A 278,074-nucleotide genomic window follows, 5' to 3' on the forward strand; every position below is an offset into this window, starting at 1 on the left:
AATGAGGTCCCGTGCGTGGGCTCAAATCCAACAGGACTGCTGTCCTTATAGGAGGAGGAGATCAGGACACAGACGCACAGAGGGAGCCACATGAGGACCCAAGGAGAGAGGCCTCGGGAGGAACCAGCCCTGCTGACACCTTGATCTCAGACTTCCAGCCTCCAGAGCTGTGGGAAATGAAACTTGCTGTTTAAGCCCCCAGGCTGTGATGGCAGCCCACACTCACTAAAGGGCCCCTTCTTCCCGAGAATCACTGTTCTGTGGCGCCTGTGTTCCAATGTCCTGTGTCTTGTCTGGTTTCCTAGTTGTGTCAGGCGGAAGGGTAAATCCAATGCTGTTTTTCCATTATGTCCATAAGCAGAAATCGGAACTGGCTTTTGGTCACTCAGCAATGTCTGCTCCATCCGTGATCCACAGAGAGACGACCACTCTAGAACGGCTGGTTAGAAGGCAACCCAGTGGAGATGGTAAAAAGAAACAGGTGTAAGAGGAAGAGTCTCCCAGTGACGGCGGCTTAAACAGAGAAACGTTTACTTCTCTCTCCCGTGGGCAGGCCATCCGCCGGGGCTTGGCTGGTCAGAGCCCCTCCTCCTCCTCCTCTGCTGTCCCCAGACTTTGCTCCTATCTTCGGGGCCGGAGATGGCTTTGGCACATCCACGCCCCAGCTTTCGGAAAGCCGGGAAGAAGGGGGGGTCCCCACTCGTGGCCTGGGCTGGCTGCAGGGCAGTCTGGGAAATGTATTTTGTGGGAGGGCGGGGGAAGTGGCGGCTGTCGGTGCCTCCCATCCGGGGAGAGAAAGGCAGCCGTCCCAGTGGGACGCAGGCACGAACTCCCCTCCACCCGGGGACGGTGGCCACGCCTGTCCCCACCGCCTCGAGGCTGTGAAGCGGCTGCACAGGGAAGCCCCTGACAGTGGCCTCATGCCTGGCACCGAGAAAGAGGAGAAATGAGCAGCGCTAAGACACTGGGCCCAAAACCAAATGCTGAGGCGTCCCGGGAGCACGGCCTCTGCTGAGTATGACGACAGGGCTGAGTGGGGTTGCCCAGCTGTTAAACCTAACTTTGCAATCTCAGTTCTGGATCACGTCTCCAAGTCTAACCATCCTGACGAGACCCTCCAGGAGGCCATTAGAACAGCAGGCCCCCGACCCCCGACGGCTTGTCAGCTGCTACAGGAACAGAGCACAGAAGCTCCCACTTGCCTGGGAGACGCACAAAGGGCCGTGGACTGTGGGGGGCACCCACGCAAATGGGTTTCCCGGCCCCCGCCCCGTTTCAAGAAAAAGAGTCCTGCTTTCATCGGCTTTATGAGCTACTCTTCCACAGGAGATTTCATTTGAACAAAGAGTTCTAGCATTTTGAAAATATAAAATCTAAAGCACTTTTTTTACAATTTTACTTGGCCAATGCAACTTAACCGTTTGTACTAATAGACAATTAATTCCAAGGCCTGGAAAGCGACCTAGTCTATAATTGAGGAGAAGCTCGCCTGCCTTGCCAGTCCTGCCCCTTTGTCCTGGGAGTCCCCTCGAGTCCTGATCCCTGGGGGCAGCTGTGTCACCACTAATCCTCCCCCAAGCGCCACAGCTGCAACGACAAGCGAACCGCCCCACAGGACTCTCCGCGCACGCACCTCGGCAGTTTTCATTTACTTATGTCACACCCTGCTTTTGGAGGAACCCTGGTCGCGCTGGTCGGTCAGACACAATAAACCGCAGGTTTCTGTATATAAGGTTCTACGGTTACTCCGCTCGTGCACGAATCTCTTCCCTTGAGGAAATTGTGACCTTGGTTCCGCTGTCTGTCATATCCACCTGTCCCACCAGGCTCTGGGTAAGTGACAGATGTGATATTCACGCCCTGACGCCTTTACCTAAATTACAGCGTGCTCTACTGGCAGAGCCCTGTGGTGTGCCACCAGAGACCTCCCTTCGGATTCACAGGGATTTGACCTGGCCCCAACAGATGATTCCGAAGCCTTTGATTAAAATCTAGGTCCTCTGATGAGTTCACCGAAAAAACATGCATCAGCGATGCGGCAGGCGAACAGCTGCGAAGTCATTCCCAGGATGACTCACGTTTATCAGGGCTCTGATGCATATTTAAGAGGCGCATTAAAGCGCTGAGTCAGCGGCGCGCATGGACGTGCCACGGTGCTAATAACTCGGCGGTGCTGCGGGGCCTGCCCCTCTCCCCGTTGTAAGTCAGCGCTCAGGCCACGGGGGCCGAGAAGGGAGAGCGCCCTGGACCCTCCGAGGGCCGCCGCCAAACACGATCCAGCCCGGAGGGTGGGAGGCCGCCGCGTCGGAAACCAGAGTCAGGACCGCAGCTTCCGACGCGGAGCCCGGGAACACCGACGTCCCGGGACGCGCCCCAGCCGGCCCTCGAAGGCCCGGCCAGGCCCGGGGTGGGGACCGCGGCCGCGGGAGGCTCCGGGTCCTCCCTCCCTCTTCCAGCCCCGCCCCGCCCCGCCCCCAGCTCAGAGGCTGCTGCCCCGCGGCGCCCCCGGGTCCCTCTCAGCCGCGCCAGAGGCAGCGGCTGCTCAGCTTCTGACTCTCACTCCAAACAGGTCAACTGACTTAGACGTGGGAAGCTACGTTTCAGTGAGGCAGCGAGGAGGGACCTCCAGAGCCGCCCCGCCCACCGCCCAGGTTCCGCTCCCGCGCACACACGAAGCACGTTCCGGCGCCCGTCCCCGTCACACACGCTCACTCCTCCACGTCCCCTTCTCACAAGAACACGCGCGCCGCGCCCGCATCCTCACCTGCTCCTCATCCACTGGCGTGGAGCCGCAGCCCTCCCTCGTCGCCCGGGTCAGAGGGCGGAACCCGCGCGGGGACGTGCCTTGCGCCGACGTGCCGTGCGCCGACGTGCCGTGCGTGGGCCCGTGCGTGAATGTCCCTGTGCGTGGGCTCCGTGTGCCGACGTGCCGTGCGAGGGCCCCGCGTCCACGTGGCACCTCCTGGGGCGCAGGTGCGCCAGGTCCCCTTCCGGGGCATCACCTGCGTCCCAGCGGCTTGGCGGGCAGAGCAGCGTCCCGTCTGCCGGTCCCGGTGTCGCGTGGACCCCGTTCCTCTGATTACGAGGGCGGCTGCACGTCTTCTCTTATGGGGGCCGTCGTGTTTCTTTCTTGGAACCGTCAGGGCAAGAGCTGCTTATCTAGAGAAAAGGGCAGTTTGGTACCAAAAAGTTGAGGCCCTGAGGGTCCTGGAACGGGAGAGTCATTCCAGGAACAACCGAGCAGGGAGGACTGTTTCCCAGCCTAGCCCGTGGCAGAGGTTTCATCCAGGGGGTGGGGTCCCTGGGAAGGAACCTGCCCCCCCCTCAGGTTGGGCCACGGGCGAGCGCGGGGGGGCAGGTGGCAGAGCCCATTGCCGTCCGCACACCCCTGCCCACCCTCCACGCCCCCCGGATGCTCCCCTCCAGGGGACCCGCACGCACGCCGTTTCCTTGGCCTGTGTTCAGCCCCTGCCACTGCCGTGCGCACCCTCTCCTCGCGGGGCGGGCGTCCTGCCCGGTGCTTGCTGAGCCGCCCCCTCAGTGGCCCCTCCGGCGCAGCCCGGTGTCGACGCTCACCTCCTCCGTGGGGGCCTCCCGGTCTGCCTGGAGCCTCTTCCTCAGCAGTTCCGGACGCTCCCCATCAGGAGGCCCCTCCCCTTTTGCCCCGTTGGCCCTCCTTCCGTCCCTGTTCAAACAGACCCACTGGCCCTCCCGAAACGGCCCAAGGCCCGGAGAGGTCCTGGGGGTCATTCAGGACCCGACCCGGGTCAGAGGAGCGTCAGCCTTTGGTTCCTTCAGCTTCAGAGCAGGCCCTGGGCACCTCCCCTGCGCGGCTCTCGGCTCTCCGGCCTCCCTGATGTCCTTGCAAGGCCCCGTGGGCACTCTGGGCCCACCCAGGGGACCAGGAGGGTCTCCCTAACTCAGGGTCAGCAGGTTAGCAACCTCAACCCCTCTTTGCCTCGTAACCTGACAGGTTTTCAGGTTCCGGGAGTGGGACACGGGCCGTGGTTCTCAATCTGCAGGGCGCTTGCACACAGCCCCTCCCTGCCGCCCTCCCAGTGCCGCCCCCGCCCCCGCTTTGCCGCCCTGTTACCTCTGCCCTGCCTGGTGCAGGGGCTCCTCACGGACCTCCTCTCCCCTTCCTTACCCAGAATCCCTTTTCTGAACCACACAGCCTCCCCTACCCCTTCCAGGCTGAGTCCTGTGACTGGAGGTCTGGCTCCAGGCTTCCCAGGAGGACCGGTGGCTGTGGACGCAGAGCCTGAAAAGGCGCATCTGTTAGGGTCCCTGGAACAGCCCTCGCTCTGCTCTGGGCTTGCGGGGAGGGATGGGGCAGGGTGAGGCTGCGGACGGGGCAGAACACTGCCACTGCACACTCCACAGTGTCACCAATCTGTCCTTGCCAATGAAGGGCCGGCTGTGGAGCGGCTCCCCTGGGGAAAGGAGACCCGAGTTTCCCCAGGGCCGACGTGTGCCACCTCGTGAGTGTCGGGGACAGAGCAATGACTCCAGCTGCCAAAAGCCATGGGGCTGAGGTCTCAACAGAGTCCCAGTTCCCTGTGGACAGTGGGATTGTCTCTGCTTCACAGGTGAGTGTCCAGCTGCCCTGACCAGCCTGGACTCGGACGTGGCTCCAGGCCCAGGGGCAGGGGTATGCCGTGTCCGTCCCTGTGGTCAGACTTACCAGGCGGCCTGCGGGTCATGACGGCGCTGCCTCCTCCGGCCCTCAGGCCCGACGCCCTATTTCCACGGAGGGCCTGGCTCAGCGCCCAGCCTTGGGCATGGGTCTTGGGGGTGCACTGAGCATGAGGTCTGGGCGCTTCATCTAATGGCCCACCTGGCGAAGTGTCTCTGGCCCAGCTTGCTGGGGAGTGCGTGAAGGCTTCATCACTGCAGCACGGGCTGTCCTCCCCTCCCCACCCTGCAGGCGGTGTTACCAGTCTTCCGCTAGTTCACTCTGTTCGTTCACGTAGAAGAGGGAAGTAGCTCCTGGCTAAGCTTCCCTCCAGCTCCAGTGATGTGACGGTCAAAGGCTCTGTGGGGGAGGCCCGGCCAGGAAGGCAGCGGGGTCGCCTCCAGGAAACACCCTGACAGGTCTTGGGTCGTGTGCGGCCCTCTGCTGGGCCTCCCTCTGTCTGGCTACTGGAGACAGGCCCCCCCGCCGCCCCCTATGGAGATAGGCAGCCTCCTGACGCCCCTCCTGCGGGTGGGTTCCAGGCATGCAGCACCCCGTGTTCCAGAGGACAGGCACCCGAGGCCAGACACACAGGCCAGGTAGTGAGCGTGCTGGCCTGGGAGGCCGATTCCAGGCACTCTCGGCCGACAGGCCTTGAATGACTGCTGACGTGAAGGCTTCCCACAAGCAAGGCCGGGGCATCACCTACAGAAAGCCACTCTGCTTTTTCACCCAAGCCCCGCCGGCCTGCAGGGGCCCTAGAAGCCACCCAAGCCCCGCTGGCCAGGCTCAACTCTTCCTGCCCAGTGGCAGAATCCCAGCCTGTGCCGGGAGTGGCTGTCTGGTGCCCCCGGTCCCCTCAGCGGCCCGCCACCCTGACACAGACCCCGGGTGGCCCACTCGGAAGCTCCCGGGGGTGGCAGGGCTGTGCGCCCACAGGCTGGCAGAGGGGACGTGGGGGACGCCTGCCGACTCTGCTCCTGCCCGGCCCGGCCCCACCTGACTGCTCCCCCATCCAGACACCAGGCCTCTCCACGTTCAGTTTTATTTAAAGACTCGGAAACACAGGCATCATGGTTTGTCATCAGTCCGTCCCTCCAGAATCACACACTGACGTCTGTGTCTAACAGAAGCAAGGGGTGCATGTGTGTGACTGCAGTGACAATTTCCCACCGGAGCCCGGCACTCGCTGTGAGGCTGCCTTCTCCTGACTGTTCCTGTGGCCCTTTGATGGCCCGATGGCCCTGTCACCGCCGTGTCCTGATGTCAGTGCATGCGGCTGAGGACTCTACCCTGCTCCTCAGAGCATGTCGCCTTGCCCCAAAGGCCACATCCCGAGCACGGTGCGTGAGGTCTGGACCTGGGGAATCTAAGGGTATCAGGCAAAGGGTTGGTTCACCTTAGTGCCCGGGACGAGGGCATCCTTCCGGCAGGACGGCCCGGCAGAAGGGTCTGCTTCTTCTCCTGCTCTGTCTGTGGTTCACTGGTCACGAGGGCTGATTTTCTGACCAAGGGTTTGAAAACAGCCCAAAGCACGGGGGTGGTCGTGCGTGTCCATGCTCCCTGCAGCCTGGCCGGCGAGGAGGCCCTGACGCTGGTGGCCCCGGGGAGGCCCCAGCGCCCAGCCCCGACTCCACACAGGAGAGGCTGGCGACAACTCTGCTAAGACACCTGCAGGGGGCCGTGCCCCCTCCACCAGGCGCCAGCCTCTCAGCATCACGTGGGCGGTGCCGGGAGAGGTCTGTGGTGTTGCTTGGTGACTGCCTACGTTTAGAAAGAAGACTTTCTATCATCTGTGGACGCAGTCAGCTCTGGTTTCACTGGAGAACACGTGTCTCACTCAGCATGTTAATCCACGCATGTTTTCGGTGATGACATAATTGTAGACACGCACAGGATTTCTGTGCACGGAAAGCAACTAATCTGGCAACGAGTGACAAACGTGCACCTTCTGGCTGTCATAAACTCGGTGCACGGGGCTCCCTGCGTTTAAACCGGATTCTTTTTTCTTTGATTCAGAACAAATTTCTCAACTCTGTCAATCTGTCATGTCCTGGAGAGAGGAAGAGCGCTCTTCTCTAGGAGCGACCCGCCAGCGTGGGGCCACCTGGCAGCAACAAGTGGCCAGGTCACAGCCCAACACAGGAACTCTGAAAACTGCATTCCTGCCACGGCCTCATGGCGGGCCGGGGAGTGGGATTCTGGGTTTTGTTGCAGAGACATGCCAAAGGCTAGTGTGTTCGGCCTGATTTAACCCTGAGTGGCTTTGCAAAGAGAGAGAGGGTTTAGGAACTGACAGGAACGTATTCCTAAGGTGTCTCTCTCACGGGCTCCTCCCGTCGGGGCTTGGGGGAAGGTGGACTCGTGGGTGCCCTTCATGGACCCCCGACGGGGAAGGTCCCAGGATCAGAGCTGCCCCTCCCCGCCCAGCTCCCTGGACCTGCAAGTCTGCATGACGCCTCGAAGCCCTCGTTATCCTCGTGGCTCTGGTCTCGAGACCAAGGTGCGCACTGAGAGCAGAGCAGTTATTTATTTAAAGAAAAAAAGGAGAAACCGTCACAAGGCAGTCGATCTGAACGGTGGTAAAAACCGCACGTTTGGACAGTGGAAGTGCCGGCTGTGGTGTCCCCTCTACAGCGCAGAAGGGAAGTTCTGCCTCCTGACCTGGGGTCCACCCTCCTGTTCATTTACTGCCACCTCTTGTCAGAATATCTCCAGATGCGGCAGGGGCTCTGGAAGGGTGGAAAGACACGGGCTTTTCCTAACTCCCTCCAATGCCTAGGCCCCTCTGGCCCCACGAGCACCGAGGCTGTGAAGACCTGGCTCTCCAGGTTCACATGGTGCCTGTAAAAGTTCTGCCCCTTTGGTGTCGCCCCAGAGATTTTTTCTTTCAAGCTCAACCAAGTCCCGACTAGTTTTACAAAAAGGCAGCACCAGATGTATGAAAAATAGGCAGTGAACGACCTGTTAGACATTTATGAAGTCTAACAGCTTGGCAGTAAAAAGACGTAAGAAAGAAGCACGAGGGAGAGGGGACAGTGGTGGCAAAGCACGAGGCACTGCTGCCACCTCGCCCCGCAGGAGCCATGTGCTGGCCTTGCCTGGACGGGGCAGTTGACGACCCCGGGCCAGGGCACCATGCTGAGGCTCCAGGTGGAGGTGCCTGAGGTATAGCCGGAGACGAGGGTCAGGACCCACGGGACACCCGGAGCCGCCCAAAGGACGCTCTCCAAAGCGCGGGGCCCTGCCCCCCGCCGGCCCCGCCAGCAGATGGCAGAGGAGCGCCCCAGCGGCGTCTTCTCCCTGTCAGAGGACACGGATGGGTGGAAGGCGTGACCTCCTCGCCCCCGGATCCTGCGCGTGCGGGCGTCCCCACCAGGTCCCCAGAAGGACCCAGGGCCTCGGGCGGCCGCTCCCCTGGGGTCCCTGCACCTCCGTCCCTGGGGGGGCAGCAGTCACAGCCTCAGAAGCTCTCCACGAAGCTGCCAGGGAAGAGGCCGGTGCGGCCGTTCCTCTGCAGGGTCCCCTTGTACCAGCCGTCCTCACGCTTCTTGTGCACGAAGACCACGTCCCCTTCCTTCAGCTCGATCTCCGCCTCGCTCTGGGGCGGGTATGAGACCACCACGCGGTACCTGGGGAAACAGATACCCAGGGGTGAGCCGCCCACCACCTCCCGGGCCTCCGGGGCTCCGTCCCTGTTTTCAGACCAACGTGCCATAAGATCCACCTGGAGACGTGAGTCTCTGCTGTGCCTCTGCCTGCCGGGAGCCTGAGCTCCGACCAGGAACAGACCCCTGGGCCTCAGCAGCTCCCTGGATCTGAGACAAAGGCCTGCACCCCACACCTGCCCAGGAAGCCTCAGGGGAGGAGAAGGCTCTGAGGACCAGCCTTGCTCTAAAACGCCCGAGGGCGAGGGCAGACCGGCCGTGCGCATCCCTCCCTGCCGCCCAGCCCGGCAGAGCTGCCGGCAGCCCCCTCCAGCCGGGGACCCCACAGGGCTCGTGCGTCCCGCTGTCCCCAAGCCCACCACCCTTACGGGGGGCAGGACTGGTCAGGTGAGCTGGGGGCTCCGTGCGCAGATCCTCACTGTGGGTGGTCTCGTGGCCGGCAGGCCCGCCTGTTCTCGCTGCCTGCGAACCCCAGCTCGTAGGCACCACGGACCCCGCGGGCTGGGTGCGGGGGGAGGGGAGGGGAGGGGTCAGCAAAGGCCTCCCCACGGACCGGCTGGGCGCCGGGCTCGCTCCTCTCCCTCCGCCTCCAGCCCGCCATCCACACCGCCCTCCTCCACTGGAAGCACGCGGCTCGGACCAGTGGCAAGCCGGGAAGAGGCTCTGTGTTCCCGTCGCCCCCCCGCAAGCGCACCGGCCTCTCCCGGTCACGGATGCTGGGCCTGCCTGTCCCTGCCGTCCCCGGGCACCGCCCGCCACTCCCTCCTCACCAGACCCCCGCGTCCTCGGGGCGGGGGGGTCGAAGGGGGGGGCTGCTGGGAGGGTCGCAGGAGCAGCGGCCAGGAGCTCGCACACAGCTGACCCCGTCCCCTGCTCTTGGGCCCAGTCTGGCCAGCAGCCCTGCCGTGGGCACTGGCAGAGCAGGAGCATCTGTGGGCCGGGCCGGGGAGAGCCGTTCAGGGCGCCCTCCGTCCTCGGCTCCCCGCTCCCAGCCCCGCCCTCAGGGCCCGGGTCCTCCTCTGAGTCCCGAAAGGCCCAGGCGGCCTCCCTGGGCCAGAGGTGCAGACTGTGCTCCCCCTTCCCTCTGGCCACCTCCCCATGCTATCCGAACTCCAGGCTCTCCTGTCCCTCCTCCCTGGCAGCACCTGGCCTGACCCTGGCCCCTGGGGAAGACGCTCAGGTGCAGAAGACCTGGGCCGGCCCTAGGAGCTCACGGGCCCAGCCCGCTCCAGGCGGTGGAAGCGGGGGGCAGAGAGGAAGCGGGTCGCGAGGCCGACCGGCCTCCCCAGGTGCCTGCAGCGTGCAAGCCGGGACAGTGGCCACCGCGGTCCCTTTCAGGGAGTGGACGAGGCGAGGAAGGGGACGACCGCTCCTGCCCTCCCAGCCCCGCGTCCCTGCAGATATGGAACACAGCGACGCCCGTGAGATCAGCCAGCACACACAGACTGCAGCTCCCACACCCTGGCGCCCAGGCTGCAGGACTGCCAGGACCAGCACCGCCCCCCCTCCCCCCCAACCCCGGCTTCCTGCCCATCCCCCTCCTCCAAACACCGCCCCCTTCCCTCCAGTCGCCAGGAGAGAACGCGTCGAGATCTTTCCTCAAGCTCCCAACGTAAGTTTTAGCTTTTGCCTCAACTGCCAGATGTGAAACAAGCAACTTTAAAAGTGTAATTTGCTAGAAAAAAATTAATTTGGTGCTTCTGAGCAATCCCGTGATTTAATGAGCCCGGATGGATGATGTGGGCTGAACGTCTACAAGACCAGCATTCAGTTTTCTGTCCAGATCCTTCCAAGACGCTGAAAGAAACTGATGCTCAGTGGCCCCAAAGGGCCAAGCGAACAGTGGCACGATCCTGGCGTCACATGTCAGAGACTGTCCTGAGCAGCTGCGTCATGCGACTCACGGATCAAAGGTGCAGAATTCGAAGGGAATCCGACCGCGGCAGATGCAGTCGCTTTGCCTGTGGGGTTGGGCATATCCTCCGTGTCACCGGAGGGGCCCTTCAGAGCCCCCGTGTCGGTCCCCATGAGGGCGAGTGGTCCGGGGTCGGGGGCTGTGGGCATCACAGTGGTGTCCCTCCAGGACCTTGAAAATGATAAGAATACACCCTGGACACCAAACTCTAAGGTCTACACATGCCTTGGGTTCCCGTGGCGGCTCTGACGGATTCCCACAACAGTGCCTGACAACATACACGTCTCATCTGGGGGTTCCGGAAGTCCGATGTTCGACACAGCCTCACGGGGCAAAGTCGAGGGATGGAGCCTCCGGGGCAGGTTGTGCCCCCTCCCCTCCTCCAGCCCCCAGAGGCTGCGGCGTTCCGGTGGAGACCTCTCCCTCCATCTCAAAGCCAGGACGGCGGGCCCAGCTCCTCATCCACCTGCGAGGACTCCTGAGGCCACACGGGCCGCCACGGGGCCTGCACGATCTCTCCACTTTAGGGTCAGCTGCTTGGTCCACCTGCCACCTTATCCTTGGTTTGGGGATTAGGGCACAGATGTCTTTGGGAGCCTCCCATGACCCACAGTGGATCAAAGCAGGAAACTCCTAAGTCCCAACAGAGCCGAACAGCTGAGAGGCCGGCGAGAGGTGAGGACACACAGACTGGGCGTGTGAACAGGTGGGGGGACCACGGCCCTCACCACGGCCTCCCTGTCGTGTACATCATGTCACACAGCGTCGTCTCCCATGTCATCTCATGCATTGTTACGGTTGTTTTTGCCCTTGGCGTTCACTGCGCATTCATCCTTTTCCAGGTGTTAATCTAGGTGTTTTGCGGCCGTTATAGCCACCAGACACTACCATCCCCACGTTGTACGGAGGGGCTGGGACTCGGAAAGCAGACACTCGTTTGGGTGAATGGCTGTTAAGTGGCAGGTGCTTCTCTTGCTGCAAGATTGTGGTGCATGTTGGGGGCGTGGACCGAGCCCAGCCTGCCCTTCATGTACAGCCCCCCTTGGCGGGCCCCCAAACAGGGGCTGGGGTGTGAGTGAGGGTGCGCTCTCCGTGCAGGACTCTGGTCACAGCTGCAAGGTCAGTGTGACCCACCGGCCCGAGTCCAGGTGTTTCGGGAGCTGCCCCAGCCTGAAGGTGACGTTGCCATTGTCACATCCTCGGCTCCGACCTGCTGGGGGCCGGTACATGGGAGTGGTGAGGGCCGCGCTAGGCAGTAGTGGTCACTAAGGAGCTGTGCAGGGTGCTGGGGGCAGGAGGGCGCCCAGGGCCCCGGGTACAATATCCCCAGTTAGGACAGTCAGCTAACGGGAGTAACTCCCTCAACTTCCCAGTTAATCCGGTCAGCTAATGGGAGTAATTCCCTGAACCTCCTAGTTAATCCTAGACTCCCATGATCTCTTTACAACAGGGTGTTTAAGCCTTTTGTGGAGTCTAGAAGTTGAGGATCTGGGAAGGCAGAAACCCAGGGGAGACACGAGAGCAGCTTCGACACGTTTAGGGACCTGTCATTCCTCAGAGCCCCCAATTTTGGGGCCCGGAGGAGGGGCCGTGACCCCCATTCAGAAATCACAGGCAGCTGGGTTGGTCTCGTGGCAGAAAGGTTCTGACGTGGGAGAGCTGCTCGAAGGCGGAGGCTCCCTTGGGGAAGGAAGTGGAGGGAGAGAGGAGGGGGTGTGTGGTGTACATGGTGGGTGTGCGTGTGACGTGTGTGGTGCGTCTCAGGCCAGACGGAAGGGCTGGCATCGGTCAGTGTGGCCGAGCGGGGGAAGGATCTGTCAGAAATGCCAGGACTGCGCGCTCAGGAGATGCTCCCCTTTTCACCGTTTAGGCAGCTCTCCCAGGAGGAGGGGCACTTAGAAAGGAAAGCGTTTCCTCCCCTGAGCGTCCTTCAGCCCTCTTTGAGGCTCTCTAAGGACCGATGACTCAAACGGGCTGGCCCACAAGCAGGACACCAGCCTCTGGCCGCTTCCACCCGAGGCCTCGGGGGACTGTTTCCTGACCTGGAAAACTCTATGCTGAACTCTAAGAAATTGTTGTCTTTGGCAAAAAACACGAATACCGGCCATTTCACATGGTGTAACCCTGAAGGCAGTTTGGGGCCAGGTGTCAGAGTGGGCCAAGCCTGGAAGAGCTTCCCCAGGGCGGGGCTCGCTCAGGCCTACGGGGTACTCAGCCCAGGGTCACTGCGGGTCCCTTCGGGGCAGGGGGTGCAGGTCCCTCACTCCACTGCTCACTCTTCGGGCTCAGGACACCATCAGTTCCACCAGATTTCCCGATGGATCCCTTGTAAATACAAACTCAGGACCCAGATGGACTCAGAACGTGAAACACGCTCCTGTTATATCTGAGCTGATGAGATAGTGAGGGCCGCCGCCTGGCAGGTTGAAACCGCAGAAACCTGCGTCATCCCTGTTCCCCAACATGGCTCCAGACCTCACAGACCACCACACCCAGGCCCGGGAGGACGCAGGCCCACCCTTACCTCTCTCTGGGCAGCAGCTTGGCCTCGGGGCGGATGGCGGCCGTGGAGAGAGGGGCCTGCCGGGACGGTGACGGGAAGCTCAGATCCAAGGAGCCTGCCTTCCTGTGCAGCGGCTCCAACCCCAAGGCCCCCTGCATCTCGCCCTCAACGGGGCAGGACCCGGCCCTGCCGTGGACGGACAGTGAGGACACTTCGGGCCCCACCGCGCCCTGGAGGGAGGCGTCCGCCGCTGCCCGGGGGTCGTGGGTGGGAGAGGTGGACGGCGGGGAGCGCGACTTCCTCCTGGTGGACGCGCCGGCCAGCAGCTTCAGAAGCCCGGGCTTCTTGTCTTTCTAGAGAGACACACAGAACGGAGGCAAGTGGGTTAGTTCTCCCGGAGGCCCTCGTTGTCAGCGAGGGGGTAGGACCCTGTCAGGAAGCTCTAAACACGGTCCCGTAAAGATGCTCAGAGGAGGAGAACGGCGGAGACGGAAAGCCTTCCCAACTCCTTCCTTCCCCAGACGTGGCAGAGGTGCCAGCACAGACCCAGGCCTGGAGGTGCCGATCCGACAGCAGCCCCGCCATCACGGGACCGCGTTCCAGCCTGGAAACTTCACCTGGAGGTGGGGTGGGGGGCTGGTTATTCCACGTCAGCCGCCCCCCGCCCCGGGCTCACAGAACCCATATGTACAGACACAGCCTCACCTGGAGGCCCTGGTAGCACCGTGTGGTCTGTGCCACACAGGGAACCGAGGTGCGCGTGTGTGCGCACGTGTGAGCGAGCGGTGTGGAGGAGTGTGTACACGCAGAGATGCTTCCAGAGCAGTGTGCTCGTCTTAGAATCTAGACAGTTCCATGACCCTCCTGGGATTTACTTTTCTGACTTGGATGCGGATTAGCTGGCACGGGGTGTGGTGTGATACAGGCAGCACACGGAGCCTGACACTGAGCTCCTGAGTCGGTGATGGCTGCCACAGAGTCTGCTCTGGTCACGGGGCCCGCCGGACCCTACGGTGGCTGGATGGGGACCCCTCTGCCCGCCCGAGCTGGGGACAGTTAGTGGTGCTGAAATCCCCTTAAAGTGCACTTAGTAGAGACGTGCATAACCTCAAGGTAAGTCAATAACACTTTAGTATGAACAAATCTGACATTTTTCTCTACTCCCAGCACTGGTACTGATAGGGAGGATGGAAGCTGATGTCCTGCACGCTGTCCACGGCTGGCACGGGCGAGCCCTGGCCTGGAGGGGAGCAGGTGTGCAGGGAACGTGTCACAGGGCAGCCCTCTTCCAACATTCAAGAGAGATCTGTGCGTGTGGCACACTTAGGAGAGCTTCGGTCGTTTGGCCACCGGGGGGCACCATGCAGATGGCTCAGAGGCGTCCCCGTCCTCCAAGTAGCAGGGCTCCCGTGGCCACCATGTGGAGGACGCGGCTCCCAGGATGACAGTGGCCTAACCTGAGACCAGCAGGAGAGGCACTGGCTCCGGTGGGCCGGTGGGCCCTGGCCCTCAGGGCCTCTGGAAGGGGAGCCACGCCGCAGCCAGACACCCAAATGCTGCTGGGTCTCAGGCAAAAAAGCCACAGGGCATCAAATGGTCAAATGCGATCCTAAGTCCAAAACTCTTAAAGGTGATTTAACTGGATGTGTGTGTGCATGTGTATGCACGTGTGTATATGTGTGTTCGTGTGTTCGTGTATGTGCAAGTGTGTGCGCATGGGTGTGTGTAGTGCGTGTGTGTACACGTGTGTGCGGGTACATGTATGTGTGCGTATGTATATGCATGCTGTGTGTGCATGTATGTGTGCACGCGTGTGTAAGCATGCACACGGGTGAATAAAACTAAGAGCCACACGATGGGTCCCCAGGGCTGCCAGTGGCCCTGTGGTGCCATCCACGACAGGGGAGGCCATCACCCGCCCCGCCTCGTCCCAGGGCTGCCCCAGAACACCATGCAGGCAGGGGACATGGCTCTGACGTCCCGGCGCCCCCATGTCCAGCCCGGGCCGAGAATGCTGCAGGCACCGGATACGTGCCCGCCGAGCGGACCCATGGCAGCCCCGGTAAGGGAGGGCGCAGGAGGCTGGCGGCTGCGGGTCTGGAGCCGGGCGCCCACACGCAGGGGGATTTCCTGTCGGTCCCCGTGGTCAGTCACCACCGGTTACCCTCCCACGGACCTCGGTGGACGCTGCCCGCCCCAGACGTCCGCGTCCACACACCCCGTGGAGCGGAGCGCGGGCTCGGGGGCCGGTCCAGCCCCTCCGGGCCGCCCTGGTCTGTGGGCGCAGCCGAGGACCCGCCGATGAGCCCCTCACGGGCGGCAGGAGAGGGAGGACGCGCGCTGGGGTGGATCGGGGCCAAAAGCTTATGCTAAAGGAGCACGGGTTTGCTGGGGTTTCCCGGGCCTTCGCAAGCCCAGGCACCGTGGGCAATCGCGCCCTGTTGCTTTTCGGGGCCACCGCTTTCCTCACAGCCCCCCTCCGCACCTGGCTTAAATTCCCCTCCCCTAAGCACGGGTCACTTTCCACCCCAGTGACCCTCTGAATGACCGAGGCTCAGTCATTTCAGCCTTGCTGGGGGACCCCAAACATCTGAACTGTGGGAACACAATGCCCCCTGTCCCCCCAACCGGCTGGGGGGGGCGGAGGGCACATCTCCAGAGAAAGGGGCCCTCGCTCCCAGCTGGGCCGGCCCTTCCCCTGCGACGCCCCGGCTCCCTGTGCAACTGACCGCCCCCACCCTGCCTGCCCCTCCCCTGACACAGCTCACCCCGGCGGGCTGTGCACTGGACGCCGGGAGCCCAGGGCAGCCCCGGTCCAGTCCCGGCTTTGCGTTTGGCTCACCGAGTGTTTAAGATCAGTGCGAGAGCTGGTTTAAACTATTACAGTCCTCACAAAATATGATTCTGTTGCTGTTTTTATGTTGTGTCTGGATATTTTTAAATGTTTGCAAAAAAAAACAAGTTTGAAAAATCTTTAGCGCCCAATACATCTTTGCTTGTTCGCTTTTGGCAGGGCCACACAGCTAATGGGATCTTGGCTCCCCGACCAGGGATCAAACCCGGGCCCGTTGGCAGGGAAGCGTGGGGTCCTACCCACTGGACTGCCAGGGAATTCCCTGCCAATACATTTTTGTTAAATGAATAAAATCAACTTCACTTCCTGTTAACCCTTGCCTTGCCTTGGGAGAGCCCAGGGACCAACACAGGGCTCTCGGCTCCAACTGGTACAAAGAACCAACCAGGGAGTTCGATAAATGTAGATGTGGGGCTCTGCCCTCAAGGATTCTGATTCAGCAGGTCTGAAATGGTTCTGATCTAGAACCAAGGAAGTGATCAATTAGAAGCCGATGGTCACCTGTGCAACCAGGTAAGTGATTCCAGAAGACGGCAGACAGGTAAGACACAGGGAAGGGCCCAGCGTCATGGGAAGGTGATCAAAGGAGACTGTGTCCCCTACCTACTAAGTGTCTCAGCCCAGGGGACAGGCATGGGCTTAAAGTCGTGCTATGAAGTGCTGGGGTGCACGGGGGTGGAGATTCTGACCCGTGTGTCTGGCTGCCTAGCTGGCTCCCAGGCGAGGCTGCCCTCCCCAGTTGTACATTGGGTGGCAAGGGCCATCGTTTGAGTAGGAGCTCACCAGGCACGGCAGCCACGCCAGGCATAGGAATGGGTGGGAGCCAGGCCTGCAGGCATGAGAAGCTCCGGCTCTCACGCTACACACACACCTGGGTCTGCACTCTGCCTCCCATACAAACAATGTCATTACGTTAGAGAAGGGATTACAGGCGACATTAGGGAAACAAGCACACCGGCACACACTCACACACCCTGAAATAAAGTCACATCCTACTTTAAAAGAGTCATCTGGAAATCTAATATTAAAAAAAGAGACGTTCATTCATTATAGGAAAACTGTAAAACATTTTACAAATAATAAAATGATAGTGTCTGTCCCCAGAGGCCTTGTTTCATAAAATATTAATGTAAAAACTTGGCCAAAGGAAAAAAAATTTAAAGCTTAAATTAAGAAGTGTTGCCAGTTAAAAGTCAATTAAAATTACGGAAAATTATCTCTGAAATTAAAGGAAGTCAAAGAGAATAGAATTTCATTTATAAAATGTGACATTAAATTTTTCAGGGAGTCAATTCATTTCATTAAAACAAAGTTAACCTGTAACATGGCCTATGAGTGCCATGTCCTCACCGTCATCTCCTCATTATCCTATGGTGATTAGGTGGAGAAATTACAACTAACATCACAGAAATACAAAGGAGTAACAAATTGTTACTATGAACAATATACGCCAACAAATTCGACAACCTAGAGGGAATGGAAACATACAATCTTCCGAGGCTGAATCATGAATAGAAAAATCTAAATAAAGCAAATACCAGTAACAAAATTGAATCAGTCATCAAAAAACTTCCCCCAAACAAAGGTCCAGGTCTAGATGGCTTCACAGGTGAATTCTACCCAAGATTCAGAGAAGACTTATACCCATCCTTCTCAAATTATTCCAAAAAACTAAAGAGGAAGGAAACTCCCAAGTTCATTTTATGAGGCCAGCATTTCCCTGATACCAAAACCCGTCAAAGGCACCACACACACACACAAAGAAAACTACAGGCCAATATCCTTGATGAATATAGATGCCCAAATCCTCAACAAAATACTAGCAAACTGAATCCAACAACACATTGTAAGGATCATACACCATGTCAAGTGGGATTCATTCCAGGGATGCTAGGATGGTTTAACATATGTATATCCAACAATGTGATACACCACATTAACAAAACAAAGGATAAAAATCATATGATAATCTCAATAAAAGCAGAAAAAGCATTTGACAAAATTCAACATACATTCATGATAAAAAGCCTCAACAAAGTAGATCTAGAGGAACATACCTCAACATAATTAAGGCCACATATGACAAACCCACAGCTAAATCGTACTCAACGGTGAAAAGCTGAAAGCTTTTCCTCCAAGATCAGGAACGAGACAAGGATGCCCACTATGTTCTTCAACACAGTACTGGAAGTTCTAACTCCAGCAATTAGGTAAGAAAAGTAAATAAAAGGCATCTAAACTGGAAAGGAAGAGGTAAAACTGTCACTATTTGCAGATGACATGATACTATATATAGAAAATCCCAAAGACTCCTTCAAGAAACTCTCAGAACTAATAAGTGTATTCAGCAAAGTAGCAGGATATAAAATCAATACACAGAAATCTGTTGCTGATAATGAACTATCAGAGAGACAAACAAAGCAAACAATCCCAGGTATAACTGCATCAAAGGAATAAAATACCCAGGAATAGATTTAACCAAAGAGGTGAAAGACCTGTACTCTGAAAACCATAAGACACTGAGGAAAGTGACGGCAGATGATACAGATAAATGAAAGATATACCACGTTCATGGAAGAACTAAGGTCATTAAAATGCCCATACTACCCAAATCAGTCTACAGATTAAATGCAATCCCTATCAAAATTCTTATGGCATTTTCCACAGAACTAGAACAAATCCCCAAATTCATATGGAAACATAAAAGGCCCTGAATAGCCAAAACAATCTTGAGAAAGAAGAACAAAGCTGGAGGTATCACAGTCTCTGATTTCAGGCTATACTACAAAGCGACAGTAGTCAAAACAGTATGTTACTGGCACAAAAACAGCTCGTAGATCAGTGGGACAGACTAGGGAGCCCAGAAATAAACCCACACTTATATGGTCAATTAATCTAAGACAAAGAAGGCAAGAATATACAGTGGGGAAAAGACAGCCTCTTCAATAAATGGTGCTGGGAAAACTGGGCAGCTACATGAAAAAGAATGAAAGTGGACCACCTTCTTACATCATGTACAAAAATAAACTCAAAATGGATTAAAGACTTAAATGTGGGACCTGAAACTATAAGACTCCTAAAAACATAGGCATATGCTCTTTGACATCAGTCGTAGCAAGATTGTTTTGGACCTGTCACATCAGGCAAGGGAAACAAAAGCAAAAACAAACAAACAGAACTACATCAAACTGAAAAGCTTTTGCATAGCAAGGGAAACCACCAACAAAATGAAAAGGCAACCTACTGAATGAGAGAAGATATTTGCAAATCATACATTCAATAAGAGGTTGATATCCAAAATATAAAGAACTCATACAACTCAGTATAAAAAAAAACCCCAAACCACCCAATAAAAAAATGGGCAAAGGACCTGAATAGACATTTTTTCGAAGACATACAAATGGCCAACAGACACATGAAAAGATGCTCAACATCACTAATCATCAGGGAAATGCAAATCCAAACGACAATGAGGTGTCACCTCACACCTGTCAGAACGGCTATTATCAAGAAGAAAAGAAATAACAAGTGTTGGTGAGGGTGTAGAGAAAAGGGAACCCTTGTGCGCTGTTTGTGGGGATATAAATTGGTGCAGCCACTGTGGAAACAGTATGGAGGTTCAGCAAGTAATTAAAAACAGAACTACCATACGCTCCAGCAATTCCACTTCTGGGTACTTATCTGAAGAAAAAAACAGTAATTAGAAAAAATATATGTACCCCTTGTTCACTGCAGCACTATTTACAATAGTCAAGATATGGAAACAACCTAAGTGCCCACTGACAGATGAATGAATAAAGAAGATGTGGTACATCTATACAATGGGCAACAATGTGTATATATACACTCAGCCACAGAAAAATGAAATCTTGCCATTTTCGACAACACGGATGGACCTGGAGGGTATTATGCTAAGTGAAATAAGTCAGACAAAGAAAGATAAATACTGTATGATTCCATGTGTATGTGGAATCTAAAAAACAAGACAAATGAAGAAATAATCCAAAACAGAAACAGAGTCACAGATACAGAGGACAAACTGTTGGTTGCCAGAGGGGAGGGGGTTGGGGGAGGGGAGAAATAGGTAAAGGGGATCAAGAGGTTCAAACTTCCAGCTATAAAATAAATAAGTCACAGGTATGTGACGTACACATAGGGGACGTAGTCAATAGCACTGCAACAACTTTGTATGGTGACGGATGAAAACGTCTTCTCGGGGTGAACGTTTCATAATGTGTAAAAATATCAATTCACTATGTGGTATACCTAATATGATATAATATGGTATTTTAATTTTAACTTAGAAAAGTCTAAAGTCCAAAGTAAATATCATCTAAATCAGATGTGGGTGAGCTCGAGCTATGATTCATCCTGAGGCATATTTCCTCTCCAGCTGTGAGCCTGTGACACCAGACTAATTACATGCTTCCCAAATGCAAAGGTGAGGGAGGCAGAAAACAGACAGGCCCACTCCCAAAAGGAGAAATGGGAAGATGAGGGAGTGACAGGTCCAAAACGTAGCCAGGCACGTTCCACTAGACCCCAAGCTGGAGAACGATCCTCCTTGGCCAACGCCTCTCCTCCGGGCCCACACCCCCGGCTTCCGTCAGAGGCCACCTCTGAATAGCCTTTGGGGCCCTTCATCCCTTTCCCGGTAGAAGAGTGCATGTTTGCAGCCCAACGGCCCCGTGGTCTGGTCCTGCAGAATCCAAGGAGCCCCACAGCCGTCCTCCCCGCCACCCTGCTTCTTCTGACCCCCAAAGTTCAGGCTGGCAGAGTCCTTGCTGCTTTAATCCCACCTCTGTTCCTGGCTCGGCTGCGACGGCTGGTTAAGTGCATGAGTTAGTTGCACCTGTGGTCTCTTTATCAAATGGTTTGGCCACATCCCCGGCATCTCTTCAGAGCACGCCTTCTCATTTTGTGCAATATGGTGAGGGTTTTCCAGATGTCCAAGCTCCGGTCCTTTCCGGTTAACAATCAACTCATGTCTTTCCTCTTGCGTTTAACTGTCAGCCGGCAGGAGGAACCAAGCCTCTCCTTCAGTGCTGCTCAGAAATGTCCTCAGCTAAATATCCAACATGGACCTTCTGCAAGACACGAGGGCACGGCTAGGCTGCTCCCTTTGCCACTTTCTAGCCAGGGCTGCCTTCCTTGCCATTAGCAGCAGTGCGTTCCTCTTTCCACCTGGACGTCCTTCAGCATTCACGCCCCTACCAGAGTCTGTTCACGATCCCTCGCGAAGGAACCTTGCCAGAACTGCCTATAAGGCCAAACGTCAAGCCTCCCAGCCTCTCTCCGTCGCCTGTTCCAAAGCTGCTTCTGCATTTTCAGGCTTTGTAACTGACGGCCCTGCCACACTCACGGAACCAAAATCTTTATCGGTTGCCTCAGGTGTCCATAACCAAGTACCACAGCCTGGGCGGCTTAATGCACAAGCCTGTCTTTTCTCGCCGTTCTGGAGGCTGGGGGTGCCAGCATGGACGGGCCCTTGGTGAGGACCCTCCTGGCCTGCAGACGGTGCCGTCTGTCAGGTGGTCACGTGGACTTTCCTCATGACCCATCTAACCCTAATTACCCCCCAAGGGCCCCCCAACACTGGGGCTTCAACTTATGAATTCTGGGGGGACACACACATCCAGTCTGAAAAGGCCACAGTTACCTCAACGAGAGAGAGGAAATTCAAGTACAGAGAGACGACAGGGACGGACCCCGGTCTCTGGATGCAGAATCCCAGACTCTCTCCAGCCAGCTCACCGCCTGTTCCCGTGGCCGCTGGTGCGTGACGCGGAGGCTCTGCTCATCCTTCACCCTCCAGGCCCTACTCTGCCCCGTGCCCCAGGGCCATACTTAGTGTTTGCTGAGCCTACCCGGTCCCCAGCCAGCCACCGGAACACAATCACACGTCCAAGGCTGACCCGGCCCCAACTCGCCCTCAGCTCAGGCTGGAGCTCCTTGGACCAAGCCCCACCTTCTCTGCAGAACGCTCTCCTGCCAGCCCTGGGCTCCCGCACCTGCTGTCCACCAGATGCTGGCGGTAACCACACGCATCACCCTCTGACTTATGAGCAGCCGCACCCTGTGTACCCCCATCTGGCCCAGAGATCACCCCGTGTTCAATGAGGGTCATGGTGTGGCCTGCACTCGTCACCAGCCCCTACTGCAGAAGCCTGAGCAATGGACCCTGGGTGCCACCTCGAGATCTAGTTCAGCCGCTCTGGGGCGGCCAGGTCACCTCTCTTGTGACCCCTGGTCCATGAGAGGAGCAAGCGCTGGCGTCCCCGACTCCTCAATGTCCCACGGACCGTCCTGGCCTCCCGCGGGCAGGACTGAGCAGCTCGCACCCTGGGGCCCAGCCCAGCCAGCACCCCGAGAGGGCCCTGAACGCGGGATCAGAGTCTGGTCCAGCCTCTGCCGTGTAGCCCCGTGATGCTGTCACTGCACCCGGGGCAGGACCAGGTACCCTGGGTGGCGTCACAAAGGCCACCACAGGGCAGGTGCCGTGGCCGGTGCTCAGCGAAGGTGGGAGGCCTGTGGCCGTGTACCTTCCACAGGGGCCAGAGCCCAGGTCAGGACCCCGTGCTGAAGGGCAGGGGCCACACCACCTGGCTCTTCTCCTGCCTCCCAGCCGGGTGCCCTTGAACGTGTGCTTGCGTTTCCTGGGCCTCAGTTTCCTCACCTGTGGAGTGGGGGTAACGACGGCACCTGCCCGAGAGAGCTGTCTGGGGACCAGATGAAACAAGACATGTGAGACGTTAGCCTGCTGTCACCAGCACGCTCTCCGTCACCATGGTTACCACACAGCCGTTTGGAGCCTTCTTTCTACAACAGCCAGTCCGTCCAGTGATACATGAGTCTCCCTCCACAGCTACATCTTACTGTTTGGGGAGGAAAGTACCGCTCCTCAGCCAAAGGGACCGCACCAGGACCTTTTCCTTCTAAAGCAGCGGTCCTCACAGGTAGTGAGTTTGAAACCATGTTTCCCACGTACTATGTATGATGACACACGTGGTGGGACGGCCCCTCCCCAGTGCTGTGCTGCAGGGGCCATCAGCAAACCCAGAGCAGGAAGGAGGATGGTCTGAAGGTCTGTCCCTACCCGGATGTGTCACGTGCTGGGCCGTGAAGGACCTCAGGGGTCTGAACCAAGGTGGCTTCTGGGCTCTGTGAAGCCCCTGGATTTGCCAGGCTGGGCATGAGTAGCTTCTCAAAGCAGGCCATGCCCCTCCCCGGTGTTAAGAGGCTGATGGCATAATTCAACTGAGAAAAAAGGAGGTGAAGGGCAGTGGGTGTGCAGGTCTGACCGGCGGAAGGCATGGACGGGGCCATGGGCCACCTGCACCCAGGCCGCTGCCGTGACATCAGCGGGAGCTGGAGGCCAAGCTCTTTGGGGACAACAGAGACAACAGGGCGTACTCTGCTCTCAGTCTGAGAGCCCCAAACAGGAGGAAGCTGTGACAGACGAGAACTCAAGGAAAGAGGGAGGTCACATGTCACCCTGGGTGACGTGGCCAAGCGAAGCTTCCAGATGCGGCCACGGTGCTGTCTCTCCTCCCTTGACTGCCTCACGTGGCCCCTCTTGTAGGATCCACGTCCCTGCCGTGCGCCAGGACCTGCCAGGGCTCCACCCGCACCCAGGGCTCGAAGACACCGCCAGCTCACCCTTGAGCAGAGACCACGGAGGGGACGCATGAGTGTCTGACCAAGAGCCGACTGAGGTGCCGGCCAGCAGCCAGTGAGCGGCCCGCAGGTGGCTCCGGCCCGGCCGGCACAGCGTCCGGGCCTCCCTCCGCTCAGCCGAAGCCCAGCCCCGGAGCAGAATCATGACAACCCGACGGGAGATGTTCTCCCACACTGAGGTGCGGGAAGTTGTTGCGGCCTCTACGTGAGTTAACTTGAATTTTGTGCTAACTAAACGGCCTGTGTGTGACCTGTCAAACACACACTGCACGCCGGCTTTAATTATGAAAGAAAAGGGTGCCCTGACCAGAAGTAAAGAACGTCCATGTTATAATAAAGACTGGGGCTTCCCTGGTGGCGCAGTGGTTAGGAATCCGCCTGCCAATGCAGGGGACACGGGTTCGAGCCCTGGTCCAGGAAGATCTCACATGCCGTGGAGCAACTAAGCCCGCGAACCACAGCTACTGAGCCTATGCTCTAGAGCCCGCAAGCCACAACTACTGAAGCCTGTGCTCTAGAGCCCGTGCTCCGCAATGAGAAGCCACCGCAATGAGAAGCCCACGCACCGCAACGAAGAGTAGCCCCCACTCGCCGCAAATAGCGAAAGCCCACGTGCGGCAACAAAGACCCAACACAGCCAAAAATAAATAAATAAAGTTATAAAAAGAAAAAACAATAAAGATGAAATGCCTCCCTTCCCGGGACGCCAGCACTGGTCCCCCATCCACGGTAAAAGCCTCCCTCCCCAGGGGCCAAGGCCACGCTGACTCAGTACGTGCTGGTCTGTTGTTTTTTTCAACCTTGAAGGAAAGCATCCCTGGCTTGATGTTCTTTGTTCTGACGAAACACAAAACTGCTGAAAACCCTGCTTCTCCAGGGCAGCTCCCCAGGTTACCTGAGAGGCTGTCTTCTGGGCTACAGTCCTCAGTCTGGCTCAAGGAAAACTCTTTCCTATCCCTAGCAGAGACTGTTTATTGATTATTTTCATCACCAAAAGTGAAAGTTGTTCTACACAACTGAGGCTGGGTGTGTGTTACATGGCAGACTTCACGAGATGCCTCCGAGATTCCCCGTCCCAGACCCAGCAGCAGGGTCGGGGTGCTGGCGGCCCTGCCCTCTGACGTGACCTCAGCCGGGAGCTTCGCAGGCACACGCACACGCCTCGGGCACAGGCACTGCAGTTAACAAGCGCAGGATGGAAAATGAAAGCATCTCCCAGCAGACTTCTTTGGAATAGTTTACAGAAGTACTGGAAACACGTACAAGGAACAGATGAGAAGAATTCCGTGCGGAGGAAGCCCAGAACTGAACTTCAGCATATTTTTACCGGAAACACGAAGACCTCCAGACAACCTACAGCCAACCAAACCGCAGGGCCCTAAAATCCCAGGTCACACCCCGATGGGGCCTCGGAAACTGGAAGGCCCGCCTTGATTCGGAGGCAGGACGCATTGCCAGACGCCCGGGGACTCCAACCACGCAGGTCTGACAGCATCAAAGGAGCAGAGCCGGAGCCGCAGGAACAGGTGCGATGCTGAACAAGACCGTTCGCGGCTGCTCTGGGCCACTCCTCGCGCCAGGCGGCTCATCTCCCCTGTGCATCGGAGCCCCCGCAGCCCTCCCCTCGCTGTCAAGGATGGGGCACGCAGGGGTCTCTCCCTACAGGCCTCTCTCAACCTTGTAACCGTCCCAGTAGCATCACTGGGGGTGGGCAGAGAAAGCAGGGCCCCCCGGTGGAGAGGTGTCCTCTGCAGGCCCACCCGGAAGGAGGGTTCCGTGGGGCTTGAATCCCATCGTTTCAGTCTCCACCTCCTGCGGGGAGAAGCCCTCAAGGAGGCGGAGGGCAGCCGCCCACCCGCCACGTGTCCGGTTGGAAGGGGGCCCTCAGCAAGGCGGGCACAGTGTGAGGCTGACCCACAGGGCCTCCTGACTCTGACAGGCAGAGGCTGACGTGCTCTCTGGCGGGAAGGCTGTGCCTTTGTGGAGGAGGGGGGAGCGACTTTCTCTCCTCTGGGTCAGGTCCCAGCAGCCATCACGTGATGTGGGCTTGTGCCCCCCGAGGCCCCCCCTTGGGGAAGGATTTCCAGCCTCCCTCAGCCCTTGCACAGCAGAACCAAGCTTCACACGAAAGGTCAGGGACTTGTGCGGTCTCATTGTCTGAGCCGTTGGAAGAATCCCAGCACCTTGCTTCGGGTTACATTACAGCTGCCAGGGACTTGTCTGAATGTGAGCTCATTTGACCTGCACCCGAGTCCCCAGGGGCTCCAGGCCGACAGCCTTGGTGTCCCCTGAGGATGTGGCACCTCGGATGCTGGCAGGCCTGGCGTGAGCGAGAGCTGGGCAGGCTTCTCTGCAGTGGGACCTTCTGGAGCCTTCTCTGTGCCAATAAGCTAATCTTTAAATTTAAATTTTATCTTGTAGGAACACGTAACGAGAAATGTACTCTTTTAGCGAGTTTGTAAGTGACCACGCTGCCTGGCAGACACCGTAGGGGCATTCACCGTAGGGACAGTCATCGGTGGATCTCTAGAAATAACTCACCTTGCTTCACTGAAGCTTTATCAATGACCTTAAGTTTCAGTAAAGCAAGCCAAGTTCTAATAAGCTGGGTTTTCCTGCAGGAGTTTTTTATTTTTTATTTATTTATTTGTTGCTGGGCCTGGGGCTCTCCTGAAAATGAAGGGAGGGTTCTGACGATTTGGAAAGGTAACATCCACCCAGCCCGGTGCAGGGAGGCCCAGGACACTGCTCACAGCTGCTCTGCACACCGCCGGCTCCCCGCGAGGGTGACCCTGCAGCCAGGAGACGCTCGCGACCACGGGTGGAGATATTTCCGGCTATTGCGGCGGGGGTGACGTGAAGCTGGCGTCCTGCAGGTAGAAGCCGGGGCTGTTCCAGGCCCTCCAGTGCGGGACTGCGCGGGCGTCAGGCTCCCTCCCGACAGCGGCCGGGGGCAGATGCTGGCCGGTGGCCTTTGGCACCCAGGCCGCCTCGCATCCCGTGCTCCCCCACCCCTGGCTCCGCGACCTGGGGGCTCAGGTGCTGAACCTGGAGGGTGGGGGCCGGTGGACCCTTTGCATGGGTTTCCTCAGGGGGTGAGGAGGTGAAGAGAGAATGATCCAGGAGCCCTTGCAGAGCCACAGAGAACACTGGAAGGTGCTAGTCTGCTTCTGGGACGCGGGGACGGGGCCAGCTGGGCCGGCTCTGGGAAGGCCGCGGAGCTCTCCGGAGTCGCCCCATCCCGAGCGCTAGGGACCCCAGGTCTCCGGAGCCATCCACGGCCCTGTCTCCTGCGGCAGCAAAGAAGTATCTGCGGGACTTTGGACAAGGGACAGGGCCAGGCCCCGATGCTGTCCAGGGAGGGCCCCGCATCTCCCCTGCCCCCAGCGGGCTGCCCGTGGTTCTGAAGCCGACGACACAGGCCCAGTGCCAATTCTGACTGAAATCCCACCCCCAGGCCAGACCGGGCCTTGCTCACAGTGCCACGTGTCCTGCTCTCGGTTGTGCCCATGTTTTCCATCAACAGGGTGCCACATCCATCGTGGAAACAGCCCCCCGCCCTGAGCTCTGCTAGGACCTCACCAGGCAGACATCCACGATCAGCTCGTACCCAAACGACTCCCAGAAAACAGGGGCTTTCTTTCCTCAACCAGCCTGACACACAGCAATCAGACTCACACTTCAGCCCCGTCCTCCTGGCCCGAAAGGGCAGCCACAGACAGTGTGCCCGCACCCACTGCCCCGGGGAGCGGCCGGGGTCCTGTGCTGGTGGGCAAAAAGCACGGATGCTTGGCGGCCGCGCCCCCAGCACCTGCGTCTCTGAACACCCGCAGGCTCTGAAAACTGCAGCCCCGCCGGCCCTGCCCTGTCCATCTCAAGTGGGAGCCACACCCCAAAACCAGGGTGATGAGTCCAAACAGAGGCATGGCAGGTTCCCCCGGCACCATGGCCCAGTCCAGGACCGCACTTCCCGCATCTCTGTGGACCTTCTGACCCCGAGGGGGGCTGCTCTAGGGTGTGGGGATGTGATCCCCCCAGGAGCAAGGGTGGCTGTGTGATGGGGTCGAGCCACACACGTCAGCGGTTAGGAGCGAGGGGACAGAACATGCACCCCAAATTGTGTCTCTGTGGCATGAGGATTCATTTATTATGATGATTATATATATAAATATGATTCACTTATGATTCTTTCTAAGGCCCAAAAGACTCAGGAAGAGCGTTCCCCTAACTGCCTAAAAGAACGTAGATGGAGGACCTATTCCAGGAAGGGGGAGTCACCACAGGTAACTGTAGTAAAAACTGCTGAAACTTCTGTGTCCACGGTTCCTGCCTGGCTCAGCAAACACGCATTCACCAAACGTTTGCTTTTCCGTCTCCACGTGAATTGCCTCCCTCCCGCTCTGGGTCCCAAACTCCCATCCCTGACATACTCCTTCGTCTGGAGCTGAGGATGGGATTTAAGGTGAGGGCTTCCACCATTGGGGGAGTTCGTTTTCCTGGGTCTCTCCCATGCGCACGCTTTTAAATTTTTCTTATTTCCTCCTGTTGATCCGTCCCCTGTCAAGTTAATTCTCAGATGTGCCAGAAGGACCTGAAGGGAGAGGACAACGTCTTCCCCCCGACAGGAGACACCCCAGGAAAGAGGCGTCGGGGGCTAAGGCGGTGGATAAGCCCCACCGAGAGGGGGGCCCAGGGCTCCCAGACAGGCGCGCTCAGGACTCTCGCAGGGGCAGCCGGGCCGGGGTGCCGGGGGCAGGGGGGAGGCACACCCCCCCCTCTCTTCACTGGCACCGCAGTCCCCTATCCCCGCCAGCCCTGTTCGCGCTTGTAGCCCCGACTGGGAGCCGTCTCCTCCCTGGACCTTGGTGAGCATTTCCGGGAGTTCATTTCTCCCTCGCCTGCTCTGTCCCCTCACACGTGTGCTGCTTTACCTGCCCCCACGTGGACCCCCCCCATCGTATTCATGCTGGGGCAGGTGCCGGCACCTTGTAAGCGGCCTGCGCCCACCTGCAGCTGCCCCCACGGCCAGAGGGAGGGTCTGGCACAGGCAGGGCTCCGTCTCAACCCCAAGCCCCCAGAGGAGCCTGGCTGCAGAATGGCCGGACCGGACCTCTGGGTGGCGCTCACGTCTCCAGGCAAGCAGCCGGCCTCTGGACAACACAAACTCCCCCAGGGCTGAGACGCGGTTAACGGGCTTTGACGCAGTTAAATGAGGGAGGATTAAAGCGCTGAGCTTTCACTTCTCTACAGATTCTTCTGGACTCAGCCCCCGAGAAGCTGCGGCGGCAGGTCCTGTTCCTTTGCCATCTCATCCAACGCCATCATCTTTTCACTGAAGCAGGAAGGCCTGTTACCTCAGTAGAATTTAGAGCATAACGTTAATTTCTTTAAAATGGCTTCGGAGGAGGTCAGGCCAAAAGGCAGAGACGAGAAGCCAGAACAGCCCTCTGGCTCCAGGCTGTGTCCGGGCTGCTTTCGGCTTCGTCCTGTAGGACAACCTTGCCTTGAATGTACATTTCCAACAGGCCTCCGCTTGTTTTCTGTAGAACAAATGTGGAGCTATCACAAATTATTAGATTAAATGCAATGCGTTCACATGAAATCTCTGTAAAATCTGGTATCCTTCGGAAAGGGTCTGGAACGGAACATGAAAGATAAACACGTCATTATCTACTCGGGTGTGCCAAGCTCATGTGCTTCTGAATAGTTTTTTAAACAAAACAGATGGGTAGAAATCACCTCATCCAACCAGAAAGGCAGCAGCAGGCCCGTCAGTTCCATACGGGAGGGGCTTTGTCAAGGGTATGCAGGATTTTGGAGGGTCACTTAGGAATCTACGCTATTATTTCCATTAGCGCTGACGGGCAGCCCTGCAAGCTCTCCGGGAGACTGGGATTTCCTTCCTGAACTGTGTGTGCTTCTTCAGACAGGCTGCTTCCAGGAAATGTGAGATGACACCCAGCCTGGGCACCAGCTCGGAGATACAGGTTCAGAGGCCGCTGGCCGGGCCCCTCCTGCTGCTGCCCACTGCATGCAGCCCAGACCCTGGCTTGGCAGCTCCTCCCTGAAAAGGGCCCTGCCTGGGCTTCCATCCGGTCCTCAATTTCTCTAAGGAGCCGCCATCATGACTGCATGCCTGGTTGTCGTTATCACATTAAAAGGACTGGGAAAGGATGGAAATTTGGAAGAAGCCGAGGTGTCAGAATCCAGGTGAACTCAGCTCAACCAGGGGCTCGATGCGGCCCTTCCCTGAGCTGCCGATCTAACCAGGGAGGAAATGGCCCACCTGGGAGACAGGGTCACAGGACTGGAGAGTTGTGGCATCCACTTCACCCTTCTCGAGCAGTCCTGGCAACAGAGGGTGTGGGGAAAGTTTAACTAGAGCTACTCCAGTGCCAAAGGGTGGGGTGAGTTATCCATGGGTTATGGGTTAGTTTATCTTCTACGACTCGACTCTTGGGGCCGTTTCTACTGCCAGCTGCTGGTGGGCGAGTGACCCTGACGCCCAAGGAGACGGGAGGAACCCCCAAGTGAACTGGCAGGACGTGGGGGGACTGAGGGGGGAGGAGAAGTAGAGGCCAGGCGGGGTCGGCGCCCCTGAGGCCGGGGAGATCAGGAGATGTAGGCAGGAGGGGCCTCCGAGAGGAACGGGACAGGAGAGGAGGGCGATCGCCTGGCCCACTTGAGCCCAGGGAGCCTGCTGGGCTCCCAGGTGAGGTCCGCTGCCCTCTGAGACCAGGGGTGGGGGGCACGCCTGGGCCCCTTCTGTTCCTTGAGCCTAAGCCCCACCCCCGACACCCCCAGGAACTTTTCCAGCCCTGTGGGTCCTGAGTACTGGCCCCACCCACCACCCAAACCTCGTCCTTGCTTAGGCCCCGCCCTCCACAGCCAAGGCCTTCGCCCCCCTCCCCCCTTTTTTTTTTCTTTTCCCTCCTCCTCTTTTTTACTATTGTGGTACTGTGGTACCTTCTGGTTGTTGATTCATCTATATTTTTATTTTTATATTCTTTCTAGCATATCTGTTAGTTTCCTAGTCTAATTTTATTTTTTACTTTGTTATTGTTTTTTCTCTTTTTTTTTTTTTTTGCCACCCCAGGCAGCTTTCGGGATCTTGGCTCATGAGCTGAGGGTCAGGCGAGGCTCCTGCAGTGGGAGCTCCCAGTCCAAACCACTGGACTAACAGAGAACCTCAGGCCTCAGGGACTATTCATCAGAGTGAGGTCTCACGGAGGTCCTCATCTCAGCACCAAGACCCAGCTCTACCCAACAGCCTACAAACTCCAGTGTTGGAAGCCTCAGGCCAAACAACCAGGAAGGCAGGAACACAATCCCACTCATAAAAAAAAAAAAAAAAGAGAGACAGCAAAAAACTATGTCACAGATGAAGGAGCAAGGTAAAACCTACATGACCAATTAAATGAAGAGGAAATAGGCCACCTACCTGACAAAGAATTCAGAGTAATGACAGTAAAGATGATCCAGAATCTCGGAAATACAATGGAGGCACGGATTGAGAAAATACAAGAAATGTTTAACAAAGATCTAGAAGAACTAAAGAACAAACAAACAGAGATGAACAACACAATAACTGGAATGAAAAATACACTAGAAGGAATCAATAACAGAATAACTGAGGGAGAAGAACGAATAAGTGAGCTGGAAGAAAGAATGGTGGAAATAACTGCTGAGGAGCAGAATAAAGAAAAAAGAATGAAAAGAATTGAGGACAGTCTCAGAGACCTCTGGGACAACACTAAACGCACCAACACTTGAATTATAGGGGTCCCAGAAAAAGAAGGGAAAAAGAAAGGGCCTGAGAAAATATTTGAAGAAATTATAGCTGAAAACTTCCCTAACATGGGAAAGGAAACAGTCACCCAAGTCCAGGAAGCACAGAGAGTCCCATACAGGATAAACCCTTGGAAAAACACACCAAGACACATATTAATCAAACTAACAAAAATTAAATTCAAAGAAAAAATATTAAAAGCAGCAAGGGAAAAATAAAAAATAACACACAAAGGAATCCCCATAAGGTTATCAGCTGATTTTTCAGCAGAAACTCTGCAGGCCAGAAGCGGGTGGCAGGATATACTCAAAGTGATGAAAGAGAAAAACCTACAACCAAGATTACTCCACCCAGCAAGGATCTCATTCAGATTCGACAGAGAAATCAAAAGCTTTTCAGACAAGCAAAAGCTAAGAGAATTCAACACCACCAAACCAGCTTTACAACAAATGCTAAAGAAACTTCTCTAAGTGGGAAACACAAGAGAAGAAAAAGACCCACAAAAACAAACCTAAAACAATTAAGAAAATGGTAATAGGAACATACATATCAATAATAACCTTGAATGTAAATGAATTAAATGCCCAGCCAAAAGAAACAGACTGGCTGAATGGATACAAAAACAAGACCCATATATATGCTGTCTACAAGAGACCCACCTCAGACCTAGGGACACATACAGACTGAAAGTGAAGGGATGGAAGAAGATATTCCATGCAAATGGAGATCAAAAGAAAACTGGAGTGGCAGTACTCGTATCAAATAAAATAGACTTTAAAATAAAGACTGTTACAAGAGAGAAGGAAGGACACTACATAATGATCAAAGGATCAATCCAAGAGAAGGTATAACAATTATAAATGTTTATGCACCCAACATAGGAGCACCTCAATATATAAGGCAAATGCTAACCACCATGAAAGGAGAAATCGACAGTAACACAATAATAGTGGGGGACTTTAACACCCCACTTACACCAATGGACAGATCATCCAAACAAAAAATAAATAAGGAAACAGAAGCTTTAAATGACACAACAGACCAGACAGATCTAATTGATATTAATAGAACATTCCACCCAAAAGTGGCAGAATACACGTTCTTCTCAAGTGCACACGGAACATTCTCCAGGATAGATCACATCTTGGATCACAAATCAAGCCTCGGAAAATTTAAGAAAATTGAAATCGTATTAAGCATCTTTTCTGACAACAACGCTATGAGATTGGAAATCAATTACAGGAAAAAAAACTGTAAAAAACACAAATACATGGAGACTAACCAGTGCACTACTAAATAACAAGAGATCACTGAAGAAATCAAAGAAGAAATTAAAAAATACATGGAAACAAACGGCAACAAAAACACGATGACCCAAAACCTGTGGGACACAGCAAAAGCAGTTCTAAGAGGGAAGTTTAGGGCAATTCAACCTCACCTCAAGAAACAAGAAAAATCTCAAAGAAACAATCTAACTCTACACTTAAAACAACTAGAGAAAGAAGAACAAAGAAAACCAAGTCAGTAGAAGGAAAGAAATCATAAAGATCAGAGCAGAAATAAATGAAATAGAAATGAAGAAAACAATAGCAAAGATCAATAAAACTAAATGCTGGTTCTTTGAGAAGATAAACAAAATTGATAAACCCTTAGGCAGACTCATCAAGAAAAAAAGGGAGAGGATGCAAATCAATAAAATTACAAATGAAAAAGGAGAAATCACAACTGACACTGCAGAAGTACAAAGGATTATAAGAGACTACTACAAGCAACTCTATGCCAATAAAATGGACAACCAGGAAGAAATGGACAAATTCTTGGAAAGGTACAATTTTCCAAGACTGAACCAGGAAGAAATAGAAAATATAAACAGATCTGTCACAAGTAAAGAAATTGAAACTGTAATTTAAAATCTTCCAACAAACAAAAGTCCAGGACCAGATGGCTTCACAGGTGAATTCTATCAAACATTTAGAGAAGAGCTAACACCTATCCTTCTCAAACTCTTCCAAAAAATTGCAGAGGAAGGAACACGCCCAAACTCATTCTACGAGGCCACCCTCACCCTGATACCAAAACCAGAAAAAGATATCACAAAAAAGAAAATTATAGACCAATATCACTGATGAACATAGATGCAAAAATCCTGAACAAAATACTAGCAAACTGGATCCAGCAGCACATTAAAAGGATCATACACCATGATCAAGTGGGATTTAACCCAGGGATGCAAGGATTCTTCGATATATGCAAATCAATCAATGTGATACACCATATTAACAAATTAAGGAATAAAAACCATACGATCGTCTCAATAGATGCAGGAAAAGCTTTGGACAAAATTCAACACCCATTTACGATAAAAACTCTCTAGAAAGTGGGGGTAGAGGGAAACTACCTCAACATAATAAAGGCCATATATGACAAACCCACAGCAAACATCATACTCAATGGTGGAAAACTGAAAGCATTTCCTCTAAGATCAGGAACAAGACAAGGATGTCCACTCTCGCCACTCTTAAAGATTTGTGCTCAGAAAACTATAAAACACTGATGCAAGAAATCAAAGATGACATAAACAGATGGAGAGATATACCATGTTCTTGGATTGGAAGAATCAACATTGTGAAAATGACTATACCACCCAAAGCAATCTACAGATTCAGTGCAATCCCTATCAAACTACCAATGGCATTCTTCACAGAATTAGAACAAAAACTTTTACAATTCGTATGGAAACACAAAAGACCCTGAATAGCCAAAGCAATCTTGAGATTGCTGACTCCACTTGCATGAGAGACTGGAAAAAAATCTCCCATGTCTTTATGAGGACACAGTGATCACGGAAGGCGGCACCAGTGGTGGAATTCCGCACAAGAGATCCACCCGTAAGGTGGATCACCCGTGGCCACTCGGACACACTGGACATCCACCTTACACACCACCGGCGAGCTCTCGTGGCTGCCCTGGGTGTCCAGGTGTGAAATCCGCCCCCATCCTGATTAGTTACAGTAACTTCTGCCCTCTGGGGAGAGCCACAGAACGGCTATTACAGGTGATTCACAAATTCTTCTCCATTTCTAGAGTTTATTGCTATTTTAAAAATGAATTTTGGTTTATTGTTTTGCAGCAGAAACCCAACTTCTGACTGGAATAGTTTTCTTGGGCGCCATCCATCCTTCATGCTAAATGTCAGGTGTGAAACTGACAACTTAAAAGAAACCCTTTCTACCCGTGTTTCTTGGTGGACGAATGAAATGGGGCCTCCGGCGAGGAGATGAACACGTACCATTTCACAAACAGGATGCCAGCTAGCCTGGCTTCATCTCGAGTAGCCTATGTGTCTCGATTTGGCGACATTAAGTGTCCTTTTTCTGAAACTGCAAAATCAAATCCCCTTTTAATTTTTCCTTAGAAGCCTTGGGGATACAAGTTTTACATCTGTATCTATCCCACTAGTCTATGGGATCTGGCCTTCAATGAACTGTCACATCCCTAAGAATGATCTCTAATAGTTTTGTCCAAATACCTGTGCGAAGTATGCATGAGATTAACTCACTTCCTGCCTCCAAACCCTGGGGTGGGAGACGCCATCGTGCCATCTTACTGATGGGGAAAGCGCGGCAGGGGACGCTCGCCGAGTCCCCACGGCAGGCTGCCTCGTCCCAGCCTCACCTCCGCAATCCCAGCCTCACCTCCGCACTCATTCATCCATTTGCACCTTCTTTCTCCAAATGCAGGTTTCACCCGTCCTGTAGTCGTTATGGCTCCTGCTTCCTCCCCCATCCCCCGCTGCACCCTGCCCACCTGGGCACCCAGCAGGAGAAGCTGCCCAGCAGGGCCGAGGAGAGGGTGTGGGCCCTCACTGGGCAACAGGGCCTGGCTTTACCCCCAGTGGTTACTAGCTGCCTGACCTTGGACCCTCATGTGCACATCTGTGCCCGGAAGGGCTCACCAGCACCGCACCAAGCTGAGACCCAGAAGTAGCTGGATTCAGTCTCAGCCCAGGACCAAGGCCAAGGGGAGTAAAAGGAGAAGTGGGGGTGGCCAGGCCTTCCTGGGAGAGAGCAAAGGAGAAGGTCCTAGGCTGCCTGAGTTCTCTGCTGACCCAGGAGGCCCCGTCCTGTCCCACTCAGGGCCTGTGCCCTTGTCACAAGGAGGGACGCTCCAGTGGCATATCCCCTCCAAAAATAAGCTGCCTGTAAAACCTCTGATGTCGCTGTTTTGACAGCTGGGGTTCGTGCTTTCAGGATGGGCTCATTTTCTGCCTGGAGATGACTGACTCATCCACCACATGCCGGCTCTCCTCCTCCCACAGAGGGCAGTCCGGCCACAGGGAGTTGAGGGGAAAGCCTGAAGTCGCCGGGGCTCCAGCGGCCCAGGGCATTCAGCAAAGGGCCCTCCGCCCTGCCAGGGCGTCAACCCCAGCGCCGGTGCAGGCTGCCCAACACGCGTGTCCCCGGGAGGGCGCAGGCTTCCATCGACCACAGCTGACCGGATGACCGCCAGACTTCTCAGCGACTCATTCATGAAGCGGACGGGGTTCCCAAAGCCCTTGAGGACGTGCCACCCGGGCCGTGGGTTCAGCGGAGCTTCACGCGCAATCTGATTCCACTGCAGCCACACCTGCGGCGCAGGGGCTCCCCGTGTCTGGCCCTGCCCTCCCCCAGGAGATCAGCGCGAGGACGGGGCCTGCAGTGGACTCCAGTCCTTGTGCCGTCAGACCCAGCCCACTCCCCCCGGGTTTAAGGTCTGCAGGACGCCTCCCCACCCCCGCTGGTGATCATGCGGGAAGGCACTGCCTGTCTCAAAGCTGGAAACATGCTGGCAGCGACCGATAGGGGTTACAGAGCGACGGCAGCCCCCTCCCAGTCCACACGATAGAAACAGCACGGGCAACGGCCTGCTTAGTGCGGTGAGGCTCAGCGGGGGAAACAAATTCACAAACCAGCGGTTCTTCGCTTTAGGAGAAGCTGCCTGGTTGTTCTCAGAGCTTCATCTTCAAGATTTCTTCAGATTGCACATTCTTGAGTTTCCACTAAACGTATCATTGTAACCCTCCTATGGTATACACACACACTTTTAATCGGGGGGTGTGGTTACTAAAGGGCCGTTCCCCCGCACACCCATTTCCACGAGGTCCCGACGGCAGGCAGGCCCGCCCGCTACTGTCCTGGCTGTCAGCCCAAACCCGTCCCCCAGAGACTTAGCCACAAAGGCCACATCTTGTGAGTGGTCTCGGCTGAGCGGTTCACTATTGCGGGCCCCCCTACAGCTGCACTCGAGTCGTGCGGAACCGGAAGGCAGACACCCCAGCTCACAGCCCCCTTTCCTGGGCTGACCTCAGGGCCTCCTGCCAGCAGTTACCCTGGACTTGCCACCCCTCAGTTCCTGGACGAGCCAAAAACACCAGAGGTCACGGCCTCACGGGGATGGGGAGGCCACCAAAGTCAGCACCCTGGATCCCAGACGGCACTGAGACTGGAGTTAGGCTGGCTCCACTGCCAGTGCCCCGTGACCCCAGGCAAGTGGCAGCACCTCTGAGCCTCAGGAGGGCCACCCAAAATGAACATTTCAATGCAAACATCTTTAGAGGCTCTTTCCAGTTCCAATGTGCTACTACTTTGCGAAACGGCGACTCGCTCATCCATCGGCAGAAAGTTAACTTTCTCCTGGCCCGTAAAGTAAAGAATTTCCCACAAGTCACAGCAGTGAAACTCTCCTGGCAGCACTTTTTCTGACACTCGTCAGTCAACAAATGTCACCAGGCCTTCTATGCACTCAGCACCCTCCAGGATCTGCCAGTCAGAGCCCCGAGACTATCTGGAATAAGTTTTAAATCAGGACCGAGCACAAAACAACAGATGCCCCCAAATACGCAGACCCCTCCTGTGTGCTGGACCTGCCGACCTCCTGCTGCGCGCCTACTCTGTCTAAAAGCACGCTGGTCCAAACCCACTAAGCTGGTTTCATAACGCATGATGGGTGTTTCTAACTTGGGGCCACAAGGAAGACCCTCAGCACGCTGGTGCCACGGAGAGCACGGCCAGAGTCAGGCTCCAGCAGGAGGTCAGCGGGAAGGCAAGGACACAGGGGCGGAGGGTGCGGTGAGGGCCCCTGGTCAGGCCTGGCCCCACCATGCCCCCGCCGGGCAGCCGGACTGACATGAGCCGCCTGCCCCCGCCCCCCCCAGTGTCTCTGGGGCTCCCCAACTTCAGGCCACCTCGTCTGGCCTGTGCTCGGGCTACAGCTCCCAGGAGGCCTCCCAGTCCCAAGGCGCCCCTGCTCCCCGGCCTCAGGCCCGTCGACCAGTGCCCAGAGCTCCGCCTGGCCCGGCACCTGCCGTGTGACAGACAAGCGAGTGGGGAGTGACGTCCAGCTGGCCGGTCAGGAGGGCTCTAGCGCCAGATGCTCTCGGCTGCAGGGTGACGGCGAGCTGCTTCCACCTTCCTGGGGGCCCAGGACTCCCCTTTCTGGTGAGTTTCCCTGGAGTCACCCCGAGGGATAAGGATCCCCGCCACCTGGTACTAATGTGCTCATGAAACCTCAAAGACAGGAAACAGCCGCTGAGGGACATGAGAGGTGAAATCTGGTAGTCGTTTCAAGCACAAAATAGATTTTCTAAGTGCAAAAGGGTTAACTGAAATCCTACGGAGCACCTTCTTAAAAGGCTTCCAAGATTTGGTTCCTACTCTGCGATTTCTGGGTGCCAGAAAGATGACCCCAAAAGCAGGATCCCCCCTTCAGAAGCACTAGATCCAAGTCCTTCAACGGGAAGATATGACTCCCACCCGCTGCACTTTCCCAAGATGAAACCTCCCTGTCTCCACTCCCGGGGCCTCCCCCACGCCCTGGGGCCTCTAATCTTTCCACCCCTGGGGGCTGGGGGATCCCGCACTGACGGCTGCCCCAAGGGTCTGCTTCAGACTGGCAGCTTCGAAGTACTTGTACTTCCAGGTCTCCTCGGAAGCACAGGCCCCTCCCATCCAGGGCCAACCCAGGCAGACCCATCCCCAAGCAGAACAGATGCCTGGTCGGGCCAAGGGACCCAGGTTCCGGGAGAGTCTGCGGTGCTGGATCAGAACCAGCCCCCCCAGGCCCCCCGCCCACCCCCGGCTCCACACTCCGCCCTGCATTCCCTCAACCCTGTGGGCTGCAGGGCCGTGGTCACGGGCTCACTGCAGCCCCCGGAGCTGCTCTGTGCCAGCGGCCCGGCCGCAGGGCAGGCCCTGCAGGGAGCGGGTGCGACCAGGCTGGGGGGCGGGGGCGGGCATGCGGGAAGAGCGCTGGGAGAGCAGCTTGGGGGTGCACACGCTGGCTCAGGGCCCTCCTGCCGCACGAGAGTCTCTCTGACCCCCACCCCCTGAGGCCGAGCAGGGCCCACGTGCAGGGCCCGCCTGGAGCAGGGCTGACAGGCCCGACCCCCAGGGGCATAGCTAGCGACGCCCGCCTGCCAGGGACCCCCAGCAGCACCTCCACACGCAGGGCCGCCGCGCTCGGAGGGCCGGATGGGATTTCAGCGGAGCTCGGCACCGGGAACGCAGGCGCTGAGGTTCGGGTCTCTGCGGACGGTGCAGGTGGAGCTCACTGCCTTTTCCTGAGGAAAATTCAGTAACAGAAACAGCCTGGAGAATACTGCCAATTACCTTAAAAAACCTTTTGCCGTAACTAAACAGGTGTGCATCTACGATGGGCTCACCCAGGGACAGACGGGAAGCAGCTCGCTGCGCTCTCAGTGGGTGGAATCTGTGGCTCTGGTCTCAGGGGGCAGAGGCAGCCCAGGGCCCCGCGGGCAGGCCCCTGGCGCCCAGCTTGCCCCGGCTTCCCTCCAACGGCCGCCGCCAGCCCTGCTGCCAGGAACGGCAGCTGCGGCGCCTTGCACTTCACTCTAAATTGGGAAAAATTCACCTGGGGGTGCAGGAGGGAAAACACCCACAGGCGCCTTTTCACACCACTGCTTCTCGCTGTGTCTGACAGGTGAGAAAAGCAAGCCACACAGACGACGTGCTTGTCTCCCGGCTTTGACGCTGCCGGTCACGGCTGCACCTGCGGACACCTGCCCACTTCCTGCCACCAGATCCACATCACCTCTGCCGAGAGCGAGGTGGGAACCCCACACCCCCAGCTCGGCTGGCACGGGCTGCTGCCTGGCCAACCCGGAGCCGCCTGAGCTGAGGTGACGCGGCTGTTCCTCGTTAGGCAGGAGCTGCTGGCAGAGCGCGGGCCTCGAGCGAAGCCAAGTGCCCCTAAGAGCGGAGCCAGCGACCACGGAGGAGGGCGGAGGGTATCACTCCCCACGAGGCCCCCAAACACCCGACCCCGCTCAGGCAGCAGCCCCGTCTCTTTCACAAACTAGAAGGGGGAACTTGCGGCCAAGAACCAGAATCGGTCACGGAGCTAGCACGGCTCTTCCCTTTCTGAGTCAGAGGTCCCAGGGAGCTTGTCTTCCAGGAAGGTCGTCCAAGGGAGAGGGTGGGACCACCCGCCCTCCTGGGGGGACCCGGCTATGTCTCCCGCCCAGGCAACGAGGTGGAAAGAGTGGACCACGACGGGTGATCTTCAAGCAGACGTGGACGCAAAACACAGAGCAATGAGTCCCTTCATGCCCAGCCACCTGCCGGTCTCAGGACGAGGCAGCCGTCAGGGCCGAGACGGAGGCCTCTCCCTCTCCAGGGAGCGTGGGGAGAGCATCCCTCTGGACCAGGGGACAGGCGGTGAGGAAGCCTGAGCCTCTCTGCGAGGTGCCTGGGCCCCGAGAGCACGGGGTGGTGAGGGGTGGATGTGCCTCTGGAGTCCCAGGCAGACAGCCTGAGCCATCTGGATTGGGTACCGTCCCCAAGGGAGAGGAGAGGCTGCCGGCTAGGTCGAGGGGCACACTCTAATCAAAGGCTGGCTTTACAGTGAAAGGTTTGAAAATATCCACAGACCGTGGCAAAGCCAAGAGGGAGAACAAGCCATTTCGAGAGCAAGGCCAATAAAGGGAGTGGCCCCTGCCGGAGACCCAGCCCCCACTCCAGCACAGCCCAGGCAGCGGGGAGGCCCGACCACCCGACACGTCTCATTGGCTTTGAATGTGAAAAAGGTGAAACAGCTCATCAACAACTTTTTTATGCAGATTACGTGTTGAAATGACAATGTTTCTGGATACTGGGTCTAATAGATTATACCGTTAAAATGAATTTCATGTTTTATCTTATTTTTAAATTGTTTTAACTTTCAAAAATGTGACTTACTGGAAGATTATAAGTTAAATATGTGGCTTGAATTATGGTTTCATCGGACAGCACAGACTTAGAAATCTGGACTCTCATGGTGGCTTGGTGGCTCACCTGATGTCTAGCTGGTGGCAACCGAGGCAAGCTCCCGGGACTCGGATTTCTTTCTGAAATCAGCCCAACTTCCTTCACTGCTAAAGAAGAGCTGAAATGCCATCCACACCCACTAGGAGAGGCTGGCCTCCTCCTCTGGCTGCTGCCGCGGGGCAGAGCGGGCTGTGCACTGCACGAGGACAGCACGCCGAGGGAGAAGGCCCTGCTCACGTAGCACGTGAGCAGATCCGTGGATTTGTTCTTAGAGATCTTGGCACTTGGCAGAAGGTGTCTAATCCCAGCAAAGTGAGTAGTTTACAATGACTTTGCAACAGGAGGAACGGAGCATCTTGAGGGGCCACTTTTTCTCATGTGTGAGAAAACTAGCTGGGCTCCGGTCATCCCTCCCCGAACCTGCGGCCACTGGAGCGCCACCGCTTTGCTGGCTTGGCCTCCCTCTGTGTCACGCGCCTGGTGCCCGCACGCGAGCCTTAATTTACAAAACGGGATTGGCGTCTGGTGCCCAAGAGGGTCAACAACCAGCTGGGCCTGGGCCGCCCAGGGTGGGCCACTTACCCTTTCGCTTCTCCTCTCGTCGGGTCTACCTCCTGCACTGGTGGGGCTGGGTGCCGACCGGCCGCCGGCAGGGCCCGCTCCGGCCTCCCCGTGGAGGTGGACGGCGCTGACGTTAGGAGGAGTGACGGCCGAGGCTGCCGAGGAGAGCGGGATGGCTGGCCGGGGGCTGTGCTGCGGGGACCCGATGGCGGGCAGGCTCTGGGCGCGCAGAGGCGACACTGCGGCGGTGGGCCGGCCCTGCACCTGGGCCGGGTGGGCAGCTGGGAGAGAGGAGCAGAGAGAGCAGGGGGAGGTGAGTCTGCAGCCGGCGCCCTCCCGCCCACACCTCTGCTGAGTCTCCAGCCCCAGCCGCAGCCGCAGGCGGGGCAAGGAGGCCTCTGGGCAGCCGGCGGCCCCCGCCCCACCAGGAGCCGGGAGGCGGCCTCTGAGGCTGCCGCAGACGAGGCCCTTCCCAGTTTCTCGGGTCTTTGAACTGGTGTTCTATGCTGTAAGGAACCAGTACGCTCAGGAGGGTTTCAGAACCACCCTGTTCGGCCCTTCGTAGACCTGAAGCCCGTGCAGGAGCCCGGAAGAGGCCCAGGGAGGCCCTGGGCTGCCGGGCTCCACTGCGCGTGAGAGGACCTCTGTGGACAGCGCCGCCCCGGTCAGCCTCCACCCGCAAGTGGAGCGGCCCAGCCCTCGGCCGCCACGCCCGCTGCTCCAGCTGGGACAGTGGGGGCCGTTGTGTGAGGATCCACGGACCGATGGCTCACCGTCTGCCTCCCCACTCCAGCGTAAGCTCCACGGGTGGGACTTTCGTGACTAATTCACTAACGTGTTCCAAACAACTGGAACAGTGCCTGGCATGTAGTACATGCTTAATAAAATTCGTTCGGAATGAACGAGTCTTTGAGAAAGGAGAACCCTGGCTAAAACATCTCTACAGATTTCCCAGAACTGAACGGCTGGAGAAGAAAACAATACTCCATGAGAGAGAGGCATGGCTCACAGCACAGACTGGTGGCAGGGTCGGAATCCACGGCCCTTCGGTACAATTCACACTCAACCTCACCCGCCCAGCAGGACCCAGACACACGCGGCCGACCCATCACCCTGCTGGGCCTGCTGGTCAGCGACGTCAAAGCAGGCGTGGGCTGCTTGAGGACGAGCGTGGACACGCCGTTACTCCCAGTCTCTGCCCCTCCTCTCCTCTCTATCCCATTGTTTCAGTAGCTCTGGAGCCCCCAGATCCCGCTACCCCGCACGGGTCCACTCTGCCTCCCAGGACCAAGGTCCAGTGGTGCTTTAAAGAGAGCAGGTGAATGAGTAAGTGACCTACCTTATCATCCACTCTGTCCTTGCCTTACTCTCAGGCTATCACTTCCCACTTCCTGGATGGAATGAACGCTGGAGACTCCCCCAGCGTCAGGGCAACCTCTGTCCAGACCCAGCCCCTCAGCCTCCAGGGTGCAGGGTCCCACGGGGCGACCCTTCACCCTCACTGACACCTCCCGCACCCCATCTCTCCTGTCCTCGACTCCGCCCCTCCTATAACTGACCCCCTCCTGTCTACCGGCACCTCCTTTCCTGCTGCCTTGACCCCTAGGTGCTCGGAACAGTGTCCACATGGCCCTTCCTTCCTTTTCACTCGACTCTCTGACGGGCCTGTGTTTGGTGTCTGCTTGTCCTCTGAGGCTTCACAGTTATGGCGAGTTCAGGTTTGCATTTGTGGCTGTGATTCCGACTCACACGAGGGCCCATCTTCCGTCTGGGGGACCCCGCCGTGATCATCCTCGAGGATTCTCTCTCCCGGCCTCTGCTCTCTGCTTCTGAAAGTCGTGTTAGAAGTCATCTGGAGCTCGGCGTCCACCCCGTGTATACTTTCTTCTTGCTTCGCCTCTGCTCCATCTCTGGACTAGCTCCTCTGTGGGGCTTCTGGTGTGGACAAGTCCATCTCAGCTGTGTCCAGTCCAGAGCGTGTGTCACCCACAGAGGTTTCGTATTTAAATATATGTTTCCTTTCCAAAGTTTCAAGTTGCTTCTGTCCTAGCCAGTGGTTTCTGATTCACATCCATCTACCTGCTGTTTTAATTTTCTTCTTCGTAATACTATTTTTTCTTTCTTTTGGTGGGATGGACATTATTCCTTCCTTTTCCTTTTGGAGGAGCGGAAATGTGCCGATTTCAAAGCCTTCTTCGGTTCTCCTGCCCGTTCTTCAGGCTGCTGGCCTCTGTGATGCAGGACTTTCCCACGAACTGAGTGCAGGCTTGCCCTGAGCGTGAGTGTCTCGCTGCCCTGTTTCCTCTCTTTTATCCCCTCCTGCAGTTTTGTTGCTGCTTCTGCCTGGCCTCTGGGACCTCCCCTCAGAACCAGGTGTAATCGGGTGGCTTGAGTCTGGTCCTGCAGGAAAGGTGCAGATCTAGGCCTCAGGCCAGAGCCAGACTCCAGCTCCAGGTGGGGCTCCATTCCGTCCCTCATCCCAGGCAGGGGCTCAGTACTGACCACTCCCAGGAGGGGGCTCAGCCCTTAGACCAGTGCACCTGGCCTGGATCCCTGACGCCCTCCAGGGGCTGCCTGTCCGTGTTCTCCTGCAGGAGGGGAAAGCCGGCCACCACCACCTGCTTCATCCCGGAACCCAGGAGGCCAGCGTATCAACTCTTGTGTTCCATTCGTTTACATCCAGAGTATCAAGAACCAACCAACCACTCTGTGTTCAGAGCAGAGGGGGGTGGGATTTCCACATGAATCACTCTCCCAGGCTTCCAGGAGTCCTCCACTCACTTCTGTCTCCTGAAATACGGTTTCTCACCCCATCGTTCCATCAAATGTATCTGGACAAGATCAATTATGACTCCCCTGTCACCAAACTTAATGGACACTTTTCTGTTTTCAGAAAAAGTATCTATCAATCTAGCCATTTGTCTTCACACCAATATCACACTGATTACTGTGGCTTTTTAATATGTCTTGAAATCAGTGTTAAGCTTTCCAACTTTTTCTTTTCAAGGTTGTTTTGACTATTCTAGGTCCTCTGCATGCCTGTATGAATCTGGGAACCAGATTGTCAATTTCTACCAGAAAGTTGGGTGAGATCTTGATTGGTATTCCATGGAAGCTATAGGTCAGTTTTTGGCGAATAAACACCTTAACAATACCGTTTTCTCACTCCTGAATAAAGTATACCTCTCTACTTATTGAAGACTTCTTTCTTTCTTTACTTTGCAATATTTTGGAGTGTTCATTGTGCTGGTCTTACTCATCTTTTGTCAGATTTATTCCTAAGTAATTTATATTTTTGATGCTATTAAAATTGGTATCATTTTTTAAATGTCAATTTCCAATTATTCATTGCTGGTGTAGAGAAACAAAACTGACTTTTGTATATTGATCTTGTATCCTGTAACCTTGCTGAAACTAATTCACTGTCTCTAAAAGAGTCTTTGTCTGCGTCTGAGTGTGTGTGACTGTGGATTCCTTAAGGTTCTCTATGTACAAGGTCACGTCATCTCAGACACAGATGGTCTTCCTCTTTCCTCTCCCATCTCCACACCTCTTCCTCTGCCTTGACTAACTGCTCTGGCTAGAACTTAACAGCACAATGTTGAATAGAACTGGTAAGAATGGACATCCCTAACTGGACCCTGATCCTGGGGAAAGCTTTCAGTTTTGGGGTTTTTCTTAATTAATTTTATTTATTTTTGGCTGTGTTTGGACTTCGTTGCTGCACCCGGGCTTCCTCTAGTTGCGGCGAGCTGTGGCTTCTCTTGTTGCAGAGCACAGGCTCTAGGTGCACGGGCTTCAGTAGTTGTGGCGCATGGGCTTAGTTGCTCTGCGGTGGCATGTGGGATCTTCCCAGACCCGGCCTCAAACCGGTGTCCCCTGCATCGGCAGGTGGATTCTTAATCTCTGTGCCACCAGGGAAGTCCCAGCTTTTAGTTTCTCACCGTTAAGGCTGAGGTTAGCTGTGGGTTTTCACAGACACCCTTTAGCAGGCTGAGAAGCTCACTTCTCTTTTCTCATTTTCTGAGAGTTTTAATGTGCAGACGTGGACAGCACAGCAAAAAAACTGGAGTCATTTGACGCACGTCTTTGCTCTGAATCCTACTCTAATTTATGTTGGATTTTGTCAAAATTTTTTTCCACATCTACTGAAATGATCACGTTATGTTCATTTTTGAGTTTGTTAATGCACTGAATTGTATTGACTGTCAAACATTAATCAAAGCTTAAGTTCCTGGGATAAACTCTACTTGATCAGGATGTATTATCCTTTTTACTTATCGCTGTATTTGACTTGCTAAAATTTTTACACCTATGTTTTGAGTGATATTGGTCTGTAGTTTTACTTTATAATGTCTTTGCCTGGTTTTGTTATGAGGGTAATGCTGGCTTCACAGAAAGAGTCAGGAAGCGTTCTCTCTTCTTTTCAATTTTCTGGAAGAGTTTCCGTAGAATTGTTATAATTTCTTCCTTAACCAACAGGTATAACTCATCAATACAGCCACTTAGGCCTGCAGTTTTCTTTGTGAAAGGTTTTAAACTAATTCAATTTCTTTAATAAACAGAGGTCTATCCAGGTTTTTTAGTTCACCTTAAGTTATCAATTTGTGTCTTTTAAGAAATATATCCATTTTGTCTAATTTGTTAAGTTTATTGGCATGGAGTTTTTTAAAATAATAATCCCTTATCATTCTGTAGAATCTGCAGTGATGTCAGTTTTATTATCCGGGGTACTGATAATTTGTGTACCTCTCTCTATTCGTTATCCAGCTGTCTAGAGGTTTATCAGTTCTGAATCAGTTTGGATCCTGACTCCGGCCGTCACCTGTTAGTCAGGCAGCCTCAGGCAAGTCACTTCATGCTTCTGAACCTCATTTTCTCTTTTGTAAAACAAAGAAAATAGAATCTGCCCTGATGGGTTGTTTTTAGTATTTAAGATTGTAGTCTGCGTGCAACGCACACATCTCACTTAGGGGCAACAGCTCAGTGTTCACTAATTCGGTGCTCATGGAAACCTTACAGAACACCATAAAACCATAGGGACTGTGAGTAATGGGATCAACTGTGTGGCCTTCTAATTTTAACTGATTTAAGGTTTTATATTTAAAGTATTAAAATCTGTTTTCTGTTCACAGCATACGGTTGGGTCTTGTCTTTTTTTTTTTTTTCGTAACAAGCTCTGAATTCTCGAGGCTATTCAGATGATTTGTATTTAATGTGATTATTTACATGATTAGGTATAAACCTACATTTTACTACAGGTTTTCTATCTGACCCATGTACTTTGTTCCCGTTCCCCTCTTTTTACACCTTCTTTTGGATTAATGGAAGTTTCTGTGATTCTGTTTTATCGCCTCTGTTAGCCTGTTTGCTGACACTCTGCTCTGACGTTTAGTGGTTGCCTGCGTCTCTAGTTTATGGTCACCTACCTACACGTCCTCACGCAGCACACGAATAGACAAGACTCCCGACAGTGTGCATGGTGCTTCTGGGCCTCCCCTCCCACCCTCTGTGCAACTGCTACCACATACTTTACTTTTATATACATTTTTAATCCCAAACTGCACTATTTCTATTTTTGTTTAAACAGCCAGTTTTATTTTAAAGATTTTTAAATAGTAAGGAAAAAATCTGATGCATTTATCCACGTAGTTACCGTTTCTACTGCTCCTCATTCCTTTGTACAGACCCGTTGCCAACTGGTGTCACTTCCCTTCTTCCTAAAGAACGCTGTTCAACATTTTTCATAGTGTGGGTCCATTGGTGATGAAATCTTTTAGCTTTACTGTGTCTGAATGATTCTTTATTTTGCTTTCATTTATGAGAGATTTTGTTTGCTTTTTGGCTGCACTGGGTCTTCGTTACAGCACGCAGGCTTCTCTAGTTGTGGCACACAGGCTTAGCTGCCCCTCGGCGTGTGGGACCTTAGTTCCCCAACCAGGGATCGAACTCCTGTCCCCTGTATTGGAAGGCAGATTCTTAACCACTGGACCACCAGGGAAGTCCCGCTTTCATTTATGAAAGATACTTTTACTGCGTATAGGATCCTAACTTGACAGATTCATTTCTTTCATGATTTATTTAGTTTCCTACTGTCTTCTCACCTGCAGAATTCCTGACAAGAAATCTACCTTCATCCTTATTTTTTCCTACTTCACATGTATTTTTTCTCTTGCTACCTTTAAGGTTTTCTTCATCACAGATTGTGAACGATTTGATGATAATTTGCCTTGGCGTAGTTTTCTCCACGTTCCTTGTGCTTGGGATTCGCCAGCTGTCACTGATCTGTGAGTTAATAGTTTTCATCAAATTCAGAACAACTTTGGTCATTATTTCTTCAAATAATTTTTCTGTCCCACCCTTTTCTCCTTTAGTTTGGGGACTCCAGTTAGAAATAGATTTGGCCACTTGAAGTTGCCCCATTGCTCACTGATGCTCTTTTAATTTAAAACAATTCTCTTTTATCTCTGTTTCATTTTTCATGGTTTCTATCACTATATCATCAAGTTCACTAATATTTTCTTAGCAACGTCTAACCTATCGTTAATGCCATCCAGGGTATTCTTGATCTCACACGTGTAGTTATTTCTTAAAGTTTGGTTTTGGTCTTTAAAGTATCTTCCATGTTTCTGCTTACCTTTCTGAGCGTACTGAATGCAATTATAACATCTGTGTTAATATCTTTGTCCGCTAATTCAAACATCTGTGTCAGTTCTGAGTCAGCTTTCATTGACTGGTTGGTTGACCTCGTTGCGGTGGGGCATGTTTTCCTGCTCCTCCCCACGCCCAGTGCTTCTTTACTGCCATCTGACACAGGTGGGACGAGAGCGATGCTGCCACTACCAGGCGAGGCCCCTCTGCACGGACGGCCTGGTGCCCTGGGAGCCGGCTGGCGGGAACAGGCACCTTCCAGCTGCGTATCTGCAGACACTGAGAGTGAGGACCCTTCCTGTCACCATGCTCCTGGCTCCGTGCATTCCTCACACACACCTGCCTATTAGTTCTCAGCGTCCTGGTCCAGGGATGCTCTGTACCTGCTGGGCTTTTCTCTCTGTGCAGATCCCTCCCCACGGGGGCTCGGTCATCCAGACCCTCGTCTCTGCACCACCCCTCCAGGGCACCTGCTGGGCTCACCTTCGCTACCCTCACCATGCCAATGCCCGGCCTTCTCTCCAGGCAGTGAGCTGGGATCCTCCTGTTTGTTCTCATCTATCATGAATCACTGTCCTTAGTTTTCTAGTATCTAGTGTCTCACAAACCACTGTTTTATATATTTGTCTGTTTTTTCAGTTGTTTCTGATGGGAAGGTAAATCCTGACCTCGTTACTTTATCTTAGCTGTGAGCAGAAATCTAGCTTTATCCTTTGGATACAAAAATCTGATTACATCTATTATTTAAAACCCTTCAGGAGCCCTGCTGCCCTCAGGATAAAAGCTGAGGTTCCCTGACACAGGGGAAGAGAGCCATCCAGCTCTGCTCCCTCCTGCACTGGGCCGCTCAGGTCCTCAGGTCCCGGCCCTCGGCTGGCTCCAGCCCCTCCCGCACTCCACCACTCACCCCTGCACGCTCAGCTCCACCGCTTTAAGACCTAAAGTAAACTTTGCCTCTGCAGAGAACCGCCACCGACACGCAGCTTCTCCTGCCTACCTCCGTCTCAGTCACATCAAATTAGGTCAAGTCACCCCACGTAGAAACCACGGTCTCTCTCCTCTCCCTGCTCTGCCCGCTCATCCCTCTGCTGGACTCCCTTTCTGCTTTGTCGGCCCACATACTTCCTTCTCAGTCCTTTAAGAAGCAAGGCAGCATCACCTCTGGAAGACGGTTCACAGGCCCCTCTGCAGCTGCTCCCACTTCCTCCCTGGTCTGAGTGAGGTACCCTCCCACTCCGTGCATCTTAGTACCTGCCAGGCCTCCACCCCAGTGCTTTTCAAATTCCACTGAAAGTGTGTGTTTCCTCGTCCTCCTCTCTGAGTGGGGGCAGAAACGGGTTTCTGGTTCTTCTCTGTATGTCTGGACCCCGGCAGAAGCCCCGGGTGCCCAGCTCTCCTCCAGTGCTTTTTGCTGATGAGTGAATGGCCGTACAGGGCTCTTGCCCCCCGGTGCCATGGCCAGTGCAACCGGGCCTTTGTTCAACTGCCTGACTTTGGCTCAGGCTGAGAACACTGACGAGGGCCGCTCAGGTGCCTGGGCTGGGGTTTGCGGAAACGGGCAATCACTGCAGTGCTGTGCTGTCAGCAGTGTGCTCTGCCCTCTAGATGCAGAGTGAAGTGCAAAGTGCCGTGGGAACTCCATGGCATTTAATTACTGAAATGATGGGGGGAGCCTCCCGTAGCCTGGCTGTGGCAACACAAGCATGGGGACAAGCCCTGGGCTGGAACGCGCTGGGGAAGCCGTTAAACCATCCTGCACCTCGCTCTTCCCACACGTAAAATTAAACAGATGGAAGAGCACGCCCGTCACCCGTGGTGGTTACCATGGTGATCGAGGACAGACACGCAGTGTTGTTCTGCCCTGGCCGTGCCAATTTCTTTTATTCTGCTCTCGTTCCGTTCCATAAATGAGACGGGCAGGTCACGTTCTGCTTTGAATTGAGGAGGGTGCTATAACGGCGGGGCACGGAAAGGCCACTGCAGGGCACCTGGTGCAGAGCCAGGGCAGCCATGCTGGAGGCACGCCCCAACCGCTCGGGGTCACCAGGCACAGGGAAATGCGTGAGGCGGGCTGGGTGAGTGGATGAGAGGTTCACAGGCAGAAGGGACCTGGCTTGGGACGCGGGCTGCCCAGAACCTGCTCGGGTGCTCCCAGGGCCTAGGAGACCAGCATCTCGGTGCACGTCTCACCAGCCATGGAGCAGCAGTCAGGGAGTTCCCGGGCTCACCTGATCATTAGGCGCTCAGTGGCTGCATCACAGCCAGAGGCTAAAATAAACACCATCAGCTGCTCTAAGCCAGGGCCAGCTGGAAGGTAGCGGCTGGGGCAAGAGGTCTGGCACAGATAATACTCCTGCAGAGACTCCTTTAGGACACAGACAGCTGGCTCTTCCCCAGGGCCCCGGAGGCCAGCTGCAAGAACAGACCTTACTTTTCATTAATTTAAGCAAAACCCACATATGAAGGACTATAGGCATTTACAGGGTCCCTGGGATGGCAGAGTCAGTCTTGGAGGCTCTACACCAGGGAAGTGCCAAGCCCACCCATGAGGTTTCCTTGTTACAGATCCCACTGCTGCTGTTTGGGAACACCACCCAGCACGAGGCTGAACACCAGGCACCAGAAGTAGGCCCTGCACCTACGGATGACCGGGCACTGGGCACAGGAAGTCCACCCTGTACCCATGGATGACCAGGTACTGGGCACAGGAAGTCCACCCTGTACCCATGGATGACCAGGTACTGGGCACAGGAAGTCCACCCTGTACCCATGGATGACCAGGTACTGGGTACAGGAAGTCCACCCTGTACCCACGGATGACCGGGCACTGGGCACAGGAAGTCCACCCTGCACCCATGGACGACCGGGCACTGGGCACAGGAAGTCCACCCTGTACCCATGGATGACCAGGTACTGGGCACAGGAAGTCCACCCTGTACCCACTATGACCGGGCACTGGGCACAGGAAGTCCACCCTGGTCCCCTGAAAAGCTGGGTGTTTCACCACCACCTTCACCCCCAAAAGGGACCCAGGGGCCCCTCAAGTTTTGTCCTCTGAAAGGAAGCCACATTCAGGATGTCTGCCCAGAGTCCAGGCCGGTGCCAGCACCTCACCCGCCAGGCGTGGACGAGCAGCACCGCCCCCACCGTGGCGAGGGCGGATTCACAGACGGACGGGAGCCCCACATCTGGAGGCCGGTCCAGGTCAGCCAGGGCCACAGTGGACCAGCGCCCACGACACCCCTCAGAGCCACAGGCCAACCTTCCCCCCTAAGCCAGACCCCTCTGGGCGCCTCTAGGTCAGGGGACGGCACCGGCAAACTGCACTAGCAGCCCTGCCCCTCCCAGCTCTTCCACACGGCCCCTGTGCCCCCTTATAGCTCATTATTTTGTCCCAGTTCTGCAACCCCAGCCCTGGGGCCAGACCACTGTCACCTCTCACCTGGACAGCAGCACCTTGCCAGTCCCCAAGCCAACTCTTCCTCCCCACTGTGCCCGGGACGTCTGGTAAAGCGTCACCTCTTGTTCAGGAGCCCTGGGGGTTCCCGCGGCCTGGACCAGAGCTCGGCCCTGACCGCTGGTAATGAATCTCATTCGCCTTGCTGACTCCGTGCCCTGCGCGCTCCAGGGCTGTCCTCTGACAGGACGGTACCGGCGGCTGCCCTGAGCACGCACCACGCCCACACCATCCCGGTAGGAGGGGCCCCAGCGCAGGACCCCCGCTGCCCCCCGGCCCTTCAACCCGCCCTGCTCGCTGCCCTCACTGCACCGCTCCAGCTGGAGGACAGGGACGCGCTTCTCGCACTTCTGTGCCTTTGTTCCCTCCCCCCTGCCTGGGTGCTACAGGCAGCTCCGCCTGGGACCGACCCCTCACCAGCCTCGTCACAGCGCCCGCCCCCCGCCACCGCCCCGCCGCCCTAAGGGCCAGTCCCGGGGCTGAGACGCTGGGCTTCCTGCCAGCGCTCAGCAATGCTTCCCGACAATGGGGGGCGGGGGGCGCCCGGACACCCGCCCCCCTCGGGTCCCTTGGCCGCGACTGGGAGGGACTGTGGCCCCACTGTGCTGAGTGTCGTCTGGGCTTCTCACCCCGAGGAGATGCTTTCTGGAGACTCCTAGCGGGCCGTCTCTGGCTGGCCAGAGTCTAGAAAGCAGTGTACTTTACTGCGCTAAAGAATTTACATTTATTATCCTTTAAGCCTTACTTTGAGAAGAAGAGAGATGACTTCTAAGAACGAGGCTGGGGTGGGAAAAGGAATTCTGTGCCATCTAAGTGAAATTCAGCGGCACATTCTCCTGTCCTGGGTCCCTTGTCACTACACGGTGACAATGTTGCTGGTTCTACGTGTCGGAAGGTTACTGGCCTGGCTCCCAGGAGCAGCATGTGAGCCACGCTTAGCAGCTCCTCTTAGCTCACTGCCAAGCTTCCAAGCAAGACGCACCAACCCCTCTTCATGCCTGCACCATCCACCCCACACTTTCCGTCATCTCCCGCTACACTGGGAGCCACCTGGGTTCTCCTGAATTCTGGTCAGTCTGCCTATTGGTGAAGCCGCATGAAGGTGAAGAGTCGATGGCCATCACTCCCTCCAGCCTCAAAGCATTTCAGGAAGGGACTCTGTGGATCTGTCTCATTACCAGCTCTGTCCTGGGGGTGCTGCCTAATCGGGAGACCCCCTTAGCACCTGGCGTTTGGACGTAAGTGACCCACAGCGGCTGACGAGGGTGCCCAGAGGCGCCAAGGTAACCTCACTGGTCCACCCAGTCCTCTGGCTACATGAAGTGTATAAACACCTGTGAATTCTCTACTCCATTCCAGCGGCCAGAACAGGCTAACATGATTAAGTCAACACATCCTCCAAGATTAGCAGAAGTTCATGATTACGACGGGCCCTTCCATGGACTGCTCGAGACCTGGGCCAAAAGGATGTTCATGACTTCTGACCCTGAGACCACCCTCCTCAAATTTTCCAGCAGAATGAGGCCCGTGGGAGCCTGCTACATACCGGGGGGGCCGGCGCTCCGGGCTTGGCTGGCCGCCGGCTGAACTGAGTGCCGCAGACAACTGGTCAGTGCGGGCAAGACTGCCTGGTGCTGGGCCGGAGCCTGGGCCATGGTGAGGGGGAGGGCCGGCCTCAGGGCCGTGGCCGGGCTACTCAGACTCCCACCGCCTGGGTGAAGCGTTGTGGCCATCCCCTTGGCCAGCGGAGACCCTCCGACAGCGTTATTCCGGGGTGGCCCAGCCCCACCTACAGGAACCCTGAGGAAGTAAACAGAATGAAGTCAGGGGAGGGCACAGATGCAACCACGCCACACAGGCCACGTGGTCCGGGGACAAATCCTGAAGCACCACCAAGAGAACGCCTGCAGGCATGCGATGCCCAGAGCTCAGGCTGGCAGCAGAGCCCCCTGTACAATGGCACGGTCTCTCGATGCGAATATCTGAGAAACAGCAAGAGAACCCTAAGAAACAGAAATGATGCTAATCAGATATTTTGTTCCAGAGCCACTGCCTTGATTTAGTCTAACAAACAGCTGAGTGTCCCCAACACGTGCAGAAGGAATGGGCTTGGACGCATCTGGCAGGCGGCAGGCAGCAGGAAGCAGGACCCGTCTCCCTCCGGACACAGCTTCCTGGCTCTGGGGCCTCCAGGAAAGGGTGCAGACAAGCCCTGCGCTCCTGACGGACGCCGGGGAACTTGCGGTTTCACCCATACTTTCCAGATGAAGCCGGTGTCGACAGCCCAGGAACACAAAGGAGCACAGGACCCCGAGACGGGCTCTGATGGTCTGTTCTGCACGTGCCGGCGCTGAGCCGTGCACCAGCTCTGAGCATGTGGGTCTGGGCTGGGAAGCTCCTGGGGTCCGGTTTCAGGGATCAAATGCCTTCCATTTGTCTAAAAGCCGGGAAAACGTCCCTTCTGTCCCCTCAGGATCTCAGTCGTGAAACCCCAGAGCCACACGTGGGGGAGGGCAGGCACTGCCGCCGGGGTCCGGGGCCATGTGGGAGGGTCCCGGGGAAGCAGAGCCTCTGCGGAGCAGCTGTGGGGAGAAGGGCCTCCTCGTCCAGGGCCATGGGGCCACGGGGCTCACAAATGGTGGGCCTTTCCAGGAGGGACCGTGGGTGGCGTGGCTCCCCTCCCCGCTGCTTCAAAGGTGCGAGCCGGTCCGTCGTCAGTGCAGGTTTGGGCATTGTTCAGTTGTCTTCCTGGAAGTCTTGTTCCAAAGAGAGCAGAGGCCCGGGGGCAAGCCTCCAGTGGACCTGCGTGTCCTGGGCTGTGAACCAGGGCTGGGTAATCCAGGGTTCCACCCTGCAGTGGACGCTCCCCTCCATGGAAACACCTGACAACCCTGGGTCATCTCTAGCGAATTTTTTAACTTGCTTTTCCGAGGTTATAAAAACTACCAGTAAATTTGTAAAACACAGGAAATCACAAAGAAGAAAAGAAATTAATCACACATAATGCTCTGCTCAATAATAATGGTTAACTTCTGGGAATATGTAATCTTGCCTTCACGTGTGTGAATGGCTTGTGCTTCTCGCACACACACCCGCTGTACTCACACGTGCACACACGCACATGCATTCACACATGCCCACGTGCCCACAAGGTCCCGCCCTGGGATGCCCGCCCCCGTGTGCAGCTGCCACGCGCGGCTCTACCCCTCACACCTCACCTGGAGACAGGCGTCACGTAGTTCCCCGGGAACACGCCCGAGAGCCCCGTCCGCAGCGCTGTGCCCTTGAACCAGCCATCCCGACACTTCTCCAGCACGCGGTACGTGTCGCCCTTGCGCAGCTCCAGCTCGTCGCTCTTCTGGGGCTTGTAGGCATAGAGCGCCAGGTACCTGCGGCAGGAGAGGCAGGCCGGTGAGGGGGCGCAGCTGGGATCAGCTACCAGGAGCGATGGGCAGGGAAGGGACCGAGCTCCCCCGGTGACCCAGCAGCCACGGCCCCCACGCCCTGCGCTGAGCCGGCCGGCGGAGCGCACGGCGGCCACACGACTCGCCCGAGGCCCTGGAGGACCTGCCAGACGAGATGGTGGCGCCAGCTCTCTGGGCCCCTGCTTCATTCTCTTCTCTCTGCTTCATGCCTGACACTCTGGGCAAGAGAAAGCCTTCGGGAAAACGGGGCTGAGCTACGCAGCCCCGGGCTGGGTTTTCCTTGTTTCATCTCACCTGCTGCTTACTCATCCATCTAAGCTGGAAGAGACTCAGGGGCCCTTTTAAAGAAAAGGCAGCCCAGTTAGGGACTCCTCAGATCTGTGGCTAATTGAAATCCTGCTTTTCTTTGAAGCCTCTTGGAACAATTTAGTGGTGTGAACCCTGGCCTAGGGCTTAGAAGCTGCGCCCTCAGGCACCAGCTGTAAGTGCTCTGCTACCTTGGGGCTTTGTGGACCCGGTGAGTTTGACCTAACGAGAGAGTGGTTTCAGGCAAATACACTGCTCACGCGATCTGGGCAGGAAAAGTGGCGCGGCTTTCACTCCAACAGGGAACCAGATGCATTAAAAGACATTTGTTTTGGCCGCACCACGCAACATGTGGGATCGTAGGTCCCCGACTAGAGATCGAACCCGCGCCCCCTGCAATAGAAGCACGGGGTCTTGACCACTGGACCGACAGGGAAGTCCCAAGCTGCATTTTTAAGAAGTGTGATCTCCTGGACAGCCTACCAGGATGTGTCTGGTGGGCACACTGCCCCTCCCGGGCTGGCTCCTGAAGACAGGAGCTCACCGACCCCCAGAGCACCCTCCTGACCCTGGAGGCCCTTCTTAGAAGGTGACGCAGAGATGGGACACAACTCACTGGGGTCAGACGAGGAGAAGGGAGGCCCCCTGGCTCAGAGGGGCCTTGGGAGGAAGAGGCTAGAACAGGCGGAGAGCCCCGCAGAGCACAGACATCCCGGCTGTAAAATTCAGTAAAATGAGATAAACTAAACAAAACCCACGCCACTTGGATGCCCCTGCCCTGCCAGGCGAAGGCCTGGCCTCACACTACCCTGCCCCCCTGGAGTGAGAGGATGGACTGGGTCTTAGAGACAAATCTGACAAGAGGAAGGACTCGGGCCCTCGGGGAGGGTGAACGAGCCCCCATCGGGAGGACCTCCTTGTCTGGGGTGAAGATTCACGCCAGCCACATGACACCAGGCGATCAACAAAGAGCTGGGTGTCATCCTTCTACTTGCACGTGTGTGCTGCTCGGGGGCCTCTTGGAGGGCGAAGAGGAATCTCTATAAACCAACGTCCCGTGAAAACTGCGTTCACACCCAGACTGCCTCACTGGGGGGCAGGATGGGGGAGAGGATGGGGGGATGGCCGCTGGGCTCGTCCTGGGGGGCTACAAGCCAATAAGGATGAGGCCTGCTCTCAAGGAAACAGAGTGAAACACAGGTCTCACTCGTCTGCCACATTCTGCCCCTCGGTGGTGTGAGAACAGTCTTTCTGATTCTGCTGCCGGTGACCCACAGTGGCCAGGGGAACGCCAAACTGGGGGACATGTGGGCAAGCGTCATGACTTGGGCAACCTCCCTCGAACCCCTGGTCTGTGGGCTGAAGTCCTGCTGACTGAGGGCCCTCTTCCCAGGCTCCTGTCCCACGGGACTGCAGGGTGGGCGACCTCGGGGAGGGTGTGTGTGGAGAGTGCAGGTTCCCTTCTCCCGTGAGGAGTCCTGGCAGCTTGTCCTTCTGGGGCAGATCTTTTGTCCTCAGCTGGGATCCTGGCAGGTGGCCACCTGCTGCCCTGTGGCTGTGTCCATCTGCTGCTGAGGGAACCCAGGGATCCACCCAGAAGAGGGTACGTGTGCCTGTCCAGCTGAGGGGACCCAGCAAACTGAGGTGCTCCCGAACACACACGCACACTCCTGCCTCAGGACCTTTGCACCTGCCCCCTCCACCTGGGGGCCCCTCTCCCCTCTCATCTGCCCTCCCCCACAGCGTGCTCCCCATGGGGTAGAGGCTTTCATGTCCTGTTCGTCCTCCACTCCAGGGTCTAGAACAGTGTCTGCACCAGGCAGGTGCGCAATCAACATTTATGGAAAGAATAAAATAGGGACTCTGGTTTTGAGACTAAGATCAAGACTGTTGAAGAAAAAGGGGTGTGTGCGGTCGTGTGTCCATGTGCATGTAACGTATCCGCATGTGCATGTATGCGCATGTGTTTATGTGTATGTGTGCACGTGTTTGTGTATGTACTTGTGTGTGTGTGTGTGTGTGCGCACTGGGAACGGTTTCATCCAGCCCTGAGTTCTGCTGGACAAGCTGGGCTATGAGGATAAGTGGGGGAAGCGGGCTCTGAGTTTCCTCATTTGGGGTCCAAGCACACTGCTGGGACCAGAAGGAGGAGGGGTGCCCTGCGAGGTGCTCCCAGGAGGACAGAAGGAAAGGCAGAGGAGCTGCTCTCCAGAAAGGAAAGGGAAGAAGCAAACAGAAGCAGAGGATGGATGACACAGGTGTGGGTCCACAGGGAGCTAGGTCCAGAGGGAGGTGGGGGGCTGGAGGGACGAGGGGCCCACATGGGAGCTGAAAGGGCGTCTCTTAACAAGGATACCCACCGGTGTGCAGCCCCGGGGGGGTCAGGGACCCTCCACCAGGGCCTGGCAGGTGGCCTTTTTCTTTGCCCCCACCCACCCTTCCAGCCCCTGGGACTGGGTGACTTCAGGGGCCACCTGCCATGGAGCTGTGGACACGGAGGCTCCTGCAGGAGGGGGCGCCGTCCCTGCCGGGAGAGGACAGACCCCGGGTGGCGAGCGTGAGGCTCGGGGGTCTCAGCTGCCCAGGGCGGGCCCCCCACCCCCGGCGCAGCATCCGCCAGCACCCACCTCTACGGCGGAGTCAACTCAGGTTTTCAAAGCAAGTGAGTGTCAGAGACCTCGGCAAAGAGCCGACGAGCCGTGTGTGTGTCTGTGATCTGGGGAGCGGCCGTGAGATGACAGAGCAACGTTTCCGGGGACGAGGTGATGGTCTCTCTCAGCATTCTGGGACCCCGAGCCATTAGGGAACAAGGTCTGTGTTGACTTCTCAGCATCTTCCCATCACACAAGAATGAGCATTCTTCAGACCGTGGGCCTCGAGTCACCTGGATTCAGCCTTTAAATCAGAAGAGGCTTCTTTCGGGGCCTTCCCTGGTGGCGCAGTGGTTAAGAATCCGCCTGCCAATGCAGGGGACACGGGTTCGAGCCCTGGTCCGGGAAGTTCCCACATGCCGCAGAGCAATGAAGCCCGTGCGCCACAACTACTGAGCCTGCGCTCTAGGGCCTGCGAACCACAACTACGGAAGCCCACGTGCCTAGAGCCCGTGCTCCGCAACAAGAGAAGCCACCACGGAGCCCGCGCACCGCAGTGAGGAGTAGTCCCCGCTCGCCACAACTAGAGAAAGCCTGCGTGCAGCAACGAAGACCCACCACAGCCAAAAATAAATAAAATAAAATAATAAAAAAAAAAAAAAAAAAGAAGAGGCTTCTTTCAAAATCCCACTGGTACTTCAGAGAAACACACCACGGGTCCTGACGAAGTCATAACGGCAGAAAACGGGCAACTGAGGCGAACCTGGCGGAAACCACCAGCCGACTCGCCCGGCCTGGACCAACTGTGGGCCCCGCCGCGGCCGGAGCGCCAGCCTCCAGGACCACGGGGTCTGCTGAGCCACGTCCTGAGCGAGTCTGCAGGCAGACTGGATCTATTCTGCGTCCCGCCTCCTCACGTGGGACGCCCAGAGTCTAACAGGGGGAAGCGAGGTTTCCTTCCCAGTTTCAGCTATTTATTTCTTGGATGCACACTGGTTCTGGTGCCCCTCGGGCGCTAACCACGCGGGGGAGAGGGGCTTACTTCCAAGGATGCCTTCAGCCCCGGGGGAACGAGGCGCCCTCCTCCTCCAAGTCATCAGAGTCAGAACTCTGCCCTACCTTGCTGGCGGGGAGCTGTTGACGGGCAGCTGCGCCCATGGGGCAGCGTGCAGAGCCCCACCCCACCTCGGGTGCCACGGGCCGAGGCAGGACGAGGGTGCAGCGTGGGAAGCTGGCATTAGTCATGGTCTCGCCCAAGCCCCACGGGAGCTCTGAGGCTGGGCCACCCACCCATTTCACAGCTGAGCACACTGAGGCTCAAAAAAGATGGAGAACCTGTGTTTACAAAGCAGCGGGCTGGAGGCAGGTGGTTCCGTGGCCGCAGGGACCCGGCGGGGGTGGGGGCACTGCGGGAGGCTGGGGAGAGGCCCGGGCGGGAGAGGCCAGGGAGCGGGGGCTCCGTGTGAGGGGCCTGTGCTGAGTGGCGCCGGGGCACTAATGCCCTTGCTGTCTTCATCTTTATTTTAAATTTGTTCTCTGAGGAGTAGTCCCTCCTCTGGTCTCAGTATTTCAAGTTCAGCCTCTCGGTGTGCATGGCTGGGGGGCGGAATGTAAACAAATCTGACTTCACCTGGAACACCTCTGCCCCCCACCTCCCCACGGGCGTTCTCCTGCACTAGGGGCCTGAACACCTGCGTGCAGCTTGCGCTGGGGTGGCGCTGGCCAGGGGACGTGGCATCTGCTTCCCCTGTTGTGACTCAAGAAAACGCCCCGGAGGGACCAGCCGGCTCCCAGCCCGACGCCTGCAGCTCTGCGGTCCCTGCCGTGCGCCGGGTCACTCCGTCCAGGTCCGAGTGCGGCCACAGGGCAGGGTGCATCCTTTGCACCCCTCCCCACCCCACGCCTTCAGCCGCAGCCCCCAGCACGGCGTGCTGCCATCCTGGGGAAGCTGGAGGATGATCCTTGATCCTCACGGAACCTGGGGCCCCAGCCGGGCCTGGGTGAAATGCGGGAACCAGGCAGCAGCCGCATGGTTCCCAGAGCCCCACCCTCCCTTTCCACTCCTTCCAAAGGCCTTGAGCTCAGCACAGGCCTCCACGGGGGACGCAGGGGGTCCCGCGTCACGTGCAGAGCAGGCCCAGGATTCGCCTCTGTGCGTTCACACACAAGGTTGGTACTGATTTCAGGCAGGAGTGGGAGCGTCTGGATCCCAGCGCCTCTTCCCCACAGCCCGGTGGCCGGCAGGGGGCTCTCGGGCGCGTCGAAGAGGCGACCCTTCCTCCAGGCAGACGCAGCCCTGTGTGAGGTGGGGGGAGTGTCAGACCCCTTCCCGGCACCCTCGGCCGGCAGTGGAGGCCGTGACCACCGAGCCTGGCACCGTGGGAAGAGCTGCCAGCTCACCATATTACTTGCTCTTTCCTACGTAAGATCCTCACTTGCTGTTAATTGTCTACAGACTCTAATCAAGCAGCGATGAAAGAACTTTAACGCCGTCATTAACTTCACACCCTTCCACCTCCATATGAGGCCTGCTCGTCTCTTCTGGAGTAAGGAAGCTTCTTTTCCATTCCTCCTGGGAAGAGTCTGCCCCTGCTCTTCTGGCTGCCAGGGCCGCATGGGCTCAGGTCAGCGTGACACGTGCCGCTCGCTGGCTCTCAATCGGCAGGATCAGCTGAGGAGAGGGTTCAGCACAGGAAGTTCCCGAGCTCGCCTCTTCGCACGGACACAGCAAGTCCACAGCCACATGTGGGACCACCTCCTCGGAAAGGGACCTGAACACTGGCTGAACAGAGCCTCCACCACAAAGGGTACAAGGACAGCGTGGAGACGGGCAGGGGAAGCAGAGAGACGGACTTCCCCAGGAAACCCCTCCCCAGCTACCGCAATCCAGTCAGGAGGGACCACAGGGGACGGGTCTCTTCCCTGAGGAGTGAGGGATTCAAGCTCCACACGCAGCCCCCAACCCTAGATCCCGCTCAGAGAGACCAGCCCCCAAAACACCCGGCTTTGAAAACCAACAGAGAATACCCAGGAGGACTACAGAAGCACAGGGAGTGGAAAACCCGCTCTCGGTGGAGTTGAACGTGCAGACTCACTCGACCTAAAAACCAGTGCAAGAATACCAGACTGAACAGCTCACAGCCCACTTACTGACGCTGAAGCAGCTGCCAGAGAGGCGGGAACCAAGTGGGCTGATCCCTGGGGACTGAGTCTCTGGCGGGAGCCGTATCCGCGATCTCAGGCTACCTTGCTAATGCCGGCTGGTGGGCGCAATTTTGGAATGCTCCACCTAACCTGTTAGTGTCAGTGGGCGTGCCCTGATGAAGCGCCGCCCACCCTGCACTTTGGCTAGGCCTCACGGGCCAGCTGAGCAATAGCCCTGCCCACCAGTTCCCAGCAGCTGCTGCGGCTGGGCCCACGGACGTTCAGAGGCCAGCCCCACCCACCAGCATGCCTCAGCAGTAGCTGCAGCACCCCCACAACGGGAGGCTGCACACAGCCCACACAGGGGACCCTCGAGTGCCTGACTCTGGTGGCCAGGCAGGATCGCACCTCTGGGCCCACACGACATCTCCTAATAAGGCCACCCCTTCAAGACTGGGAGCTGAAGGAGCTGATTTACCTAATACATAGAAGCAAACACAGAGAGAGTCAGGCAAAACGAGGAGGCAGAAGAATATGTTCCAATTGAAAAAATAAGATGAAACCTCAGAAAAAGAACTAAACAAAATGGAGATAAGCAATCTACCTGATAAAGGGTTAAAAGTAATGGTCAAAACGACGCTCACCAAACTCAGGAGAATGGACTTAATGGACACATACAGAACATTCCATCCAAAAGCAGCAGAAAACACGCTCTTCTCACGCATACATGGAACATTCTCCAGGATTAATCACACCAGTTTACAAAACAGGTCTCAATAAATTTAAGAAGGTAGAAATCATATCATGCATCTTCTCTGACCACAATTGTGTGAAACCAGAAATCAATCAAAAGAAAAATTGGGGAAAACCACAAAAACATGGAAATTAAACAACATGAATGCACCATTGACAAAATCAAAGGAGAAATTTAAAAATACGTAGAAACAAATGAAAATAGAACCACAATGATCCAAAATCTATGGATCACTGCAAAAGCAGTTCTAAGAGGGGAAATTTATAGTGATATGAGCCTACCTCAGGAAGCAAGAAAAATCTCAAATAAATAATCCAGCCTTATACTTAAAGGAACGAGAAAAAAGAAGGAAAAACAAAGTCCAATGTTAGTAGAAGAAAGGAAATAATAAACATCAGAGCAGAAATAGATGAAATAGAGACTAAAAAAAAAACAATAGAAATGATCAATGAAACTAAGAGCTGGTTCTCTGAAAAGATAAACAAAATTCTCAAACTTTTAACTAGGCTTATCAAGGAAAAAAGAGAACTGGCCCAAACCAATAAAATCAGAAATGAAAAAAGAAGTTACAACTGACACCAAAGAAACAGAAAGGATCATACGAGACTGCTGAGAACAATTATACACCAACAACAACCTGGAAGAAATGGAAAAATTTCTAAAAATGTATCATCTTCCAAGACTGAATCATGAAGAAATAGAAAATCTGAATAGACCGATTACTAGTAAGGAGAATAAATTAGTGATCAAAATTCTCCCAAGAAACGAAAGTCCAGGACCAGAGGGCTTCACTGATGAATTCCATAAAATATTCAAAGAAGATTTAATACCTATCCTTTTCAAACTCTTCCAAAAAGTTAAAGAGGAGGGTAAACAAACTCATTTTACAAGGTCAACGTTACTCTGATAACGAATCCAGATAAGGACACCACAAAAATAGAAAATTACAGGCCAATATCCTTGACAGACATAGATGCAAAAATCTTCAACAAAATATTAGCAAATCGAATTCAAAAATATTGATACATTAAAAGGATCATACACTGTGACCAAGCGGATTTACTCCAGGGATGCAAGGATGGTTTAACATCTGCAAATCAACCAATGTGATACACCATATTAAAAAACTGAAGAGTAAAAACCATATGATCATCTCAATAGATACTGAAAAAACGTTTGGCAAAATTCAACATCTCCTTATGATAAAAAACTATCAACAAAGTGGATACAGAGGGAACATATCTCGACATAATAAGAGCCATATGTGATAAGCCCACGTCTAACATCATTCTCCACAGTGAAAAGCTGAAAGCAATTCCTCCAAGATCAGGAACAAGACAAGGATGTCCACTCTTGCCACTTTTATTCAACATAATACTGGAAGACACAGAGAACGGACGTGTGGACACAGGGAGGGGTGGTGGGATGAACTGGGAGATTGGGACTGACACATGTGCACTGCCACGTGTAAAACAGAGAGCTGGTGGGAACCTGCTGTATAGCGCAGGGAGCTCAGCTTGGTGCTCTGTGGTGACCTAGATGGGTGGGATGGCGGGGGCGGGGTGGTGGTGGCAGGGAGGTCTAAGAAGGAGAGGATATATGTATACATAAAGCTGAAATCACTTCATTGTATAGCAGAAACTAACACAACATTGTAAAGCAACTATACCCCAATTCTAAAAAATAAAATAATACTGGAAGTCCTAGTCACAGCAATCAGACAAGAAAAAGAATCCACACTGGGAAGACAGAAGTAAAACTGCCACTGTTTGCAGATGACATGATATTATACATAGAAAATCCCGAAGATACCACCAAAAAACTGCTAGAACTCATCAGTGAATTTTATAAAGTTGCAGCATATGAAAATATACAGAAATCTAGCAACAAACTATCCAAAAGAAAAATGAAGAAAACAATCCCATTTACAACTGCATCAAAAAGAATAAAGTATCTAGGAATAAATTTAACCAAGGAGGTGAAAACAGTGAAACCTATAAGATATTGATGAAAGAAACTGAAGAAAACACAAAAAATGGAAAGATATTTTGTGCTCATGGATTAGAAGAATTAGTATTGTTAAAATGGCCATATTCTCCAAGGCAATCTACAGAGTCAATGCAATCCCTAACAAAATTTCAATGGCATTTTGCATAGAACTAGAACAAATAATTCTAAAATGTGCACGGAATCACAAAGGACATCGAATAGCCAAAGCAATCCTGGGAAAGAAGAACAAAGCTGGAGGTCTGGTGTCTCTGATTTCAAACCATACGGCCACAGAACGCACACGTTAACTTGCCGTAGTCCAGTATGCTCGTGCTGGCCACGGTCCATGTATGACCAGCAGACACAATACTGCCAAAAGGCTTGTCACCCTTTGAAAGATGTATCTGACTCCCTTCTGTTACCCAAATGAAAATCTCCACCCAAACAGGGACGGCCATGCTCTGGGGGTGAGGCAGAGGGAGTTGGCAGGGAGCTGGGGACCACACTGACCCCCTCATGCCCCAGGGCAGAGCAGTGGCAGGGGGAGAAAGAAGTCCCTCCAAACTCTGCGCCAAACTTAAAATCCCTCCGTGATGTGGAAGGTCTGTATGTGGCTGAGGCCTCCAGGATGTGCTGATGACTCTCAGGGAGTGATACTCCAGGAACTGGGTCTCCAAGGCAGAGTGGCCTCCTTGGGTGGCTGACCTGGTGTACAAGAGCAGGGGCTCTGGGCTGCTGCCAGGACCCTCGGCGCCCAGGAGGGGAGGATCCGGCTCTCTCTGAACAAGTAAGAGTTACTGAGAGCCTGCGTTCCGGGCACCTTGCTGGGGACGCCAAGATGAAACACCCGGGCCTCGTGCTTCATGAGCTCTCCTGTCCCGCCTTGCACTTGGGGTACTACAGTAAGGCCTCACCGTCTCCCACGGACCAGGCCTGCTTCCTCAAGTAGAGTCCTGCACCCAGTTCTCATGAGCAAGACCCCTGCCCATCCCTCCCCGGGTGCCCCGGCCCCAGGTCTGAGTGAAGGCCGTTGGAACTCATCCAGAGAGCTAGTTGGAAGACGGTGCCTCTGTCCAGTGTTGGCAAGGCCTGAATTTCTGCCTAAAGACATGGAGACACCACTTACTAACCTGCGTCCCCTCAGGAAGCTATGCAAGACAGGTAGGTCCCAGTGTCCTTGGCTTAGTTGGTTCCGGCAATCACCCAGCCACAGCAGGGTGCTCAGGGACTCCTGTCTGCCACCAGATAGAGGTAAGCGTCTGGCCTGGGCTCGAAGAAGGTGAACCTGTACCAGCGATGTAACCGCCTTCTAGGAATCCTTCTGAAGACTGGCAAACTGCATTTTCAAAAGGCATCGTTCGCTTGAAATCCATTTTGTTCTGCCACTACACAGGTTCTAAGTGTCCCTCTGGCCACACTGGACCTCGGGAACTTCCTACCTTGCCACGTTGTTTCCAAATTCATATTCTCCACCTTAAACGGTCATTCAAGTAACTGAACTCATTGCCACATAACAGAGCAGCCAGCAGTATGATTCTTCGGAACACTCTTTAAATGGCGATTTTAAACGGCACGTCTTTTAGGAGTTGTCATTTAACAAGAGCAGATTCTCTAAACAGACAAGCATCTCACTTCCCAGCAACGGTTCATCTGGCTCGATTTGGGGATGACATGCAGCTGCTGTGCACTGGATGGCAGTGGGCACAGAGCTGCATCTGGGCAGTTGGTGACGGCGGCTGCTCTGGCCACCCTCTGCCCCGCGGGGTCCACCTCCTCGGGGGCCTCTGGGGCCCTTTCTTGGGTGGCCAGTGGAAGTGTCATCAAATATCTGGAGCCCCCGCCCCCCGCTTGTACCGGATGCCGGGGGGGCAGTGATGTTGAACCCGCCAGCCGTCCTGCAAGCTGCACAGACCAAGCAGGTGGCGCGCTAGAAAACCCCACACGGACACGCTAGCTGGGGGGTGGGCACTGAAGGCTGGGACCCCAAAAACGTAAACGGCAGCTCACACGTTGAGGGGCAGCTGGACTTTGGGAGCCATGCCCTGCTGTTCAGCCACCGGGGTGCATCCGGCCGAGGCGTCCTGGAAACAGACAAGAGGAGACAGTGAGTGGACACAGGCTCCAGGGGCAGGGAGCAGTCGCGGTGGAGTCTGGGCATCTGGCCCCCTCGGCTGCCTGACTCTGTGGCCTCCACGGGCCCCAGTCCCGCTGCCTGGGTTTAGTAACCGTCCTTCAGTCCAGAGGGGGCCTGGCAGCCAGCGACCCCCGTCCCCCCCGCAGCAGCTCAGGAAACCGCTAAGCCCGCATCTGGCTCGGACAGCGTGGTGCTGCGTCCATCATGGAAAGAGGCAGTGAGGTGGCCGGCCTTCATTCTCAGGACTCGGATTCATTCCTCCTGTGTTTGGCCGAGAAAATCCAGACAAAACCTTTCATGCTCCAACACGTCAGCTTATTTAGAAACCGTGTCCCCCAAAGCTAAAGAAAATCGGCCCTTTGGCAGTGGACAGGGGGGCAGCTAGAGGGTGCCAGGATGTAAAGCACTGCCTCTCCTGCCTGACCCGAGGTGCACAAAGCTTCAAGGGTCTATTCTGCGAGGCGACGGAGGAATGGCCCCCTTGCAGGAGGTTCCTGCCAAGTGTCAGGTGCACGGCAAGCTGGGTGAGGGCCAAGCAGCGGGCTCTGGGCTGCAAGATGATGCTGGGCTATCCTTAGGGAACCCCGTAGACCCAGCCTGCCAGGCGCATCGTCCCCCGAGTCCCCTCACCACACACTGGCTCGTGCCACCCCTGCCCTCCCCAGGTGGCATCCCATCTTTCTGCTCAGGGTACTGGGTGGCCTGGCGAGTTGAACTCTGATCCCCAAAGATGTGCACGAGTCATGGCCCTCGTGCCCGTGAAGGTGACCTTATTTGGAATTGGGGTCTTTGCAGGGGTAACATGAGGCAAGGATCCTGAGATGAGATTATCCCACGAGACAGAAAAGAACAGAGACACCAGAGGTGAGAAGGTGGCGAGCAGACACGAGGGCGATACGTCTGCAAGCCAAGGAGGTGGGGTGCTGGCGGCCAGCAGATGCTGGAGGGGCCTGGGTGGGGTCTCCATCAGCCCCATAAGAAGCCAGTCCACCGACAGCTTGATTTTGGACCTCTGGCCTCCAGAGCGCTGAGCAGGCACTGCCTGCTGCTCTGAGCCACCTGGTTTGTTACAGCAGCTCCAGGAAACTACCCAGATGGGGACACCCAGGGGTATCTCAAAGCTGAGGGAGCTGGGGTGTCCTCCCCTCCTGGAGGCCTCCCACAAGGGCAGGACAGGGACCCTGGAGGAACAGGGACCCAGATGAAGAGGGAGCCAGGCAGCCTTGGGCAAAGCCCTCAGGAGCTGCTGGTGCCTTGGCCCCGGGCAGGTGAGGAAGGTGACCTGTCACCACGTGTGTGTTCTCAGGGCACAAAGAGCACTGAAGCACAAATCACAGAGAAGCACCTGGAACAGGCCTGGGGCGGCAGGACAACCCACACAGGACCGACCACCTCAGGGCCCTCTTGCTGTGCGGGGAGGGTCATTCTTGCCCATCGCTGACCAGCTCCAACCTCAAGTTTGGTCTCCGAGGCAGCCTCCCAACCCCGTCCCCCGGGGACCGCAGCCCGTCAGCAGCCCCTCAGGCAGACGTCAGAACTGCTTCTCCTCGTCAGGACTCGGAGCTTCTGGCAGACTGAGAACATGTGACACCCACACAGAACGCGCCCCCCGACCCTCCCCAGGCCACTGACATCCCGAGGCCTTCCCCCCTCACCGAGCTTCTGCACCTGCGGGAGGGACCCAGCTCCTCAGACCTGCCCCTGCGGCTGCCGTGTGGATGCTGCGGAGCCAGGAAGGCGGGGATGTCCCTTTCTGCCCAAAGACTCCGGGTCTCCTGCTCGCTGGGCACGCCTGCCCCCAGGAAGGGACAGCCCCGGAGCCAGGGAGACAGCACCCAGGCACACGGCTCCCCTCAAGCAAGTGAGGGGCCCTCCCTGCTCGCTGACAAGGAGTGGGCAGGCGGTGTCCGCCGACCACCTGAGCCCAGGCCCGGCTGGGGGCGCGGACATGGCCTGCGATCTCGGGGGTTTCCTTGGAGTGGGGGGACAGGCGTCAGGCAGGTCGTTACAGACACGGGGTCCCGGCAAGAGCAGGGCTGCAGAGCACACGACAGGCGCCGAGACTGGGTGTGGCTAGAGGGGCTCCTTGAGCACCCAGTGAAGGGAGGAGGAGGAGAAAGCAAGGTTGGAAGCAGAGGCTGGAGCACCAGGGGCAGGGGGAGCCCCGGGAGCCCCCCGAGCCAGCTGTGGATCCTGGGTGGCACCTGGAGGCCAAAGACACCTGGAGGCCAAAGACACACCTGGTAGGGAGGGCACCAGCCCACATCTCCGCCAAGGACGGTCAGTCATGGATCGGCGGTCAGGGTGATGAGAGGGAGACAGGGGGTCTGGATGCGCAGGAGGCCGTGGGTAAGGAGAGTAAGAGCAGGGGTAAAAGCGGCCACCCCCGCCCCAGAGCTCACCAGGGACCAGGCTCTGCTCTGAGCACTTCGCCGGGAATAACTCATTTACTCCGCAGAAACGCCTGTAGGCAGATGCTGCTTTCTCTCACCACTTCACAAAATGAGGAAACCCCGGCCCAAGGCAGGAGGTGCGTGGCTCACAGTCACCCAGCCGGCCAGTGCCCCAGGCTGGCCGTGAACCCGGCAGCCCATGCTGGGGGCCGTGTGCATCCCCACCACCCCGTCCCCAGGGGAGGCGCCAGCGAGTGACCGTGAGCCCAGGGCTCTAAGCAGCACGGAGTCACCACTTCACAGGCCTGCGGCCTCACAGCCAGCAGGGCAGGCGGTCAGTCCTCTCGCTTCTCTCTGACTCTGACGCAGGGGACCCAGGACCGTCTTCCGTCTCTAGTTCCCTGTCCCTTGCCAAGGAAGGCAACGTATTCGCAGGTTCCGGGGATTAGGACGTGCACACGGTGGGCGTTACTCCCCCTCTACCTACACGACTAGTGGGTTCAGGGGCTGAAGGGCGCGAAGGAAGGGGATGAGCGAGTTTCCGGCCTCCGTGACTGGCTAGACAGAGATGCCGTGAGAAGGGATGGAGCACGAGACCTGGGGGAGGCCGACCAGGGGCTCAGAGGGGGCACGACCTGGACGTGTACGTTCGGGGGTCAGCACCGGGCTGATGTGCCCTCAGCTCTCAGCGTGCGACCCTGGACAGGTTATGCCATCGAGCCGTGGACTTCTGCCCCAACCACGGTCGAGTGACAGGGACTGGATTTACCCTCCACCCGAACACCAGACAAAACATGAATCCCTGGTTCCCGAGACTTTGGAAATCACGCAGTGAAGACACAGGCCCTGGAGGGATGAGGAGATGGGGCCATCGCGGCCCCCAGCTTCTAGGTTAGCTGGAATATTAGACACAGTAATTTAAAGCTCTGAGCAAGCCCTCAGGAAATGCTGGCATCCTTCTTTCTGCAGCCACAGGAGGTGAAGATTCGGCCGCAAGAAAGGGCAGATAGAGGAGATGGCTGACCCGAGACTCCGTCTGCAGACCGACACAGCCCCATACGACCTGGGAGAAGGACCTGCACAGGTGGGTGTGGAGGGCTGGGGGAGCACAGCAAACGGGATGGCGTGAGGGAATTGGACACCTAGGTTTAGCCTGTTTCTGTAAAACGATAGGTACATTTACATGGGGAAATTTACACACAAATGATAATGCTTTTACTTAGGGAGCTGGGATTTGAGTTCGTATTTTTAAAATTCTGTATGTTCAAATTTTCCATCGTTTTACTATCAGCAGTGGTTTTCCACTACATTTTCAAAGTAAGATACACAGAACGACAGAGTTCAACTACCTGAGGTCTGTTTCAAGATCAAGCTATGGCTGAGGTGACCCCACGTTTACTGGATTCTACACAAGCCGCCTTTGTGGGGGGCCAGGAGAGGACAGGAGAGGACCGTGAGGGGACCCTGATGATCGGCCATTCTGCTGACAGACCCGGCACTGCTGGCCACGGTGGGGCCTAAGGGCCTTAGCCGGGCGGCAGGGCCCACGCGACTGGCTTGGACGGAGCCAGACCCGTGACCCTGCTCTTGTCAAAGGGCCTCCTGTCCAAATAAGCTCTCCTGAAACAGCCAACCAGCCAAAGGCACCACACGGGAAGCCCCATGACCCGGCTGGGGGCTGCTGAGTCCCACCGTGCCTGGAAGGTGGCCCGCCGGGGGTCTCTGCACCCTGCTGCCTGCCGGCCACTCAGGCCGTAGTTCAACAGGAGGCGACACGTGCAGAGGAGGCTGGTGCCTGCCTCCAGGGCAGAGGGAGAGGCTGGCCATGGCTGTGGGCCTCCAGACCCCCACCCGTCAACTCCGCGCGACACGTGTTTGGGGCAGCAGGCCTGTGGTGCTCCCCCAGCGCTGGGGCAACGAGGCTGCCCTACAGGAGCCACGGGGAGCAGCTTCACCAGGAGCCTGGCCCTCAGCTGAAACCTGACACACGAAGGCCACAAAGCAAGAAAGTGGAATTTCACGGCCAGACCCTCCATTAGAGCTGGATCGGGGGCATGAGAGGCCACACCTGTGACAACCCTTTTTTCCCAAGGTCAAGGTCAAGATGGAGACCATCTAAAATTCCACCCACTGAGCCCGGGGCTCTGACTTTTCCCCCCTGCGCAGTGCGGAGCCCAGATGAAGGCCCTTTGGGACGTTGTGCCCGGTGGTGGGAGCCCGGGCTGTGACTCCCCGGTGGGGCCAGCCATCCTCCTCTGGGTCCCGTGTTCATCTCTGTTCCTGTCGATGGAAGGTGAAGGGGTGTCCCCCGCCGGCAGCTGAGCTGTGAACAGCCGAGGACACAGACCCAGCAGAGCAGGACGCGGCTGCTGAGATGGCGGTCCCTCCAGGAGCCCGGGAGGCAGCTGTGTGCTGACCCTCAGGGGTATCGTGGCACGGGGGGCCTCCTCTCAGGGTTAAGGGCTCGCAAGCACCAGGCGTTGCAGGGGGCTCCACGTTGTAGCAGTCCAGCCCGGGGAGGACGGCGCTGACCGGAGGCACGGCCACACCCTATCGCACGGCTCCTGGGACACACGGGGTGGGACGGGAAGTCTGTCTGAGGTCGTTCGGGGCAGCGCCAGGCTGTCTCGTGCCCCACGCCCTCTGGCTGCAACGTGGAACAGGCTTCCCGCCAGGACTGGGGCCTGTTTCCTCCCGGCTGAGGGCCCCGAGGCTGATTCTGCTCTGATTTTTAATGGCTTACTTTTAAATGGCTCTGGGCCTTAAGGGATTAGTGAAGGCTTCGCAGGAGAGAGGGAATCGGGCAAGGAGGAAGGAAGGGAGGTGAGGGCTCCAGCTGCTTTTGGACAGAAATAACTGGGACCACAGCCTGGGGACAGACCCTTCCTGCACCCTGGCGACACCCCGCCCCTCCCCCCGGGCCTGGCGCAGCCCCATGCACACGGGGCCCCGACGTGGGAAGGTGGTCCACCGTGATGAGGTGGAATTCCTTTCAGCGGACTCGCAATGGACGCGTGCTGGGGCTCAGCCCAGAAGTCGAGCACGGCCCAACCCGGGGGAGCCACCAACAGTGTGAGGATGCCAGTGGCTCAGTCCTTGGGGTCACTGAGCCCATGGAGTGGGCGACTCCAGTGATCCCTTAGGCCTCGTTCAGCAACAGCCCACAGGCATTGGACAGGAGTCTATGCCGAGCGCCCCCGGACCCTGATTCTAAACCGTCAGGTCGCTAGCAGATGCCAGAGGCTCCACTGCTGCCCTTGCCGGGGCCGCTGAGCAGTAGCTGCGAGCCAGGCCTTTTATTTCCCACTGGGATTTAAAAAAGGGAAAAGGGTCTGCGGGTTGGCAAGCTGCACCCCCGCTAAAAGAGGGCTCCAAGTTGCCTTCCTTGACACAGACCGAGACCCTAGGAAGAAACCCCTCACTTTAACTTTTAACACGTGTCCAGAAAGCACTGTCCTCACCCTAAAAAGGAGCCGTGAAACGGGCACGTTTCATTCAGCGCACGCCACCACTCCACGACACGGGGTGAACATCAGGCTCTTAGGGACGTGCTTCCCAAAGACAGCTTCAGAGTAAAATGTTTACAGCCCGACTCTTTCTTTGGTTTCAAAAAGAACACCCAACAGCCAGCAGGGCCAGGGGTTTGGGCGGGGAGGACGGTGGGCGGAGCCTGGGCTGGCAGCTGGAGGTCGGAGGCCAAGGAACCTGGAGGAGACGGTCTGTCCTGGAGAGGGAGCCGGTCGCTCTGTGCCGACAGAACGTCCCCGGTTCTGTCCATCAGCCCCAGGAAGCTGGCTGGCCACCTGAGGCAGAGGCAACCAGGAGGCCAAGCTCACCTCAGGTGGCCCGACCGGCCCACAAACTACTGACTCAGTCCTGAGCTTCTGAGTCCAGGTCCGCTCGGCGGTCGACAGACTCCTCCGAGGTCACATCTGGCCGTGCTGTCCCTGCTTTTGTAAATAAGGTTTTCTTGGCACCCAGCTGCTCTTGCCCACGCGGCAGCAGTCCAGCACGCTGAGAAGTCGGCCGACCCGCCTGAGGTGTCGTCTGCAGTGAGAGGACAAGCCTCTGGCCTCTGCCCTCATCCCACGGGGCCAGCAGCGGGGACAAACGGCCACAGCTGTGCCAAAAGCGGGACAGGCTGACCTGCTCAGTGCAGGGGTGAAAATCGCAAAGCGCTAACGTGTTGGGGGCTGGGGGAGGCAGTTACAGGCTACTTCTCACCCATCGGGCATCGCGAGGTTCGACTCTGAACCAACAGGTGGAGCCTTTTTCCACCAAAAACAGTCACAGGCTGGGGGCTTCCCTGGTGGCGCAGTGGTTGAGAGTCCGCCTGCCGATGCAGGGGACACGGGTTCGTGCCCCGGTCCAAGAAGATCCCACATGCCACGGAGCGGCTGGGCCCGTGAGCCATGGCCGCTGAGCCTGCGCGTCCGGAGCCTGTGCTCCGCAGCAGGAGAGGCCACAGCAGTGAGAGGCCCGCGTACCGCAAAAAAAAAAAAAAAAAAGTCACAGGCGGTCTCCTCGCTCTGCTTCCCCACACACGAGTCCACCTGCTTGGTGGTCTTTGTTCACAGGAAGGTGCCAGTAGCTAGTGTAGACCACCCCCCACTTCCACGTGTGTCCACAGACGAAAGCATCATCCCTGGCTTTGCACAAAATGCATGACTTTCACATCCCAGTGACCTGTCTCCTGCCTTCAAACAGAAGGTGCCTCCTATGGAGAGGTGGGACTCAAGAGCCCGCAGCCCCATTCAGCGTGTCTGTCGTCCATCCATGTATCCGCGAGCCCCCGTGTGGAGGGCCCCTGCGGGCACTGAGGGTCCGAGCACAGCTTCCGTCTCGGCCGAGCTCCCAGGCCGCCGGCCAGTGGTGGCCATGGTCGGGCCACGGCTGCAGGGCCTGGGTGTGCAGCCGCGCCCGTACCGTGGTCCACATGGTGGGCCTGGGAGGGGCAGGGCTGGGCGAGAGGAGCGGGGAGGTGGGGAGGGTCCTGAGCATCCTCATCCATGAGCCATGAGCCTCTGCAGCAGGGCCTGAAGGAGACATGGAGTCCCACAGGAGGCCTCGCCTCCTTCCAGAGCAGGCCCACCCCCCAGCGGCTGCAGCCTTTCCCTGTGCCGTTCCACGCACTCCCTGCCCCGAGCGGTGTCCTTGTCGCCTGGTGGGCCAGCTGGTCCCAGGGGCTGGGGTCCAACAAGGGTCCTCCTGCATCTGCCCGGGCTGCTCCTTTAGCCAAGAGCTCGCCAAACGAGAGGGAGGATGGAGGGGCCGGCAGCTCACCAGGCCCAGGGGCCCGTCCCTCAGCCGCTGGCGATGGCCGGCGCCCAGCAGTCCCTGCCCTTAACGTCGCAGCAGAACAGACAAGGTCGGCAGCTGACGTGGTGGACGAGAAGCCCGGGCCGGGCGGCCAGTGTTCTCATTCCTGCAGCCAGCGAGTCGGGACAGCACTGCCCACGTCTGCAGGGAAAGCTCTTCTTGTACAACGTCCTCAAGGATGAGACGGTTTAGTTGTCTCGTGCTTGCTTGGTACTTTTTTTTTTATTTTGCTCCGGACAAGGCACAGAATTACCTTTGTAACTTTCTGAAAATGCTCGACACAAGCCCAGGCTCCCCACGGGCAGTGCGCGCAGGAGCCTGGAGGTGGGCTGACAGCGGGGAGCCCGGCGCGTCGGTGCCCGCACTCCCCGCTTAGAGCCTGCCCCGGGCCGACACAAGAAGAGGTGGCGAGAGGGGCTGCAGGCCACCCCACACACAGGCGGATGCGTTGAAAGACGCCCGGAAGCTTCCAGGAGGGCTCTTCCAATTCACTCCTCAGAGGCTAGAGAAATGCTCCCTTTTGATGTTCTCGCTGCTGAATTTCAAACACTCCCCTCCTCACTGATTTTAAAGCACATCTTTCTGATCTCAAGAGCTTCTGTTGGCTTATTTGAAGCTGGCCTGTAAGTCGTGGTCTCTCTGAAGCTGAGAAACACCGAGTCTGGTGAGAGCCTGCTGGGTGCAGGCCCCACCCACGGCCGTCCACGGACGGCGGGCACAGAGATGCCGGTTTCAGCTTCCGTGGGTCACCTCTGCTCTCCGAGGTTGCCGGCCTCTGCGTCGAGCAGTTCAAGCTTACAGACAACACGGAGCCTCTAGGGAAATGGTGCCGTGGGCTGTTCCCAAACACCTGGGCTCCCCCTGGGTGCCCTGGACCCCACTCCACCCCCATCCCCACTGAGCAGAGCCAGACTGGGAGGACTTGCTTTGGCCACTGAACATCTCCACGTGGGAGCCTGTAGGGGCCAGTGCACTGGCGGCCACACGCCACCCCTGCCACGGCGGTGGGTACACTGCCGCCCGGGACTGGGCCATCGGCCCTGCACAAGGCCGGGTGGTCAGAATTTTAGCGTCCCTGAGTCACGTGGTCTCTTCACAACCACCAGCCCCGCTGTTGTGGCCTGAAAACAGCTGGGCAGACGACATGCAAGTCAGCATGTGTGGCTCTGCCCCAGCAAGGCTCCTATCTACCGAACAGGTGGCAGGTGGGCTCGGCCCACGCAGCTGCAGGTGTCGGGGTGAGGGCGCAGCGCCCCCCGCCTGTGGCGGACGCGCGGTGTGCGCGGGAAGCAGGCCTGGAGGATTGGAGCTGCCCGTTCCGGGGCATAACCGGCCACGCTGCCCGGCCCAGGAGCTCCTTGCACCCCCTGGGGTTTCCCAGGCAGCGGGGGTGGGGGGGGCGACCTGGGTCACCTGATGACAGGTCGCTCTGAGCTGTGGGCAATCACCTCCTTTGACCCCCGACCTCAGCAAGCAGACATCTGGACCCTGCGCGGTGGAGCTGGTCTAGACAGCCTCTTTCCCCGTCCCTCCCGCTAACCCTCCCTCCCCAGCAGCAAGGTGACCGCGGTGCTCCGCTGCTCATGAGGACCTCGGCCGAGCCTGGACTTCTCCGCACGGCAGGGAGGAATGATTCATCAGGGTCGAGTGTGAGCACGGCGGGCATCGGAGGCCCAGCCCGACCTCGCTCCCCTGGGAGCCCCGCTGCCTGTGGTGGACACACGGCGTGCGGGAGCGAGCTGGCCGCCTCACAGCTGCGCCCTCTCGGCAGCCGGCGGTGTGGGCCCTGAGCCCGTGGGAGCCATCACGGAGGGGGGCGTCAAGTGGCATCCCTGGAGCCACGGTGTTTCATGCTCAGACCATTCAGAATGCAGCATGGCTGACTCGGGTCCCATGGCCACCCGAGGAGGGACGGCCGGGTGCGGGGTCAGGAGACAGGACACGGCACACAGGGTGGGCGACATCCCGTCCCTGCCCAGGACCTCCGAGTCCAGGGGTCGAGGAGAAGGCCATGAATACTAGCGACAAAAGCGACACAGTCCACGATGGATGCAGGGGAAAGCCCTGCAGGCCAAAGATTAGGTCGGCGGGTGCGAGAGGGCTGCAGGCCTTTCGTGTGCGTGGGCGCGTGTCTGTGCCGCAAGGGGGAGGGGGAGGGGGAGGGGGCGGGGAGGGGCAGGAACAGCCGCGGGGGGAGGGGGAGCCAGGCCAGCACGGGCGCACAGGTGCAGGATCTCTGCGGATGGCGCAGGGGAGACCGGTGGAGATGCTAGAAAGACGGCAGGGTGGTGGCCGAAGTCTGAAGGGCTCCTCAGGCCACGCTAAGGTGCTCAGAGCTCCTGGGAGGCAACGGGCACCTCCAGGAGCACCCAGGTGAAGGGCAGCGTTACCGCAGGGCGCGAGGGGCCGCCAGAGGCAGGCAGCTGGAGTCTGAGGATGCAGACCCAGAAGGTGGCGCCGGAGGTCGGGGCAGAGGGGGCGGGGCTGGTCTCTGGGTCCCACCCGTGACCACTGACCTACGCTGGTACCTGCCGTTCGCAGCCCTGGTGGCTGGCCCTCAACTCACAGGCGCTCAGCACCACCCCTCCTGTCTCCCGACAGCTGAATTAGGGCCACAGCCAGGTTGCAAACTGCTTCCCTTGACCTCGGCACCCTTTCTGACGACGCTCACTAAAGCCCTGAGCCTGGTCTCAACTTTCACTTCAAGTGTCACTGCGGGAAAATGGGTCCCAGGGCCCGGTCATCTCATTCGTGGCTCCCACACTTCGCCTCTCGACTGACCGGCCTGTCATGCGGCAAGCAGGACCAGCGTGGACGCGGCAACAGCCTGGCTCCAGGGCTGCCTGGTCTGGCTGGCTGAGAGCAAGGTGACCCCTTTGCTTCCCCGGTGGACGGAACCAGTGCCCCGTCCCACAGAGGAGGGCTCTGTACACACATGGTCACTTCTGGTTCTGTCCACAGGGAGCACGTCAGCCAGTGTCACGAGATGCTGAAGACACAGCAGCACTAACCCGGCCTTTCTCCCGAGTCGGAGGGCTGAGGCGGGCTGGGACGGGACCTTGAGAGGCCGAGTCACAGGCACTTGAGAAGCACCTCACATCCCCCTCGGCCGTCTGAATGCTGGTTGAGACCAAGGGCCGTCGGGTGGGGACCCCAAAAGGCACTGTTGCCTGGCCTCCCTCACACCCACCCAGGGACCAGGGACGGGGAGCAAGCGGAGCCGAAGAGGAAGCCCCGGCCCCAGCGACGTTACCTGGGTGGGTGCACTGCGGGACAGGTGCGCCAGGTCCCCGATCCTGGCCGCGGCCCGTGGGTCGCTGGAGCTGATCAGCACGGGGGCGCTGATCTCCATGGAGCGCCTGTGGCTGGCGGCCTGTGTGGACCTGTGCGTCACGCTGAGCGCCGTGAAGGAGTGTCGCTTCTTGGCATTCTTCTTACTGTCCACACGCCGCTGGAAGGCGCTGACCGCCCCCGTGCTGCCTGAAGTGGGACCCGGGGCCGCACTGGCCCCCACACCGGGGTCAGAGGGCATGAAGGTGAGGCAGCCGGACGCTGAGGCCGGGCCCAGCCTGTCCATCTCCATCAGCTGCTTGGCGGCATCGTTGAGCTAAGGAAAGAGGGGAGAGGCAGGCGTCAGTGGACAGTAGCCGCACCCCATGTCCAGCCTTTTGCTCGCGCCTCAAAGCCACCAGAGTGTTCAAGCTGCCAGACCCTTCCAACAGCACATCCAGTACGAACAGTGCGGAGAAAACACAGCGAAGGCCAGGGTGGCACCTGGACATTCTACTGAAAAGGTGTGTTTCCAGGGGCTGCTCCCTTCTCCCCACTTTGGCCGAGCGGGGCTGCCTGGGAAACACCCAGAGGGGGTGCCTAGGGTGGGAGCGGCCCCCATGTGCTCCCCACCTCGTGTACCAGCAGGACGCAGCTTCCCCGGCACGTGGCCACCCTAGGCTGACCAGACTTCCAGTGGAGAGGCCTCAGGCTGCCAGCAGAGCCCTGCCTGCAAGGTTCGGGGAGGGGGCAGAACAAGGGCCCTCCTGGAACAAGACACACCCGTAGACCAGGTGGGGACGGTGGGGTCCAAGGAAAGCATGAGCAGGGGCCAGGGCGTGAGCTCAGTGCTGGCGCTGGGTCACCGTCCCAGGTGCCAGTGTGAAGGGTTTGAAGCCTTTGCGGGGCGGGGGCGGTGCTGGAAGGACACACTGGATCCTGACGGGAGTAGGAGAGGAAGTGTGTGCACCAAGGGAGCCTTCAAGGGCACGAGGTCCCTGCAGGCAGGTGAAGGCCACATGGTGCTGGCTGTGGATCTGCAGGGCACCTGGTGCAGGCGCTGTGCCACGTCCTCCCATCAGCCTGGAGCCGTGGGCCAGGCCAGGAAGGGTCCCTCGGCCCTGCAGGTCCTCCCTTGTATACCGGCCGGGATTTGCGGCTGGCAGCATCTCGATGAGTTAAAACCAAACAAAAGCAGCAGCGCTGGATCTGCGCAGCGAGAGGGAGGGAAGCTGTGTCCAGAGGCCAAGCCGATCACAGGCGCTGGGGGCGCAGCCGCCTTCAGATGGCTCAGGCACAGGCTGTGAGCATTTCCACTACAAACTCCTGTCCTTCACGGGGGTTTGTAAAACTCACTCCAGGCCCCAAACCGCGTGATCTAAGTCCAGGCTTAGCCCTGAAACGCTGCCTCCAATCAGGCTCAGCGGCCTCGCTCTGCTTTAAGGCTTTAATCGTTTGCCCCATCAGCAGTGCTGCTCGGAGAGCAAGCCGGTGCCCAACCCCCTCCCTCGCAGCCTTCGGGGGCCCTCTGACCCCCGAGGGCCGGCCTCCTCCACCCCGTGGTGTGCGCCCACCTGCAGCGCCAACGGAAGAGCAGAAGCAGGAAGCGCCAGGCATGATGCCTTTGCTTATGGGCACCAGAACCCGGTCTAGACCTGCTTGCACGTGGCAGATTTCTGTACAGAAATAAGGGCACCGACGACACCCCCGGGCTCAGATGATCCCATTCGTCCCCAAAGCAGCAGCCCTGGAGTCCCTCACTCAGTCCCCGGGGACCCTGCTGCGTCAGTATCAGAAACCGCAATTGCAGAATCAGGAAACCCAGGCACGGACCGGCAGTGTGTGCGCACGCCCACACCTGGGCAGGCAGGTCACCAGACCACTGGTTCCGTCCAGAGGGCTCTAGACTGAACGGAACCTTTAAAACAGGAGGAAGACTGGGAAGCCAGGCACAAGGGAAGACGTCAGGGATAAGAGCGATCGGTGGGACGCGCCCGGCGGTTTTCAAGGAAAACAACGGGGAACAGGCGCGCACGCCCACCGCTCCGCCCTGACCCAGCGGGAGGACTGTGGTCCCCACACGTCCGCACAGGAGCAGCGGGCCGTGACTGCGCCCCGGGGAGCGATGTGTGTCCTCCCTTCCCGGGACTCAGGGGTTGGAGGACAGGGCTCAGACGTAGGGACAGCACGTGTCTCTGAGCCCCGCTGCCCGTTCTGGTCAGATCCAGCTGCACTTCAGTGGGCGCTGCCACCCGGGAGCCTTTCAAGACGCAGATTCTGGCTCAGCAGGCCTGGGGTGGTGCCCATATCTCTGCATTTCTACAGCCCCCAGAGACCCTGCCGCTCTCAGGAGAGCCGGCTTCAGAGTGGAAGCCCCCGCCCCGTGAAGCATCCACGTGACCTGGACAGCGGCTCTGCTGGCGCTTCCTTTAATCCACTTCTCCCACCGGGGGCTGAGGACAGCACAGGTCGTCACGGTGGCAGGCGGCTGTTACTCCTCAGAGCTTCACAAACTCAGCGGCTGGCGAGGAACGGTCTTCGCCTGCCCGAAGCTTCTGTGAGGAGACACTGCAGGAGCCCCCCTTCGCTGGCAGGGGCAGGCAGGCGGCTGATGGGCATTTGGATCAGTGCTTCTTGGGTGTAAAACACTCTGCTTTTCACCAACTAAACCGTCTGAGGGGTGGTGAGAATGGAGCCCCAGCTCCCCTCCCCCCTCCCAAAGGCTGCATCCGGGGCACAGCGGGAGCCCCCAGCACCAAGGCTCTTGACAGCTGGCCGGGCTGGTCGAGCGCAGGTGGCCGCTGATGACCACCAGCCAAGCACGGGGGACCGAGAGCCGCTGTCCCCCCAAAGTCTCGTGTGGCCCTTGCGCCAACTGAGCAGGTCCCAGGCGGCAGGACCACGGCTCACGCCTCTCTTCTCCGTCTCACCGGACACACCACAGCTCCCCTCACGCACGGCATGGGGGTGCTTATCCAGCCCTGCGGCATCTTCAGGGTAAAAACAACATATCCAGTGAGGTATACCTGTGCCTTTGGCAGTTGGAGGGGTTGGGTTCATTTTGGAGATTCAAATGTGTCTTTAAAAATCAGACCTTTTTTTGGCACGAAAATTAGGTCACGCAAATTCTCACACTGGGAGGCCAGCTACAGCTACCGAGGTTCGGGCGGGGAGGTTCTGTTCCCCCCCTTTTGTTACGAGCGTGTGCCGGTGACCTCGCGGGCCTGCTAGCAGCCCCAGCCTGTGTTTAGCGGGACGGCGAACGCGAGATGTCTGTTAACACCAGGTGCAAGGCTGTCCCCACCCACTGGAGGGTGTGTCCTACACCTGCTGTGGGACAGGCCCCCACGCGGGAGGAGGTTACCATCCTGCAAGTTAACATTTCACACGGTGGGCAGCAAGGCCGGGGGCCCTGAGGGTGTGGTGGAATCACAGGACAACCGCCCCTGGCTGCTGCCCCACCACCAGCGCAGCCAGCTGCCTCCCCGCCAAGCCCCCGCCGCCCCCTGCGTTCCCACTCGAGCCTGCTCTGTCCCCAGGTGCCTGAGGCGACGAATGAGCCTGCAGTTCTGCTGCCAAGGTGCACAGGCGAACTGAGGCCGCCCTCCGGTACCTGAGGTTAAACGAGAAACATCCATCCACCAAGGTCAACGCAGGCCAACACCGGAGCTGCACACAACTGCCTCGTCTTGCGGGAAAAGGCTGATTAGAGGCAAGGATTTGGGGAGAGGTGATGTCTAAAAACGGAAGCGGGGAGGGGCAAACGGCATTCACTTCAGCCCCCATCACCCTGGGCTGGACAAAGCCCACCTCTGCCAGCCGCCAGGTGCTCCCCATGAGGGGGGCCCAACTGTCCTGCCAACGCGGCCCTGCTCTGAGGCGCCCCCTCCTCCTGGGCTCACCCCGCCTGCGGGAACGAGGCCGCCCTCTTCGTCCTGAGCCCCTCCGCAGGGTGTGTCTGAAAGCCGAGGGCCCCGGACTGGACGTTCCAAGGTTCCTGAAGGACCTGTGGTAATTCCCCCTGAAGGTGAACTTAAAGGAGACAAAGGCTGTTTTCCAGCAAAAGAGGGGGCCACAGGGCACCACTGCCTGTGCACACTCTAGGGAACTGAGGGGGGCGAGGTCCCCAGGGGCGCGTGGCTGGGGGCTGCCTGGGCGCTTGCAAGGCACTTCTGACCAAGGTGACCAGTCCCACAGGGCCCTTTTGCCTTCAGGAGGCCACGGAAGTCCTTACTGAGGAAGGAGGGGCCTGCTGACACCTGGGGAGGGGACAGGAGGCGGAAGCCCTGGATGTCCAAGGAGGAATAGCAGGCAGAGGGGCTGGAGAGACACGTGGTTGGGAACGGGGACCGGGGGTCAGCGGGGCCAGGGCCCGGCTCTCCTCTGTGTGGGCGGAGGGCTTGGAGGACTCCAGCGGGAGGACCCCCTGACTTCTGTCAATTTTCCAACGATGTCATTGGAAAATTCTCACAATTTAATGAAGAAAGCAACAGAAATACTGATGCAGCACCATCCCAAATTCGTTCACAACATACGTAAATTCGCACACAGAGAAGAACGCAGGAGACGACAGCACGCTCGCAACGTTTCTACTCATTCTCCTCCTACACGTGTATTCTATTCATATTTACTGGTAGGATTATGGTGACTGATTTTCCTCTTCACACTTTTCTGAATTTCCCTGTTTTGAACAACAGCCAGGTGTATCAGGAAGTCATTAAAAACAAAACGTGCAGATTAGGCTGGGACAGCTTCCGACATATGGTGAGACTTCCGGGGCCGCGGGAGCACCATGTTTTTTCCACTCCGTACAAAGCCTGAGGTGCCGTAAAAGACCTTGCTGCTCCCCAGGTTAGACGCAGTGGCTTTGGGAGCTAAGGTTTCACGGCGGATCTGACAAAGGTTTCCTCCCCGTCGGTGGCTTGGTTAGGAGCCCAGCTGGGGGGTCTCTACGGGGAGCACAGGGCTCATCCCTGGCACCACACTCCCACCCCACAAGGGTGTCTGAGAGCTCAGAGGTGGACAAGAACCTACCAGCCAAAGCGGGAGGAAGGCTGAGAGAGGTGGGCCCGGGCAGGGACGGCAACCCTGTCCACCCCCCACCCTGAATGCTCGCCTGTGAATGCTCGGGGGTGGGGCAGGACGCCCCTGTGGGTCTGTCTTCTTAAGCAGGAGGAGCTCAGCCCTGGGGGGTCCCCTCCCTGCTCCCAGCTGGCTCAGGGCAGCAGTTCTAGACAAGGGGGCCAAGCCCTCGGGCGGGAGGCCCAGGTCTATGCTTGAGGGCGAGGCGCTAGCGAGCTCCACAGCCTCCGGATCTGACCCATGTTCCTCCACTGAGATTTGTTGGTAATAAAGTTAGCACTTAAATTTCCATCTCTTAGACGTTCATCTTTCTCTCAGCTGGATCTGAGAACAGGGTGTGAAGACTTCTCTGGGGACTTCCCTGGCGCTCCAGTGGTTAGGGCTCTGCAGTTCCACTGCAGGGCCTGGGTCTGATTCCTGGTTGAGGAACTAAGATCCCACAGAAGAAGAGGACTTCTATAACTAAAACCTCAGGGGCAACTCAATAAACTCTCCCGCAAACTTACATGTTTAAGAACATATTAACATAGGAACAGTGCTGCAAATTCAGCAATAAGAAGTCCTAACAGGAACAGATTTCAAACACACATTCATCCCCCTTTAAATACAAAGGTTTACAGAAGCGTGAGTTAACCCCCGCGGATCATTTTTCTGTACCCGGTCTTGAGCCGAGCCTCAGCCATCAGCTCCCGCGTGGGGAGCTGGGCGTCACGGCCCAGCCTTCCGATCTGAATCTGCACCCCCTGCCCGGTGACTGCAGGCGGCCGGTGCAGCCCCCTGAGAGCCCAGGCTGGCTGCTCTGGCCTGGCCCACACGCACGCCGCCACCTTGGCCTTGGCCTCCAGCAGGACTTGAAGCCCGACTGTCACTGAGGAGGCCCCGCCCTGCACAGTTCACAGATCCTCGTTCTCCAAAGTACAGTGTTCCTTCCCTCGGAATGAAACGAGAAACTGTTCCAAATTGGTTTTTAAAGGATTGAAGATTTTCTTCCTTGGCCATACAACAGCCTCAAAGACAATACTCTCACAGTAAGAATACAATTTTGCGAGGAGACTCGAGGGCCCCTAGTGCCGGACACGCCGTCACAGGAAACGAGGTCCCCACGCGGCCCTCACAGCACCAGCGCCGCTCCACGCCCAGCACCCAGGCCCGAGGAGGGGGAGGCCATCACCCCGTGGCACCAGGAGCCTAGGCTGGCAGGGGTGCGGGGCTGGGGCCCTGGCCGACTCTTTGCCCCGCGTGGCCTGTGGGCTGCAGGGAGGAGCCCGGATTTACTCTGAGAGCCAGGGGCCCCCGGGGGCTGTAGGCAGGAGTGAGGCCCGAGTCACCTTCATTCAGACGGTCTGGTCCACGTGTGACAACGGACCCTGGGGAGGTGAGACCGGTGGAGGGTAGGTTGGGAGATGGTGACAGATGACAGGGCTGTTCTCAGGGGCCCAAGACCCAGCACAGCTGAAAACTTTTCGTCTAGAAGGTTCTCTCTACATTTGTTTTAGGCTATCAACCCCCAGGTAAAGGCAGGGTTAGAAATGAAGGACACGGCTGGGGGGTGGTCAGCAGACAGAGGCCCAAAGGCCGTGCCCTGAGCAGGGAGGGGATGCGGACTCACCCACTTGCGGTGGTGCAGCAATACTCGAAGTCCAGAGAACGACCAGGCCGGCCTCCCGCGGCCCCACTCCCCACCCCCACCCCCCCGCTGCCCCTCAGCCCCAGGCAGCCCGGGCATCGCTGGGCCCGCACCGCAGCTCCTGCCCCTCCCCTCCAGCCCCCGGGGGCTTCTCTGAGCAGGAGAGCTGTAGGGTCCCTGCCGCAGCCTCCCTGCCCCCTTTGAGCCCTGTTTGCACAGAGGATACGCTGCCCTCTAGACCTCATCTTCTCTTCTTCCTTCTCTCGTCCAGCGAGACCGTGGGTTTTGAGACGATGCTCCGCAGGGCCTGGCACACGGCGGCGCTCGATGCAAGAGTGACTGAAGGGCTGAGCGAGTGGAGGGGTGGACGGTGGCCCCCGCTGGCCTGCGAGGCACAGCTCAGACAGGCTGGAAACCTGCTCTTTCAGTCCAGGGCTCAGACGCGCCAACAGACACAGGAACGGCCGCCCAGGGAGACCGCGGAATCCTCAACGGCTTCACACCATAACTCTTAACTGCTCTGGCTTTGAGGATTTGGAAGAAATAAAAGCAACAGAGGACAGCTCTGAGTTCCTCTGAGGAGGCCGGGCAGAGGAGGTGAGGCCAGAGCTAGCCGCTCTTTCTCCCTTTGCAGTAACTGGCGGAGTCGAGGCGGCTGCAGAAGGTGGCGCCCCGAGCACACGCTGGTCTCAGAAGGGTCCGGGTCACCAGCGACTCACAGCCTCCTTCCAAACAGAAGTGCTAATCAAAGGTAACAGGAGAGACACCACGACGGAGGCCCAGACGGTTAATCTGGGAAGTAATTCGTGGTCAAGTCTTAGAACTACTGGGGAAGCGGCGGCTGGCACTGCAGGGCCATCTCCCCACAAATGCTCTCTGCTCTGGCGGGAAGGCACCCGGAGGCCCCGTGACCCTTTCCAGCTGCGCCATCAGACTCGCTGTTCCTTCCGCACTGAACACAGGCCTGAACCTCAGCCAAGGCATACTCTGCGGTCACCTTATAAACACCCAGAGCCGAATCTCTCCACGGCTAAGTGTGCTTCTTTCACCTTCACCAAGGAGGCCCCCCCAAGGGGCAGGTGGAATCCTGCAAAACAAGCCTCTCCCCCAACTTATTTCTTAGACACGGGTCCACCAGACCCACTGCGTCAGACTCGGGGCTGGGCCCGGAGCTTTCCAGGGGACTCTGACGCTCACTGAAGTTTCTGAGTCGCTGGCCTGGATGACTCGGTAGGGAAGGTAGGGATGTGGATTCCCAGGAGGGAAGCTGAGTGAAGGCACCTGTCGAAGCCACGGCCGAGGGCAGGGCAGGAGGGTGGGGAGGTCCAGGCAGCCTGCAGGGACATGGAGGCCTGAGGAACCTGTGTCCCCGACCAGGATGAGGATGAGTGGACGGCGGGTGAGGACACAGAGGTTCCGAGTCAAAAAGCGTCCAGTGGAGGGAGCTCAAGTTGGCTGAAAAAAATCCCATCCTGCACGTACTTGGTTTTCAGGGTTATTATTGCCCATGTGAGTGACACGTGATGGGAAGGAAAGAAAGCAGCTGGAGCCTGGGCAGAAACGGTCAGACAGAGCCAGCTGGCTGCTGTTCCCCCGGCTGGGCGAACCGAGGCCCCAGGAGAGGCTTGGGCTCAGCGGGCAGCCAGGCCTGGCTCCTTCCAACATCGCCTGCACTTCAGCCGCAGGTTGAGACACTGTCATGCCTGCTTATCTACTGAAGATGGAAGTCATCTCTGCTTTTTTCTGGGCCCACCTGCAGCTGGATTTCCAGGCTGTGGGCAGGGCTACCACACAGAAGCTCCTGGGGAGGCTGCAGGGGCCGGTTTCACAAGGCCTTGCTAAGTCCCACCATGTGCTTCCAAGAAGACAGGCTGAAGGTGTCCCAGCTGAGACCTCAGAAATGGCTGACGGCTTAGCCCTTACACTTTGACCACTTCTGTGAAACACTGGCCCACAACTCGACAACACTACACAAACCCACTAACTGCCTACTATGTGCAACCACTATGCCAGGACCCAGAAGGGAAAAGAATTGCTACTAGTCTGGCCTCAAAGTGGCTACTTATGTAGTTATGAAGACAGAGACGATGACAGGAAAACTGAGACGTTACATGTCACTCTGTGTACAGTACATTACAAGATATTAACTTCACAAATTGTTCAAAAAACACTAAAGGGGACTTCCCTGGTGGCGCAGTGGTTGGGAGTTCGCCTGCCAATGCAGGGGATGCGGGTTCGTGCCCCGGTCCGGGAGGATCCCACATGCCGCGGAGTGGCTGGGCCCGTGAGCCATGGCCACTGGGCCTGCGCGTCCGGAGCCTGTGCTCCACAACGGGAGAGGCCACAACAGTGAGAGGCCCGCGTACCACACACACACAAAAAAAAACCACTAAAGGAGGGAGTGATCAGGGAGAGCTGGTCCCTATGCACCTACCTATCTCCGTGGAGGAAAGTCCCAATGACCACACCCCAGCGCCCAGATCATGCTTTGGGGTGCAGACCCGGATCCCAGCGGGGCCACCCAAAGGACACTGAAGTCCTGCCCCCCAGGAGCCCCACGGCTCCTCCCCTCCGTCACCTCCCGTGCTGAGCCTGCCCTCTGGTGACTGGGCGTCGCCTGTTGGGTGAAGTGCATTAAGTCAGCACCCGGACACAGAAACGCGGGCAGGACTCATATTCAGGTCCGGCGGGATGCCCCTGCCCCCAGATGCCCACTGACGTAGAAGCTCGTGAGAAATAGGTCGTGCAAACGGAAAAACAAAACGGAGCTTCAGGCAAGACCACATCTCCCCCACGTTCTGCGGCAGGAAGCCCTGAGTGACGTCTCTCCTGTTTCCTTCCTGGGGTTTTGTCGGGTCACCTCTGATGTGGCAGAATCAGGGTGTCCTGAGAGTTAGGATCTGGGTGAAGAAGCAGGGGTCACACCTGCTTGGAAGAAACGGAGGAGCCGCCAGCCCACGCCACCCCCATTGGCCCACCCAGAGCACTGGTCGCAGGACAGTGTTTGGACCTGGTTGTAACCCGTCTCCACAGAGGATGAGGGCCTCAAAGACTTCCACCCAGTCCTCACGTCTCTGATGAAAGCTGACTGTTTACTCTGGGCCCTGGGCTGGGGAGACTCAGCATGGGAGAGCCATAGCTGACCTACTGCTTTCCCGTTCTGTCAGAAGTACCTCTTGCATCCTAATTTTATCCTTATTTGTCCCCCCCCCAACCCAGTTTTACCGAGGTATAACTGACATATAACCTTGTATTAGTTTAAAGGGTACAACATAATGGTGTGTCACCCTTATTTCAAAATTCTAAACCACTGCAGGTTAACAAGAAGGAATAACAAGGATCATTTTTACCCTCTCACCTGAAATGCTAAAACCAAATTTATGGAACAGTTTTCAGACACGGGACATCAGATAGCTCAGCAGTGAAGAAGCTCATAAACCACAGGACATGGAGTAGAGGACGCAGCTTCGCAAGTGGGGATGGGGATAATCAGCCCCACGTTAGAGGCGCCCTAGTCCTGCCTGTCAAAGGGTAAGACGGAGGCACGAAAGCATCACACTGTTTCTGTATAACTTACATCCCACGACAAGGCTTGCAAATATTTGTAGGAATACAAAAACATCCAGCACTGGAAAAGCCAAAATTCACACCACTGGCATCCAGTTAAAGATACCAGGCAGGCAGAGAAGCAGGAAACTGCAGCCCCTACGTCGACGGTATAGATACTCACAGAGGCGAAAGGTCGGCCAGTGGAGCAGAACCAGAAACAGCCCGGAACACAGAGCCTGCAGAGAAGCACGACGCGTCCGAGAGGCAGGGCAGCGTGCATGTCAGGAGACACAGCGGGGGCACGACGAAAACGCCCTACACCTTCCGGAGACGAGCCCCGGACACCCAGCCCAGCCGTCCGCGTCACAGAGGACCCGTCCACCTGTCTGTCTGCCGTGCGCTTCCCGCCTGCTGCCCCCGCCGAGGCCGTTTCCGCCTCCTTCCACATAGGTGGGGATGGAGCAGCCTGCGCCAAACCAACCCTCCACGGGGAAGAACACGGAGGCTTCAACAGGTTCCGGGGCCGGGCCGCGAGAGAGGCCACGGGACGGGGGAGCTGTGGGAACGGCTGCAGCCACGTGAATCCACCTCGAGCCTCACAGCGAAACGACCACCCGTGGCTGCAAGTCGCTGGTTCTGAACCGTGTCCAGGTGAACTGGTATCGCCGCCATGTCCGGCATGGGCCTGGGGGTCTGTGTGGCTGCCCAACGAGGGTCCCGTCTCCGTGTCTCCCTCTGGAGAGCCTGCCTGGTTGCACACCCTCGCTAACTTCTAACAGCCTGACGGTCACACGACCATCCCTGTGTCGGCGCCAGGACCACTTCAGAGAAGTCGGCAGAGTTGGTTGTTTGCAGGCGGTACAGAATGATGAGAAGAAAGGAAAGGAAAAAAACGTAGCTAGAAGAGGGCCTTCATGCCAGAGAGCCCCTCTGCTCGGAGCTGCGGCCCCCGCTCGCGGGGCTGCTGAGAGCGTGCGGAACGGCCAGCCGGCCCCTCGGCTGCTCTGAGGGCCTCCCACCTCCTCAGAGGCCTCGGTCCCCTGAGAACTGCCACACGCAGATGCCAGTGGCCGCAAACCATCACCCTCTGGGCGTGTGGCGCTGGACCACCACTCGGGGCTGTGCCTGGTACCTCACGGGGTCCTCCTGGTGTGCTTTTGGACGTGGCACCGTCCATACTTGCAGAGGGAGAAACTCGGTGCTGACGCATCACACAGCTCAACGAAGCTCAGGCAGCCTGCAGGTCCAGTCAGGCCAGGAGCAGCATCTTTCCAATCCCCAGGCCCGCATCCCCCAGTGGGAGCAGGAAGTTAGAACCCCACTCCCCTCTCCCACTGCCCACGCTGGGCATGACACATGGAGTTTCTCGTCCAGGAGCTGCGCCCCCTCAACCAGGGACACCCCTGCAGGTCTATCCACCCACATCCCAACTAGAACGTAGGGTCTGTGGAGGCGCCGAAGCCGAGTCAGGGCTTGGGCCTCCCGCGTCCATCTGCTTCTCCCCTGAGCTTGGGCGTGGACCTTCCACTAGAAGCCGCAGACCCTCCCCAGCCTCCTCCCTGGAAACGTTCTGCCTGCCCCCCGGCCTGAGCTGAAACACCAAGACAACGGTGAAGAAATAACCAGCAGTTACTGGGGGTGTGGGGGCGGGGGGCGAACCCAATGCATGAGGGGCAGCTCCAGGCTCTGGGCCTTTGAAACAATACAGACAACTTCAGAGCTGCGTGTTCCCAGAGAAGTTGGCAGCTTCGATACCATATTTAGAGACGGAGGCTCAGAATAATATGCTCTCTTCGTAAATAAAGTCACAAGGAGACGGCAGTGCTACAGGTGCAAGAAGGGCCAAGTTCAACACGGTAATTAGCTGAGGCTTCGACAACATCCGCCCTAATTTCCGCACTGAAGACAAGGCCTCGCAAACGGGAAGCAGCTGCCGTTAGCAACCGTACCATTTTGGGCATTACATCCATCCGGCTAAATCAGGTTTCAGTTTTTGCTTCCATCAACTCCCAGCATCTGTAAATAGCATCACTTCAGCAGTCTGCCCTCGCACGTCAACACCATCAGCCGAGGTCGTGGGACCCACCAACAGACAGAGGCCTGGATCTGGTTCCCCAAGGTCAGAACTCTCTGGACGCGCACTGGCCCTGGGATGAGGCTGCCTCGCTTTCCGGGGCTCGCCCATCCTCCCCCATCTCTGTGTCTGGAAACCGGTGCCTGCAGGTGCGGCAGGGCTAGGAGGCCGGAAGGATGCTGACCCCTGACGTGTGGTGCAGTAAAAGGGGAGGGAGCGGGAGCCAGAGAACAAACCCTCCAGGTGAGTGCGTGGCTCCAGCCGTAGGACACAGGCTCTCAGCAGATGCCACTAGGATGCATCCATCCAGCTAGTGGAGGGGTGGGGGGGGGCTGGCTCTGGTGGCAGGAGGGAGACAGGATTCCCGTAGCACCACTCGGAGACACCCCACCCCCACCCTCCAGCCCCTCCCACCGCTGGGCCGGGGCTCTGTCCCATCACTGCCCGCAGCCCCTCCTCTGGGCTCCTCCCAGCCACCACTGCGCCCGCTCCGGGCCACGGAGCCATGCCGCGCACCAGGCCTCTGGCAGGTCCACAACTGGCCGACCCCGCCCAGCGCCCGCTTCCTCCCTTGGCTCCTGCCCCTCGCACGCCTCAACACCGCCCCCCCCACGCCCCTCCCCGGTGAGTCCCCCGAGTCACCTCCTACACAGTCTTGAACCCTGTGGTTCTCCACAAATAACCTTCTGCCAAGAGGCTGAGATGAGGACAGCTGGGCACAGACCGTCAACACCCTGTCCCCCGCACCTCCAGAATCCCCCTTGTCTCCTCTTCCCTCCAAGGGTGGGCCCTCCTCCAAGACCCTCCCCTCCCAGCCCAGCTCCTCCCTGAGGGCAGCTTAGGCTCAGCCCCTCCCTCCCTGGGCCTGGGCTATCCGAGACAGAGCTCCAGCTGCACCCGCCGCCCGCCCGCGCGCGCGCGCGCGCGCGCGCGGTGTGGAGGTGGCAAGCCCCACCCAGGTCCTCAGTGCCCAGGGATGCACAGGCCGCCCGCCTGATGGGCCTGGCCCATCAGAGCAGCCTCCACTGTGACCCTCCAGGGTCAGCCAGGGTCACCACGAGGCTCCTCACCCCTACTCAGAGCTTCCCCCCTCTTTGCACCTCTTTTTCCAGATGCTCCCGGCCCCAGCCGGCTCCCTGGGGTCAGCTCTTCTCAGTAGGGAGCCGGGGTCCCCGGGGAAGCTGCCAGGACGCACTGGCCCTCGTGCTGAGGCCGGGGCAGCCCCATCTCTCCAGGTGCCCATTACAGTAACTGGTCACAAGGGCACGGGCAGCCGAGCCAGCTGGCCTCCAGGAGCCCAGAGCACAAAACGAGGAAACACACCGACATGTCCAAGTTCAATACAGGTGACACCAGACATACAAAGAGGGAGAGAATTCCCACCCAGAAGGCCCCAGCCGGCAGGAGAGCTGATGGCTTCGCAGGCTCGGCCCTCTGGGCCTCCCTCCACCAGCCATCACCCACCTGTACTTGTGGGCAGGGGGCGGGCTCACCCACCCAGTGAGGCTCAAATGTGCACCCGCTCTGGGAGAGCCGGAATGGAGGCGTGCTCAGGCTCTGTGGACGGACCGGCAGACAAATCATGGTCCCTACACCTGGGGGCCCTGAGCGAGCATGGTAGGGACTGGAGGAAGCCCTTACCCCAGGGTCAACCCAGGGGTCTCCTCCAGAAGGTATGGGGGCTCCGGCCACAGTGAGGCTGGGAAGTGAAACAAAGTGTCCTCAGAAGGAGGGAGCCCCGGCCAAGCTCACCACGCGAGGTGGGGCCTCAGGGGAGTGAGCTGTGGAGGGCAGAGCCCAGGGGAGGCGCAGGGCGGGCGCCAGGAGAGTCTGATGAAAGAGGTCTGGCGACCACATCCTCCCTCTGCTTCCAGGCAGCCCGCCTGGGTTCACCCCACTGAAGGCCATGCGGTTTCCTCTTTAGAGTGAGCTAGTCTGACAGCTCTCCTGCCTCAGTCTGTACCTCCAAGTCCCCAGAGCCCCGGCTCTGCACAATCCCTGCGTTCTGCAAATCCAAAAACTGGCCGCTAGCCACTTGTCTGGCTGCTGTCACTCTCACAGTCATTTATTAAGCACCTGCCACGTGCAGTCACTTTGCCAAGCATGAGGGACATTAAGAACGAACACGGGGACCAGGGTCTGAGTGGGAGCCAGTGAAGAGGCTAAGAAAGGACAGGAAGGGGGCTCCGCATGGCTCATTAGGTGAGCAGGAATGCAGGGCTCCCGGCACAGAGACCCCGAGCCTGGAGGGGAGTGGGGAGGCCTGGGTAGCTGGGGTCTCGGTGCAGGGACAGGGACATGGGGGCTCGCGGCACTACACCCTCGAGGCAGCGGAGCCCGGGCTGAGGAAAGGAGGCGGCACAGGGAGGATGAGAGAAACAGAGCTTCCATTACAGTAAGGACACACGCGTGTCAGGGAGTGGGTGTCTGGGCAGGAATTATTCTAAAGAGACACCAGGATAGGGTCTGAGGACCCCCAACCTGCACCCATTCCTGCAGTTGTCCTGTCTACCCTTGGGAGGCAGATCCCACCCACGTGCCAAAGGCTCCGGCCCAGTGTCCCCATCCTGCACCTGCACCTCCGATCCGGCTAACACCCACTCAGACGTTTCCCAGGCAGCTGGGTGCTTCCTTTCCTCATCTGCCCTCTTTCGCACAGCGTCTTGGGTGTTTGGGGGACAGGTCATCCTCCCGTTCGGCTGACGAGTAGTGAAGCTCCACGCACGGGGCCCTGGGGGCTGGCGCCTGACCCCAGGCCCTGAGGCCCAGAGCACGGAAGGGAGGCCCTGCTACGTGTGGGGTTTGTCCTCCGAGGACAGGAGTGACCTGGCCCACTCCACTCTGTCCTGAGCGACACCCGATGAGCCGGCAGGTGTCCGTGGGCTATGCATTGGTCCCACCATAGAGATGGCTGCTGGACGGTGCCTGTCCTTGGAACCAAGGGGAATGAAGGACAGGAGGTAGGTTCCAGGACGCAGGAGGAGGAGCTGGGAAGGCAACGAGGAAAGGTCTGGGCCAGGGTCGCGCCGACGGACGAGTGGTCCTCTCCCAGAACCAGCGGCCCAGGCCCCGCTGTGGATGCAGCCAGCAGCTGAGGAGAGTGTGGGTGAGAGGAGAGCCTCTACACTGCGTCAGACATACGGATGCTTCTGGAGACTGGATATCCCCTCAGAAAACAGCATGAGGCCAGGCCAGCTGAGAGGTTTAACCGCTTGTCCCCCAGCCCACTCAGCGAGCCCCAGGAAAGAGCCTGCCTGGGATGGGAGCGGGTGCCGCATCCCCAGAGCAAAGGTCACTCCGGAAAGGTCCTCCTTGGGCAGCTGTCACGACTGGACTGCACGCAGGGCCCCAGCAGCCTCCCCCCACGACCTCCAAACCACAGCTGCAGGGCTGGAGAAGGCTCCCTGTAATTCAGTCCTGTGAGGGCGTGATTTAAGACAGGGCAACACCAGGGGGATGACCGCCACCCCAAACTGCCGTTCGCCGACACAGGCCCCGCTCCCTCCCGGCCCAGGCCCCAACCTGCAAAGACCCCAGATCCACCCTGTGGCCTCAGATGCCTGCTCATCGCCCAGAGGAAGATGGTCTGAACTCTATCACCCACGCGCGATGCCCTCGAGGCCGCGTGAGGGTAAGCGTCAGCTCAATGCTTCAAAAGGGAGTGGGTACACAAACAGCAAATCAGCCTCGGGAGACACCTGGCCAGGGCCTCCTTCTTCGGTGCCTGCTGAGGTCCTGGGGTCTGTGGCTATTGCCAGGGCCCCTGGGGCAATGGTGCTGGGCCCGGCGCTGTGCCCGGGGAGGTGCGGGACAGGAGCGAGGGCCCTGCTCTGCCTCGGCCCCTGGAGGAGAGCCCAGCCCCCGGCTCAGGGGACCTGGGGGGGCAGGAGGCTGTGATCAGAGCAGAGCAACTGGGAGGGCGGTGGGCACACAGGAGCCCCTACGCCCTTGCTCTGAAGGACCGTCTCCAGGGTCCAGCAGTCGAGCCCCAAGGGCACTGACTGCCGGTTGGCTGAGAGTCTGAGCCACATGAGCCTCAGGAGGCCCTGCTGACTGGTTTCCAGCCCCGAGCCCACACTCTCGGCCTCTGGGATGATGCCCGAGTCCCTTCCAGAGCAGGGGTGCCAGTGCGCCGGGCTCGGCCTCCCGCAGGGGCACCATTACCTGCCTCAGGTTTCCTACAAAATTTTTTCTTAGCTTCTTAAACTGCATTTTAAAGAGAAGTACAAAAATGTTAGCTACATCACTTCACAGCTGCACCACCCCACCAGCACCTCCCAGATCAAGCCTCGAAGCCTCTCCACAGCTGGGGCCTCCCTCTCGCTTCTCTGCTCTGTCTCCCCAGGGCACCCCCTTCCATCAGCCGCGGGTGAGGGGGGAGTTCTGCTGCTCCTGAACTTCCTAAAAGGGAAAGTCTTCAGTGCACTCTCTTTTCCACCTTGTTTCTTTAAAAATGTGTCCGTGAGCTGCATCCATGCTTTTAAACGTCCGTCCTTTCACCTTCTCTGGCTCCCCTTGGGAAGTCCCAGCTCCGCGACTCGGCTGAGCTGACTCCGTTTTGGGGCGTTGTCACAGGCCCCTGGGACCTTTCTGTGAGTGGCTCCGTGAGAGTCTGCCTTGGAAGAGGTTCCACTGGCCAAAGATGCCGGGGGGGACAGACTCTCCACGTGTGGACAGCACTGTTGGGGTTGCACGCGTCAAGTTCTTGGGTCTGAAGCAGCAGATGCAGAGACCACCTCCCAGAGTTGGAGCAAATGCACAAGTGAGGCCGGAGGTGCTGTGGGCTGTGGTCCTTGCCGGGGGTGGGGGCAGAGAGCAGAGCGTGTGTGTGCACGTGTGTGCACGAATGTGCCCCTCGCAAGTGTACCAGAGAGGGGAGTGTGTGTGCGGACTTACTGTTGGGGAGGGTCTGAGAGTCACCCGGGGAGCTGCTGCTTCAGAGTACACATAAGAACCGCGGGTTCCGGACATGCAGGGGAAGGGGAGGAAAGGGCCGGAGATGAGGCTGGAAAGCAGGGGCTAATCAGCGCCACCCACCCCAGCCAGCGGCCTTCATCTGGCAGGTACCGGAATCCACTGGCCCACAGGGCTCAGCAGGGGCAAAGCTGGCCATGTCCCCTGCATCGTGTGTGGCCCGCCCTGGGCTGGGGCAGCACAGGCTCTGAGCGAGGACGCTGGGGGGAGGGAGTAGGGCCCAGCTGAGAGCCGTCAGCCTGGGATCGAACCGGCTCTGGGCCCCTGCGGAGTCGGGGGCGGCCCTGCACACAAGGGGTGCGAGAGGCCAGATGAGGACTCCTCAGGAGGGTTCGGGGCCCACGCCCCATGAGCACTGGCTGGAAGGACCCCTGGGGGTGATGCAGTGCACACAGGCGCAGCGTGGGGTTAGCCTGGGGACGTGCGCGTGCGGACGTGTGCTGACAAACAGCAAACACACACACAGCCCACAGCGACCAGGGGCTGAAAGATCAAAGGCTCTGAACGCTCCTCGCTTGGCCACCGCCCGTAACTTACTCACTGGAAACCCAGAGCATCTTGGTCACAGAAAAGAGGCAGGAAGCCAACCAGCCTCAAACGAGCCCGGGCATGCTCCACTCCAGGGCTGGAGCTGACGAGCCGCCCCAAACCCCAAGTCCAGGGAGCCTCACTGTTCCCTTCAGTGGTTGGCAGTGTCCCCGGGGAAGCTGCTTCCTGTGGTGAGCTCTTCTCCCCGGGGTTCTGGGGGCAAGCCCAGCAGAACCTGGAGGGTCTCGAAGAAATGGGGCCGGGCCCAGGTTTCCCGTGAGAAGTAGGGAGCCCTGCCTCATTGCCCACGTGGCAAGATGATGGGCTGGGACGGACCACTCCCAAGAGGCGGAGGCACTTCTCACAGCCTCAGGGTTGAATAAAACCCACAAGTTGTCCCCATCTGAACTCCGATTACTGTGGGGTAACCTTCTTCCCCTGAGGAGAGGTCATCTCTGGTCTGGTAAAGCAAACAACAAAGGGCAAGAGAGGGCGTGGGTCTGGGAGCCTGGCCTCACCTCCACGTGCAGGAGGGGTGAGTCTGGGAGCCTGGCCTCACCTCCACGTGCAGGAGGGGTGAGCCTGGGAGCCAGGCCTCACCTCCACGTGCAGGAGGGGTGAGCCTGGGAGCCTGGCCTCACCTCCATGTACAGGAGGGGTGAGCCTGAGAGCGGGGCCTCACCTCCCTGTGCAGGAGGGGTGGGTCTGGGAGCCTGGCCTCACCTCCACGTGCAGGAGGGGTGAGCCTGGGACCCTGGCCTCACCTCCACGTGCAGGAGGGGTGGGTCTGGGAGCCTGGCCTCACCTCCACGTGCAGGAGGGGTAGATCTGGGAGCCTGGCCTCACCTCCACGTGCAGGAGGGGTGAGCCTGGGAGCCTGGCCTCACCTCCCTGTGCAGGAGGGGTGAGCCTGGGAGCCTGGCCTCACCTCCACGTGCAGGAGGGGTGGGTCTGGGAGCCTGGCCTCACCTCCACGTGCAGGAGGGGTAGATCTGGGAGCCTGGCCTCACCTCCACGTGCAGGAGGGGTGAGCCTGGGAGCCTGGCCTCACCTCCCTGTGCAGGAGGGGTGAGTCTGGGAGCCTGGCCTCACCTCCCTGTGCAGGAGGGGTGAGCCTGGGAGCCTGGCCTCACCTCCACGTGCAGGAGGGTTGGGTCTGGGAGCCTGGCCTCACCTCCACGTGCAGGAGGGGTGAGCCTGGGAGCCTGGCCTCACCTCCACGTGTAGGAGGGGTGAGTCTGGGAGCCTGGGCCTCACCTCCATGTGCAGGAGGGGTGAGCCTGGGAGCCTGGCCTCACCTCCACGTGCAGGAGGGGTGAGTCTGAGAGCCTGGGCCTCACCTCCACGTGCAGGAGGGGTGAGCCTGGGAGCCTGGCCTCACCTCCACGTGCAGGAGGGGTGGGTCTGGGAGCCTGGCCTCACCTCCACGTGCAGGAGGGGTGAGCCTGGGAGCCTGGCCTCACCTCCACGTGCAGGAGGGGTGAGCCTGGGAGCCTGGCCTCACCTCCATGTGCAAGAGGGGTGAGCCTGGGAGCAGGGCCTCACCTCCACGTGCAGGAGGGGTGAGCCTGGGAGCCTGGCCTCACCTCCCTGTGCAGGAGGGGTGGGTCTGGGAGCCTGGCCTCACCTCCACGTGCAGGAGGGGTGAGCCTGGGAGCCTGGCCTCACCTCCACGTGCAGGAGGGGTGAGCCTGGGAGCCTGGCCTCACCTCCACGTGCAGGAGGGGTGAGCCTGGGAGCCTGGCCTCACCTCCACGTGCAGGAGGGGTGGGTCTGGGAGCCTGGCCTCACCTCCAGGTGCAGGAGGGGTGAGCCTGGGAGCCTGGCCTCACCTCCACGTACAGGAGGGGTGAGCCTGGGAGCGGGGCCTCACCTCCCTGTGCAGGAGGGGTGAGTGTGGGAGCTCGGCCTCACCTCCACATGCAGGAGGGGTGGGTCTGGGAGCCTGGCCTCACCTCCCTGTGCAGGAGGGGTGAGTGTGGGAGCACGGCCTCACCTCCACGTGCAGGAGGGGTGGGTCTGGGAGCCTGGCCTCACCTCCCTGTGCAGGAGGGGTGAGTGTGGGAGCACGGCCTCACCTCCACATGCAGGAGGGGTGGGTCTGGGAGCCTGGCCTCACCTCCCTGTGCAGGAGGGGTGAGTGTGGGAGCCTGGCCTCACCTCCCTGTGCAGGAGGGGTGAGTGTGGGAGCCTGGCCTCACCTCCCTGTGCAGGAGGGGTGAGTGTGGGAGCTCGGCCTCACCTCCACGTACAGCAGGGGGAAGATCCCGATCTTGTCTCCCAGCATTCCCTCCGCCCAGTTGTCGTCCACTCTTCTGATTACAGTCAGGACTTCATCCTGGAAACACCCCGTGTAGGCAAAGCACAGGGACACGCACAAAACGGATACAAAAACAGAACCAAGAGACCGGTTAGTGTCACTGCAGCTAAGGAAAAACTCTACGCGATGACTCATTCTGAGATCGGCGTGAAAACCGTCCCTCCCACGTCTTCACCCAGGATCTCTCTTCCTCTCCCATATTGATTTTAGCAGCAAAGAGCCTCCAGTGGAAGTGTGTGGCAATTTACAATCTAGTGAGCACTTTAAAATTCATGTTCCTAATATCTGCTTATAAATAAAATGGTTTTCAACAAATATAAATTCAACTAAGTATAAAACTTTCTATGTTCCTGCCTCCACCGAAGCACAAAAGATGACCCAATCCAACTCCATTTATTTAGAGTCGTGGAAGCTCTGAATAACCCTGTTAAATCCTTGTCGTGCCACGCAGTAGCAAGGACAGAGGCAGAAGGTGGGCAGACGCAGGAGGAAGGAGGGGCGTGAAGCAGGGACACAGGCGTGCGGTGGGGGAGGACTCGCCCGGTGCCCACGGAGGCGCCACGAGCCGCGGGGACAGATGACAAGGGCGGGGGACAGGACGAGGAGCGAGGGGACGACCAGGCAGCAGCAAGCGTTGGGGGGCCGCGCTGGTGCCACACAGGGTGCAGTGGGACTGTCCACAGGCCGTCTGCCCAACCGCCCTCCACATCCAAACCGCCTGCCTTTGTCCCCCGGGGCCTGCGTGGACACCGGAGGCCTGCCTGGCGCTCAGGAGCTGACAGCCAGAGCAGCCTTGTGGGCCCGGCTGGGTCTGAAAGCACCGCCTGCCTTACCAAGGGGCCTTCGACCCCTTCGTGTGAAGCAGCGATGTGGGGTGTGGGCCCCTGGGATCAGAGGGACGCTCCATCTGGAGCGTCCTGACGGACTTCCTGACATCACCGGAGAAGCTGCTTCCCCATGAACGGAGGGGCCGCACAGTTTGGGGAGTTTATCTGGGGCGAGGTGGGACGAGGTGATGGGTGCTGGACGTGCCTCCCAGAGGACATGGGGCGGGAAAGGCAAGACCAGGAGTCTGTACTGGCAGGTGCCCATGCTCCCTTGCAAACCTCCCCTCTCCTAGGGGTTTAGGGGACAGCGCAGCGGCAACCGCACCCCTCCTTCTCCAGGTCCTAACCCCAATTTCCCAGCTTAAACAAGTACCAAATAACAAGGGCTGTGTGACTTCAAAATATTTCTTTTCCCAACTGATACAGTCCAGAAAACACAACAGACACTGAGGGAATCTCAGGCTTTCCCACGTTTCGGGGTGGCTGGTTCTCCATGGCCGGGTGACACCAACAAGGGTTTCCTTGTAGTCAGTGCTCGGCCATCAAGGCGGTGGGCTTTCCTGATAAGCATTAGGGCCGAAGTGGCCGACTGGCTTGAGAAGGGATGAGCAGAGAGGGCACCTTGCTTATCTCACATAGAGTTCATGACCAGGAGAGCCCTGTACCCATAATAAACTCCACTCAGACTCAGCCGAAGGGTGGCCCCCAAGACCTCGCCAACGGTGCAAAGGAAAAGGTAACTGAAGGCTTCCTACAAGCCAGAGCTTTTGCAAGAGCAAAATAAAAGAAGACATTTAATTTTGTAAAATTATTAAAAAGAAAAAATACCAGATTAATTTTGGTAAAAAATAAAATACCATAATATCTACACAGTTATTTGAGACTGGTCTAGATATTAGAGCCATAGAAATAAAAGGAAAAAACTAGAAAGTATAAATATTGGGAAGAAAAATCATATGATTTTCTACCTAGAAAAACAGAGTACTAGTTAAAAATTAGAATAAGTAAGAATTTGAGAAAGGCTGACAATTTTTAAATAAATAAATACATGAAAATCATTGGGTTTCCCATCTACCAGCAATAACCAGTTAGAAAATGTGATTAAAATTGGCTAATCATTAAAAAAACAAAGTTAATTCTCTAATTCACTGTATACGCCGAAATTAATTCCCTAAGTATTAAAGATTTAAATGTTAGAAAAAAACCCTGAATAACCTAGAAGAAAATGTGAATAGATGTTTAATCTTGAGGTGGGGAATGGTCTTAAGAAGTAAATAACAAAGATTTGGTTACAGAAAAATGCAATTCTCTACGTTAAGAACAGCAAGAAAACAAAAAAGGAAATAATCTAGAAAAATACCTGCAGGACAAACTGGAGACTAAGACCTAATATCCTTGCTACGTAAGGACGTAAGAGACACAGCAGTAAAGAGAGACACATACTTTAAAAGAAAAACAGGCCAGGGGCAAAAATCAGGCAACTCACAAAAAAGGAAGAAAAGCAAACTGCTGTTAAATACATTTAAAAACGTGACACCTGACTAATATTCAAAAAAAGTACAATTTTAGACAGGAAAATTCCTTCTCCCTTCGTTGGTCTTTGGTGTCTCATCAGATTAGCAGGGATGACCACAAGCCCGCTCAGCGTGTTCAGCACGATGGCTACAAGCACTTTATCATTTCTGGTGGGGATATACATTTATGGCGGTGGTGTGGCAAGTCCTATCAAACACAAGAAGCTGCATATCCACTAATCTGACAAAAACACTTCTAGAGACTCTTTCGAGAAGATCACAGACATGTAAGATTCAGCTCCGAGTATGTTCATTACAGCGTTCCTTCAACAGAGAAAAACTAGAGACAACTGCACAGCCAGAGAGGGTTGGTTAGATAAAGTATGGTACATCGACCAGTACCGTAACCAACTGCAGCCCACTCCAGCCAGCCTGTCCTCCCTAAGGAGGAGGGCAAAGTGGAGATGCACAGGTAGAGCTCACAGCCTGTAGGTACAACTCCTTACACGACGGGGCTCTAATAACAGGATGAGAGGCTACAGAACATTTCCCCTCCACGTCACTAAAGGCCTATTTACAGCAGTACCTTTTACCTGGTACATTTTATGTCCAAATATCAAAAAGGAAAAAAAAATTACTAGATATCCTAAAAGGCAAAAACCAGTCTGAAGAGACAGAGCAAGCATCAGAACCAGACTCAGATACGGCAGGAGTGTCGGATCATCGAGCAGGGAATTTAAAACAACTATGCTAAGAGCTCTAACACACTTAAGCAGACAGCATGCAAGAACAGGTAGGCAATGCAAGCTGAGAGATGGTAAGTCCAAGAAAGGACCAAGGAGAAATGCTGGAGATCAAAACACTGTACCAGAAATCAAGAATTCCTTTTATAAGCTTATTAGTAGATTTAACAGCTGAAGAAAGAATCTCCGAGTTTAAGGATGTCTCAACAGAAACTTCCAAAACCGCAAAGCAAAGAGAACAAAGACTGAAAAAGAAAATAAACAAAAACCCAAAACGGAACAGAATATCCAAAACCTGCAGGATAACTACAAGAGGTGTAATATACACATAACAGGAATATAGAAAGGAGAAGAAAGAAAAAAAGGAACAAAAGAAATATTTGACACAATAATGACTGAGAATTCTCTACCCTGAAAAATAATTCTTCAATAGTGAGAAAGAAATAAAGACTTTCTGAGACAAACAAAAATTGAGGGAATTTGTTGCCAGGAGACCTGCCTTGCAAGAAATGTTAAAAGAAGTTCTTTAGAGAGAAGAAAAGTTACATAGGTCAAAACCTTGATTCTACATAAACAAAGAAGGTTGGAGAAGGAATAAGTAAAGGAAAAATTTAAAAAACAGTTTGTTCAAAATAATAATAGCAACAATGTATCTAATTACATATGCTTATGTACATACCATATATATGTATATCATATATATAAATATATACACTTATATATGTTCATATATAAGTTAAATGAATAACAGCAACGACAAAAAGGACAGGAGGAAGGAATTAGGATTATTTTGTGATTATAAGGTAACTGCACTACCTGTGAAACAGTAGTTTTATCTGAATGTGGACCTGGATTAGTTGTAAATGCATATTGCAATCTCTAGGGCAACCACACAAAAAAATTTTTTAAGGTACAACCGATATGCTAAGACAGGAGAGAAAACGAAATCATTTAAATTGCTTAGTTAAAACTGCAAAAGGCAAAAAAAGGATGGAAACCAAAAACAGGAACAAAAATCAAAGAAAACAAATGTGGTAAATATTAATTCAACAATATCGATAATCACTTTGAATAGCAATAGTCTAAACGTACAAATTGAAAGACAGAGATGGTCAGGGTGGATCAAAAAAACAAGACCCTACTGTATGTTATGTACCGGAAACCCATTTTAAATATAAAGATATATATATAAGGAAAGATATACCACGCTAACACTAATCAAAAGAAAGCAGGAGTAGCTATACTAATTTCAGGAAAAGCAAACTTCAAAGCAAGGAAAGTTATCAGGGATAAAAAGGGGCATTACATAATGATAAAGGTGTCAATTCTCCAGGAAGATAACAATCCTTAACATGCATGCACCTAACAACAGAGTGTCAAAACACGAGAAGCAAAAACCGATAGCGCTACAAGGAGAAACAGGTGAATCCACTGTTACAGACTGGAGACTTCAATGCCCCACTATCAGAAATGAATGACCCAGCAGGCAGAAAATCAGTAAGGACCAAGCTGAACTCAACACCACCATCAATCAACTGGATATAACTGACATCTATAGACTACTTCATCCAGCAATGGCAAAATACACATTTTCTTTGAGGTCACATGAAACATTCACCAAGATAGACCACATTTCGGGCCATAAAACACACCTTAACAATGCTAAAAGAACAGAAACCATACAATGTCTGCTCTCAGACCACAACGGAATTAAACTAGAAATCAATATCAGAAAGATAATTGGAAAATTCCAAAATACTTGGAATTAACACAATTCTAATAACATTTGGTTCAAAGAAGAAACATCAACAGAAATCTTAAAATGTTTTCAAACAAATGAAAATAAAAATACAATTTGTCAAAATTTATGGGCTGCAGTGAAAGCAGTACTTAAAGGTAAATTTATAACACTGAATGCATATATCAGGAAAGAAGAAAGATCTAAAATCAATAAAGCAAGCTTCCACCACAGGAAACTAAAAGAGAAGAGCAAGTTAAATCCAAAGTAAGTGGAAGAAAAGAAGAAATAAAAATTAGAGCAGAAATCAATGAAGTTGAAAACATGAAATCAACAGAAAATAATCAACAAAGAGCTGCTTATTTCAAAAGATCAATAAACTCAATTAGCTTCTAACCAGGATAACCAAGAAAAAAAGAGACACGACACAAATTACTAATATTAGTAATGAAAGAGGGGACATTACCACAGATCTCATGGGCATTAAAAGGATAATAAAGAAATATTATGAACAATTCTATGCCCACAAATTTAATAAACAAAATGGACCAATTTCTTTAAAGACGCAATCTGCCAAAACTCTCACAAGAAACAATCTGAGTAGTCCTGTATCTGTTAAAGAAATTGAATCAATAATTAATAAACTTCCAAAACAGAAAGCACCAGACCCAGATGGGTTCTGAATTCTACCAACATTTAAGGAAGAAATTACGCCAAATTCTCTAACAATTTCTTTCAGAAGACAGAAGCCGGAGGGCTACTTTCTATCTCATTCTGTGAGGCCAGAATTATACTAATACAAACTAGACAAAGACACAGTAGGCAAAGAAAACTAAAATGTCTCCCACGAACATAGCTGCAAAAATCCTCAATAAAATATTAGCAAGTTGAATCCAACAAAGTATAAAAAGAACTATATAGCATGACCAACTAGGATTTATCCCAGATATGCAAGGCTGGTTTAACATTCAAAAATCAATTACTGTAATCCATCACCATCAACAGGCTAAAGAAGAAAAATCACATCCTCACATTAATAGATGCAGAGAAAGCATCTGACAAAATCAAACAATTCATGATTTTAAAAAAAAACCTCTCAGTAAGCTAGAAACAGAGTGACGCTTCCTCCACTTGAAAAGAACGTTCACAAAACCCTTCAGCTAAACATCATACTTAATGGTGAGAAACGTGAAGCTTTTCCTAAGATCAGGAACAAGCAAGGATGTCCCCTCTAACCACAGCCTTTCAATGTCATAGTCAAAGTCCTAGCAAACGCAATTAGAACAACAAAGGAAAACAAAAGGTATACAGATTGGGAAGAAAGAAACAGAACTGTCTTTGTTTGCAGATTACATGATTGTCTATGTAGAAAATCTGAAAGAATCAACAAAAAACTACAACCAATGAGCAATTATAGCAAGGCTTCAGAATATAAGATTAATACATCAAAGTTAAATATTTTTCTACGTACTAGCAATGAACAAGTGGAATTTGACATTAAAAAATATAATATTGTTTACATTAGCATGTAAAAAAAATGAAACACTTAGGTATACATCTAACAAAATAAGTACAAGAGCTACATGAGGAATATTACAAAACTCTGGTGAAGAACATCAAAGACGAACCCAGTGGAGAGATGTCTTACGTACATGGGTAGCGAGACCCGATACTGTCACGATGTTCCTCTCAACTTCTGGATTCAATGCAATCCCGATAAAAATCTCAGCAAGCTTTTTTGTGGATGTTGACAAACTGATTCTAAACTTTATATGGAGACGCAAAAGACCCAGAATAGCCAACTCAACACTGACAGAAAAGAATAGAGACTGACGCTATCCGACTTCAAGGCTTACTATAAAGCTACAGTACTGAGGACAGTGTGGGATTGGTGATAGGATATAAAAACAGATCAATGGAACATAATAGAGAGCCCAGAAATAGACCCACATAAACGTAGTCAACTGATCTCTGACGAAGGAGGAAAAGCACGACAATGGAGCAAAGACAGTCTCGTCAACAAATGGTGCCAGAACAACTGGACACCCACCTGTAAAAAGAAATGAATCTAGACACACCTTACACCCTTCACAAAAGTTACGTCAACAGGAATCACAGATCTAAATGTAAAATGCAAAACTATACAACTCTTAGAAGATAGCACAGGAGAAAATCTAGATGACCTTGGGTTTGGTGATGACTTTTGGATACAACATCAAAGACTGGTCCATGAAAGAAAGAATTGATAAGCTGGACTTCATTAAAATTAAAAATTTCTGCTCTGTGGAAGATGCTGTCAAGAGAATAAAAGGACAAGCCACAGACTCGTGAAAATATCTGCAAAAGACACATCTGATAAAGGACTATTATTCAAAATATACAAAGACCTCGTAAAACTCAACAATAAGAAAACAAAGAATTCGATTTAAAAATGGGCCAAATACCTTAACATACACCTCACTAAAGAAGACATACGGATGGCAATAAGCACATGAAACGATGCTCCACATCGTATGTCATCAGGGAGATGCAAATTAAAACAACAGTGAGATAACACTACATTCTATTAGGACGGTCAAAACACAGAACAATGACAACACCAAACGCTGGTGAGGATGTGAAGCAACAGGAACCCTCATCACCGCTGGTGGGAATGCAGAATAGCGCAGCCACTCTGGAAGACAGTTCGGTGGTTTCTTACAAAACTAAACACACTCTTACCATACAATCCAGCAATCACACTCCTTGGCATTTACCCGATGGAGTTAAAAACTTACATCCACACAAAAAACCTGCACACGGATGTTCATAGCAACTAAATTTGGAAGCAACGAGATGTCCTTTAGTAGGTTAACGGGTAGATAAACTGTGGTCTATCCAGACAATGGAATATTATTCGGTGCTAAAAAGAAATGAGCTATCAAGCCATGAAAAGCCAGGGAGGAACCTTAAATGCATATGACTAAGTGAAAGAAGCCAGCCTGAAAAGGCTATATAGATTGTGCGATTCCAACTATATGACATTCTGGAAAAGGCAAAACTGTGGAGACAGTAAAAGGAACAGTGGCTGCCAGGAGTTGGGGGGAGGGAGGGTGGAACAGGTGGAGCACAAAGGATTTTAGGGCGGTGAAACTGCTCTGTATACTACACACGTGCATACGTGTCATTACACATTTGCCCAAACCCACAGGATACGTAACCCCAAGGGTGAACAGTAATGTACACTATGTGCTTTGGGGAATGCAAAGTGTCAATGTGGGTTCATCAGTTGTAACAAATGTCCCATCTGGGGGGCAGGTGTGGATAACAGGGCGGCTGTGCATGTGCGGGGGGGCACGAGTATCGGGAAACCTTGTACCTTCTGCTCAATTCAGGCATGAACCCCAAACTGCTCTACAAACGAAGTCTATTTAAAAAATAGCAAAAGTACCTCAGACTGATGAACGTGAACAGACCATAGCACTCACAATATAGGTGCGGTTCACACACGTAACGTCGAGAGGAAACAAAGTTGGACACGTGAGTAGGTTCTGCACCATCTGTTTATTGCAAGTTCAAGACAGACATGCTCATCTACGGTGTTAGAAGACACGGAGGGAAGCTGGGGTGCTGGCACCCCACCATTTCCCTACTGGGTAGTGATTATAGGACATATTCTTTCCAACCACCAAGCTGCATAATTTTGATTAATACACTTGTCGGTCCATTACACTATACTTAGATAAAAAGCTTGTTTTAAGGTCACAGTATTTCCGGTGTGGACAAGCCACGGCACGCCCTGAATCCTGCCTGTGGCCCTGATGCACCTCTAAAGGGACGTCACATCCTGAGGAAGCCGACACGAGGTGAAGAGTGTGAAGCCCAGCACACCAGAGAAGTGGGCACCAAGCATGCGGCTGAGGAGGCCAGGAGGGGCCGCGCCGTCACCACTGCACTGAGGATCCCAGCTCCCTGCGGGCCACCCAGGAGGTTCCGGTGACGGAGAAGCAGACACAGCTCCAAGTAAGGGACAGCTGCCCCCAAAGGAGCCCCGCCTCTTAGGCCGGGGAGCTTGTCGTCACCCGAGGGCCACGAGGGGCCGAGCTGGACCTCCCCCTGCTCAGCAGCATCCCCCGGGCATCGCCTAGGTGTCCGGCACCAGGAGGAAAGCACCCCTCGCCACGGGAAGCTCAGCACCCACTCGCAGGCAAGTGCAGCACGTGGCTCCCGAACCCAGTCACGTCAAACTGCTCCGGCGAGGCCGCGACATGAGCAGACGCAAATCCGGGCCAGGACCCGAGGACGCAGCAGGACCGGACGCTCCTCTCCAGCTCACGCAGCTTGGGGGAGGCCGGGCTGTGCAGCGGGCAGCCACACCCAGAACACCAGCAAGTGACTAACTTCCCGAGGTCGCGGAGGAGGGGTTCCCGCCCTCTGCTCTGCCGCTAACCCAGCTCTCACCAGGGACACAAGCTCGGGCGGGGTGGGGGGGGGAGCGCTGAGCGCCGGGCAGCACCGCAGAGCCGCCAGCACCAAATGCCGCGGCCCTGCAGTCAACGCCTTCTCCCGCCGTCCACGCGTGACCGGGAGAGCGATGCCTGGATCCCCGTCAGGCCTCGGACGTGCAGTCCTATTTCACAACCCCGGGGCCGGTGCTTTCACAAGGACAAGGACAGGGGAGGCACCTGCTCTGTGGCCTCTTGGGAATGCGGAGAAACACGCCCGCCCCAAACCCTAACTGCATGCGACAGGGCGGGCCCGAGCCGCACGGACGGACGAGCGGGGAGCTCTGCGCACCCTTCCAGGCCGGGCCACGGAGTTGGCGTTGCAGGATCTGCCGCCGTACCGTGCCGTCTCTGCCTCGTGCTCAACTCTCCTGTTTCAGGAGGGAAGCAGCCAGAGACGTGGAGCGTGACGGGGCCTGGCTGAGGGCCAGCGAGGCTGTGGACGGACAGTGGGCAGGCTGGCCTGTGCCCTGGGTCCCCAGCGCTGCCCGGCACGGAGGAGCAAAGGGCCTCTTCCGGACACCACAACGCTCCGAGGGATGGCAGCGGGGCAGACAAGGTCTGGGCCAATCTGGCAGCATTAAGGATTTTCTGGACAAAAGCTGCTCCCACGACATCATTTCACTTTCAGACGCACGACAACTTCACCTACAGTCTCCTCTGCAAGCGCTCCTCTCGCAGGTGGGGGCCTTCCCTGTGCCGCCTCCCCATCCCCCCATTTCCAAGCTCTGAGGGACACCAAAGGCCAGGGCCCAGCAGCAGAGCCCCCTTGGAAGGGGGTGGCCTTGGGGTGGTCCTGTGCGACCCTGAACACAGCGTGGTTATGGGAGGAGTGGACCGCCTTCCCTCCCAGGCTCAGTGGGCAACGCACTTGCAAAGGAGTCGGGCACCACCTAAAGGGGCCTTAACTGCATTTCTGATTAACTCACCTAACTCCCTGGTGTTCGTATGTGATTCCTACCAGGGGGAAAGCCGAGCTGCAAACAGATGGGGCTGTTAGGAAGCCGAGGCCTGAGGCTTTCCCTCCCTGACCTGCCAGGGGGCTGGAGTCTCTTTCCCCCCAGAAGTCCGCAGAGCGTGGCTGGCGGAGTGCACGGTCCTCAACACCACGTCAAAGGTGCATCTCACACTCCGAAGGCCCGGCCCGAAGTACCTGGAGAGTTCCCGCAGCAGCTCCGAGTGAAGCAGCCTCTGGGGCCTGACAGTTTCCTAAACGCGCCGTGGGGCAGATCACACGCACGGGACCTGGACACGGGCCGGCTGCCCGCCCTCCCGGGGGCCTCCCTGTACCTCCGCTCCTCTTACTGCAACCAAGTGGTTTCCAAGAGGCACCGAGGGGCAGACACCAGGATGGCCCTTCTGAAGCGTGGCCACGCGGCCTGTCCGCTCAGCGCGGACGCCCGCTCAGCCGGGCCACGGCCGCAGCCACCTCGCGCTGCCCCATCCCTGACAGTCCCTCACTGTCAGCCGCAGACAGAGTGCCGGTCACTCTGGTCCCAGAGAAAAGGGAAAATCCCAAAGGAAAGAGCTCACAAACTCCCTGCACCTTCTGCTACAGACACAGCACAAGACCCCCCCCCCCTCCCCAATGGCTCCAGGGTCCCAGGGGAGGCTCTGAAGGGACCGGCTGCTGGGCTGTGCCCTCTTTCCTGGCTTGTGCACCACAGCTTAGCTCCAGACGCTGCTGGGGGCTGGGAGGGCACCTCCAACCCCGCCTGACACCCAGAGAAGGGACAGTCTTCAGAGCCCAACCTGCTCTGAGCCTCTGGGGGGTTGGTCCCCTTAGGAAAGCCGCCTCCATGGAGGAGCCCGCAGGCTGCTGCCCAGCTGTAGGGCGGGTCCCGGAGCTGCCCAGCCCTAGCAGAATGCAGCACTGCCTGCTCCCTCAGGCTCACCCGCTTTGGTCACTAGGTCCCCGAGCCTTCCAGCCCGGAGAGCATCCCAACTGCCCCTCGGGACAGAGGACATGCAGTGGGTCTGGGCTGCCCACGATGGGCACGGCGGCCTTGAAAGAAGGGCTCAGGGGTTCCACACCGCTGGGCAACCCTCTCCAAGATGCAGCCACTGGGACAATACAGGTACAGGCGCCCGTCCGCAGAGTCTCAGCTCCAGGCAGCGGGGGTTTGTGCAGGAGGCCCATCTCCCCCGCCATGAGCGTCCCAGGCCAACACAAAAAGTGACGCGCGTCTGACAGAGCAGGAAGCCAGCGAGGGTGGAAGCCAGAAATGGTTGAGTGCCTAATTTGAGGTTGGTTCCCTAAATGCCTTTGTTCATTGAATCCTATCAACTCCATTTTATCATCAAAAAAGAGACTCAGAGGTGAAGTTGATGTCCCCAAATCACCGTGTAAGAGTGAAAGTGTCACAATCTGAACCCGTGTCACTCTAGAGTCCAAACCTCAAATATATTTGATTTCTAACCACCTACGTCTGTCCTCCAATCAGAGGAACATAGTTTGGGATTAATGCTAGGTTCATTCACGAAGGAGAGAATCCCCACGTCAGGGACGGACGATTAAACACTCAGAGGTGTTAAGAGGATCACGTGGAAGGGTCTTGTGGTGACACCAGCAGGAGGGAAGTCTGCCCAAGTCAGGACAGCTGGTGGTGTTTTAAAAGGCCTTTGCCAACTCAAAGCACCTCTCCGGCCGTGCAGGGCTGGGCGGGTGGGAGGGTGTGAGACGAGGACGAGCCGGGGGCTGTCGCGTGCCCACGGGGCCTGTGTCCTCTCCGAGGAGCCGGCGTAGTGATGGCGGGTCTCCAGTCTCTGCTGCAGGGCAGGCGCAGATGGCTCTGAGATGAGACACACATGGGCTCCTAAGGCCACAGAGCTGAGGCCACACAGGGGATCCCAAGTGCAAGGTCCCTGCACCCCGCAGCCCCTGACCGCAGCCCCTCCCCGTCACGTGGAAGGCACTGCGCACGCGGGCCTCGGGGGACAGCTGGGAGCCACCGGCTGACAGAGCAGGGACACTGCACTGTCTCCTTTGTCTTTTTATCCGCACATGCCCAGGTTTTTGGAGTGGGACTGCTAAGAAGTTATAAATTGTGCTTTTTATAGCTGCTTTACAAGAAGTAATTATTCATTCTCTTCTTCAGTTAAACGAAGACTTTGGTTTTAGAATGACTTGAATTAGTGCAATTTTAACAGGACTGCTCAAAAGCTGACAGCGAGGTAAAGATCTTGCTTTGATGCACATGCTTCAAGCCTTTTTAAACCTCATCAATCCCATCACAGTGAAGTTTTTTAAAGGTAAGTTAGCACCATCCATGGACTTTAGACACCGCTGCTTCCCTTGCTGAGTCCAGAAGGGAACATATCCAAACAACAAAACATTCCCGGGAGGCAAAACCACGCTGGCCCGGACCACGTGGTCACTTCAGGTGACGAAACGGAAGCTGTGAGAACCAGCATTCCAGGCAGGTGGAGGGAATCCCTCAGCTGCCGTGTGGGGATGCGGAGGCTGGAGGCGTCTCGAGGGGAGAGATGAGAAAGAAGAGGTGCTCGGGCAACAGGGCTGAGCCCTAACCTAAGGCGGGGGCGGGGGGGCTGCGCCCTAACCTAAGGTGCGGGGGCTGCGCCCTAACCTAAGGTGAGGGGGCTGCGCCCTAACCTAAGGCGGGGGGCGGGCGCTGGCGAAACACGTGTGTGAACACAGTGGGGGGGTCAAAGCACGGTCTTCACCGGAATCACACCCGGGGGCCTCCAGCCCCGCAGGTTAATCCATAGACAGAAAGCTAGCCCTGGAAGAGCAGCCCGAGGGATGCGTGGCCCAGCAGCTCCCACACCTCCGCTCCCCAAAATGAGCTCAAAGGTCAGGTCCCGGGGAGCCCTGAGGACCGCCCACCTCGACAGCGCTGCCCGCACAGCCCAGGGCACCGGGACCTGCCCACCCCCATCCCCGCCCCGGGACGCAAAGTGGCAGCAGCGCCCACCACAGGACGAGTCTCAGGGAGCCATCCCGAGTTCTCACTTCTCCCACAAGGGTGGCTTTAACGTTTCTTTTGAAATACCAAACACTGACCACCTCCTGACCAGATATCCCGCACACCTCCTGGGTGACTCGCACAGACCGTCGCTCTCAGGAACAGTCCCCTGGACTTGCCATTCCTGCCTCTCCCACCCGAAGTCAGGCTCCCCGGATACAGCACAGCTCCCAGTGGGATGAGCAGGCAGGTGCCCCTCCGTCCCCTGTCCAGTGGGCTCTGGTCTTTGCCCTGGACTTGAGAGTCCCAGCAGAGGCTCGCGCACGGAGCGGGAGGCCTTCACCAGGAGACGCTGGCTGCTCCGGCCCTGCATGTGTCCACTGGGTGAGCCTCCCGCCACCAAGGCTGTGAGCAGGGCCCTGTGTCTGTCCCTGTCCCTGTCAGCCCCTAACGGGTCTGTCTCCTTACAAGGCCTCGATCGACCCTGAGGGGTGGCTGGGTCCCTGCTCTCGATCTTGAGTGACGGCACAGAGCACGAGAGCCCAGGGTCTCCCTCAGGGTGGGCTGGGCAGAGGGGCGAGCACGAGGGGCTCTGTCCGCCTGGCCTCGCACTCTGCAGGCTGCGTTCCAGCCTCACTCAGGAGGAGAGGGAGCGAGGGAGGGGGAGGCCTGACCCTGCATCCAGGGAACCTGCAGGGCCAGGTGACAACTGGAATTAGCATCAGAACGCCTTGATGGAAGGAAGAGGGAAGAGTTGAAACCCTGAATGAAAACAGATGATTCCTCGTCAGGCTGAACAATGGAACGAGACATAAATAGCAGCTGCGACAGCCTGCGCAGAACAGGCCAACTGTGCTCAAAATGGAGCGCACGGTGCTCACAGCCCTGTGGACGGCTTGGCACCACAGCCAAGCTCTGCTCTGAGCAGAGGACACAATCACAGGGAGCTGGACGTGCACTCCAAGGTCAGGATCTGAGCTGGAACCCAGTTCTGTGTTGACAACTGCGTGTGGAAAGAGACTGACAGAGACACAGGACACGAGGATGGAGGAGGGCCAGGCCCGTGCCAGCCTCGGGCGAGCGACGCAGCCTCTTAGCGCTGTGCTCTGCTAGGGAGCCGCCGACCAAAGCCACCGTGCTGGCCAGGAACAGTAATAACCACTTGCGTGAGTTCTCTCACAACAGGAGATCATGACGGGAACTCGGAACTAACACGCTACCACCGGCTGGAAGGATCTGGGAGGGATCGAAGGAGGGAGGCGCCGCCAGCCCAGAATAAGCTCTGCCAACCTCCCAGAAACCCTCACACTGGAATCCATCTTGGCTGAGAGATGTGTGTGCCACCAGGAAGGGCCCTGACGCAGACCAAATACAGGCCGAGAAAGATGACCGGCCAAAGACAACCCGGGAACAAACCCAATCACCAAGGAACCTGAGACCGCAAGCCGCGTGGCGGGGCAGTCCTCCTGGGTCCCTCACCTGCTGCCCTCCTCCCGGGCGCCCCTTCCCCGTGAAGTCTCCTGCTCCATCAGCACGTGCGTCTCCTCGGACGGTTCATTTCCGAGTGTTAGACAGGAGCCCACTCTTGGGCCCTGGAAGGGGTCTCCCTTCCTACAACAGCTTCAACATTGGGAAGACAGGCTCCCACCTCTCCCCAGGGACCCTGGCGGGCAGTCATGAAGGTAATTAATCAATCGATGAGGTAACTCATTACTGCCATCGGGGAGAAGCGGGTGTTCCAGAGTTCCAGGTGCCCCTGCCCTCCCAGCCCTGGGGTGGGAGCAGGTGAGGAAGCCAGGAAGGAGGCACATTCACGAGGCCTGAGGCCGCCACCTCCGTCCTCTCCACACTGCACCCCCGAGGCCGGCAGGACAGAAACCAGGCCCCTCCACATCTCACCCCCACCCTGGGACGAGCGCACGGGAAACACTACTGGTTTGTCACTAAGCGGGTCCCGTGGCCTCACTGGCCACCTCAAGTGGCCCAGGCACACGCATCCCCCTCCTGTGCTCTCCAAGAGGGTGTGACGGGCTGGCCTCTGGGCCCGGCTCCCACTCCCAGGACCCGCAGGGGTCTCTGCCACAGTCTCCCCAGCAAGCCCCCTCCCAGGGCCCATAAGCCCTGGACACAGTGACTCAGGTAACGAGGGCCCCGCTCCCGATACCTGCAGACGCCTGGGGGGCTGGGTGCCCTCTCCTTCCACCCCGCAGACCCTCAGAAGGAGAAACCACTGCTCTCCCCGCGGGGAGGCACAGGGAGGGCCCCGCGCTACGCCCAGGCTCCCTGCGGGGGCTGCGGCGGAAGGGCGGCGCTGGAACCCACCTTACCTTGCCGAAGGTCAGACAGTCCTTGTCCTGGTCTCCGTCCTTCACCTCGAAATCATAGAGTGCTTTGCCCTGGGGCGGGGCCTGGGGCAGGGGCCGCACACCCTGGACGTGGCTGGCGGGCAGGAGGCCGTGGTACCAGCGCTCGTCCACCCGGTGCTGCAAGACCATGACGTCCCCCTCGCTGAGCCTGAGGCCCCCGGGCTCCTTTCCCTCGCAGCTGTGCAGGGCTTTGCTGGGGGATGGCTGGGGAAGGCTCTGGAAGCAGAACACAGCGGTTACTCAGCAGCTGCCCACCCAGCCCGTCTGGCACCTGGTCTGAGGGGCCCCCAAGTCTGAAAGCCCAGGTTGGGGAGATACCTCAAGGGAGCAGCCCCCCACTCCAGGAACACGGGGCCAGGCCCTGTGGGACAGGGGGTCTGCAGAGGGTCCCGCGACAGGCCGCAGGCCTCCACGCGGGCTGCCACGCTCCGCATTGGAAGGACGCTGAGGAGGGTGCTGGGAGACCTTCATTCGAGGCGCAGAGAGAGACGGGACCCCTCGCCGGAAGGAGACGGAATCCCCCCGCCCGGGCTCTGGCTCCAGAAAGTTTTACTCACTACTCCGTGCTGACCCGTCATACCCTGGGTGCTATTTCTATCCGCCAGATTTCCGACAACTACCATGCCACAGTGTCCCTTCCCTGAACCTCCACGGCAACTCAGAACGTGCATCCAGGGGCTTTTCGAGCTGAGGAGACAGACTTGCAGGACCGTACTGCACCCTCCCATGTCACTGCCTCACAGCCAGGGGCCCAGGCTCGAGGTCCACAAGGGACCCCCAGGGCTGAGAGCTCTAACGAGGGGTTCCAGCCATCACGGACCCCTGCCTCCCACCCGCCATGGCTCCCAGCTTCCTGAGGCCACGACAGCCTCGTCCACAAGTACAATTTCAAGAGCCTGAGACAAGGATCCTCTTCAGGTCATGGGATGCTCCCACCCTCCTGTCAAAGGTCAGCCAACCCACCCACCTGTCTGACCTGCCATCCGGCCACAAGCAGAGCCCTGGGCTCCCTGCTCTTCAGCAACAAGGGGTCCGGGTTTCTCTCCCCCTTCTCTGCAGCAGCCAAGTTCCGCTCAGCTGAGCAGCCTTGTCAAAGGTAAGTTGCCCGCCAGGAAAAGCACACGGAGCCTCACCTCGTCCCTGTGTCCACACCCAATGGCTCCCCAACAGAGGCCATGTTTCCTCCCCAGGGCTGCCCGGCCAGGGATCCCTCTGGTGCTTGAATCCGCCTACACAGAGGCACGAAGCCCGAAGCCGCTGCATACAAGAGGCTCTCCGAGGAGACACGACAGCACTCAGGCCGGCCTCTGCGCCCATGCCTCCGCAACACCCGGGACGGCAGTGGAGAGAGGACATGCGGCAGAGGGACACTCGGCCACCACCAGCCAGGGCCACAGCAGCAACAGATGGCTTTCCTGGAAGAACCCAAGCGGGAAAAGCCACAGCCAGCTCTGTGCTGGGGGCACGACGGGCGAGCTCAGGGAGAGCGATGGCCAGGAGAGAAAGAGAGCCACGCGACTCCACGGCCAGAGGGCAGCGAGCCCTGCCGGCGGCGCTCCATCAGGACATTCGGTCCCCCCACACACACCGCCCCCCATCTGGCAACACCTGGAGACATTTCTGGTTGTCATACTGGGAGGTGGGTGCTCAGGACGGGCCCACCCAGAGCTCCTGGCTGAGCGTCCGTCTGAACCCCGCCCGGCCCCTGAGGTTAAACTTCCCAAAAGAAAGGAGCTTCCTCGTCCTACGTGAACTTTCAGTCCGTCACAACTAGAAGCCTTTGTTTTCGCAATGGGCGTGTTTCACCAGTGACCCTGGAGAAGCTGGGACACCCATCAAGGTGAGAGGGGTCGGGGGATCTCCTGCCGCCCGGGAGCGTGGGCTCGGGGAGCGCACCGCCCCCATCCTTTCACATCCCCCCCCCCAAGGGCCACGCTCGAGAGCCACTCTCTCACCGCCACAGATGGAGGCCAGCGGGGGGTGGGGGGGTAAATGCGAGCAGAAGGGCGGGACCCACCCTCCACGCCTGCGGGCCGCGCGCCGCCACGCCCTCCCGCGCCCCTCCACACCGCCCTGTGCAGGGGACGCCGAATTTCCACTCGGGCCTGCCCCCCACCCAACGGCCCCGACACAGAGGCCGCGGGCACACACGGAGGGTCAGCGGAGAGGCACCGAGGTGCCGCCCCAGCTCCGACCCGTGCGGACCACACTCCGGACCTTCAGGGGGGCTTTGTCCTCCGCCGATTCTGCAGAGCGGGCACGGCCCCCCCCGAGCCGATCCGCGTGCGGGCCCCGGCCTCCCGGGCCGGCCTCTACCAGCCTCTAGGCTGGCTGTGACCTCAAAGTTCTGCGCTTCCAACTTCCCTCCCACGGGGTGACTCGGGTCAACCCAACTGCAGGCTCCACACCCCTGCCTAGCCCTGCGCGCCTCACCCCCGCCGCCCAGGGCCCTCCGGGGGCCCGCGCGCCCGGCTTCCACCCCACCGCCCTGCCCTCCCCTCTCCCGCCTTGGCCCTGGGCCCCGCGCTCCCCCACCTCCTGGGGTCCGCAGGGCGCCCTCCGCCCACCGTGGTGCCCCCGCTAAACCGGGGACTCCAGAACAGTCCGCAGCGCTTGCCCGGCCGCCCCGGGCGCTCCTGAGACACGCTGAGCAGAGAGGCGAGTGAGAGAGGGGCCGACGACAGATGTGTCCCGGCAACCGCTGGGAGCCGCGTGCCTTGGATCTGGGAAAAGCCGACCGAAGCCTGGGGCGAGCGGAGGAGAGGCGCCAGTCACCTCCCGGGCGGAGCAGGAGCGGGTCTCTGCCACAGCCTCAGGCAGCCGCCCTGACCCCGAGGTCAGAGCGCGGGGCGGGAGCCAGCAGGCAACCTCGCCGGCTCCGGCCGCGCCGCTGAGGCTCCCGCGGGCAGCGGACCAGGAGGCGGCGAGAGAGCGCGAAGGCGGGCGCAGACAGGCAGCGCGGGAGACACCCCTCACTAACCCCCGCCCCAGACCGCCAAGACCAGCCTCTGCCGGCGCAAACGGAGAGGGCGGAAGCCGCTTCAACACTCGGGCTGCGCTCCTGGGAGTGAAGAGTAAGAGACGCCGCTAGAGGGGCAGCTGCCCCTGGACCGCCCCCTCAGCCCGGCCCCGCTCAGAGCGGGTGGCTCTCGGCACCTCCAGCCTCTCATCTTCAGAGACCTTGATGACATGAGCAGATCAGTGCACGATGAGGCCCCAGGGCAGCCGGACGCTCTGACAGGGGAAGACTCCACAGACGTCACGGCAGCAGCCAGAGGACCCCTGGGAGCAGCCCCCGGCCCAGGCTGAGGACGTCCACGGGGTCTCTGCAGCCGGGCCCTCTAAGGTCTCACCGCGCACTTCACTGGGAACCGCCCAGTTGAACACTGCCATGGAGCCCCCCTCGGGAGGCTTGAGACATGCAGGAAACAAAGTACAATGAAAGGAAAATGCAACTGGGATGCCTAGAGGATAATTAACACAGCCACCCCGTGGGGCGTTCGTGATAATGAAGACAGATGCCATCAATCTCACGGCTCACGACTCGGACGTGCAGAAGCCAGGGGATCTCACGCGTGCACAGCAGCCCCAGCTCTGTCTCAGTGGGATCGACAGGTAGGCGGGCTTTACAGATGCCCTGCTTGCACCAAGCTGCCCACGAGGCTCCCGAGGGCGCTGCCCCAGACCAGGTCTCACTGCCCAACCCCCCAGCAAGTTGGGGTGAAGAGTGTGGACAAGGAACTCACTCAGCCTTTAGACCGGAAGGACACACCGGTTCTCCTACGCTGCTCCCCGGGCGACACGAGTTACCAGTGGGGGCCCCGGGACTATCTGCCCCCAGGACAGACACCACCTGCTTTCATTTGCTGTTGCATCCCTGACCCTGGCCCCGTATAGAGCACACGCTCAAAACACCTACCGAAGGGATAACCCTGTGGGCTGCCAAGCCAATCCCCAGACTAGGGCCTGGCTGAGGGCCTCGGGCTAGAAGGACTTTTCCCAGGATGGGAGGTCCAGGATCCATGCAGCTCTAAATCCTGTTGCTAACACCAGCGGGCCCAGGTGACCGGAAATCCCAGTGATCATTCAAAGAGGAGCCAGGCTGAGCGAAGGCTTGGAGATGGAGACCCAGGGCCTGGCCTCCTGGGGAGACACAGCCCGGTGAGGTCCCTGCAGCGTGAGCGGGCCCCAGGGAGAGAGCGCCCAGCACCAACCAACCAAGCGTCGCGGGATCTGAGGAGGCAGCAGAGACAGCCAGTTGTCCCCCGAGTCCACCTGATCCTCCTGTCGGGGAGAACATTCCAAGTTTCAACCGGGGCCAAGCTCACCAGCTAAGAACCCCACCCCCCAGCCTTGCTCGCAAAGAGGCTTGGCCACACGTCAAAATTCCAGTCAGTGGAGACAAGCGACAGGGACTTGTGCCAATTCTAGCCCACGTTGTGTTTGGTAAAGACATTTTTTTTTTTTGTCTTTATCGAATTTGTTACAACGTTGCTTCTCCTTTTTTTATGTTTTGGTTTTCTGGCGTGAGGCATGTGGGAGCTTAGCTCCCCGACCAGGGATCGAACCCGAACCCCTCTCATTGGAAGGCGAAGTCCCCACCACTGGACCACCAGGGAAGTCCCCTGTAACGCCATTTAGAAGGAAATGCCAATTCCTGTCCCTCCGCTCCTGTGGCTTGAACAGCATGGTGGGGGCGGGCAGGGGCAGCCTTTTCCACCAAGATTACACTCCGAGCAAAGGAGGGAAGGCCCCGGGTCCTCAGATGACGCTGTGGAGCACAGCCTGGATGTCACGTGCAAAAAGGAAACTTTATCCTGATTGAGCCGCCATGTTTTGGGATCTTCTCATCAGCAGCTTGGCCTGTATCCTGACTAACCCGGGGGATGTGAGGTGCAATTTATGATTTCTATGCTCATCAAGCCAAACCGTTCACTCTGACGTCGCCGTGGAGGTTGTCACACGCGTACTTTCCTTCTAACACGGACACGCTCAGATTTACAACTACCTGAAAAGGCACGCGTTAATAATGTATTTAACCAGAACATCCCTGTTTGTCTCCCAGTTTACAAATTTCACCTGTAATGAAGCTGTCACTATCTCACACTCCAGCTGGAAGGTCCCTGGGCTTCACTTTTCTTGTTGGTTACATTTCAAGTTCCTTCTTCCCTTTTTCTTATTAAAAGCTACCCTTGGATCCTAGCTCTTTCTTCGACCCTTTCATTCTGATGATTTCTTCCTTCCTCGTGTTTGGACGCTCGCTTCTCCGAGAATTTATGGAACAGCACGCTGCACCAGGTCCCGCACCAGGCTCTGTGCTGCAGGGAGTAAAGCATCCCCCACCCAGAAGGTCACGGAAACATGCGACTGAGACAAGCGCACAATGTGTCCCCACGCAGGCGGGCTGAGGACCCACCAAGGGCTGCCCTGTGATGTGACCACGAGGGGAGAAGCTGCCTTCAGCTGAGTTTCATGTTTCAGTGAGATTCAGGACGCCTAAAGAACAGGCGTATCTTTCTTTTTCTTCTTCACCTTTTTTTTTTTCCTGTTCCCAACTCGGGCAAAGGCTGTCTTCTCAAGTTTCTGCTCCACTCCCTTGGCAGCGGATTCACCCATGTTCCTGGTATTCTGGAAGCTGTTTACGGCCCACATTCGTGGAAATGCTGGGAGTGAGGATAACTGTGCCAGACAGTGGGCGCACTCACACTGGACAGTCTGCACGTGGCCAGGCTCGGGCTCACGCTGATGAGGGTCCCCAGGGACACTGCTGGCGGGGACACGGTCACCTTCATTCCGTGACACGGAAAGGGCCTCCACTACTCGGTGCGCTCCCTTAGGGCCCGGCCCAATCCCAAGTCCACTGAGGCCCGCGGGCGTCAAAAGTGCCGGCAGCTCCCAACAACACTGCTGTGTCCCTGGGCACCGGCTTTTCAAAGTTCCCACAGGACCAGAGAACGCCTGCCGCATTCCGGCCGACACAGCTTCACGACGCTCTGTGTCGACGGCAAGCTCCCCGTTTCTGGTCTGTCTTGGTGGCGGTGGCCGCTTTCCGGCCTGTGTCCACCGCAACCTCCGCGTTTCCAGTCAGTGTGTGCGCTGATGGAGACGCAGCGGGAGGAGCCTCTCAGGCACCCTCGTGTCGCAGTCTCTGGGGCGGGGGGAGGGGCGGCCTCAGATCCTGGCGGCCCGGGCAGTCCGGGCTCAGCTCCTCCCCACGACGGCCCCTCGGAGCCTCCACACGGAGGAGCGCGGAGATGTCCCTGAGCGGCCTGACGGCGAGTGCCCACCTGCGCTCCCGCCCCCGACCAAGGGGATGGCGCATCGGCTCCACGAAGAGGCGCCTGGTCCCGCGTGGGCGCCAGCCAGAGGGCGGAGGGGACACGCAGATCCAGGAGCGGCGCAAGGCAGGCCGCCCACGCGGGAGGCCAGGCGGAGACGGGCGGGGCGGGCTGGGTTCGCTCCAGCCTCGAGAACCCCGCCCCCCACGTGGGATGACCCGACCCAGAATGACCTCCAAGCCGGCCCTGTGTCTGTGTTGGGTTTCCGCGCGGGAGCGAGAGGGCCGACAGCCAGGTTCCCCGCCCAGAAGCCCCTGCTCCCCATGCACCTTCGTCGCAGGTCCCTGGGGGCTGCCCCGCCCCACTGTCCGCCCGTCCCCACCCCGGAGGCCTCACGTGCCCCACAGGTCCTGGCGGCAGACCCTGGGCCGGTGCTGGGCTCTGCTTCCCACGCACCCGCTGGGGGAGGAGTGCTCTGTAACGCCCGGTTCACAACGAAAATCACAGTTCTTCTGACAAGTATGGAAAAGTGAGGTAGGAGGTCAAGGGGAGCAGCGGCCAGCTTCAGAGCCTGAGCCTCCCCTCATCCCAGGGCAGCAGGGCGCCCAGCCACGTGCGGAGCAGGCTCTCTGCTCAGCCCTGGCTCACCCACCAGAGGTCATCAAACCCATCCTCCCGCATTTCCCAGGAACACCAAGAGGCTAAAACTGGTGGTATGTAGGGAACTTTTTGTCTTAATGGAGAAGCCTCTAGGGAGAAGATTCGTGGAGGATGCTAAGGCAAACAAGTGTTCCAGGAGCCTGGACATGGTCCTAGAAAAGGCAGACGCTTCTAAGTATAGAAGATGGCCAATAAGGAGCCCACCTCTCCACCAGAAATACAGGTCAGATGAGTGCAGTGAGGACGTCCCGGCCTGGCACTCGCACACGGCCCGCTCTATATCGCATCAGATGGAAGTCAGATCAGAAAAGTCTAACCCTTGTGTGACACCCTCTCTCCCCTGCTTTGCTTCCAAAGGACCCCCTTTATCCTGACTCACAGTCACTGTCACCCCTTTGTCAGGACCGGCCGCTTTCTCCTGAGCACCTGGGCTGCACTCCGTACAACCCACCGGATCCTCACAGCAGCCCTGTGAGGCTGGCCTTTGTTACTGATACTCTGCAGGCAGAAAGCTGAGGCACGGTGCCTTTCAGTAACTCGCCCGGGTCCCAGAGGTGGTGAGGGCACTAGGCGGTCTGCCTCCCAAGCCCAGCGCACACCCGCCACTCACGCTGCCCCTGAGAACAATGCGACCGCTTATCTAGCTGCTACCCCGAGCCACGCATGCCAGGTAACCTGATTACTGCTCACAGGAACCCTTTGGAGTAGGAGTCATAACTACCACTTTTTAAGTGAGGAACGTTAAGAGGCAAGTCAGCTCCAGGATGTCATGGGGCTGGGTAAGAGGGGGCCGACGCTTAGCTCTTCACCACCACCCACATCGGAGAGAGGGGGACCCCCAACAGAGCCCTGATCCTTCTCTGTTTAGCATGGAAGGAAAAGGAAAGGTGGATCGTTGACCATTAGGCCGGGAGGGTCCACACCTGTGTTTGCATTTATCCAGTTTAGAGAAGAACTGCTCATTTTTCCACTTTCTGGGAAGACACGCCCATACTGCAGGCTGACTGGGAGAAGCTCCTAGTCACATTCTGGACAGTGGTTACCAAAGGAGAGTGTGACGGAGTCCCTGGAGGGGTCTCTTTGGTGGTGTGCATGCCCAGGTGCTCCCCGCAGGGGATGAGGGGCTCCCCCCCAGCCCCAGGACTGCTCTGGCCTCGATCCCGGGATGCTCAGCCAGTCATATGTCCGACACATTCCACCCGGCCTCCTGCGGGAAGTCCACTCACCAGAACCTGCTTTATGGGGTAAGAGGGGATCTTGCACTAGGATCTCCAACCACCTTGGAAGAAGGCCTGGGTGTCAGGAAGGAAAGCAAAGGCTTCCCATCAGCATCTGTCCTTTTTTCCAGAAGGTTCCTTTTAGGCCCTTATTTCAGCCCACACTAAACACCACATTATCTTTAAATACTTTTTAAAACATCATTGTTTCAATGCTACCAAAAAAAAAAAAAAAGAGTAATACAGGAAGGTAAGGGGAAAATAAGGTGTTTGTAAATATCCAGGTTTAAAACAAAATAAGTTTCCTTAGGAATCCAGCTCTGAGGGCCAGAAGGGAGACCCGCGTTAGAGCAGATCCCAGGCCCTGGAGGAGTCTGGGGGTGGCTGTGCATCAACATATTTAAGGGCCTGGCTCTGCCACATTCGTCTCCTCATGTGCAAAATGGGCATCTTAAAGTGCCTCTCTCCCAGGGATCCTGTGAGCCTAAACGAGGGGACATCCCTCTGTCGCTCACACGAGTGCCTGGAAGCAGCAAGTCCGATGCGTGGTTACATGTTGGTGTCAGAAAGCGAGATGGGACGTGTCCTCCAAACTTGTCCATATCACATGAACACAAAACGTATACACAGGCGAGCTCTGTGGAAACAAAGACCTTAGCCGATAAATCTGATGAGGACAATTTTTTTTTCTTTTTTTTTGGCCACGCCGCATGGCATGTGGGATCTTAGTTCTCTAACCGGGGATCGGACCCTGTGCCCCCTGCAGTGGAAGCGTGGTGTCTTAACCACTGGACCATCAGGGAACTCCCCGACATATCATCTTTTGGTATTATGTGGCAGCATCAGTTACAAGACGGAAAGGGGGAAACTTCCTGGTGCAGCTTTGCTCCAAACATATTCTGAGTGCTAGAGAGCCAGCCAGCTACGTGCTGTCGTGCCCACGGGAAGTCCCTTCTCGCCTTCACGCTCCCGTGTGACTTTAGAGTGAAAGGGGGTAGACCCTGGGCGCCAGTGCCCATTCCTGTGGCGCACCTGCCAGGAAGCAGACGCAGGGGAGGTGGCCGCTCCAGCCAGCCAGGTTCGGCTACACTCGCGGCCCAGGGCCCCCTGCCGTGCAGCACCCCCACACTGATGGGGCAGGGGAGCCACGCTGCACTTGCCTTCTGCTGGCTGTCATGCCAAGGCCTGGCTTCACCCTTCCTTCCCCCACGAGAATAGCTCAAAGGAACCCAGCGGTTTCCGATCATTTATTATGCATGGCAGGAAATGCTTCCAAACGCTGGTGAGGACACCATTAACATACCATGTAAAATTCAAGAGCGTGGCTTTCCTTGCCGCCCACACAGGCACTGGGCCACCGCCTGCTGACCCTGGGAGGCCGTGAGACCGCTGAGCAGAGAGGCAGACGCTCCCGCCTCCTGCCTGGCAGATTAAAGCAGGTCCTGCGCACCGTGGGCGGCCCAGCCCGCTTAGCACTGCAGGGAGAGCTGAGAAAGGCAGCCCAGCACCACTGGAGGCACCCGCCTCCGTCCAGCAGGGGCTGAGCCGAGGGAGCCTGGGGCCCCGTGCACGGGGGCGGGGGGGGGGGGGGGGGGCTGCTGGTGGGCCGGCTCTGCCTCGCTCCCACATAGTCTTGGGGGCGGGCAGGGCTCAGCGGCGCCGTCCAGGGGCTTTGTGCTGCTCCTGCTAGAGGAGCTGCCCTTCATCCGAGCTGAGCTGCAGGCGCAGGGAAGCGGGCTCGGCCTTCACGACACCTGCTGCGAGACCAGACTCGGCGCTATAGGGCGTGCACTCCTGTGAGACAGGGACAGCACAGCACGGGGGACACGGCAGGTAACTGGCTGTCCCCACCCCGAGCCCAGAGAGGCCACGGGGGCCAGAGCGGCAGGGCACAGGCAGGCCGAGGGGGGGCTCCAGGCTGCAGCCCTCTTGGTAAAGAGCCTCTGCTGCTGCTGTTTACAGTCCGCCTCGGCCAAAACACAGGCCAGACCGGAGCGCTCGGAGGGTCGGCAGACATCACACCATCTTCTCAGCGCAGCTGGAAGCAAAGTCAGCGTCCTGGACCCGCTGCCGCCCCACAGGCACCCGCAGCTCGGTGTGGACGGCTCAGCCCAGTTCTGCCCGGGCCCAGATCGCCACGAGGCCGCAGGGAGGGCCGGGGAGCCGCAGTCCCTCCCAGAGTCTTAACAAAAGACTCTTAAGAACTGTTGTTCATATTCATTCACCTGCCGAGTGTACAATGGCCGCCTAACATGTACCAGACGCAGTTCTAGGAACTGCTTACACGCCAGAAACAAAATAGAAAACGTCTCTGCCCCGTGGGAACACACATTTCAGAAGGGGAGAGAGATATACAAAATAAGCCTTTAGTACCTGCGGCACACTGAAGACAGCGAGCCCTGTGGACCAAGCACGCCAGCAAGAGGATCGGAGAGTCAGCGAGCACGGGCTTCACAGTTTAAGTCGGAGGGAGAGACCTTGGAGGGGCCGGGGGAGACCTTGGAGGGGTGTGAAGCCTGCAGCTTCTGGGGACACACTCCAGGCGGGGAGGACGGGCAGCAGGCCTGGTGAGGCCCACCTTTGAGAAGTCCTCTTTTCACACTCAAGTCGATTTCCTTTCTTCTTTTTTTTTGAAAAAAACCATGGAATTTTTTTTAAAATATTTATTTATTTATTTTGGCTGCGCTGGGTCTTACTTACAACATGCAGGATCTTTAGTTGCAGCATGTGGACTTCTTAGCTGTGGTATACAGGCTTTAGGTCCCTGACCAGGGATCGAACCCGGGCTGCCTGCGTTGGGAGCGTGGAGTCTTACCCACTGGACCACCAGGGAAGTCCCTCAAGTCTGTTTCTTTATGAAGCAAAAGGGCAGAGAAAAAAGGGGAGGAAGAGGCAGGAGCGGCTGGGTGGCTGTGACTGATGACAAATTCGGGCTCCCGTGATGGCCAATTCCTGGCCCTTGCTCGGCCCAGCCCCCCGGGGGGCAGGAGGAGGGTGCATGCTCAGTACGGAGAGATCTCAGCGTCATGATTCCCGATGCTTAGGGCGGCGGAGCTCCAGGCGTACAGCATGGCCTTTTGGTTTATCTTCTGTCATCCTGGAAAGAGCACCTTCCTGTGCTCAAGAGAAAAGCTGAGGAGTCCTTTGTAGATTCTGGTCCAAAGTCAACCACAGACACTGAAGATTCCAAATTCCTGGCTTTTCGCATGGGCTTGGGCCACGAGCTGACCCTCGGCACCACCTGTACTCAGCACGTTTATCGGGGCTCCCATGATAAATACTGCCCAAGGTGCTAGTGACCAGCGATGAGGGACTCAAAGATCCTTCCAGAGGGTTCCCAGCCCCAACACAGAGCCTGTCCACACACACATACACACACACACACACACATCTTGATGGGGCTGGGGCGGTGGCATCTGTTGTGCGTCTGTGTGCAGATCTGACGTATCCACCTTGTTCCATCCATCACCCACCCACTTCCTGGCTACTCCTCTGTACAGGTACCGCATGAGGAACCGAGCGTGTAACAGTGGCAAGGCGGACACAGGCACCCTCTCACAAAGTCTGTGATGAAGACGGAACATTTACTTATATAATAAGACACACAGAGCTTACAGGACTTGAAAAATCTACAGGATGAAAGTCTTGATACTTTTTTGAGATACGCCAAGATGAGAAAATGAACGACAAAAGTAAGGAAAAAGACAGAGAGAGACATGGCACAAGGAGGAGTCTGCCGTTTCTCTTTAGTTTTACAGTAACATTTGAAATCAAACCCACACCGAGCTGGGCAGGCTGACCGCACACATTCCAGCGTGACAGAAGCTGGGCAGAGGACGCTTCTGGCACTTTCCATCAGGGAAACTCCACAGCCCGGAGCAGGAGGAGACAGCCAGTTGGTACAGGCCACATGCAGCTCATCACGTACTTGCTTTGAAAATCTTTTAACCATTGCTTCCTCCGGACGAAATTAAACACTTCTTAAGGGCCAAGAACCTTAAGGCATCCCCTTCTCAAGGCCTGGTTCAGTGACTGGTAATCCGAGAACCCATTGGACCCAAAGCTGAAGGCTCCCCAGAGAGACTCCTGGATGCCATTCACTTTCACATACCCCTCTTCTTCTGTTTGCTGAGCTCCAGACACCACAAAACCGCCGAAGATGGGAGAGCCCGGGGGGGGGGGGGGGGGGGGGGGACGGGGGGGCGGGCGCTGAGGTGGAGGCTCCTGCGGTGTGTTTTCCCTTCCTCTGCTTTCTCCCATCTTGGCTGTAAATGAGGCTGAGCGCTGCCCTCATGCAGCCCGGGAAGCTCTGAGCCTCTCTGCCTAAGCTTCCCTGAAGCTGCAGCTAGTGGCAGCTGTGCCCCAGATGCACGGGGAGCAGCCACCGTCTCGGGAGGAGCCCAGGGAAGGCAGAGCGGCGGGGGCGGGAGCAGGCACTGGTTCTAGTCTTGACCTCTGGGGTCACTGGTTTCTTCTCTCAAGGCAAAGCTCCCAGTGATCTTCACCCACTGGAAAAGTCCTAGTGAAGAGCCCGCCTGCTGATCAACCCCACTGTTTGGGCCTCATGGGGAGTTACTCTTTCCTCAGAAATCTCCAGATGGATCCACTAAGCTCGGTGGGGGTCTGCCAGTGACTCGGCCTAGAAACTGGGGACTCTGGCGAGCACTGGGTGGGGGTGAAGTAGCAAACAGATGCACAGAGACGCCACTGAGAGCAGAGAACCAGGAGGGAGAGGAACAGCCTTGGGAAGGAGAGGAGCCTGGCACACAGAGGTGTCTTCCCAGGACGTTTTGTGCCCATGTGAGGCGCCGTCACATTCCTGCCCCCAAAGTTACGTTAGTCTCTCCAGTTCACATGCACAGAGATTTGGGGGCGAGGAGAGCCATGCTGCCAGGCCGCATGACGGTGGGCAGCTGGGAGCCTCATGTGGAAAAGCGTCCCATTCCCAAACCCCATTTCTGGACTTCCTTTCTGTTAGTACCGTGGCAGAGGCACCCTGGACAACCCCCCTCACTGAAACAACTACAGTGTAGATGAAAGAACGCACTGTCTTTGAAATGCATCGCTGAGACTGGAGGCTCACAGCACCACCTCAAAGCGTTCTTGGAAAAAACTAACACAAACAGGTAGGTAAACAAACTGTTCTAATCAAACAGTTTACAAGAAATTCAGGGGGTGATGGAACACGACAAACAACAACACAGGATGCAACCAGCAAAGTCAAGAATGGGGGACTCTCTAGGGGCTTCCCTGGTGGCGCAGCGGCTGAGAGTCCGCCTGCCGATGCAGGGGACACGGGTTCGTGCCCCGGTCCGGGAAGATCCCACATGCCGCGGAGTGGCTGGGCCCGTGAGCCATGGCCGCTGAGCCTGTGCGTCCAGAGCCTGTGCTCTGCAACGGGAGAGGCCACAACAGTGAGAGGCCTGCGTACCGCAAAAAAAAAAAGAATGGGGGACTCTCCAGGGCAGATGACCAGGTCTCTTCCACAAATCAATGGCGTGAAGAGGCAGTGGGGACCTTTAGAGGTGACAAGAAATGGGAGAGACATAACCTGTGCCACGTGTGGGCCTTATTTCAGACAAAACCATCATGAAAAGACATTTCAGACACTATCAGGGAAATTGCATATGGACTGGTTTCAGGGAGTTATTATTCATTTTGAAAGATGTGGTAATGGAACTGTGGTTACTTTTTTTTAAAGACTTCATCTGTCACAGATACACACTGAACTGTTTAGGGGTAAAATAACAGAATTTGGTAATTTGCTTTAAAAGATTCCCCCCTCCAAAAAAAATGTGGAGGGAGATATGAAACAAGATTGGCGAATGTTGATAACACTGGGCACGCAGGGGCCGCTGTACCAGACTGTCCGAGACCGCCACTGTATTTGAAAGTATCCATAACAGAAGAAGAAACACCTTGCTCAGATTTCAGGAAACGGAGGGTTAAAGCCAGTGGCCAACAGAGGGGCCCTGAGAGGCAAGCACCATGGTGGTTTTCACCACGAGGTTTCTGCTGAACCGTCCTGAGGTTGGCAGCGGGTAGGCTGCGATGCTCGGAGGTGAGTCCACCAAGAGCGCCCCCTCGTGGAAGCAAAGATGAGAAGCGTGCTGGCTGCCCTGAGGGCCAAGCACCTCAACTCAGGGCTCGCCAACTGACTCCACCGAGGTCTGTAAACAGGACGTTGTGTCTAACTTGGGGACTCCAGGAATATAAGGTTGGTTTAATGTAGGACGATTACGCATTTCTCACATTGAAGATTGAAAGGGAAAAACAATGTCATCTCAAAAGTTAAAGAAAAATCATTTGATAAAATTCAAATCTGACATGATTTTAAAGTAACCTCTTAGTAAGCTGAGACAGAAGAGAATTTCCTTAACCTGACAAAGGACATCACCAAAGCTCCAACAACTACTATAGTCCTTCACAGGGGATCTTGAGCACATTATCTTTAAGCCTAGGAACCAGCCCAGGATGCTTTTCTATCCCTCCTATCCAGCACTGCACCAGAGATGCTGTCAGACAGACGAGAAGTGACGGAAAGGAAGAAACAAAACTACGCTCGTTTGTAGATGACATGACTGTCTATGTAAAAACCCAAAAATACCAGCCAGAAATTATTGGAGTTAGTAAGAGTTTGGAAAGGTTATTGGATACAACCACTAATATGCAAAAGTCACTCGTTTTTCTATACACGGTCAACAAGCAGAGCACGTAAGTTTTAAAAATACTTCGTATTTTTGTTGCTGTTATAAATGGTACTAAGATAAATTTAACAAAAAATGTGCATCCCCTTTATGGAGAGTATTACGAAAGTTTATTGAAAGATGTTAGAGATCACCTAAATAAACGGAAAGGGATACTATGTTTTTGAGTAGGAAGATTCAGAAGATTCAGATTACAGAAAAGCTGTGATCTTCTCTCAAACTGGTGCATGGTTCAAATGCACTTCCGATGGAAATCTCAGCAGGATTTTGACAAACTGATTCAAAATTCATGTGGAACAGCAAAGTTCCTTGTCCTGCTAGACATCAAGGCTTTAAGGAAGTTATAGTAATTATTAAAACATAATGGAATCAGGAATAGACAGACAGAGGGGACTGAGCCAGTCCAGAAACAGCACCACACAGAGAGAGGTGACCACGAGTGTGCGCACTCAGACAGCAGGGAAAGGCCAGGCATTTAATAAAGGGTGCTGGCAAAATCGGATTATCCACATGGGAGAAAAATGGTCCTCTACCTCATACCATATACGAAATTATTTCCAGCCGAATTATAGTCTTAAATGTGGAAAGCAAAACTATGAAAGTTTTAGTAACTAATCTAAGGACCTAAGGTAGGAAAAGACTTTTTAAGTAAGACACAAAACACTGACCATAAAATGTGTTCAAAAAAACTAAAACTAAGAAAATTTCTCTTCATCACAGGACCCTAAAAAGAAAGGAAAAAGACAATGCACAAGGTGGGAGAAGATATTTACAACACATTTCGGAAGCAAGTATTAGCCCCCAGAACATATAAATGAGTCAGTGGTTAGAGTGCCAGGAGCTGTCCCTGCCCTGCTCGCACCTGCTGGGGTCAGATGAGGTGTTCCACCTGCCCCTCAGCTTCCTCTCCTATGAGGCAGGCACCACCATAATAGAAACTACTTCACTGGGAAGGATTAGAACAGTTAGTGTGTCCAAAACTGCTGAGAACAGTGGCAGTAAACACTAGATGAATACGGTCTACCTGTCTTCAAAGAAAAGACGGGTAATTCCAACAGGCATTGAATAAAAGACAAACACAAGTGGTGCGTAAGTGCATGAAGGGTTCTCAGCAGCACTGGTCACTGGTTATCAGACATTTGCAAATTAAGGCACACGAGATGCCATTTCAACCCACCAAGTTGGCAAACACTGAAAAGTCTGACAATAGCAAGTGTTGGCAAGGGTGTAAAAACAAGCGTCTGTCTCCATGGCCGGTGGGAGAGAAAGTGGTGCCCACAGCCCCACAGGCAGGCCCAAGAGCTCGGCCCAGGGGGTCACAAGCAAGAACACACTGCCTCGGGGACATCGAATGCCCAAGGGCTGTAAGGAGGACGACGCGTGACACGTCGATCACGGACGCTCTCCAGTGGAAACGCTGGAGGCCTGACGTGAGGACACGGCGAGTCCTTGCTGGGCAGGAGTAGGTCACAGAGAAACCCGCAGCGATTCTGAGCACAGAACGTCCAGTCGACCACTCTGACCCTGTAGAGACACGCGTCCGAGTCCCTGAGTGGCTGCACCCGAAGGAAACGAAGGAAGGACAGCAGGGCCTCCGGTCCTGCGGCCCCGGCTGCGCAGACACGCCCTAGCCTGTCCCGCTGTCGGTCTGTAAAGTGCGCGCACGTGAACAGGCTCTCGTGTACCATGTGTCTCATGACAAAATTGCTGCTAGAAGACGCAGACTTGCATTGCTAACCTAAGCACCACACACGTTTCAACCCTCGGAGCTTTCTGCCAGGAGTGGTTTGGAATGAAGGCCCAGGAGGTTCACGGTGGCATCGGGGGGGGCGGGGGGCCGTGGGGACCGCGGGCCCGACACACGACACACGGCTGCAGGCCTGGGGCTGTGGGAGGAGCAGGGCGGCACCTGGCCTGGACACTAGGTCGGGGGGTGGGGTAATGGCTGTTTTTAATTGTTCTCATTGAAGTGCCACCATGTGGACACTGGGACACACGTGTGCCACAGGCGGGTGTTCCCGGGCAGCAGACTGGGAGTCCGTATAGAAGAGAACCTTCCAGCCGACAGAGCTGAGGAGGGAATGGGCTGCCTGGAGGTGGCGAGTTCCACAGGTGTCTGGGACCCAGGCAGACAGGAAACGGCGCTCTGGGGACTGCTGTAAAGGAGGCTGAGCCGCTGGGGGTGGGGGAGGGGAATCCCAGGAAGTGAACAGGGTAGAGGGTCCCTGAGATCCACCTCAAACCGGAGATGCTATGATTTCTTGGCTTGTTCTGTGCAGACCGACCCACCCTGACTTCGGCGGTGCCAGCTGTGGGGATGGAGTGAGGCACTGATCTGCACGGAAAACTAGACCAAGCGCTGCTTCTGAGCACAGCGAGGAAGTGTGGCCAGCGGCGCCTGCACTGACCTCCAGGGCCTAGTCAGAGTCATCACACCCTCTGTCAGCCTCCAGGAAAAACAAAACCAAACCACACACACAGTTTAAAACGTCTGTGAATGCAAGCCAAGGCCTGTCCCAGGACAGACTTTCCTTGCCAGGTTCAGTGATTGCACCTTCCTGTATTAACCATTACATTACTTAGAAATGGGGGCAGAGAGGATCTGGGGAGGCGACATCTCTCCTGCTGCTTCCAGGAGAAGACGTGTCAACACACGTGCTCACAGAACCACGCACAGTTCAAACTCGCTGCACGGTGGGGAAGAACCATGCTGTGGAATCAGAAGGAGATTCGGGCGTCTGGACACCGATCCTGTCCTCAGCATCTCCTTTACCACCAGAATGCTTCCACCGCTTCGAGCAAGTCACTCAGAATAAAGGGTCAGCGTTGTCTGCTTAAAATATGACCTTTAAAGAACTTACTGGCACTTTACATACTAGGTTCACAGATCATCAACGTGGTTTTCCTTCCAAGGTACGTGGTGGCTTTAACCTTCATCATTACTTTATTTTAATTTATTTCTTAAAATAAATGTACTTTATTTATTTATTTTTGGCTGTGTTGGGTCTTTGTTGCTGCGCGTGGGCTTTTCACCAGTTGTGGCGAGCGGGGGGCTACTCTTTGTTGCGGTGCGTGGGCTTCTCATTGCGGTGGCTTCTCTTGTTGCAGAGCAGGGCTTCAGGAGTTGTGGCTCGCGGGCTCTAGAGCACAGGCTCAGTACTTGTGGCACATGGGCTTAGTTGCTCCGTGGCATGTGGGACCTTCCCAGACCAGGGGTGGAACCCTTGTCGCCGGCATTGGCAGGCAGATCCTTAACCACTGCACCACCAGGGAAGTCTCCCTTCATTATTATTTTAAAATCTAAAAGACAAACTAAAACCACTTCACACCCACAAGGAGGGCTATAACCATAAAGAGACCATAGTGACCACTGGCACAAAGGTGGAGAAACTGGAACCCTCGTACTTTGCAGGTGGGAATGAAAAATGGTTTGGCCACTTTGAACAACCATCCAGCAGTTCCTCAAAAGACTCGACGGTTACCACACAATCCAGCAATCTGCTCCTAGATCAATGAGGACGTTCATCCACACACGACTTGGACAGGAATATGCACAGCGGGACTCGCCACAACCGTCAAATGAGAGCAGCCACGAGCATCAGCATGAACTGGAGAGCATCTCCATGTGACACATTGTTACTCGGCCCTAAAAAGAAGGGGGTGCTGCCACATGTGAAAGCAAGAGGAACTCTGAAAACATGAGGCCAAGTGAAAGCAGTCAGACACAAAAGGCCACATACTGCCTGATTCCATTTATATGCAATGTTAAGAATGGGCAAATCCATAGAAACAGAAGGCAGCTGAGTGGTCCCAGGGGCTAGGGGACAGGCAGAGAGGGAGTGACTGCTACTGGGAGTGCGGCTTCTTTCTGGTATGACGAAAATGTACAGTGGTTAGTGGGATTAGTGGTGCTGGTTGCACGACTCTGTGACTACACTAAAAACCACTTAAAAAGATAACATATAAACTTAAAAACTGAAAGGGTAGCACTCTGAGTGCTTTGGAGACCTACCCTGACAACAACTGTTGACATCTGGAAAGCAGGTCTGCGGCTTAGGCCGGTGTCTCTAGGCCCATCTCTCCTCCGGACTTTCCCGCCGCTGCAGGAGGGCAGCTGCAGGCATCCTCGTGCCCCGCGCTCCCTCTGGCCGCTGCTGGGTAGCTCCCGGCCAGGCTCGCGTGCAAAACCCCACGGGCGTCCAGGGCACTGGCCCTGGGGCAGAACCACATCCGGGTCGGGGCACACTGGATGCTGCTGTGTTGGGGGCTTTAAGTTTATCCCCCGCCACCACATATATTCCTCCTGGGGGCGGTGAGGGGCCACAGATTCCTAGCAGAGAATGCACTTGGGTTGCTGGTTATTTTACATCTCACTGAACTCTCCTTGGGATGACATGTCCTACGTGTGCCCATGTGTGTGCCTGTGTGGCTTTTGTTTCTCCCACGTCCCCATTCGTGGAGCACACACTGAGCCCATAGCTGGAGTCTCCCAGCCTCTTCTTCAGGGCATCCTCCCCTGTGTCACCTGCCTTACAGGTACCTGCACCTGGGTCAGCCCTGACTGAACACCTGACGACCTGCAGACCAGGACCTGATGAGCCGGAGGGTCCTGATGGCCCTCTGGCCCTCCTTCCCCTTCAGAAACACAGGCCCCGCCTTTCCTTCCAATGCGTCATCCAGGGAAGCCTAGGCCTCTCCCCGGAGCGCGTGCTGGAAGCCCAGCACGGCTGGCAGAGCAGAAGCAGCAAAACAGCTACAAGTTCCCTCCCATCTCTGCTGTAAGGTTTCAATGAAACCGCCTCGGGGGCAGGACGATACAGACACAAACACAGTACAAGAAATCCCTCTGTAGCTCTGACAGCCGTGCCCGCAACCCACACTTCGCTTTTTTATGATGTCTGCCTGCTCATTAAATCCCAATCTAGCCAGGGAAAAGCCACCTCTTGGCCTCATCTTAACATTACAAGGTCTGAGCACGGAATTTTAATTGATGGCAATAAAGCTGTCTGCCCAGATCCTAACGTGGGGAGCACGCAGACCCCGGAAGCCTGACAGCCGAGGTGGAGAGGGTCCTCATTCAAATTCTTATCTGCTGAAAAACCGAAAGCCAGCTGACGGTCCAGTCCTTAATGAACCGGAAATCACCCTCCCAGCCACCGTCTGTGCTCAGTTGATGCACCTCTTCAAAGGTTATTTCTGCGCTGGACTGTCCTTTCACATCTGACTGGAGGTCACTGCAGATTTACTCATTCAGCAAATCCATTCTTGCAGTAGCTCTCAAAAATCAGCACACACTATTGTAGGGCACAGGCCCCAGCTGTGAGATTATTCACAGCCTTTTTTAGAAATCCAAGCTTGCTTAAGGCTGACAAGGCGGGGGCACAGTGCCTCTTAGCCCAGTGCCCTGGGCTCCCGCCAAACTTTCCTGCCACGCTGCTCCAGGAAGCGCTTCCCAGGGCTGGCTGCCCTCCGGCTCGGTGGGCTTACTTGCTTGGGGTCCCAGGCTGTTGGAAGCCACGCCAGGTGTTCGTCTGTCCCCCTCCCTCCTCTTTCCTTGCTGTGCCTTCCAGTTGTCAAGGTGATTTTTTAAAAACCATCTGCTCCTTGAAATGTGGTATTTGCCTTGGTTCTGAATGGTTAGGACGGATAATCTTCTGAGCTCAGACCTGCAGGAAGTGATCCCAGCTCTATGTCACAGAGGCCTCAAGCCCTGGCCACGCCAGGCTGGGTAAGCAGTGGGAACCCACTGAAGTTTGGTCAGAATTTTGTTTTTTTCGTTGCTGGTCTCTGGTGTCAGATGTGGATGAGCCCCTCCTTCCACATCTTGCACGTTCGTCCGGGAAGTCAGAAGTAGACCCTCACCCTTCTCCTCTCCGGAAATCTGCCTTTCCTCGAGCTGCACGGCAGGGACCAGGCTGACACTGCTACACGTTCATTCATATTTACCAGGTCTCTGATGCCACAAGACGGTTTATCCAGACAGGACTCCTAGGTTGGCAAAATTTCATCCTCTGTTGATTGGTCTCACCTCCTGTAATCCACCCAGTCACTGCAGAGTGTTTGTCAAATTTCTATTTTAGTTAAAACGCCACCAACACACTTTGCTTCCTTTGTTAAGTGGAAACAAAGCATAATCTAATTTTTAATCTAATTTTTAAAATACTCTAAGCAGATGATCAAGATTCAACAACTATCTGCCCTGACTCAACTCATTTCCACTTCAAATGCTTCTAATCCATGGCGGCCTTGGCAGTGAAGAATGTTCTAGAGGGAGAGGCAATTTGCATGCCACATTTGCTCCACCAATTTACTAAATTAAGTGGCAAGAGAGTGAAGGAACGGCGTTTTGATGAGAACAGTCTAATTAAAAGTGACTCGGAGGACGTGAGGTTTGCTCCTTTACTGCCCGCATAACCTCAGAGGTTGCACAGAGCAGCAGAGTCCTTGACGGCCGTGTTCCTGGCCCCCCTTCACGACCACGTTTCTGTGATTACTGCTCGTCAGGAGTGACCACGCCTCCTCTCACTGCAGCTGGTCGTTACCCACAGCCTCGTTCTGAGCGCCTGTGAACAACCTCTGATGCTTTACACACGTCTGGTCCTGGTTAAAACCCTGTAAGATGCAACATCATCCTCGTTTTACAGGTTTGTGGCTCAGAGAGGTTAAGGAAGTTGTGCAGGGGCACACAGATGACGGAGCAGGCTAGGGATCTGAGTCGGGGTCCGACCCCACAGCCCATGGCCACTGGTCACGCAAGCCCAGCAGAGCCCCAGCCCCGGAGCTTGATTTTCCTCCAGAAACAGTTCGTTTGCAGGCAGGACGCAGCTCACCCACCTGAAGCATCTGTCTCTGGGTGGACATTTCACGGGGATTTTACATCGATGACGTTCCGAGCTCTGCGTAAAGAGCGAGGATCCACACCCGTCCTGGTGGCCTCGGAGCAGAGGGCTGGGACGTTCAGATCAGGTTGGGAGGGGCCTCGCTGCCCCTGGACGACACGTGTGGATCCCACAGGAGAAGAACCCCCTCTTCACCATGGAAACTGGCCTTCGATTAGGAAATGCCGGGAAGCTGCGACGCAGCCGAGGAGGGAGAGTGGGCCGGGCTGCTCTCAGCAGGAGAGAGCCCTGCGCTCCTTGTGGTCCCCTGGCCCTCCGGGGGCCGAGGCATGAGCCAGGGCCTGAGCCTTGCTCTCCAGGGAGGGGGAAGGACCTCTCCTCTTGGTACCCCCTGCCAACCTCCCCAGAGACAGCCACGCGGGCAGGCCAGGCAGGACCAACGATGTCAGGACAACAGTCACCCTCACCCCGAACACGCCCCAGGCTCACGTCCTTCCCATCCTCGCCAAACCCCACGCGAGGCAGCACGCGCTGTCTTAGTGAAGCCAGGACCGAGTTGAACCCTGGTGGTTCCAAGGGGGCAGACGGGCAGAGCTGGAGGGCTCGAGGGGGCCTCGCAGAGCGGGGACAATCCAGACTTGCGAAGATGGGCAGAGGTTTGCCGGGTGGAGCAGGGGGTGCGGCAGAAACCACTCGACCTCCGGGCACAGGTGGGGCCCAGGGCAGAGCTGTCAGACTGATGCAAGACCACATCAGAGGCTGGTCCTCGGGGCTGAAGGCCTCAGGCATTGTAAACCTCGGCCACAGTCATTCGGATGGTGCAAAACTGCTCATTTTAAAGGAGCCACACTGGGGCTGTCGGGTGGAGAGGTTGTGTCGGGCGATCCGACTGCCTGGAACTCCGAGCCATCCGCCAGGGGCTGCTCTCCCCTCCTTCTGGCTGCCCAGGAGGGGAGGCCAACTGAAGTCCAAGTTAGCACACAGCCCGCGCCCACCCCAGGGACCTGGTCCCCAGCCAGGCTCAAAGCAGGAGCTCCCTGAAGATCTAAAACGGAAGCTGCTCATGCTGGGGCCTCCAGGGTGACACACCCATCACTGCGGTCGGGGAGAGCCCTGACTCCTAAATGCAAGGCCAATGGACCCCTTCTGCCATCAAGGGGGCCCCAATCTCACCAGCCGAGGGTTGGCACCCACATGGTTCCCGCCAGAATCTGGTCCTCCTCAGCCTGAGTTTGGACCTGTACGCCCCACACGACAGCCTTTACCCCCCAGATTCCAACATACAGAGGTCAGAGGCACTAGGACGTAATCGCCTGGACAGATGCGTGTTCGGGAGCCGCCCTGGTTTGCCGCTCGCACGGCCCCCCGCATCCCCCTCCACACGAGCACGTGCAGGCGCTGGGGAAGGGGCTCAGCGCTTCCGTCTCCCAGGGGCCCTATTGCTGCACAACCTCAGTCTCGGCATCTGCCGCACGCTTCGCTTTCGCTTCACATGAGGTCACGCAAGGATTTCCCCTCTCCCGCTCAGTGTCACTGGAACGGGTATTCCGCTTTGGGGGCCTTTTTAGCATCTGAAATCCAGCCTCCTCGTGGTTTAGTGAAGCAGAAGGACAGTGAGGATGCGGGGACCTCGCGGTGAAGGGTCTGCACCCCTCAGATGCAGGCCTCCCTCCCGTTTTCGCTGCAGCTTCGGCAGTGAAGGCGCCAAGCTGCCCAGGTTCATCTCTCCTCTGAGCTGGACTGCAGCTCTGTGTCCCTTGAGAATCTAAGCCCCAGACAGATGGGGGCTCCTCAAGTCCTAGGACTCACCCCCGGCCAGCGCCAGGCCACCACGAAGGCACGAGCAGAGTTACGACCAGTGAAACATTTCTCTCAAAAGGCAGGCACCCCGCTTATTTTAATACTGTGATCTAAAAATAAAGGGAGCTAATATCATGTATCTGAAGTCATTTAAACACGGGTCGGCGCTCTCTTCCCAGCAACAGCAATTCACAGAAAGCCCTGCACCTTGCAAGGGGCGTCGGAGCAGAGCAGGAAAACCTGGCAGAACTCAGTCCCCACCGAGACTGGGCCACGTGCCACAGCGCCCTCTGGCCCAGTGAGCTGGGGCTGGGGGCTGGAGGGCGGGGGGCACCGCCCAGGACTGGGGCGGCCCTGGGTCTTCCTCCCTCTGCCCTTTCTCCCCCCGAATTAACTCCCAGGGCTGGGGGGCAGTCCCAGTGAAGCAAGGTGACCATGGGCCAGACCCTCCACGGGACCCCTGTCAGCTCTGACCGAGAAGCACCGCCAGGAGCCCACGTGGCCAAGAAAGCTCGTCCAAGTAGGTGGTGCAGCTGTGATCTCACGAACCCAACGCCACGAAAACGGAGGAGAAAAACGAACTCCGCAAAGAAACCTGCACACGGATGTTTACAGCGGCCTTATTCTTAATCGCCAAGCATGGAAGCACGTTCGGCAGGGGATGGGTGAACAAACTGAGGAGCATCCGGACAACAGTGCCTGAGATAAGTGAGCCCTCGAGCCCTGAAAACACGTGGAGGAACGTGAACGCATGTTATTAAGTGAAAGAAGCCAGTCTGGAAAGGCTACAGACTGTGTCATTCCAGCTCCGTGACATTCTGGAAAAGGGCAAAGCTGTGGCGACAGTAAAGACTGGTGGTGGCCAGGGGCTGGGGGAGGGAGGGTGAACGGGGGAGCACAGGGGAGTTCCAGGGCAGGAGCTACTCTGTATGACGCACTAACAGTACACAAGGGTCCTTATACGTCTGTCAAAACCCACAGATCCTACAACACTGCAGTGAACCCTATTGTAGACTATGGACTCTGGGTGATGCAGAGGTAGGTTCATCACTCGTAAGAGATGTCCCGCCGGGGGTGGGGTAGGTCGATAGTGCAGGTAGGGCAGGGGGCTGTCGAAAAGTAAAGTCTATCTTTTTAAAAAGCAGACGGAATTCCTATGATGCGTGACAAGCTCTCTTCACGTCACAGACTGTGTAAAGGCCACCTGGGCAGTGATGGGCACAGTGACATGCCTACCCGCTGACTCACCTGTGCTGGGCAAGGGGCCAGCGTCTGCAGGAGGGACCCCAGCGCACCGAGGCCCTCAGCAGCTTGCGGCCATCTCCCAGCGTCAGCCAGGAAGGGGTGAGCCTCACCCTCCTCCATCCGTCATTCTTCCCGCGTACAGCCCCCCGCAGAGCCGAGCGAAGACTGGCTGCTGGGAGGGAGCCCGCACGACCCCCGGCAGGCCCTCACGGTCAGCGAGCCAGCACGGAACTCGCCTTAGCCACCCGGCCCTCCCTCTCCTTTGAGAGCTCCAAGTCCCTAAATACCAGAAACCTTTGCAATTTGGACAGAAAAACTCTGATACATTCGCATGAAATCTAATTTCAGACCAAAAACCTTCAAACGCATCTCAAAAGCTCCCCGTTCTCAGCACGACGAGTGCAGAAGAAGGACAGGCCTTCCTGTCCCACGAGAGCCAGGCAGGGATGAAGAACAGGCCCCAGGAACGGGCGAGACCTGACGGGAGGCCCAAGACAGGGGCTGGCCTTTTCCCCCTGGGCGGCCCTGCTCGTCGTGGCAACGCTGGCCATGCTTGGAAACACGGTGGGGCTCGCGCTTGACAAGGAGGCCCCGAAGAGCAAATCGTGAGACACAACCACTTAGCAGCAACACAGCAAAAGCTGCAGCCTGTCCTCACTCGGCCCAGGCACTGCGTCCGCGGGAGCCTTCTGCTGAGGCCACGCTGTGCTGTCACCGTCCAGCCCGGCAGCTGTTCTCTGCACGTGGCTGGTGCTGCCCCACTGGACGCACGGCCTGGGATGAGCGTCGGCGGGGCTACGGACAAGGGCTTCACAAAGACTAACAGTCACAGGGCGGCTCCGGGAGTGTCCTGCCCTGCCGGCTTGGGTCAGGGTCAGGCCCGCTGAGCACGCTTACTGGTGGTCCAAGTCCCCCGCTCACGGACAAAAGTTGAGGCCAGTACAGTTAAAGCCCATGTTAAACAAAACCAAAACGGTGAAGCAATTTACAGAGTAAGAAACCGGCTGGTGAAGCGTATTCCCTTTAAAAAGATTCACTCAACGATTCACGAAGGAGCAAGTTTGTATTGTGTGTCTAAAGAAATTTACAAACTTATACCCAGCCGTAAGGGTGACGCAGGGTGACAGACGCATGCAAGTTAAGATGCAGACGTTCCCCCTCAGGTGCTGGGATGATAACAGTGAAAAAGTTAACAGTTTTATTCCTACAGCAGAGGAGTCCATTCCTGCAGGGAGGCAAGGCCTACGGACAGGCCACTGAGGGGGACCTCTCCTGGCTACACTCAAACATCATTACTGCAGTCCTCAGCCTCCAGGTGATTAACTGAGGATTTATCAATTTAACCATTTCAGGAAAAAATACATTCTTCTAAACTGTACGGTTCCAAGCCTAGCTTTGTTAAACAGACTGCATGACACAGATGGCCCGCCGACCTCCTGGTCCCCGGCTACACGCCCAGGTCACCTCTGTCCCAGCCCACCTTCAGGTAACGGCTCAGGCTGGCCGCCTCCTGCCCCACACCCACACGGGCCCGGCTGCTCACGGCGCCTTCCCCGCAGCCTCATCCCTCTCCCACCGCCTCTGAGAGGAGGGTCCTGGGGCTCCTTCTGGCCACCTTCCTCTCTGCTCCCCACCACCCCCACCCCCCGTCCCACAAAACAATATCCAGACCTGAGCTCTCACACAGGCCCCAAAGCCCCTTCCCAGACGTCCTCCAGGACCCCTCTAGGACCCCTAGGCCCCTAGGGCTGCCCTCCTTGGACCCCTTTGCTCCGCTGGTCCCGCCCTGCTCATGCCCACAAGCGCCGGGAAGGCCAGCCCCTCTCCTCGGCCCCTGCTGCCACCGGTGCCAGGGGCGCAGCCCCTCGGTCTCTACGGAAGACCACCAGCATCGTTCAGGGCTTAAGGCAAACACCATTGCCTGGAGAAAGCTGTCCCTTCTCACCCTCCTGTTCACGTTAAGCTTGAGAGGCGGGTCCACAGCGGCCAAGCCCGGGTCGTCCCCTCACAACCCTGTGGCCGTGGGCTAAGTCAGGAGCCTCTCAGGGCCTCAGTCTCCTCTTTTGCAGAAGGTGGTGGTGGAGACACTGGTCTTCCAGGTTATCTCGAGACCCCCCGGAGCACCACTCATGGAGGGCACACGGCAAGCACCCAAACGTAAGGACCAGCGACTCACGAACACGCCTTGCAGTCTGACAGTCCGCTGCGGGTGCAGCCCCGGCAGTACGAGACCACCCGTATCAACCACAAACACAGGTGCGGCCCTGCCCTCGAGATGTTTAGGGTAAGGCCTGGCCCCGCCCCGAGGAGGGTGGGTCCGGACATCAGGCCAGGGTCCAGGATGCCGGTGCAGACGAGGTTCCCCGCCTATTTCTAGGTCCCGCTTGGCTCCTTGGAGGAGGCAACGAACAAGGGCACACGTACCTCCCGGGTGGGCTTGAGCCGAGTCCCCCGTCTCCCATCTCTTCTCAACCCTACGGACGGGCCTCCCTGTCACCGTCTCTCCTGCTCCCACTTAAGTGCAGGTGGAAACAAAACCCAAGAGCTGTTGGCGGCTCCTCAATAAGGTAAACACAGAATTACCACACAACCCAGCAACTCACGTCTGGGAATATACCCCAAAGAACCGAAAACAGGTGTTCGAGCAAATGCCCACACGAGAAGTTCAGTGCAGCACCGTTCACAGCAGCCCAGAGGCGGGAGCAGCCCCGGTGTCCATCGATGGGTGATGGACACACAAAACACATATACACACATGGAGCACTCGCCTTAAAAAAGAAGGAAATCCGGACGCAGCCTGCGACACAGATGAAAATTGCAAACATTATGCTGAGTGAGAGGAGCCAGATGCTAAAGGACAGAGCCCATGTGATTCCACTTATGTGAGGTCCCCAGAGAAGCCGAATTCAGAGACAGAGAGCAGACAGTGGGTACCGGGGGCAGGGAAGGGGCATGCAGAGCGACAGCTCAGTGGGTGTGCATTCCCTCTAGGGTGATGGAAGCTCGTGTAACTGTGGGCAGAGAATGAGAAGATAACACCAGAGCTGCGTGTAAAGAACGGGACAAGGTCACCGAATGACGGAGGATTCACCGCCACGTGACTCGCTCATCACCTGAAGTTAGAGCTGTTTCCAAAGTGAAGCCAGAGAAGAAAAACACAAACACCGCTCGGGTCCGCCTGTCAGAAGGGAGGTTCCAGAGACGTATCTCTAATCTGGTCCCAAGTCACCCCTCAACCACCCACGACTTTCAGCAGGAGTCCAAACCAAAGTGAAAACGCACCTGTTCCAAGTGCCACACAGAACAGGGGGCACTGGGTGAAGCAGCAGCATCAGCCCCGACGCCGGCCGGGCACCGCTGCAGCTGCCACAGCAGGTCTTGGACGGCATCTGTTACACTGGATTTGAGGATGAGGGCAGCTTGCCAAAGGAGAGTTCAGTTTGTGACAAGGTCCTCCTGTATATTCGATTTCCAAACGGCCATCTCTCAGCAATGGGAACTAAAGATGAATGTTACTGGTGAACAGGATGCCAGGCGCGGACACTTTTCTATCTCAAGTCAGTATAAGAGACAAATAAAGACGTTGTGCTGGTCACACAGAGAGTCGAGAAACACACATCCAAAGTCTCCGGCTTACAAGCTACAAACGCACTGCGATGACCTGGGTGCCCTGACCGTGGCGCCCGGTGCCCAGCACGCACCCCAGAGCCCCCGCGGCCCCGGCCTGCGTGAGGGGCACACTCAGGACCGCACGCGGCTCTGCTGCTGCTTGTCCAGTGGCACCGCCGGCTTCTGCCGCCCGCGCTCTGGCCCTGCCACCGCTGCTGGCGTTTGCTTCCCGAGGACCAGACGCTCCTCCCTCACCCCTTGGCTTCCCATCACTCCTGGCACAGACACCCTCTCTCCCATCCCGCCCACTCCAGCTCAGTCCAGGCCCAGCCCCCTCTCCTTCGGGGCCCTGGTGAGTCTGGCCCTGTGTGCACGCCGGGGCCCCTCCTCTAACCCCTCATATCAGGCGGAGCCAGGAGAACACACACAGCCTGGCAGACAGAACTCTGCCTCGTTTTTTTTTTTTAAACATTTTTTTTTTTTTAGATGATTAAGTTTATTTATTTATTTTTTTGGCTGTGTTAGGTCTTTGTTTCTGTGTGAGGGCTTTTCTCTAGTTGCAGCAAGCGGGGGCCACTCTTCATTGCGGTGCGCGGGCCTCTCTCTATCGCGGCCTCTCCCGTTGCGGAGCAGAGGCTCCAGACACGCAGGTTTAGTAGTTGTGGCTCACAGGCCTAATTGCTCCGCGGCGTGTGGGATTTTCCCAGACCAGGGCTCGAACCCGTGTCCCCTGTACTGGCAGGCAGATTCTCAACCACTGTGCCACCAGGGAAGCCCTCTCTGCCTCGTTTTTTTGTGTGTTTCAGGGCAGGAAGTTGTGTGCGTTACAAAGTGAAATCTGTATTTCTGTGCTCCTTAAATAATGAAGATATTCATGGGCTCACAAGCGTTCTCCTGCCTGGTGCCCAAATGGAGGTGAAACGCAGGCATGGGGAGCAGCGCTCCGGAGCGGGCAGAGAGCAGAAAGGGCACCTCACCCGCTTGTGAGATTTCACAGCAAAACGCTGCCACTTCCGCGTAAGTCCCCGAATTTAAGAGAAAGAACCAGTCGATGGTTAAAACCGGCTGCAGAAGAGGTAAAGAAAACACCACAACTCTGGGGCTAATCCCGCCTGCAGCTCCTCCCCGAGAAAGGGGGTTCCCCCCACCCCCAGACATCACAAGTGTCTGCAGTGCAGCTTCACTGCGGGCACCCGGGTAACTTTCAGGAGAGAAGCACCCACGGCCTGGGAAGTGCCCAGGTGCCCAGGCGTCTGGGTCAGTCAGCTAACGGACACCCTGATGCTCCTTTTCTTGGTCACTGCTGACTTGCAGGCGGGACTGAGGCCACCTGGCTCTCAGCGTCCTTGCCTGGGTCTCCCTGTCGCCTCCCGGCCGCCCTTGGTCTCTGAGAACCGGTCCCACCAAAGGCCCCCGATGGCACCAGCCAGGGCTGATGGCACAAGGAGGGGCAGCTGACCACTGGCTGGCCAGACCCTAGACCCTACAGGGCCTGATTTAAAAGAACAAGCTGGTCTAGGGCAGGGCTGGACAGAGCTGTCCAGCGGTGATGGGGACAGGCCGAGTCTGTGCTCTCCGGGACCATGGCACCAGTTCTCACGCACTGGAAAGGTGGCCAGTGCAACCGAGAAACTGAATTTTATCTAATTTTAATTATTTTAAATTCCAACCTGAACAGCTTTAAACTGCATCGGGCAGAGCTGCTATCAAGAGCGTGAACCAACAAGACAACGGCTGTTCCGAGGGCACGAGAACTCGCGGTAACAGGTCTTTCAAGCCTTGGCCGGCACCACTCACCCCGGGTTAGGAGGGAGGAGACTCGGAGCCACGGGACGGGGACATGGTGACAGCCTGGCAACAGCGTGGGAGCCCCGTCCCGTCCTGTGTGCAGCACGAGGGGCTCGGCCGGGACGCTCGGGAGAGAACCAAGCCCCGGCTACCACATCTCAGTCCCGGGAACATTTCACTGAAAAGCAGGGGTCCCTCATTTTCAGTGTCAGCAGCCCGTGGGTCTCCACAGAGATCCTGGGGACGGACAGTGTAGCCTGAGCTGGAGGAGAAAAGCCCCGCCCTGAACCACAACGGAGCTCATCCCCACAGACGGGACGCGGCTCTTCTCTCAGGACCACGCTCTCCCAGGTGCGGCTCTGCATTCACGGGACGCGGGCAGGACCTGGATACAGACTCCGAACAGGACAGGAGGCCGGGAGCTGGAAGGGGCAACACGTTCGCCCCCAAATGCTTAGCAGCTCTTTGGGGGACGCCCTGGACAGACGGTGTCCCGGAAGGAGGGCCCAGGATGTGCAAGGATCACTTGCAAACACAGTTCAATCAAGCCCTCTGCTCAAGCACCCCCTCCTCCACGGTTACATCCTGGACTGGCCGTGGTGAGCAGGCACCTGGGCACGGCAGCATCCAGACCTCCCCCGTGGCAGCCCCTCCCGGGCAGCCGGCCCCAGGTCCTGGCTGGGAGAGCTGGGAGGGCTGCGTGTGCTCACGGCACGCACGCACGCATCCTGACTGGTTAGGTGCCTGTGGCCTCCAGACAAACGCAGGGCCTCGAGCAGAATGGCTGGCATCTCCCGAGGACCGAGGCAGCAGCTGTCGGTCAGTGAGCACTCGGGGAGCCGGGCACCCCACACACAGCTTCGCTGCATTCTCAAGTGACACAGGGTTAGCAGGCTGCAAGCATCCCCAAGGGGATGGGGGCAGAGCCAGGGCTCTTGTTCTGAGTTCCCAGGAAGGTAGTGGCAGGGCAGTGGGCCTGGGGGGCACAGCGTCACGCACGAGGCTGAGCCGGAGGCCTCCCCACGGGCGTCCGCTCTCGCCCCTGGACTGTGGTGCTCCCTGCAGGTGGGGGGACTGGATGACGAAGGAGTGGCTCCTGACTCATGTGTACCAGATGCCCTGAGCTGTCCACGTGGACGACACCTGGAGCCGGGCTGCACCCACGTCCTTCCCTAAGGAGGCCTCAGGAGGGCTAACTTCCACCCGGTGGGCACCTGCCCCCGTGCCCACGGCCCTGCTCCCCCCGTCCTCCCCACACCCGGAGGCGAGCTTCCCTTCCTCCTGCATTCACCTGCTGGCCACACTGAGGGCCGTGGTGCCCCGGCTCCAAACTGCAGAAGAAAAGGCACAGGAGCGAGCCGGGGCCCTGCCAGCTCCGAGCAGCCGCTCTCTGAGAGGCTCTGCACAGCCCGCCTGTCACCCAGCAGTGCTGAATTTCCATGGCAGGATTTCACTGGAACGTTCAGCCTGGCTGTACATGCTGGGTTTTGTAGGCGTTTTAATCAATAAATAAATTAGCCCGCACTGCAGCCACGTCCTCCATCTGGGGCTGACAGCAGAGCGGAGAGTGAGCAGAGAAAAGCCTTGCTGGAGGATTCTTCTGTGTTTCTTATCCCCCTGGTTATGAGAATATTCCAGGCAGGACCAGTTTCAGATTCACCAAGTGCAGGTGTCCTAAAGCCAGGGTTTCCCGTGTCCCCCCGCCCCCGACCGCCGAGCACCCAGGGGCTCCCAGCCCAGCACCGCTGTCCCCCGCTCCTACCCCTGGGGCCTCCCCTAAGGAGCAGCTTGGGACGGTCCCTCTCTGTCCTGGCACGTGGCCGTGGGTCAGCTCGGGAGGCCGGAGGGCCAGGTGAGAGCAGGCTCCTCTCCAGGGGCCGGTCAGCTCTGCTCACCAGGAGGCAGAATCTCCCCTCTCCACCTTCCCCACTTTTGTGGGCTTCCTTTCAACTGTTTCAGCAAAGGGTTCCCAAAGAAGGCAGGCAGAAAGCAGCATCGTCCGTGATTTACGGCACTCACGGGAATGCCGCCAGTGTGAATCAACAGCAACTCCTCCTGGGGACTGGGCTCCTAGGAGCCGCACCCTGACCCACCTGAGACTCCGCCCCCAAGGACCCTTGTCACCATCGGTGGACGTGTGCCCCGACAGCTCAGCATCCCGGCTGTGTCTCCCGCCTGGACCAGGGGCTCCCTGAGGGCAGAACCCGACTTGTCCCTCTCAGCCACGTACTCAGGGCTTGGCACCTGGCACACAGCGGGCGTCCACGCTACAGGGCTCTGCACGGCGGCAGGAGCGCCGTAACCACCGAGGTAGCGGCTCCTCCCTCCCCGCTGCGAAGTCCTGCTTCTCACCCATTAGGCCCCTCTTCTGGCCACGCCACCTTCAGGCTCTGGGCCAGGGTTCAGCTGAGGCTGGGTGAGCCAGCACGTCCTCCAGGTGGGCCTCCGAGAGCTGTGCTGCTCGTGGTGGGTGAGGCCCCCAGACCTGGCGTGGCCCTGCCCCTGCGGCTGCATCCTCCCCGGCTGAGCCCCGGACCACACAGTGGATGTTCAGACATTTGCCAATCACGCAAAGGAATCAAGGGTGTTCTAACTACAGCTCTTTGTGCAGAGCACCTGTCTGCAGAGACGCACCCCAAAGGCTCCAAGGGGCTGTATCTGGCATGCGGGCGCCTCCTTCAAAAAGACAGAAGGAAGGCTTCTGGCCGGAGCCACCCTGTCTCCTGGTGGGGGGGATGGAACAAGCACAGACCACAAACAGCCCCCACCCGGTGCGCCGGAAGGAAGAGTCCAGTCACTCTCCAGGCAGAAAAGGGCAGGACAAGCAGGGCCACGACACCCGCAGCCGCTGGGCCAGGCGGCCCCGGATGCGGACCACCCAGCCCCGAGGACACAGAGCGGCAGAGGCGTGTGGTGCGGAGCAGCAGGACCCCGGGCTGAAAACGCAGCCCTGCGTCCCGCCCGGAGCCGGGCAGGCAGCGCTCCAGCCCCAGGAATTCTGTGCGCTGGTCTCAGGAGGGCGACGGCCAAGCCGGGACGCTAAGGCAGGACACCTACTCTCTGGCAAAACGCACTCCCCCTCTGAGAGGACGCGGCCCCAGGACAACCGAGTCTGGGAAACCGGGCTGAGGAGGAAGGGGCTCCCAGGCTGGCACGGTCTCCCTGCCCTCTGTCCTCTGGTGCCCGCCACGTGCGCAGGCAGCCGTGTGGGTTAGGGGAGCGAGCCCCCGGGCCCTCTGTCCTTGGCCTGAGCCGGTGACACTCTGAGTGCCCAGACCAGGAGGAGAAGCAGGGCCGGGGCCCCTGCACCTGCCGTGGTGGTCTCGACCGTGGTGGCCTCTGGCTGCCCGTGGGTGGACACAGCCCAGGCCCGCGCGCAGGCTGCAATGCAAACTGGCAGGAAGGAGCAGACTCCGGTCAGCTGTGAGGACCTGCGAGCCCGAGCTGCGGTGCTGGACGTTTCTAAAAGCAGGCTTTTCCTCTGCATCCCCGCCGGGCCAACCAGGAGGCCGCACGGACCGTGGGCACGACAGGGCGGGCGCTGCCTCCGGGAGCGCTATCCCCAGCCTTGTCCCCACCTGCCCCCCTGGATCACAGCGAGGCCGTCACCGTGGGGCTGACCCGCACCCCCCCACAAAGCACCCTGCGGTCCCGGCCCAGCCAGACAGGCGGGCACCCCATCGCGCCCTCAGCAAGACAGATCCTGTCCGCACAGAGCGTGTGGGGAGAAAAGTGGCAGAAGGGAAAAGAAAGAAGTCCAAAACAGAAATGAGGAAAAACACAACTGGAAACAATGGGATAAAATATTTAAAATAGAGAAAAATGGGCACAAGCCCGAGTGTCTAACAGGAGACCTGTTACGCGAAGCAGGGAAAGGCCGCTGATGATCTGTTTCACGGCCATTAAATCTCCCGTTTGAAAAACATTCTAATGAAGTGAAAATAGTCTAAATAGAGGATTAAGTGAAAAGACCAGCATACAAACACGATCCCGATCGTGTCTGGAAACAAACTCGTGTGCAGAACAGCTAAGTATTAACGAGGTTTTCTCTGCATTAGGGAAAAAGGGCAAGTTCTACTTCTTCAGACAGTATTTTTATACATTTACACATCCCACATTTTCTGTAATGAGGATAAATAATGTTTCTAATTAGACGGAAACATTTAAAAATACATATTTTCAGATTGAAAAGACATCAAATACGACTCAGCTTCTGGCAGCTCCTTGGCGGAGCTGAGATGCAAGAGTCACTCGGAACAGGTGACTTTGCCGAGCTGGGTGCCAGCTCTGGAGCCTGTGCACACACCAGAGGGGCAGCCGCTCGGAGCCAGGGGGCATCTCCCCACCCTGCAGGGGCCGCCTGGGCTCAGCAGTGACCCCCCAGGAGCATCACAGGACAGGAGGGGCCCCCAGGCCCCCTGGACCAGAGCCCCCCCAACGCCCACAGCGCGGCGGTGAGGCCCTTCCCGTCCCATCCCCAAGCGAACGCACCCTCCACTCGCCTTTGGGCACGTGGGCCTCGTCCAACCACAGCCGGCGGAGGCAGCTGCCCGTAGAACACTGGAAATCAAAACAGTTTCCCTCCCCCTTGAGCATAACGCAGAACCCAGACATTTCTCAGTGTCTTTCTTCCCCTGACAGCCTTCTGTTGCTGCTTTTCTGGCGATCCTTCACACCATCTTGACGGCATCTTCAAAGGAATCATGTTAAACGGAGCCTCCCCCTCTACCCCAGACTCAGGACAGCACGAGTCTCAAACCAGGTTCCATCTAACCCGTTGAGGGACGTCCTGGCCACCTCTCAGGTCGGGGAACCGTAGCCTCCACAGGCACTCGGTGACCCACAAGACTGTGTCAGGTCATCACCTACCGTGCACCCAGCACCCTGCCGGGCTCCCCAGGAAACGGGAAACGGCAACAAGTAAGGAGCCACACACATGGCCCCCATTCTCAGCAAGTTCACCACCTGGCCAACAGGCAGAAAATACACACAGAAAGAAGGAAGAGAATATTTAAGCCCTAAACCAGGCGAAAAAGACGTTTCAAGCAGTTTGCTAAGGCTCAGGAGCGCTGGGTTTGCAGGACCCTGAGGTCCCACCCTGAGGCCACAGAGGGCAGGTGAGCGGCAGCAGTGGGCACAGCTGGGCAGCATCTGCGTCCTCAACCCCAAGGGGTGGGCGTCAGGGACGAGGAGCCAGGCAGCTGCAAGGAGGGGTCAGGGCTGAGCTGATCCAGAAAGCGATAGGCCATGAGGGGTTCATGCAGGAGACGCTGAGGAAACGGAGGCTGTGCTGGAGGGTGAGGTCAGGAGGCCAGGGCCTCGAGGACGCCAGCGGGGACCCGGGGTGTGCGTGCTCCTGTGTGTGCGCGTGCCTGGGGGAAACCTGAGTGTTATAGGCCTGGACACACCCACTTCTCCCAACAGGTAACGTAATAAACGTCGATTGAGTGGCTGGTGCCACACATCCGGTTTCTGGAAACCGAAGTTCTCGCTTTGCCGTCCCCGTTTCTCTTTGCTGCCAAAGGGAAAGAGGGACGCAAGGCTCTCCAACAACCTGCAGAGGAAGAAAAGACTGGCTGCCATGGCATCTCCGTCCGTGGATCTGAGTCAGAATCTGCACTTTAACAAGCCCCCCGGCACCTCAAGGTGATCCGAGAAGCCGGATCCAGGTCGTAAAGCCCAAGGCCTGGGATCCCAGGCCTGTGGACGGAACTGGAGGGCAGCTCAGCGGTCACCCAGCTCAACACACCACGTGCCGGATGAGCAAACTGGGGTCTGAGAGCACTAACTGGTTTCCCAGGGCTCCCCCTTTTAAGATTTCATTGTCACCCAGTCTTGGGCTAAAAACCCCAAACCATCATTCCCCAACTGCACGTCCTCCCCCAGCACATGTTCCCGGAGTCAAGCACCCACCATTCCTCATCTTCCGTGTTGTCGCGTGAAGTCACGGGGATGGAAATCCGCAGAGCTTCCCGTATGCCTCAAAACCAAGCAGGGAGACGTGTGCCAGGCGCATACCAGCGCTGCCCCAGGGTCACCGTGGTTACCGAGCTCTGCACTGATTTCCACCACGCCCAAGGCTCAGCCGATGAGACACACGTCATCCACAAATGGGACTCGAATACAAATGACAACCGCTCTACAGAACAGTACACACAGCTCTTAGGTGAGTAACCCCCTGAAATGGTGGCTTTTAAGGCTCCTTTGTGTAGAAGCAAAGGGTCTGAAATCTGCTCCATTCGGGAGTAAATAATGAGAAGCCTCCTCTCCAGCCAGTGGCTGGTGACGCGGCATCACTGCCACGCCGTGTGAAGCCGCACCCCAAGTCGTGGGCAGCAGAGAAGGGCCTTTGTTCCCGGGTACAGACGAAGGACCGGAGAGGGATAGGTAACGATTTCTTTTCATTCGACAGCTTGGCAAATCCCAGTTTGTCTTCATAATGGCAGCTCCTCGGTTATAATTTAACACCTATTCCAAGCACAGTTGACAAACGAATGTTAGTGACAACACAATGCCAGTTTCATCTGCGGCCAGAATGATTTATGTCCTTGACGAGCCCACGACAAGTCTGTCAATCTGGTCACACGGGTGTGCGCTCTGCATACGGCACCGCCATCTGCCTTCCCGCACGTGCACATAAAGAGTCCCGGAAGCTACTGAGTGCGGGGCAGCTCCCTGGCCACCAGCTACCCCACCGTGTCCTCCGTCACAGGCGAGGCTCTGGGCCGGCCACCTCCTGGCCCTCGCGGGCAAGGAAGAAAACAGCAGCAAAGAGCGAAAGGACGTGTCCTCTGGGGACAGCACCTTCCTTGCAAAACTCCCAGTGAGCTGTCAGCAAACGCAGGACCGCCCTGCACAGAAGGGGTCTTTAGCCTAACGACAAACATTCTGTTCTGGGAGGCCCCTGAGTGCTAGTAACGTGGGGCATCTCCGGAGGGAACACACGCCCTGGCTTCATCCCGCTTGCAGAGCTGGTGTATCCACTTTAAAACCCTCCTTCCTGAGGTGGCCGAGGGATGCCGCCGCCACACTGTGTGCTCATGGCCCCACACGTTAGGAGCTCGGGTGGCCTCTGGCCCCAGGACTCCAACTGGACTCTGCAAAAGCAGTTACTGTTACGAAGGCCGCCCTGATTGTTAACGTCCTTTTCTTATGAGTCCGGGATTCAGGTTCCTCTGCCTTCCCCGGGTTGCACGTGAGGGGTGTCTGGGCTCCCCGAGCCCCTCTTGGAGCCTCATCTTTTGGGCAAACCAGAGACCTCAGGGGCCGGAGACTGACAGACTGGTATTAAAAGGAGCAAGGGCACGATGGGGCACCGTAGCCAGGGGCACAGGGCTGCTCGTGGTGGGGCTGCGTGCCCTGGGTTGGAGCGTTTACCAGGCAGGTGCGGGAAGCAGAGAGATGGACACACACTGGTGACAGAAGGGCCCCCAGGCGCACGGGCAGGTCAGGAGCCGCGTCAGGGCAGAGCGGCCCCACGACCAGCCGCAGTGGGTGAGTACAGCATCCTGGCCAGAAGCACCAGCAGGGGTCCCGTGGGAGAAGGCAGCACAGGCAGACACTGGACACGTCCGACCACAAGCCAGGACGTGGTCCAGACAGCTCAGCCTCCTGGGCTCACACAGGCGGGGGAGAGGCTCTTCAGGGCCAGGGGAGCCCCCAGGAAGGGGGCTCTCAGAGACTCCAGGGCAGCTCAAGATGCCAGAGCACCTAAGGAATGACTCCCGTGTCCTCGATGAGCCAGAGAGACGCGTCCACTTATCCACATCTGTAGTCAAGACGGTCTGCAAACCCTGGTGCTGCTGCTCTTCCACCAGGGGGTCAGGAACTGGGGAAAGGACGTGATGGCTGGGCAGGTTTGGGGGCCACCGGACCCCACGCAGAGGAGGTATGGTGGGGCCTTCACGTGACCCCAGCAGAAACCAGTCCCGGGTGACATCAGCACAGTCCCCGACAACATCGTCACATCCTGGGTGACGCCATCCTTCCCAGGTGACATCCATCACAGAGTCCCAAGCGACATCATCGCAGCCCAAGGTGTAACGCAGACATGAGCCCAGGTGTCCTGATTTCAGAACTCGCTCACACATTGCTTTTTGCGAATGAGCCACTTTGTGAATCAGCGCCTTTCATTTGTTACAGGGGCACATGGTTTCCTTCCCTCAAAGGAATTCCCAAGTCTGGGAATAATGCCACGATCGGGTCAGGGCCCCAGATTCTACGTCCAAGCGTCTTCGGCCTCGGGAAGTTTACAAAGTCCATAAAAGACCTGAGAGTCCCCCGAGGCAACTCTAACTGGAAAATCTGAAGGTCAAGGAATCACAGCAAAAACCATTTATGATGAGCGTCCTGAATCCGTTAGCACACTGTTCTGGCCAACTTCAAAAGAAAATCTTGGTGAATCTGGGCTCGGTTCAAGCGGTGAGACGCAAACATGAAAAACCATGAAGATATTTTATAAAGAGCCTTAGACTTGTCTCCCTCAAAGCCCAGTTTCCTATAACAAGTTGGTTAAGAGGTGCAGCTTGTCCAAGAAAACAAAAATTAATTGGCTTTCAATTTCCAGTTGACCTTGGAAAGGAGAATTAACCCATTTGCAAAGGAGGAACTAATGTCCAAGTCAGTTTTCCAGACTCTGAGGGTCTGAGCATCCAGACTAAAATCGCCACAAGGAAATAAAAAACTCCATCTGAGCACCGAGAGGGGGTCCAGCTCCAGCGGAGGCCAAGGGACTGGCGTGAGCTTGGGACAGAAGCGGGTGACCGCAGGCAGGGGCCTCATTCTGACCACAGCAGCTCTGCTCACCATCTCGGTCTGAACGCCTCAGGGCAGCAACACGCTGACCTCAGGGACGCAGGGCCCCTACGGGAAGGAACCCGGAGCACACGGCCCGGCCAGGTGACCAGAGCTCGGGGCAGGTGAAGCCAGACCCCACCTCTGCCGAGAGCAGCAGATGTCTGCCCAGAGAGATAGGACGGACACAGCCGGGGTCACATCTGGGGTCACTTCCGGGGGTTGCCATCAGGCGGCAGCTCAACAAGAATGACACTCCCCCTCCTTGGAGGCAGCAGTGCCGGTTGGGGGGGCCGACCCCAGACCCACCCACCTGAGCCTCGTCTCGAGTCTGACGTGCTGTCTACACTGCACAAGTCGAACCGCTGCTGCCAGGGGTGCAGACTGCAGTGTAGACAGCGTGTGGCTTCTGCTTACTGCCCCCGTGAGGGTGTCCAGGGCTGCTGCCCGCTTCAAGGGCCTGACGTCAGAGGCTCTGTGTGTCTCTGACCCAGTGTCTGGAGGCTGAGACCCTCGGGGCTGCCACCAAGGACATTCCCAGGTCCCCTCCCGGTACCTGCCCAACAGAGATTCTGGTAACATCTTTCTTACTAACTGCATTCTTGGGTTTCCCTCATTCTGCCAGCTCATCCCTGAAACAAGTATTAGGTAGAACAGCTCTCATCTTAAAAACATAGTTCCACATAGCGTAGGGCCCTGTAAATTCAATTTTCAGTCTCACACTTGGCATTTGTTTGGGGGTATTTCCAACGCACCAGGAAGACAGAATGCCTTCATGGGTGAAAACCAGTACTGATGGCTTTGCCTAAAGATTTACCATAGTATTTCTTTTCTTAATACTGCCCGAGGTCTACGTATCACGGCAAATCAGCTGCGTGCCGCTCCGCCGAGCTGGTCCTAAAAGCACCAAGTGCACATCTTCTGGAGAAAGCTTTTGCGTGAGCTTTCTTGTGGCTCGTGTGCACTTCTGAAATGTTTCACACTCCCCTTACACCTCATCTCCAGCTCAGATGAGAATCCATTGTTTTTTGGTGTGTAAATAGTACACCCTTCAAATAGTAGGGAAACAGAAGCACAGCTAAGGAAGATTTGCTAAATTTTCAGTGCAAGGAAACTATTGTTTCCATCAGCATTCCAGGCAGCCTAGGACCAGAAGAATAAAAAATAACTTACCTACAATTACCCACCCTCAATTCTGAGGATCTGATATAAAACCTGGTGACTACAGATGACAACTCTGTGCTGTATAATTGAAATTTGCTAAGAGGGTAGAACTTCAATGTTCTCAGCAGAAAAAAAAGATTAAAATGTGAGAAGATGGACGTGTTAATTAACCAGATGGAGGGAATCCTTAAACAAACTATTTCTTCAATTAAAAAAAATATATAAACAGGGACTTCCCTGGTGGTCCAGTGGTTAAGATCCCGCATGCATGCTGCAACTAAGAGTCTGCATGCCGCAACTAAGAAGTTCGCATGCCACAACTAAAAGATCCCGCATGCTGCAACTAAAGATCCTGCATGCCACAGCTAAAGAGATCCCACGTGCCGCAACTAAGACCCGATGTTGCCAAATAAATAAATACTTAGAAAAAAAAAAATATATATATAAACAAAAAAGATGCTCCAAAGATATTCCTTCCAGTCTTTTCCCCCAACACATACATGTAAGGCATTGAACACGGGGAGGATCCCACCACACAAAGAATTTTGTGTTTTTTTTTTTACTTTAAATGTTCCAATATCCTTCCACCCTTTATAATGGCCTCATTATTGGGATGAACTTCTTTACAAATGAATCTTTGTCCTTCTTTTCTTTCCCCACCAGATTCTCAGGCTGGAATTGCCAGATCAAAGCTGATGTGCATCTTTTCCAGATGTAGACAAGCTGCTTTTCGACTTGGGGAAAGACAAACTGGCCTCATTCTCTTCGTCCTCATTGATGTTATCTGATTTTGATTAACTTATGAGACAATGAGGCCTCTCATTCTTAGAGTTTATGACTAAGGTCACTTATTTTAAACACATATTTTAGTAATTCTTCTTCTGATGCTCAACAGAGTCCTTTGGGTCAAAGGAAGGTGACGGGTGGGTTTGGGGGACGTGGGTGAGGCTGGAGATGGGGAGAGAAGTCCCTGTAAGAGAGGAGGCCAGAGAGGGAGCAGTTCCCATAAAGGCAGTACCCCCAGAGTCCAGGGGAGGATCTGGCCTAAGAGAGGAGAGTAAACCTCGGGGATCTGAGTGATGGGACACAGGGGAGGGGTGAGCAGCTCACAGCTAGAGACAGCGGGGGAGGCACTCCCACCTGACAGTTGCTGTGTTCCCATGAAATCACCGCTTGCAGGTTACCTACCTGGGGGTGCTGTCTACCTGGGGGTGCTGTCTACCTGGGGGGGCTGTCTACCTGGGGAGTCTGTCTACCTGGGGGTGCTGCCTACCTGGGGGGGCTGTCTACCTGGGGGTGCTGTCTACCTGGGGAGTCTGTCTACCTGGGGGGGCTATCTACCTGGGGAGTCTGTCTACCTGGGGGGGCTGTCTACCTGGGGGGGGGGGCGCTGCCTTGAGAGGGAGAAGCAACAGTGGCACTAAGAGCTTTTCTGCGGCCACCACAGGATACTCCAGGGGAACCCAGGCAAACACCACTATTAAGTCAGGTCTGGAGGCTCTGCTGCAGAGCTGTCAGTCACAGGCTTAAAGACTCGGTTTTATTTCATCTTTATTAACAGAATACACAACACAACCGTAACACATAGAAATGAAATATCTGCTTTAAGGCACCATAATCTACCTGTCAGTCATCTTTTGGCCTTTTCTCCTTGCAGAGGTTTATAAGATTTTTTAAAATATGATGATATCCATGTATGTACCACTTGGTATCCTGTTTCTTTTTAAGAGCCAACACTTTTCTACTGAAAAATCAATTTCAATTGGATGCATAACACTGAACTCACTGCATATATGAGAGCTCAGTGATCCCTACGGTTTAATTAATAACATGGAAGCTGTTCTCCACTGCTGGCTGTTTTTCACGATACTAAACGAAACCTTTGTGTACATGGTGTTCGGTTCTTGTGTGTTTGCTTTGAGGCTTATTTTCCGGTGGCGGATCCCCAGGGTGGCCACGGGCCCAAGACACGGAGCTTCAAGTGCCCTCAGTCCATCACTCGGGTCCCAGGGGCCGGCTGCCGACCGTGACCACAGCCGCCTCCAGACTCTGCTCTTCCTCACATTCTCGTCCACCTGACAGCTGAGAAACTGTATTTTATTGTTTTTTCAAATGTGCGCCTCTTTAATTTCTTGGACCACACATTTCTCCACGTTTTCAGATTACCAAGATCAAATGTTTTCCAAAATTAACTATTGTCATTTCCTCTATCATGAATTATTTACTTATGTTCTTTGCTGTTTTACATGATCAGGTTTTTGGTTGTTTTAAACAACCGCTTTTAACGAATTCTCCATATATTAAGAACATCCACTACCAAAATATGCTCTGTAAATATCTTTCCCAGTGTGTATCTTGTCTTGTAGATTAATAAGATTTTTAACTTGCTTCTAATGTTGTGTGTGGTCAACCTGGCCATGCTGTCTCCCTCCCCAGGTTGGGGACTTGTACCGGGTGCCGACTCTCTTGGTCTCCCTGTAGTCTGGGTCCTTGTGTCTCCCCCTAGGGCCGGCTGGCATGTGTCTGGGGGCTGCTTCGCCCCATCCACCCCACCTCCACTCCAGTCCGGCCGAGTCACCTGGGACGAAAGCACAGGACTCCGAGGGCTTTTAGGATCTGCCAAGCGGCTGCGCTTCTGACACTGGGTGGGAGTCCCCCTAACTGGGCTGCTCCCCAGGCTCACGAGTCCGTCCGCGTCAGATTCCAGCCGCAAACAGGAAACAGCCCCACGGGCGTCAGGGCGTCGTAAAATGACATGAGGGGCAGGCGGGCGGCCAGGAGGCCCTTCCCCGCCCCGAGCCTCTAAGGTTTCCTCCATCTTCCCAAGAGCCTCTCCTGGAGCTGCTGCGGGCAGTGTGGGCGCTACTTCTCACAGGGCAGAGCCCTGGTCCTGGCCGTCTTCAACCAGACCTGGCAGAGGGACAGCCAGGGAAGCACAGCGTTCACCCGCAACATGCCCCACAGGTCTCCCATCTCCTCCCGAGGAAAAGCAGCCCAGGGTCCCGTGCCCGGAGAGGAACAGCTCACACCGACGGTCTGAGCAGCGGTCCTGTCCTCTGGACGGGGAGGAACCTCAGAGGGCGGCAGGGTCTCCACTGGGGGATTTGGGCACCTCCTGGGGCTTCGCCCCGTGACTGCCCAGGGTAGGCCGGTTGTTAAGGGAAGGTCCGAGGCTGTCACCGGGAGCGGCTGTCACTCCCAGAAGGAGATGTCTTTCTTTCTGGCAGAGTCATTACAGCTCAAAAAATGTCCCCAGAACAAGCCACTAATCTCGGAGAGGTTTATGGCTTAGGTGGGATTAATGCAGGTCACAGCATCACAGCAGGTCACACTGAGTCCCACGGCCCTCCAGCCAGGGGCCGCGGCCTCCAGGACCCTTCTCCACGCAGTCTGGTTCTGCGGGCTCCAGAGGGCAGCCAGGACGAGCAGAAGTGGGGGGAGGGGACCGTCAGGTGCAGGTGGACAAGGATAGGGAGGGGCCGCACAGGAAGAGTCACAAACATCACCAGCAAAGCTCCCCCTTCCCTCAGGGACGCCCGGACTGCAGATCTGCCATATCTGTGGCGCAGACATGCACCTCCCTCTGCTGACACCAAAACAGTAAAAGCCAATGAGCCACAGCCTCAAGGCCCGAGGCCACAGTGCCACCCACACCTAGCCAGGGGCCTCGCACCTGTTCCCGCGTCTCCAGGTGACCAGGTGGCCCAGTGTCCCCTACACCTGTCACCCTGCAGGAGCCCGACGTGAATGGTACACACTCACCCGGCTCAGCCACAGAGGAGGGTCAGAGATGATTAGGGTCTCAGACTGGACCCTCAAGGGCCCTTAGAGGTCACGGGGGGGGGGGGGGGGGGGTCAGTGGCTGCAGGAACCACAGTTGTGTTCCTGGTTCCCCAGCTGCACCTGTCCCGGAACCACTGTTTTTTCACTGACAGCGTGACGTGCCCTGTGCGCTTCCACCTGAAGAAAGCCTTCTCCTCTACAAAGTGCTTGGAGACCACAGGCGACAGCATCTCCAAGGGACCCACCCGCTCTGAACCATGTCACTCTGTGCTCTGGCTTAAAGTGCTGCCTCTGAGGAGGAGAAATTGGGGCCCAAGGCATCAGGGAGGCTTCCAGACACGCGCCCAAGGGCGGTGAACCGCGGATGAGTGGCAAAAATGCAGCTCAGACACAGGACACGGGCAGAGCCCCTCCGGACTCAGAGGGTGATGGGGCCATGTGGGGATGCCCCTCCTCCCCAGGCACACGTCCTGGGCGGGTCCCCAGGAAGGCAGGTGTGGCCCTGTGGCGCATTCTGGCCAACTAAGGCCGGGCGAGGTGTGTCACCTGGGAGCCGGGGCAGACATGTTTCAGATAAACGGAAGCAGCACCAACAAGGATTTGTGTTTTCCAGCCCAGCGTTTCCCAAAATTGGTTCCAAAGGACACTGGCTCCGTGAGACATTTGTCATCAAATAAATTCAGAAAAACTGTCTACTTTACCTTCCTCCTGAAGGGCCACAAGTTTTGGACACTAAATGTCTTTCAATAAAAAAAGTTTCACATTTTTTATCCTAAAGTTTTCCTACATCAATCTGTCCACGGAATGTGCATTTGACAGCATCCCTGCCAACAGCCTGAGAACCAAAACCCTGGTCACTTTAGAAATACCAGGAGTAATCAACTAATCACCCAGTAATTGATTCAGAGATTTCAGCCACCTGCTTAAAATATTCTTAATTTTACCGCATAGCTACTTTGGGAAAAAATCTGGCATTTCTTATAAAGTTAAACACACATTCACCCTACGACCCAGCAATCCTTCTCCAAAACATTTATCCAAGTGAGATGGGAAGTTACATCCACATAAAATCCGTTATGTGAGTGTTGCACTGACTTTATGAATAACTGCTCCAATCTACAAACACTCAGTTCCCTTGGGTATTAAGTGGACTCAGTGTGATGGGTCTACACAACGGGACCTCAGGCTGCAATGGGAAGAGGCTGGACGATGTGGATTGGCCACACCTGTGCTGGGCCGGGTGAGGGGCTGACTCTGGGCTCCAGGGAGACCCCTTCACCCAATGTTCTGGAAAACACAAACCAAAGGAAGAAACACTGACCGGTGGTCCCCAGGGGCTGGGGGGGGGGTGACAACAAAGAAGCAGATAGAACTTGCAGTTTTATATCTTGATGGGAGCAGAGCGGGGGCAGGTCACTCAACTGCAATTATTTGTCAAAACTCACAGATCTGTAAACCAAAAGTGAGAATCAATAAAGACCTAAAATGAACCTAAATTTAACTTAGGTTCTGGTGTAAAATGAGGGGCCAGATGTGTTTACAGGTCCCTGTAAACATCATCAGGGAAATCCAGGCCCAGCTCTGAGCTCCTGGTTTCCATCACTGACATCTCGAGGTAACCCACCTCTGCTCAGCCAGGATGACCCCACGTTTCCCTAAAGCACACTGCTGGTTGGTCAACCCCTCCCAACGGGAGGGAAAGGCAGGGTGGAAGGAGAGGGGGATCCACAGCTGCACCATTCATGACCAGAAGAGAGGCTCACACCGACGGCATGTGAAGAGGCATGGGGCTCCACACCGTGTCACAGCCCTGTCAACCTGCACAAACATCGCACAAGGTGGACACAGACATCGTACCTCCAGACACAAACCAGGGTCCAGAAAAATGGAGCACCTCACCTGGCTACCCAGGTGACTTGAACCTGCATGGACTCTTCTAGCAACTCTAGTGTTTCCAAGGCTAGAGAACTGATACCTGTAGGGCAGCCGCCACACCTCGCGTTGGGGGCTGTGGAGAAACTGGAAGACCTGGCATCCTGGGGAGTGGGAGGTGATGCAGCCACTCTGAGAAACAGTCTGGCTGATCGTCAGATGGCCAAACAGAGGAGAGGCATCATATGACCCAGCAATTCCATCCTAGGTGTTCGCCCAAGAAAATGAAAACAGAGCCCACATAGAAATGTACACACAAATAGTCACAGCAGTGTCACTTATAACAGTCAAAAAGTGGAACAATTCAGGTATCCATTATCTTAGTGACCAGGTGGATGAAATGTGTGTATTCATACAGTGGGATGGGACTCGGCAATAAAAGGAGCCGTGTTCTAAAGCTGACCGTGGTGAGGGACCACAGCCACCAAATCACACACCTTATGTGGGCAAATTCCATCCCAACAAGGCTGTCTTTAAAAATGGCATATACCTATCCCGGTTTCATGAGTGAGAGGGTGACAACACAATAAATACGTCCCAGTACTCGGTAGCTGCCTTCAGAATGCACGGTAAGATTTCAGTTGGAAGCAGACTAAAAATACTAATTACATTCTTACTTAGGCTAATGTTAAAATTAGTACGTATCCTCTGCCACATGCCGACTCAGAGTAGAGGGAAGGGGCTGGTTCACCGGGAGGGGGAGAAGCAGCCCATCACTGAGGAAGAAACAGCAGAATCCCCAGCAAAACCTACGAACCGATGCTGACGTTCACTCCTGTAGATGTTTCTGCAAAAAGAATTCGAGCTGCACGTTGGAAATGGGGGAGACCCGGTCGCCACGAAAAAAGAAAGGCCCACAAGCCACAATGCAGGGGTGCGGGGTGGCGAGGCTGCCCACTGCGCTGACCTCCCCACGATCGGGGGGCACGGGGCGGACTTCTCCCAGGAGCTCTCTGTACCGTCGCAAGCTCGTCAGAAGGTCGCCAGGGTGCCGGGCCTCCACCTGCCCCCACCACTCCTCTCGCTGTGGAAGAAAGAGCAGCAGGTAGAGCAGGAAGCAGACAAGGAGTAACCGCTCCAGTGACAGTGCCTGGAGCCCTCCACGCTCGCCCCCAGGAGGTGGCCGAGGGCCGCTGCACTCAGGAGCCTGCCCCTCGGAATGCTGCCCTGGGGACCACGCAGGGCCTCTCGCGGTCAGCCCACCTCCTACACGAGTGACCTGCCCTCCTGCCTGAGCCACACGGGACGGGCCCAACCAGTGAATTCCCAGGGGATTTGGAAATGAAAACGGAATTTTCTGTCTCCTTTAAAAATAAATATGGGGCTTCCCTGGTGGCGCAGTGGTTAAGAATCCGCCTGCCAATGCAGGGGACACGGGTTCGAACCCTGGTCCGGGAAGATCCCACATGCCGCGGAGCAGCTAAGCCCGTGCGCCACAACTACTGAGCCCACGTGCCACAACTACCGAAGCCCGCACACCTAGAGCCTGTGCTCCTCAACAAGAGAAGCCACCACAATGAGAAGCCCGTGCATCGCAACAAAGACCCAACACAGTCAAAAATTAAATAAATAAATAAAAATATAGTTAATGGATAAACAAAATGTGTGGTATGTACATAAAACGGAACACGACTCAGCCCTAGAAAGGAGGGAAATCCTGACACCTGCTGCAACAAGGATGAACCTAGAGGTCAGCAGAGCCCAAATCCTGTGTGATCCCACACGTGAGGGGTCCTATACAGATGGGCAGGTCTTATTCTGTATCCGATGCTCTGGCGTCCGCGGCCTTGCTCACCCTGCAGGGACGGCCCTGCCCAGCGCTGCCCAGTCTGGAGTGAGTACGTGACAGGCCATGAGAGGGCCTTCCAAACGCAAACCCACCAGCCCCCATCCACACCCCAAACGCCCCCGCCTCCATGGGGCCTCACACTTGGGCCACCCACCCCTGCCCTCATGACCCGGGGCCAGGACCAGGCAACCTGGGACAGCCCCTGCACCTCAGAGCCAATGCTGAGCCCACTCCTTCCCTGGAACTACAACGAGGCCCCGGCTCATGCCACCGCCCCGTCCCCCTGCCCCCACCCAGCCCTGGTGCTTCCCCGTGTAACCCCCACCTCTTGCTGTGCCCCCTCCTCTGGGGTCTGTGAGCAACAGGCTGTATTCTCAGCCGTCTCTTGATCTGTCGGCCTCACCATGCCTGAGTCATAACAAAACCCATATTAAAGCCCCCAAAACAGTCCAATCCATAGAGATGGAAAGTAGGATGGCGGGTCAGAGGCTGGGGAGGGACGGGGAGGGAGTGTTTAGTGGGGACAGAGCTTCAGTTTCACAAGACAAAAAAGTTCTGGGGATGATGTGGGGGATGGTTGCACAACGATGTGAATGTACTTAATGCCACTGCACAGCACACTTAAAATGGTTAAAACGGTAAATGTGTACATGTGTATTTTACCACAATAAAAATACATAGATAGCCAGAGAAACAAACAAAAGGAGGCTAGCAGGTGCCCTTGATCTCATGTGATGAGAAGGGCAGTCACCTCTGTCCTCTTCCTCCCAAAGCCCACCCCCCAATTATGGGAAAAAGACCCAATGACCCCAAATGCGGGACAGTCTACAAAACCCCTGACCAGCACCCTTCAAAACTCTCAGGTCATCAAAGACAAGGAGAGCCTGAGACCTGTCACAGCCCAGAGGAGCCTGTGGAGACAGGACGGCTCTGCGTGGTGTGATGTGCATCCCGGGTGGGGTCCTGGCACAGAAAGAGGACTTTCAGGAAATTGGAACAGAGTGTGGAGGTTACTTAATAATAATGCACCCAGGGCACCACAGGAGGGAAGGGGTTAGCAAGAGGGGAAGCGGGACGTGGGGCGTATGGAATGCAGGCACAGACATCCTAAAGTAAAAAGGGAAGGGTGGAGACAGAACTGGTCCCCAACATCCTCAGGGTAACAGAGGCTCCTCTACCAGGCAGTTTACCACACCTGCTCATTGATGAGACAATGAGAGCCCCAGGGGGACAGACATGCACAGGGTGACACCTGCCAGCAGGCACACCCCCGGGACAGAATCTTGACGGTGTAACAGGCGATCGGCACAACATCTGCCAGACACGGCAGGTGCACAACCCACAGCGTGAAAATCTAACTGGACCGTCTGCACGCACCACGAGAGAACCAGGTTCCACGCCAGACACACAGCGACGCACACGCCCACCCCTGAGCCAGGATGGCCCTGACACATTATCAGAAGCTCCAGTGCCAGGGCCGGGCTGCCGTCCGCAGAAGCCCCAGGAACCCAGGGCACAGATACAGACCAGGGCTGCGGGCTCACTCGTTCAGGGGAGGGGGCGTCCGGTCCCGCCAGCCGGGGCGGGGGTCCTCCGAGAAGAAGGGCCGTTGAGCTGGACCTGGACGGGCTTGTAGAATCCTGACATGGGCACAAGAGCAGACGATGTGGCAGCCGGGGCACAGGAGGGGAGGCCGGGAGCCAGGGGAGGGCAGTCCTCCACACACAGGTGACCCCCATGCAGCGGCTTCCCCAGGAAACAGGTACAGATGAGGTCAGGGACCAGTCAGGCCAGGACGCCCACGAACAGCCCAGCTTCCCCCAGTGACTCCGTCCATGTCCCGGCGCCTCCACGGCACTTGATCTTGGCTGGCCTTGTGACTCCTTTCACGTACCAAGAGTAAGAGGTGCCTGGACCATCCGCTCACATTCACTCGCCACCCCCTCCTCCCCGACCTTCACCCCAAGGCCTCGGCAGGATCCCCTTGGCTTCCCGAGGGACCCCAGGACCGAAATCTAAGCTGCAGCCACGTGACCAGCTCACACAACCACCAGACGCACCTCGTGCTCTGCAGATATGGCAGAAAAGACAGGAAAGCTTTCCAGGAACAGGATGGAGGCTCACGTCATCCCCTCCCACAGGCGTGACCCTGGAGCCGCCAGTGTCACCTGGAGACCCAGCTCCAGAAGAATCCAGGTCATGAGGGCACCTCTGGGTGGTGACGCTAGCCCCAGGAGACGCCATCGACCCTGGACGGCCCGACACCTGAGCAACTAACACCCCTTTCTCTCCCTCCTCGTGTGCACTGGTTCAAGTCAGGGTTTCTGTCTCTTGCAACCGTGAGGACCCTGGTCCTATAGCCAAGTATTTCTCTTGCTGGGACAGAAACTCCTTGGTGCATAAACCCCACCATGCGCGTCTGTGTGTCCCCAGGAGCCAACACCACGCCTTCACACGGGAAACCCCACCAGCACCCAGGACTGAACTGAGTGTCTGAGTGAAGAGAAGCAAGAGGGGAGATGAAGAAAGCAGTGATTCACACAGAAGTGAGGAGGGGCTGAGAGAGCCCCTCCCCGAAGGACAGTAAGAGGTGGAACCGAGGAGGGCCTGGCAGGGGCCGCAGCGGCAGCTGGTTTGCTGGGTGTCTCAGGAGGTCGGGAGGCTTAGCCGCTGCGATGTCTCCCACGCGGCCGGGTCCTTGGTGTCAGTTTCCATAACTACATGTGAGTCAACTGGTGATCACATCTAAACAAGCTTAGTGATCCTCACCTACCTGCTCTGACATCAGCTGTAAATAAATAAATAAGATACAAAGGCGCTCATCTCCGCAGACGTTGATAAGAGGCCTGGAAGCTGGGTTGTAACCCGGGAGACAGACGACAGTGCCCCCTCGTCCCCCCACCCAGAGATAAGAAAGGGGTTTGGCCTGAGTCGAAAAGGACGAGACCAGCGGGGCACAAGGGTCCAGGGTCAGGCCTGCTTCTCGTGGCAAACGACGTTCTAACATCACAACCACATCCCCTGTGCTGGTTCCAACCACAGGAGGTTAGGGCAGGGTCTCTTCGGAAGCAAACCTGAAGCCAAGAAATAAACACGGACGTGAGGTCAAGGACAAGTGCATGGAACTGCTCTCAGCCCCGCCTGAATGTTTACAGGAAAGAGGGGCAACCTCCGATCTTCTGAATTCAAGCAGAAAGGGAGCTGAGGTGCCAGTCTGGCTGGTCCTAGAGAGGAGCTTGGGGTGATCCACGTGGGAGACCAGCCTCTGTCCACACCCTGAGCTCTGGCACCAGCCAGGCGGGTGGCTCTCAAGGTCCAGTAGGAGGGTGGTTTGTATAAGAATTGCTGGGAAACTTGTTAAAATACAGGTTTCCTGCCTGGGGAGGGGCCTGGGTGGAGTCCAGAAACCCGCAGTGTGAAACCGTCCTCACTCTTCCGGGTCTGTCCTCCCACTGGGCTGTCCACCACCCGCCCAGCCCGGCCTCCAAGTGCTGTTCTCCTATTAAAATACAGCTCTTCGAAACGCTGGCAGCCACCAAGGGGACGGGGCAGAATCCCAGACTAGAAGGAGCCTTAGAATCTCACTCCACACGCTGGAAACTGAGGCCAGAGGGTCCAGTGGCTTCTCTGCTGACCCCCAGTCCCGCCCACCACCAGAAGGGTGGTAAGAACGTCCGGGCTCGGCCACTACCTTCTTCCAGACCCAGTCTTTCCTGCAAATCCACAAAATTGTTTTCAGTATTATTAAACATTTTTTTTCAAAAAGGTAAAACAGGACTGTGTTATAATTCCCTAACTGTCTGCTCAAGTAGTAGATGTGTCAGCTTCAACTGTAATTGATTAAAATCCAGTTCCTAAAGTCACAGGAGCCACATCTCATGGCTCAGGAGCCACACAGGGCCCGTGGCCAGGGCTGGCCCGGCGCCTGCATCTGCGCTGACATGCTCCCCGCTCCCTTCACACCAGAAGAGTCTGCTGCTTAAACGGATTAGGCTCAGGGGGATCGAAAACCTACAGCCACGCCTACAGAGCTCACCTACAACAAGTTCTAGGGCTCCCGTGGTTAACACAGCGCCAGCCTTGGTTGGCTGTGAAAATCTGACTTTGATGCATCTGAGCAGCTACGCCAGCAAAGCTCACGCCCCACAGCTATGCCCGCCCCACGCCACACTCCTTCCGGGGCTCAGGGGGCTTGGGCCTCGATTCTCTCTGTGTAAGACGAGGGGCTGGGCCGGTTCCCGCTCTGAAATTCTGTCCCTTTCTGAGCCAAGCCGGCATTTTAATATCGCTTCTTGCACTAACATGCGTGTGCCTGGAGAGACCACACGTGCACACGGTTACAGGGAACGCACTCGTGCGGGCGGGTGGGTGGTGAGGGCAGCACGAAGCAGCCGCCACGCTGGGTCCTGCCCACGAGGCCTCTGAAGCGGGCAGCTAAGTGGGTGGCCACGCGTCTCGTCCCCGGAGATCCCACTACAGGTGGTTGAGAGGAAAGAATCCCGACAGCTTCCATCCAGCTGCTGACCCGGAGGCTGACCTGAAATAACTTGGGAATCAAGCTCTTCCAGGACTCAGTCAAAGCCAGCAGCTCCGCAGCTTCTGACGCGTCTCAGGTCTGGGAAAGCACCGCAGCTCAGCCCGGATATGGTACACGGAGCGTCACGGGACGCTGGCCGGCCGAGCAGGGGACACGCTCAGAAGGCTTTGGGGGTGCCATGAAGATAAACCTCCTGCTGAAAATTGGGAAATGTGCGCTATCCGCTACGCTCTTTGTTTCGTTTTGTGTTGTAGCAGACAGAAAAGTCTTGAGGCAAATCATCCAGTTCCACAGACACACTGGGATGCTGGCAGCTGCAGCGATGGGCCCAGCTGGTGCTGGGGTTTCGGGAGTGGAGGCCAAGCCACCTCTTCTCCGGCTGCCAGAGCCCCTGCTACACTCGGGCCGTGCACCCGGCCCCACGCGGGAGCCGCGGCGGGGACAGCGGCCGAGAGCCGACTCCTGCTCAGACCCCAGCCGGCGGTGAGACGGGCAGCCCCTCATGGTCACCGCCTCATGCTGGTCCGGGGCCCGACCAGCTCCTGCCCCCTTCCGTCCCATTTCTCCCGAGCTCTGGCGGGTCCACGTGGAATGTGAGGAGGGCAGAGGGTCCACGCCTCTCCAGGCAGATGACTCGACCCGGCTTTGGTCAACCCTGAACGACCACCACGGACCCGCAAGCCGAGAATCTCACGTCAAGAAAGCAGCTGCACATGTTGACTTAAGGTTTTATCTTGAAATTTGTCTCCGGCATAATTAACGCCTTCTTTCTTCTATTTATAATGTACTCATACGTATACAGCTGCTTAGTGCCCTTTGTCGGAAACAGCTGAGCTTTCTACTTAAGATAATGTTTTTACTGTGGCAAAATATATATAACATAAAACCGACCATTCTAACCATCTTCGGTCATGGTTCAGTGGCATTAAGTACATCCACACTATTGTGTGAGCAGCACCACTGTTCCAGAACTTTCCATCCTCCCAAACGACTCTGTGCCCCTTAAATGATAACTCCCCCTCCCCTTCCCGTGCGTCTAGAAACTTCTATTCTACCTTCTGTCTGTATGAATTTGACGACTCTGGGCCTCATACAATATTTGTCCTTTTGTGACTGGTTTATTTCACTCAGCATAATGTCCTCAAGGTTCATCCGTGTTGTATCATGTCTCAGCATTTAGTTCCTTTTTAAGGCTGAGTAATAGCCCACTGTATGGATGGACCACATTTAGCTTATCCATTCGTCCACCCATGGACACTTGGGCTGCTCCACGTTTTAGCTGTTGTAAATAATGTTGCTGTGAACATGGGTGTGCAAATGTCTCTTCAAGTCCCTGCTTTCAGACCCTGCATATATACCCAAAAGTGGAATAATGGCTGGATCATATGGTAATTCAGTGTTTAATTTTTTGAGGAACCGCTACACTGTTTTCCACAGCAATTGTACCATTTTTCATTCCCACCAACAGTACACAAGGGTTCCGATTTCTCCACATCCTCAACATTTGTTATTTTCTGGGTTTTTGACAGTAGCCATCCTAATGGGTGTGAGGTAATATCTGATTGTAGTTCAATTTGCATTTCCCTAATGATCAGTGATATTGAACATCTTTTCATGTGCTTATTGGCTATTTGTATATCTTCTTTGGAGAGATGTTTACTTAAATTCTTTGGCCATTTTTTAATTGGCTTGTTTGTTTGTTTTTTGTTGAGCTGTAGGAGGTCTTTTTTATACTCAGGATATTATTCCCTTATCAGATATATGATATATGATTTGTAACAGTCCTCCCATTCTGTGGGCTGTCCTTTTACTCTCTTTACAGCGTCCTTTGATGCACATAAGTTTTTAATTTTGATGAAGTCCAATTTATCTATTTTTTCTTTTTTTGCCTGTGCTTTTGGTGTCATACTTAAAAAATTATTGCCTAATCCAAGATCATGAAGATTTTCACCTGTTTTCTTCTTAGTGTTTTATAAAACTCTTATGTTTCGGTTTAGCTCTTACATTTAGGTGTCTGATCCAGTGTGAGCTAATTTTTGTATATGGTGTGAGGTAAGGGTCTGGCTTCCTTCTTTTGCATGTGGATGTCCAGCTTCCCAAGCACCATCTGTTGAAAAGACTGTCCCTTCCTCACTGAATGGTCTTGTTGAAGATCAATTAACCACACATGTGTGAGTTTACTCCTGGACTTTCCATTCTGGTCCATTGGTCCATCGTCTCTTCTTGGGCCAGCACACATACTGTTTTCACTTCTGTAGCCTTGTGATACGTTTTGAAATCTGTAAGTGAGTCTTCCAAATTTGTTCTTCTTTTTCAAGATTGTTTTTTGCTATTCAGGATCCCTTGAGAGTCCACATGAATTTTAGGACGGCCTTTTCTATTTCTGCAATGAAACACCATTGGGATTTTGATAGTGATTGTGTTGAATCTGTAGATCACTTTGGGAAGTATTGTCATCTTAAAAAATATTAAGTTTTCCCATCTATGAACAAACAATGACTTTCCATCTATTTCTCTCAGAAATGTTTTGTAGTTTTCAGTGGGCAAGTCTTTTACTTCCTTGGTTAAATCTACTCTTAAGTATTTTACTCTTTTTGATGCTGTTGTAAATAGGATTGTTTTTCGAATTTCTTTTTTGGGTTGTTCATTGCAAATGTACAGAAATACAACTGAATTTTGAGTGTTGATCTTATATTCTTCAACTTTGCTAAATTCATTTATTAGCTCTAAATACTTTTTGGTGGTATCTTTAGGGTTTACTATCATAAGATCATGTCATCTGCAGACATAAATAAATTACTTCTTTCTTTTTGATTTGGATGCCTCATTTCTTTCTCTTGCCTAATTTCTCTGGCTAGAGCTTCCATTACTTTGTTAAATAGAAATGGCTACACTTTCTACTTTGTGATATTAAAATATTCATTATTAAATGATGGTGAGGGACTTCCCTGGTGGCGCAGTGGTTAAGAATCCGCCTGCCAATGCAGGGGACCGGGGTTCGAGCCCCAGTCCGGGAAGATCCCACATGCCGTGGAGGAACTAAGCCTGTGCGCCACAACTACTGAGCCTGCGCTCTAGAGCCCGCATGCCACAACTACCAAAGCCCGGGCACCTAGAGCCCACGCTCCACAACAAGAGAAGCCACCTCAATGGGAAGCCCGTGCACCGCAACGAAGACCCAACACAGCCAAAAATTAAATAAATAAATAAAAATATAGTTAATGGGTAAACAAAATGTGTGGTATGTACATAAAACGGAACACGACTCAGCCCTAGAGAGGAGGGAAATCCTGACACCTGCTGCAACAAGGATGAACCTAGAGGTCAGCAGAGCCCAAATCCTGTGTGATCCCACATGTGAGGGGTCCCTGCTCACTGCAACTAGAGAAAGCCTGAGTGAAGCAACAAAGACCCATCGAAGCCAAAAATAAACAAACAAATGATGGTGAAATTTTTTTTTAACGTTCTACTTGGTAAAATGAAGAGGTGGAAACTACGTACTTACACAAAATGCTTTGCAAAATATACTGAACTGAAACCAAATACTGATCAAAACAAAAGTCTGGTAGAGACTGCTGGATGTGCTGGAGAAAGCCCAAGACCCTCTGATCCTCCAGGCGATGGAGCCCCACCCCTGCTATAGGTGAGACTTGGGACGAGGGGTGGGACCCCTCCCAGACTATCAAGTGGACACTGGCTGACAGGAAGTTAGAAACCATCCAGGTCAGTTACACGAGGTCTTGAGCCTCAAATAGCACCCCAACCAAGAAGGAAGGGTCAGTCCCCATGAAGGGCGTAAAATCAGAAAAGGAAGGAAGAGACGGCAGTCCATGAGCTTAGACGCCAGAGAGAAGGCAGCACTCCACCTGGTTCTGGTGCAGTAAACAGGGTGAAGCTCACGGGGCTCTGAAGAGGTCAGCCCACGGCCCCTCCCCACCCAAAAGGATGACGGCGCCATCATCCCTCACCCGTCCCGCTATCACCTGTGCCCACCCTGTCGTGCATGTCACATGCTGAAAAGCATGACCAGGGATGGCAGCAGGGGCAGTGAGAAAGGCTGGGAGACCAGGACGGTGGTGGAAGAGCCCAAGTGAGGCCGGGCGATGAGGGGTTAGAAGAGGCGCAGGTGTGGGGTCAGCTCTGAACGGGCCCGGCTCCCCGCAACCAGCTTCCCGACCTCTGTCTTCTTGCATCCACAGTGGGGCTGCCTCCCAGCCCATTAGCGCCAACGGAAGTGTCCCAAGGGCAAACTGGGCACACGCGACAGCGCTGAGAACTCTGACGCGACAGTAACATCGCAGGTGGCGAGTGGGGACCGAGACCTGGACGGATGTCCACGGTGAGTCGAGCCCCCTGAGGGCTGGTCACCTCCTCGGTGCTTCGCACTGGGCCAGGCTGGCACTCTGTACCCTGCTCGCCGTGGGTCAAGAGAGAAGCCCTGGCCTGGAGTCAGAGCCTGGCCCTTGTCCAGCTCTGGGGCTCACCCTGCACCCCGGGGAGGCCCTGCCACCCTGGGCTTAGCTCCTCCGTCTGTAAAGGAGGGATGGGTCTAGACCAGTGGTCCCTGTTCAGGAGGAGGGACAACACACGTGACGGCGCCAACACACACGGAAGGGTCCCTGGCCCTTGTCAGAAATGCAGGTTCTGGCGAGGCCCTGCCCAGACCTGTGGCGTCAGAAACCCGGGGGTGGGAGTGGGAACAATAGGGGTTCCGGCTCCACAGAGAGGCAGCCCAGGTCGAGAGGTTTGGGGCCTATTTGCTGAAGGTCCCAGTTCTCTTCCAAAAACAGAGGCTTTTCTCTTAAAGCCACCTCTGCATTTGCTGCCCAGACCATCGGGCGTGACACACCAGCCCTGCTGGGTCCAACCCACGGCCCAGAGGCACAAGCATTGAGGCCCAGCCCCACGGCTGGGCCGGTAAAAGGGCCCCGCCTGCCCCACCGCAGGCCAGGCTGGCATTAACTGCACACAGCGGGGCAGTCACCTGTGTCAACTGCTATGCCGTGGTTATCTGGTGTTAAAATACAGCCCTGCTCCCCAAAAGGCCTGGAATATCGGCTTCCTCCTGCTGTTGGTCCATTTCACTCCCCCTTAGGCCTCTGCTCTCGTTCTGTCCACTGATTCTGTCCACCAAACATGCACAGTGTGGGAGGTCAGAGTAAACTGCCCTGAGGTGGACATTCTAAAGATGATCAGCGTTTGGGGAAGGCCAAGGTGACTTCCTCTCCCAGTGTGATGGGAATAAGCCTATTTCTCTATCCTGGCCATCAACCTTCAGCTGGACAAAGAAACTGGCAGAGCAGACTAATGACAAGACCAGGGACACCTGGATGCAGCTGGGCCTGGAGGACGGACAGTGACCCCAGACAAGCAGGTAACATTCTCATGGGAGCCAGGGCTGCCACCTAGCTCTCCGTGTGGTACCCGCAGCCCCAGCTCTGCATCTACAGGCGGGGCCACCCGGTTCTCCAAGGACATGCCGTACACTAAAAAAGGAATAAAACGTGCTCAAAGCTTCAAGGAAAGCCAGAATTGTACTGAGTGACTGCTCCCAGAATAGACTACAAAAATGTTTGCAAAAGCAACCCAGCGACGGATGATGGATAAATGAAATGTGGTCCATCCACACCACGGAATATTTTTCAGTCTTGAAAAGGAAGGAAATTCTGACACCTGCTACAACACGGATGAGCCTTGAGGACATTGTGCTCAGTGACATAAGCCAGACACAAAAAGACAAATACTATGTGATTCCACTCATGTGACATCCCCAGAGGAATCAACTCCACAGAGACAGAAAGTAGATGGGGCCTGGCGGCTGAGGGAGGGGGTAGGGAGTGAGTGTTTACCGGGGACAGAGCTTCCGTTTGGAAGGACGAGAAGGTTCTGCAGACAACGGTGGTGATGGCTGCACGATGACGCAAATGTGCTTGATGCCACTGAGCCCGACACTCAACAGTGGTTAAGACGGTAAAATCTATGTTATGTGTGTTTCACCACAATTTCTACTTGTATCAAGTTCTAGCAGAGGATCAGGTAGGCGCGTGACTGCACAGCTCTGCCCACTGTCGCCACAGGGGAGGACGCCCGCCGGGAGCAGGGGGCCCAGCGAGTCTGTGGCCCAGGCTTGGGCAGCCCCCATGCTGGAGCTCCGCCCCCTCCCCCAGGCTTCAGGGTTCGCTTCTGCTCTTTCTCCTCTCAATGGCCCAGCTGGACTGGATGTGAGGCTGTGCTCAGGACATCTGCTCTCCTGGTGCCCAGCTTCCTCCTCTGCTGTGTGGGCCTGACCGCCTTCAAGCAGAGCATGGCTACCAGTCCCAGATTCAAGGGGGTGATGGGGCCGGTAAACGGCGTGCCGGCTGGGTCCCTAGAACCACCTTTCCTCCGCATTCGGGGCTGAAGCAGCCATGTGGGAAGTTGCTGACACACTTGCCCTGGAATTAACTGGTTGGCGTCTCTCCCGACGGCCAGGTAGGATCGTGAAGCCAGAGGCGGGGACGTTAACAAGCCCTGGAAAAGGGGCACGCGGTCACTGGCTTGGACGCCCTGTGACCTCCTGGCCCTGGCAAGGAAGGAGCCGAGAACACATCCCACCCCACACGTGCCCCAGGGTCCCTAACATCCCGTTTCAGAAGAAGGTGCACACGGGGTGAGTTCCAGCTCGCCCTGCATCCTCAAAACAACTGTGCCATGTCTCCCGTGACAGGTAGGCAGGGGGACACACAGGGGCCCCAGCATCACAGGCAAGAGCCCACCTCCCAGCCGGTGGGGACCCGGGAGCCAGTGGGGACCCGGGAGCCAGCGGGGACGGGTCCTCTGGCGAGGCCCTCAGCGGAGGCAGGCTGGCCGCTCCTCAGAGGAAGAGACACACAGGAAAACGGACTCGTCTTCCGGCCCCTCCTCCAGGAGGCCTGGGACGATTCCGGGCATCACTACGGCCACTGCAAGCAGCCTGTTCACCACACATGGACCACGTACCCGCAGGGTTCAGCCCCTCGCCTGGAATCTGGAGCCAGCCGATACCCAGAGCAAGTGTCAGCGAGTTATGCCTTGAATCCAAGGGCCCTGGTTCAGGCTCCAGGCAGAGGCACAGAAGGGGCCATGACAGAGTCCACTCTGTCCCTTTAACGCCCTCCATGCTGCCGTGCTCTCAGCTCACCCACCTCTGCTCTCCTAACGCCTGTCCCTGACCCCGAGCAGGGTGGCCAGGCCTCGCTACTTCCTGCCGTTATTTCCTCCTGATGTGGCGCCACCTGTGAATTCCATTAAATCGCTCTTTACAGTACCTCCAGCATCAGTAATAAAGATGGTAAACAAAACCCAGGCTCGGAGCTGGCTGTGTTGGCGGGCACTCCCCACCCCGACCCCAGGCAGTGACCTCGTGTCCCTGGGACCTTGGACCTGGAGTGTGAGCCCCACGGAGACGGCCTTCAGTGCCCAGCACAGGCGTTCAGTAAACGTTCACTGGGCTATGAGGTTGAACTCGTCCACACTGAAGCTCCCTCTTCTCTTAAATTGCATCAGAATTCCAAAACCGGGGCTGGGTTTGGGGAGTATTCTCCACCGCACACGAGCAAAAGACAGAATTCCAAACCAGAGCAAAATTACCAAAATGCCGGAGACACATGAGGACAGCCGGAAACAGCATGTGTCAGTGGTTAAATGGGTCCCCAAAACGTGAGATGTTGTTTAATTCAAAAGAGACAGAAAGAATATGGATCAAAATCAGTGATTAACCAGAGTAAAGCCGACTTTAGCCACTGACAAAATCACATTTGCAATTCAGGCTCAGGTGAGTCTTACAAGACCTGCTTTATTTCCAAGTTCTACGGGCGACACACCAGCTCCTGCGGCAGCTGTTCCCCTCCCACCCTGACCCCCCGGAACAATCACACCTTTATCGTTCACGAAGACAACATCCTAACAACACACAAACTGCATCTTGCTCCTCACGGAAACACTGTTTCACTGTAAAATTCCATGACACACGTTTGCAAGGCAGATGACTGCTACACGACATTATTACATATATAATTACCTGCATCACAAATATTTTCAAAATCGAAGCTGAGCCTTCATGCTGTCACTTTTTCTTATGCCGTCTCCATAGCAACCTACCTCCCCTCCCCCAGAGACAAGAGAGCACAGGAGACATCTTTAAATTGGCATAAATTAGAGACAAATTCTTTATTTAATCAGATACACGGCTTACTCTAATGATTACCATCCCCCAGAATGACCCAGACATAGTAACTGTAGCGTGTCAAACTGAGCCGCTATAAACAGACCTCTCCGTTTACATGGACGATGGTGTAATTATAAGATACGACGCTCAGACCTCCACACCCGACACCTCGCTCCCTTCTCAGCGCACTCAGCCTCCCACCCTTCCCTCCTAATGATCCAGGATGGTTCTGCCCCGGCTCCGAGGGCTCACACACAACCAAACATAGATGACCTTCCTCACCCGAGGCAAGCGCGGGGCTAAAGCGGGGTCAGCACACGCAGCGACCACAAAGCCCCTGGGTCAGGACTGTGGTTACAACGCCCCACCGAGCCCAGGGAAGAGCATCTGATGCGGAGGGGGACTGCAGCGGGGGGCCAGCCCTCTATCCTCACACTTTCAGTCACAAAGTACCTGAGGCTCAAGCAACCTCAGAGTCCAGGTGATGCCCTGAGGGTCCCAACCACTGCCAGGCCTCCAAACACTTTTTAGAAAGTGAACAGGACCATCTCGGTACTGCAGGGAGCTGAGGGAAACACACACCTACTTTTTCTTCTAAGTAAACAAACAACCCACAGCCTGCAGCTGGTTCCCATGGAAACAGGAGGGGAGGCGGAGCATCAGCTGAGGTCCAGGAGTGCTGCTCACACGGGTGTCACCTCCCCAGGTGGGTGCTGGCAAGTCACAGGGAGGACCCCGCCTGGCCCGTCCAGGACACCAGCCCTGCCAAGCCCAAAGGGAGCTGACCCTGACCCGGGGCCCTCAGCAGCCACCCCCCACCCCCATGAGTGAGGAATGTGCCCCAAAGCTATTTTCACTGGGAGCATAAATAGTCACATACATTGCTGCATTTTAAAAGTTAAGCTTCCAGGGGCTTCCCTGGTGGTGCAGTGGCTAAGAATCCGCCTGCCAGTGCAAGGGACACGGGTTCGAGCCCTGGTCCGGGAAGATCCCACAGGCCACGGAGCAACTAAGCCTGTGTGCCACAACTACTGAGCCTGTGCTCTAGAGCCCGTGAGCCACAACTACTGAGCCCGTGCGCCACAACTACTGAGTCCGTGTGCCACAACTACTGAAGCCCGTGCACCTAGAGCCCGTGCTCTGCAACAAGAGAAGCCACCACAATGAGGAGCCCGCGCACCGCAACCAAGAATAGCCCCCGCTCGCCGCAACTAGAGAAAGCCCACGTGCAGCAACGAAGACCCAACGCAGCCAAAAAAGAAAAATTAATTAATTAATTTTAAAAAATATTTATGTTATATTAAAAGTTAAGCTTCCAAAATTATTTACCTGGGACGTGAGAAAGCCTTTGGTTTGGCCCCCACCTCCAGTTCAGAGAACGACACCACTGAAACGACCCACAAACCCAGAACGGGGCTTTTACGGAACAAGGGGCCTGGTGTCATCAGAGGGTTGAGGCCTCAGAGAGCAGGGCTGGGGACACGCCCTGGAGCGCGGTCCCACACAGGGTGTCTCACCCCTGTGGTCTCTCTAGGACGGTGCAGGTGGCCTGACGTCGCAGGGGTGGAGGCCAGGTGTTCACCTGCACAGCTGAGAAGCAGCAGTGCTGTTGAGAAGCCCTGGTCTGGATCAGAGCAACCAGAGCCGCGTAATAAGGAAAAGCAATGAATGAACCGCGTTCTAACAAAACCCACAAGAAGATTTTTAAGGGACAAGCGGGGAAATCCCCACTTCCTGGACCAGATGTTCGCCACTGTTCCGATATTAACATCAGGAAGTTCTTGCTGGTTCTTAGTGAGCTGATGGTGTTATACTCCCTTGTTCCTCAGAGACGCTGGCTCATCTGGGGCAGAGGGAACAGGACGTCTGCAAAATTAAAGTTTCACTTCATGGTTCATCCAAGGTGGACAGACAGACCGACAGGCTGAGAAGGGAAAGCAATCGTGGCAAAATTAATTGAATCTGAATACAAGTGATGACGACACAGGCCCTCACCAGATTTTTCTTTCATCTTCTCTCCTTGTTTGAAAATGCTCATGGCAGGTTGGGGTGAGGTGGAAATTCTGGCCTTTTGTGAACGGTCTTCTGACGTTTTCTTGAACGTAGAATATTCCGATTCTCACATTCAGAACGTCTTCTGAGCATCCACGTCGGCACGTTTGAAGGCCATGGGGGTGCCGCTGGAGGATATGCAGGCTCAGCCCCGCCATACAGTTGGTCAAAGAACCGGACTTGAGGAGGAGGGAAGGGGGAGCAAGGTGGGGAGCCTTGTGAGACAGAAACTGCAGGCATCTGGGAGTGCGGGAACCGAGACGGAGGACCTGCTCCACTCGCGGGCGCAGATGGAGACCGTGGGCCTCGGGTGCAGCTGCACCACAGGGAAGAGGAACGGCCACGGGAAGCACGGGAGGCAGCCAGCCACGGCCACGCCAGCCACGCAGCGGGAGCCTCACTGCTGAACAGAAGCGGCCAAGGAACCAGACCCCGTCCTCAGTGACGCAAGGATCACGGGGCCATGGCTGACGCTCTAAGAGGGCCCGGGGGGGGTCCATGGCTGTCCTTGGCCGCTCTCTGTTCAGGCAGTGCCAGGCTCCCGCTGCAGCTGGCTGGCGTGGCCGTGGCTGCCCCCAGTGCGTCCTGTGGCCGTTCCTCTCCCTGTTCCTCACCCCCCTCTCCATCTGCGCCCGCGAGAGGCCAGGTCCTCCAGGCCGGGCCCCGCCGTGCTCCAGACCAGAGAAGCCCAGGGCCCCCACTTTGCTGGGGGGAGCCCCCATTACAGGTTCACCAGGGAAGCCGCCGGTGTCTCGGGGCACAGGGGCGCCAGGCGACCGCAACTGCAGGGCAGGGGTCCGGGCTGCAGACACAGGCCAGAGTGGGGGCTTGAGGCCCCTGAGCAGCCAGGCCACGGGGCCAGAGCAGAGCCAGGAAATGCCAGAAAGGGTGAAAAGGATGAGCAGGGTTTGCAGGAAAGGGGGGCTCGGTGCCACGGCCCACGGGGGCCGAGGGGGCTGTGGGGGCTGTGGGAGTCTGTGAGCAAAGGACCCCAACTGCGGGCAGCCCTCCCGCAAAACCCAAACCCCACTGGCCCGTCGGGACCCGCCGGCGTCACCTCTGCAGCCCGGGGTTTGGAGTTCGGGTTTTATTCTGTCCTCCTGTAAACTGGCAACGGCCGTACCCCCAGGGCTGCCTTCAAAGAACGTGGAGACGGTATGTATTATCCACCACCTCCCACCCCAGGCAGCTGCCCACAGTCTCCTCAGGGACGATGTCGGCTCTCTCCTCCCGCCCAGGACCTCGGGGCCAGGCTCTGGCCGAGCACCCTGGTCCCACCCACAGATGCCAGACGCACCCCCTGGGCTGTGAACACCAAGCTGTCCCCAGATGTTGACAAAGTCCCGGGGGCCACACACGGGGCCCTGAACTGTGAGGCAGCCTGTCGTGCCCCTCCCCACCCCCCCAGCTCTGAGTTTTATTTTAGACTATTTGTCACCTGGGTGTTTAACCCCTGTCTCTCACTGTCGAGAATTTATTCTTCGGAGCCATAAACTTCACCACCACATACACGATACTGTGGTCTCACGGGGTGAGATCATGGGTGAGTTTTATTTGATTCCTTTCATTTACAACCCGTGCAGTCAAATGTCACTCATGGGCCCAGAAGGTCCCGGAAGTGACCGTCCCCTGCATCCGGGAGGGACCTCTGACGGGGCTGCTTAGGGCTCACAGTCCTGCGGGGAGCTGACCACACGTGGCCTGACTGCCCCCAAAGCCATGGCGGCTGCTGAGTCCCCCCACTGGGCAGCTGCCACACTGGACATGTCCCTGCTCACAGGTCCATCTCCACGACACCCTCACCTCTCCCACCTCCCAGATTCTGAGCTGAGGCTGCCAACCCAGGCCCATCGACGGTCCATGGGACTTAGGGGAAACCAAGCAGGCCCCCTTTGTGCAAAGGGCAGGAAAGAGGCTTTTCTCCCTTCTCCTGCAGTCTCCCCCCACCCCCTTCCCCTGCCCAGCACAGTGTTTTTTATGGTATTTCACGCCGGCCTCTGGGTAGGAGGTCCAGGCAGGGTCATCACAGCCTCGAAGACGTCCACCCCCCTGGGACTCCGGGGGGGCCCAGCCGGGTGGCAGGACCACGTGGGAGCCCAGGCACCACGTCCCAGCAGGCCCACTGTCCCTCAAAAGCACAAATCAAAGACAGATCATTAAGGGTATGAAATCCCAGCTTGGGGGTCCCTGGAGGACCTGCCGCTCTGACCTGGGCTCGTGGCCATCTGGGTGCCGAGTCACGTCCACAAACGGGACCCTATTTGCTCCTGGGAGCAGGAGGGCCTGGTCCTCCCCATTACTGAGGACAAGACACAGGGTCCCAGAGATGACGCCTGAGGACAAGGTGCTTGCAGGCGGCAGAGGCAAGACGGAAATGCGCGTTGGTCTGGACCCTCCCTTCCAAAGTGCACAGTGGACGCTGGGACCCCCAGTGGGGGCAGGAGGCACACAGGGACCCCTGCACGTCCTTCCTGTGCCCATGGATTGTCCACAAGAAAGGGAGACAGCAGGTCCCCCTGCGCAAGGTGGCGGCTAATGGACTCCTGCAGAGCACTCGTGACCAGGACCACAGAAGCCCTGCTGGACAGGGGCTGCCGTGCTCCCCGGCTCTGCGCGCCCGTGTGCAGGAACCCCCAGGGTCGTGTGCCAAAAGTCAGGAGTCAGACTGTGGGCAGAGGTGAGGTCACCCCGCTGAGCCCTGGAGCGAGGGGGCCTGGCAGGGTAGGGGCAGTCCTGCTGGGGACACTCCCACGCACCTAGCACATGCCACCCAGGGTCCATTCCGGTCCCTGCCCAGACCCAGCGGCAGGTTCCGGTGAGCCCGCGATCACGGCACGGCGACGGTCCCGCAGCTGTGAGGCTGGTCGTCCGAGCGTCATCCAGGTCCAGCCTGTGACCTGGGCTGCCCTCACCCAAGGGCAGAGCCACGGCCTTCCCGTCAGGCGGACTAAGCAACCCAGGCAGGCCGAAGGCTGCACACCAGGGGTTAAGTGACCATGAACACCAGGGCAGGACCCTGGCCACGGCCAAACTGCCAGGGCTGAGGGTGAGGGGGGGGCCCAGCGTGAGCCGGGGCAGCAGGGGACAGCACCCACAGACCAAGGGCAGCCTCTGCCACGTGCTGCTGGAGGTGGCCTGTGGTGGGCCCAGGGAAGGACCACCTAACACACCTCGAAGGTGCACAGGGATTCCAGGGAGCCAGCTCCACCCTGACTGACTAGCCCATGACCTTGAGTGAGACCCAACCCCTCTCACCCTCTCAGCCTCTGAGAGGCTTTGAACAACACGGCCTGAAGACGCCTAGTGTCCACTGTTAACACACAGGGATTCCCGCTTTTGAAAAGCGCGTGTCTACACATCAGCAAACACAGGTCCCCAGAAGCTTCCGGAAGGCCCACAGATGGACACGTCGCCACCCTTTTCACTGTGGGACGGGTGCTGGCAACAGGGCAAGTCAGCACCCAGAGGAGGGAACAGAGAAACGGTCCCATGACCTGACTTACTCTCTCCCAAAGTCAAGAGGTGACAAAAAGCAGAAGAGTAACTTTAGAAGCCCAACAGCTCACAGCAGGTCCAAAGGCTATTTTAAACACCTTATCAGAACTCTGAGTCAAGTGAGTAACTAAAAAGCCAAAAATAGCAAGTGCTCAGAAAAAGAAAACGCCATAGCAGGGCCATCTGGCACAGTCAGAGCCTGCCTGCGGGGAAAGAGGCATCTTTCCAGAAGGGGACCCAAAAATAGCTCCAACGAGAGAGAAATCCACCACATATGCCAGGTTAGGTGCAAACGGGGACTGAGTCAAGCAGGTCTCCAGAGAACGTGGGGTCCCAAGCAAAACAGCTGGTTCGATGTCAGGCGGGAGGGGGTGGGGACGCCCCGGGGCTGGACGCTCAGAATAAGCAGCAGACACTTGCCTGCAGGCCGGGTCGCCTGGACGGGCTGGGGAAGCCCTCCGTCTCCGCTCCTCCCTGACCACCCGCCTGGGCACTGCCTGGCCATCAGCCAGCGGCAGGGAGATGAGCCTGCACCAGGATGGGCCACCAGGGCACGGAGTGGCTGCCCCTGGCGGAGCCTGCACACGGCACGGGGGGCCCAGCCTGAGCTTAGGAAGGCTTCCTGCGGCTGAGGGGCCGGGGTCCCCACCACGGGTGGGAGCCGGCCCGACGCGGGAGCTCGGGTGTCCTGGGGGCGCTGGTGCGGGTGCGGAGGCCACAGTCCTGTCCACGAACCCAGAGCCCTTGGGGCTTTTACCAGAACATCCTGACACGGAGCCGCCGCACACCATGTGCACACAGGCCAAAGAGGCTGCTCTGTAGCCTTCAGAGCTCGTTTACGACCTCCTCTCCTCTGGTGGTACCTGGACTCTACCTGGCCATCACCACTCACTGGCCGGAGGCCTTGGGACACCCTTAGTTTGACCTACTATGTTCCCTTTAATTGCCAGAAAGCTCTCACGTGAGAAAAAGAATGATTTGGGTCTCAAAATGGATGGTGCCTACTTATCTTTCTGTACAACCATTACAAGCAAATGTAGAGGTGGAAACATCCCAAATGCCCACCGATGGGTGATGGGTAAACATTATCCACACACAGGAATATTATTCAGCCGCTAAAAGGAATGGAGTGCTGACTCCTGACACAAGGGATGAGTCTGGAAAACCTTATCTGAGTGAAAGAAGCCAGTCTCAGAAGATCACATACCATATTGTCCCATTCACGTGAAAACCCAGAAAAGGGAAATCCAGAGACAGGAAGTAGACCAGTGGTGGCTCAGGGCAGGGGACGGTAGGGAGCGGGTGATAGAGGATCATTTGGGGGTGATGGAAACTTCCTAATATTGACTGTGTGATGGTCACACTCTTCTCTGAATGGACGAAAAGCCCCTGAACTGTATACTCTGTGTGAATTTTACGGTATGTGAATTCTATCTCAGTAAAACTGTTAAAAGTAAAAAACGTAAACATAGGAGGGATGGCCAGGGATGTACTTTTCACTCCCCCAGCTTCTCTTCCTGGGGGGCACGAATTGTTTAACCTGATTCCCGTTCTCTTACAGTGAGGCCTCTGGCATGTCCTTTGGGATCCAAAATCCAACTGTTAGGACTATCAAGACATTTTTCTTTGCTATTCCAATCTATAATCTCTGCTTACTCACCTCTGAACCAGGCTAAGTGATTTCTCTCCACACTGAGATTTCGGTCGTCAACAGACCTGCATCACAGCTGCCCAGGCTGCGCGGCTCCGGGTCACAGGAGCCGCCGTCCCCACGCTCCTTTTGTCTGAATTGCCCTGAATTTAACACGGCTGCTGCAGTTGATGTGGCATCTCTTGGAAGAATGTCCAAAATTAAAAATTTATAGGACCAGGACACACGAGTACGTGCTCAGGACCCACACGGTGACCCGGAGTGTTTCCAGTGTCCGTTCACATCTGTCAAAGTCAGAGCTCATGGGTCCCTGCTCGGACCTCCACCAGGGGCACCTCCCTGGAGCCCCAGGGATGGAAACACGTTTCCAGACTTTAAAGTCAGGCCTTGGAAACTACAGCTGAGGGTAGAAATACCACTCCACAGCCGGAACACACGCGTGAACTGACTCCTTCACGTTGAGCGATGGGTTCCTCCCGTCCCACTGTGCCCTGCCGTTTCAAGATAAAACCCGACTTGAGGACCACATTGGCAGCTGCAGAAACTACCACATCTGCACACAAGTGACTTCATCCAAACCAGCACAATGTCCACCAGGCTAATGAAAATTAACTCCTAATAATGAAAGTCTTTTTCCCACAGTAATAAATGTCATAAACACTCTACATGTTGAAAATGATGCCTGCTCTAGAAAAGAGATTTTGTGAAACTCCTTCTCCTGTTCTTTGTATCCAAGCATCTCAAATCACTTTTGGGTAAGCCACGATTTCCCCAAACATCCCCATGAGGCTGGGTGCCAGTGACAGGCCCCCTTTTGGGTACAGAAACAGCCAGGCAGAAGCGACGTGGCCTGTGCACCAAGCAAGTCAGTGCCATCTGCAAACGGCCCCCAGGGAACCAGCTCGGGGTGACCGTAAACCAGCCCGTTCTCACCTCCGCCACTGTTTCCGCATGTGGGAAATGAGAGCAAGGAAAACGAGGTCAACGGTTCTCAAGCCATTTCCTCCAAAAGGGCAGCCGGGTCGGAGGAGCTGGGCCCCCTTCACCAACCAGAAAAACACCACTGTCACCCGCTTCCATTAGGCAGAAAATGTGGAAATGAAGGTTTCCACAAGCCTGGCCTGAATAACCCAAAGGTTGTTCTTTTCTAACCACAGAGAAGCCCCGGCCTAGCCACCGCATCCACCACATGCCTGGTGACCCTGTGACGGAGGCCCAGGCATGGGCATCCTCCAGCATCAGGTGGTGAGAAGGGCTCATTACACCTGGAGCATCACCTCCATCTTCTGGATGGCCTTTGCCTCAATTACTGAGGAAAATTACAATTTCCTCAGTTTCTTCACGTAAAAATGTGGGAAAGGCCTGCACGTCCAGCGATATGACACAGGGACAGTGTCCCACCCAGAGGAGACCCAGAGGGCACCTGGTGGGGGGGTGTCTCCCCACTGCTAGGCTGCTGAGAATGACCAGATACAGCTCAATGCTGCAGGCAGGGGCTACCCCAAACTCACGGATTCATAGTTGACCCTACTTTCATCTAAACAGGATTCACGGTAGGGATGCAACAGTCAAGAAAACCAAGACCTGACCAGAGACCCTGGGGCCGCTCGAGTCCTCGTGGACCCTCCATGGATCAGCAAACGCCCCCTTCGTCTCACAACCGGCCCTACTGCCCTGTCGGCCAGGAACCCCACCCCCCTACGTCCCTAAGCGCACACTCTCCTGCCTGACCCTCAAGGGCCGTCGTCCTTGCCCCCCGCCCTGCCCCTCACACGGCGCCCCTACACCTGCCATCTTCCCCATTTCTCTCCAACTGCAACTGCGTATTGTCCACGGCCGCTTTCCTTTGTGCCCACAAAGCTTAAAATATTCCTCAGCTGGTTTTTGCAGAAAAGATTTGCTGATTCCTGCATCAAAGCTATTATTTAAATTAATTGGAGCTATCTCCCCCGCAGTTGATGACTCTCTAAAAATGATTAATTTGAGCCTCAGTCTTGTGTGTCACACCTACTGGTCATCCCATCCTGGGGGCGTCAGGCCATTTGGCTGGAAAAGGAAGAGACACCAGACACAATGAATTTTTTGAAACAGTTTGCAGGTGACTTTAAGTGCGCACGGGCTGTGGAAATAAAACAATAAGACAAACGTGCACCAGTCACACAACATAATTAGGTGCAAGGGAGGCTGGTAACTTGCCGTCCCTATTAACTATCTGCTCATCAGTGTCGTGAAATTCCACGGGAGAGGAATCAACATTTTGGAAGTTTACGGCCCATCAGCGGCAACCTATAAAACTAGGATGCTGCTCTGATTGCAATCGGAGGGAAAGAGCTTCATGGCAGCTTTTGTTAAAGCTCACATACACAAAAGCACCCAATTACAGGAGGATTTAAAGCAACAACAGAGTCAGAAAGCCCTGAGAAGCTTCCCTCCTTCTGAGTCCTTCATCACAACCCGCGGACAGATGGTTCAAGACCCACAACCCCAGCGGCTTCCAGCCTCCTGCAACTGCGTGCAGGGCGTGACCCCCGCCTGACGCCAACCAGGGGTGCACCTGAGACCGTGGTCTGTTCCACCAGCGGCTGGAGGACTCGGACGTGCACTGTGGGGTGCGGGCCTCTCGGGGCTCACAAGAGACGGTCCGAACTGCTGGATGCTGCGGACAAGCAGCCGGGAGTAATGCAAACACAAAAACCGTTTTCTGGGCTTTTAATTTCAACTTTGATTATTTAATAAGACACCAAATTGATATATTTCCAGGATATATATTTGTAATTCACTAGGAAGTCATTTGGTGGGAGAGTATTTAAAATGGAGAACACTGATGTAAATAACGACGAGGCTTTTTTATCTCGCTAAATAAAACTCTTTGTGGAGAAACTCCAATCTGGTTGTGATGGTCATTTCTCCGAAGTCGGGGGGTCCAGCACATAACCCCTGCCGGTCGGGCAGTGAGGTGCACGGAGCCTAGCAGTTGGATGCAGAGGCTGCAGCCAGGGCTCCCCCAGAGTCAGGCCCCACGCCAGGTACCCTCAGGACACCCGAGGCCTCGCCCTCACCAGGGGGCACGTTCACAGTTTTCCGTCTAGAAGAAACTCAACCCTCAGCGAGATCACAGGCTCCTAGAGCCTCGGGTTTCGGCTGGAGCTCGGGGTCCCTGCCCACATCCCCACTCAGGCCAGGCCCCAGGGAAGCCGGACGCGCTGGGGGGGCTGCCTCTTTCCAAAGAAGAAGCCTCTATTCTTCAGACTGAAAAGAGCACTAAACGTATTTTCGGATTCTTTTATTATAAATGTAAAGTGCTAGAGTAAATGCCAGCTGCTATAAACACCCAGAAAAGCAAACACTTTCTCCCTTTCAATGGCACTTAAAGGAGCAGCCTGGAAATTAGGCACATTTCTATTGTATTCATAGATGTCAATAAATAACCAAATTGTAACGTTTTGCTTTTGCAATGGTGCCTCTCAGAAAGTCTCAAAAGCCACGCCCATAGCAGCACCGCATGATGTGCCGATGAAACTCTGAAGCAGAATGAAGCACTTTGTGAGTAATCGTCCCCCAGGCAGCTGGGACCAGAGTGGATTCCCCTCCTCACCAAGCAAAGCCGTCTGACTCCCCTCCCGGTGGCCAGCTCCCTGGACACCACGTGTCACACGCCGTCTAGCCCTGATGTGCACGCGTGTGGCCCACGTGTCTCAGTCCCAGGAGGACAGAGGCCCCTTGGAGCCGAGGGGGAGAGAGGACAGAGACAGGCACCCTCCAGACCAGACAGTTGTTCTTTTCTGCTTCCAGATCTTACGGAAGCAAGAGCAAAAGCCGGCAGGTGGCAAGTGGGACCATGAGGCTGGCAGCAGGGACGCCTTCCTGGGCCCAGGGTTCTCCTCTGTCGTCTTGCTGCTCATCAGACCGGGCCCCGCAGGAAGCACACCTCCACCTGCACCGGGTGCGGCCTCCACCCAAGGAGGGGGAACAGAGTGGAGGGGGCCCCATGCCACTGCGATGGACACGTATGCACATACGTTTACGTGGGTGGCCTCAAGCGCAGCCTAAGCTTTTCTACATGTCGTTTTTTAAAGTCTATGGTTGCCTTTCACCCTCTAGAACAAAACCCTGAAGGAGTTAAATCAGGATGACGAACTTTTTACATCGGGCAATCATTGTAATTTCAAGTCGTTTTAGAAACCCAACCCAAGATAACAGAAGGTCCACCATAATGACAAAGCAGTGGAGGGTGTGCACAGGGGCAGGGCCCTGTCTCCCTCACCGGGGGTCTGAGCTCTGTCCCGGGCTGTCCTGTCCACGGCGGGGACCCACTCCAACACCGAGAGACCCGGCTGCCTGGCCTCGGGCTTCTGCATGGCCCAGTACGGTGCCCTGTCCTGGTAAAGCAACTGGCCTTTTCAGATAAGGATTTCAAACAAGTTCACAAAGAACAAACATAACTGCCTTCACTCTTTGCTGAAGCTCTAAGAATCCAACTTTTCACTGTTTAAAAAAATGCACACACATTGAATTTGTCTTACATGGCATTTTCTTCACATTGATTCAGAAAGAACCGTTTACCTGGCAACACATCCTGCCACAGGATTCTGGGCGACACCCAGAAAAGCAATTGCCCTTCAAATCCCCAGGAGCAATCGGGAGAACATTCCAGATGCAACGCAGCGTCCACCAGGGTATATAATCCACCCCGGTGATGTGTGATTATCCTCCAGGCGTGACTCAGACCCAAACAAAGGGGATGGGACACTGACACTGACCCGTCGGGCCTGTGTTTTAATCACAGCTACGACTTGGGTGTAATGCTGCCAGGGGCACCTGGAAATAAAGGGAAATGCAAACCCTTTCCGTGGCTGACGAGGCCACCATCTCCCGGGACCTGCCTGGGTGCAAACATGGACCTTGGCTGGGTGTCCCGCTGGATGTCTCGGTGAGCAAATGTGTTCTAGAAGGGGGCATAGCACCCCTCTCGCAAACCCTGACCAACAGCCCCACCCAGCTCGGAGAGAGAACTAGGTGGAGGGGCTGCTGCAGGTGGAGGGAGGGGGGCCCCCCTGAGTGGGCAGCTGGGTGGGACGTGGTCACTTAGAAGGCCGAGTGACCCCGAGTGGTGCCTGGGCGGTGGCAGGGGTGGCAGGACGGTGGGAGACCAGCGCCCCCCACGCCCGCCCTCCGAAACGGCCGCAGCAGCACCAGCCCCACCTTCTGTGTCCGCCCCATCACTTGTCATTTTGATGGCCAGGATCAGAACCTGCTCGCCGGAAGACGGGAGAGAAAGACCATTGATGACGGTTGGCCGAGAAGCCCCCCAGAACTCCTAAGGGAGAGGCCACCCTGGAGGGGGACATGGATCTACCCACAGTCGGCCCAGCAGTGCTCTGGGTGGGACACGCGACACCACCTCCGCGGAGACATCAGGTCCCCGGCACAGCACGGGCTCCACACGCACCACGTCGTTAAGCCCGCTCACAACTGCTGCGTGTCCGGTTGTAGACGGGAAAACGGAGGGCTGAGGGGCGCGCCCCCAGCCGGTGAAAGAGGAGCAGGGCCGCTGGAGAGCCCCCCCGCCAGGACGACACCCCGGGGAGAGCAGGCCCTGGGGACAAGACACTGATGGCCTGGGTCCTATGAGCTGTGTGACCTTGGACAGGTAACCTGCTCTCTCTGGGTCCTACCTCCGCATCTGCAACGTGGAAAATCTATTCCTGGCCTGACGGAGCTGCTGTAAGGACCAAATAGCGTGTGTGTGAGGGGGGAGGGGGGGTTACATCGGTTTGGGTTTTGTTGTGGGGGGTTACCTGCACGTTTCAAAACCAAAGAGTTTTCCAGGCCATTATGCTGGCCCCTATTGGGACCTGGACTCAGGACACCGCCTGCTGAGCCAGGAAAGGGGGCCTGAGCGGGAGGCAGCCGGAGGCAGCGGGAGGCAGCCGGAGCAGCGACTGAGCAAACCAGGGCAGGGGCGGGGGGCAGACAGAGCCAGGCCAAGGTCAGCGGGAAGACAGCTAGAGAGGGAAGCTGGCAGGCGGCACACACCCTCGGCCAGCCTCTCCAGGGGCTCCTGGCCTTCCGGGCCCAGTGTTCAGCTGGGTCCCCATGCAGGGGAACCGCCAACAAACTCCCACCACCCGACGGGTCCGGCTGGGTCTCTTTCTTGCAAGCAAGAGAGCCTTTAAAAAACCAGAACAAGCCAGCCTCTGGTTTGCTTAATAGCCCTGGATCCTTCTTCAGTGATTTCTTCGGCCCCTCAATTTCCCTCCCACGAGGAGCTCTTCGAGGGTAGGAAACAGTGTGGCCTAGCCAAGAGGGCCCTGGGCTAGTGGGTAAGTGCCCTGGGGACCTCCAGCTCAGGGACCAGGACTCAGGGAAGTCGCGGATGCAGGATGCTGTGTGCTCACCTGCTGCGGGAGCATTTTAGCCTCAGCCCCAGGAGCTGTGAGTCTCAGGACCACCTTTCTACGTCATCCCCTTACTCTCTGGCTTCACGCCCAGAGCCAGAGAAGGGAATTAGAACCTGAGTTTCCCCAGAGCTGCGGTGAGACGCTCACCTCCCTGGTCATGACGCCCACAGCCCAGCCCTCCCGCTGCCACCCTGGCCTCCTGCACGCTCCTCCAGCCTCAGAGGACACAAACCCATTTTCCTTACAGACGCTCATCCTGGTTAAAACCACACACACACGCACACACGCACACACGCACACGCACACACGCACACACGCACACACGCACACACGCACACACGCACACACACAGAGTATCTTCAGTCTAAAAGAAAAAGCACATTTCTTTCCTTCAAAACCATACACACACAGAAAGTCAATTTCCATATCTTATGCTGAGAAACCCGAAGTTCTCAGGAGTTTCCATGAAGTCATCATTTAACTTATTTATTAATTCAGTGACTATGTACATATTCATCTCACTGTAACACAATTTTTTTTGCTCATTAAACATTTGTGCTGCCAGAGACACCTATGAAATCTAATAAGCAGCTTCCAGAACTACACAACACGCCAATCAAGAATGTTAATTAGATCTAAGCGAGCAGCACGAGATTTTTAACCCCGCGAATTCCAGGTGGGAGGGAAGGCCGAGCCATCATCTATCTGCCTCACTTGACCAGGGCTTCGTTCTGGAAAACACCGTATCTGACTTCAAAGAGTTGGGGTCCAAAGCTGACATAGTACAGTCGTCCCTGAGTACCCATGGGAATTGGTTCCAGGACCCACGAGGATACCAAAATCCACAAAAGCTCAAGCCCTTTGTACAGAATGGTGCACGTCACCTATGCACACCCTCCGGAGACTTAACGTCGCCCCTAGATGACTTCCAATGCCTACTACGGTGTAAGTGCTGTGCACACAGCTGCTGGCGCAGCAAATGCAAGTTCTGCTCTTTGGAAATTCCTGTAATTTTTTTTCTTTTTCAAATATTTTCAGTGAGAACCCACAGATATGGAAGGCCAACTTCCATGCCTAGAGAATGGAAACCATCCAAATACAGTGTCTCTAGATCACCTGCTACGGGAGACGCCAGGGGGGCCCAGGGCTCAGGTGGCCCAGACACCTGCCACGGAGCAGGACACAGGACAGAAAGCCACCACAGCCTCCAGCTTCCTCAACATTCGTCAGGCCCGGGAAAGGCCCTGTGTTAGTTCACATCGGGCCCTTCATATTGGAAGAGAGAACACTGTAAAAGAGCTCTAAAAACCACAGTGACAGGGAGGATAAAAATATGGTCCTGTGATCCTGAAGAAGTTACAGAACACGACTTTGCAAAGAGGAAATGCACGGGAGGGTGTTTTCGCTTGGCACAGAAGGGAACCTCACCTGGACTGCGGTTACCCTAACAGGACAGACGGGGTTCAGATGTAGGAAGGGAAAGGATCTGGGTTTTAGGATGTGTGCTTGTTTGTTTTGCTTATACCTTAACACAGAAACAGCTTGAATAACTAGAAGAAACTATTTGGGCTGTTAGGTCTGCTGGCTTCCGGAGTACGTTACATGCTTTGGGAGATAGAAACACAATCAAAGGAGGCTCCTACTCCCTAGAAACCTGCAGTTCAGGAAGGAAACCCTACCTCAAAGGAGAAGCACGGATTAAACACACAGGCTTACCTGCCTGTGACCCGCGTGCCAACCAGGCAGTCAGCCAAACTAAATCCAAAGAACTGCCTCGTCTACTAGGCTCTGCTACTCCTGACATCTAGAATCCACCAACGATCAAGTGCAAGCGACTCCTGTAAGTTTCCTCTGAGCATTCCTACCCTGAGGCATTCGGAGAGTTTTCAGATTCCTTTAGGAGAGCAGGACCTCAGCGTGGTAGGGACACTCAGGCCTCCCTCCTCCCAGGCCCACCCGACACACCTCAGGACCCCTGTGTGTGCTCTTTATCACTGATTCTAGCCTGGTGGGGTCACATCCCCCCGTGAGAATCTGATGGCCACAGTCCCCAGGGAAACAGAAGCTCCACGAGTAATCACGTACGGTCCCCAGGGTCTCGGGGCTCCCAAGTCCATCCTTGGACCCTCTAAGGAGCCATGGTCCCAAGGTAAGAAACCTCTGCCCCAAATTACTTCATGTCCAATTATTCCTGCCTGGTTGGTGACATTCCTCGGTCCCAGCGCAAGCACCTTTATAGACGTGAACAGAAACCACTCCCCTGGCCCCTTCTGTGCACCAGTCCCAGGCGGCATTCATCTTCCTGCTTAACAACCCTGCCAGGGGGCCACCACTCCTGTGTTCACAGATGAGAAAACAGTCCCCTCATCCCAGCCACGGGGTTGGGTGTGTCTCACTGATGGACAGGTCCCCGCGCTCAGTAGACAGAGCTTATTGTCTCAAATTCGGGAAGAACACTGGAAAGTAACTGCCCCCAGGTCACACGGCCAGTGGGTGACAAAGCTGGGAGAAGCCTGCTGGCCCAGACCCAGGGGAGGGCTCTCTCCTCTGCCCCTCAGCCTGGCCCTCAGTCATCTTCTCTTCCTTCTTGTACATCTCAGCTAGAACCCAGAGCCTCCCCTGTGATCTTCAACCAGCCTCACCCTGATGACTCCATCCCCACCTCCAGACACCGGCGTCTTTCTCCCCTAAACAGGCATCCAACAATGCCCTTGCTCCCGTGAAATTAGGTTCAGGGCTGAGCCTGGCTTCTGCCTCCGTAACGGCCTGCCTCCTGCCTCCACACCCCTTATGCCTTTTGACCCAGAAATCGTGACTGTGTTGGTCTCCGAAGCACAGCATGCCTTGCAGGTGGCATCCTTCCTACTGGAGAATCTGTCTCATGACTGTTCATCCGTCCTCTTTCAAGGCCCCTCCATCCAGCCCTCTCTGAAATGACTTCTCAACTGGCTTCCTCTTCTGCACTTCCATATGTTTTATGAACGTCTCCAATTACCATTTAACTCAAGCTTTACAAAACAATTATGGTACAGATGGGTCTTCCCCCACTAGGTTGTATACTGGTTATTACCCTTTGAATTCTCAGCACTTAGCACTGTGCCGAAAAGAGCTGGGAGCCAGGAATGCAGGTTGACTAAGTGAATTTTCCCAGTATGTCACCCCAAAGCAGGAGAAGAAGGGTCCCAGGCAGAGACAGAGGGTCTCTCGTGCATATAAGCAGAGAGGATCACGGGGACACCTGCTTGTTCTCTCATGTGCTTCAATATAAGTGATCCTGATAAGTATTACCATAAAATGCCGAAAGAACTCTCAGGAAAAATAAATCAGCACTTATCCCATAAATAATTAAAATGCATGTTAAAAACTAATCTACTGGCATGACAGCTTAAAGCTAGTGGAAAGTGAATTATCTTCTATTAAGATGACACTGTTCAAAACTACTCACTTCCATGTTAAGTTCACCCACCTAGAAAAATCCCCTAGTGGAGGCAGCCATTTTCCTTTTACTGATTCTGGAGACCCTTAAAAATAAATGTTCTGCTCAGAGCTCACTTTTAAGCCAAAGCAATATCCGAAGATTTCCGACCTGCTGCTCTCTGAGCAATCGCGGGACTGGCCTCACTAAGGGGAGCTATGAGTGCACCTTGTTTGCTCAAACGAGTGTGTAAGCACCAGCTGGCTCACGGAAGCTGTTAAACTGGCGATGGCCACGAGCTCTGTGTTCACTTCCAGGCTGCTCAACCCCACCAGCACACGTCTCAGTAAGAGAACCTCTTCTGCTTCTGTGACACAGGATGACGTACAAACCCCTCAGGGAGGCGGCCACTGAGACAGAGCCACACGAAGCTCAGGTCACAACAGGGGGAAGTGATCAAAAACGAGCACCAGGGACATGGTGGGGAAGTGCCACCATCCAGGCACCAAACTGGCCTTAGCCCTGACTCTGGAACTGGGATTTGGATCCCACTCTGAGGTGTGAACAGGTCTGGGGCTTCCACGCAACTGACCAGGACCAGGGCCACCAGCGGGGGGCTGCCCTTCCTGGGGGCCTCTCAAAGCACATTGAGTGTGGGCTTTTATAGTCAGACCCAAATATGTGCACAATGTGTATTTTGGAAGGAGGTAGAAACAGTCCCCCCTTTTAGGCAACTGGACAGAATCTCCCCACCAGATGACATCAGCTTGAACAAGCCCAAAAGAGAACCCAAAATACATGGGGAGGGAGAACGTTAGCGCCTGTGCTGGTCCCAGCACCCGCTGGGCCCTGCCCTCATGGTCTGCCCAGGCTGCCCCAGGGACTCATTCTACACACGTCAGGTTCCCACTTTGTCCTCTGAAAGGCCATTAAAACCTCCCACTTCAACTCCTGACCACCATCAGGAAAAATCCCGTCTTCCAAATAAACTGCATTTATTAATGCTTCATCTTCCTGGCCCGTACCACATACATATGCGTTTCCCAGTCTAGGCGTCTGCCCCTCTGGACGTGGGCCCCGCTGCCACACCAAGGGGCTTCCCAACGCTGTGTGACACAGAAGAAAGGCCACCGTGCTGGGTCAAGTCTGGCCAGGCTGCTCGCCAGCAGAGTGAGTATGGCCCGTGGGCTGCGGTTCGCTGAGCCCTGGTCTTAAACATTTTCTGTGAATACAGCCTTAACAGTAAAGGAAATGGAAGAACTCTGGCATTTGTCCAAATTATCTCAAAACAGAATAACCCGTCTTCACCTGAAATAGTCACGTAATGGACACCTAGGTCAGGGATGGCTTGGCTGGAGGCTGGAAGGGCCCGGGGGGCCGGAATGAAAAGGAGAAAACCTGGGCATGGGCTCTACCCCCTCTCACCTCAAGTCTGGATCTTTAAGGATCTTTCCAACTCTGCAATTCTGTCATCCTGAAACCTGTGGCGCAGTCTGTATTCGATTTCCATGAAGAAAAACAGATTCTAAAACTCTAAAAGATGGCAATTTAAAAAATCTGAATAAAAAAATAATATATGCTCACTGTGGAAACTTAAATAGAACAAAAAACATGGAGAAAAAAGTTAAAATTCCCCTTGAGTCCCACTACCCAGAGATGACCCCGCAGGGCCAGCATCTGTGTAGACACACACGTTACATGTGATACACGCATCCACACTGAGATCCACAGCAGGCAACAGCCCTGAACTCACACGTTCATTTGGAAAAGAAATCCTGGCCTCAGCCACGGCCATCCGCTTCTCTAAAAGACACCAGCTGCAGTTAGGTGCTGGGCCTATGGAACGCAGGGGTCACGTGTGCAATCCACGCGTGGTGCAGCTGGAGCTCCCTGGGCCACCTGCCATCTCATCCCAAGTGCAAGGGGGAGAGGAAGAGCCCACCAGATACAAAGACCCTGCCCTCCAGCTGGGCAGCTGACAGACATTCACGTGACACAGCGGGGGAGGTGGGGAGGGGAAATCACACAACTAAAGGGTGTATCTCTCATCCACCGAGGAGGACAGGGGTCGATATTGCAAGAATGTTTTAATGATTTTAAGTTACAAACGCAGCCTCGGGAGAAGGGAGCCCACCGCAGGCAGGAAGGGCAGTTAGGGTCAGTGAGTGGTGAGCAGAGGCTACTGAGCCCTCGGCTGCTTGCTTAAAGCCTAGGGAAGCTAGAGAGGTGTTTTCAGGAACGTGCATGCCCGGCACTGGGGACGGTGGCCTTTCCTGTAGACAGGCGCTCGTGACTCAAGACCCAGTGCCCGAGGACCCTGCACATGGCATGGACAGCCAGCTCCTCATCAGCGCCTCCGGGGCAGAGGTTCCAACAGAGGCAAATGCTCTCCACACCCTCTGCTGCAGGGTCACTTCAATGGAAATGCCTGTGACTGGGAAACGGGAAAGTTGGCTCAAAGCCACCAGAAAAGGAACGGGTTTTGCCAAAACCAAAGGAAGCAGCTACGATTCAGTTCTCTGCACATTCATGTATTTCATGGGAACACAAAATGGGATTTTCACAAACAAATCCACATAAAACACAAATAGAAAGTCTTCAATCTATGAAAGAGACTCAGCCAGGAGCAAGCCGTCCAGCCTCTTCCTCCCAATCTGGAGTGTGCTAGGACCTGAAAGGCCATCTGGGGCACAGGGCAGGGGCCTGCGAGGGCACTGGGAGGGGCAGGGCCTCCGGAAGGCATCACCAGGACCAAAGTCCCAGAGGCCCAGACAATGTTTCCAGATGTTGTCTGGAAACGTCTGCCAGACAACAGATGGTAAGGAGGAAACGGCATATCTGTCCTGTGTCCAGATGAACTTACTGTCCCACTTCGGGCCTGAGGGTCCTGACGCTGCCGTGAGCCCAGACGCCAGCATCCTTCTGAGAAGGACAGAAAGAAGGAGCAAAGGCTTGGAGCACAGGGAAGGCAACACACCGCTCCTTTCCTCTGCCCCTGCAGAGTAACTGACAGCAAACCCCATCATTTTGTTCGAAGATGACAAAAACTCTGAATTCCAAGCAGACTGCAGACAAGACACAGATATGACAAAGAAATATAAGGACAGTCAACCAGACAGACACTTGCAACCAATAAAAACCCAGTGAAATGTTTACACTCTGTAAATTACTCGGAAAAGAAAAGTCGAAAAGCAAGCGGGGCCTCCACGAACTCCCCCTCTCCACCCTCCCCTCACTCAGACCCACCCTGGCTGCAGTCCCACCCGGGCCCAGACTTGCCCAAGCTCCTGGGCTTGGGAAGCCGTCCTGTTCACCTGCGGGCCTCTGAGTCCCCGAGCCCATTGCGCCCTCTGAACTGAGAGGACAACTGCATGTCCCCGCCAGCTCAGAAGTCTGCCCGGGGACTGACCCTGAGTCCCACTTCATCACCACCACCGTCATCACCTCCATTACCGTCATGACCTCCATGACCTCTATTACCACCATCACCTCCATCACCACCATCACCTCCATCACCTCCAACACCTCCATTACCGTCATGACCTCCATGACCTCTATTACCACCATCACCTCCATCACCTCCAACACCTCCATTACCGTCATGACCTCTATTACCACCATCACCTCCATCACCACCATCACCCCCATCACACCATCATCAAGGTCAAGGGCACCCTCACAGCACAGGACAGGGGAGCCGTCCTGAGATCCTGGAATCCACCGGGAAGTGCTATGAACTTAGCAAAAGCAGCTCTCCTCCTCTTGGTCACACAGATACATCCTGGCCATGCTGAACTATCAGAGACATCGTCCAAAGGGGGACTCTAATCACAGTGAAGCCGCAGCTCAGGTCATTAGGTAACTCCTGGCAAGGCTGCTCTGTGGAAAAGGGCTGACCCCTCCCAGGACTCCTCGGCCCAGAGGCGTTGAGAAGCCCAGGGAGGGTCGCCTAAACCCTCCTGTCCCCTCCAGGAGGTGAGGAAGCTGGGGGAGGGGAGCCCTGGAGATGCAGCAGGGGGCGCATCAGGGTGCAAAGTCATTTGTGTGCAAAGACCATTCTCACTGTGCATCCTGACACCACACAGCTGCCCCAGGAAGGCGGAGAATCCTTCTCAGGCCAAGAGGAAGGCTAGTCGTGTTGACGGCTGCTCACCAGGCAGTCCTGGATGTCAAAACAGGCCAAGAAAGGCCCTTGCTCCTGGACTGACGGGTCCACGGCCGGAGAGACAGACGCCCGTCCTTGCTGGGGGATCTACATCATCAACTCTCAACTGCAAAGCCCACCCAGGTGGTCTGGACCTACCTGCACAGCTTCGACAGGCTTATCAGTAAGTTACAGACTTAACCAGGAAATCTGGACAGGATTTTGCCTCTTTATTCCAACAGTGTGACGAGGGGAATCTACAGCTGAGTGGGTTTTGAGGGCAGAGGTCCCCAGTCCCAGGGGTGACAACAGAGGCACAAGAACAGCCTTGGAGGGGCTGCGTCCCTCATCACCCCAAGTGGCCGCAGCAGCCGCCCCGCCCACCTCCTGCCCACCTTCCCCATCAGGTGCACGAGACACAACACTCTCTATGGACACACAAACCCATGCGGTGCCTGTCCACCCCGACGGAACAGCAACTGCTTGGAGGAGAAGCGGCGTTGAATGATGGGACAGGAGTGGGACTCAGAGCCTGAACGACCCAGATTTCCACGGTCACAGCCACCCAAGCCCAACTCAGCAGTCAGCCCAGGCCCGGGACTCTCGGAAATGGGGTCTGTGGGCAGCACAGGACAGGGGCCCAGAGCATGAAGTGGGTCAGAGTGACATACGTGAAGGTCCTCGGTCACCATCACAGCCCCCGAGGTAACATTTACAGCAACCTGGGGAATCTATTCAGGGTTCTCATTCCAGCTGATAAGAACATGCTGGGCACCATGACTCGAAGCCCCATCCACCAAAGAGACGGTGGCACCCTCCCAAGTCAGAGCTGCCAATCCTTCCCGGCAGGGAGCAAGCTGAAGGAATATGCAATCCCTGTGTGATTTCAGGGAGAAATCGGCCTTTGTTAACCTTTATTCGGAAGTCTTCAAATACAACAGTATTCAAACTGAAAAACACATGCAGCTGTTATCAATAAATCAGGAGCCACTGGTTTGAACCCATCATCAGGGAAGTTACAACAACCCTTCACACCACTTTTCTTTTTAAAGTTTTTCTTTTTTTTTTTTTTTTGATGTGGACCATTTTTAAAGTCTTTATTGAATTTGTTACCATATTGCTTGCGTTTTATGTTTTGGTTTTTTGGCCGGGAGGCATGTGGGATTTTAGCTCCTCTGACCAAGGATCGAACCCGCACCCCCTGCACTGAAAGGTGAAGTCCCAACCACTGGACCACCAGGGAAGTCCCCGCATCACTTTTCTGAAAATGTAAAGCTCACGCCTTAGGGCTCACACTCAGGGACTCTGCCCTGAATCATGCAAACGTCCTGACACAGACGCCTCGGGGCACTTGCTCCCCTGCGAGATCCGCACATAGGATGCAGCACTGCCCCGTCAGCACCCAGGCGGGGGGGCCACCAGCAACTGGGAGACACGAAATGTACCCCAGCCTTGATGAGACGGTCTGACCCTCCCACCTACAGCTGCAGAGACCGGTGCCAAGCCCAGCCAGCGATTTCCACAGCTGGTTCCATCTGCAAAGGTAACCACAAATTAGCCATAGAAGCGGGGAGGACGGCTCACAGCCAGCATTCCCTAAAGTGACAGCAAAGAGGGGAGACCCCTGCTTTCGCCAACATGGGGTACTTCATGCAGGAGCACAACAGGCCCACAGAGCAGCTTAGGACCCCCAGGGCGTCCCTGACTCACAGGACAACTCAGTAACTGCCATGAGTGACCCCCCAGTGACCAAGCACACCTCATCCTTGATGCAGTGAAGGCAGTGAATAAAAAGACGCCAAACCAAACAGTTAACATAAAGCCCTGCAGTTTGGCAGGGGGAAGGGGGCGTATGCTGCATCATTTACACAATTTACACACAGTGGCCCGTGCACCATTACACATGCACCGTTACACAGAAGCCACAGCAAAGCTCAACGGCATCATTCAGGATTGAATCACAGACCAGACACTCTGCTTGAAATAAACTGCAAGTAACAAAAGATATGTCCTCAAAGCAAAGGCACAACTTCAAAAGTCTACAATCATTTAAAATAGTCAGTGGGGTGCGGAGCCGCTGTCCCATTGGAGGGGACACCAGGGGACACCCAGGCCCCACCCAGGCCCACTCCAGCCGGAACCTGTAACTTAATTTCCAATGAAATGCTAACTCTTTGTTAAATAATGCCATTTAAAGAGAATGATAGTCCCCACAGCCTGGAATATAAATATGAATATGATAACATGCCAAGCGGATCAGAAAAAGCAACAGTCCGATTTCCATGCAGTGAATTTTCAAACGCTCCCCTAACCCGGCCGCGCCCCGGACGCCGCCCCGAGGGCACGTCAGCCCCGAGGCCGCACTGCCTGGTCGTCCCTGAGATGAACTCAGAGTCTCCCACCCCGGCATCACCCCCCACCACGAAGGCAATGCAGGTGACGGAGAGGGAAGCACCCCTCCCCCACGGTACGCCTGCCGCCGCAGAAAACGGACACCCGGGCAGGCGAGTTTTGTAACCACTTACCTCTGGGACTCTGGGCCCTCCTCCTACCAACAGCTGGATTTCACTCCATCCCGGGGTGGGGGGGGGGGGGGGGTGGCAGGACTCCGTGCCCGTCAGGACCCCGAGAACAGCCTGCGGACGAGGAGGCCTGGCGGGAACCCCGCGCTCTCGGGATTCAGCGGGATCCTCAGCACGCCTTCCTGAAGCCCCCACCGGTCACCGCACTGAGGCCCCCAGAGCCTGTACTGTCCGCACATCCCGTCACTGCGGCGGCTCCGAGGCCGTCCTGGCGTCGCCCCAGACCCTCCAAAAGCGCATTACGTGGGCACAGATAGCCCGAGGGGTAAAGAGCTCGCGAGACTTCAGCCCCTGACCGAGGGGTAAAGAACTCGCGAGACTTCAGCCCCTGACCGCGGTGTCTGGAGCTCCATCGCCAACGCCGCCGCCCCCAGCCGGCTCCACGGCCACTGGCAGCCCTTGGAACTGGGCTGAGGTGTGTCGGCGTGTGACACACGCAGCAGGCTCCGCACTGAGCCTGGACAAAGAAGGCAAAGCACCCGTTAACGTTCTGTACTGAGTGATGCTCACGTGCTCACACTTTGGATGAAGTGGGTTAAATAAGACACATTATTAAACCAATTTCATCTGTTGCTTTTTAACTTTTGTAATGTGGCCACTAGAAAATTTTAAATTTCACAAGTGGCCCACATTCTACTCCTACAGACAGTGCTGCCTGGAGTATAAAATTCAGAATCCGAGCCATCAGAAGACTTTATTTGAACACATGGTTAATCCGTTAGCTTTTTGTAAATGTTTCTGAGACATGTAAGTGCAGATGTCCACGGGAAAAATTCTGTATTCCGTCCGTTTCCATGACCACAAATTGTGGAGCCCTGAGGAAATCTGGGCCCGATTTTAACGCTCAGTCCAGGGTGGGAAGCCTCAGATGGACGGCAGAGGCTGCTGCATAAGAAAACTGGACAGGAAGACACTGGCGGAGACCCGGGGTCACGGACCACATTTCCATAATGTTCGTTTCACCGTGTGGCTGGAGAGCCCTTCAAACGTACAAAGAGCCCACGGCCAGTCTCCCCAGACTCGGGGCGGTCACCCGTGTCGCGCGGGCCTCTGCGGTGAGCGGCTACCTCCGGCTCCAGCCCTGAGTGACAGCACGCCTCCCTCCCTGCTCTCCACGCCGCCCAGCTCTCCCTCCACATACTCTCCTTACGTTCCGCCGGGAAATCCTCCCGCCAGCCAGCCTCTTTGACAATGTAGCAAGCGACAGCAGGGCGTATTCCGGTTTCTCCCCCAGCTGGGCAGCCTGGTGAGGAGGAAACGATGGGACCTCGGAGGTGACGGGAGAAGGACTTGACCCCCAGCTCACACCTTGCCGTCCCGCCCAAGCAGAGTCAGCCTGGGTACAGGCCCCACGGCACCCCCAGCTGTGCTGGCTCCTGCACTCCTCTGGGCCTGCAGAGCGGGGGCAGTCACAGTGCGCAGGTCGCTGGGCTGCCACAGGACTGAGTGAATTAATGAGCTGAATGTATCGCTTCTGTGCGAAGCTCTTTCCTAAAGGAGTTATTTTTAAGTGAACGAATGAGCAGAACAGTGTCAGCCTCCTAAATAAAATGGCTGCAAAAGACCCTCTGTCTCCAGGTCCCCCGTCCAGCTGGTCACCGACCCTCCTTCCAAGACCACGTCTGCTCCAAGCACCTCGGGACCCCAGGCCTCCACGCCCGTGTTCCCTCTCTACCCGGCCGGCTCCCAGGTGGCAGGGCTCCCCAGGCCTCTGCACTTGTCTGTGAGCTGGGAAGGGCTTCCAGGAGACATCTCCCCAATCCCTCCAAACTTTCCCGGCCTCTGTGGTTCGGGCCGGTACTGCCCAAGGCCGGCGTCCACGCCGCCTGAGGACTCTGACAAGCCAACGCCCGGCTGCACCGGGACCGGGCACGTCAGGACCTCTGGGATGGGCCACGCTGCAGCATTTGGGGGGATTTCAACGTGCAGCCCAAGTCCAGGAGCACCGGGCTAACACCGGACCATGGCTGCAATGCTTTCAAGGACGATTTCTTCCATAGGTAAAGACGTCCTCTATAGATCGCAAAGAAAGCTCACTGCCTTTTTTTAGCCTAAATTAATCCAATTAGAGGATAAAATACACACATCACAAAACGTCTCCACTGAAGCTGAGCTTGTTCAGCTGCCACTTCACTCGCTCTCCTGGCCGCATCCCCATAAGGCCCGCAGCCTAAGCTCCAGGAGGTCAGAGACTGGACGTCAGCCTCTGCAAGGTCACAGAGCCGCGTGGACCCCCGGAGGGGATGCACAGCCCTCCTCCCCCAGAACACAGGCGGGGGGCACAGAGCAGGCACTCGGGACAGCGACCCGAGCTCCTGTCTCTGCCTGTCCCTGAGGGAGGGAGCCCCGCACCTGTGGTCGGTGAGGCGCTGCGGGAACCCCTGAGCTGAGGGGGTTACAAGTGCAGACGACTGTCAAGGTGAATGTAAACAGCAGCATGCTTAATTAACAACGGAGGCTCTCATTAAACCGAGTCCAGGAGCCAAGGCCCAGTGGGACGGATGGTGCTCCCAACGTCCGATGGAGACGTCGGAACGGTCAGGTGGGCGACGGCCGGGGCAGCGCTCAGCCAGGCCGCTGGGCCCGCTGCCCGCCCCTCCCCCGCCCCGGGGCCCAGAGCACCCGCGGATGAATAAACAGAGAAGGGAGAGAGGAAGGAAGGGCCTCGGAGCTGAAGCTGGACAGTGCAGACGGGGTCTCAGACCACAGCTCACCTGGGCTCAGCCTGCTCCGCAAAGAACAAAAACAGGACTGCTTTTCCTTGGTAGAGTCACCAATCAGAACCATTCCACAGCCTGTCGATTCACCTAAAATAAATGTTTAAACCAGCGAGGTCTCTGACACTGCAAATATCTGAGACTTGAGAGAACACCAGCTGTAACCAGCGCAGCAGCTTCACTTTCGAATACGCCCCCATTGCGTCCTGTCTCCTAAGTCCTGGATGCGTGTGTCAGCCTTAGAAATGATCCCTTTCCCGTCTTTAAATGCTGCGGTTTCTGCCTGACTAATGCCATCTTTAATTATACATCATCGAGCATCTTACTGTGATCTAATGGGGCCCATCACTCATCAAAACGGCCCCATGGGCAACCACGGTCCCCAGAGCCAGTTACGCAAACCTCGCTCCATTTGTCACAAGTGTCCACCTGCACCTGCAGACACTGGCACACACACCTCGAGCCCCAGCATCTCACCAACTTGTCCAGAAGACACGATCGCACGATGCCAGCTTTCTACCGGCCCCACGTAGCACAGTGACAGCTGGCGACACTCGGGCCTCCACCCGCGTGGCCGCACGTCCAGGCCCTTCATGCCATGCGCTCCGCCTGGGCCGCACCCAGAAGGCCAGCGCTGCCCGAGTCCCGCGGCAGCTGGCGGTAGAGCCAGAGGGACCCGCGGGGACAGACAGGCTGCAGGCATGGACAGGCCTTTCCTGTCGCCAGAGGACACAACGGTCCAGCTGGATGGGCTTTCTCGGCACACGACACATTTCAAGCAAACTAAGGTCGGCAGAGGTCAGCTAGTCCCCAAACTTTCATTCAAAGGGATGAACTGCCCACCAAATTAATGACTATAAATGTGTAACTTATAAAATGATACATATATATGTATGCTTTCTATATATTAGTATACGTGTGTGTATATATATATATATATGTACACGAATCCACTTACATACATTGAAGTGTATTCACTACTGAGTGACAATGAACAGGTGAGTCTCTAATTCCAGACAATTTACCTAAACAGCTGAGGATTAACCTCACAAGAGAAACTCAAGTTACTTAACCAAGTGCTCTAAGGCCTAGAATCAGAAAAATATAACCAGAAAGACCACTCAGTGGACAATTAAGAATAAATCACTTTTGAAAGAACTGGGAATCGTGACAGTGTGAGGCCTCATACGTACGCCCTCTTGTATAATTGACGCGACATCTTCCTCTGGCCGCTTTGTGGGTCTGTGTTTAGAATTCCATTTAGGGCAGCAAGATTTCCACTCAACGTGAATCAGGTGTGTTGACCAAGCAGCAGATGGGAAATAACAAATACACGCAGAGCGTTTCTCTGCCGTGCAGGCATCACAGCTCATCCCGGGCTGCCCGTGGCGCGTGGACCCAGTCCTGCCTGCAGCATGCTGTCCGTGCACCTGCTCCCCGAGGGCCCCAGCAGCGGCTCTCTGGACTCACGTCCTGCTAACAAGCCTCCCAGTGGCACCGATAGCTGTGATTCCAAGGAACAGGCATTTCGGCCATTTCTTTCTCCTTCTAAGGAGGTACAGCCAACACCTCTCTCTTTTGGACAAAAGGAAGGCCCACTCTCTGACTCACTCCAGGGCCACCAAGAGTGAAAAAGGAATAGAAACCAGAAGAAAGGGAGAGCCCAGCCCTCCCGCCCACAGCCAGTGACTCCCCTGGGTGGGTGAGGCTTCCAGTCCCCTCCCCGGCTGGGGACACTGGGAGCAGAGTGAGCTGAAGCGGGGCGGTCCGTTACTTTATCCCGAACACCCCAGAGTGTGTGGCTCCAGTGGGTGAGGCAGAATGAGATGAGAGGGACATCCCAAGCTTGGGGAGAAGGGATCGCAAGCAAACATCCAGGTGCAGACTCTGCGGGTCCCCCAGCCCTTGCCCCCAGGCCCCTCCCCGGGCTCCCAGCCCAACTCCGTTGGGGGTCATCCATTCCGATACTTATTACAATGAAAACTCAAGGCTCAAGAGTAACACCAGCCCCGCCAGCCCCGCCAGCCCTGCCAGCAGAGGTTCCGAGGTGCTCACGCACAGCCGGGGCCCTCCCGGCTCCTTCTAGGTAGGAAGCCGCCAGGCCACAGCCTTGAGGTGCCCCGGTGCCCACACTCTGCCTGGTCAGCACCTTGCAGATGAGGACTCCACAGCACAGAGGTCACACCGCGCCCAGCACGGGCCCAGGCGCACCTCGAGGGTGTGTGGAGGGGGCATCAGCCTGGCCCCAGGCAGCCCACGTGCACCGATAACCATCACCTGTCCCGGCTGCCAAGGCCCCGCTCCTGCGCAGGGCGCAGACCCAGGGAATGGCACGGGCCTGACCCTGATGAACTTGCAATGTGCACGGGTGAAAAGACCCAAGACCCCGAAGGCCATCAGGAAATAGGTTCTGGAGCACAGACGTTCACTGAGAATGTAGGAGACTGGCTCCGGGGGTGCACAGGGCCCGTGCGCACCGGGAGGTACATGGGGGACAGACAGTGAGGGCAGGGCAGCCGGGCGGGGGCGTAAGAAGCGGGACAGACCACGTGTGGGTGCTCCTCTGCAGCAGCCCAGGGACGCGGGAAGGAGGCGCGGACACACCTGCGCTCGGCGCAGGAGAAGGTGCTGGTCTGACACAAAGCACACCTGCGCTCGGCGCTGGAGAAGGTGCTGGTCTGACGCAAGCCAAGGGCAAACGCCCAGAGGGAAGGGAGAGCAGGACAGTTACTGGCCGTGCAGCTGGGGCCCAGGTGGGTCAGGACAGGGACCTAGAACCTGCCCAGAGAGCGGAGGGCACCTGTGGTCCAAACGGCATCGCAGGGCGGTCACCCGGCTGGGGGCACAGCGGACGGGGGACGGCGGCACCGGTGGGGAGTTTGGCCGGCAGGGACCCGGCTGGTGTTGCAGGGGCAGAAAGGAAGATGTTAACTGTCCCTCCCGGGAGTCATGATAAAACTTGGTGACGCAGACACAGGTGAAGGGGGAAAATCAAAGACGACCCCAATTCCCAGAAGATGTCAATTCCAGGGCCGGCCCTTCCACTCAGCTCATCAGACAGCCCTGCCGTGAGCACGGGACCAGCCCAGAGGCCCAGGCTCACCTGTCTCCCCGTCCCACCTGTCTCACCCACAGCCCTCAGCTCCAGGCACGAAGGGTGCCGGGAGAGCCTGCCTGACCATGTCCTTTGCCCCACACCCACCTCTTAGTTCAGAACCTTGTGCCACTTTTCTGCTGTGTCCAGATCCTGGCCTGGCACCTGACAGGCTCCTGGACACGAACATGACTCCAGGCCAGGTGGGCCCCTGGCTGCAGGTGGACACATGTCACTTTTAAAACTTCTTGCCCATTTATATTTTCAGCCTCAAACAAATCCCAAGTTTTCACACTTGCTATTTGAGTTGAAAACCCAAACGTTGGCTTCCAAGCATAAAGTGCTGTCCTGCTTCTCACACTTACCTCATTCAACTTCTCCATCCTACAGACCCTCAGCACAAATGCAGCCCAGGCCCCAGCATCTCAGGCGCAGAGCAAGCCAGGGGATGAAAAGGTAAAAGTCAAGCTGCTCAGGGAAAATGAGCTCTGGTCATTCTAGGACTCCAGGCAGTTTTTATCCAAACTAGTCATCCAGGTCTCATCCTCACACTTACTTTAAATCTGACTTACTTTTTATTTAAATCTGTTCCAAATCAAACCTCACGTAACTGCCATAATTTTTTTAGTGGACCGCTTGGCATAAATAGAAGAGATCATTAAAGGAAACATACGTTAACATAAAGCGCATCGCCAGGTGCCATCAGGGACGTCTGTGGCCACCGCAGCAACCCCGCTGGGAGAAGCAGCGCCCTGTGTGACCTTCCCCTTCTCTGTCACCAGACCAGGTCACACTCCACCAGCGAGATGCCACCTCTGTGCTCACTGGTGGTCTGTTTCCAGGTGCTGTTAACAGGGCACAGGCCACGTGCCCCTCCGGTCCTGACACCTCACGCTGTACGAACACACTGGCTCTCGTTACCTTCGGACGGGCTTGGGGAGGGGAAACAGGTGCAATTTTTAGCTCATGTAGAATGGGAGGATGATTATAAAGAGTTAAGGAATCCAACAGTTTATCCATAAACAGTAGATACGTATGTCTTATGTAGAAGTCTCTGGAACACGTGGAGGGACAAGGTGGTGGTACTTCAGCTTTGCGTGTAGGAGAAATGAACGCACACCAGCTGTTGCTGCCGGGACGTCTCCGCTGTTTCAGATGCGCTTCGTGCTGCGTTTGCTGGTGAGGTGGCAGGCAAACTGTGCCACTTCCTAGGCCAAAATAATTCTTACCCCAAGTACCTGGTGCTGGTACATAGTAGGTCCTCAGATATGCATTCAGTGAAGTAGAGAGACATGCATCACCGGCCCACCTGCACGGCTGTGTGATGGCCCCCCGTGCCCCCAGGGCTCCCGCCCGGCTCGGCACCGCCCAAAACCCACCCTCCTGTCCCTAGCCCCTCGGCTCCACAACGACTCACACCTGCTTCTGGTGCCGGCGTGTTTCTAGATGTCACTCACTGCTTCTGTTGACCTGAATTCCCGCAGCGAATTCTAATTCACCGAAACTCACATACATTCACGGGAGCAGCACACACACGTCCCGGAAGTAGAAGAGCCGAGATCCCAGTGTCTTCTGTTTGCAGATGAGCGCCGTGGACTCATTCCCACCACAAACACTCGGCAGGCGAGAGAACCAGTGTCACTCATCACCCACACGCCAACGCGGCCAGAGTCCAGCTCAAAGATGCAGCCTGTGCGTAGAATCTGCATCGAGCTGCTGCTCCACACACTTTTTATTCCAACTTTGCTCAGAGGGAGAAGGGAGACATGTCACAGTTCTTAAACCATTCCCCACAGCTGACACCTCTGACACCCTCGTCTTTCAAGGTGATTTAGGATTCCAACAGGACAGACATCACACGTGCATCAAATTCTTCAAATCCGAAGATCCACCAAGGAAGGCAAATCTGACAAAAACTGACCTTTGTCTCTTCAAGCGCCATAAAGAGCATCTCTCCCTAACTGAATCCTTGATGTTTTATTTCAAAAACGTACCTTGAAAAAGAGCACATTAACTGCGAAAATAAAGTTAAATACAGATTGAACTGAAGCGCACCCTTGAAACAACTGTATCATTGAGACGCAATCTCGTCCTGCTCTGGCGAGCCTCAAACGCTGGATGAAGGAACAACAGTGTGAGTCCGTCCTGCACACAAGGGAGGTGTAGATGGGCCACCCGTCCTGCAGACGAGCTCGCTATGCTTCCCTCTCAGCAGAGCCCCGACCAGTGTGTCGCACCGAGCAGGATTACGTTCCCGGATGCCCTCCTTAAAGCAGATGAGCTTTTGGACTTCTTCTCATTTTAAAGACACTTATAAGGATCAAGCACGCTACCTCCATAACAAAGATAAAACCTGGAAGCCATTTAAAGGTGAAACAGATTCAAGCCCTTGGCTAGACGCTCATCAACACTCAACAATCCAGTCATGGGAACTCGGCAGACTTTGAACCTAGAGGCACAACATGCATCTCTCTCTCTCTCTCTCTCTCTCTCTCTCTCTCTCACACACACACACACACACACACACACACACACACACACCCGTAATTTAGGACACCGTATACTGACCCCACTAGCAGTGAGGTGGGCCTGTGGAGCGCACCTCAGTGGTGATTCAAGATGCATGTTAGTGGTGGCACCGAGCCAACGGCCCACAGGGTGCGCTAAGCCTGCACCTGCATTGCCTCTGTCACCCAGTAAAGCAGACAGGTGCCCTCACTCACTGATAAGAAGGCCCAGAAAAGCTAAACCATCTGCCAAGCGATTAACACACACCCCACCCCGTGCCAGTCCTGGCTGCCCACCAAGTCCCCTACCCTCCATCCTCACAGGACCCTGAGGAGCCCAGGGATCCCTCTGTCGCCTAGTCTGGGATGCCGGTGGGGAGGGGCTGCAGCCTCAGGGGGAGGTGGTCCTGGGTCCCAAAGCCCCCAGAGATGGGCTGGTCCGGGCTCCGGCCGGATGGCCAAGTCAGGTCTGCTCCCCAACTTGGAGAGTGACCACTTGGCCTCTCGGAATGTCACTCGGATGAGATGCCCAAGGCCCCTGCATCTAACCTGGAGACCCCTGGGTGGGGCTGGGGTGACACCAGGATGGTGGCAGAGCAGAAGGATGGATGAGGATGCATCCCTGAGGACAGAACGGAGCCCCGGACAAACCCCAGGCACCCCGGACTCCAGACCTACGGCTGCCAGTGACCTGCTCCCAAAGCCACCGCACTCCCCGGGGACCCCCTCCACCGCACTCCACACCAGCCCGCCCACAGCAGCCGAGCCAAAAGCAGCTGCAGCCGCGTGCAGAGTGGACCTCCGGGCCCAGGCCACTTGGTTTGGGACCAGGGTCTCTAATTAACCAGGTTCGTGGTAGGGAGAGGCGTCTAACCAGGAAGCCAGTTAGCCGGTGCGTACAGAGTTCACCTTTCAAGGTCACCCCAACTCCAGTGTCCCTGAGCGATGGGGTCTCGGAGCTCAGCTTCCCGTGTCCTAACCAGCTGCCTCTCTGAGCTGCGGTCGGTAAGCGAGGAGACACACTTACACCGCCCGGCCCACCCTGCACACAACAGACGCTCCATCAACAGTCACGCATCCCACCGCCCTTCTGAAAACACATCCCGAAGGACTTGCCGTGACTCACCTGTCACAAAGGCCGGCGTCTGCCCTGGCGTCACAGTGACCACGGTCACCACCGTCTGCCGTCCCGGGAGCTGCCTGGCTTCCATGAGGCCTCCAGGCCTCTTCTCTGGAGTCCCCGTTACACCCCAGACCAAGCCACAGCCGCCCACCCCCACGACGCAGTCACGTCCTGACCCTAACCCTGCACCGGACGGCCAGGGCGTCCACCCTACAGAGGGCTGCCGCCTGGCCAGCCACTGCCCAGGCCATCACTCCTGCTCAGGGAGTCTGGATTCCCAAGCATATTGATGCAAGTGTGCTTACATACTTACATATAAACATAAACTCTAGTTAAATAGTATCCAAACCAAAGAAATCTAAGTGCACAAGAAGTCACTCCTTGGAAAACCAAGGTGACTGCTTAGGAAAGACTCAGCAAAGAGAGACAGCTTTAAAACTGTCACGTCAGCAGGAACAAAACCAGAACACACTGAGGGGGGATTGTTTAAAATCCGGAAGGTGCTCCACTCAGAACTTCTGGAAAGTCTCTTAGTTCTCAGTCCACTTGAAAGAAACAAATAGGAAATCACAGGTTGTGACTGAAAGACAGGTTAGAATGCAAAGAACAGTCCAGATCCTGCATCCAAAAAATGGCGAGTTATTATACGTGTGTGTTTGTGAGATAAAATGTCTAATAGACATCATTTGTGTGATTCACTCCACTCTCTCATTACTGGGTCCCAGTCACACTGGCCGAGAGATACACAGGTTTCCAACTTAAACATCCCCAAGTACCTGCAGGCAAACTAAACAGGCTCTGGCGCTGTTTCCCATCAGCAAGAGCCTTACCCAAGCCTTCCAGAGGTCTTTGACTGCGATGACGTCCTCCCTCTAACCTTCACAGAACTCTGGCCGACACCTGCCCCGTGCCCACAGGAACCTCCTGAGAGCACAGCGGCTTCGGCCCCTAACGCCAGCTCCATCGGGGACACACCTGCCTGGCTCACCCAGGATGGTGCCCGGCCCAGTGCAGGTACATAGCAAAAGCTGTGTATGCCAAACGTAAGGCAAGGGATTCCCACCAAAATAATCACCAAAAATTTGGAACTGTCTGGTATATTAGAGCCTTGTTCAGACACATTAAAAAGTACTCTCTGAATTACTCCCCTCTCGGAAAGACAAGTTGCGCTGAAAACCTCCATCAATGTAGTTAGGGTGTTTAAGGGGTCACCTTGCAAAACCGTAAAACAGAACAAAAAACAGATTAGGCCAAGAAACTCAGCAATTGCGACGGCAGCGCATTCAAAGGGCTAAGGCGGCTCTGGGTGCCAGCACAGCACGGCAAGCATTTGCCAGCCTTGGGGCGCCGTAACACGGTGTAAAAGTTCCAGGGTAGCATAATTAACTGATCCCTGATGCCTGCCTCAGAGGCACAGGTGAAAGCAGAGCTCCGCCCACCGGGCTGGAGGGTCCAGGCAACACCGGTGAAAGATGTGAGTGAGAGGTGTGGAAAGTGCTTCGGGAACCAAACGGAGTGAGTACATTCCCAGCAGCTACCTGTCACTAAATTAACAAACATTTAAGCGGATACCTGCTAATCTACCCACCTAAAACGTCCACACATCCCAAAGGAAGGTTGGAGCAGCATCTCACTGGGAAACGGGGCTGTCTTATATTTACGGTCACCTACTACTAAGGCATATATGGTACCCGTTGATAACGAGTGCCCATCTATTACACAGCACGCGGCAACACCCGGGCCCAGGACTTAATCCAGTGGACAGTCAAGTACCAGAGCCTATTTGGAAGTGATGCTCAGATGAAGGCTTTGCCCGCCACACTCACAGCCCTGCTTACAGTGCAGCCCTCTATGCGGGACGTCTGGTTGCCCAAAAAGGCTCCCAATGACTAGTGAAAATCCGTAGATTAAAGGCTAGATGATACTACAGTCTACAGGGCCACTACTTTTTCTTTCCTCTCTGAAAATGATCAAATGTAATATCGGATTTAATTCAGACTGTTCCTAGGACCCAAGCTTAGTCCCCCTGGCGAGCGGGACCTGGAAGAAAGGACCGAGGGTCACACTGAGATAACACAGGAAAAAAGGAAATGTGGTCCAGAGTCCGCTGGGCTCAGACAGCCCTGGACATAGTCTGTTAGCTGTATGTATGTGTCCAGAGAGAAAGTCTACCAATCATCCCAAAATCCGGGCGACCAAAAATTATTAATTCCCTGGTACTAAGTGTTATGAATAAAAGTTGTAAGTTCAGCCCCTTCACAAACGTCTTTAAATGCCACAAATGCCACGGAGCCCAAGAGCTGCCTCAAGGCCAGTTGTTACCGCCGCCCTCCTGATAAACACGATTCACGAAACGTCCCCACTAGAAGCGTCATTCCAAAAATCATTTAGTTCTCCGAGCAGGAGGAAGTAACCTGGTTATTTTGCAAATGAAGACCTTTAATTTAGATAATAACAGCAAGGCAGGAAAGAAAAGTTTGAAAATCTGTAATAAGAACACTTGTAACTGGATTTAATCACAGTTAAAACCAAATAAATTAACATCAACTCCCCTTCAGCAGTGATCCCATTTATAAACATCCCTTGACTATTCTTGACTTGAGAACAGGCATTCTCCCTGAGCCTCCATTTCCCTGATCTATAGGAAAAGCCCAGTGTGGCAAAGCCTGACTTTTAACTCCAAAGCTGAACACTCAAGGGCTTAAGTTCCTAACCTCAGAGACACTGCAGTGTTGAGCAATTTGGATGGAGAACCTTCCCCTCACCTCAGCACTTCACATTTGGGAAAGATTATTTAAATGGTTTATACACCACCAGATCTTTAAAAGGTCAGAAGTAGAGGGACACGGTTGTGCTTTCTAAAGTGAATGGTATTTGCAATAAATCAACAAGCTTTTCAAGCTTTTCTACATTTAAAGAAAACACAAAACATGAGTAGTTCCTTGTTTCTCACTTAAACCAGCATCCCACGGGCTCTCCTCCCTCCAGCAACAGTGCCCAAGGTGGCCGAGGGTGTGAAATGACACACTCTAAGTAGCTCTTGAAACCAAATCACCGGAACCCTCAAGATAAGGTCTTTGAAACAGAAGCAGTCCATGCTGTACAATGTAGCTGCACGCACGCACACACACACACACACACACACACACACACACCCCTCAAATAGCAACCCAGTGGAAACACAATGGGCCTGAGAACCCAGGGGAGGACCAGGGGCCAAGTTCAGAAGGGCTGAGCCAAGCATTCCTGGGCTCCAGGTTAACTTCTCCCCTCCTGCTAAAGGAGCTTGTACTTTGCGTTCTTGCAACCCAGGCACTCACTTGCCTCTGCCAGGTCCTCCCTGGCCAGACACCAGGCAGGAGGCCCACCATCTTCCCAGCTGCCAGAACCTGGGAAAACACTAGGTGCTAACTTCAGTCCAGGCGGGCGAGGGTGTGGGGAGAGCTGGTCTGGGGGTCCAAGAGAAGAAGGCTGTGTCTGGGGAGATGGAGGGCCCAGCAAAGTTAAAAGGTGGGGAAAGAGGCCCAGCCTTGCGAGGGACTGAAGGGGAGCAGGGGGGCAGGGAGCCTTGGCCGCCTCAGGGAGGGCAGGGGGTTGCCACACACGCACAGGCCACCACAGAGCAAGTGCAGGCGGAAAGGGATTCCAGGGGAGAGGATGGGCCAACGGCAGGTGCCAAAGAGAAGTTCAAAGGGGAGGGGGCGGGAGGGGAGCACGTGATGTCCAAGAGTTGCCAAGTAGGACTTGGAAGGGTACACTCACGGAGTCCCTGGAGGGAAGCAAGTCGAGAAAGAAGGCCATCGCGTAGCACCTCTGGTCCCCTGCCCTTCCTCGCCGCCCTCCCCCCACCAACAGACTCACACCTCGGCGAAGCGCATACCCACCTTTGCTGGGGGCGCGCTCCTGCTGGCTGCCAGCTCGCGCAGGCTGGCGTTGGCGCTGGTCGCCGCGGGGAGGAGAACCGGGGAGCCAGAGGCGCTGCCCCCGGGACCCGCGAGCGCCGAGGCCGCTCCCGAACCGGGGCCGGGGCCCGGACCAGGACGCGCGGGTGGGCTGCTGCCAGGGCTGGTGCCGGCGCGGGGCCGCTGGCGGATGCCGTCCAGCAGGCGCACCAGCAGGATGTTGGCGGGCAGTTCGTCCACGCCGCAGCCCACGAGGATGCGGCACTCGGGGCAGCGCAGCTCGTGGCGCGAGCACACGATGCTCTCCAGGCAGCGGCGGCAGAAGGTGTGCTGGCAGGGCAGCACCTTGGCCGTCGTATCCAGGCGCTCCAGGCACACGGAGCACTCCAGCAGGTCCAGGAGCGACGACTCGTCCATGTCCCCGCCCAGCCTGTCGCCGTCGCCCTCGCTCTGCGCAGCGGCGGCCGCCCTGGACGCGCACAGCCTGGGCGCTCCGAGCAGCATGGGGGCGGCGCCGGCGGCGGCGCGCACCTCTAGGTCCCGGGGCCGTTGCGGAGGCCGCCGCGGGCAGTGGGCGCCAGGGTCGCGCCCGAGCAGCCGCTGGGGAACCGGGCTGCGCTGCGACTTCCCTCTGTGCGGCTGGCAGCGCCAAATAGTGCCAACCGGCCTGCGTGGCAGGGACCGGAGCTCCGAGCCCCGCGAGCCCCCTCCGGGCCGCCGAGCCCACCCAGTTCTTCGGCGCGAGGCGCCCCCGAATGCGGGCTACACCTGTCCCTCCGCGAGTCCGCCCCAAACGGGATCCAGCGGCTCTGCCTGTCGGGCACAACACCCGGCGGCTCTGCTCTCGCAGTGGCCAGTCCGATGCCGTGAAGGCGGGGGCGCAGCGTGCGCGCTCCCCCGCACCGCCTCTGTGCGCCCTTGGCCTGCCCGCGAGCGGCTGCCCAGCTGGCGCAGCGGGACCCCTCCTCGTCCTCGGCCGCGAGCACGTGCGCGGGGAGCGCGCGGAGGTCACGGTCACTGCGGGGCACGGGGAAGGGGCAGCTGCGCCCTGGAGCTGCCTCCGCCTGGGCGCACGCAGCCACCAGTCCTGCCGTTAGGGCGCCTCCAGGGTCCCCAGGAACTCCGGGGCGCTCTCCTGCGCAGGCCCGGGCCTGTCCCCTCTGGCGCCCGAGCCTCCCTTCGCTCTCCGTGAGCCTCGGAGCGGGATGTTTCCGCCTGACGCCGCCGCGAAGGAAAGTTTGGGCGGCGCTATGCGGACCGCCTCCCTGGGCAGCGCCGGCCAGGAGCCTGGGGACGCAGCCAACACCCGGGCATCCTCCTCGACGACGGCCCGGTCCCCTACCCGGCGGCGCGCGGAAGTGACAGCTCCGGAGCCGGGGTGGGCGCGGGGCGCCGGGCGGAGCGGAGGGGAGGGCGCTGGGGTCCTCCCGGCGACGCGCGTCCAAGACTGCGCCGCTGCCCGCCGGACCGCAGCCTCGCGCAGTGTGCCCTTGGGGACGCGCTCGACCCCCTTCTCGGGAGGCGCAGGCGAGGGGAGACGCGGTCTCCTTCCCGGCGCCCGCCTTCGGGCGCGTCAGAGCGACGCAAGAGCGCACGGAGGCCCGGGGGCCGCGGGGCCGCGGCCGGTGGCACAGATTCCCTGCCGAGCGCTGCCCCCTCGTGGCCGCTCTGGGCCCAGTCCGGGGTCGGCGCAGCCTGGTCCAGGGCAGGACGCTGGACCGTGCACATCTCCGAAAGGGGGCTACAACAGAAGGGCGCGAGGGCCCTACTCCCGGTCGGTCAGGCTGTCTTGCGGTTTGTGAAGCTAAGTGTAGCTTTTTTGACTTTCCAGGGAGAAAGTAATACTTGTTGAGGCTTCAATGCCACGAACGTGCATCTTTTTATTTAATCCTCTAAGCGGCCCTGTCGGGTAATTATTTTAACCCCATTTTGCGTGTGAGGAAGGTGAGGCTCATAGTTATGAAATCATTGTGGCTGGATTTTGTTAATGTTTTTGTCTCCAGAACCGAATGCGTGGAAAAGGTCACAGTCCACTATGATACCAGCTCCCTACAAGCCACATATTTTTACACTGTAATATCCCCAGTGCCTACGGCAATGCCTGACACATAGTAGGTGTTCAATAAATATTTATGAATTAATGAAAAAACAGCCTCCAAATCCTCGCCTAGTGGCGATTTGACGGCACATCTTAACGTCTATGTTCCGGGTATACTGAGTCACACCCTTGGTCCACGAAGTGAGGCTGCCAGTTCATTGGAACTTTGCTCCTGACCTCTGACGGCCACAGGGGACTTGCCCCACCTGCCTTCCGGGTTCTCCTAATGCGGACTGTGCACGATTATTCACATCAGCACTGCCAGGGAGAGATGGAGGCATCTCTCCCGTGCTGCCCGGGGACCCAGACCTTGGGCCAGGCCTCCCCGGAGGGGCCACACATGGCCCTCCTTCCACCCTTTGACCCGCACTCAGAATAACAAAGGACCCAGAATGCTTGATCCAAAAGCAGGTGGCATGGACACAGGACTCGGGGAAGCTGGGAAGGGTGGCAGAGAGCAGGGGCTGTCTAGGGTGACGTGCCCTGGCTGCTTTGGGTTTCAAGCAGCAGAAACCAGCTCTAGCAAGGTTTTAAAAGGAACCAAAGAGGTGATGGGAATCAGGACCCCAGGCTAAGAGCTGGGCCAGGTCACTGCAGGTGGGCCCCGGGGTGGGTGGTCTCCTTCCCTCTCTTGTACCAGCTGCCTCTACCTCCCAACCCACATGACAGGAAACACGGTCAAACTCCAGGAGCATTTCGTTCGTGGCTTCAGCCACTGACAAAAGACACTCATCTGACGCCGTGGTGGGCTGGAAGTTTTAAACCCCTGCCACCCAGCTTGGCCCAGGGGGTCGCTTTCTGGACCAATGTGTGCTGGCCGCAGGGGGGGATCATCTGAAGCCTGGCGGCACCTCAGGGGTCACCCAAAAGGAGAGGAAAGGGTTCCAGGACCCGTGGCGTGCTGGGCAGAGGGAACCACCCCTGCACTCGGCTTCCCTTGTTACACACAACCAGGGCCACAAAGGGCAAACACGGGGCCACCGAATCCCACCTTTCTCACCTTGGGCCCCTGCCTTCACCCACTCCCGTAGCACAGGCGAGCTGTAGGCCAGGGGGCCCCAGATGCCGGGAGGGCTGCGTGGCAGGGCCTGGGTGTCTGTGCAGGGCCTGGGGGGCTGTGCTGGGCCTTGCAAAGGTGGACGTGGCAGCCCAGCCCCGCCCCATCTTTCTGCTTTTCCAGAGAAGTTGGGGGACTGCTTTTTAGGTGTGTTCTCCTGTGTTCAACAGTCGGCATCAGTTCTCAGAAAAACACCCTATTAGCCAAACAAAGTGAGTGTGGCCCTATTGGCCCCCAGACCCCCAGTTGCCAGTTTCTGGCTGAAGCAGCCAAAGGAGGTGAGCTGCAGCATAAAGGAACTTCAGGCTGTGATCTGAATAGCGGAAGCATTGCAAGCACAGGTTTCTATCACTCAGTTAAACCTGCACGTGTTCAGTCAGCCGGTTGTATCCGTCCATGATGGAGAAGCCTGGCTTAGCCGTTCGTATGAGGAGACCTTGGGAACTCAGGCGCGCACAGCACAACGGGCCAACATGAGTGTCCGCGTGGCCGCCTGGGGAGGTGATGGAATCTTAGGATGCGTGAGGGGATGTGACGGGGCTGGAATCATCTCACCGCACCTCGGGTTGTCGGACCCCATCGGCAGGATTGTTTCCAATTCTGGGGACTAGATATTAATGACAGGATGGAAAAGGATCCAGAGGCCTTGTCCGTGAATTTAGGATGAAGGAATAGAGAGCATCTGTCCAAAGAGGAGACAGCTCGGAGGACACAGGACCCGGCTGCTCAAACTGATGGAGCCTGGGGACCATGGCCCGAGTGTGAGGGTGATTCCAGGAGGTGCCCCCTGGGCAGCCCCGCTGGCTGAAGGTGGCCTGCGGGCGGGAACTGGCCCTGGAATGCCTGACGGCCATTGCTGCTACCCCAGGTGTAAAAGAAGATGAGCCCAGACCCCTGGCAGGCTGGGTCCTCCCAGGGCAACTGCCTCTGTGGGATGCGGGGCCTTGGAAACAGAGCTTGCCCCTTGGGGTGGGGATTCGCGGGTGACACGGAGTGGAGTCCAAGACAAGTCTCTGGGCTTCCCTCAGTCCGATCAGGTGGGGGCTTGAGTGATTACCTGAATGTGAATTTGCTCAAACTGAGGGAGTGGGCCATCCAGTTAAAGAAATAAGTCCACGTTGCCTCAGCTCTGCAGGAAGGACCCTTGCACTCGAGCGAGGTGTTTCCTTGTTGCCCACTGCAGTTTCCATAGCACTGTGACAGAAATATTGCAAATGTTTTCAGGTATTAAAAATAATCCTGCCATTGCCTATGTTTTTGTTCACAGTCTTCAAAAGAATTATAATAGGGGCTTCCCTGGTGGCGCAGTGGTTGAGAATCTGCCTGCCAGTGCAGGGGACACGGGTTCGAGCCCTGGTCCGGGAAGATCCCTCATGCTGCGGAGCAACTAGGCCCGTGAGCCACAACTACTGAACCTGCGCGTCTGAAGCCTGTGCCCCGCAACAAGAGAGGCCGCAACAGTGAAAGGCCCGCGCACCACAACGAAGAGTGGCCCCGGCTTGCTGTAACTAGAGAAAGCCCTCGCACAGGAACTAAGACCCAACACAGCCCAAAATAAACGAATAAATAAATACATTTCTTTTATAAAAAGGAATTATAATAGATTCTCCTCCAGTCTGGAGACACAACACACTTTATTTTAGTTTGGCCCCAGATCTCAGAAGATGCTCGAAGCTGTGTGCTCTGCACAGCTATCGGCTAAAGCACTGGGACACGTTTAACCCAATAATGGAAATCCCTTATTTAAATTACAGTCATGAGCAAAATGACTGAAAATTGAATGTAAAGAAAAGCTTCCAGAATAATCACAGCGTAATTGACATTGAATAATATTTAATATCTGGACTCATGTCTTTGGTAGGAGTACATCTTAAATCATCCAAGGGAGGTTCAATTATAAATAACACTGATGCGTTTTCTAGGAAAATGTGAAATACTTGTGAAAGATACAGAGCTAATGAAGAATCATCGATCTCGGGAAGAATAACAGAGCCTTTTCTCAGATAAGATAATGTTCGCCTCCTTCCAAGGAAAGGCTGGAATTGTGAATATGCCAAGCATTTCCACTCTGAGCTGTGGTGAAACACACAAACCTTCTGGGTAAAATGCGTGTTGAATGCCTGCGTGCGCCTCAGCGGACAGGACACACCGCTCGCTCATGGGCCCCAGAAGAGGGACTGGGGACCCTCCTTGGAAAGCCGGGTCACAGCCTCTGTGTGCCTGGGATGAGGCTTCCCCGAAAAGCCCCATGAAGGCATCAGAGGGGACTCAGATGGACTCAGACTCCATATCGGGATGTGCACACCCCCCAGCCTCTCACCCGGCCTCCTGCAGCCAGGAGGCTGCGGGCCCTATGTGGACTCCGCTGGGTCTGGCCTCCATTGGTTTTACCATCAGCCCCTCCCACTTCCCGTAAATGGTACCTATTTCCTCTTCCCCAGGCGCCAGGACTGCATGTGGACCCCTCCCGCGGGACTACGAATACTTTAAACACTGATTTTTCTGTGGGTTTTTTTTTTTTTTTTTTTTTTTTTTTTGCGGTACGCGGGCCTCTCACTGTTGTGGCCTCTCCCGTTGCGGAGCACAAGCTCCGGACGCTCAGCGGCCATGGCTCACGGGACCAGCCGCTCCGCGGCACGTGGGATCTTCCCGGACCGGGGCACGAACCCGTGTCCCCTGCGTCGGCAGGCGGACTCTCAACCACTGCGCCACCAGGGAAGCCCGATTCCATACAAATTTTAGGGTTGCTTGGTCTCTCTGTGAAATATGCCATTGGAATTTTGATAGGGATTGCGTTGAATCTGTAGCTTGCTTTAGGCAGTATGGACATTTAACGATATTAACACTATGACGTTCTGAAGTTACACTGTTTACTCACTTGTTTATCAGCCCCTTGTCTGGTTTTCCACAAGATGCTGGGGACTTCGAACACTGCTCGGCAGCATTAAAGATCTAATAAATAATTGTTGGATGAATGCACGGAGCGATGACTCAAGGAAAGAACAGGACTCCCAGAAGCAGAAGTAAAGGCGTGAACAGTGTTGCCAGGTGGATACTATTTACATCCACCAAGTTTCCAAGGCTCTTTCAGGTTTAATCCCCACTGAGCAGAGGGTGAGGCTGTGACCTCGGCTCTGGCACAAGCACGTTGCCCCCGCTTTGATGTGGCAGGTCCCATCACAGCCCTCGGGCCGCTGCCACGAGCATGGCGAGGGGGGAGCCGCTCTCCTGGGCACGCGTTGGCAGATCATTGTGTGCTGGCACCTCAGCCGCGTCCTTTGATGTTTCGTTCAGAAGAAATGTGATCTCTCCGAAAGACGCACGCCCAAATCAAGCGCGCAGGGGTCCTCGGCTCCAGGCAGCCTTAGGAACAGCTGGAGGTCCAGGTCCTGGACTCACAATCCCCACCTTGTATCTTTATAATCTGTTTTATTGGGTTTTTCTTTGATTGTTTTCCCTTGGTGTCTGTCTGAGAAAAATCACTCAAGACAGAAAATTCATTAGTACTATCTTGAGTGTATTGCCTGACTTTTAAGCGCAAAAGCTGATTAGTGAGATACGTGAACTGTGTGATGTGTCTTAAGGGCCGCCAGCTCCCCCTCTCAAGCACCTGTGTGGGGGCGGCTGGGGGGGGCTCGTGGGCAGAAAGGAAACCCTCTGAGTTGCGGCAAGGGGTCCCCACCACTGTGCAGTGTCGGCTGTGGTAACATCAGCAGGCTTTTCTATTTTGCAGAAGGCACCATGTAAAGGCAATAATTTAAAGCTATTCTATGCTGAAAGCACTTGGACACATGATCGTACCTGCTCACTCCATCAGTTTGACAGATAATAAGAAAAACAAATTTTATTCCACCCAGTGGATGAGGAAATGAAATCCCAGAGAGGTGAAGGGATTTGCCCAGAGACACACAGCTCCTATGGCTGAGGTGGGCCCAGATGGGCTCCTGGGCTCCAGGTCCACCACCTGCCCACTCGGCCACACTGCCCAGGAGACAGGCAGAGGTCATTCAGAAAGCCTTAGGCTCGGAAACTACACAAATCTGTCAGAAAGAATAATAATACCAAATATTTACCAAGTGCTGAGTATGTACCAGACTCTGTTTGTTCAACATTCATGGGGCGCCTCTTGTATGGAATCCTGTCCTGGGCTCTGGAGACACAACAGTGACCACACAGGGGAGCAACCTGCCCTCGTGGCGCTTCCGTTCTCCACGAGCGCACCTGTCTCTGCAGGTGACCCGAGGGCCCCTCCTGCGTACCTCTGCCCTCACCCGCCAGGTGCCAGCATCACCCACTCCCGGTTAGAATGACCCAGCGTCCCCAGACGTGGCCAAGGTCCTGAGGTCGACACTGGGTTCCAGACGGAAGAGCCGGGCTCCCCTTGTCACCTGCTGACCCTCCTTCCTTTAAGGCTCAGCCCCAAAGTCACCTCCCTGTGCATCTTGGGGTCCTGGCCACAGCCCCCAGCCCAGGCTCCCACCATGGCATCACGGGTGGTGGGGAGGAGGACAGGGGTCAGGCACACAGGACCCGGGCCCCCTCCCTGAGGAGCCGGGATGGACCTGTGGGCAGGAGGAACCAGGTGCATTTTTTCAGCAGGAAAGAGACACGATCAGATTTAGTTTTAGAGACTCAGCCACCTCCGCGCTGGGTGCAGAGGAGGGGACTTTATAAAGAAGGATCCAAGGCAGTGATGACAGAAGCCTAGACTGGAGGACGAGAATGATGGCGTCTCAGGATGGGGATCCTTTGCTCTGCCGGCAGAATCCCTGGGCAGCCTTTCCAACAGACGTCAGGCAGCTGCTCAGACACCTCCCCAGAGGGCAAGTAGACACCTCCCTTCTGCACAAGGTCCCGGGTCTCTGCCACTTCCCAGCGGTTCCTTGTGCTTCCCTTTGCAACCACTCGGTGTCGGACCACCACGGTTTTTAGACAGCCACCACATCCCCACCAGGCCTCCCCTTTCCAGGTCAAGGACCACCAGTGTCTGACTTTCACCAGCTCGCTCACGTCCAGCCGGTCCCCGACACTCGGGGCTGCAGTGACACAGCACCGAGGGCGGGCCGGGGAGGGACGCGGGCTCACACCATCCCTCCAGCAACATGAAAAAAATGAGCAAAAACTCAGGATCAACCTTGTTGGAACTCTGGAAAGTCGTCAAAGGTCTGCAGCCAGCAAGTGAATGTTCAGTCCAGAGAGGGTGACTTAGTGTGTGAGGAGCCTGTCAGACCAGGAGCCGGCGGCCCAGACACTTCCCAGAGCTCGGGACAGAGGACAGGCTCCGACCAGGACGCCGCCCAACTTTGCGACGGTGTTGTGTCGGACATCAGGGAACCGCCTTTGCTCCCGCGGTCTGTGGTCGACTCCGCCCACTGCATTCGGCCCCGCAATGGACCAGGACCCCCGAGCCCACGCATCTCAGCTCAGTCTTTGAAGCTAAGTTATAGATGTTACATGAATCCTATCAGGTTCCGTTTTATTTATTTAAGCCCCCAGACACCTGTCTTTCACGTGTTTTGAAATTTTACTTTGTATCCAGCTCATCAACTATCCCTCCCAGATTTGTGTTCTCTGTCATTTCTAAGGCACCCTGTCTACATCTTCCCCGAAATTATTGATTAAAAAGTGTTAAACAGAACTGGACCAGTACGGAACTTCCATGGGAGTACCCCTGGTTCCGCGGGTACATTCATCCATCAAATGCATCCCCATGGATGTCTTACACCCCAGACGGCTGTGCTCAGGAAAGAAAATTGGTTTATTTTGTCTCAACTTAAATCTGTTTAAAAGTCTACTCCAGAATTTTGCTGAAAACAGACTCATTCCAGAGATCATAACTTCCAAGATTTCTCTTTCCACGTTTAGAAAACTGAGCCAGTGCTGACTCGCCAGCCCCGGCCTTCCCTGCCTCCACCTGTGGTGTAAAGAGCTCCCGTCTCCAGGCTGCGGTGGCATGGACTCTGGGCTGTGAGGTTAATTGGCGGGCTCTTCCCCAGCAACGAGATATCACCGGGGCGGGGAGATGCCTTCCGGCTGGAGCCTCAAGAGCCATTCAGTCACCATCCTGGGCAGAAGGAGGAGGAGGAGGTGCCGGTGGAACACACATCCTCCCTCCCCCGGGGGCCCCGGTCATGCCCGACCCTCGCTCACCAGCTCCCCGCTCCTTGCTCCAGCCAGAAGGGGCTTCTACTTTTTAAAGAGCTTCTGAAACACTTGCTCTGTGTTTCCATTGGAGCAAACTTAGCTCTACCGTGTGCTGAAGGAAAAGGCTGCATCGAGAGGACTGGGCCCCTGTCCACACTCTGCCACTTACCAGCCCTTATTCTCTTTCAGCTTCTGTTTCTTTGTGTCTAAAATGGGAATAACAGTAACACCTGCCTTATAGAATTACCATAGGATTAAATGAGATAATGCTTGTAAGCACAGTGCTTGGCACTTAGAACACGTTTCTCTTCTCTTAAGGAGCCCAGAGGGGCACAGCCAGAAACCAACACAAACACCTTGAATGGATGTGATGGCTGGAGCTGGGGCAGCCGTTCTGTAGCCATGCAGCAACAGGCATGAGTACGAGACCAAAAGAATCACCGTTAACGGTTATCACTGAACCCCTGAAACAAAGCCTTAGCTTAGTATTTGGTGAGGAAAAAAAATCCATTTGTTAAAGGCACTACCAATTTTCCGGTTTCTCAGTTACTTGCAGTTACCCCTTTCAGCCAGCCTGCCTAAGTCAAGCCACTAACTAGATGTGATTCGTCATAAGTTAGGAAAGAAAATCGTCTTCATTTAAGACAGCAGGCCAGAGGTTTGTAGTGCATGTGTGGGGCACATGTGTCCCGTGTGTGTACTCAGGTGCGGGCACAAACACTCCAGCCCTTTGCTCCCCAGCCAGGTCTCCGCCTCCTTGTTGGGCAAGATGGCCAGGGAGCCCGCCTGCACACGAGGAGGGACAGGCGGCAGGTGCTCCTGGAGGGGAAGCTGCGCGGGTCCCGCGTTCTGGCGTCACAAGGGCGCCTGAGCAGGGAAAGGAAGACCCAGGGAGAGGGCAGCCGCTGGGGGGCCCGGGAAGCGCCCGAGGTCCAGCCTGTGATTGGAGGCAGGGTCAAAGCCGGGAGTGGGTGGCTCGCTCTCCCCCCGCCCCCGCCCTCCACCCCCGGCCCCCGGGGATGTACAAGTGCCGCTGGGAAACCTACAGGTCCTGCAGGCACGGCGAGGGGGTCTGTGGCAGCCCCGGGGCAAGGCAGGCCTTCTTGGGTCAGCGCGGGGCGGGGGTCTGCACACCCGGCAGATGGACGGAGCAGCGTGGGCGTGCGCTGGGGCGCTCTGCCCGCACAGGTGGTCGCCCTTAGGCCCACGAGCGCAAGAGGCCGCCAGCACTCGCCCGCAGCCCCCCAGCCCCATCCAGACTTGGCTGCGGGCCGCGGAGCCCCTCGGCCGAGCTGGTCACCCAAGAGGGCCGTGTCTCTAAGGGCGGGGCGCTGCCCAGGGCCAGGGCCCCCCTCCTCCAGCCGCGGGGGCTCCTCCGTACGTGGGCCCGAGCCGCCAGCTGAGCGGGGCTGAGGGGCAGCGGTCGGGGTGCTCTGTGTTGACCGGGGGGCCATTACCTGGGCGCGAACACTCAGGAAGACTCACCAGCTGTGCGTCAAGACAGCGCCCCGCTCTGGGTGCCGCCGAGGGCTGCCCGAGGCCCTGGCAGGGCGGCCGCCTCCGGCGGGTCTGCTTTAAGGGCCCGGGAACGTGTTTGGTGCTGTTACCGAGGCGGAGTGGGGCTCAGGGCCGCGCAGGAAGGACTGGGACCCGTCCTCCCGCATCCCCTCTTTGCCCAAAAGGCCTGCGTGAGGGGCTTTGCTCCGTCCTCTGAGGCGGGGCAGCAGGCCCAGCGTCAGGCCCCTGCCGGCCCTTGCTCCTGGGGGATGACCCTGGGCTGCGCTCCTGGGGCCCTGACGAGGGAGGGGCCGCAGGCTCGGGACAGCCGGCAAGGCCCCTGGGATGTGAGCGCTCCCGTCTCCGCCCCGCTCCCCTCCCCGCCTCATTTGAATCAACCCTAGGGAGGCGGGCCAAGTTCCCGGAACTTCAACCTGTGGGGTGCGGTGCGGGTGGGCGTTGGGCACCCACATGTTGAGAATATGGATTAACCACTTTTCAGTGCCCCCCGTTGTATCTCCACACACACATAATAGGACTTGTATCCTTAGCAGAACATTCATGATTTCCAAAGTCACTGTGAATTAAGGGATTTAAAAAATTACTTTGCATTTGTTAGCCATGACGATGTGCACCTGTGTTTGAAAGATCATTGACAGCCGTCCAAGCCGAAGAGTTTCCGTCCACAGCTAAGGCCGGTGCCTTCCCACCAAGTCCACGGGGCTGAGGCTGCGTGTGGACTCCCACCCAGGACAAATGCCAACCTGACAGAGGTGAGAACACGACCAGCAGTGACACGGGAGGTGAAGCAGGCTCCCGGGCTGCACCAGGCACGCAGCCTCCCTTCGCACATGACTCACCAGGCATCCCTGGAATCGCAGCAATGCTGCAAGGGGGGCCCGGCCTCAGCTTGCGCACGTTCGTGTGTGTACGAGTACACACACACAGTCATTCACACGCTCACACACATCATTACACACTCACACGCACTCACACCCCGGCCCACGTGGCACCTCTCAGGATCCCCGCTGGGGAGGACAGAGTCTCCCACCTGAGTGATTTCCATCCTGCGTGGCTGGAATCAGGGTAATCACATGGGAATTCCGAGCCAAGGCTGCAGAAAAAGACAGGCGGACGGTTAGGAAAAGTCATAAAACGGAGGAAAGTACCAGCAACCCACAGAGCTGCCAGAGAACTGGCCTCACCTCACGAACGAGAAAGTGAGCAGCTGGGTAGTAATTGGACACTGGCGATCCTGCCGGAGTTCACAAATAATGAATCATCGCGTGTGCACCCGAAACTAACGTGACGTTATACATCAGTTATACCTCGATAGAACATGAAGCTCACCCTCTGAAAAATAAAATAATATACAGTGAGCAACCCTGTTCTTAAAAATGGGCAAAAGACTCGAACAGACACTTCACAAAAGAAAATAAGCACATGAAAACATGCTCAGTCTAACCGGTCATCGTGGAAACGCAAATTAAAGCCATCAGGAGACAAGGCTTCACACTCACTGCCACGGCTGAGGTTAGGTAGACGGGCACAGCGAGTGTTACACATTCCCAGGGAAAAAGGGAAATAATGACGCGGCACCTGGGAAAGCAGTCCAGCACTGTCTTATTCAATCAATCATGCACCCGATCTATGAACCAGCCATTCTTCTCCCATTTGTCCAGTGAAATGAAGACCTCTGTCCTCTCAAATCCTGACAAAGAAAGTTCATAGCAGCTCTGTTCATAATTAGCAAAAAGCTGGAAATAACTCGAAGTTATTTATAGACAAATTGAGGTACGTCCGTACAACAGAGCACTACTTTGCAATAGAAAGAACTATTGAGACTCAAAACACCTACAGTGTGCCCCACGAGTACTACATTGTAGAAAAAGTAAAACTGGCCCTGGTGATAGGAACAGGAGTGGGGGGCCTGCAAGGGCCGGGGGTTCTGGGAGAGGGAGGGGGTCTTGACTGGAGTGGAGGCTACACAGGTGTATGTATTTGTCCAGACTCATCCAGCTGAACTCTTCAGATCTGTGTGTTTTACTTATGCAAATTATACTTCAATCAAGGAAACAAGGGTATGAGGCAGGGACCAGGGAGTCTGCCCCGGTCCCCTGGGAGGGAGGGACTTCCCTGCCCTTTGAAGCTTGGTAACAGATCAGCTCAATTAAGAGCAGAGGCAGAAAAAGAGGCCAGGACCTCCAGGAGATTTGGTGCTGAGGGGAGAGGGACCTGCCCTGGCAGTCCTGGCAGGACGCCAGACTTTGTGGCCGAGGAGCCCCCTTGGGGCAGCCCACACGCTTGACCCCGGGGAACAAGAATAAAGGGGTCTTCCAGGCGGGGGTGCTGAGACCCCTGCTCGGTGGGACCCAGAACCCAGAGGAAAAGTGGTGTGCCTGGCCCACCTCGAGGGCAGAGACTCCCAGACGCCCGTCTGAGGGCGGACCTGAAGTAGAACGGTGGGTTTGTGCAATCCAAGAGCTAAAAACAGCCCTGACCGATACGTCCATGCTTTCCAAATGGATTCTCCCATCAACACTTATTTAGTATTTACGTCATCGTGATTGAAAGGATTTAGCGTCTCTTATGTGTCGGGCACCAGGCTGGACACGGAGGTCCAGCAGTAACCGCACTTGATAAATCCTCACGATGTGATGGGAGAGAAACATGTAGCTGAATTGTCAGGTGGAGAAAATAAAGCAAGAAGAGAAGATGATGGATTTCGGGGCTGGAAGGGCCCTCTGCATGAGGGAGGGGATGGTCTGCACAGTGGGACAGGCACATCCTGGCCCACTGAGGGGGCGGGAAAGGAGCACAGCGGGCAGAGGGCGGCTGGCGAGGTGCAGATTGAGGATGGAGATTCTGAGCTGAGGACAGACCAAGGCCAAGGCCAGGGCAGATCTGTAAGGCCTGCCTACCTGGCAGCCCAGCCCTTCCCCAGAGCCGAGACCCGGGAGGGCTGCTGTGTCCTCTTCGTGCGTGGGCCGGTCAGCAAGCCCGGCCGCACTCGGTGTGACCACGGTGGATAAGAGTAGGAACCTGCCCCCCAGCATGGCCGGGGCCGGTCCTCACGGCCTCCTCGGAGGGCCAGCTCTCCGACCTGGCCCCCCGCAGGTGGGCTCTGCCCTGGCGTTTCCACCAGCTCGTTGGAAGCTTGGATCGGCTCTGAACAGACAGAAGCTCCCGAGGGACTGGGACTTGGGATGGGCGTGACGTGAGACGTGTCACCCTCTGCTTCTGGGTGAGAACAATCTGGCCTGACCAGGAGCTCCAGGGCCACCGGGGACAGCACAGGGCGAGCCAGGGGTGGCTTTCCAGGGAGCCAGTCCCCTGGGCCAGGTGTCAGCCAGACCCCCACCTCCCCCTCTTGTTAATGCAGCCAGAGGTCACACCTGGGAGAGGGACTCAGCCCATCTCTGCTGCTCTTGGGCACAAAGCGCGAGGCATCTGGGTAGGCACGTGGAGATGCTGCTCCAATACATTTGGGGAAGTTTTGTGTTTTACCATTTTTGCCCCAGAGAACATTCAGAATTAAGAACTGGTTCATTTGCTGCTTCAGAAAATCAGACTATGTTCAGTCAAATCTTACTCCAAAAAAGAAAAATTGTGACTTTCCCAGAGTAAAAATAGTTTAATATGTTTTGCCCATGCTTAAAGCACTAATGTAGCCCCTCTCTCCATAAATTACGCCATCTGGGCTTATTTTTATTAAAAGGGATTAAACTTAAGTTTGAAGGACTTTCTGACGTTTCTTAGGAAACTGGAGGATTCCTGGAGCAGCAGAAAACCAATGTTAGTGATTCTGGTTCAATACTGTGATTACTGTTAGTGATTAAACGTCACAGCTGAACCAACTCGAGCGAACAAACACAACGCCTTGCCTTCACTTATTCACGCAGTCAGTCACCATTCGTGAAGCACCCATTGACGAGCACCGCAAACCTCTTTAAAAGGTGGTCAGGACCCCACAACCAGCAGTCGGGTCCTGACCCGAGGACACACACCTTGCACCCTCCAATGTGGGGAGTAACCACGAGTCAGCCCCGTCCGCTTCTCCCTGGAGTTTGTCTCCATTTGTCTCTTGAGCTGTCCAGAAGCAATCCAGAAATTTCAGTTGCCCCCCCCACCCCCCAAAGAAAAAGAATTTAAAATATCACAAACATGAAGTCCTCCTGAGCAATCCTAATGAGAGCAGACGGACCCTGGTGACCCAGTCACCTGCTTTCTTTCTTGTATTTGAAAAGCACATTCTTTCCTATAACTTACCCCTCTCCCTCTTGGGTTAGTGTTTCTAAGATTCATATACCAAATATTGATTTGAGCCAAGAAATATTCAGAAAATATTCTAAGACAAACATTCCACATACATTCCTGTGCACTGTGGAGACTGGAGTGGGCCGGCGTAAGGAAGTGGAGAAATCCCCCTCTAGGGAGAGAACTGGGTTGGGGATAAACGTTTCAATCAACTGTTTGTGACCTTGATGGAGGAGGGGGAGATTTAACAGCGAAGCAGAAAAGCACGCCAGAGCCTGGTCTTTCTTCGGAAGCGGCCAGGTTGGGGCCCGAGGCTCCTTGTGTGACAGCAGCTCAGGGCGGATGAGAGATGCAAAAGGGGAGCAGAGTGGCTTCCTCTACGTCGTCGGGGTTGGGAGCGGAGGGGGCCCACCTCCACCGGCGTGGGGCAGACTGAGCTGGGGAACTGCAGAGCCTTCTGTGCAAGGCGCCCACCAAGCGACACAGACGGAGGCTCCCTCTGCAGCCAGCGTCCGGATGTGGCGAGGGGAAGCCAGGGTCCCAGACGGAAGGCGCAGGGCACACAGACACACGGCAAAAACCCAGGGCAGGGAGAGCACAGGGGCCCTTCCCCGCTGCGGTCACGCAGCCTTCAGGGGCCGGGGGGCCTTTGCGGTCATCCCACGTCTGTGCGTGTCCTAAGTACGCAGCCAACTTATAGAGTCTCCTTCCACATTCTTTATAGTTAACACTTTGTTGTCTCTTAAAAAACAGTTAAGAACATCTAGCTAACACGCAATACGTAACATGTAAAAAAGACATATTGAGTCCAAGAGACTCATTGAACCCAGAATGATCACTGTAGTCAAGCATTAGTTGCCTGCAGAGGGAATGTCAGATGCACAGCCCCTCAAAATCCTGGCTTTTAGGCCATGGGTGTATTACCCACACCAGTGCTGTCCAAGGGAAATAGAAAGGGACACAGCTGTATGGCAGAAAGAAACAGGTAAATTAATTTTAATACTGTTTTATTTAACCCAATGTATCCAAAATATCAATATTATTATTGCAACAAATAATCAATTGTAAACAATTGAGATATTTTACAATATTTTCGTGCTTAGTCTTTGAAATCCAGTGGGTGATCTATGCCTACAGCACATCTCAACTTAGACCAGCCATTTTCAAGGGCCAGAGAGCCACAGGGGCCAGTGGCTGCACAGACACCCAGGCCTATAGCGCACACTTAAACACACACACACACACACACACACACACACACACTCACTCCTAATTTTGTTGTTTATTCTGAGCAAATAAAGAATAGCTCCAAAGAGGGAAAAGCTGAAGTTCTGATGAGGTTTTCCTGGCAACATTTTTGTGCTAGCATGATCCATAGATTTTATGTAAAAGCTCCATAAATCTCCGTGTTCCATAAAAGCTCGGCAGAGAAAAGAGGCACTTTCTCAGAATCGAGGGGTCCCTTTAGTGCCTGCATGATGACAGTCCCACGGCATTGACGGAAATAAATACGAAAACCAACTTAATCGGATCACATAGAGTTTCTTAAATCCAAGGAAGAGGGGCTCGGTTGCATCTCTGTTCTCAGATTCTAAGAGAAATGCCCCTAAAAGAAGCCCGAGCGTCCCTTGGGTTTTCTCCAGGGTGCCAGGAGGGCTGCTCCCAACAGGACACGCAGAGAAAAGCTCGCTGTTCTGAGAACCCGACTGAGACGGTCGGACAATTGGCTGCTCTGAGGAAAGCACACCCTAAAAATACACCTCAGCGCCCCTCCCAGAGGCATGCTTAGCAGACCTCGGGGGCAAGGGGGCAGCGAGGAGAGGAGGACAGGCTGCCGAGGACAGCTGCACTCTGCCCTTGGTCTCCCTGCACTGCCCCCGCTCCCTGGTTCCAAACATCCCATAATGAACCCACAGTCTCCTAGGAAGCCTTTACTTCAAAACACCTTTGTTTGAAATTCTTGCCTTCTTGGGTCCTTCAGGAAAAACGGTTTTCTTTCTTCTCCATCTTATTCACAAAGGGCACATTTCACACTGTAAACAAAACGATTCTTTTAAAAGGAAACAGAGGGGAAGCTGTGCATGGTCCAGAAATGAGGAACGTGACACCGACCTGGTAATGGGATCTCTTCTAACACATAGGAACTGCTCAGGTTCACTAACTCTCTCCACTGTTTTCGTGGGCCACACACAGGACGATACTCTGTGTGAGGTGGACCTCGCTCCTACTCTCCATCCACCCAGAGGTGAACCCACAGGAAAAGCTAAGGTGTGGGCACTTGCAGGACGCAGCTGTCAAAGGCCTCAGAGACACCCAGAGACTGGAGAACAGCAGCCTGTAGAGGTTCCTACTCCCCCAAAGATGGGTTCGCTTTTTACAAAAATTAAGAGAAAAATGGAAAAGGAATACATAAAGTCTCAAAAGAGCAGACACTGGAGGCTGCCCGTGAACGCCCTGCAGTTCCCTGGCCCCGAGGGCAGGACATGCGGTCCTGGGGCCGGAGGCTCAGCGGGCGGCATGGCAGGGCCTCAGCTGCAGCTTCATCGCAAATTAACGCAGAGGGAGACCTGACTCTGAGAGTTCACAGCTGCTCTGAGCTGATGCTCCAGGACAGCGTCGGATAATTGCCCACGATGGTTAAATTTCATCTCCCCACCATGTCATGTTACCTCTTTTGGGAGAGAGCCTGAGCCTAATTTTTAATGCCAAAGATACGATTAAACCCTTAAAAGTTAATAAATCAATCATGCCTAGCACGAGAGAGCAAAAATATTCTGCTGCAGCTATTATATTTATGGACAAAATTAATGGCCTGAATGCTTAGAAAAATTGGATTACGCAGAATTTCTAAGTGTTTTATCAAATTACTTTTTCTTCAGCTTATGCAGATATACTCAGAGACCTATAAAATCCTGTTGCACTTCAGTGGATAGAAACAGCTGACTGGGACGGTAGCGTGTCCTCAGAAACAACGACAAGAGACGGGCCATCACCCTCCCACCACCCAGCACCAGGGTCCCGCTGGGCCGAGGAGCTGTTTGTTCATTGTTTGCTGTAACTGAAACACCGAGCTGTCCGGAGAGAGACCAGAGACCGCGGCAGGGCCCCCTCGGGGACGGGGGGCAGAGCAGGGCATCAGGTGCTCAAAGTGAGTTTCCTTTTCCTCTCGGGTAGTCAGGAGCCCCGAAGACAGCGGGAAAAGGCCCCTCTGGCTCCAAGGAAAGTCGTGGAGGGGTTTGGGGTCACGGAGGGCCCATGGCCCTGAGCCTGAGCGGCTCCTCAGGCACCCAGCCCCAGCTCACGGAAGCCTCTGGTCAAGACGGGTCTGGAGCACAGCCAGAGCCCCTCCCACAGGGAGGACCAGGACAGGACCGGTGAAGCGGTGATGCTGTCTCACTCCCATTTGTTCGAGTGGAAATAGCCTATGAGTTTGCTTTGCTTTGTTTTGTCTTGTTTTGGAAAATAAAAAGCTATACATGCTCATAAAATTTTCACCTAATTCAAACACAAACTTAAAAAAAAATGTAAAAACAAGCACACAGAAATCACCCATGATCTCACCGCCAAAACCCAAAACCAGTTTGGATATTTTGTATCAATGCCTGTGCACAGAGTCACAGACTGAGGCCTGAAGACGCGTAGACTTTTATTTCCTGTAACTGGGCGGGGGTCCTCCTGTCTGGACCCCAGTCCCACTGATGTGGGGAGGTTTGGTGGAAGGAAGACGCTTAGATTTCCAATTCCAAACAACAGACTCGTTTTGGGTCGAAAACAGTGTCTTTCAGGTTAACACAATCTCCTCGCAAGTAACTGTTTGGTCAGAGCTTCAGGGTTTCCAGGCCAAGAAAACTGGAAGTTAAAAGTCAACACAAGCACACCCGCACGTGCTGTTTTCAGGCAGCCAGCCTGGGGTCACGCGTCAGGGAGGGCGTTGCCCCCCCAGAGTCCAGCTGCTTCTGCCCCGTTGTCGAGAGGGACGTCCTACCCACCCTGACCTCGGCCCTCACATCCACGACCCACATCCTGGCCCAAGTCCAGTCACCTCTGCTGGTGGGACAGCTCTCCGTTCAGCCCCCAAACTTGGACGTGAAGGCCCTTCCTCCTGGGGGTGGCCGTCCTTTTGGCTGAGCCCTCACGGTGACGGGGAACAATGAAAAGTAATGATTCAGTGCTCTCAAAACACCGCTCCTGTTGGACGTGAAGCGCAGTGCGGGTACCCTTTCTATTTTAACTGCGTACTTTGAACATCACCGGCTCCCTGCCCCCTGCCCCTGGGGCCTGCCCTGCTGTCTCTGCCCTGTTAACCGCTCGCACTTCCAGGCTGTTTATCAACACCTGCTCCCGGCCCCCCGCCTCTCAGGCATCCCTACTCGAGACCCCCACGCACATCAGAGGTTCCCGCAGGGGGTCTTTCCACTCCTGCCCTCACAGCTCACAGAGCCAGACATTTGGGATAAAACTCAGAGGGAGCGGCCCCCTGTTCACTCATTCCTAACACACTGGGTCCTGCTCAGGTGAAGACTGCGGTAGAGTTACCGGTTTGCACAAAAGAAACCACCCTCTCGTGTGACAGAAATACTCTGGGGTGCTTCCCATGAAAACATTACAGGCTTTTGCTTCCCAGACACAGACTGTGCCTTAACTGTACTCAGAACGCCCAAACGTGGGCTGAACAGACAGGAGTCAAATCCCCTTCTTTCCTCCAGCCCCCGAGCTCCCCCCTCCCGCCTCCCCGACCTCACCCCACACAGACACTTCAAAGGAGGACTTCAGAGAGAAAAGAACTCAACAATCTAACCCTCATTTGTTTAGGTTCCACCACCTTATGGTTTGGTGATGCTGTAAAATTTTAACAGAATGAGTCAGATAAAGACAATTCCATGAATACTGTCTTTTCAATTAAAATTGGCAATTCATCTTATTAATTTTACTTTTTTAATTCTGTTCTAATTAAACTATAATGAGAGATAACCCCATGGTTTCTCTCCCCTTAATAACTTATTTGGGGATGAAATAATTCTGTTTTTCTATTATATAAAGTTCCTTTAAGCACCGTCCCAAGTCTCCTTACTGGAGCGAGGCTGAAGGAAGGGCCTCTTCTGATTCCTCCCCTCCATCATCCTCCCACCGATGAGGCAACAAGCTGTGCGGAGATTCTGCCCCGAAGCCTGCCCCACCTCCACCCCAGCCTGCCCCAAACCCTGCTTGGGCCACACCACCACGGGACCCCAGGTCCACGTGGCCCCCTGGCAGGGGGAGCCCAGCTCCGGGCTGCCCCCATCCTTCCAATTACTCTAAAATCGCCCCAGCGTGAACCCAGGGAAGCGGTAACCATGGGACGAAGCCCAACTATTTCAGTGTGGCGCTCAGTCTCCACCCTGAGCCTTCCACCTGCATCAAGGGCTCATTCACTTCATCTTCTAATGTCTGTCTTCCAACACCTGGCCAGGTGACATTTGGATAACTGTGCCACGGGTGCTTATGAAATCCGTTCATGTCGTGAAATCATTGTTTCTACTAACGTGCTCTTATGCAAACATGGGATTTCGCTGCAATTCAAAGGTAAACTGTAGTGAAGTTTACTCTTGTATTAACCGTTCTTAAAAAATAAAAGGCACGTGAACAATGGAAATAAAATTTCAAGAAACCGCCTCTTAAGTGAATAGGTTTCATAAAGTAATTCGGAAGATGAAAGCGGCATACAAATGACTAGTTAGAAGTCATTCTTGGCTCTTTGTTAATTCAGGAAGCCTGCTGCTCTACCTGCCTCTGGGTAGGCAATGTGTCTCCAGGCCTCCTGCAGATTCCGGGGACAAACTTCACCTTATTTACCTCTGCAGTGGCAGTTCCCAGCTAGGGCCACGGTTAGTCCTCACACATGTTGCACAAAGGTGCCTCGTCTGGGTGGAGAAAACCCCACTCGTGAGGGTGGCCAGCTGTGCATGGACTGGAATGAAGTCCTCACCCACCCCCTCGTCCAGGAGCCCGTGTGGTTGAACATCGGACATAGCCGGATGTGGGGGCTGTCTTCCTATCACGGGGCCTGGCCGAGCAGAGGTACTTCATAAGTGTTGGCTGAATTACGTAATAAAGTGAATCCCTTTACTCAGTAATATTTATTTAGTATGTGGACCAAAGAATTTAAGGCAGTTATTATGAGTAGTTCTGATTCTGTATCTGTCTCAAGCACTTGCATACATACAAACAACTATTTTTCATATGTGTGTGTAATTATTACATGCAAACAATGCAATAAAGCTCATTTCTAAAGTTCATGAAACTCACAGTATTGATAGTATGTGATCATTTGTTAGTAGCGTAATCACGAAGTCTCTAAGACAGCACATTTCTCCCCATTCCCACCCCAGGGAAACGTCAGTTATAGTGGGGGCTGTCTTTCCACCACCAGTAAGTCTTACACTCACTCAAGATGCTGAGTCTGGTTTTAGATGTTTCAGATCCAAAGCTGTGGTAGGCTTTGCAGATGGAAATAACTGGGGGGAGCAAAGGAACTCAAGGAAGAAGTGAAGACAGAAATCAGAGGTGAGAGATGCTCTCCAAGGAGGTGAGAGATGGAACCGAGTGTGGATTAACCCCAGGCGAGCGGAGAGAGAAGGACCGGGAGAGACCCTCCATCCCACCCTCTCCGCATGGCCCCCTGCATCTTCCCCCGGGGCGGAAGGCACCCCCTGGCCTCCCACTCTGTCCCAAAGAGAGCTTTCCAAGCTTGAGCGAGCAGGGAAGTCACCTGGAACAGGAAGGTCACCTGGAGTAGGGAGGTCAGTGGGATGGAGGGAGTAGATTAGAAAAGCGTCCAGGAGGTCAAGCTGAAGGTGGGACCACACAGAGCTGCGAGGCTGCCCCACCTGGAGGAGAGCTGAGACAGAGACTCAGAGCAGCTTGGCCAGCCAGCTGGGATTCCCATCAAAATTAACCGCTCCGGGGTTTGCCGACCACAGTTTCTGAGGCGTATGAGGGCATAGCCCTGACAGGTGAAGAGGGAGGGCTGTGGAATTAAACGCCCCCAGGAACACGTAAGCCTTGTAAACTGATGACTCTTCTGCTTTCAGGTAAACTTCGAAACGTTCTCATAGGGACTTCCCTGGCGTCCAGCGGTTAAGGCTCCGTGCTTCCACTGCAGGGGGCACGGGTTCAATCCCTGGTCTTGCACGGCGTGTGGCCGAAAAAAAGAAAATGTTCTCATAACTAAAATCCCGTTAATGAACTTTGTTAAATATGACACAATGAACTGACAATTTTACCTGTTTATACTATGGGATCATATTCCCCACATGCTGAGAGTTTCCACTGATTACAGAGTGATTATTTCTTGGACCACTAACCCCATCTCCCCAAAGCCATGAATAATGGTAGAAATATGAGTTTGTCTAATGGAAGAATGAATTTGTTGATTTTGAAACGAAGACATCAGTATTCGGCATTTCCACGTTCAGTGTTCCCCGGCTCTGTTAATTTTTCTGAGGCAGTGCAAATAGGTTTTATAAGACCCCTGCGGTTTCCTTTATTAAAAAAGCACACTGATCTGTGCTATAGAGCTGAATGACAGTATTACAGGTCATGAGACAGATTTAGCATTTTGAACGTTTGTGCAGTTCAAGCTCCCAAGGCCATTCACAGGAGGATCAATTTCAATTACATTTCAACTTACCGCTGACATCACGGGGAGAGGGCGGCACATCGTGGGAAGGGGGCACAGGGAGCTAAGAGCACAGGTGGACGCTCACCTCGGCCCCCTCCCGGCCCTGATCGGAGCCTCCTCTCCACCCAGGTCTGCGTCCCCCTCCCTGGAGAGGGTTCCTTTGTAAGAAGCAGTGTCCAGGGTACAAATCCCGGGCAAACAGGGAGTAAAGAGAAGCCAGACCTGTATTTCTTTATTAGCAGCATGTGTTGGCGCGGCCAAGTTCAGTCAAATAAACGCAGAACCTCATTGCTGGCGATAAAATGGGGTGAAGCCCACCTCGTTCACTCTGCCTTTGACCTGGAGCAGCCCCTCTGGTTCTGCGCTGGGGTGGGGAGGGGGTGGGAGGTGGGGTCACACCGCAGGCAGGCTGGCTGCTCACTCAGCATCTCTCCTCCCGCCTCCACTGGCAGGAGCCCCGGGCCCAGCACAGGCAGGTGCCCCCCGGACTCAGTCTCCCTGCTTCTCACCTTGCCAGGACAGAGGCTGCTCCTCTCGTGAAATCTTTAATCCGGATAAAGTCGGTATAAAATCCAGCCCTTCCCCTGGCGCACGGTGCCCGCTCCCTCCGAGCCCGGCTCAGCCCTCTTGGGTCAGCTCCCCGCTTCTCCCCATGTCCCAGGCACGCGGGGGGCCTCTCCCCGCGGGGCTGCGGCACAGCCCAGCTCCACCCAAACACCTCTCTCCCTTGCCCTGCAAGACTCAGTCCTTTCCTCTCAGAACCATCCAACCCCCTGTATCGGCCAGAGGCCACCTCCTGGGCTCTCTTCCCCGTCTCGGCGGCCTGCCTGTCCCGTTCGTATCACCTAACTCCTCTCTGATATTTCAGGTATCTGTTTGTAAGCCGGGGCCCTCGTCAGGATCTGCACTTTCAGGAAGACGTGGTGAACGTTTAAATCATGAATATTTGTTTTCCTGCCTTTTCTGTGCATGGAGCCATGACAAGCACGGGCGGCCGGGATCTCAGGAAGACAGGTCTGGCAGCCTGACCGCTAGCAGCTCCAGGTCAGAGCATCTCCAGGGAACGGGGAGGGGCTGGGCCAGGACGGGCCTGAGAAGCCAGCTGTCCGGTCCGCTCCATTTCTGCACAGACTCCGAGCTGCCAATTCCACACCACAGATGTAGCTTTGGTCATTTTACTCTGGGTAACTTATCACTGCGTACCCACGTGGGCATAGGAACATTTTATCCAATACTCATAATTTGAGTAGTAACTCTAATTCGCGCAGTGTCATTTCCTGGAAGGAACTTGGGGATAAACTCTGTTTGTAGGTCACCAGAAGGACACTTGCTGGGGAGTTGTTACAATAGATAAAGGCAGGTAATGTCGGGGGTCAGCTCCAGGAAAGGAGCTTCCTGGTTTGGCGTGTTTGGTCCCATGCCACCTTTTCAGACAGCAATTAGACAGCAGGAAACTGTCACCAGCAAACGATAACAATCCCACCCACATGGCCCAGGTGTCCTCCACCCCAGCCTGCTTATTGCCTCCAGAAAGTATATTTCAGTTCCTTGGTACCTCGATGGTCTTGCCTCTCCTGAGTGTAGACTCCTCCAAGCCGATTCCTCCTGGTGGCAGCCAGCACCTCTCGTCGTGCCCGCTTCCTGGGGGTTCTCCGTAGGCATCTGCCGAATGAGTACATGACAAGTGAACACAGGAGATGCCATTCTGATGGAATGAGTGTGCGTGCAGAGTGTCTCCCTGCTCACCCAACAGAAGCCTGGTGTTAGGACACAGAGGCTGAGCACCGATGACCAGGATGTGGGCAGTTGCAGTCGCCGGAAAGTATCCAGTCTGCTGGGAGAGCGTCCCTCCCCTCCTGGGCATGTTTCCTACGGGCACGGGATTCCCACCGACTACGTAGTGGTCCCATCTATGATCATGTGCAGAGGTGGGGTTGCCCTCAGCCCCTCCGCTGGGTCCCAGCTGGGCATCTGTGAACACGCGACGGTCAGGTGGGCAGGGGGGACAGGCAGGTTGGGGCTCAGGCGTGAGTGTCCAGCACATCTCCGTTCTGCACAGACCCCGAGACCCATTCCCCCACCATGCTCTGCAGTCTTGATTTCTGTTGTTTTTCTTTTTTTAATGCTATTTTTAACCTTTTGCTGTTGCTGCCTCAGTCTTTCAGGAAAGACAGAAAAATAGAAATCACGTATCTTCTGATCTCCAAAGCCTTAAGTGATGAAGATAAGCAATAATCTTACTTGTTTCTTTCTTTCTCTTAATCAATGAAATTACCCTGTACCTTCATTTCCATTGGACATGGTGGCACATGGCTTAGGTTTCTCAAAGAGAGGAAAAAACCTCTGGCTTCTACTGCAGCCGTATTCTGTGCCCATTCTAATATTTCTCCTTTTTACCTCTCTTGCAGTATCAGTGTCATCTCTTTTTGGTCAATTTTAAGTCACCATTTAATTTCCAGTAGAAAAAAAAAAAGTTACACCGAAGATAATCTTCATCCTCAAACACACGTAACAAAACGAGCGTGCCAAAAAGTCAAAATTATACGCAATAGAAATTCTAGGTTAGCCCAGAATACGTCGTTCCCATTCGTTTTCGTATGTTCCTACATTAAAAATTTTAGTAATTGTAATTTATCACAAACCTTCAGTTTGGGCTCAGCACGGAATGTGTAAAAGGAGCGAGTTTCAACAGGGTAAAATTCTCATTTAAACCTTGTCTGTCTGCATAATCGTTGTTGGCAAATAAGTCGGATGAACTGGGTTCTGCCCACCCTCAGAAAGGAGTAGATGCCGCACTCAGGACCCTCACCCAGTCCACACGTTTCTGTTTCCCTCTAAGCTGTTTCTTTTCTCACGTATGAAGTAAGATGCATGTATCTGGGCTGAGGAGACCAGAGGGAAAAGGAGGGGCTGGAAGCCGAGCCTGGAGGGGTCACCCCCGTGTGCGAGTGGGCTGGGAGTGGGAGGGCAGGAGACACTGCCTCCTTCTTAAGGATCACAGAACTCTGGAAAGCATTGACCAACCCTGAAAGGCAGGTCTTTTCAAAATGTTTGTTTCAAATGTCTTCTTCATCCCTCATTCCATGGGGTGTATATTTGTCTGGAGTTTCACGGGGTGTGCACGGTTATCTCCAGTTGTGTGGGGGTGTATGGGGGGGCGGGGGACAGGAGTGCAGTCCAGGTGACTCTGCCTGCAGCGGCTGTGGGGAGAGGACGGCAGCACCAGGCAGGAGCAGTGAACGGGATTCACAGCTGGATGGAGGGGGCCAGCTCGGTGGGGGCCCTTGGGCGCACACACTTTGATGAATGTGGTTTTAGTGCTAACTTAGCTTTCTGGTGTTCCCGTGCCCAAAGGCTCTGGTTGTCCTGAGAGAAGCAAGACACCCCCCCGCCCAGCTCCAAAGAAGGGAGTCAATGATTTTACAGATTCCACGGGTGTCTTTGGGCAGGAAGTCAGAGCCAGGCGGGAGGGGAGGTGGGGAGGACCCTCCGCCCGCCGCCCCCTTCCCGAGCCCTGCGTCCAGTGCAGGGAGAGGCCTCTAGATGGTGCAGGTGAGTCTGCGTGCCGAAGCCTCCAGGAGGTGGGCGAACAGTTGGAAGAGTCCCGGGAGCCGGGCAGCAGAGGGAAGTGGGCTGACGGCGCGCGGGGCAGAGCCCGGGCAGCTCTGCCGGCCACCAGCCACTCTACACCTGCTCCCGGGACACGGCCAGTGGCCACCTGGGAACCCGGTGGCCCCGACGGGACAGAGCCTGGCTTTCTTCACGGACCATCTTCTGCTGGGATTGGAAACGGATCCCCCAGTGGGGTCCAGGTAAGCCTTGTCTTTCTCTCTTGGTTTCCTGAGCTCTTGGGCTGTGGATGAGACAGAGATGTCACTGCCGGAAGACAGCCCGGGTGCATTTTTGAAATGCGTGTCATGTTTGGGTTGCGTTTGAACAAGCTTTCCCGGTTACTGTACGTCTGCGCTACTGGTTCTGAGACCTGAGACTGTTCTTTGTTTTCAGGAAAGCAGCAGAAACCCCATTTTGCTCTTGGCCGTGCATCTGGTGAAGGAGCCATACTCTGTGCTCAGCGAGCTTGGGATCTCGGCTACTGAGACAACAGGGTCTCCAGGAGCCTGAAAGTTTGCTTCCTGGGGAGGCAAGCGGCGGCTGGGGTCCCACCCAGGGTCCCGAGCCACCTTCCCTTTAAGACTGAGGCCGAGGTTATGGCCGCCGTGTTTTCGGGGTGCAGGGGACAGAGAGTGAGTGGGTAAGGATGCACGTCTGGTGGCTTCAGCTCTCACTTCAGCCAGGAGTTTCCACGCGATGCCCCGACAGATCAGGGGCGGCTTGGGTTCCGGCACCAGAGCGGCTGATTCCCCATCTTCCCGCCGTAAATGCACCTGCTCCGTGGAGGCCGGAGGTGTTAGGGGAGCGGGGACAGCGGTGAGGGTCCAAGAGGGACGTTAAAGCCATAAGGGGTGGAGTGAGTTGAAACGTCAGCAGAGCGGAAGCCCCGTCCGTCCGTCAGGGGAGCTTGATGGAGCTGGAGGGACTCGGGATAGGAGGGACGGCTGACAGACAGGGTGGGCAGGGGCTGAGGAAGCCCGGTCCCTCCTGCCCTGAGGTTCTGAAGTCTGAAGTCGCATAGTGAGACACTCTCCAGCTGAGAGCGAAACTGCAGCAAATTCACAATATTTAAGAGGTTAAAAGCCATCGTGAGCTAAGGGAGAAAAGGGATCAGTTCAAGTAACAGAAACATTTCCCACCCAGTTAACGCGCTGAGACTTCTAAGCCTTAAAACCTTCCGAGTTACGTCTCAACAGGGTCCACCATAAAGAGAGCAACTCAGCAAAGCTGGGGAATGAGCATTGGTCCCGACGGCTGCCCCGTGTCCCTCGTCACTGGAGGAGAGGATGGGGGCCCTGCCTCGGCTTGGTCAGCTGGGGTCTCCCTGTGCCTAACCTCCCCCCACACCCCGCCAAGTGAGCCAGGCTATGACGAAGGAGAGTTCTCTGACAGCACATTTGGAGGGTAATCCTGGAAGCACATGTCTTTGGGAGGAAAAAGTCAATACAATTTCCCTGAAATGTTTGATTTTCACTCTCCGGCTACTACCCGGTTTCTGAAAGTAAACGGTCTTCATGCTGAGGCATATTCCTATTTGTGAAGCTCAGAGGTGGGGGGCTCGCCCTCCTCCTTGGGTGTCACTGTGTCCCGCGCCTCATGGAGCCCCACCACGCTCAGACCTGGCCTGTCCCGCACGTCACGGGGTGCAAACCCCACTGACTCTTTTAACTGGGGCGCATCCTCCCATCAAAATTTCTGAGGCCCCAAAGGACCACAGATGAAAGCCCGGTCACCCGAGTCTTCTTTCTGACTTTTGTGTCTTCCAAAAAATGAAGTTCATTCTCAAGGAAATGCCCAGGAACCCAACTTCAAAGACTCAGGTAAACCTGAAATTCAAACACAGAAGCTGTAAACAGGATGGCGCTTTGGAAGCCAGCCCGGCGATGAATGTTCACCCTGCAGTCTCCCTCCTGGCCCCCCCCCGGGTCCTGCCTGCACACCTCCCTGCAGCTCTCCCCCTGGCCCTGGTTTCCTCAATTATCCCGGCGGACACCTGCCTGCTCATTGCTTTTATGCTGTTCTCGGCTCTGCCTAGGTAATTCCGCCCACCAAGAGTATCATTAATTAACTTGCATTAAGCTCACTTAGCACATCAGATCAACTAGGAAACGAAGCCCAAGCCTCCACCCTCTGACAGTCTCCCCGTCATAGCCGAGGTTGCTGTCCACAGTGAACTCACGTGCACGGGTGGGACTTTTATTCAACCTCAGATTATTTCCCCCGGAATAAAGCAAAGGACGGTGAGCTGACACCGGGCACTTAGCCCCTGCCCTTCATTACTATGGCACTTTACATGTTCATGCTTATCTTCCCTGCTCTTCAGATAAGGGGATCGGGCCCTAGAAGGGGGAAGGGACTTGCCCGTGGCCACAGCACTGGCGGTGACGCGACCAGACTCAGGCTGTGTCCCTTGAGGGCAGGAAGGGGAGCTGACACCAGACCCTCAGTTGCTGCCCCTGTGGGGGTGAGCAGAGAAAGCGCCAGGACCACTCCCCCCCCAGGCACGACAGGTAGACCTCACGTCCGGGGTCGTGTCAGCCTAGACGCCACGTGTGTCTCTGGGAGTCTCCCCGACAAAGGTTTGGTGGCAGAGGAAAGCGGGGTGGACAGGCGGCACTGCTGTTGGTCTCCAGAGCAAGCGGGTGACTGTGGGTGATTTCAGGCGGCTCAGTCTGATGGACTCGAGCAATGAAGAGAGATTTTCACGGGGCCTTGGGGTTCAGGCCCGGCCTCTGTCAGCGCAGACAGTGAGACTGCACTGCGTTTCCCTTCACTGTCTGTCCCAAGGGCACCAGGCGTTGTCCAGTGTGGGCGCCCCACACGGTCGGAGCTCAGGAGAAGTGTGGCCAGGGTCTCGGGAGCAGGGTGGGCCTCACCCAACAGCGCTCGGGGGGTCCCACCCTCCAAGGCGGCTTTGGTGCCCCCCTTGAGCACAGAGGGCGCTCGGTGCACATATGTCTGGGTGGTAGGTGGGATCCATCATGTCAGAGAAGGGTCGCCAGCCATTCTCATCACACCATGGGGTCAAGGGCCCAGGAACGGCCAATAGGCAGCAGATCCCATTGGAGCCAGCCCTCTGGGTGCAGAGATGCGGTACTCCAAGCCTGGTGCTCAGGTCATCCAAGGTGGGACAGGCACACGCCAGGACCCGCGGAAATGCCCAGAGCTCTGGTACATGGTTCTCGCAGAGCCAACTACCAGGAGGCCTTCCTCCATCTCCAGCAGACGGGTCACTGGGTGTGTCCAGTGGAGCGGTGGAGACCAGCCTTCCACGGGGAGGTGCCCTTGCAGTAAGAAGGTGGCCGTGCCCCCCGGCCAGCTTGGTCCCCCAGACGCTCTCGGGCAGTGAGTCAGGCCGGACCCCTCACTTGGCAGGGAGGCACCCCGCTGGCGAGTCCCTCTCCCCACGGACTCAGCAGCCCCCGCCCTGCTGCCTTCACCGTGGCTGTGAGGGCCCCGTACTCAGAAGCCCAGCTCAGCTGCGGTGTTTCCAGATCTCTCAGGGTCGACATCTTTCAGAGGCTGGATACAGCAACTAAAAGGTGAGCCCAAACACTGAAATAAGACACTAGTCTCCCGAAAATAATAGGGAGAGAATTCTGCCAACGGCACCTTAATCCTGGCATAAAGCACTTTCTCTGGATGTGAAGACAGACACACGAATCCAGATTGCAAACGCAAACCGAGAGGCCGCCGTGTGACAGCGATCAGGCTAAATCTTCTCTACTGAAATGTCCATGGTGCCGTATTTCCAGCTCCATATTTCTTAAACTTCGTGCCCAGGAGAGAGAAGAGGTAGGATTTCATGGTGGGTTTAATGTATGTTTAATGTTCACTCATTCACCCAAGTCTCTTCTGAGCATCTGCTCCATGGCAGGCACTGCCCTGGGACCCGCAGGTGGTGGGGAAATGTCCCTACTTTGGGGCATTTGCCTTCTAGTGAGGACAGAGGAGCCACAGTCCAGAGACATGAATGACACTTCAGTAAACCCAGTGCCGGGAAGAAATATGCGGGCGAGTGGAGAAGTGCCTGGGTGAGAGTGAGGGGCCTCCTGAGAAGTGGAATCTGAGGGGTGGCCAAGGAAAGCCCGGGTGGGGTGGACCCGAGGTGCCCCACCCCAGCTGGAGGGCAGAGTGGCTGCAACAGAAGGAAGGTGGGGTGAACAGGAGGAGGTGAGAGAGGAGACCAGGGATGGAGTGGGCAGGGCTGGAGGCCATGGTGAGGAATCTGGGTTTCAGTGAGGACAGTGGGAAAAGGCAAACAAACAGTGACTCAGGGCTGCCCGTGTCATTCTGGGACCATCAGTGCCCACAGCAAGACCAGGCAGTATATTTTGAAATCCACCCCCCCCCCGCCCCCGCCCCGCCCTAGAGTCAGCCTGTAGGAGCTTCTTTCTGAGAGCGCTGTGGGGGCCGGAGCAGCAGGGTGGCCGCTGGGACTGGCCCTCAGGCAGTAGGAGCAGCTGGGCTTTCAACTCGACATCTGCTCTCTTTGCGATGAACAATGACAGAAGGACCCTTTCTGAGAAAACTTTTAAAGACTGCAGCTTGAAACATGCTTACATTTTTAAAAGGCTCAAACTGGAAAGGAAACACTTAAGGCTCTCGTAGAGTCAAACATGGCCTTCCACCCCTTTGCAGCCCTACTAGATACGCCCGCAGTCAGCCCAGAGGCCCTTGTCAGCTCCACTCCCCAAGTCTCTCCTGCAGAGATGGAAACATACTTCCCAGCACTGGGAGAGAGATGGAGTTGGATGGACAGAACACTGCCCTGATGGTTCAATTCAGAAACCTCCCCTTCCAGGCGAGCTGTTAGGGAACTGAGTTAGGGATCGGTTCAGCACCCAGTTGGCAAGTCAGAGCTGCCGACTGTAGATAGGGTTTTATGGTTTGATTGAGGCCTGTGTTCTTGCCTAACGAACAACACATCTGGCCCAGAAAAACCCTAAGTTTTAAAAATACTGAGGCACACTTTCTTAAATGCACTTCAGGACTCTCAAAGTCCATTTTCTCTAAGATTCAATTGTTAATAATGACTCAGAATGGCTGTTCATAAAACTTCCTGCCTGTGATGAAGGAAACCAATCAGAATGTACCCTTTGGGGCTGCGCAGATGGTCCATCCTCTGCAGGAAGCCAGCGTCTCCAAGAGTGCGGCCCACGGTGGGCAGCGGCAGCCGGGTGCCGGCAGCATCTGTAAACGGCACATCTGATGGGTTCCTTTATGGGAGGTGAAATGTCCAATAAGTGTCACTTTAGTTTAGCAGAACCTCTTTTAACGTTTAGCTCATTCTTCGAGGGATTTGGAGAAAGAGACCTGTGTGAACACACAGCAGGCATCTGATCTACCTGGTGGCCTCCAGCAGGGCCAACCCTGTCCCCACGACCCCTGAGGTCCGAGCAAATGCACTGTTAGCTCTCATTTAAGTTATTTTGCTCCCCATTTTACGGCCGGAGGAAACCAAGGCAGGGACGTCCCCATGACTGGGGACACTCGGTTTTGAGTCAACCCTCAACACCAAGAAAACAAACCTTCCCCCAAATTGCTGCCTGTTGGTATCCAGCCTGAGGTTTCCACCTGAAAACCATCGTCCAAACAGACCACACGCAGCTCTCGGTCCTGACCCCTGGCTGGGGCGTGGGGCGACAGTGCTTGAGAATGTTACCCTGATGGCTTTCCCAGTTGTTGTTTTGAAGGCAAATGTTTATTTTATGAAGATTGCAAAAGTTGGAACAGTAGAATGTTGGCCTCTCCTTATGTTTACAGAATCAACAGAATCGAGACATCGACAAACGTGCGTCCTTGTTCCCTAAGGAGCCGCCTGTTTGCCTCCTGTGGCATCAATTAAATTAAAGTGGGGCCTCCGGAGATGCAGGCCTCCGTCAGGCCGAGCATCCTTCTGCCTGACTCTGGTTCTCAGCAGTGGCCTGGTCGGTGCATCTGGGGCTGTCCTTCCTGTTTACCTGAAGAACACTCCTCAGGGCTTCACTGGAGGCTTTCTTTACACTCTGAATTTTGCTCAAGGTTTTGTAAGAGGATCTAAAAGAAATAGAAGGCCTGACCTCTGTTCTCATGGCCCATAGAACGGAAAGGAAGAAGCAGGACAAACAGCCTCACAGTCACACAAACAAGAGGACAGAGTCCTCTGGGGACTGGACAGCAGTGCCCACCGCCTGTCCTGCACGTTGTGCCCTCTCTGAGGATGGGGGGCTCCCTCTGGTCTGTAGCAGGTGCCTGGCACACAGTAGGTGCCCAATAAATGTTTACATAAACCAGCCTTTGTGTACACTAATTGCCTTCCAATGTTTTCCTTTCATTTACTCTACTTAACAATCCGTGAAACGGGTCACCATCACTCCTCGCAGACACGCAGTGGAGGCTCAGGGGTGAGTGAGGTCCAGGAGCCTGTCCTGCTAAGTGGCGGCACTCCCACGCAGGCCACTTGACCCTGGTGTCCACCCTGGGCTCCTCTAGAGGTCAGGTCTGGGATGGGGGGGGCTGCTGCAGATTAGATCAAAGTTTAACTTTGTATCATAACCGTTTCAGGGGTGGGGAGGTTTGGAGGGATTTCTAAAGCCCCAGATGATGCTGAGTTCCAGGTCCCTCGGCAGGCGCTCCTGCCGGCCGGGCCCCAGAGCCCGGGAGCGTGTGGTTTGGGGTGGGAGGACACGGGGAGCTTGAGCAGAAGGCAGAACCTTCTCTTTCCAGAGCCGGGCAGCCTCCCTGTTCCCAGCACCAGCGCCAGGATGGCCGGAGACTCAAGACCAGCCAGATCTACTCAACTCCAGAAGCCTCTCCTCTCCTCGGGGGTTGGGCTGGACGTGTCCCGCTGGGGTTGGACCAGAGTGGGCACGGCCGTGGGAGGCAGCAGGGCTTGGGAAATGATGCTGATGGGGCGGAGAGGGAGGTGGGTGGGAGCCCACGTCCTGCTCCAGGTGCTGGGGCTGGTAGCCGGGACGGTCATCACTGTAACGACTCCCAGTTCCCCGAGAGAGGACAGTGGTGCCACTCCCGGGATTACTGAGCGGATTCCAGCGCGATGAGGCCAGCAAAGGACCGAGAACGGGGCGGGGGCTCCGTTAGCCCTGTCCGTACTCGGCGTGCCCTCGTGGGCTGAAGTTACTACTACTGCAGCCGGACCTCTGCTTCTCAATCATAATTTTGGTTTCATTTACCCATGTCCATCTGAGATGTCTGTCTTTCCCCAGAAGGGCCTGTCAATCTGTCCAGGCTCCAGAAAGCCACGGGGACCCTGCAGTGACAGGGTAGGGTCTGCGAGCCCCATGGAGCACGGCACCTGGCAGGCCAACCCCCGTCCACCCAGTGATACCCTGACCACATTCCAGCCGTGCCGCCTCCTCCCCGCCCAACACGCACAAGCCGCAGGCGAAGCATCCGCTCTCCCTCCTGCCCTGGGCTCTCACCCAGGATGTCTGTGCCGCCTTCACCCCTCAGGTCACCTTGTCACAGAAACCCTCCCTGGCCGCACTCTGTATAAACAGCAGCTCCGACCCCTAAACTCCTGTGTAAGGCCTTGCTCACACAATGTCGTGTAAATGTCCCCGTCTGTGTGTGAGCCCAGACTGGGCAGGCGATCAGCGAGTCTGTGTGCAGATACGGATCGCAGCAGAGACAGGGGTGGGCACCCTGCCACCGCCAGGGAGGGGGCTTCCTCCTGGGTCCTCAGGGCCACCCGGGGATGTTTCAGACGTGACTCTCCGGAGCCCCCAGGTCTGTCTGGAATCAGTGAAGCACGGCGGGGAGAGGACAGAACGAGCTGAAGTTAAAGAACAACCAGGAGACGGACCGGCAGGGTTTCAGGCGGAGGGCAAGGGGCAGCGGGTGGCTCCCCAGGCCCACCCCTCGGACCCCACAGCACCGGGCCCCATGTCGCAGGCGCCCACGGCACACGCACTGACACCGGGCCAGGGAGAGGGTGGCCGCAGCCCTGTGCCCACGCCCGCCACCTGTCCGCCGTCGGGAAACGGGGTCAGAATGAGGAAACTCCGCTCAGGGACCAGTCGCTCTCAGGACAAGAGCAGCACTTCGCCCCAAACAGTCCTTGCGCTTACCGTCACTGCCTGAGACCCTCGGGTCCTCTGGTTGTCCGCTCCTGCCTCGTAATTAGCCTAAGCCCGGTGGGAGGCAGGAGGCCTCCCCGCAGCCCGGCCGCCGCCGACGTCTGCCCAACGCTGACGTCTCCCCGCCGCTGACGTCTGTCCGCCGCTGACGTCTCCCCGCCCAGGCTCTCTCCCTCCGTCCCTCCCCTCACTCAACGGCGTTCTGGACAGACAGCTTGTCTGAACTGTGCAACCCTGGCCTCGGAATTCTGGTGGGAGGGGTGTCTTACGGTCTCTCTTCCTGGGGTGCCGCAAGTGGGGTGCGTGTGCGTGAAATGCAAAAACAAACAGCTTGGGATGAGGCTGGGGCCCGTCTGGGAAGGTGGGGGGAATGAGGGCCCAGGGCAGCCTCCCGTGGCCCTAGCAAAGAGGGCAGGGGTTTGCCAAACTCAGGCGGCAAGTCTGGTTCTCAGCACCCCAAGCTGGATGGCACCTTAACCAACAGCCAGAGAGGTCTGTCCCGGGCACGAGTTTGATGCTCAGGGAGGAGGCTGAAGCGATGCTTTGCGGGTGGGGACAGGAGCCTTCGTATCCCTGGATGCCTCAGCAGCTAGGAGTTTCAGGTGAATCTCGTTTTCTTCATCACTGAGCATTTTGGAGTTGGCACTTCTTGGCTGTGGGAAGCAGCAGACACCTGAGCCCCCTTGGAGATGCAATGTCAGCTCCTTACACACCCCTCCCCCTGCAAGAACTCCTGAGGCTTAATGGTTTCCTTTTGGAAAGCTTTCAAATTGTGTTCATTTGCGTTTACATGATCTGCTTCCTTCAGCTCTGTGTGTGGATTATTCTCCTGTTGGGTTTAACTTAACCAAGTTTGCAGCTGTGCTAACAAACTCACCGATGCCCCCCTGCTTTCAAATGGCTTTTTCTGCCTTTTCTCTGGCTTTACTTCAAGACCAACTCCACACTGAAACACTCCAGCATCGGGACCGTCTGCTTGGAGTACCTACTTCTTCAAAACCCATTTCCTGTGACTGAGCTTCACTGTGTCTCTAACAAGTTACTTTAATATTTTAATGGTCAAAAGTAATGATTTATAAAAATCACTGTTAAAAACAAACAAAAAATGCACCTTCTCTAAAGCTGTCAGCTTCATCCTCTAGCAGGAGGGTCTGCGTGTTTCCTAAACATGAGGGCCCCTTGCAGGCCTGCTCGTCACAAAAATACTGTGAAACTCTGAATCTTTAAGAAAATATCACAAACATGCAGATGTGCAAAGACACCAGAACCTGCCAAGTTTAATCTTCTTGTGATTCTTTTAAATGAGCTTCTTGTATGTAATTAGACTTAGGAGAGACCTGGCCACCTGGTAAGAAGGTGATTACTGGGGACCACAGAGGTTTAAGGGGCGTTCTGGGCCTGAGTGTCATGTGAGCCCTTAAAACACTCCTCCTAAACTCTGCCTGGATCCGTTTGTACTTCAAAGACCAGTAACCTGTTTTTAGAAGACACGCGGCTCTTCTCAGAGCAGACAGAGCCCAGCAGGCTTCCCCTGGAGGTGAGGTCAGGACCCACACAGCCGCCCTCCTTCTCCGAGCAGACCCTACGAAGAGAGAGATGCCCGTCCCTGCGAGAGGGGACTGCACCGCAGCCCGAGCTACAAGACGACGCTTGTTGGAGCTTGTCTGTTAACAACAGGCTCCTTGAGACCGTGGGTCCATAGATGCCATAAACCCTGTCGGTATAAGAATTCACTCCTGGGTTCATCGACAGTGTAATGTCTTGCTGTCTTGCATCTAATACGGGCTAAGAAAGCGATGCGTTTGTGTGAGTGTGAGACCGAGCGAGAGAAGATGGTTTCCCTCTCGGCGGGAGCTCACTCGGCCCAGGAAAGCCCTCCTGGCCTTTCACAGACACCGAAGGCCCCGCCGCCCTCGGCTTGGACGCCTCATGTTAACGAGGTAGCCTTCCCGTGAAAAGGTAGTGTGTGTCTCAAAGTGGAGAAAGCACCGAGCCCATCGTAACACCTGGACTCATTTTCCTATTGAAAGAATGATGAGAAAGGGCACGTTCTTCAAGAGCCAGAGGTGAAAGGCCACCGGGCCTCTCGGGGAGGCTCCGGGCAGAGCTCCGGGCCAGAGTCCAGGCCGCGTCTGTCCACCTTGGCTCGTCCACCTGGCAAACGCCAGGGCAGCCCCACGAGCGACGGCATCCACTTCCCGTTGAGGCACAGCTGCCCCCGCAGCGCGAGCTCTGTCCCCGGGGCAGTGACAGGCACGCCGGCCCCTTGGGCAGCCCCTCCTTGATCCCTGAGATCCACAGGGAATCCCCTGGAGGTCCGGTGGTTAGGACTCAGCGCTTTCACTGCTGTGGCCCGGGTTCAGTCCTTGGTCAGGGAACAGATCCTGCAAGCCTCACAGCGTGGAAGGAAAAGAGAGAGAAATCCACAGGCTGGTTTTACCCAGTGATTGTGTCCTCGGAAGCTTTGAGGGAAAGGGGGAAAGAAATTGGTCTGAAGTAAAATTGAGGCAATTAAAGGAGCAAACCCACAACTCCTTCTGCAGACACTTCCACCTGCAGCCTCCGCACCTAATCCTTTTCAACTTTTATAACCACCTCGTTTGGCAGAAAGATCAGGAAGTCACTTGTTGCACACAGGACGGTTGTAAGCCTCTTGGATAAGAAAAGAGGATGAAAAGACAAGCAAGAAACCTGTAAACACGAACTGTGAAGACCAGAGAGCAGCAGGCACCCGCTCCTGCCCTCCCACCCTGCAGACCCTCGAGCCCTTGTCTCCAGCACGTTCGTCATCGCAGCCTCGGGCAGCACAAAGCGCTGAGCAAAAGGAACTTCTACCTTTGATATTCTTAATTTCTTTCCTGGTTTTCTCTGTGAAATATGAAGCCGCAACTGACTCGATCGCAGACGTACAGGATTGGCTGGTGTCCGCTCAGCCCCAGTGAAGGGGTTCTGCTCGGCGTCCCTCTGTGGCCCGATCCCGTTGGGGAGCTGCTGTCCTGCATGGGATCGGAGCCCTTTCCCAGGGGCTGGCCTCCCCCGGGCTCCTGCTTGCAACCCCACACGCAGCTCGGAGGGAGGATGGACCACCCAGCACCTGCCCACAGGCAGAGCCCGCCAAGCCGAGGCCTAACGACAAAGCGCCGTGGCCAGGCCTCCAGGAGAGACGGGGTTCCTCTGTGAGACTGAACCAGAGACGGCAGAGCTGAACTCCACTGTCCCGAGGTCAAGGCTCTGGCCCCGCGGGGACGGGCCTCCAATGCCCTGCTCGTCCTGACGTCTGGAAGCTTGTTGTAGAGCTCAGCCAACAGAACACGTTGACAACAGAGAGAACGAAGTCAGCACTCGAGCAGCTAATAGAACGCGACGTGGAGACATCTCTGAGTTCTTGAAATTTAGTACATGAGATGGAAGTGCGTGCAGAACAGACCAGGAGGAGAGGATTCTTCAAAGTCAGCCCGATCAGAACCCCTAGGCGTGCTAGTGGCCCCACCGCTGTCCATCCGGGGCTTGGGTGATGATGCGTCTATTGTGCGTGCTGGGTCCCGGTTGCAAATGGGGGGGTGTCACTCACAGATAAGGGACCTGGGCCTGAATTTTATAGCCTAATTTAATTAGCACTGATCTGAGGCTGGTAGTACCTGGTTTTTCCAGTTTTCAGGAAATATACCTTTGCCTGGGGGTGGGTGGTAAGCGGGTACGGAAGATACAGGTTGGGGGAGGGCCCGTGCGGGGAGGGGCCAGGGAGGTGGGCTGTGAGACATGAAAGGCCCAATATTGAATTTCATCTGTGATGTGATAAAACCCCAGGCCTGGCTCTCTTCACGTGCCAGCGAGCATTGGAGCTGAAACCCCAGGAAGGGCAGAGACTGCCCTCTGCAGCAGTGCCTGAGCGGAGGATGAAAGGGAACACAGACACCCCAAGGTAGGAGCCAAACCCAAGTCCCTCTGAGGCCTGTGGAGGTCGGGGAGTCGGTGCGCAGGGCCGAAGCCCCCTAGGGTCGTCCTTGTTTGCAGTCTCTCTGGGACGTTTGCGGTTACTGAAGGACATAACCATGACCTTGGGGACTCAGGGAAAACCCCACCCCCAGCCACAAATTTTAACTCTCTGGGGGAATATGAAGTAAAGAGCAAGGTTTTAGGAAGTTAGTGTAAAATAAGCAGGTTGCATAACTGAGGACAAAGAGCTTCAGATTGTTAAAAAATACATTTTAAATGCTAAGCTGAACTTCGTAGGATTCAATTAGAATGAATGAAGTACGCCTACTCTAAGTGTGTTTTTGCGAAGCTGCGTGGTGTGTAGAGTTGACTGCAGCTCGGGGGCTTTGACGGAGAAGGACTGGGTCTCCCGGGAGAAACTTCCCCCCACCAGGGCGGGGACATTCCTGCATGGGCAGTGGGTTCACCTAACAAATGGCGTCGAAGCCAGTGCTTTGTGAGCTCTCGTCTGGATTTACTTCAGTGCTTTTTTCTTCGTAGAATTGGTTTGCTATTTGCTGTTCCTTTTGCTCATAGAAACTTGGTTCTTTAAATAGGGGTCTCTTAATTGTCGAAAAATGATCCTCGTTTCCACCACTGGTTACCATGGGGATTTTTCCCCAAAAGTGTCTGCCTTGCTGTTTAGAAGATGAACTTTTATTTCCCATATTTTTTGGGTTTCACACTCCATTTAGGGGAAGGATGAGAGAAATGTTGATGGGTTGGTCATGTGACCTTGGCATGGAGGTCATGTGACCTGGGCGTGCATCCAGCTGGGGCACAGACTCACTGAAGGCCGGCAGAAATGTCCTGGACCACCCGGAGCCTCGGTTTCCTTGGGACTGAAGCTCACTGCCCATCCCACAGGGAGGTAGATGGCCACGTAGACAAGCCTAGATACTTAGAACATCTGAGAGGTGAGAGATTGAAGGGCTCTCTCTGTCCTGCCTGGTGGGGTCTCCACTAGCCACAAAGGACTGTACATTTAAAGTGATTAAAGCTAATTAACGTTCAAGACACAGTTCCCCAGTCACACCAGCCGTACTCAAGGGCTTAGCGGCTGTGTGGACAGTGGCCGTCGTCTTGGATGAGGCCAGGCTCAGAAAGCAGTGGGGAGGTGAGTGTAGGACCGGCCGGGGTGGGAGCCGGGGCTGGACTCTGCTGGAGCCCGGCCCACAGATAGTCCAGAGAGCGCGGGCATCCTTGCTTCTGCCTCCTGTCCATGTCTTTTCAGGTAGAACTGACAGAGTGAAGGGCCCCCCGTTTGCAGGTGGCAGGTTGGGGCTAGGCACCCCCGTGAGACCCTCGGCCTGGGAATCGCCCTGCTCTGGTCAAAACACCCAAAGAGCCCAGGTTCATCCTTCTGCTGAAATGGCAGCTCACTCTTGCAGTTGACGGAGTGTTATAAAGAGCCTCTAGAAAGTTCTCTCGTAGCTGTTCTGTACCACAAGTCTGGGAGACACCGACTACAAAGTTGTGAGGTGAGACCATTGGGGTCAAGGGGACATGGGTCTCTCCGTTATTTCTCACAACTGCACGTGAGTCTACAGTTGCCTCAAAACTAAAGGTTAATATTTTTGAATGTTTCCCCCTTGTAGTTCCGACAGTGCAAACCTTTTTAAAGTTAAGAATGTCTGCCCTGGGCACCCGACGAGCAGATTGTGAATGACCTTTAAAAGCACCTTGAATTTTTTCTCATAGCTCCTACAAACGTCCCCTTGACTAAACCTGGACTTCGCGAAGATCTCTTTGCACTTTACATCTGCCCGAATTTCAAACAGGGACTCAGCGTAAAACTACTTGATGGTGTTTCCCAAACTCTGACGTATCTCTGTGTGGGCCCCAGCGATCTGAGTCAGGGCTGCGAGGGCCTGGAGCCCCTTCTGGGCTGGACGTGGGCCTGTGAGTGACCGGCGGCCTTGACCGCCAACAGAGCCATAGCATTTGGTTCCCTTTGATGGCTTGCTGCTGCCGAAATCACTGCAGGAGCTAGGACATGGCGGCCCCTCCGCTCGGCGTCCCCGTGAGGCGCCTTCCTTATCCTAGATCAATGCCGGGGGTGTTGGTAGGTCTTCATCATAACCATCACAGACCGAGAGTCTTGGAATTTGAAATCAGTTTTTCTTCTCCGTCTTTTGGACGAGGTGGTGGTACGTGGCCTTGACGTGTGTGTGTGTGTGTGTGTGTGTGTGTGTGTGTGTGTGTGACATCATGCCAGGCCTGGGGGCAGGGTGGTGACCTTGGGCCGGGCTCGGCCTTGGGTGGGAAGCCCTGGTTTGACTTCCTTCATCCCTTCCTGGTTGTGTGAACGTAGACAGTGACCTGACCTCTTTAATCCCCAGTTTATCGGTAAGATGCATACAATGAACCCACCCGTTTCATAAGATTTTCACGGGCAGTAAGTTGGGTTAGGATTTGGGAGTTAGTGGCTCACGGCAGGCAGGGTGCTGGTGGCCTCAGGAAGCCCGGAGGAGAGGCAGGGGTGCTCTGAACGCGGCCCCGCGGCCCCTGGCAAGTTCACGTTCCCACCTGGTGTCTCTGTGGATTTCCCCTCTGCGCTTTGCGGATAGAGTCTGCACAGGGAGAACATCTCTCCAGGGATTTACCAAACTGCTGGACGCGGGGAGAGCAGGGGGGTGGGAGGAAGGACCCACCTTCTGGCCGCATTCCCCCCACCCCGCCCCCGGTTTCCCGGAACACAGCAGGGGTCCTTCTTACAAACATCAACTTGGAAACGTAAGCGAAGGCCCGGATGCACGACACAGGGCTCCGGCCTCTGTCCTTTGGCAGCACGAGGACCCCTCGCGCAAGGCAGTGGCCTCACGCTCAGCCCAGAGAGGTTAAGAGCCACCCCCACCGTGAACCTCCCTGCAACCTAAGCCTGAGCGGCCCAGGGCCCCTGCATGAGAACCGGGTTCATTCTGACCACAGGGCTTCGGAAAAGGAACAATTATAACCTCTCTGCCAGTAACAGTCACTTGGTGCGTCTGTACTTCTCAGAATCGCTGTAATCAGAAAGGCAGTTCCACCTTGGATGTGTAAATCTGATGTTTGTCCCCCAAGACCTTGGCTTGTCCCTCTCTGGGTCCACTCTGCTCCTTGCAAAGATTCCAGGTGAGGGTGGCCTGGGTGGAAGCTTGGACTCCGGGCCGTGTGGCTCCCTCCCCCAGGAGAGGAGGGAAGGGCTGGGCGGGGGCTTTGTTTTAGCATCCGCTTCACCGTGCGTCTCCAAAGTCAAGTCCGGGTGGACCGGGCCTGGCAGTGGCGGCTGCTCTGCAGACTTCGCCCCACGCCACACCCCACTGCATCTCTTGGTCTTGGACCCAACAGTTCTGCCGCCAGGAGTGCTTTCTAAGGAAGAATCAGAGTCGCTCGCACTGTGTGACTTTTATACGGTGTCGTCACGTTGATGACAACAGTGGAAGATACTGGGATAAACACGAATGTCCAGCCAGGGGTTGGGTTACCTGCTCCTGGGCCTGTGAGGTGGATGTCCGCAGCTGTGCTCCTGCTGTGTCGTGACAGATGGAGATGCTGGTTAAATTATTAGGCAAAAAGGGTACAACGCTGTATACAGCATGCCTCTCAATTCTATATGTATATAAAATGGAAGGAAATATATCAAAATCGCAATAATGTTTCGAAGAGTAGGACTCTAAGTGACTGTTAAGTTTCTTCTTCATACTTTTACGTATTTGAAAATATTCTATGAAGTTTTTATAGTCAGGAAATTAAGAAAAAAATGGAACAAATGTCGGAGACCGAGGCCAGGTGACGAAGTCCCCATCCACCTTTCCTGGGGGGCCAGTGCAGGCGTAAGTGAGTCCCCCATCTGGGCCCTCGGGCCCCACCCCCCCAAAAGTTCCCGAAAATATCTGTCCTCGATGGTCTTGGCTTGAGAACTTCTGTTCTGCACCGTTTGGGAGGATAACATTTGACCGCCATCCACAGCGCCTATGACCTCAACCCACCCTCATTAAACATTCTGAGGTTCCGATCGCCTGCTTTTGTTCAGATCAGGTCCTAAAACCAGAGTTAGAACGTGGTGAATGTCGAACACAGGGCTGTCGGTTACCGCCGGAGAAACCACCGCCGGGAGACACGGTGCGCGTGCAGGCGGGGCTGAGCCAGGACTGCCCCTCGGAGCCCGGCCTGCTCGCGTGTGGTCAGGAGCCCCTCCCCGGAGCTGCCTTCCCCCCTGGTTGCTGGTGGGAGTTCCATGCCCGTCCCCCCTGGGGCAGTGTGTCCACAGCGGCCAGCCCCTGCCTGAGGGCCTCGTGGAATCAGTTCAGTCGTGGGTCACGACTTGCACCCTGCCCGGGACCGGGACGCAGTGTGTGCGGTTCCACGTGGCAGAAAGAAGTGCAGGCCGCAGGTGCCGACCGTGGGTAAGTCTCTTATTTCACTTCGACGCGCGCGTGCCGGTGTTTTACGAGGGGCCCGAGCCCCGGGGTGAAGTCCTGCGGGAAAGCCCGCATCTCAGAGGGTGCGTCATTCTCGTTTCCCCGCACCGTCTGTGCCAGGCTCTGCGTGACCACGCAGGACATGGTGGGGGAGAGCCTGGCCCGGCCATCAAGACAGCCCAGTGGCCCGGCCACTCCCTCCGCTTCCAGGGCCACGTTCGCAGGGGCCCCTCGGCCTGGCGACTTCCTTGGAACCAGGGTCCCTGGAAAGCTTACAACTTGAGTCGTTTCATCCCAGAAAAGCGAGGCGCGGAGGGATGCAGCGCCAGGCTGTCATGATCGGGAGGCCCCTCACGGGCCACACGGTGACCCCTCGTCCGGCTCCTCCCTGGACTCTTTCCCCTCCGCCACAGGCGGTCTGGGGTCCACTTTCCAGACTTGCCTCCAGGGGCCGCTGCTGTAGCCCCTGCGTCACCAAACTCGGAAAGTCCCTCTCCTCCCCAGCCCCTTCCTCTCTGGGGAGGGCTCAGCGCCTACCCCAGGGCACAGCCCCAGGCCGCCACGTGGGTGCCCTGACCCCGGAGCGGACTCGGCCCCCGGATGCCCTCGCTGGCTTCGCTGCAGCTGACGCTCCGCCCCCGTCACCCCCGACCAGCACACACTCCGTCAGGCCTGAGTCCAGCATGTTCTCAGCCGGGAACCCCTGGCAGCCATGGGGCTGATCGCCGACTCCACTGCTTTCCTCCCTGGTCCCTGAGCTCAGTGTCTGCTCTCCAGCCACGGAGGCCGCTTCCTGGGCACGTGTCAGCGGGGAGGCTCTATTTCATTAGCACTGCAGCTCCCAGATGCTCACGACCTGCGCCTTCGTCCTGCCGCAAACCCACCGCCTTCTCTCGCCCGGGAGCCTGCAGGACCCGATCCCATGCCGGTCTTTCTGATGCGCCTTAAGCTCTCAGCATCCCGGTCCAAAGCCTTGCTCCGGGGCTTTACCCCGTGGTGGTGGGGGTGGGGTGGGGTGGGGGTCCAGCAGAGGGCAGCCCGCAGGCCCGGGCTGGACTCCAGGGGCCCCCAAACTGGAGGGTGACGGGCGGAGAGGCAAGTGCCCGGCTCAGCTCCGCCGCCGCCCAGCCGCGGTCCTGGAGCCACAGAGTGGCTGTGAGGTGCCCGCCAGCTGCCCCTCTGCCCTTGGCCCCCTGCCGCCGCAAGCCTCGGCCCATGGAGTGCATTCGCCTGTTTGGGTTTTGTACCTGCTGAAGGAAGGAATATTTCACGGTTATTAATGAAAGTGATAGCGATCCCGGGTGTTTATCTTGGATTATGCGATCGTTACAAGATGAAGCGCCCAGCCCGTCGGCCTGTGGCTGATGCGAGAGCAGACGAGTCTGGACGACGAGCATGAGGGAAGGTGTTGGGTGTAAACCCGGGCTTCAAACAGCCAGGCTGCATTCCAGACTTCGGAGGCGCTGTGTGGCGGGGCCTTCTCCCCCCTTCCTGTCCTCAGCCCCGGCCTGGAGGAGGATGAAAGGGCAGGCGGGCGTGCGTTTAGGCTGACGGTGAGGGCGAGGCTCGCGGGCACGCTAATGTGGCAGCTTCGGCGCTTCCTGTAACAGTTTTACTTTTTTTTTTTATCCAAATCCTGCTTAAAGACAAACATTTTTTGTTAAACTGCTGGTAGTTCATTCTGTGCAGGAACCATGCAATTAATCTTGTTTACATTAAAGAGACAGGTTGCCTTGGCCCGCTTTCCTGAGCTGTAACTAATGAAGATCAAAAATGTTACAAAGACATAGTACTTTGCTCAGTGCAGATGTGGCCGAACCACAGCTGCACCCATCAGAGGAACACAAGGAAAGCCAGCATCCTTCCCTTCGGAATCACTCGGATCCATCAGAGGGCGAGGGTCCTCAGGTGTCTTCCCTCCGCAGGCTCCCTGGTGGGCCTGGTGAGAGAGGAGGCGTGGGCGTCAAACGGTTTTTTTTTTTATGCCCCGTCAATTATGGTTTAAATGCAGCTGGAGGCAAGAGCATCTTTCCTCACTCAGCTGAAGTGCATCCAGGTGTGGGGCTGTGGATACGAGGCCTGGAGTCTGGGCACTTCAAGCAGAAGGTGGTGACGAACGTGGCGGCCACGGACCCTGGTAGAATCATCAATCCCACGGCCGGGGTCTGATTTAGAGCCCGCGTTTGACGACTATTGTTAGGAAACGAGAGATTAAATATATAATTATCTTCCCAGTGACCCTTGGCTAAATAAAGTCACTGAGGGACAGGGTACAGGTGAGCAGGCAGAGACTTCTGAGGCTGGTGAAACACCAGATGAGATGCAGGTCTGTGCGGAAGAGGCGTTGAGTACGATGGAAGGGCAGGCGTGCGTTTCACAATCTTTCCAAGAGGAGTTGGTGCGGAGTGTTTTTTCAAGCATAGTTTCAGGGCTGGTGGCTGCGTGGATGTAGCAGAGGCCGCACCGACCCAAAAGTAGCAGGTTCTCCAAACCTGGAAGAGCACAAGTCGGCTTCAGAACATCTGTGAAATTCTGTTGATGAATGAGCCATTCAAATGATAAAACATTAAGATGGGGAAATCGCAGCACATATATCGCAGGTCTTATCAGAACCATCTGCCAAGGGCACCCCCGTCCTCCTACTGGACCTGGAACAGGGTCCTTGTTCTGAAGAGCAAATGGTCCAGGACAAGAATTTATGCCATAGAAACGCCTCCTGTGCTACCCAGGCTGCCGTAAGTGAGGGATTTTATAAAGCACATTCTCTACAGCCACCATTACAAGTGTGCGGTGTGAAATAAAACATTCCCAGACATATGAAGGAGGTGGAGAATGTGACCCAAGAATCCAGGACAAAGCAGTCGACAGAAACAGAGCCGGAGACAACCCAGATGTTGGAATTAACAGACAAGACTTAGGACGTCCAATATTAATAGTGTTGCCAAGAGCTTTCGCTGTGTAGCCTACATGTAACCATGGACTAGTAGAGGTGGAAGGACACAGAAATCGTCTAGCCCGAGACCCTCACTTCCCAGTTGAAGAAACAAGCCTCTTAGCAGGGTTCTTACCCAAGGCCCCACCCTGGTCCAGCACTAACCCCCTTCCATCAAGATTGCTTTATATCGGATTCCTTTCAATTTCCCTGAAGTTCACTACCTGTTGGAACGATCGTCACAGAAGCCTCTGGTTGAATTCTTGTCTGACCTCGGACACAGCGTTGCCCAGAAAAGAGGAATAACAGGAAGCTGAGCTCTTTGTGATCATCCGCCAAGTTCAGAGGTTCCCTAGGACCAGCCCTGTGGTGTGGCCACTAGAATTGGGGCCCACTAGTCTGGACGTGCACGTGGGACAGATGCTGAGACAGTTCAACCGCAGCTCCTGCTGGGGGACTGAACCGGCATAATCAGCAGGAAGGGAAAGACAAGAGCCCTCGGAGGAAGAGCCCCAAGCTGCACAGAATCCTCTCAGGACGCTGGGAACCCCCAGGGTAGGTAGTTATCAGCCTGGGGAAGAAGCACAAGAAATGCGGGTAGAGTCGAGTCTGGGGTGTGCCTCCCAGATGCTGGGAGGATGGATGGCGGGTGGCTCGCAGCTGAGTCCCCCAACCTGGCCACTGCCCTTGGGTGGAGAAAGCTGCCTCGCCCGAGTCACAGCCCGTCCTGGTGCCCTTGCTCCCATCCAGGGCAACTCTGTGGGCCCACCCCAGCCAATCTGAGGTCTCTGCTGGGACTGCGTCACAGCCCCACTTCTCAAGCCCACCTCCTGGTAAGCATCTTGCATGCACATCTCCAGTTCAGGGAGTCTCTTGGGGAAGAAGAGAAGCAGGTGACGGAGGAACTTAGAGCCGAGGGGAAGCTCAGGCAGAGCTAAGGGGAGCGCGTCCGGCAGGCGTCAGGCAGGGAGCCAGAGCCCGGGGGAGGTGAGGTCTCCCTGTCCCACCCGCAGGCACCTTACGTTGGAACGTGAAAGAATGAAGGTCCCTCACACCCCCCCACTGACCAGCCCTGGCTGCCCACCTGCTGACTGGCTTCAGCCCTTGTCAAGAAACTCGGTCTTAGAGGCTGTTGTCAGCTCTACTGCACCCGTGGCAGCAGCTCCCCAGCCAGGAGGCACCGTCCTGTGGCTGGAAGTCGCCAGGGCACCATGGCCGCAGTGGAGCCCGTGACCGTGAGCATCGACGATGGATTTGTCCTGCTCGCTGCGCCCACAGTTCCAGAGGCAGGAGTTCCAGCTGCTCCCAGACACACCAGAGTCTTCAGAAACCTCAGGACGTGAAGGGACTGGCCTCAGTCAGCTCACAGGCCTTTAATATGGAAGGGGCATGTCATCCTGAGGTCATTTCCAGCCCCATCTGCCTCTAAGGCAGCATGAAGACCTAGCCCTTGAGAAATCACAGGCTGCGTCCGGCACCGTTTCCACTGAGTCACTCCGGAGTTAGGGAAGAAATGAGAACATGTTTCCCGTGTGGCATTCAGGGCTGGCGGGAGTGGATGTCGCTTATGTGGGCTCTCCAGCTGGCAAGATTATTTCCCGCAGCCCCGAACCAGTCCTCCAACCTCAAATGATTCTTGTTTATGGGCAAGAGTAGGGATGTCATCACAATTGTTAGGAAAAAAAGTGAAGTGAGTCACGCGCTGGTTCTGAGGCTGGTTCTGAGGAGCACGGCAGCAGGAGGAGGTGGTCACGGTGGGTAACTGGATGCGCCAGGCGATGTTCTGACGGACGGGACGCAGGCCTCTACCAACACAACACTTTGTAGGATGGGAAAACTGGCCTCACGGTAGCCCTGTTCTCCCATTAACTGGAAAGCAAAATCATCAAATATTTCACGTGTGTGTGAATATCAATGCCATTGCTTTAGAGTATGCTTTAGAATAATTATTTTTTCAAGATAGCCTATGTCCATAGGAAAAAAAAATAATCGAGCAGTATAAAAGTATGAAGAACAAAGCAACAAAAAAATTCTACTTTTGCCACCCAGCAACAGTCATTACTAACATTAAGTTGATGTTCAAGGTGCGTGCATGTACCTGTGAGTGTGTGAGCATGGCTGTGCAAGTGTGTGTGCGCGTGTGTGTGTGCATGCATGTGTCAAGTCCTCGGCACACCTCCACTGATAAGTTTCTGTCGGCCTTTCTTGCACTGTTCCCACCATGCGGCCTGGGCCCCGTGGCACCCATGGCGTGGCCCCTCCCTCAGGCTGTGACAGCAGTTGTGGTCTGAGACCCTGGACATATGACAAACATATGAAAACAACCGGGGGTCACGACGGGGAGCCACTTGGCTCCAACAGCTCCCAGGCACTGCTGGGGCAGGGCCACCCTCTGTGACGGCTCAGACCTCGGGGCTGCACTCCTGCCCGGGCACTGCCCTTGCCTCCCTTCCTGACCCCCTTCCTTCTTGGGCAGTTGGGGTTGATGATGGAAATACAGCCAAAGCCACAGGCTCTGCTTCGCTTTCTGCGTCCGTTCGAGGGTTTGTTAGAGGGTTTGCTCATCCAGGAGCCCGGACGGCCCTGAGCTGCGGCCCGGCCCTTCTCGGGTTTACAGGGAAGCCCTCCCAGGTGCAGCTATATTTAGAAGTCAGTTAAGTTAGAAACCCTTGGCCTTGTCCTTGGAAGGGCCCCAGGGCTGCCGGCAAGGGAAACCCACCATCCCGACCCAGGCCGGCTGACCCAGGGGCCGGTTCCTAAGTTCCGGCCTTTGTTTGCACCTTCCCTCCCCACCTGGCAGGAGCAGACCCGGTCCCCTCGCCTCCCTACCGGCCCCAGCTTGCTCTTTGCTGGAAGGAAAACATCCAGGAGTTCACCACCAGGTGGCTGGTGCTTTAATCTAGCCGCATCCACTTGGTGTTTGCAACCGTAAACGTAGCTCTGAGTGCAGGACTGTGTGTGGGAATGTGGGGAAGGCACTCTTTGTGTCTCTTCAGTAGGTTTCAGAAAACCAACCCCTCCCTAGAGCCACCCGATGTTACTGGGGTGAGAGGCCAACAGGGGAGCGATCCGGAAGGATCTCAGCCCCAGGGCCCTGCCCGCCACCCCGCGTCTCTCCCTGGGGTCGTCGGGGCATCCTCCCCAAACCGTCCTGCCTCTCCTCCTGGTCACACAGCTCACAGGTCCACCCCTAATTCGTGGAAAGGGGTCGCTCCCCATAACCTCCCTCAATCCGCGGTCACTCCTCCCTCCTCCCTCCCTGCCAAGAAGTCTTTGTTGGAAGGCCAGAGGCTGTTGCTGCAGAACTGCTTCCATGTGTGTGGGGAGCTTTACAAACCAGCCGGAGCCGCCTCTGGGGAAGCCGAGCCTGCCCTGCACCCCCTGGGCCAGTGGCCCACAGGATGGCGTTTGTGAGAGTGATGAACAAGCACCGACTCCCACGGCCCCACCTGGACCTCACCGACCCCCTTCGCGTGGGGAGCATGGGGTCAGGAGGCCGACGGGGCCGCTCGGACGGCCCGCCAGGGTGGGAGGCGGCTGGACGCAGAGTTCCCGGGACAGGCCCCGGCCCGGCCGCTGGCCACGTGTGTGTGTGTTGGGTGCTTCTCCCGAAAGTGCATTTCCCCCAAAAGTCTCACTGAGCAGAGTCCTGGCGGTTTAGAAAAGAAGGCCCGTCTCACAGCGCCGGCTGCCCCCGCCCTTCCCCGACCCCCAACTTTCTCCAACAGTGATCTCGTGGCAGCTTTTCTCCCGGGGCCCTGAGGAACCTGATCTGTACACACGAGGTCCCCGGAGCAGGAGTGGGTCCCTGCGTCAGGGCTATGGCTCGAGGCACCTGCTCCGTCTCTGCGTGGGTGGGGATTGTGGGTTTCCGTGACCAACGGTGGTCGCCAAGGGGACTAGGGGTGGGGGTGACCTTGGGGGCTTCCCGAGATGAGCTGACCTCTGGTCTGAGTCGGTGGTTGATTCTGGAAGTTCCCCCACAGGCCAGCATCAGAACGGGGTGTGTTCTTTTGTCACGAATTCAAACCCCGTGTCCAGGCGAGACAGCAGTGGCCCGAATGTGGCTGCTGGGGAACGAGGAACACCGGGTGAGCCCAGCATCGCTCCATGCACCAGGCTCCCAGGTTAAATCGCTGTGCGTCGGAAACACAGGCCTCTGATCCTGAAAAAGGAGAAGTGACAATGACAGCAGGGCATTGGTTTGGTTGGTGAAGGGGGCTGCGGTCGCCCCGTCCGTGTGGCAGCTGTGTGGCCTTGGGCCAGCCCCTGACCTATCTGGGCCTCAGCTGTCTCAACTGTAAAACTACAGGGTCGGACCCAAGTGTGCTCTGAATGGCTCCAACGGGTGCCAGGGAGGAAGCTCACATCGGGCAGGGGCGGCAGGAGGCGGGGGCAATGGGTGGTCTGGGTTCTGACCTCTCTCAGGGCGCCCCCGCGGCTGGGGGATCAGGACCTGCTTCTTCAGACCCTCCGAGCAGGAGAGTGGCCATTACCCTGGGCTTGTGCATCGGCCCTCAGTGGGCTCTGGTCCTTCGTCTCTGGAGCTCTTTCCCCGGGAGGGCACGATGCTACGGGGACCGTGGGTGGAGGCTGTCCAAGGGGCCTGGGGCTCCGCTTAAAACCTGCCTTTTCTTTTAGGGCGTATTCATTTCTGCTGCGCCTGCCGGGAGGCCCTCAGACCCGGGGGCAGTGAAGGTGGGGCTGGGCGGGGCCGGGGTCCCGGAGCAGCCCTCGCCTGCAGACCCCGCACAGGTGAAGTGTGTCTTTCAGGTGACCCCTCGGGAGAGAATGGCCCACAGGAGAGGCAGCACACGGATGGCCTGGCTGCCCATCCTGGTGGTAAGTGGCCAGGGCACCTGGGTAGGTTCCAGTGGGAGCTCCACCCGGCCGTGCCCTTCACCAGCCGTGTCCTTCTTGGCCTGTTTGTGTGGCAGCGACACGGGCGAGCACACACCCCCTTCACCGCGCTCTCCAAGGCGCCAGCAAAGCCCGGACTGGCCCCGGGCCCGAGGTGGCCGCTGCTCGGAGCTCCCCTCGCCGGCCGCGTGCTCTGCGCTCCTGCAGCCACGGGGCGGGGGAAGCCAAGCCCCCGGGCTCCCCAGGAGTCGAGGGCCGTGGGGAGGGTAGTCGGGGGAGCTCCTGGGGTGGAGCGTTTGGGATGGAGCCTACGACAGCAGGGCGGGGGCTGCCTGGTCATTACCGAAGTCGCCAAATCGGCGCCGGGGACCGCAGGGCCCCGCCAGGTCCTTCCGCCACAACCTCCGGAAGACGACCCCGAGTTGGGGGGCGTCTCCCAGGGCGCGTGGAGGCCAAAGGAGACCCTTCCTCGAGGCAGGCGTCCCTGGCATGCTGGGCTGGAGCGGAGGACGCCACCTGCGGCGAGAACGAGTTCTACAACCAGACCGCGGGTCTGTGCCACGAGTGTCCCCCGTGCGGGCCGGGGGAGGAGCCCTACCTGGTAAGACCCCGCGCCGCGCCCGCCCCGGAAGTGTAAGAAGCGCAGGCGCGGGGGAGGGGGCGGCGTCCTGCCCCGCGTGGCTGGCGGCCTGGACGCGGCCTCTCCTCCTCCGGACGAGCTCCACGCGGTGATCTCGGGTCCGGGAGCCCCAACGCGGCTGCGGTATTTGGGGTCCTCGCGCAGCCCCGAGAGTCGGGCGCCCAGGCCTGCAGCTCCACCGGCTTGAGTTTATCCGGGACCCGGCGGGAGCGGCAGCGTGGGGCCGGGCGCCGCGGGGCAGGAGGGCTCAGAGGGACCGCCATCGGGTCATGGCGGGCGCGGCCGCTGACTCACCTGTGTCCCCGTCCCCGGCCAGTCCTGCGGCTACGGCACCAGAGACGAGGACTACGGCTGCGTGCCCTGCCCCGCGGAGAAGTTCTCCAAGGGCGGCTACCAGATCTGCCGGCGCCACAAGGACTGCGAGGGCTTCTTCCGGGCCACGGTGCTGACGCCGGGGGACACGGAGCACGACGCCGAGTGTGGGCCCTGCCTCCCCGGGTGAGCTCAGGGCCGCCCCGCCCCACCTCCTCTGCCGCCCCGGGTCCCACGGCAGGCAGCCAGGCCTGCGGATCAGCGGGGCGCACATGTCCAGGGTCGGGGTCCCTCCCTCCACCTTCCCCGGGATGGGCCGCCCACCCAGGCTCCTCGTGTGTGTCCCCAAGTGGACATCGTGATCATAGCGCCTCTGAGCTCTCAAATCAAGGAGATCTGTTGAATACTTTCAGTGAGTCAACACATGTGGAATGCGCTGGAGGAAAGGAAACCGAGATTCCACACCAATGTATTATTTTTGGTATTTTTAGTATTCTGGAAAAAACTTAGTGTAAAGAGCTACTAATAGAAATATTTGAGACATATGGTGCCTGTAATTCCACCACAATTATTTTATGTGTCAAAAGTCTTCCCAGAAAAGCAAAGTGAAAGCACAATTGGCCTAAAAGACAGTCTTCCTTCTTAGACAAGACAGTAGTAAGTTCCCCTTGGGAGAAGGAAAGTGCAACCCTGACACCCAGTGACTACCTCCCCCTGGTGGTCACACAACCTGTGCTCACAAGGGCTGCAGATAGAGACTGAGAGCAGTGGTGAAGGCCACTGGTGGTGGTGACAATGGTAGAGGTCATGGAGGTGATGCAGGTGGTGGTGATAGAAGTGATGGAGGTCAGGGTGGTGGTCAGGGTGGTGATGGAGGTGGTGTTGACGGACGCAGTGATGATGGCGGTGGTCATGGTAACGACGAAGGTGATAGAAGTGATGATGGAGGTGATGGCAGTGGTCGTGGCGGTGATGCAGGTGATGTTGATGGACACGCTGATGATGGCAGTGGTCATGGTGATGATGAGGCGATGATGGCGGTGGTCACAGCAGCAGCAGTGTGAACAAACGAACATATTTCGCAGCCGGCTTGTCACTTGTTATCCGCCCGCCCCTCCCACCTGGAATCACTGTATTGAATTAAGAGGAGACAGAAAATAAGAAGACTATGTGCAAACAAGAGCAGTGGGCGTTAGTCTGTAAAAAAAGGGAAGTGCACAAAGACCCTCCAAGTTAGAGACAGATTGAAAGTGAAAAACTCTTTAAGATGAGGGAGATATTTTAAGCTTGCAGAAATTAACCTTAGTTCAAATTTATGCTGGGAAGCATCTATTTCCTCCGCCATCCCCCTGCTGGTGACCATCCCCACCCCGAGTCTCTGCAGCTTTCGGCCTTCAGTTCGGACCCGCCTCCTGAGCTGCAGACCTGCATGGCCATGTATCTGCCTGCTAGGCCCGCATCCCCGTCCCTGACACAGAGTATGATCCAAACATATTTGTCAAACGGGTAAAGGAAGCAGGGGAACATTATTTCTCAATGTGCAAAAAAACAGGTAGCTACACCCAGGGAGGACAGTAGTCTGTTCCTTTAGAAAGTTTGATAAGAATAAAAGTTCTATAGCTGCCAGCCTTTCATTTAGTTGTGGAGGTTATTGTGTTGCCCTGTGCCCACCAAAACGAACATATCAGAAGAAGTAGAATTGAGGTTTTCCCACCGGTGACACAAGCATTGCTGAGGACTTGGTGCAGACACTGCCCGAACAAGAGAACTTCAGTAGGACCTTGACCTTAGGTGGCTGGAATCAGTCCCTCGTAACATACACTTCCTAGGTCTTTGCCTTGACTGGTTTTTATTGGTGCGGACACATAATTCACGAGAGAAACGCAGTTTCGAGGATTAACTACAGCTGTGCCAAGGAAAAGCTTGCACACCTGGCCTTGCTCACCTCGGGAAGAAAATAATGCTCTTTGCAAAACCTCAACTTACTTTGAGAGCTTCCGGGTGTGAGAATCGGATCTGACAGACACAACCTAGCCTAGCAGCTCCTGTACTTACTTCCGTAAACCTGACTTGGGAGCCCACCAGGTGGGTAGTAGTGAGACAAAGAGGAGAACTTTGTTCCTCTCTTTGCAGTGGAAAATCGGTGAGGGCAGGTATGCCCAGTCGTCTAGGGGTCCAGGAAGGACCCTCCTTAGTGGCGGGGGACGGGGGCCAAGAAGAGGACAGGGCTGTCTGAGGCAGATGCTCAAGACAAAGTACAAGGGGCCGTGGGGCTGTGGTCCCTGTGGCCAGGCGGAAGGTGCAGGCAAGGCTGTGGGGATGGGCAGGGGGCAGGGATGGCAAGTCTTCACTTGGTGCCGCTGCAGGTCCCCTGCGGACTTCGCGGCCACGTAGGGTGCTGTCGGGCTGCGTCCAGAACAAGGAACCCGGCCGCTTGGGGAAGAGACAGAGCCGGGACCAGGCAGGGGAGTCGTGGGAGCGGGCGGGAGCAGAGGCAGAGGAAACCTTTAGAGCAGCTGGAAGATCCTGGTGACGGAGCTGCAGACCGGGTCGTGTGGGATGCCTGCCCAGCCAGCCGTGAGGGCGGTGATGCCTCTTGCTGGGATGTGGCTGCAGGAGGTGGAGGGGAGATGGAGGAGGGGTGTGTGGAATTCGAGGCGGTCCTAGTGTCCAGACCAGGACACCTAACACGTGGATGGAGACAGGTGTGGAGCTCGGGTCCGACCTCGGAGCCACCTGCACATTCGTGATCTGGATGGGCTCCTCCCATGATTCCACTTCGTAGGGCAGGAAGCGGTTGGGTGAGGCTCGCCCGGGCCGCTCCGACCCGGCTCAGCCCTGCGAGTGCATCCTGGGATCTGCGTGGCCGTGTCCCTGCCTGTGGTTTGGCAGGCGCTGTGTGTCAGCGGGAGGCCAGGCCCCGGCTGCACAAGGAGTCGTCCACGGGCTTTCCTGTGAGAAAGGCTGTGCAGGAGGCCGGGGAACAAAGCACGCAGAGAGGCTGGATTTCACTGCTTCCCCACGACAAGCTCCCGCTGGCCGCGGCCACTCCCTGCCGGGCCTCCTAGGACAGAGGGAGGATGGGGTGAAGTTCATGGTGGCTTCTGCCCGCCAGCACGGGGGGAGGGCAAGGGAGCGTCCGCTAGCCTAGGATCCCCGAGCAGAGGAGGTCCTTGGGGAGAAGCTACACCCCGTCGACTTGGAAGATTCCAGAGGCCCCGTATGAATTGAGTCTTGTCTTGGGCCCCTCACCTTAATCAGCCCTTGAAGAACAGGAGCAAACAGAAAACAGAACTGGGGAAGGTCACAGTGTAGACCAGAGTGTGGGCAGTCTGACCTTTACACAGGGACAGAGGGCCGCGGGGCCCTAAGGGAACAGCCAGCTTCGGGTGGAGGGAAATGAAGCAGCTGAGCTGCATCCTCACCCCCCGTCCCGCCCAGGACAGGGCGAGTGAGCCCCGAAGAGAAAAACGTTTCTGAAAATTTCGGTGTGCAGCAGGTGCTAGAGACCAGCGATGGGTTGAATGCAGGCCCAGTTAGGAGGAGGCCCCTGACAGCTCCTGGAGGAACATGCTGGAAACCCTGAGAACCTGCTTCTCACTGCGCCTTCAGCTCATCACACCGCTGGGCCCAGGAGCCTTGTCAGGCTGGGGCACAGCTCAGACAGCCTCCCCAGCAGGGGCCTGTGTGCCAGGAAGACGGAGGAGGGCCAGGGCGGGGGAGGGTCTCACCTAGACACCCCTGCCCGTAATGCCGCCAGGCTGCAGGCTGTGCCCGTGCTGCCGGGGTACTCCTCCTCCGAGGGACCTGCCCGCCCTCCCCCGTGTCCGGCTTTGGTGGCGGGCGTGCCGGGTGGTCAGCACGCGCCGTGCTCACGCCTGCTCACCTGTCTGCTTTGTCTTCTGTCTGCCCCGCAGCTACTACATGTTGGAGAACAGGCCTCGGAACATCTACGGCATGGTCTGCTACTCCTGCCTGCTGGCGCCCCCCAACACCAAGGAATGTGAGTGTCTGCGCCCCGGCAGCGGTCCCGGCTCAGCTCCGATACCTCGCGTTATGCGGGAGCTTCCCACCCTGGCTCGTGACCGTGAGGGCACAGAGATGATCTGCGCCGGCGGCAGGCTGCAGGTCCACGGGGCGGGCAGGGTTGCAGTGGCAGAACCACGAGTCAGATGCAGGTCAGCACCAGTGCAGGACCTCTGTGAGCCTCAGTTTTCTCATCTGTAACGTGGACCATCCATCTCTCACGATCTTTGCAAACACCCACAATGCCGAGGTGTTTTGTTGAATGCTGCAAAGGGCTCAGCAGTGGTGAGTTCTCACATGTGTTTTATAAACCAGACGAGGCCAAGGGAATATGAGGATTGATCACAACGCACGTGCCGTAAACAGCCTCTCAAGTTTAGAATCTCACCTCGGGCTGCTTCTTTCCTGCTCTAATTTTGGTTTGATGTTCTCGGGCGTCCATTTATGAGGAAGGGCCAGGAATCTCTGCTTCAGAGAAGGCGGTGTGTGGCCTCTCGGGTCTGTGGTCGGGAGAGATACGAACAAGGTGGGACAGGTGGACGGATGGACGACGGGACGGCCGGGAGGGAAGTGGGGGTCTGGTCCTGGGCTGCATGCGGCCCCGCTCCCATTCCAGAGAGCTTGAGGGTCTGCACTGGGGCCCTGCCCACCCAGCTTTCTCACAACATCTTGTCAGGGAGACTAGAACAAGGGCCTGCCTCCTGAAAGCACCAGGAGGAAGGGGAGGAGGGCTCCTGCCCTCGGGATCTGCTGGAGGAGATGCCTTGGGCTGTGGGAGGGCGTTCCCTCCCATCCAGAGTCCTTAAGTAGATGAACCTGGCAAGGACAGTTTGCACGTCTTTAAAGCTGAGCTTTCCCACCCAGCCAGATGCTAATTAATTCACAAATTAGAGGAGGGCCAGAGGCCTAGGCTGCCACATCTGTGGCTTCTGCTGGGGAATCTAAACAGGTCAATCCCAGGGGGCTTTGGGATGAAGTCCTATCTGGGAAGACGGCAGACACTCCCCCACCTACTGAGAAAAAGCTCTTTGCTGTGGAACCTGGGATTCGTGCAGCTCTTCCCCATGGGCCTTCATCTGAAAGCTCACGGGGCCTGTGTCCTCGTCCAGGGGCGACCCCACTAGCCACCCGGAAGCCGGAGAGCTCTCAGCCCGGGAAGCAGCCCCTCCTCTCCTCCAACACGGGGAAAGACAGCAGAGTCCCCGAATCCAGCAGACTTCGACAATGAGCGCGTAACCCCCGGCCCCCAGCCCGTAATTAACTACTTATCTCGAGAGCGGCCCCCAGTGGGTTCGCAGGATCCAGCCCTGAAGGAGGCCAGCAAGGAAGGGAAGCTGAGAGTCAGGGGACCCGGAGTCCTGCTGTGCAACCTTGAAAGTCACCTGACCTCTGTTTGTCCCTCTGGGAAATGGGGAGATGCAGCCAAGAGGCTTTGTGGGCTTACGTGGGGAGTGGAGCCTGCTGGGTAGGGGGTCTCCAGGGTTGGCTCCACCTCTGGGGTCTGCACCTTCCTCTGTGCCAACCTTTTATCTGGGGCTTCTGCTCAGGGGTCAGCAGACAGGGCCAGAAAGGCTGATAGTGACCAACTCACAGGGCTGCCAGCAGCCCCATCCCGGGAAAGCCAGGAGTTGGTCAGGTCCCCGGAGTCACCGGCTGGATGCCTGGGTCCCACCGGTCGGGAGCCCAGAGCCCCCTGCCTCCAGCCTTTGGTTGGATGTGATCGCCTGGGCTGGACCCCCGTGAAGCCAGCCCCTTGACACCCCAGGTTGCTGGACAGTGGACCCTACAGACCACGTCAAAGAGCATGGCACGGACCTCAGGGCAGCGTGTGACACAGGCCCCACGTCTCGGTGCTGGAGCAGCCCAGCCAGGCCAGGCCGCGGGAAGCCATCCTGCAGGCCGAGCCCTGGGTGTGCCCCCTCCCTGCGCGCAGTGCCCGCCCTTGAAGAAAGAGGCCTCTGCACGGCGCAGCCTCGCGATGAGTTCCCACTCCTGGAAAGGTCCTTGACTTCGTGCCCCAGTGTCCTCGTCTGTCAGGGGGACACCCCGACCCCCGTCCAGCATGGTAGGGACAAAGGTGCCCGAGGCGCCCGGTCCAGGGCCAGCTCTCTGCCCAGCAGTGCTGCCGCGCGAAGGTGAAGCCTTGGCCCCAGCGGCAGGATTCCAGCTGTTTCTTAAGGCAGAGCTTCTCAGCTGGGAGGGCGCACACCCGTCGCCTGCTCCTGTCGCAGCTCCCGTGGGGTCCAAGCTGCGTCCCCCGAGAGCAGCCAGGCCCTGGTGCTCTGCCGCTACCCCAGCCTCTGCACCGGGGCCACCCCATGAAGCCATACGAGTCCATCAGTCGTCCCTGAAAATCCAAACTGTGCCCTACATGGAGGATCCCAGCCGGACTCTGATACAAACCGGAGTATCCACAGCTTGTGGATTAAGAGACCAAGGGCCGCCCGCGCCCCCCAACCCCGGCGTGGAGGTGCGGCCACACTAAGCCATGTGCTCAGTGCTCTCAGTCCCCAGAGCACGACCCCCACCCAGTGGAGGGCCGCGCAGACCCGGACCCGGACCCGCCTGCTCTCCTCTGGGGTCTCCTGCCTCGCCTCATCCCGGTTACAAAACGCCTCCTCCTTGCTCCCTTGTGGGTGGAGGGACGGACCCGCTGACCACCCAACCCCGAGGAGCATTCTCGTCTCAGGAGCCAGCCCGGGAGGCACGTGCTGGATGGACAGAAACCTCTCGACACCAAACACGGATGCTGGTGCCGAGTCAGTCCTCGTGGGACCGGAGCAGAGCCTGGGACGGGGACTCAGAGACTCGGCTGTGCAGGGTCCCGGTGGCGCTGTCCCGAGGGCGCCCGCCCACAGAGACGCCCACCGGCCACGCAGCCTCCCCACCCCTCAGTGTGCCCAGAACAGTCCGTCTGATCCACTGGAGATCAGCGAGGATCCCAGGGCTGTGCAGGTGACACCAGCTGGAGGCCCCTGGGGGTGTCATGAATCAGGGCAGAGGCCCAGCTGCCACCTGGCAGGGGCGGGGCACCTGCGGGGCAGGGGATGTGGTCACTGTGTGCCAGCCCCTCCCATCGGGGGGCAGAGGCATCTCGTAAGTCCAGCCGCAGGCAGCTCTGGCTGTCCCTCTCTAGACCACAGGCCTGGGCGCGTCTGTGTCCCCAAGCCCGTCACCAGCCGCATGGGCAAGCCCAGCAGAGAGGGACAGGAACAGACGGAGACTACAAACACCCACACGCAGAGCCCACGGGGATTTGTCTTCCTGAGACACGGCTTCAGCTGCCTCAAGCCCCTTAGACAGATGGCCTGGTTCCCAGCTTTTGAAAGGAAATCAGGTGGTGCTTCTGGCTTCAGTCACCAGATGTGTCGGACATTGGTGGGTGGGGGAAAGGCCGAGGGACGTCCCTCTAGGCCCTGGACGCATTCAGGAGCCCACCTGGGAGAGGATGTGAAGACCCACCGCGGCCTCCCGCGCCCCTCTCAGCGGGAGAGCTAGGACTCACCCGAGGGCCAGCAGTTGGCAGTGGCGGGGACCGCGGGCGTGAGCCTGGAGTGGGGAAGGGGCTGCCCCGCCGTGTGCAGAGGGCAGGGGGCAAAGGGCAAAGGTCGGCAGCTCATAGGGGTGAAGGCCCTGGGCTGCAGGAGCCGAAATCTCCAACGGAGGCGCCTCTGGTCCTGGGACACCTGAGCAGCCGGGGGTGTTTTACAGATGAGGGAGGCCGCCCGGGGGACAGCGGCCCGGTCGGGCTGCGGGGACCACGTGTCCTCCCCCCTCCCCCCCGCGAGGGTCTCCAAACAAACAGAAGTGCGGTCACTCGGGGCCAGTCCCTCACTGCCTGTCCTGCCCAGCCTCCACCCTCTCCACCCGCCCACCTCCAGAGCTGCCCAGGTTCTGCAGGGCCAGGACGGCCGGCTGTGGACATGGGGGCCTCGCGCACCTTGTCCTCACTCAGGGAAACCCGAGCCGCGAATGACCCCGGACCCGGAGAGACAGAAGCCAGGCAGGAGGAAACGTATTAAAACATGGTCCTCTTTACGAATCACAAAGCTCAGTCTGACCTAAGGAAGTTCTACCGTCCGGGCGATTTAACAGGACAAACCGCTGCTGACTCAGCCGACCCCAGAACCAGACTCTGCGACACCGTTCACGAAGGAGCCAGGTTTGTGCTCCACAGTTTTGAGGGAAGGAAACCTCATCTCTGTTCTTAAACCGTTCGGTCACAACTGTTTCGAAAACGTTATCAGAGGAAAATTCTAGAGGGAAATACATCAAAATGTCAACTTTAGACTGTGAGGCTATGGGTGATCCTTTCCCTTCTTTCTTGGGTTCTGCTATTTTCCAGATGTTAAATCACGAGCCTGTATTCGTTTTATAACTAGAAAAAGTATTACAAGAACGTCCCTGTTCGATGCAATGGAAGGAATCCCTCAAGTGTCTCCCCCCAGACACGCGTGCACACACCTGCTTCTCTCCTCCCCACGGGTGCTCGTGGAGACCGAGTCTGAATCCCTCGGATTGAGCAGCTGTGAACCCGTGTGTCCCACGTAGGGAGCAACACCGCCCGCGAGGTCCGGGCACTCTGTAGGGTTGTCATGAGCTCTAAGAGGTGAAGGGCCCCCGGCCCAGCCCCTTCCTCATGAGAATTCTGGATCCCTGGGGCCGGGGGCGCTCAGCCTGCAGCCTGTGCTCCGTCTCCAAGGCTGGGGCAGCCGGGTCCTTTCGAGGGACCCATTGTCACCGCCGTCCCCACAGGTGTGGGAGCCGTCTCGGGAGTCCCTGCCAGCTTCCCGCGCACGCCCGGCAGTAGCACCCTGTCCCCGTCCCAGCTCGTCCACAAAGGTAAGGCGGCGAGGGTGCCGGCCCCAAGGGGTGGCCGAGAGTGTGGGGGGGGGGGGGGACAGGAGGGTCATCAGAACAGGACCTTCTCCACCTCGGATCACTCCCCTTGCGTGTCAGTCACGTTCGGGCCCTGGCTGCTGGAAGTTAGCAACTTTCTCTGCAAGGAGGTGAGCCGATCCCTCCACGGGTGCCGGGGCCCCTTGGACCACGCTGGTGACTCAGGTGTACGCAGCAGGGAGCCGGAGGGGAGGCCAGCCCCCGGGGCTTTGGGCCTGACTCCGGGGAGCCTTGCTGGCTTTCAAATGAACCTGCCCACCCGACACTTTAATACTTGTTTCCAGTAACTGTGCTTCACCCCCAAGTCCTCAAGGCTGGGGGGCTGCAGGACCCTGGCCTTGGTGTCTCTCGGAGCAAGACTGGAACTTGTTCCCGTGCTGCCCGGTTGGGAAGCACGTTCCGGGCCCCCGTCTCAGAATGCCAGGGCGCGCGGCCCACCAGCCTGACCCCTGCATTCACACGGAGCACCGAGGCAGGAACTTAGCTGAAGTTCTGGACCTCACTTCCTCCAGGACGGAGGTGGCACCAGCACAGAGGAAAGGAAAACACGAGGACCACCCAGATGCACCCCACCCGGAGGGGCAGCGCCTGGCTACCGGCTCTAATGCCTTTTAACAAAGAGGGGCAGGCCTCCCTCTGGGGGCAGGGGGCCTGGGTACCTGGATCCTGCTTCGGGAGAGCGGGTCTTGCTTGGTTCCCTCAGAGAATTAGGACCGGTCTCCCCTTTTTGGGGAGACGAGCAGAGGAGGTGCGTGGCAGCCTGGGCACGCCTCTGCCTGGGCCCTGGGCACACGGAGCCCGAGGCTGCAGGAGAAGCTGGAGCCACATCGGGGATCAAGTCTCGGCCCTCGGAGGCGACGCTTCCACCCCGGCTCTTGCTGGGAAAAATCTTGGATTGAACTGTCTTCAGGACAGTTTAGCTCGTGGGCCCCCTTCTCTCCACACCCACCTGCTGGGTCCCCAAAGAAGTAGAACCGAGAGCAAACACCCGGGAGCAACCTGGGCATCCGCCGCCGCTGGCCAGCAAGGGGGCCGGACGGGCGGTCCCGACGTGACGGCCGGAGCGGACTTTTAGCGCTTGTTTCTCAGACGAAGCCAGCGTTTTGGATCCCGAGGGTCCCCTGGAGGGTCAGCGGCAGGGCCACTGCTCACCGGGGCCGCGGCCTCGCAGGGCGGCCCGAGCCCCGAGTCACGGCCTTCTCTCCCGACCGCAGCAGAGCTCTCGGGCCAAGGACACCTGGCCACGGCCCTGGTCATCGCCATGTCCACCATCTTCACCATGGCCGTCGCCCTCGTCCTCATCATCATGTTCTACATCCTGAAGGCCAGGCCTCCCGCCCCAGGTGCCGCCCCCGCGCCCCGCGCCCGCCCCACCCCACCGCTCCCCCCAACGCGAGCCAGCCGCCCACGCCCTCTGTACCCGCAGCCTGCTGCCCCAGCGCCCCCGTGAAGAGCCCGGAAGCTCCCGTGAGCCAGGAGGAGGAGAAGAAAGCGGCCCCAGGTGGGGGCAGCCCCTGGGCCGGGCGCCCGGGAGGGCGTGGGCTGAGGGCCGGGCGCGTGCGCCCCTCCGGGGAGGCCGGACACTGACGCCTCCCCGACTCGCTCCCGTCCCCACAGACAGCGTGGTGATGTTCTCCGAGCAGGACGAATTCGAGAAGCTGACGGCAGCTCCGGCGAAGTCGGCCAAGAGGTGAGTCGGGCACGGCAGCCCAGGGCGCGGCGGGCGGGCCCTCGGGGGTGCGAGCGGGAAGGGGCGCTAGGCTGCCCCGCCGGGCTCCGTGTCCTGCCCCTCCACGTGGCGCCGCGGCGGGGCTTCGCTTCCGTGACCCACTTGCTGGGACACAGGGCTGTCTTTAAATCGATCTTCAGCCAAACCACAGGGGGCGAGCAGGGTGCCTATGAGGAACAATGTGGTTCTTCGTCTGCGTGGAGTGATTTCGGGAGCGTGACTAGGCCTGCGGCCTGGGCGGGGGCAGGGGGGTGACGTGAGCCCCCCTGCCCCCCGTGGGGGGTCCCGAAGCCCCCCGCCCCGCCCCCGTCAGAGGGGGTCCCCGGGCGCAGGCTGTGTTCAGCTTTGTTTCCAGTAACTCCAGGCGTCTGCGGGGTGCGGCGCCGGCCCGGTACCCCGTCTGCTCGGTGGAGACTCGGGTGTGGACGGCCGGGAGGTGGGGAGGACCCAGAGCGGTGTCTGTCCGTCTCGAGGCCCGTGCCCAGAGCCGCTCGGCACAGCGGGGACAGCTGCCAGCGCCCACGGTCCCCACTGCTGGGGCAGCAGGTGAGGCCAGCCAGCCCAGGCGCCTTTAACCCTAACCCTGTCTCCGTAGTGAAAACGACGCCTCATCGGAGGAGGAGCAGCTGCTGAACCGGAGCCTGGACAGCGACGAGGAGCTGGCCCCCGACGGGCAGGGCCCCTCAGAGCTGTGCCTGCTGTCGCTGGTCCACCTGGCCAGGGAGAAGCCGTCCACCGCCACCAAGGCGGCCGGGGTGAGGCCCACGCCCGGCCCCCAAACACACCGCCTTCCACTGAACAGGCGCTGCTGAGTCCGGGGGTTCCTCCCACGAGCCCCGCCAGGAGGCAGGTTCAAAAGGAGGCATTAAGGACAGAAAAGTTAGTTCCCTTACTATGCAGCTTTATAGAAGAAAAGGGAAAATAACAAACCAAGAGGAGAAAGTTTAAATGACTTGGAACAGCACAGGACAACACATCCTTTGTAAACATACTGGAATATACCCACCCAGACAAGACACACGCGGACGTGCACACACGCGCCTGCCGCCCAGAGAACGGCCGGGTGCCGTGGGGGCCGAGGTGCAGCCTCGGGGTCACTCCCGACAAGGATGCGCCCTGGCTGCCCAGCTCATTGACCCTTGGAGGGGGCCTGTGGGGTCGTCCCAAGAGATGGTGGCTCCGAGGGCCACGTGTGCACGCCGAGCCGCCCGCTCTGGAGAGCGCCAAGCGGCTCCGTGCCTGCAGGAACCCCCCTGCAGGCTGGGGCCCCCAGGTCCGTCCTGCCATACAGACCGAGGCCAGACGTGGCCTCTGGTCGTCCTTGAGTCTGAATGTCCAGTGGAGCCCAAGAAGGCCCTGTGAGCAAGGAGGGCGCCGGAGCTGGGTGACCCAGGGGAGAGGCTTCCTTCTGCGAATCTGACAGCCGTTCCTGCCAGGCCGCGGTTCAGCGTTTCTGATGGGAAATCGGGAAGGCGGCTGCCCGCCAACACTGAGGTGGAGAATTAGGTGCTTTGCTGCCGTTTTCTCGCTTTCTGAAACTTAATACTCACCTTTATTCGTAGATTCAGAGTCGAAGGAAGAAAATACTGGACGTGTATGCCAACGTGTGTGGCGTTGTGGAAGGTAAGCGGAGGGCCAGGGGGCACTTATTCCCGGGCACCCTCTCTGGCCGTCTGGCTGGGTTTGGCTCTTGGGTCCTTCAGTTTCTCTCGTTCGGGTAGGTAATTTCTATTCCGCTATCCAGTTCACTAATTCTTTCCTCTTTATTCTGCCATATCTACTGAGCTTTTAGTCTTGGTTATTACATCTTTCAGTTCTAACATTTCCATTTGGTTCTTTTTTTTTTTTTGCGGTATGCGGGCCTCTCACTGCTGTGGCCTCTCCCGTTGCGGAGCACAGGCTCCAGACGCGCAGGCTCAGCGGCCATGGCTCACGGGCCCAGCCGCTCCGCGGCATGTGGGATCTTCCCGGACCGGGGCACGAACCCACGTCCCCCACATCGGCAGGCAGACTCTCAACCACTGCGCCACCAGGGAAGCCTCCGTTTGGTTCTTTATACTTTCTTTTGTTAGCCTTTCTGTTTTTTCTTACCTGTTTCAAGTGTCAGTATGTTTGTAATTACTTGTTGAAGCACTTTTATCGCGGCCTCTCTCAAATCTTTGTCCGATGCCCCAACATCTTGCTATCTCAGTGTCGGCGTTTACTGATTGTCTTTTTTCACTCATTTGAGATCTTCCTGGTTCTTGGTCATGATGAATGAGTTTCTATGGAAACCTGAACAGTTTTATGTGATGTTCTGAGACTCAGGGTCTTACTTGAAGCTTCTGTGCAGCTGGCTTCCTCTGACACACCTGGGTGAGGGAGGGGCACCCCTTGTCACCGCCAGGTGGCCGTGGATGCACGGGTTCCCACTCGGCCTTCGCTGACACCCGTGGGGGTGCGGGTGGGCATCTGCTCTTCCGAGTGGTCTCCACCAACCCCACGGGGGCGGGGAGGCTTGTTACCAGCTGGTGAGGAGCAAGCCCCTGTCCCCACCTGGCCCTGCTGACACACCTGGTGCTACGGCCTCCTGGGGGTGGACGCCCAGGCTCCCACTCAGCTTTGCTGGCCTTGGAGGGAGTGGGACCAGGGCTGTTCTGTGTGTCTGGCTGTAAGAGGGCAGTCACTGTCCGAGTATTTTCTTCTTGCTGAGAGAGCAGGCTTTTGACAGGCGTTTTGCCTGTGCTTGTGGGTGTATCCCGGGTCTTCAGCTGTGCTACCAGGAGGAAGAGGGAAGAGCACGTCTACTCCATCTTCCAGAAGTGGAAACACGTTCTTTTTTAAGTGCCTCTGACCGAGTCTGACGTACAGTGGGGTCTGAGGAATGCTAGGCCACTGACTTGGCAGTGACTTGGCTCAGATGACACCCATGCCAGGCTGTCCTTGGAGCACCTTTCATGAAGGTGACCGTGGTCCCCATAAAGGGACCTCATACCGGCAGGGGCACCTAAGAGTGGCCCGTATCAAAGGCGTTGGTGATGGCCCACCATGTCCTAGAGGGCGTCCTAGAGGGCTGCTTGGATCAGGGGAATGGAGGGGCTTCGCGTGTGGCTGGCAGTGTCCCGGGAGTTGTTTGCCTTAAGCATATATTCTGTGTGGTTTTCTGCATTTGTGTTTTATTTTACAGTTTTAAAAAAGAGTCTAGAAAGCCTTTTCAAAGGTGCCGCGCTTCTGCCGATCTCTGACTGTGGCCCTTTGTCGCGCAGGCCTCAGCCCCACAGAGCTGCCGTTCGACTGCCTGGAGAAGACCAGCCGGATGCTCAGCGCCACGTACAACTCGGAGAAGGCCGTGGTGAAGACGTGGCGCCACCTGGCCGAGAGCTTCGGGCTCAAGCGGGACGAGATCGGGGGCATGACGGACGGCCTGCAGCTCTTTGACCGCATCAGCACGGCCGGCTATAGCATCCCGGAGCTGCTCACCAAGCTGGTGCAGATCGAGCGGCTGGACGCCGTGGAGTCCCTGTGCGCAGACATCCTGGAGTGGGCGGGGATCCCGCCGCCCACCGCCCCGCCGCCCCCCGCGTCCTGAGCGGGGCCCGCGGACCCCGTGGCTGGGCTGCCTCCTGTGCACCAGGACGCCTTGCTGGTCCGAGAAACGGGAGGAAACAGGCCCGTCTCCCGGTCTAACCAAAGACAGAAATCCACGTGGACATGCCAACCCGCCGGCCTCACCAGCCCCAGCGAAGTCTGTGCGCATCCGTGCATCCCACCCGCCACTCCCTCCTCCGCGGACACGGCGCCACCCGTGTGCACCAGCAGTGCCGGGAGGACAGATGTGAAGCCTCTGGTCCCTGGCTGCGGGGAGCTCACAGCCCGGGAGAGACAGACGTTCGCCTGAAAGACGGCACACAACCCGAGCGGGGGAGCGCTTCCTCTGGGAGATGAAGCAGGTGGGCGGGCGTCGCCACGAGGAACACAGCTCCAAGGCTGGGAAAGCGGCAAGAGGCAGGCCCCGCACCACGCCCTCCCGCTCCAGGCTCAGCGTGGGTCTCAGTCACCCACGTGGCCCTGAGTCACCGTCTCCCTGCAGCCCTTCCGGTCACACGGAAGCCCCTGCCACCTGCCCCACGCGCTGGTCTGCAGGGCGTCCGGTCAAGGGCCGCTGCAGCCGACCTCGCCGCTGCGTGAGTCCAGCCTGGGGGCCGGGGTCCCTGCACCGCTTCTCGCTCTCATCCGCACTCGGATGGCACCCTCTGCGGGCAGCAGTGCTCAGGGACACAGGCCACTGGCTTCAGATAGAAACAAGTGGTCGGCTCTGCCTGGAAAAGGAAATCACGACTTCCTGAGAGGCCAGCCACGTAACCCCAGGTTTCCTCGTGGCGCCTTCCGAGCCCGTCACGGAACGTGAGGCCTGCAGCCACGGAGCGCCTGGGCTCGGGGTCTGGGGACCTGGTCTGCTCGCGCCAACGTGGGCCATTTTCGTCCCCTCCCAGGCCTCAGTTTCTGTTCTGCAAATAAGAGGTTAGTCTGTGATTCTGAATCAGGGAAGATAAAGTTCAAGTGAACAAAAATGAAACGGAGCTGCAGGAGGTGCCAGGCCTTCCTAACGTCAGCATTCCTGAGCATCCACCGTGTGTCACAGGACTTTTAACAGGCACGTGTCCAGTGGTTCACAGTAACTTTGCTGACTTCATGGCCCTTTAAACATACTGTAGTAAGTTTTATCAGGAATCTAAGTTGAATTATAGTATTTTTAGGCATTTATTGAGTGTATGGCTTTCTACCTTTGCTCAGCAAATACAGGAAACTATATATATATTTCTTTTTTTACCAGAAAGCCAACCTGGTATTTCTGGAATGCATGCTACCCTAGTTGGTCATGGATTAATGTTCCTGTAACATACGGTTGGTGTTGACTTGTTCATATTTCTTTTAAACTTTTGAACCTCTTATTCTTACTTTCTTTGACAATTTTTGGTACTGGGTTCATGCTATCTGTATAAAATGAATGTTTTTTCCTACATTCTGGGCCAGTTTAAATAGCTTTAAATAGTTCCTCTTTGAAATGTTAAAACAATTCACCTGCAAAACATCTGGAATTAATGTCATTTTAAAAATTAATTTTCACGCTTCTATAAGACTTTAATGATTTTCTATTGCAGATTTCTTGAGGCAATTCTGAAAGTTTGTCTTTTTCTAGAAAACAGTCCATTACATCCAGATTTTCAAATTTATCAACATAGGGCAGTACGGAATTTATTCGTAATTTTAAAAATCTCCCTTACTTATCCTAAATATATATTTTTATTCTTCACATGTTGCTGGCTTTCTGTGTTTTGCCATGTCTGTATACATATTTTAGTTTTCAGTTAAAAGCAATCTCTTCTGCTTTTAATAGTGGTTACTCTGACATTTTCCAAAAGCCTTCTTTATCCTTCATTCTTCTGTCGAAGTCAATACTGAGATGGACTGTGAAAATGCAGAAAGCTGCTGCTTTTTACTAGAGCTCCCACTCTCCACCTAGATCCCAGGGCCCCCGTTAATTCTGTTTTTGACATCGATTAATAGAGTCTCATCCAAACACTCTCAACTATTGCTTTCCCCATTATTTACCCTTTTGAGGAATTTAACATTTCACTCCATTTTATACACAAATTACAACAAATCTTTAAACCTATTTACGTTTCAGTGGTTCCAGAGCCCACTACAGTCTTTCGGTACGAGGTTGAGTTAATAAACTCAATTTTAAGTTGGTTACAGTAATCTGTGCAGTTTCTTTTCTCAAGAATGGTACGTAAGTGGATAACTTCTGAACACCTGCAAATCTGAAAACACCGACGCCAGGCATGTTCACTAGGTGTGAGTCCTCCCGATTGACCTCTGGCACCGCAGGAGCTGGCTTGCTTTTCTTCTCCTGCAGGTAGCGGCCCATCACGCCTGGCGTGCGCTCACGGGCCTTCAGTCCCCACTCGACTCCGGCTCTCAGCTCGGCTTCTGCTCGGCCTGTGCCCCGTGGCCCCTTCGGAAGGAAGCGCCAGCCCCGCCGCCGTGCGCCCGCCGCCCTCTCCCGGGACCTCCCCTGCCCCCCAGCACTGGCTCCGCCTCCTCAAGCACTGGTGATGGGTTTGTTTCTCGCGTTCACTGTCGCTTCTGCATTTTTAAGTGCCTGTAAGCCTCACCATCACATTAGCCAGCTCTTTATGGATTTCTGTTTCTGCTTCACAAACAGCACAGTCTTCTTACATTCTTTTGAAGGGGCCCAAGTTTCCTGAGACTTTCTTCCAGATCCTGAAAATGAGATTAAATGCTGATAGAGGATAATCTCTGTGAGTCTTCAGGATGATTTCTTCTGTGTATCAGTTTTCTGTCCTACGT

The 278,074-nt window shown here is 56.2% G+C and overlaps 2 protein-coding genes and 1 pseudogene across 3 annotated transcripts; 2 read left to right on the forward strand and 1 right to left on the reverse strand.

The window, feature by feature from the left end:
* Positions 1-8,138: 8,138 nt before the first annotated feature.
* SH3RF3 (SH3 domain containing ring finger 3) lies at positions 8,139-210,042 on the reverse strand. Its single transcript, XM_065891475.1, has 12 exons — positions 209,521-210,042; positions 124,704-124,726; positions 112,091-112,322; positions 96,454-96,549; positions 76,361-76,714; positions 73,273-73,278; positions 65,269-65,342; positions 54,271-54,441; positions 52,599-52,852; positions 40,966-41,225; positions 12,783-13,114; positions 8,139-8,307 (listed from the first exon to the last, which is right to left on the reverse strand). The coding sequence occupies exons 1-12, from the start codon at positions 210,040-210,042 to the stop codon at positions 8,139-8,141; spliced, it is 2,493 nt and encodes an 830-aa protein (XP_065747547.1).
* On the forward strand, positions 210,041-211,340 carry LOC136134107 (collagen, type I, alpha 1a-like; annotated as a pseudogene).
* Positions 211,341-260,045: 48,705 nt separating this feature from the next.
* EDAR (ectodysplasin A receptor) lies at positions 260,046-275,288 on the forward strand. 2 transcript variants are annotated; one of them, XM_065891333.1, is made up of 11 exons: positions 260,046-260,096; positions 260,593-260,715; positions 261,071-261,252; positions 264,984-265,069; positions 269,848-269,934; positions 271,206-271,334; positions 271,418-271,492; positions 271,609-271,681; positions 272,316-272,475; positions 273,283-273,343; positions 274,966-275,288. In XM_065891333.1, exons 1-11 carry the CDS (start codon positions 260,046-260,048, stop codon positions 275,286-275,288), a joined length of 1,350 nt encoding a protein of 449 aa, XP_065747405.1. The 2 variants fall into 2 exon arrangements, with proteins under 2 accessions (XP_065747405.1, XP_065747406.1); XM_065891334.1 differs by having other exon boundaries at positions 271,209-271,334.
* The last annotated feature ends 2,786 nt before the right edge of the window (positions 275,289-278,074 follow it).

Source organism: Phocoena phocoena, chromosome 14, assembly GCF_963924675.1.
Source record: "Phocoena phocoena chromosome 14, mPhoPho1.1, whole genome shotgun sequence".
In the NCBI taxonomy this organism is placed as follows: Eukaryota; Metazoa; Chordata; class Mammalia; order Artiodactyla; family Phocoenidae; genus Phocoena; species Phocoena phocoena.

What these genes read in the sequence shown, in the direction of transcription:
- SH3RF3 (XM_065891475.1), bottom strand. Translation starts at nt 210,042, where the DNA reads ATGCTGCTCGGAGCGCCCAGGCTGTGCGCGTCCAGGGCGGCCGCCGCT. An exon ending in TACGTGACGCCTGTCTCCAG is followed by an intron (nt 52,853 to 54,270) that starts GTGAGGTGTGAG and finishes TTACTTCCTCAG; the next exon opens with GGTTCCTGTAGGTGGGGCTG. An exon ending in AAGCTGCTGCCCAGAGAGAG is followed by an intron (nt 8,308 to 12,782) that starts GTAAGGGTGGGC and finishes CTGTTTCCCCAG; the next exon opens with GTACCGCGTGGTGGTCTCAT.
- EDAR (XM_065891333.1), top strand. Translation starts at nt 260,046, where the DNA reads ATGGCCCACAGGAGAGGCAGCACACGGATGGCCTGGCTGCCCATCCTG. An exon ending in CGGGGGAGGAGCCCTACCTG is followed by an intron (nt 260,716 to 261,070) that starts GTAAGACCCCGC and finishes GTCCCCGGCCAG; the next exon opens with TCCTGCGGCTACGGCACCAG. An exon ending in GTCCCAGCTCGTCCACAAAG is followed by an intron (nt 269,935 to 271,205) that starts GTAAGGCGGCGA and finishes TCCCGACCGCAG; the next exon opens with CAGAGCTCTCGGGCCAAGGA.